Source organism: Lates calcarifer, linkage group LG15 (genome assembly GCF_001640805.2).
Source record: "Lates calcarifer isolate ASB-BC8 linkage group LG15, TLL_Latcal_v3, whole genome shotgun sequence".
Lineage (NCBI taxonomy): Eukaryota > Metazoa > Chordata > Actinopteri > Centropomidae > Lates > Lates calcarifer.
In genome coordinates, this window is record NC_066847.1 from 7,106,654 (window position 1) to 7,395,011 (window position 288,358).

Sequence of the window (288,358 nt, forward strand, 5' to 3'; positions counted from 1 at the left end):
CAAAGCTTGTAAACTCAAGTTAAAACTGAGTTTTATCTCCTTTTGGGAGGGGGTATCTGTGTGTGTGTGTGTGTTTGTGTTTGTGTTTGTGTTTGAGGGGGGAGGGGAAGAGGAGTTGATTGAGTCTGTGAGAAGCTGCCACAGAGAGGTTACAGTCAGGAGAGCCAAGAGCTGTCACAGATGATGAGCTCTGAAAAATATTATCACAGAAAATAATTAGCATAAAAGCTTTTATTTAAAATTTTTACATCTCGGAAGTGTGAACTGTTACGCCAGCGTGTGCCCTGCGACCTGCGTTGACCCCGCGGTTGCCGGGGTCCCGCGGTCGCCGCTCCCCCGACGGGCGCCGGGTGCGAGGGCCCGTTCAACGCTGCTCGCAGCTTTAATGTTTATCTTGTTCACCATCTTAGTTTAGTGTGACAGCATCATATCATTAATTAGCACCACACACAAAGTACAGCTGAGGCTGATGGGAGCGTTATCAATTAAAACTTTGACCTAGTGGTGAGGATGACCAGACTAATCAGAATTCATCCTGATGGGAATATAAATGTCTGTACCAAATCTCATAACAATCTGACAATATACTCAATAGCTGTTGAGACATTTCACCCAAAAGCACAATTCAACATCACAGTGGCACTAGAGGAAAGGTTGGCGTATCACCACAGTGAGAGAGGTCGATCCCATGGGGGTCATGAATATCTGTGCAACATTTCATGACAATCCACCCACTAGTTGTTGAGATATTTAACTCAAAAGTGGTGGAGCAACCTGCACTGCTATCCCTCAAGCCATGCTGCTAGCGTGACTTAAAACAGCATCACTAGGGGGAACCAGATGGATCAAGTCTCACTCTCACATTATCTCCCAAGTCTACCTTAAAAACTGACTTGCTTCTTTCCAGTTTGCTTTCCGCTCTGATGCTCTGTTCACCTCCTTCTCCTCCTCTCTCTGAATCTTCTCTCTCTCCCTTTAGCCCTCTGTCTCCTCTGTCTTCCAGCTTGTCACTTTCCCACCTTTTAATTTTTTAACATTTGTACCCAGCTGGGACAGTGCAGAGAAGGCTGAAATAAATATATATTCATTTTAGTGACAGTTATTAGTAGACAGTTATTATTTAGTCAGTTATTCTTCCAGCTGTTCCTTTCAGCTGTTCAGGTCTTCAGGCCAGCCTCTCGTTCCTGTACAGGGAGCTATTGTGTTATCTGCTGCTTGTCTGTGGAGTTGTCTGTAAATCGATCTGGCTGATGGCAATGATTCATCTCTGTGTGTGTGCCTGCTGTGGTTTTGTGTGTCCATGTAGGACTGAGTGTGGTGTAAAGTTGAAAGTGTGTGTGTGTGTGTGTGTGTGTGTGTGTGTGTGTGTGTGTGTGTGTGTGTGTACAGGGGAGGTGTCATTGGTCTATATTTACCAACTTAAGAATGAGACAGCATTGTGCTGTCCACATACTTGGCACTGAAGGACACTTTGTATTCAGGGTCACCCTCACCGCCTCATCAGGAGAGGCATACAGAGAGTGAGGAGGTAAACGCAGACAGACAGTACAGACAGGTAATACAGAGAGGTGAGACTGAACAATATCTTCAAGGAGAGAGACAGACAGGCAGACAGAAAAGGAAGTGGGATATTTCCGTCCTACACATCTTTGACACCCAGAGGACTTCAGTTGTCTCTTTAAAGAAAGCGTGAGTGGGATTTTCCTTTACTCAGCCTTGATCTAAATCTAGCACAAATGGCATACAAGTTCTTATTGCCTTTCATCAGTTACAGGTTACTGAGGCATCAAAGAATTAAATAACCCTCAATGAAATACAAAACCACAACACTAAGCTTGGATAAAATGCACATGCTGTGCCACTACAGTACATCTGGATAATCCTGTTAATTATTTGTCTCTTTGTATTGTCAAAGAGGCTCTTTTTGTTTCTCTTGAGAGTCTTCACTCATTCCTCCAGCTTGCTAAACTTCTTAATGGTCTCATCTTTTGATGGTCTCAGTGGATGTAGCTTTTAATTACTCTCTGGGGAAGAAATAAAGCAAGATTGTGTCATGTTCAGACAGTGATTCCCCTTCAATGAGGAGAATAGTCAATAATTTTTCTCCTCTTAAATATCTGGGCTCTCATTTCACTCCAGAGACTGAAAGCTGCACTGTGTAGAAAAGAGCTCCACTTTTCTTTTACTCCCCTCCCTCCAGGGGCCCAGGATCTGGTCTACCCATGGAGACTGATCAATTTTAATGTGCCAGAGGTCGACCTTCCATTAAGAGTGTTCAAACAAACCTCTCCCTTTGCACAACAGTGAGCCACAAAAAAAAAAAAGGAAAAAGCAACAGGGGAATCAGCTGGCCCGCTAGCCTGTTAGCCTGTTAGCCAACTCGCGGCTGTTTTTCACAATGTAATTGAAGTAGATGAGGAGAAATAACACATTACACTTGTTTATGGTGCTAACACAGGTGGTTGCTATTGGGAGAGTGTGAATGAAGCCATCACTCAGGCGTGACCTGATTCTGTTTGTTGGGCGCATTCTGCATTCACTTCCCTAGAGCAGCCACATGATTAATGATGGGCAGGGTGTGGGCAGCAGCAGTGAGAACCTCGACTGATGAATTATTAGTACCTCAGTGGCCCACAAAGGGGTGATTCATTTAATGTGGGACTGAAACACGCCCTTTCTCCACACCTACACCCAAAAAACACACTGGACTCAAATGAGGAAAAGGAAAAAAACTTGACATACAAAATAGTTTATATGACTTCCAAATTGCAGAAAGATTTCTGACATTTTAAACAAATCATAACACGGGTCACTATTAAAGCTGAGATGATTTATCAAAACTAATCAGCAACAATTTCTGATCATTAAAAGGAAGCTTTAGGAACCTAAAAAAACAAATGTCTTGTCTTTTCCTATATGATAGTAAATTCAATATCTTGAATTTTGGACTGTTGGTTAGACATAGACATGAAGCTGTCACCTTGAGATCTGAGAAAATGGGATTTTATTTTCACTATTTTCTGACTAATCCATTGATTGATTACTTTAGAGGACAGTCAACAGATCAATAGCTATAGCCCTAGTTACTTTGAAAGTTCTACAGCTACATATTTCAAGTCTGCTCCCATTTTAAAATGTTGACTGTTGAATTTTAGACATCAATTTTCCTCTGTAAAAGTGTACAAGCGACGTTTTGGATTGATACCCACTTATGCATGATGCATGATTTTTTGATCCAATGTAATTGCAGCTGATATTGATTCAGAAACATTATGTTATTAATGGCACCCTGCTGACTTTGAATGCACTTTGGTTGCTAGTCCCAAGACAATTTAAGATGTCAGAACACTGGTGTCCCTTTAGATAGCACTAACTTATCAGAGAGCTAAATGGTGCAGTTAACATTTTGCATACACTTAGCACACCCCTTGGCTATTACAATTCTCTGGAGATGAGGCTGGAGACCGATTTTATGATTCTGCAACCCAATGATATGGAACAGTCATTACTTAGCCACCTCGACTAAGCAGAGAACTAGAGATGTAACTCTAAGGTCTCTCCTGAATACAAAGCATAAAATAAATAGTTATGCCTCTCGCCAAGGCTAGAGTGTCTTCAGTGTAAAGTGGCCATTAATTTGGTAGCTCATCTGCACTCAATGTGAAACACAAAGCTTTGAGCTGCTCCAGATACAAGTGTCTGTTGACTGCTTACAAAGGTAATGTAAGTTACGCTCCTGGCTAAGGCTTCAGAGCCTTTAGTGTCTGACTGAGTCTCACTGACTCTGTATCGCACTGCCTCCTACATACCTCTGCATCCTCAACTCCTAGCTTCTCCTCCCTCCACAGGTGCCAGTTGGGGGGTTACCATGGAAACCAGGACAGTGATGAAACGAGAGCAGGAGGAGCAGTCGTCCCAGATGTCTCACAGCATGCAACTGTCCTCCCAGATCAAGAAGAAGACCTTCACTTCCAGGTGCAAACATGACTACTGACATACAGTAGGACACCATAGCAGAGCACTATCCTATTTTTTACCCTGTGAATGAATGCTATTTTTAAAGCATGAGTCCAGTGATATTTCATATTTTTCTTATTGTAAGACCAATTTACCATAATATTTTACTATAATCAATATCTATAATCCTCTTTAAGAGTATTGTATGTCTAGCAAGATATAGGTTATTTTTCTGAGACATAGAACTCCATTGTTGTCCAAAACTATCAGTAACTTTAGTTATGATAAATCTAAGCACAGTACCTTATTTTGAGTTAACCCCACATACACGGTCCTGCTGCTGTAAATGCTCAATAGTGCATAAAGTCCACTGCATTTCTTGACAATAAGAAAAATAGAGTATACGTCCTTATCCTTTAAAACACCACTCTGTGCCACTTAAATAAACAAAAACACAAAATTGTAGGCTACTAACAGCTACAGTTAAGAGGATTTACTGTAGTCAGTGACCACACACAATAGTCAGTGACACATGAAAGGTGTTTGTTAGGGAGGACAAGACACTGGCTCGTTTATTTTTACCACCAATACCATGCAGTATTTCTCGTAGTTTGGGAATATATATATAAACAGCAAGCCTAATAATCACAAATACAGTCCCCTCACCTCACCTTTGGGACAACGCTGTGTTCAAGTTTCCTGACTAAAAAGAAGCTGTATAATCAGTATTATTCAGCGATAGCTTCAGAGGTTTCATCTGTAATTTTACAACACAAAAAAACTGATGTTCATCTTGACAAGTCATTAAGTCTCATATTCAGCCCTTAACCCCGATTTTAATTACAACAAGAGAAAATTCCTGGCAATGAGTTGAGATAATTCAGTTTCACTCCTCTACAGTATCTCTTGTTTCAGGCATTTTTCTGAAATTATTATCTTGAAACGAGACAAAATAAGGCAAGCCACTGCACCTGAGGCTACAAACTTCATGAAACAAGATGATTAATATTTGAACCAGGTTAAATTATCTCACACCATAGGCAGATTTCTCAATTTATTAAAAAAAACATAATTTAGGATTAATAGATTAAAATCCTTGTCATAACTGAGGATGTTTTGCAATAAACCCACATCAGGGAACACCATCCTTGATTCTTCTGTGGTGTTTACGGTTCCTGCCCTAAATGTACTTATATAAATAACAAGACAGATAAATTTGATTAGTGCGTTGTTGCATAACGCATGCAAAGCTGTCCTGATTGATCACAACTGATTTTTTTTTTTTTTTTCAGTTGACGGATGGCATTAAGTATTTATTAAAGAGAGACATATGGCAGGCTGGTAATTCTAAGCACAATGAGACATTACATTCACTCAAGTACTTCCTGTGGCCCACCGCCGCCAGTAGCTACAAGCACAATGTATGCACATACAGTATTCACAAACACGTCACTAAGACCCACTCCACTACAGAGAAGTCACAGAGGAATTTTCACCACATTCTCCTTGTCTATGTTGGCTTAAAAGCTAAAGTTCAAAGACCATTCCTGACTTCAAGAATAAACTTTGAATGTCAAGGTTTGAGCCATTATGGATGAGGCCATAGCCAAATGGTTAGGATGCATACTGCATGGGCCCCAGTGCCCTAAGCAGCCCCCCCCCACAAAAAAAAAATGCAGAGGAAGAAGGCACAATAAGATGATGCAATTAAAAGCACCCGTCAAATGAGCCAGTGGATATTCATCCAGGTCATAGTTATCTCAAGGAAATTTAAATCGAATGCAACTGGACTTAGTTGTAGTCTGGGAAGACGTTTCACCTCTCATCCAAGAGGCTTCATCAGTTCCTGTACGCATCTGACCAGGCTGATACTGGTCCAACTGGTCCCAGCCTGGTCAGATGCGTACAGGAACTGATGAAGCCTTAAATTTCCTTGAGACACCCATCAAATCTTAAATGAACAAAAACAATGTGGAAAACATGATGGAAATATTGCATGTTTGATATGTCTGATTCATGTACTGACTGGAGGAACTCTACACAAATCTGATGTTTTCATCGGCTGCAATTCTTCGTCTCTCAGAAATGAAAGTTTCAGTGGAAGTCACACGCATCATGTATGTGATGATTTATTCGCTAGGGCTCTGATCATTTTCCAGGATGGACACAGACACGCTTCAACATGATAACAGCTCCTGAGAGCAAGAAAAAGAGCTCTTTTGTTTGTTGCACTTGGCTGAACATCATGGAAATGCTGTGTGAAACTGTGCATGTGACCAAGTGACTTTACTAGCTTTAAAATTGAAGCTTGAAATAAATTAACAACAATGTACAAGCTGTCTCTTCTACTGTACTATGAGGACGTTTGAGTGTCTTCTTACACCTGCACACATTCACTCACATACAGTGGGCCTAACCACAGCACGCACACCAATGCTCGCAGATGACTCCGGTGAGATCTGATATGAATCACTTCTGGCCTGCTCTAATAGTCTCAAGTCAAATTTGCCTTCATTTCCACCGGCCCTCTGCTGCAGAGAGTTATTAAATTAGGCTAACCTGTGGCTCTGCAAATTTTCCATCGCAGAATGAAGGGAACTGAACCAATTTTTCTCATCAGGGACAAAGAAAATAAGCAATTATTCCATCAAACTTAGTTCAATCGATCTTAAAGGTAATGTCTCTTTTTGTTAAAAAAGAAGCCAGAGAGAAAGACAGAGAAGAGGTGCATTGTGAAATTTATACTTAGAGCATCCTCAGTGGAAGCACACTCAACTTTACCTTCATGTTAGACTGAACAAAGTGGTCTCTGGGTAGATTTAGCAAACAAAACTACTAAATAACAGAACAGTTTGGCATACGACAGTTTTGGAATCCAATTTTTCTTATTTGTACAAAAGCCCAGAGGTACAGGACTATTCTAAGTACAAGTTGCTGGCATGCATACAACAATGAGGACAGACCATCCTGCACCTCTCAAATGTTTTCCTCTTTTTTTATTTCCTCTTGCTGGTTACACCAAGTTAATATTTTGAGGAAGCCTGGTGTTTACAAACACACTTGCACACCATGACAGTATCATCTCTTTCTAAAGTGTTTGTTTGCCTTCATGGGTGCTCACATGTGCATGCATGCTCCTGTTCATATGCATGTCATGAGTGTTTGGATCCCTGTGTGTGTATATATCTCTGGGCTGTACTTAAGCGATGCTGCCCAGCCGCAGGCTCCGCACTACATTATTCAACGGTCCAAGCCTCTCAGCACACACTCAAAGGGAACCTAAACAAAGGGAAAGAGAAAAATAAGACGGCAAAAGCAGAAGTTGTTCTCTGAGTGCTGTGAAATGGGGAAATTTCCCAGCTAACAAACAAAAGAAAACGAGAAGTCATGTCAATTTGCATTGCCATTTGTAAGATGGCTTGTTGAAGGTAATGCCTGAGGCTAGATGGTAGCAGCAACGGTAGTTGGCAATGTGTATTACACACCTGGGTAAATTTATAGTTCTGCTGACACACAAACTTGAAGATTTTTGTATTTATCCTTTACAAATGAGCTGTGCATTGCATTGTAATGTACTATACCTCAACATTAGGCAAAACATACCATAAATATAGATTTACTGACACATGATAAACAGGGAAAGCATTTAAACTTAAAATACTCTATCACTGAGGTTGTAATTACTCTGGTTGAAAGCGCTTTAGTAGTCTAAGGATAACAAGGGAGCAAAAATTAATGCTTCTCCTGTTACAAAAGTGCCTTTCAACGTCATTGCCTCAAGTGACCTTGTCGCTACTGACAAACGGCCCTCTCCTGTTTATGGGGACACACATAGAAAAGGTCAGCTCAGTTTATTGTTGGTGCTTTAAATGGAGAGCTCATGCTTTAGTGTAGGTTTACACGTGTGCCTATTGTCTCTCTGTGAGTATGTGTCCCCCTGCATGGCTATGTGCCCATGATGAAGAGATTACTTTCAGAGGAAGACAGTAGCTGGCAGTGTTTTGAATTTACTAGAACTACTGTATGAGTCCAGCGATTTCAACTGGAACACAAACAGCATTGTGGATTAAAAACTGAACAATGCGGGTGATTTTCATGCTATGATGCCACAACAATTACAACTGCTACCCTTAGGCCTGCCTACCCTTAGGCCCATAAACACCACACTGTCACCATTTGCCTGTGCTCACATCAGCAGCCCCTGTTCCTCCTGGTTATATAAGCTCCCTAAACACAATAGCATGTGTGTTTGTTCACCAGTCAGTAAAAGGGGAACAGTGATAGAGCAGAACCAGCTGATTTATGGTTGTAACATTTCACACTGTTGAGAGAAAAACAGGTCAGCTGGATCAGCACCTTACACATGGGAGGCAACGAGTAGATTTAGCAGATAAAAGCCCGGGCTATAGTTTAGTAATAGTGTTAAAAGCATTGCACCATGCACTTCTCATGGAAAAAACTGAGAGAGACAACATGCAGAGTTTATGCCCAGCAGTTGTGGAAGACAAAACAGTGACTGCACTACTGTTGTAACTGATATCTCGTCTTACCACTCTTTTTTTTTTTGGTCTAAGAATGATGTCTGAAATTACAAAACATCCTCAAAAAAAGCACAGCATTCTGCTTTTTTTATTTCAATATGAGCTGAATCTGAGTCTGTAAATCCCATTGTAATATTCTAAACAACACTGGAAGAGTGTGTGTTTATCCTGAGCAGTGACAAATCTGCTGTGCCACACAATGAACCACACTTGGTCGCTTACCCCTGAGCTGCACAGATTGACAGAGGGTATTAGCACAACAAACAATACTGACATCATATTTCAAAGAGCGTCTGCCTTTTTGCTGATTCTCACTTCTTTGCACTTTATGTTGTTTTGTTTGATTTTTGGTTTGTCATTGTTTACTATGCTAGTTCTTCACAACAGGAAGAGGAGACAGGATATATCCATTACAGCAATTTTCTGTCTGAATATAAGATAAGAGTTGCCACTTTTAAACTGAATCCCTGGGGTCTGTGAATAAATGAAACCTCATGTATATTGTTTGCCTGCGTCACTGGAGCGCTCCCTGATGTATGGCCTCCTCTGCTGTGCAGACAGAGAATAGGAGAGTCACTGCTGCTTTCTAGTGGCAGAGGAGAATAATGGTCTGATCAGCTTGAGATTGGATAATGTGCCATAAGCCATGACAAAATGAATAGGCGTGCTAATATGAACACTCAATCTCCCCATCAACAGAGTAAATAACTGTGAAGGATGACAAGGGAAGATATCTGTTTTTAGATCTTTCACCTGTGTCATTTGATGATATGCAAGATATCTTGTGTTAATCAGGCTCTCTTTTATTCCCCCACCTCACTGCACCCCCCACAACATTCCCTGGGATGTGACAGTGATGAGGAAGCCACCTACTCTGATTACTATCCCATCATCCCCGCTGACCTGATGTCCGTCAAGGAGATCCTGGGCACAGAAAACTTCCCCCGCCACAGGACATGGTGAGACATAAGATCTAGCCAAATACACTCAGTGAGCACTTTATTAGGAACACCTGAACACCTGCTTATTCATGCAGTTTTTCATGCATAAAATCATGCGGATACAGGTCACAAGCATTCGTTAATGTTCCTATCAAACATCAGAATGGGTAAAACACTTGATCTCAGTGACTTTTACCATGGCATGACTGATCTTCACACAAAACAGTCTCAGAGTTTACTCAGAATGGTAGGAAAACAGAAAACATCCAGTGAGCAGGAGTTCTGTGGACACAAGCAAGTTCAGATGACAATAACCAGAGTAGTTGGAGCTGACAGGAAGGCTATAGAAACTCACATGAGCACATTTTACAGCTGTGATGAGAGAAAAGAAGAAAACACACGTCACATGCAGCCTGGTCTGATGAATCTTGACTTCTGCTGAGGGATGCAGATGGTCAGAATTTGGTGTCAACAGCATTCTGCGTCAACAGTCAAGGCTGGTAGTAGTGGTGTAATGATGTGGGGAAAGTTTACTTGGCACACTTAAATAACAACCAATCTTCATTTGAATGCCACAGCTTAAGTATAATGTTGTCATACTGTCCACCCCTAACGAGACTAATATGCTAGCAGCCTACAAATGTGGTTCACACTGATGGTCATAATAGGCAACAAATTTGCATACTTAAGATCGATATAGAAAATCAGTGCATTCAAATTAATACAAATGATGAGCTGTACCACCCGGCTGGCAACATGAGTAATACAGCAGAACCAGCTTAGATAATTAAAATATTTTCAAAAAAACTTTTAATAGCAGAGGTTCACAACAACAAATCAATGACAGCACGGGGCAAATTCAAGTCTTCTCCGTCGATCCTCTCCATTAGTAATCACCACCATATCCTCTCGCTCCCTCTCTCTCCCTCTCTCTCTCTCTCTCTCTCTCTCTCTCTCTCTCTCTCTCTCTCTCTCTCTCTCTCGCCACTTTATTTGAGAAAAGAGGAGTAGGTCAAGTTTCACTGGTGCTTTTCCCTGCAAGCCATTGACAGCACGAGAGCTTTTATACCAACAGAGAGTCTCAATAAACAACAGAAATCAGGGCTCTTTCCTCAATCACGTCTGTCTGTAAAAGGCCAGCTGGGGACTTGTCCCATCATTTTCTGCCTCACGGATGTCATGAAGCCAATAAGCCATAACCATTCAACTGAGTCATACAGCAGGACCTTGTTCATTTGTACTGATGGAGAGGAGGAAATGGTCTGGCATCCTGCTCGAAGAAAGTAGAGCGGAAATATAGACTCATTAATCAATGAGTCAATCAACAGAAAGCAAAATGACGATCATTTCCTCCTTCTAGTTGTTCAAATGAGTTTTTGTGATTTCTTTTGGTCCTACGGTACAGTAAATCCTATATCTTTGGGATTTGGAGACATCTTCTTGGGCTCTCATTAAGAGTGGCAGGCCATTGTGGAAAAGATCAGGCTTCTCAAAATGATTTGATGATTCAGGACATGCAGGTTATATGTTATTACCCACAGAAGTAAAAGGTCAATTGAAAAGTTTTCTAGACACAAGGAAAAAAGTCAGTGTGTGGCTGGTGACTGGACTTAATTTGCTGCTAGTACAGAAAGTCTTTACCTTATTATGAATCAGAATCTGAGAGGATTTTGTTGATGACATATATGAGCCATCTTTTACTTTCCGAGTGTCTTGGGATCATGTTGCCAGGACAGGATTACTGCTCAGCTGTCATGAAAGGATGTCATATATCTAAAAATAAGTCCCAGAACAGGGAGGTTTAGGTCACAGAGAACAGGAAGCCTCTTGTGACATAATTTGCTTCACCAAAATCCCTTTTCTACTGTAGGGGCCCCTTGTCCTGTCTGGGTCACGTTGTATCTGTGCTGGGACTCAATACCACTTTCACATTTGGAGGATTAGCTGCAGCCTCTTTCCTGTTCTCCAATTCATCCAGAACCCGATTAGACTCTTGTTGTGTCAAAAAGGATTTGACAACTCTAGCGTATGTGACTTGACTGGCTTCTTCATCAATGCTAAAAATAACACAGATATATCCCTTCTTCGAGCACTGAAAGGAAACTTTGGCTGGTAAGTGGCTGCCAACAGTAAATAGATGGACAGACAGAGGTCACAATGAGAATTGACGGAGAGGATGAGCAATACTAGAATATAGAGTTGCCAAGGATGGAGAGTGAAAAGGGAAGGAAGTCACTGAGAGTGAAATCACACCCTCTCGAAAGACAAAACACATCTGACAGTAATGAGCTTCAGCTGCGGCAAATTTGGCTCTGCCAGCTTAGCATCTCATTAGATGCCCTCTCCCATACCACCACAACCCTCCGTTTCATCAATGACTTTCTGTCCCATCCCCTAACTCTCTCAGCTCTAATTCATCAACCTTTTCTGACCTTCAGATTCTCACTCCTTTCAAATCCTTCTACCTCTACATTAAACAAGGTCGACTCCCTCTGAAGCGCAATTTCTCCACCAAAGCTCAATCCTTCACAAGTCTTATCCCCCTCAGAAGCGCCGGGTGTTGATGGATATTTTAGGCTAAAAACCTAGCGATGCAGAAGATGATTGACTCCTCCCTGGATGAGAGAGGAAGGACGGAAGGATGAAGCTGAAAGCTCTCGAGGATTGGCACACTATTTCTGGAAGGCCTGAGTGTTGGAAGAAGGGGGAGCATGACATTTGTTTTGATTTGTGGAAATGAATGCGCTAGATCTTTGTGTGCTGGCATGTGTGGCTCCAATTGCACATTATTATCTGATTCGCATAATGGTCTCCTCCACTATTTTCTCCTGGTGGTAAGGGGTAACATATAAATTATGCAGCTGACTCATGCGAGCCTGGTTTTGCTGTTCTTGTGCACCAATAAGCAATATTAAAATTTGCATTTGGAGCAATAATTAAGCCATAAACCCTCTCATAACCACTGGCTCAATGTGTTCCAGGGGTCTATTTCCTCAAGGCTTAAAATCTCTGAGCCCACACAGATTAAAAACATTGACAGGCACACACTTTACCAAACGCGCCCATTGCAGAAAAAGTCAAAACCATGTTTCTGGATGCCTCGGGACAGTATGAGTACGTGTGTGTTTATGGGTGCGCGCTTCTCTGCATATGCAGCCATGCACGCACGTATTTATTTGCATATTTATTCATGCTGTTTGTGCATTTCACTGAATTATCACAAGCATTTGTAGGGCCATTCATGCTCTAGTAGCCATCAAAGCTCAGAGAAGTGTTTGTGAATATTTAAGATTCTGTTTCTCTCTGTTTGTTGTGGCAATGTGAGAGTGTGAAGTGTGTGTTCAAATAATTAAGCCCTGGGGACTGTCAATCAAAAGACAGTTCAGGATACACACCCCTCAGGCGATGAGGGAGAGGAGTGCTAAAACGCTGTATTTAAAAGAGGCAAAATTCATGACTGTGCGTGTTGGAGTGCGTATACTTCCATGCATATGGATGAAATGCATACACACAGGACAATGTGTAATGCCATGTACATATTGTAGCTACAATATACTGTAAATATACATATATAATATAGGGTTCCATTGATTTCTGATCTTTACAATGAGTTCAGGGTGCAGCTGTGCAGCAGGTAGGGATTCATTGTGCAGCTTCATCACCTCTATCTAGCAAGGATGCAAATCAAAAACAAACTTGAACCTCAATTCGCCCTATGCCCTACTTAATATGCCATCCTGATGCCTTGACAAAGAAAGCTAAAGATTTTTTCCTTCTGAATGAATAGACTATCACAGCCACCTGCCATCTCCATAACAACAAACTTGATGAAAGGGAAGTCAAGGGTGTCACACAGCCCGCGACACAGCATCACTTTGAACCGTCCACACCTGAAGGACTCCTGGAGTGGCGCGCATCATCATGTGAGAGATGTGAGAGCACCAGCACTGCATCTCCTCACAACGATGCGAATCAGCAGTGGCAGCAGGGCTTGATATTCCACTCATACAACACCAACTTCTCAAAAACCTTTGAACGTGTGTGAGGACGGTGCTCATGCGAAATGACATGTGGGTATAAGTGGAGCAGCAAACCCACGAACCTCATCACTCAGCCTTTTCAACAACAAACTGTCAAGTATCATAAAGGTAGCATTTTTCTGTAAATAGACAGGAACAAAATGAAACATTTAGATGCCAAGACAGAAAAGAAAAAAAAAATCAATGTAAAATTGCTGTTTTGTTTCTCATAAAGCTCGACCCCTGTGGTTACAAATAATGTTCAAACCTTTGTCTGAAATTGCTGTCTCTGCTCTTGTTGCCTCCTCTGATGGAGGCATGGGTTGTTGTGACAGCCTACTCAAATTTTTCAAATGATGCTAATTAATTCTTGTCTGGCATTGGTTGAAATTTTTTTTCTGCAGCAGAAAATACTTCAGATGTGTAATTTGGTTGGTCTGCAACAACCATGTTTAGGTGGGTGGTGCATGTCAAAGTCCAGATGAATGCCAGAACTCTAAGTTTCCCAACAGAACATTGTACCGTGACAAGATGATCACTGGTATTCACTTCATCTGTCAGTGTTTTTAATGTTGTGGTTGATCAGCGTATGTCTGCACCAGACACCAATTCTGCACCTTATTAGCTAAAACAAGTGTATATAATTACACAAATAAACTGCAAAAACAATAGTCCTTAATATATCAAACACTTTGTGCTGTGTTCCACCAGGGAAATCCTGAAGGAAACTCTGGCTGCTGATGAAGAGTATCACAGGGACAAGTGGACCATGTTTGGAAATGAGGTTGAGAAGGTGGAGATAGACGTGATCAGGAACCAGCATGTGTTACGCAAACGAGTTGACAAAATGGCCCTTCGCAAACAGGTACGAGTCAAGTTTTGGTGTCAGGACTCAGGCCTTGTTTTGTCAGCCCAGTAGCACTTATATTTTCAACATTATGTTCTCAAACATGAGAGCATGCACTTTCAAAACCACCAACTCAGTGCTATATCATACACTACCCACTAAACTACACAGAATACCCATGTTATTAAACTTTATTAGCCTCCATTCTGTCTCATTATTGTATCTGGTGTATCTGACATGTAATGGAGACTTAAATTCCAATCTTCAAGGTTTGTTATTTGGACTCTTCTGTAAACAACTAAGCAATGCATATTTAGACATTTGCTTTTTTAATTCATGCAAAATGAATGAAGCACACACAGAGCGAGTGTCCTCAGTTTCTTTGAGAGAAGCTGTAGAGTGGTTTCTTTAAAAATACAGCGCAACAAACACGGTCACATTAATGACTTAGTCTAATCAACTGTGAAATATCAGAGGTAAAAAAAAATATTGATGCCTTTTAGCAGATTGTAGCTAAATACATTAAGTTTTTTCACTTCTTGTTTACTTAGATGTTTCTCCAGTGCTTAGATTATTCAGGTTATTCACAGTTTATATCCAATTTTTGTGTTTCCTTAGTTTATTTGTTTCTTTCTCTTCACTCTCTTTTAATGAGCTGTGGATAGCACTTGGATGCTAGCTTTAGGAAGTAAACTTAACTAAAACTTTGCTTTTTCTGGATCTGTCTATGCTCCAGGCAGAAAAGAAGGCATCTGCCCACATGAAGTACCTGGAGCTTCTGAGTCAGAAGGCCCCTGACTTTCCAATTCCTCTCAGGGCTCACACTGTCTGGGAGGGCATGACGGTCAAACTCTCCTGTACCGTCCAGGGCTGTCCACCCCCAAAGGTCACGTGGTAAGAACTTAAGTCTCTGTAGTACTCCATTCTTTTGGCCTTAATTGCCCTATACTGAGAATCCTTTTCAAGAAATTTCTATTAAATTCTATGCTGGGGTCATATAGACTGGTGCCATTTTAATTTAGTTTCTTGCTTGGCTAAAGTTGGTTAGAGAAGAAAAAGTCTAATGGCCAAAAGTTGTAACTTTCAGGGAACATCTATACATGGTATATAATGAGCATTCCTGATATATCTTATTTTAACTCTATATTAGATCTGAAACTATCAGACAGTTATTTTTCTAATTGTCTTAGGTTATGCTCAAGTACAAATAAACACACCCATGCCTCCACACACATGAACGCAGCTTAATCTCAGCTCCACCGTCAGTCAAATAGACACGGACCTGCAGCTCTTTATACATCCATGACACCGACAGAGAGTGAAGAGTAACAGAGGCAGCCTCACACCTTGCACTCCATTGTTGGCTGGGTGGGGGGGGGGCTACACACCCAGGCTGCAGGCCAGAAACGTCCTGAACACAGCACAATAAGAAGAAAATACAGGCAGAGGGCAGGGTCTCTGCAGAAAAGTGCACCACCACACACCTCAACTGGGCCATAAGTGATGACTGAGAGTGAAAATCCTCTCTATTATATCTCACCTCTCAGCAAAAACACTAAGATTCTTGAGTGTGATCATTTTCTGCTGTTTTATATTATTTCAGAATGAATGCATGTGGGTTATATACTGCTGGAAGATGCCACATTTGACCAAAGGGAATTGTAATATATATATTATTTCATAGTATCTTTTATGAGAGGTGGTAGAGGAAGTAGGTTAGTTTACACCTGTATATGCAAATGGATGAATATAAACACAGGCTCAAACTCCATGAGCTGCTTGCAAAAAAAACATGACAGAGTCATGACATTACAGTGCTGAACCCTGACTTGAATATCGATCTCCATATTAATATGAAATTACCTTTGTTAATTCAGGCAACGTGCCAAACTGTCGACCTTGATACTTGAGCTGCTGAGACACTAGCTGATGAAAAGACCATGTCTGCTCATTATTCATGAAGCTAAGCTGAGATCCAGATAACCTGCGGCTCATGGGTTTCACCGTCCCATATGGGACCCATCAAGCTCAATGAGCTGCAAAAAGCTGCCCTCAACAATGCCCTGCACAACGCAGAACGAGTGATCAAAAGCCCCCTCTGGCTAGTATAGACTCAGCCAAACTAACATTTGATTAGTGAAATACATGCATAAGTTATAAATGGGCAAGCATATGAACCACCCAAGTGTGGTCTGTTGTTCACTTTTGCTTTGATATTCAAAAACACCCAAAACTTTTAACACACTTCGATCTGTTTTTTACTTTTTACCTCAGGCATAAGGATGGTATCCCACTAAGATTGTCTGACCAACCGTGGAATTACAGTCTTCAACAAAAATTTGGTCTTAACTCGCTGGAGATCAGAAGGTAGGTCACTAGCTCAAACCCCTGATTAATGCTGGGTGGAGAAAACTCTGTGATGTGTGTATATAAGTTTTGTGGATAGCATGGCCTTGCCAGTGAAAAAATCAAGATAAGAATCTAAAATTGAAGAAGCTTGCGGGTAAGGTTCGCAAATCATGTTGTTAATAGATAAAATGAGGTTGTCAAACTAAGAAATAAATGCTTGTGCTGTTTTCTGTTTTCTCCATCATGTTGTATATTGGGGGGTAATTTAACAGCCAAAACAACACAGAGAAGTAGGTTAGTGCTAGACTAATATGCAGCAAAGGCCCCAACTTTGTAACGCTACAGAAACAGCCTTCTTTCAGCGACAACGTCACCTTTCACAGGCCAATACATGATATGCTATATCCTCTGTAAAGGTGCTCTCCTGATGATGCTGGCGAGTATAAAGTGGTAGCCAAGAGTCCACTGGGTGAAGCTACGACCTTTGCAACACTTGTGGTGAACTGTGAGTAGCTTCTTGGTTCATATCAGCTCCACCTTGATCAAAAACTATTGTTGATAATACAAAGATAAGCTTGGAATACAATTCCTACCAAGGACTGGAATACTAGGGTTCAATGTTGTACATTAAAGCTGTTATGGGACACTGAAACACTGAGGTAAGATATCAGGAAGGGAAATGATCTGATGAGCTATTGGAGTAGACACTAAACAGCATTTACACCACACACACATCTACCCCATGGAAACTACACGCTTCTCAAAACTTTATATACTGAACACACCAATCCCCAAGTGGTTTTGTCCAACAGGCTTCATAAATGCTCAAGCATAAACAGACAATTCTGTTTACCTATCATCATTTTGTACATAATTATAGATAACATGTATGATGCATTTTAAGGCCATATGAATATCTTCTTCCTATTCATCAGAAAATGTCCGAATGTTATTTGTTCAGAAAAAATGATTGACTTTAGATGGGGGAAGAAATACCAGCACTAAAAGAAGTAAAACTGGATTTAAACTACAACTCTTGGGAGTCAGCTGCAAAACTGAATTGCCATAATTAGCCACATTTATATAATGGGCAGCTTTCACATAGAGTACTTGCAGATCTGAGTGACAGAATCTAGAAATACTAATTTTGTTTATGTTGGATGCACTGAATGTCAAGTATTAAATATGTTCTATTTGATACGCCACTTACTTAATTTCATACTGAATGATGTCACAGTCACAACACTGAATCGCACAGGAGAAGAAAAACTCTGTGAAATCTGCAGCTTAAAAACTGTTGAACATTAAAGAATAATTAAAGAACTAAGTGACCAAGAGTACTAACCAAACCATAAACCGAATACTGTAATACTAAAACTACAACACAACAACACAACAGAATGCAGGTCCTGTTACACTGTCATCCACGATTAAACACCACTGACAGCAACCTGAAAGCAGACAGGTGCAGATGTGTCCTATGCACACATGCGCAGCAACAAAATCACAACAAAGCCGATGCTAGAGGAAAAATAAAAACTGAGGCCTTACTCACCATTAACTGAGGGCTGCGGATGCTGGTGTTCAAAGTGCCTCAGGACAAAATCCTTCAGTCAGCTGGGCTCTTGCGAGTAAGGTCTCCCTTGAGGGCCAGCGGGTAACCAATGTCAGCAGGGATCCTGATGTTCACTAAAAATGTTTCTGAGTCAAAACTATAGAGAGCATCTTTCTTAACACAAGTCTCTGTCCTTATACCATCCTAAGGGAGCGGTTTTGACGTTTGTAAAAAATAAATAAATAAATAATAATAGTTGGTTTGAAGTAAAACATATCCAGGGTGTAAGCTGGCAGCAAGAAAGCCTGCAGGAGCGGAGGATTGCAGTTGTAAATTCGCAACTGTCCAACAGTAATTAGCCGTTAAGCGTTAGCTTCAGGGAGCAGAAACTCGGATAATCTTCTGCACTTCCTTCACTCCCTTCGGCCCGAATTGTCTCCACAAGTGCTTCAACATCTAACCTCCACACTGCAAGCAGACTTTGAGTCGGGAGAGAAAATTAGACTATAATCATTTACCACATTTAATGTTAACTGAGGCCCACTTCATTTTACGTAGGTGCTCGCTGAAGTCGGCCCCTAGAGGTAGTAGTATCCACCTGTGTTGCCAGGTTTGGTTTTCGTTTTAAAGTAAGCCCAACTTTTTTGAAACCTCCCTAATGGGACAAAAAGTAGTCCACATTAAAGAAAAGTAGCCCAATCTGGCAACACAGCTATTCTGGGTGTCCACTTAGGAGAATTCCTGTCTGGGCCCCACACAGAGGCAACATCAGTGGGCCCTATTCACATGAATTCAAAAGGTAATCCCACTCTTTACACTGAAAACACAGGATTAAAACCTGTCATCACTCCCAAAGTGACAGGCTCTATTACTATTTTAGATACAAAAATAGTCTGTCAACATGTTTATTCATCTAACAGTAGTAGTTATACTTACAATACTAACAATGTCAAATTAAATATTTCAGTTTTGCACATAAAAAGCAAACTTTTAGTTCCAGGCATGTTGATGGCCCTCCCCATGTAGAGGCCCTGGGATACTTATTCCCACTGTTCCTCTTCACCACTAGGCTCCTGGCCATGATCCCACTGGAAAAGCCCCTTTTGTTAGATCAGCACACTACAGTGTAGTTGAAAGCAAATATAAGGACGTTGTAAGTGTTTCCACAGTATTTGCCAGCAACCACATCTTCTCCTATGAAGACATATTTTATATGATTACAACTGCATTTTACTATAATGTTGAATTCATTATCTGCACAGCCGCTAAAATCACAGACATGAATTTGCTTTTATGAGATGAAACATGAACCCAAAAAAAACTGCATAAGTGCTATTTCTCACAACAGATGTGATATATTCAATGTGTGTTCCTGTTGCTTAAACTGTCAAACACTAACTTCAATGATTGTGAAACGAGATGTATCACAATCTGTGTGGCTTGCCTCTTTGGCGTAACAATTTTGTCTGGCATCTCTTTATTGTGACAAATATAACAACAATTATTTTGTTAGTGTTGAACAACTGCAGCTCCTATGAGGCTTTAACTACTTGCCAGTGGTCAAAGCCCAACTCACAGAATGGCCAATAAGCAACTCTCATGATCAAATTTAAAGGATATTAACCAACAATGTTTGATGTAACTGCATACATTTAAGTTTGAAACATGAATATTATCTGATATATTGTTATCAGATTTTTAAACTTTCATATATCAATGATAATGACCTTCAAAATCCAATATCAGTCAGGCTATAAAATTTCATTTTTCATTTTTCACATTGTTTTGCAGGAGGCACAGAGATTCATTAATGCCTTAAGGGTGCTGACACTGTCTTGGCTAAATGTGATCACATATTTCCATCTCCCTAATGCCTTAAATCATGTCAATGCTGAAGTCAGATATATTTTCTTTTTTTAAGCCCAAAGGCGATGAGTTCTACTTTGAATCCTATTTTCTCTTCTTTCTTTTTTTTCTGCCATGCTCAGCATTGTCTTTTACCCCCGTTATCCTTGTTTCTATATAAATGTGGTATTTGGACAAAAATCAGCACCAGACTTAAATCATCAGAAAAACAGATCCCATTGCAGCACTCATGCATAATGAATTACAATGAGGACAGTGGGTGTAGTGGTGACTAATAACATCTACAGTGAGCATCATGGTCTTACCGTTCTGTGGCAGAAACATCCATAATAATAATGTGTTTTTTTTTTTCTTTGCACCTGTTAAATGACCCACCCTTTCTTAAGAGCTGCTCAGTGCCTGGCAGTAAAGTTCCCAAACGCTGTAGATCAATTAGGTGGTCAGGGCTTTAAAGCGACACTTCAAGGCTTCTCCTTGCCATCTATATTTCACAGGCTTTTTCTTTTTCTTTCTTTCTTTTTTTTTTTTTTGGTTGTTAAAAATAGATTAAAGGAAGTATTAGATGTGACTTGCATAAATGTGGCATCGCCAGGTTTGATTTGTCTGCTGTCTCCCTCTATCTTTTTCTTTAGTTTCACAATATCATTCTCTGTTTCTGTCTCCATCTCGGACCCTCCCTGCCTTTCCCCAATCTGTCCTGCTCTGCCGCTCGGCAATTCAGCATATCAAGGAGCCGCGGCTGGTTCAGAGTGCTGGCAGACCCCCGGTAAGTTTCACGCCAAGGCCTAATGAAAAGTGTCCCCTTTCATTTTCTCTGCCACCCTTTGAAGTTCTTCCCTCCACCAGCAAACGAGGGTGGGCCCGGGTGGCTTTGAAGACTGTGACACAACGCTCTGCGCTGCTGTGCATGCCGCACCTCATAAAGAAAGATGTGGATAGATTGAAAGAGAGCAGAGTGCTGACGGTGTTTGTTTGTCACAGGGGTTTATGTCTCTGTGTGGGCATCCGTGTCCATGGATGTATGAATGTAAGTAAGGAGGAGGATAGTTGCTATAGGAATAGAGAGACTTGCTTCCAAGTGAGCAGACATGACAGTCATGTATATTTCATTCTATGCACAGCGGTGGATGTATTCCATTTTGCCCCAAGTTGCGGAGCATCTCACACTGGTTGTGGCACTCTTTGGCCTAGATTAGCCTCCACCCTGTGTAGAGATCAGGACATTTTCAGCCAGAACTTGTTCAGTATCTGATCAGACTTGCTGTTCATGGCGTTACTGGGGCTGTGTTGCTATTCATCTTAAAGTTAAGACACTTTTTTTCCCCCCAGAAAAGCAGCATTGGTAGTTTAAATGCACTAAACCAACCTTTGAATCTCAGGGTGCATGATAGGTCAGCAACTGTTCACATCCCATCTCCTGTCAGCAGTCAGCACTGGTTTCTTTTCACAGTGAACACAATACACCTTGCCCAAGTTGTTTCTCTTGTAACCATGACCATGACTGTTCCCAAACTTAAACCAAATAAACTGAACCAAGATCTTCCACTAACCTTTAATCAAATAGTTGTTCAATGAAACCCCTACTGGTCCACATCTAATCAAACCTTCACCACTGCAAGATCAAATGAATCATTTTTGTAGAGGTTATATCTGCTTTGGAGGGCAGTGACAAAATGTAGTCTTTTAAGAGGTTATTTACAACTTGGGTCATATGTTTATAGTTCCCATGTCAGTTAACGATGATGTTTATGAAAAGTTTACTCACCAACTTCATTGCTCAGATGTGGGCAAGCAGAGCCTCTGCTGATCTCTTTACAACAGAAAAACAAACAAGCAGTTAGAAAATATTTTAAATTTCATTACTGAACCATATAATATGCACCACTCACTTATATTTGGAAGTAAAAACAAAGATGAACCTTTTAATTTATTTACCAATCTTATTGCAGTGCATTCATGGTTCATCTTGGATGTATGGTACAGTTCTCGTGGTCAGCCTAGCTATGCAAGCACACGTTATGTGTGCATTCACTTTCATTTTCACATCTGAACTGGTGGCTTACATGATTATATTACGGTAGAGATCTGTTAAATGTTTGCCCTAAGCCCTTAAAGTCAAATTACTGGCTACAGTTTGTGGTTCTGTTGCATTATTGTTGAATTGCATTAAGAGAGGTGCACTATAAATGGGGAGGGCAACCTACAAACATCTCAGTAGGACAAATAAATACACACTAAGCTTATCCTTTCTCATACTGGGATGGTTTTTTTATTCTTCTTTTTATTTTGTTAGTTTAACCTTTGGAGTCATCATTGAGTGGACTCACACATTTTATAACTACACTGTTGATCCTGCAGTGGTGCCATTTAGGTACCAGCCAATAAATTCCCCATATACTCAGATATTATCATTTTGCAAGAAGCTTTATCAGCTTGTAATGGCACCAGGGCCTGCTTGCTGCAAAAATGTGCTGAAGAATTGCATGCTGGTATTTTTATGTAACTGATAATTGATTATCAGAGCACAGAACAGAACAGATCATATTTTCCAACATGAATCACTCAATAAACAGAAGCGCAACTGTGGTGAATTTATTATAATCATCATTGCGCTGAGGGAGGCACGATTTGAGCGTTTGAATGATGGGAAACAAAGATCTAAGCGGTGTGTTTTAATAAAGCTATGCACATTCCTGTGATAGACTGGACTGCTAAGCAGAACAAGATCATTATAAGAAACATGTCACCGCCTCTCAGACTCATCCCTGAGAATGGGATTTGACAAGACCTTGTGGCACACATACAGTATCTCTCACTTTCAGACTGTATTGCTTCAGTGCTTTGACAAGTGAGAGAATAGTAGCTGAAGGAATAACTTGTCAGGAATTGTTCACTTTCAAAAAAAAATGTCACATCTTCAGCTTTTCTGCTGTCCTCTGTTGTTTCCTCTAGGGGATGCCTCTCCTGACTGTCCTTTGTCTCTGTGCTCTCTTGAATGATGCAGAGGGTCTTTGTCTATTATGGCTGTGCCAGCCTGCATAAGATGGTCTTTTTTAGTTAATTAAGCTCCTATGTTTTACTTTGTTCAGTTTCACTTCCTGTCACCAGTGAAAGAAATTGAGTAAGGAAGAGCTTGTTACTGCTAGCTTGCAGAGAATAATGAGAAACTGATGTCATAGCACAAAGCTACTACATGATATAGAGACATCAGAGACTGTTTTTGACCAGGTTTTGACAGGTCTCAGGAATATAATGGTGGAATGAGCTCTCATTTCTTATCATCAGGAATCAACATACTGATTCATCCCTGCCACTTACCTCCTGCACATCCTCGGCTTTCTGGTTCCTCTCATCTTAACTGTCATGCCTCTTGCCTTTGTAGTGGTCTGCTCAATTTTATAGTGCAACATCCACCCAAAATTTTTACCATCTGGTGCAGTACAGCTGTTTCTGGAGTGGACCAACTTTACTTTTCGATATCGATTTTATCTCTGCCCTGTACCAGTGAGGAAAGTGAATATGTGCACAGTATATTGATGAAGTGCTTCTCTCTTTTTAATTTTTCTTTCGTAACCCTTCACCCTTCTTCTTACTTTTTGACAGCCAGTTTTCCTCTTGTTTACCACTCATTTCTCTCTCCCAATTCAACATAATTTCTCATCCCTCCCCTCCCTTTTTACTTTTCATCCTCATCTTACCATGTCACATCTCAACTGTGACCACCCGTCTCTTGTAGCCTTGAACCTTGAGCAGGAGGCCCAGTTTGGCACCTCCTTCCCTCCAACATGGGTGAAGGAGGGCGACAGCCTTACCCTGCAGTGTACCTTCACCTCAGCTCTGCTGCCCTTCCAGCAGGATGTCAGCTGGTTCAGAGATGGTTGGTACTATAAAAGATGAATCCTATCTGCCTAATTTTTGACAGTTTAAATGGGTGTAGTAGGTTTCTGTTTTTTCATTTTCCAGGTATACAGCTGCATCAGTCCAGCAATGTGGACATTAAGATGGTTGACAATAAGGCCTCCATCACTTTAAGGGCTGCGCACAAGGAGCATGAAGGTGTTTACACTGCCAAGCTGAAGACCTGGGATGGAATCCAAGAACACAGTGCTTTTGTCTATGTCAAAGGTGAGGACCAACATAAAGAATTTCTATTCAAATTCATTTTATATTAGAAGATGGATACCACTCTAACATCTGTACAGTAAATATAGATAAGATACAACCAGCCTGCTGTCGTCTTAGCTTAGCCTAAAGACTGGAGAATAGGGAGAAACAGCCTGGCTCTGTCCAAAGGTAACAAAAACTGCAACTGTAACAAAAGAATGCATACTGTAGATTATATTACAAACTGGTACTGCATCTTGTTTTATTTTACTTAATCTCAATGTAAATACATGTACTGATGCACCTATATATGTTACTTTAATTTAAATTTACAGAATCACACAATATTGTTGTATTTTTTTCTATTCTAAGCTTTTGCACCAGTAACAATTAATGGGGATCCAAATAAATAAATGAACAATCACATGGCAGTTTGTTTTCAGATGCTACCATCACTATTTATTGCAGTTACATTACTCTACTACTGTTTCAGTTGCTGCTTTAGGAGCAGGTGATCTTACTTTAAACACCCGCTCATAGACACCATGTCACAACTTGTAAGTATCTGTTAGATCACATCACAAAAGTCCTCAAATACTTGATGTCCTCTCTAAACAGGCTGCCAACCTACCTTTTAAGTGATATGCATCACTCTGACATGATCCATGTGGTGATCTTTAGACCTTTGTGTAGAGAAACACCTGTATTTTTGAGGATAGAATCATCATTTGTTATTCCAAGCTGGATAAATGGTGTTTTGACTGAAACCTTCGCTCAAAACACTATTTGTATTCCCCAGATTTTGGTTCTACTTTAATTTCCTGTCAGCAAAGTACCCTGATTCATATGGGGAAATTGCACCATCAATCAAGCTGCTCTGCAGTGGAGGGCCTGTTAACTTTGTTCAGTGAAACTATATATTTTTCACAGACTGCTATTCTACCTTGCACATTGTTTGCAGCTTGCAAATATACCACAGAATATCTCCCCCTTGACTCGTCAAATTTTTAAAATGTGCCTGGGCACCTGTACAACGATAACTGGCACGTGTATGCATTTCTATATGATAGCAGTGCCTTTTCATGTATATATGGCACTTAAACTGCCACAGTCACAGTCAATTTGCACTGAATCACTCATTAACATAGTGTGCACATCCAACAAAAATTTACACGCACTAGACTGAACACACAAGTGCACCAAACATTTTAATGCAAAATAAATCTCCCTGCAAAGCTCCTTTTAGAATCTTGGCTCAGGTCTCTCTCTCATATTAAGGAGGTTGTTCTTTACCAGAGCTGGAGGTACTAATTAGTGAATTAGTAAATCTGTGAACTTCCCAGCGTGTGTGTTTTCTCCTTCATTCATCCGTCATATTTGCATTACAAATAGGCTGTACAGGAGAGCAAAAACAAGTGAGAAAGAAGGAGGAGAGGGGAGGGAGAGAGAGTGAGGATGCAAATTTAAAGCAGGAAAGAGACACGCTTGATGTTGACTTGAGTCTTTTGTTGAAAAAACATCTTTTCCTAGCCTCAAGAAAAAGGTTCGGGAACATGTTACATCCTATCACCTCAGTCTGCTTAGCATAATTTCTTCATTTCCCGTCTCTCCGTCTATTCATATCCACTGGTTGTGATGGTATAGTGTTACTCAGAAACACAGTTTGTAGGACTGTAACTAAACATTATTGTCTGTCTCTATCATTTGGTCTGAATAAAATGAATGTCAGAACACAATGAAAAGTTCCCATATCATATATCATACATTTTAAAAGGTTAAGTTTTCAAATTTCTCATTTTGTCTGAGGAAAAGTCCAAAATCAATGAAAATGACTTGATAATTGTAGAGACTTCCTTTTATCATCCTTATTTCTACATCTCACCTCCTCATGTTTTCCTTCATCTCTCCAATTTTCTTATCAATTCTCCCCCTTATTTCTACCTTGGATCAACATCTTTATTTCATTCCTCATCTTCTCTCTTCTCTAACAGACCTTTTCACATCTTTTCTCAGATGCGTCAGCTGCAGTGCTGGGAGGTCCGGCCTCTCCTCTGTCGGTCCAGGTATCTGATGTCAACAGGGACTACGTTTTCCTCACCTGGCAGCCGCCCAGCGCTGATGGAGCCTCACCTGTGGAGGGCTATTATGTGGAGAGGTGAGAATTAGCCTGGTGAAACAAAATGGCAACTGAGACTGAAGGAGTTGATTCTTGGGTCATATCATACAATCTTCCTCAGCAGATGGACCTTTCTCAGTTGTCATGGAAATGTAGTCGAGGATAAAAATATGTCTCAAAGTCCCATTTCACCCACTTGTCAGGATTTCATATGCTAGCTGTGGACACAGTCTTTTTAACCAGTGGCAGCTTCCCATACAAAGAAGAGCAGTAAATCCTCTCAAATGAGAAGATGAAGCAGAGATTGTTTGGCATTTCTGTTTGAAACATTTAATTGATTGTCAAAATAGCTGACTAAGTTATTCATTTAAAAAAAAAAGATAGAGAAGAAAATATGAAAATATGTCATTTTTCATCTTCATCATACTTCATTTTATCACTTGGTGTGTTGTTAGTGTTTGTGATAAATTCTTCATACATATGTAGTATATTTATCAAATAGATTGTCAAGTCATCCAAAAAAAACATTTTATTTAATTGACTCATACCTGGGTTATTGATTTATCAGTTCATTTTATGAGTTTGTCAGTTTGATTACGGAATGGTACAAGTAGGCTGTCCTTCCAAATAATAATTCACTGTACTGTAAAATTATAATTTTATCATCACATATGGCTGATTAAAATGTTTTCTATAAACTTTTCTGAGGATTTTTAATGTATTGAGATTGTTACTGTAGAAACAAAGTTTTAGAGGTAAAATACTGATGAAAACTGCATCTGATTTTTCATTGCTGGTTATAATCGACACAAAGATTAGATCTCTTACAGTGTGATCACATTGATTTAATCCCCTTAAAAAGGCTTATTTTAGACTGAGCAATTTCCCATGTTGAAAGTCAACAATAGGCCTACACTAAGACTGTACTGTTAAAGCTCTGCGTGCTCCTGGTGAGGAAATTGGATTAGGGCAGATAAAGATGGCGGTGGTGGCGACCAGCGGTGGTGTAATATCCATTTGGCAGACTTCACATGAGATGGATGGTATACATGGTAATTATCAGCCCTCAACAGTATGTTAACAGCAGAGTCAAAGACTCCCACAGGATAACAGGTGCTGCACTTATCACCAACACCAATCAATCAGGATCATGTACATGTGTGTGTATATCAGTGTGTGTTTGCGTGTATCTATGTGTGTTATAGTAAGTGTGTGGAAAGAGCAAGAGAAAGCATGTTTTCATTTCTCTAAGTGTCCATCTTCATTTATGCAAAAGTGTGTGCATCTTCATCTGTTCGTGTGTGTGTTTGTGTGTTTGTTAAATGGTATTCAGTTGTGTGTATTTCTGTCTTTGTGTTTGTTCTCGCGTATCTTCTTTATTCAGTGTAGAAGATACAACTCCTGAATGTTATTGGTTATTGGGTGAGGGAAGAAAAATTAAAGGTACCTCCCAGTTCCCTAGCAACCCCTTATGGTTAGAAAACTGCACTCTGTTCTGTCTTTGTTTACTGCAAGTGGCAACACTTTGTTATCGATGTTGTATAATAAAGTGTGTAGCCTGTTTTAAAAATCAGTTTTTGCCACATTGGGAGGGCCATTATTTTCAACATGATGGTCTCTGGTCACAATTATAGGCCTTGGTGGGGTATTTACCGACTTAAATGTGTTGTTGTGCTGGCTAAAATTGTTTACAATTGCTTTTACAATGTTGCACCCTGCAGACTGCACATAAAGTGGTCCAAACTTCATGCATTTGGTTCTTTGTTTACCTCTTATTCAGATGTCTCTCCTTATTTCTTTGTTATTGCATGAATGTTGAATCTGCAGGATTCATTTTTCTCTCTCTTTCTTTCTCTCTCTCAGATGTGACCTAGGTCAGGGCAAGTGGGTGCGCTGCAATGTGCATACTCAGAAAATGTGCCACTACCCAGTATTTGGGCTGAAGGAAGGAACTCTGTACCAGTTCAGAGTTTGTGCTGTTAACAAGGCTGGAGCAGGACGCCCGTCCAAGGCCACGGAGCCAATCCTCACTGCTGACCCCCTGGAACACACCAGGACCACGGGTAACACATTTTACATACACTGACAGTCAAATTACCATATAAAAAGATGTGAAATGTTACATGACCACAGCTAAAGAAGCACAGCTGGGAGCCAATCCCAGCTGACACTGGTTGGAGAGGCAGGGTACACCTGAGACAGGTCACCTTTCTATCACAGGACTGACACTTAGAAACTAACAGTGTCACACTCACATTCACACCTACAGGCAATTTAGTGTTGCCAATTAACCTTTCCTACTGTTACAGGAGTCCAATGCTAAAATGTAGGAGTACTCTTTCAAACATGACCTGTACCAGAACTAAAATGTACCATTTATCTCCTTCATCCTGACTAAATGAACTGAGCTGCAGGTGAAATGTGAACACCTCTGGATTCCTCTGGCCCCTCATGGTATTGCAACAGAAGAATCCGCTGCAGCTCAAAAAATATTCCTCCATACCATTATAAAAGAGGCGTATGTATAACTGTTTGCAGAACATCTCCAACTGCAAATAAGATGCTCTTTCCATTAAAAATGTTTAATCCATGAAGGTTTTATATTTGCAAAACTTGACATCTGAACCTTTCTGAAACTCAACTGGAGGGATGAACACCATTTTTTCAAAAGATTTTCCTTCATTTGGTGTTTTGATGATGGTGGTGGAGAGGGCTGGAGTGGCATTCAGTTGTATTGAGGTCTGCCATCTGTGAAGATCATAGTATCTGATTCACATAATTTTCAAGCTCATCAAACCATTTAGTGACCCTTTGTGCCCTGTACAGAGGCATCTGTGTTCATTATGTTTCTCCACTCATTTATTCAAATTATTCCTTAAATTTGTCACTCATCTGATACTACAAAGAGCTACAGCAGTTTGTTGGCAACTCATTCCTGCTGGTAATTCACCTAATTTGCCTCAGTTTTAATGGAACACCTGAAAGGAAATCAGTTCTACCAGAGAAAACAGATGTAGGTGTGTAGATGTGGATCTCATTTTATATAGCCCTGGGGTTTTGCTCTCTTTACTGCAACAGCTTTTTAATAGCATCCTGGAGTGGACCGCTTGGTTTCTTATAAGGCTACGCTCTAAGGCGATAGGTTTTGTTAAATACTTTATACAGTGGAGGGATGAGAACAATCCAATGAGATGTAAAGTAGATAACTGAGTGTGTGTGGGACTGTGAGTGTGTGTGTTACAGTGAGGACAGATGGGCTCTGGTCAGATGCTGTGGATCATTAAACACAGATGAAGGACAGACAGAAGGTTGACTCACCGCCGGCCTGCTCTCCATCCTTCCATGTCGCTCTCTCTCACCTCTTTGTTTCTCTCTGGCTCTGGCTCTCGTACCAGTGGCTGCTTCTCTAACATTAACACTAATAGTGTTATCATGGGCTCTCATATAACTTCATTACTCTGGTATCTCCTCCTTCTTTTCCCCCTCTGCTCCCAACCTATCTCCCACTCTGTCTCTCCTCCTTTCTCAGTGGTCAAAGTGGACAGAGGGAGGACCATCACCATTACAAAAGATGAACTGGAAGGTGAGACTGTCATGTTTTTATTTTGGTGTATAATTTTGTCATAAAAAAGATGCCATTTGAACATTTTCACCCCTGATTTCAAACAGCATCCGTGTTTTACTGGCACACAGGGTGCCGCTTCCTCGCCTGTGGGTTGCCTAAGGCTCATGGCTTAATGCATCTTCATATTATATTCAACAATGAGCTGCAGTAATTGTATGGCTGAGGCGATGGGCATTTGTTCCGTTTACAGGAGTGAGAAGAATGAACAGTCCCCGGTGGTGTCCTGGTAAATGCACATAATGGCCTGAGGTAGTGTGAATGCCTGTGAAGAGGGCTGGTAACCTTGGCAATGTAACTCATGGACAGAGAGAGATAAAGGAACAGGAGTCTGCGTTTGAGAGAGCAACATGAAAATAAATGTAGTGAAGAGAATGCATTCATACTTTTAGGTTTAGACTGTGTGTGAGTGCAGCTGTTATAATAATCAAATGACAAAGAGCATAATGCAGAGTTAATTTGAAACAATTTAGTGAGATCAATCTTTAGCCATCATGTTGCAGTACACATGACTTCAAACTGTCATACACACACATTTTAAATGCTATCTCTGAATCCAGTGATCACATTACTAGTATGAAGGATCCAAATATGTTAAGAGGTTGTATACATTTTTCAGCACCTTTTTACAGCTTAGATGGAGCTAAATTTTGCCAGGTGTCAAGCTCCATTTTGGGGATTATGCTTATTCATCTTCTGGCCAACAATTAGACACTCTCATGTCTGTCTTTTAAGTGTGAGCTAGAGCCAATTAGATGATTAGCTTAGCACCAATTTACTGAAAACGGGAAAAGCTAGCTTCGGTCTGTCCAAAAATAAAAACAAATATGCCTACCAGCATCTCTAAAGCTCACCAATTAACATGTTACATCCTCCTTGTTTATTCTGTACAAAAACAGAAATGTGAAAATGACAAGTTTTGGTTTAATGGGTTTATAAAGTGTTTATACTATACTACTATTTATTTTATGCTATGCTAGGCTATTACCTCCTGGCTCCGGGGCCATACTTAACATACACAGATATGATATTGGTATTAATCTTCTCATCTAACTCTCAGCAAGAAAGCTAGTAAATGTATTTACCACAATATCAAACTATTTCTTTAAACATCACAAAATAGAAATATAAAACACAACTTTATCTGATATATTATATAATATATAATATATATTAAAAAATCATGTTCCAGGGTCTGTCTTCACTTCTTGCAAGACATTTTGGGGGTTTGGGGGTTTTCTGTTTGTTTGTGTGTGTGTGTGTGTGTGTGTGTGTGTGTGTGTGTGTGTGTGTGTGTGTTTTCTTTCTTTCTTTTCAGGTATTTTGCCTTCAGTATAGTTTTCAGTTTATGAAAGACATGGACAGTTGAATTGAGGTCAGACAACCAACTTTCTGGCCTTGAATGTCTCCCAGGTTTCTTGCATGTTTAGGATAGTTGTCCTGCTGTATTTATCTAAAGTTGGGTGAGCTGGTTTTTAAAGGGCTCTGAGTCGTACACTGTTCACCCAGTATGGCTGTGAACATCCAGAAACCCCTTTTAAAATTTAATATCAGCACTTAAACCTCATGGTCATGGTTTCATTTCATATCCAATGTGCTAGAGTGGAGAGTTATAACAATGGAAATGCTTCACTACTTTCACTACAGACTGCTCTGCACACACACAGTCACACAAACACAAAGGCTTGCTGGCTTTACCAGATCAGCATCTCTCATTTCACTGCAGTTTCTTTGCTCTGGAGTTCCTGTCTGATCCACACTGCAGCTCTGCTAAACTCTTCAGGGGATACGAACTGAGAGACAAGACTTGCACAGACAGGGAGAGAGAGGCACAAAAACTCAAGACTTCTGACTAAATCTGAAGACTTCCATTGTCCTTGACTGACCTTGGAGTGTTACTGAAAGTGTGCTGACTCAAGCCTTTTGACTGGATGTTATCTTCTGAACTTATGTATTAGGAATGGAGGTGAAATTAGGACAATAAGTTGAATCTCATTCACTTTATGCTCTTCTCAAATCCATCAGACAAAGCACGAGAATTACTGATGCAAAGATTTTAACAAAAACAATATCTCAGCCAGCAGTTTTTGGACTCTTTCGCTTTCATTCTCGTTGACCGTGTTCTCACTTTACTCTTCATCATTCTCCTCCTCCTCTTCTTCATCCTCTGTTTGCTCTGCAGGTCAGGTCAAAGCTCCTTTCCCTCCCACAAACGTCCACGCCTGCGAGGTGAGCGACACCTACGTGGTGCTGAGCTGGGCCGAGCCTGAACCCAGAGGCAGAGAGACGCTCAACTTCTACGTGGAGCGGGTCAGCCTTTTACTCCCACACATTATAACACACACACACACACTACACAGACAAATTCATATTACAGTAACTCTGAGGTCCTTTGTTGACTACAGTTATAAAAAACCCCCTCAACTAAACTCTAACCTGTTTTTTCCTAAAGGACTATTACCAAGGTTTTAGCACATTGGCTACAAATCACATTGCTGCTGACCATTTTCTAACATGCTGCAAGTTAATGATGTTTTAAAAGCTCCGACATCTGAAATTTGAGAGTTGGCTGCTAAAAGTCTTTGACCTAGATTGTCAGGAAATTAACCCCAGGATATGGTAAAGTAGGCACACTGTGGAGGAGGTTTTTGCTAATTTGTTGTGATAACTACTATTTATGAGAATTTTTTTTTTTTACATTTCATATTTACTAGAGTACCAGCAATGCCACACTAAAGGTCCCCAACCAGGAATTAAACTAGGGAATCACATTTTGAAAATTGCTGAAAGGGCCTGAACAGTAAAATGTCTCAAATCAAAACTCCTCCAGACATCAGACCACCAGGGTGGAACCTTCGCACACAGTTCTTCAAACACCTCCTACTCCCCCTGTAGAACTAAAGAAGCCTCTTGGGTGAAAGGTGAAATGTCTTCAGCTCTAGTTGCCATGGATTCAGCCCTTCTTGGATACCCATGACCTGAATGACTGAGAATCTTCACAGCCAACTTCCTACTCATGACTGCATTACCTCACAGAGATAACTGTGACCAAAAATAGACCAGACTAATTAAATACCCCTCTCATGCAAGTTTTAGGTCTCTGCAAGTTGACTTTCATACCATATTGAAATGAACAGTGACCAATGGCAGCCTTGAAAGTGGGAAATTAGTTTAAGAATTTATGATTACTTTGGTAAATGGTCAGCAGTAATGTAAGATATACATGATTTGTAGTTAATGGACTAAAATATGCCACTCCCACTGGTATTTTCCACAAATCTGAGTCCTTAAGTATCCTCTTAAAGAGACTATAATCAATATTTTTATACTGAAAATGGAATGCACAGCTACTTGTATGTGAAATGGGTTGCTCTTAGTGATAAACCAACCTCTTCAATCTAAGTGTGCAGCTCCCTTTAGCTCTGTGTTCCACTAATTGTTTTGCTTTTAACAGCACCATTTCTGTTTATTCTCTCTGCTTGTAGTTGTTGGGTGCAGTGGGCATCTATTTTTCAGCCAAAAAAACCTCCTCTAAAAATCTGCTGTACACCAACACAAACCTACAATGACATATTTATTATATGTATATATGTATTAACTATACAATCAACTATACAATCAGATAAAGCTAAATATATTCAAACACAAACCACAATTCTAATTAGTAAAACATACACATCTAGTTAACATCAGGATCAATGTTCTTGCATCATCAGTTGCTCCCATCGCTTGTTGGGTTTGTTCAGTCTGATGCTGGAGCATGAGCCAAATTAACAGCAGGCTTCTGACCACAGCACTAATTAAAGAGAGAGGAGGAACAAACACACACACACACACACACACACACACCACTGTGATGTCAGTTTAGCTGGGAATTTGTGAACTCGTTAAGGGCAAACAGACCTTGATGTTCCTCTTTCATGCCAAGCACTTAGGCATTGGGGATTTGATTGTCTTGCTTGCATACTTGAAATACTTTTTATTTTCTAACTGGTGATTTAAAACCTCCTGAATCTGAGATTTGAAGGATTTGTGGTTTAAGATTAGACAAAACTACAATATATTCTGGTTTTGATTTATCTGGCAGTGTTTCAATTATGCATTCAGGTTGTGGTTGTTTTTCCCCCCAGAACTAGATACAAAGTTCAAAATGATGCCAAAATAACAAAAGTTTTCTTCCGACATATCAAACTGCGGGCACTGACATATTCTTTACAACAATAAAGGGCCTCAGCTCTCCAATATCAACCCAGACACCCAACAGCTTCTAGCTCCAATAATCAGAAAACTGCCACAGGAAATAGATTTTTATTGGACTTTCATAAATTACTGAGGTAATAAAACTGTCAAATCTGTCAAAGGCATCTGAAATTACTAAAGACTGCTGCTTCTTTTCCACTTATATAATGAAGGGAACATTCAAATATCCCTTTTGGCCTTGAGCAAGCACTTTATAATCACTGATCTCTTTGACATGCCCCATTCTATTGTTAGGTTTTCCTCCTCAAACAGGGAGTTAGAGCAGGAAATAATGGTAATACAGAGCAGAGGAAAAGTAAATGAAGAATATTAAATAGAGCTCATTAGTGTGGTGCACATACAATTAGATGAATACAACTGATTGTCAAAGATGAAGCAGGGGTGTCAAGATGAGTCACTGGTTGTCTACAATTTACATGCATCTCCATTTTTTTTGGCTATATTTCAGCATATCTGTCTTCTGTCACATTTCCCAGTCCTTCTGAATCTGAGGCTCTATTGATATTTCTGCCTTGAAGTCTCTCTGCCTATCACACCAAACTGCCTCTAATCTTCCTCTTTCTATGCCCTTGTCTGTACGTTAAGTGGTTTGCTCCAAAACTTGATGATCACCAGTTAAATACAGAGTAAGTGATGGTACAAAATTAGAATGAATTATGGGACTTTTTAAAGCGTATTTGGCAGTCTTGGCAGTCCCTGTGCAGATTGAATCCTCCAGCACAGGATACTGAGTAATGAACATGTCCTTGAGGTAGATAGCACCTTTGAAATCATCTCTTTTGTGCTTTTCTGATCCTGTACTTGGATCAGTCCCTGGAAGGGAAGAACAGCTGGGAGCTGGCCAGTCTGGACATGGTGGTAAACTCTCCCAGGTTCCCAGTGTTTGACCTGGTCAAGGGCAAACAGTACTGCTTCAGAGTTCGCTCTATCAACAAGTACGGCATCAGTGACCCCTCTGAGCCAAGCGCGCCGATCTCCTTGGGAAAGCCACAAGGTGAGATAGAATGTGCTATGTCGTATACTGCTGCCCATTTATTTCTCTCACCTGTTGTAAACGTCAATTAAATTTCAAAGAGCTACTTCCTAGTTCAACAGTTACCTCCTGTGCTGTACCTACTGTACAGTTATGCACGTGCAGCTTTGTAATAATTTGTTGGTTGCTCATCTTGGCTTTCTCAAGGTTTGCTTACAACCTGTCTGATCATCTGTCTGATTGTATTACATGTTGCTGGCTGCCTAAGGATTTTTTGGCTCTCTTTTGGACCCCACAGTACCTCCTCATAAAACATTTTCAAAACAGCATTCTTCTTAGCATGTTATCATCACCCGTCAATCAGTGTAATAATGTGAAACCACTGGAAGGAAATGTGTACACGTGCACATACATATGTATCCTCTTGTGCGTGTACAAAACACACAAGGCTGGGACCCACTCTTGAATACATTGTCCCATAGCAACATTATCACATATAGACCTTATTTGTGTATAAGAGCTCAGCATTGAGACAGTCTACATTATTCAACTCACTAAGCAGATCAGCTTTAGAAAAAAATTGGTTAATGGCATCTCAGTTTCAGTTTCATCACTTGATCATACTTTAAAGTACAAAATGAACAGTTGAATGAATACTCTATATTATAGTCAGTTTTCAGTTGATCATTTCAGTTTTCATAGTTTTCATCTGATTCCCATCAGCTGTGCCAGCTCCTCCTCACTCTCTGATGGCCATCAGAGACACAGACACCTCAGTGCTGCTCCAGTGGCAGGAGCCCAAAGACAAAGACGACATTCTGGGATACTACCTGTACTACAATGAAATTGGCAAACAAGACTGGAAGACTGTTAACAACAAGCCTTTCACCAAAACCAGGTCACTCTGACAGATAAATGTGTTTACTATCATTTTCTGGTCAGCTGCAGGAAGTATCATTAGTCTCTATAGTCTACATCACAGATAAAAAGTGGTAACACTAGATTGTCTCTCTGCACGGGAAAAAAATTCAGATATGAACTCCAACTCTCTCCAACTTCCTCAGGTTTATTGTCCATGGTCTCAAGACTGGAAGAGAATATGTGTTTCGAGTGAAGTCTGTGAGCCGAGCAGGAAACAGCAGCTACTCAGAGGAGTCTTGCCCCATTCTCGTCAGATCAGCCATTTGTAAGTGCAGCTGCCAGCCAATACACAAAGTGGTGGACATAAAATTTCATTTTCTTTCAGGACACAACTCAAGTACCTGAGACTCTCTAATCACCTGATGCATTTACTAACAACAAGAGCAACACACATTTCTTCCTGTAGAGGTAAAATATTGGGGCACCATATATTAAAATAAGGTACTTAAATGTTGAATCTGTCGCTGGATTTTTGTTAGAGGTTTTGCAAAGATTTGTTATTCTTAGAGGTACACAGTACTAACACAGCAAAGCATACAAATAAATGTTACCATTATTATTGTGAGAGGAATGCTCTGGGTAAATGTAGGTTAGATTTAGAACAAAACACATCTTTTCTTTTCACCCGAGATAAAGATATTTTACCATTTTGCACCAAATACCTTCAAATACTAAACTATCACCACCAAACAGACTTATTCATGTTTACAGTTTTCTTTCATTGCCTCAAAATCCCTCTCTGAGAAAATATGTGCTTTCTTTAAAGTGAAAAAGGTGTAAGCAGAATAACATACTTTAACTAGCACCTTATGGAAATTTTTGCCATAGTGTTGGATGTTTTGGTTTTACTCAAGTCAGACAAAGAAGAAGAGAAAATGTGGGCAAGAATATCTTCTAATGTATCTCAACATATTGCAATGCTGCTGGTACCATTTTCAAACTGAGACTGTTTCTTTTACATGTCAGTTTTTTCATGTAACCTGGACAGTGTCTTTACATATAACTGATGTGTTCTCTTTGTGTAGTTGGATTAATGCTGGGTGGTAATGTTCCTCTTGAAGAGCTACTGAACCATATTACTTCCTGTGTTGCAGTTCCAGATAATGTGTTCTCTGTAGCTTGCAGTATAGTACAGTGATGACTCATTTTGCTCGCCACTCACTGCCAGAATATTCTCATATCTTTTCTGCCACTCTGCCATTACCTGGGGATAAGTGGCTGAAGTCCATTTCTTTGTCAGGAATACATTTTTATCAAACAGAATATAAAGATGAATAATTCTTTCATTCTCATTTGAGAATAATAAAGGAAAAGTTACGAAATTGCAACTTTAGACAGCAGTTGTCAGGAAGTTGTCAACATTTCTCACTCTATTTAGCAAGAATGAATTCCTGCTGAGATCCTCTCATCTCTCACTTATGATTTATGTTGTTTCTGTTTAATTCCCTCTGGTTGCTCCAGATGTTCCCTCTGCTCCCTCTGCCATCGCCCTGCTGTTGTGCACTGGATCAGAGATGGTTTTGGGCTGGAGGGCACCTGCCTTCAGTGGGGGAGATCCTGTGCGTGGCTACTACCTGGACCAGAGGGAAAAGGACATGAACACATGGAGAGAGGTCAACATCCAGCCTGTCAAGGAGAGACAGTTTAGGGTCAGTAAAGTTACGATGTAGTGTGATTTTTTTTAGCCATCCTTGCACCATTGCTCTAAGGTTAGTGTTAGCTTGCTAACATACTAAATTAAGATGTTAAACCTCGTAAGCACCAATATGTTAACATTGCCATTATGAGCATGTTAGCATTGTGATGTTAGCATTTAGCTCAAAACAGCATTGTTCCCAAATATAGCCTCATAGAGGTGCTAGCAAGGCTGTAGCCCCTCCGACTTGTTTGCAAATGCTGACTGTTTCTGAAGATGTTCCTTTCAGATTATACGTACAGTGGAGTGTGACAAGATGTTTTGCATAGTGCTGAGATGACTTTTATGTAATATACAATGTATGGCTTTGGCTATATGGCTGTTGGTTGAAAAGTAGAAGTAAAGATAACATAACATGTATTTCACTGTCACGGTATGAGACAGGAGCATATTTTTCGACTTTTGATGAAACCACAGAGAAAAAGAATTCATATAAGTTCCTATTGTGAGTGCAACAAAGATATGCCCAGACATCACTACCAATAAGAACTTACCTTGAATATAATTATAGTAATGGAGGATATCTCTCCATTTAGGAGCTGCCTTTAAAATAATGGCAACATTGGCTAAAGCTCCATCATCCACATTGACTGTGTCACTAGGCAACAAGCTGTGTCCATGGAGACTTGGAGGAAAGTTAAATCTTTAACCTGTTTTAGGTAGATTACAGGTGCTCCATAATTAGACATTGTCCAATGTGTTATGTGTGAGTGGTCGTTTTTAGCTCCTGGGGAAAACAAAGAGAAAAGCCAATTAGAGGGAAAATGACTGTGCCCCTGTATATCAAGATTAGACCTACACATTGGAAGGTACGGAGTCTTCTGGCCTGGAAACCACTCTCTCAGAAGAAACCCTCTGACGAGAACATGCAGCACCCCCTTTTGGCCTAAGTGAGCAATTTCAACAACTGAAGTACTCACTTCACTTTGCTTTTTTGTGAAATATTGGATACTTTGACCTCTCTGAGCCTCAAACAGTTATTCAGCTCATAGACATCTGAAACATGACAAATAGTCTCAACTACATGCTGATTATTTTTTAGGGGTCACAAGCCAAAATGTTCACAGGTTTAATTTTTAACAGTGCTTTGTATTTTATAATCACATCTTTTTGATTTAAAATCTTGAAATATATGCAGTAACTATATCTGTCAGATTAATGTAATGGAGTAGAAGAATGCAAGGTGCTCAAAACTGTACTCAAGAACAGAACTTGAGTAAATGTGTTTAGTTACTTTACACCAATGCTAAACTTTTTATAAATGGGGCATGAGGATTGTGATTAAGATTTATGAAACCATGAGTACAAAAGTGGACCCTGGACTCCAAGCAAAGGTTGACAAAAAGAGGATCAAAAATTGGTGTCATATTAATCAAATGCAGCCTGTTTGCCATCTAGTGGATAAAAGCTGTACTTCTTTCCACTTATTTGGCATTTCTGTGAGGCAAACTGTATATTGATCTGATAAGAAGGTTGTCCTTCTACCTAAATGTGGTTAGAAGAGGATCTATCGATAATGAAGGGGGTGGTAGGTGTGGGGAAATTGGTTTTCAGATAGCGATTGCTATTGCTCTGAAATAATCTCCCTGGTTGTGTCAATTAGTTGCTAGGAGTGATGCGAAAGCAGCAGCAGAATTTCACAAGTGTTCACAGAGGCGATAAGGGCCTTAAAGTCTAAGTGGCTGTGAATAGGAAGATCAATGGACAGATCAATAAGGCAGAATCCTCTCCCTTCCCAAAGCAAAAGTGTCTCAGGGGCTCAGCAAAAATGCTGCGGCAGCAGCAGCAGAGCTAATACCTTATATAATGCTTGCTTGAGTCAGAAGGAGTGTAACTGTACAACCAGGGAACTTTTTCTTCTATATGACGTGACAACTGATCCATGTTTTCCTTGAAGTCAGCTGACTTATATGAATGCATTAAGTTTTTTTATTATCTAAGCCAGATACAGAATGCTGCACATACTGTACATTAAACAGTACTACAAAAAGCACCAGAAATTTATTGTCTTCAACAAGAATAATAGATCACTGAAACATGTTAGCAAACTGAAATACATCAAAGGTGAACAGTTATTCCAATTTTTACTCATCTCTATACCAGAAATTCACATCACCTGTGCAGTTCAAAAGAAAAGGGGACCCACTTCATCCAAATCTTACAGCTTACACAATCTGTTTTCCTCCTGAAAGAAAAGCAGTTTTCAGCCATGTAACTGAAGTTCACTGTGAGATGTAGTATATGATTCAGGGCAAACACTATTGTTTAATACGGATATTTGTCTTTAATTTAGGTTTTCACAAAGTATTTTGAGACCATTTCAAACATGCATACATACTTTTTCAGATCATATGTTACCTGGACCTGTTTTACTGGTGTGGATTCTGCTATTAATATTTTATCTCTGGTTTCCATAGGTTGGCAACCTGTCTAATGGGCACTTCTACCAGTTTCGTGTGTTTGCTGCCAATATAGCTGGTGTCGGGAAGCCATCTGAGGCCAGCGAAGCTTTTCTGTGTGAGAAGTGGACGATGCCAGAGCCAGGTTAAGGAGAAAATCACTTTTACCTTTGAATCAGTTCATTCAGGAGGGATGATTTCCCTCACAATCCAAATACTTTACAGAAACTCATACCCCTGTGCATCTGATTGTGTGAAAGGTGCATCTGAGGGCATCTCAACTTAAATAAAAGTGAAGAAAACTCTTCACTTAATGCTGGTATATTTTTTTTTGAAGATCCCCCCAGACACTTAATTTACTTTGCTTTAAATAACAAGTGGTGTCTGACATCTACCCCCTCTGCATCATTGAAAATGTTTTGAACATACAGATATTATATTATATATATTTCATTTCAGACTACTGGACACAAAATGTTACCTACTTCACGATAAACACAAGTGAAGTAATAATAAGAAAAACATGTCTTTGAGTGCTTTTGAGCATTGAGCATTTGAGCTTCTGTCATTACCAACCTGACTCACTTTCTCTACTAAAGGTTGTGAGTTCACATAACAAAAAGTTTGCTGACCCCAGCTTGTAAAGGGAGGTGAGACTGATACAAAGATCATCCATCATCTGGAGGACCCATTACCTCTCACTACCGTTTTATTTTTATTTAAAATGACACTTAAAAATTGCATGCAGTCATTTCACAGGAAAATAGACAGGTCAGAGGTAGAGAAGGCAGAAGTCAAGTGCATAACACAGCAGCTGAAATAATAATTAAAATAACAGCCTCAAGTTAAAGGTAGTTAGTGGAATTCATTATGTGTTATATATGTATGCTGTCTAATATTACCTTGGTTTGTGGCTAGTATCTCTGCTGCTGAAGTGTCCTTGAACAAGACACTGAGTCCACCATCAGCTGAAAGGTGGCAAACAAAAACTGATCCTCACTTCAGGAATCAGGAGTGAGTCATACTAACAGTATATTATTACAAGGACGTAGGTTTTGTTTTGGTTGTCATAAAACTAAATTTAATCTCTTAATTAAGCAATTAAATTGAGTTTTCTAGAAGCAGGTGTGTGTGTGTCAAAGACAAATAACATGATATTATTTTCAACTGGTTTCTCAAAATCTATTTCTCAAACTCTTTGATTAAAAGATATGATATTTATTATTTATCTTGACAGTGTCGGATATGTGATAACATTCTTTTCAGTCCCATCAGAACCATCTCTGGATGTTCAGCTTCCTCGTGTCTGTTGACTAGTGTCAGTCCTTGCACCAAATTTTAGGCTCGTAATCACCAAATGTATTAGGCTGATGTGGAGCAGAAAGCTACTTCAAAATAGTATTAAGAAAAGTCACAAATGTGTCACAAGTGTGTGTATTGGCATATTTCTGATGAAGGACACACTTGCCAACCACCTGATGCCATGTGAACGTGCACTGAAGTGCAAGAACACAAATGTGTTTGTGTTTGGACAGACCAAACCTCCACCAACAAGTAAGGACAGTCTGTAGCCTGAGAGGCAAAATCCAGAGGCAAAAACGTACACAATCACTGCTGCTCATTAAGCTTATTGCTTTGAGGGAATGGTAAAAACTGAAGGAAACTCAGGTGTAAATATCAACATTTTTTGTAGGCTCCTCTCTTCTCTCACCTGCACTATAAGCTCCTAATGTTTAAAAAGATTTTAGTAAGAAAATCAACCTGAAACAATTAAAGTTTAGGGGGAATAAAAAGTGATTGTATTATTATTAGAAACACACAAGCACAACCACACACATACAGACTCGCCCACAAAGCCATTCCAGCATGTGGTGGCTCAGTAGACAGCCCAGCAGTTCTGGCCACGCTCATATCAGCCTCTTGTGACATTAATATTGAAAATGGAGAGAGGCTCTCTCACACAAGCCACTTTTAAAGCGCAGCTCATTAATCTTGGCAAATGGGCTTTCCTCTGTGCCGTTAATAATTTAAAAGTGACTGAAAATCATTAAGCAAATTAACTACTGTGTGCCGGCATGAAGTCAGTAGGGGTAGATTAAGGAAAGTCACTGTACTCCTTTTGACTTTACTGTTATTTCTGGTTTGTTTTGCTTTGACTTCCCATTGAGTCCTTTTTGCTTGGTTTGGTTAGTTTATTTCCAAGTGAAATTTCATTACAGTTTTGTCAGCCCCTGGTTTCTATATACATACACATACACACGCTTTCTGCAGTTATAGCTCCCCAGCACAAAAACACTGACCTTGACAGGGCACGTCCATGACCCTTACTCTTCTCTCTCAGGTTGTCCCTATGACCTGGGGCTCAGGGAAGTGAGAAACAACTCCCTGGTGCTACTGTGGGCAGCTCCATTGTATGAAGGACGAAGCCCTGTGACCGGGTATTTGCTGGAAATCAGTCAGGGTGACCAATCAGACAGCTGGACGGCTTTAAACGACAAGCCAATCTCTGACACACATTACAAGGTGAGTGTAAAAATGTTTAAAAAGCCTCAGTTTAAAAAAACAGACAGATCAAGTTTTTGCCTGATTTATAATTAGAATTTGTCCATAATTTCATTTAATAGAGCCAGCAATTTATGTGTCTTATTAAGCATGAGTGCATTTCATAACTGTAAGTGCCAGTAAATTATTATAATAAAAACCCACTTTGTAGAAGCTCACAGTGTTCCAGTATTTCATTCCTTTATATTTCTGTAGGTGTAAAAGTTTAAAAAATCATGATGAATAATGACAATGACCAGTAAATATTTCATGTGTCTCCCATGATGTCCAGGTGTCAGGTCTTCAGGCAGGTCAGACCTACTGTTTCCGTGTATCGGCTGTCAATGAGGCTGGAGTGGGCTGTCCCTCCCTTCCCTCTGAGCCAGTCACAGCTCAGACTAAACCAGGTCAGCTATCACGGTTCCAGATATGTTGGAGGTGCTGGGCCCAAGATACAATATACTGGAGTGGGGAAAAGCATTCACACTTTAAATGAAAACATTGGTACCACTCTCATATCTGTTAAATATGAAGCTGGAGCCAGGAGAGAGTTAGCTTAGCTTAGCATAAAGACTAGAAACAGGGGGAAACAGCTAGCCTGGCTTTGTCCAAAGGCTTCTGGCTCCAGCCACATATCAATACACATGGATGTGTATTGATGTGTGTGTGTGTGTGTGTGTGTGTGTGTGTGTGTGTATATATATATATATATATATATATATATATATATATATATATATATATATATATATATATATATAAGGGACCAAGACGTGTAAAAGGGTTTATACATTTTTCATGTACTGATCTCTTTATCTGTATTATATTGCTGTAATTATATTACTTGAAGTAAACCCATGAACCATACTGCCATGCTGACCCCTTTTGTCTTCCTTAGGCACTAAAAACATTGAGATCGGTGTGGATAATGATGGCTTCATATTTCTGGGCTACGAGGCTGATCAGATGAGCGATGAGAGCAAGTTCCTGTGGAGCAAAAACTACACAGAGGCCATAGACGCCAGGAGAGCAGGAACAGAAACCAAGAAGAATAAGTAGGTTGTTCAAGTGTGACATGCACTGTGTGTCCTTTTTCCTGTGATCAGGTGAATGCCAAGAAATCTGTGACTGCGTTTATGAACAAGAAGTGTTGTTGTTGTTCAAGTTCTGAGGAAAATGTTTTAGATACCTCTGCCTGTCAATCCCTCAGCATTTCTATGCTTTTCATGTTTTAAGTGCCAGCTCTTGTTTTTCCAACAGTGACTCGCAAAATGCTGTTCACCCTGCACGGTCCCCACAACTGGGGATACCTTTCAAACTAACCAAGTCTGTGGATGGACATGGTTTATGTTACACTTTTATAGAAAAGGATTTAAATAGAGGCTCTATTAACATTAGATATGGTTTGAATTAATTGAATTCACTTTGTAAATTGACATTTTGGGAGTATTTCTCACTGGGATTCCCACTGAATGGCAGTCTCTTTGGATTATCCAGTTTTTAAGCTTGCCTGCCAGCTCTCACATTCACTCTGTACCCCTCATTCATAGAATATAAAACAAAATTTAATTTCATTTTAAGCTCAGGTGGCTGGAAGGCATTGGGTCAAAGCAATTTGTGTGATCTGATGGCTGACAGCACAAAGCAGCACCCACAGCAGCCTTTGCTGCAGGGTGGACAGATAAACACAAGGCTGAAGATGCTGTCTGAATGCATTAGTCTGTTTTTCAATTCGTCCATCAGGTCAGTCCTCACCTTCACCGACCCCTCTGAGGAGGACCTGGGTCTCTACACGGTAGAGATGAGCGACAACTCTAACCTGTCGTCCAGCTACGACTTCACTGCTGAAGGTAGATGAAACAGTTTAGTTGCTGAAAATATGTGTAAGTAGTGAAATAAAATGCTGTAGAACTTTCAAGTTAGGAAGCTTTTCTTAAGCAAATAATTATGCCCTTCACAACCACGTCTACAAGGTCACTCGTCCGACTAAGCACGTGTTCCCAATCAACTTTCCAGCTTAGCAGCTTTAAAAATAGAGCTATGTGAGGTATTGTTCTACTCACTTGTATTACAAAATGTGAGTCCTGATCAAAGGGTAATTAACCTTCAGCTGCTGTTTTACTTTCTTTTGGCAGACCTTGAACGACTCAAAGAGCTCAGCTGGCAAGTCAGAAATCCATGTATGTACCACAATGATGCTGAAGTGTGTGATAGAAAAAAGTTAATAAGTTTATTAGAGTTATTTTCATTTGATAAACATCTCAGAAATGGTCTTGATATACAGAACTGATTTGAATATATAAGACATTTTTACACACATTATACCATGAAAGCAGGATTTGTGTAAGGTGTAGAGACATAGCAAGACTGGGACTAGTCAGCATTCTTCATTGATTAAATGATCAGCCTGTAACACTGTGTGTTTAATTTCCCTCGGGCAGTGATAGCTCTGAAGTCAGGCTGGCAGGTGGATGTTTCTGAGAAAGGTGACGTACGTCTTTGGCTTCAGACTGAAAGTCTGAGTAACACCGCCGAGCTTCGCCTCATCTTCAATGATCGGGAAATCTCCAGCACTCCGGTAGGAACCATTGCATAGGCTAACCTGTAGTACAGCTGCTCAGAGAGGTGAGCATATCACAAACTCACTCTTGCTACAAAACTTCAACCATGAAGTATTTTGGTTAAAAGGAAATCCCAAAAGGAATGTGACATTTTTCTCCAGTTTGAAAAGCATTAATGTTTTACAAAGGTTACTTATTGTTACTGTTGATCTATGAGCTCCTGCCAGAGCCTCTTAACCTTGCCACCCTCTGAACAGCAATTTATATCTCCTATACCCATGGTGAGATTAACCTACCTAAGATTTGTTGCTGGCTCCCTACTGACTCCACTACATAGCAGTTTCATTATTTCCCCAGGCACCCAGAAAAATGCTAAATGATTAATCATTTAAAGCTTTTTTTTTAAAGGAAAATGAACTTGTCCCAACTTCTCAAATGTGAATATTATGCTATATTCTCCAGTCCTCTACAATAGTAAACATGGCATCTTTGTATTTTTGACGGTTGGTCAAACAAAACAAGAAATTAGAATTAGGTTAGCATGGGCTTTGGGGGATAACAATGGACAGTTTCACTATTTTCTGACATTTAAAACACAGAAGAAAACAGAAAAGTTAATTGATTTCTTTTTAAAGTAATTCTCAGACTTGTTGATGATAATTGTTGTTTTCAGCCTCACAGCTCTCCTATGATGGAATAATACTAACTTTTAAAACTACCAGTTTCTCTGTGTGTTAATGACTTTACACACAGGGAAAACAGATTGAATCAATTTGATAAAACACAATTAAATATAAATATAAAGAATAAAGGTCTTAAAACTAGAATTTCACACAGGATCCCTCTGCAAGTCCAGGGTCACAGGATGGAGGAACTGATTTTAGTGGTACAAATCTCAAATTTGCAATTAATCAAATTATGATATGGTGTAAACCTGGGGCTTTTGGGGCACCTAAGTAGTTTTAACTGCTTCAACTGACTGGTAATCCAGTCTTGGCTGTAACAGTTTCCCAGTGTTTATTCATAAGGAAATCAGTGACTCAGTCAAGGCATGTTTGTTTTCCTGTAAGATTTTGGCCACTACAAAATGAACTGTGATTCATAACTTTTCTTTTATATGAAAATAAAGTTAAATTTCAAGTTAGTGACAACACATTTGTTGTGTTCAAAAACTAGGGAAAATTATAGATGTCATGAAACTCTAATATATAACATGAGTGTGTAGCTGCATGCATCTGTCTTCATGACAAGTCACTATGAATCGAAAACAGCAATTAGCGTTTTAATAAACATCCTGGAAGGCAGGAAATTGAGGCTGCCAACAGAGATGAAGAGCAGGTGTGCATGGCAGAAAGAAAGGTCTGGCAGCTGAGCTAATTTCACAAAGTCTGGGAGAGATGGGAGGATCAACTGAGCTGAAGGTGAAGAAGGAGCACACATCTGGTAAATATGTCAGTTCTGGTGAGACGCCAAAGAAACACAGAGGTGGAATAAATAGATCATTTGGACAACTTTCTTCAAACAAACATTATTCAGGGTAGTGGATCAACAGGATGTTACTAATAGTGGGTCTCTAGTACTGAGTGAAATGACTCTTTGAAATTGAAAAGTGTAAGCATGTAAGGCATGAAATATGAAGTATATTAAGACACATTAATGATAAACATGCATCTCATTTTAGTGCATTTCCTATGGTATCAGTTGCACAAGTCATGCTGAAATTTGTATACCTGCACTAAATATGTTGTTTACGTATCTCAAAAATGACCTCCCAAATTCATTTATTTTCATAAAACAGCTCAATGAAAACCAAAGCTATTTGCAACAAAAACAAAAACAATTTTCATAAACATTCTTACCATTATTACTCACAAAATAATGTAATGATAGGGCAAGACGGAATATGGAAAATAGAGACATGGTGGTGATTTCACCTGCCATTTTAAAGTGCAATTTGAAACAGTATAATCATCAAGGAACATGGAGGAACAGGAACACAAACTGAATATGAACAAAATAATGATATATGTTATGACACCAAGCTAAAAATAATCAGCACAGTCGTCAAGGTTATTGAACCATGCACCAATGTGTCCACAGAGAGAAAAACAAATACAACACCGTAAATTTAGTGTGGTTTTGCAACTCTGTTTTGTGCATCTGTGTTTGCTCATGTTTGTGTGAGGCTGGGCGACTGCTTTATATTCAGCAGCTCCCATTCATTGCTTGTATTTCATTTTCATTTATTCCATTATTTCCTGATATCGGAGTTCCATCTGAACAGTACTGATTACACGTTATTTCTAAATGATCACAGCTGAGGTTTGCAAATTCAAAAGCCATTTAGCTGATTAAGACCCTCAGGCTTGCCATACATCACAAATCACCACTGAGGCCTATCAACATGCAAGGCGTGCACTTATCTTGATGAACATAAAAGCCATGAAAATGAGCTCAAAGGCTGTTTCCTCTGTGTGTTTGTTTGTTTGCGTTTCTTTCATGTTTGTTTGAAAAAGAAGAATATTTCGTCTGCAGTTTGCATGTCATTTTAGATGCTTTGCACACACTAGTTCACACTATATTTTCTCTGTATTATTAACCATCTATACACTATAGCAGTGCATCTGGTGCAATCATCTGGTCTGCATAAGCTGATGTGTACTGTATGTGTAGCAATGCTTGTTTGCTCTCTTGCAGCGCCGTAAGATCAACTTCGACAAGGCCAAAGGTCTGGTGGAGATATTGTTTGATCAGCTCTCTCAAGAGGACGAGGGCTCATACACGGCTCAACTGAGAGATGGCCGCGCCAAGAACCAATTCACTTTGGTCTTTGTGGACAAAAGTAAGTCATAAGTCGGTCACCTGCCACCATGTTGTCATATTGGCTTCTGTGACGTTCCATAATGAACGACAAGCACAGAAGAAATCTGGTGAAAGTTGGTTTCTAAACTGATCTGCTCCTTTTCTGTATGATCCTTGGTCAAAATGATGAACCTCAGGCGGCAACAGAGGCACAGATCGTTCAAAGTATAAATCAGTGGGTGACAGTTACGGAGAGAAATGACAGAAGAAGTGTTGAGAACTGTTTCTACCTTCTTGTGCAATATTAAGTAGCAATAACAATAGAGTTTTGGTGTAAATACGAGTTTTCTCTGCCTTTGATGGTGCCATTATTTCTGGATGCCAAAGATCTACTCGACTTAATGGCATCATCATCATCATCATCATCATCATCATGCCATCATATTTTTACAGTGATTAGATGATCTGATTTGCACCACCATAACTTTCATTTCTATGGGGACATAAAATCAAAGTCAAAGAATCATATTTTAAATCTTGCTTTCAAGCATACTTTAATCTAAGGGATAATCCTGATTTTATTTTAGTTAATGATTGGTTTTATGTGATTCTAGTCTGTGTTTTTTGTTATCTAGAAGTTCCCCTTTTGATTAGATTTAATGTTTCAAAAAATTAATTCACTGCCTTGTGTTAAGTACTTCGTTACAATGACTTTAAAGAATGGAGTCAGTCTTGCTGTATAAATGCCACAGTAGCAACCTATGCTCAAACGTCATGTGTACTTTGTGATTCTACAGTTGTGCAGTGAATTAGCATCTGTTTTGCACTCAGTCTGATGTTTAGAAAATCTCATATCATGCTTTGTGTCTGTGTTAGAGTTCCGTGAGACACTGGCGCTAGCAGATGCAAAACGACATGACCATCAGAGAAAGTCCGGTGAGAAATCTTCAATCATCAGAAATATACAGTAAATAGAATCAGAGCCTTTCCTGCTTGGTCCAGAACAGCTCTGTTCAGAGTCATTGTAGTAGACCATCTGTGAGTGTGTATCCTATTGCTGAAACAATACTTGTATTGCATCAGTGTGTTGCATAGTGAGTGAGTGACACCATGTTGTTTATAAATACATAAACATGAAGATCCTCTCTCTCTCATCTCATTCCAAGGTGAATATTACATCTAATAGTTACATAAGCTTTTTGATGATTTTTGCATTTAATAACACAGCTGCTTCGTCTTGTCCAAATCTCTTGAAACTAAAGAGTTGCATAAAGAAAGAAATGAAGCTTCCTGTGCTACCGAACTCCATGTTTTCATCACCTGAGCCCTCAGATGTGATAAGGAAGAGCCAGTGTCCTTGTTCAAATACACTATCTCACACCACGTCCACTATTCAAAGTCCACGTGAGGTCAAAGTCCACATAACACATTTTCTCTATTATCTGAAGAATAATATGACACAGAGGAGATATTTAACTGAGTGGGACACATGTTTATAACCACTGCATGTTGTTTTAAATAGTCCAATCAAAATTCTGTGTTTATCACACAGCCTTAATTTGCCATAATTTCCATAAATTGACATATTATTGTGCATTATGGGGTCATCGGTTGCTCTGGATAAATGATTGTCTGATGGTCACTGTTTCTGTGGTTCAGTACAGATGTATAATCATTTGTTCTGTTTTCTAAGGACCCTATTTCCAGGAATTCTTGTCATGGAGTGTAAATGAGGATTGTGAAGTTGTTATAAAGTGCAAGGTACTTTTACATTTTATAGAATAGATTTGGTAATGGCAAAAATAGAACTAACCTGACATCATAAAACATTTCTTTTAGTGGTATAAGTCTTCTAATAGCAATAACAAAACTAACTTAAAACATCAGAGTCCAGGAAATATTCTGCTTAAAATATTACTGGCTCTTTTAATCAGTATATAGTAAACACATAAATGTCTAAACATCTAAAATACTTGCTACTGCAGCAAGAAAACTCATCTATTCATAATCAGCAGGGGTTGATATTAGCAAAAACTGAAAATGAACTTTAATGAATGAATCATGTTTAACTGGTTAATCCATCCATCCATTTAATGCTTCTTATCTGGGGCCAGATTGCATTAAATCAGTTAATTACCTTATATACTGCAGGGAGGTACTGAAAGAAATGTGATATAATAATAAATAATTCTACATTATATTGTCCCTACTGATTTTCCAGCAGATTTTTATATTTTTGTTGAATACTGTAGGTATTAAATTGGATTCTATGTGTTTTCAAGTCTTCAATTTAACTTGGTGAATTCTGACAAAATCATATTAATGAAATTAACACATCTGGATTTTAACATAACAGTTATACTGTGATGTTTTAAAGTATAGTCTGTACTTTTTTTATTGATATGGTCCATCTCTCCTCATACAGGTGACAAACATAAACAAGGACACGTCTCTTAAGTGGTTTAAAGAAGGCACAGAGGTGACCCAGGCTGTGTACGACCAGTCATCAGGTGTCAGCACACTTACCATCTCACAGGTATCCAAAACGATTCTGCCCTGATCTGTTTTCAGGCTACTAGATGTGGGGACGGGAGTTAAGGGCTCAGACAAATGTGAATCAGCATTCATAAATGGTAGCCGGTGATAAACAGACTGACAGGCAGTTGATGTTTATAGGATTAAGTCTGGACAAGTCTTATTCTGTGTTATTCTGAGATGGTTCCGGGTTCACCTTGAACGTGTATTTTAAGTTTGACCTGAAAATAAACAATGAGTTTAGGTATCTATGTGCTCTCCTGAGACATCAATACTTCATTTGAGAAGTTATGAATATGTTTAACTTTAATACGGTGGATGGTTTTTCCTCAGGTTACGAAGAAAGAGGCAGGCTCATACAGAGCCGCGGTGTCGGACAAGAGAGGAGAGGATGTTAGCACCTTAGAGTTACTGGATAACGGTGAGACGTGACCCAGTTAGCAGCAAACAAGTATCCACAAACAACAATCCCCATTTGTTCCTTTGTTCATCTCAGTTAAAACTAATTTTCCATCAGTAATAGGAATGACCTGATTACTGTTTTATTTTTCCCTCTTATCTCATTATGTGTTCTCAGCATTCAGCTTCCCACCTCTAATCTTGTGTTTAGTATTTATTGAGTTCCAATTGCTTTATAAAAAAGTGTATGAACGCTTAATTAGTCTTTTTATTTACAGAGTATGACAAGCTCCTGCAGCAGCTGAGTAAACAGTGTGGTGAGTTATTCACAGTTGGAAGGTCCATTTTACAGAACAACCTTGTGAAATGTGCCAGTGATTTGTTTTTTAAACCAGATGTGCTGTGTTAGGATGATGATAACACAACTGAAAGCCATGTTAATTTATCGTGGTGTGTGTAGTTTCAGAGAATATTAATGTGTTAAGCTCCCATGATTTAAAAAAAAAAAAACCCGCAGTGAAGCTGAAATGTATGCAAACCATGACATTATATAATCAAGAGCAATGCCCTCTTTCTGTCCATCTCTGCAGCATTGTCAGCTGGCCCACTGAGCATTCAGAGCACCGCTGAAGGTTTCAAGCTCTACTGTTCATTCAAATACTATATAAGCTACCTGAAGACGAGCTGGTACTTCAAGTGAGTCCACATGCAGATCACCTCTCTGACCTTAACATCCTATATGTGCAGCAGCAAATAAAGTAAGTCCTGAATAAAAAATGTTTTCAGGCGCAGAAAAACCTGCACAGGTACACTGCACAAGTTTATTTTGGCTTCCGTACTTCATCTAGCAGTGTGGTCACATTCTTTACTGCAAGCCACAGAAAAGTGCAACACTGGAAATGCCACATTAAAGGACAGAAGCAGATGCACACAATACTCTAGAGTTCTATGACTGTCACCAGCATGACAGCTGTCTCATAGGGTGGTACAATACTGGAGGTAACCAACACAGCCTCAGCTGCAGTTAGCGTGCATGTGCATGTGCATATGCATGTGCATAGCATAGACCATAACAAGTAACCACTCGTGCTTGCTTGACTGCTGCACATGCACACACACACAAAAGTGAGATAAGAGATAATGCTAAATAAAGATACAGTGAATGACTCATATAATATATTAATCTGCTCTGACATTTCTCTTCTTGGTGGCAGAATCTAGGACACCTGATTAAAGGTCAGCCTGTAAGATACTTTGTAAAGTTCAACTAGTGACAACTTAAAAAGTTCAGTATCTAAAATGTGACAGTACAGATGGATCTTGATCTCTCCATGCAAATGTTCTTATGTGGCAGCTGGGGGGCACATCTGGGCACTGAGACACCTGGTTCATCCTACTTGTGTATTATAATAACTTTAATAGATCACTGCACATCACACCCTGCAGCCACACATTGTTCAAACTTAAAGTTTCCAAACATATCAAATATGTTGGGCTGAATTTTGGGGAAATACTGTATGTCTTATATGATGTACATAACAAATACATAGAAAATATGTTATATATGATACTGTCAGACAAGATAAGATGTGTTCTTTCCAACCTTAAAGCTATTAAAAGGGAAAACAGGGAATGTAAGGGAGAAAAATACATACTCTTAATTTATATTTTGTAGCAGAGAAAGTCAAAGAATAGCAGAGAAAGAGGAAAAAGTGAAAGTTGTTGCAGAAAAGTGTTTGTCAGCTGCTCTGTCTCTTAAAACACTCAAACATGCATATGCATTTCATCGTATTGATTGATTTGGTGATATTAGCTTTAATACCATTGCAATTATTTACATGAACAACAGTATGTGCTGTCATACATGATAATGACATGTTTAAGAGTGTAGCCGGTTTCTTTAGTAAGGCTACTAGCACCACCTGCTGGTGCCTTTAAGAATGTGCAATGCAAAAAAAGGATGACTGAAAATAAAGTAGGAAGTAAGAGTAGTGTAATGCAGACTGAAACATTTTAAGTCTGGGATAAAATAGTTTAATATGATTCCAGTCCTAACTGTAACTGTAAAATATGTCCCCTGAATTTTCTTTTCCAACATTTTATCAACTTCTAATCCTTGATCCTTGATAGCTCTCCTCTGACTAAAAAAAGATTGGGCTTCCAATAAGGAAGGAATCTACTAGCTGCTCTACCTTGCATTTAACTGATTATAACTACTTGGATATTATAAATACTGGGAGCACTGGGCAGCCTAACTGTTGTGTCCAGTGGACCATCTCTAGGACTAATTCCAGTACTTTGGTCAAGGGCAGGAGCAAGAAAATGCATGTCTTTAGAAAGGATCTGACACACACAAATAGGGTGAGAGTAACTCTATATCTGTCTATGGTATACACAGCAGTATAAAACAGTACATCTGTGCTTCTTTCTCTGTAGGGAGAAGAGGATCGATCAGGAAGCCAGGACAAAGACTGGCAGCAACATGCAAAATGTCTGGATTGAAATCTTGAACCCAACAGAGAATGATAAAGGCAAATACACCTTGGAGATGTTTGATGGGGAAGAGACACACAAACGGTATCTTGACCTGAGTGGACAAGGTGAGTGGAAAAAATATTGTGGTTCACATGTTTGCTTTTCAAATTGATCTATTGCACAATTTCAGATTTCAGTGCAAATGTGAATTGGTCAGTCTTTGTCTTGATTATTTTTATAACTGTTAACAGTCTTTGCTGATGCCCTGCTGGAGTACCAGAGGTTGAAGTAAGTGCTGTACCACATGCAGTAAATTATGCACCTAGCATGGTTTGCTGTGACACTAACAGAAAACACTGAGGAGTCAAAGGTAACAGACTATTTTCAAAAAGACATACACTGGGGTTGTTGTTTTACTTCAAAACTATTCACTGAAAAACATCTCAGCACAGATTATTGTTGCCTGACACTGTACAATGTCTTATTGATTTGACCTCTTTGTGTTAATCCATCAGGCAAGCGGCCATTGCTGAGAAAAGTGAGTCACAGGTTATGTGTTAATCCTGAGATATTTCTGTACACAACAAAGATTAAATGATTTTACAGTGGATGTCAACAGGGAGTTGTTGTTGCTTGTGTTGTTTCAGATCGGGCTAAAGTGACAAAAGGTCTTCCTGATGTGGTAGCCATCATGGAAGGCAAGGTATGTCATCAAGAAAGCACTGCAGACAGTACTATGCAGACAGAGACACAGTCATACACACTTATACTATGTTAATAGACAGATGTGATCCTTTCTGTTGCCTGTCATTTCATATGTTCTTGACTTTTCTTTGTCTTCTCCTCAGTCTCTGTGTCTGACATGCTTCATTGAAGGTGAACCAGCCCCAGAGATCTTCTGGCTTCATAACGACAGGGAGATTGTTAATGAGAACCAGTTTACCATCACTAAAGAGCCAAAGCGCAGCTCCATCACTGTCAACAATGTAAACATGGCAGACTCTGGAAAATACAGCATCTTTGTGCGCAACCAGTACGGTTCTGAGACGGCTGATGTGACCGTGAGCGTGTATAAGCATGGGGAGAAGCCCCCAGCGAACGCTGTGGAGATGGGTTAAAACTGCAAAATGAATCAGAAATTAATTTCTGCAGGGATTTATATGCTTTAGATTGAGATTTTAACATGCATAGATGGATAAATTGAAAAAATAAATTATCTTATATCAGCTAATTAGCCACCACAAACAACTGACTATTAGCTAACATTTGCTTTCATCAGCTAACATTAGCAACCATAAGTGGCTGGTGACTAGTTGCTTTTTGGTAACTAATGTTAGCTGGTGTTAGCTAATATTAGTAGGAAACAAATTCATTAAATTAGATAGCTTAAGCTTAGATATTGCCTTATAACTGTTAACTGTGTGTGTGTGTGTGTGTGTGTGTGTGTGTATGTGTGTGTAGTGAATAAAGCCATTTCAGTAATACATTATGGTGAATTTTATTTTAGCACTTGGGCTACAAATATTGTTTCATTTTCATATTCTTATTCAGCAAACTTTCATTCCACTTTATGATCAGATTATTGTAAATGTGGACTACAGCTGTCTATATACTTTGCAAACAGAGATTATGTCTTGCACTTAAAAAGCAAACAGTCCGTAGTGTCATTCACCCTACTACTGGACCCTAGTCAGTCAGGTAGATTGACATTAGGATGTTCAACATCACACTGAGGGAAGCTTGCAGATATGAATGAAGTTTGTTTAAGATCTCATGTTAAGAGATGTGAAGAGTAAAAAAAAATACATGTAAAAATGGCTTATTAAGTTAATTAATTAAGCATTTTCTGCTGTTGATCCTGGAGGTTTACATTCTCAAACTCCACTGTTTTATTCCTTGTTCATCTGCTGTCTGCGCTCTATTCCACCTGCATCCTGTCTTTCATTTTTTCCACAACAATGCAGAGAAGGCTGCTTGCAAACAGCTGTCACTGTGCAAGACCATACCTCTGCATGCAATGATGGACATATAAAAATATGTATGTTTCCTATCAGTGAAGCTCTTGAACACACTTGACACTCTACCTTAAAATCATATTCAGTGGAAGCTGAGGTTTAGCTTAACAGGAGTAAGTGAACTCCAGGTTGTTCAAACAGTAGTGGTTACCTCAGAGGGGTTTGTTACTTATTAGACATAGAATTGGGACCCCTTTGCCTTCCAGTATAAAAAGGTGCGGACAGACATTCTCGTTCTCCACATTGTGTTGAGCTTCACACAGCTGCCTCAGCCTCCAGCCCACTTTGGTGAAGGAGATCCCAGACCTTCTTGAAAACATGGACTTCAATGGAACATGGCAGGTTTATGCTCAGGAGAACTATGAGGAGTTCCTCAGGGCAATGGGTAAGAAAGACACGAGAAGCTGCAAAGGTTTGGATGTAAAAGAAAACAATATTTTGTAGCTTAAGACAAAGTGGCCATTTTGACTCCATTAAGGCCTTCCAGTTTTTTTATAACAACTAAGACAGCAGCTTTGCGGTCCAGAGATTGATCAGTTCTTACTTTTAAGTTCCACTGTGCAGGAATGAACAAAAACTTATTTACTTTTCTCAACAGAACTCCCAGAGGATATCATCAAGATTGCAAAGGACATCAAGCCAGTTACTGAGATCAAGCAGAACGGCAATGACTTTGTTGTCACCTCCAAGACCCCTGGAAAGTCTGTGACCAACTCCTTTACCCTTGGCAAGGAGGCTGATATCACCACCATGGATGGCAAGAAGCTCAAGGTTTGTCGTTCTAATTTACCAGTAGCTGCAAAACTACTTTAGTGTAATGTCATTAATGTAATGGGTCAGTCTTTGGCGAGTGTTTTTCTTGATTAAGTGAAGTATAAATATGTTTAAAGCAGAAGTTGTTTTCCAAAAAATACTGTCTGTGATGAGCCTGCTAGAGTACAATGCCTCAGAAACTCCAGCAATGATGATAATGTTGCACATGGTAGTGTTTTGTTCAATTTCTTTTGGGTCCATGCCTGTTTTGGGGAATTCATGGTATTTATTGTCTCCTCCTCTGACCACCAGTGCATTGTCAACCTGGAGGGCAGCAAACTTGTCTGCAAAACTGGCAAGTTCTGCCACATCCAAGAGCTCAAGGGAGGAGAGATGGTTGAGGTAAACATCTTAGTAAAACATGCTCACACACATCTTAAATTTAACAAAATCAAAATGGACTCACTGTTTAATTCTTCGCTGTAATGTATTATCAGCTTATGTTATGTAATTTATCTCCTGGCCACATATTAAATGTGTTTCTTTTCCTCTTACCTCTTTTCAGACTTTGACCATGGGCTCCACCACTCTCATCAGGAAGAGCAAAAAGATGTAAACTTGGCAGTGAAGAAACCAATGTCTATTTAAATAAAAGTGTTGCTTAATAAGAGTGGTTGTGTCACCTTTCTGTGCAAATGTCCATGCATGTCTCTCTCTCTGCTATAGACAGTAACTAGGAAGCTCTTTAACTCATAATGGACATGTGTTAATTCCAGCAAAAACTTAAACAAAATAATCAGTCAGGTTTTTTTCTGCTTATCTGGATCCAGGCATGGACCTCACAAGTAAAAATGCCCTCACCGCTTCTGTATAGGACTACTAGGCTCATAAAGTCTGTGGGATTTTTGTGCTTCTTTATGGTTGTTTTGTGTCTTTTTGGAATAGTTTGCCTGTCTTTGTGTAGTTTTTTTTTTTTTTTAATTGAACTTTGACACTTAAAAAAGAAATACGAACAGCCAATTCAAGGCGCATTGTTGACTATTAATTAATTAATTATTACATTCTCGGCGGTAATGAAAACGTCTGTGGGGTCTTGTGAACACAGCAAATACCCCGTGTGTGCCTTCGTGGCTGAGCATGCGCAGTGCGACGACACTCTGACCACGTAGCTAGTGTTAGCTGCTGCAAAGCATTAGGGTTTGTGAAAGAACAGCTGTAATAAACAAATTAACGGCCACAAAATTGTTGCAACGGGCCGCTGAAAATGGCGAGGTACCTGAGGCCTCCTAATACCTCTCTCTTCGTTAGAAACATCGCCGACGAGTCCAGGTATGTTGTCCTTTTTTAACCCTGCTCGCGTGTGTTCAAGCATGGTTACGCTAACAGAATGCTAGTTAGTTAGCAAACATATTTGTTATCACCAAAATGGCTAACGAGGAGTGATCCCAGACAGAGAGGCAGAGTGGGCTCGGGGGTTATTTTTAACCGAATATTGCACCAGAAAACTATTAACAGCTGTCATGAACACACCTCCCTGCATAAGGTTTGCAAATGTCTTGCTGAAAAGAAGCTGGAGGACTCTGTCGTTGAGCATGAAATTAACTGCTAGTTTATTCTGGATGTAAATTTATGCTTTAGTGTCACTGCAAAAATAGCAAGTAGTGTTTTGTTTGAAGTAGTTGCGTGTATGCAGACTGAGCTAACAGCAAGTCTGTTTATTATTATCGAGAAAGAGTAAACAGCACAGAACACAACACCCACTGTCACACTTTGAGAAGTTTCTGTTACATTTATTGTCTTTTTTATCAATGCTTCTTTTCCCAAAACTTGTCACTGTATGTTACTGTAATAAATGTAGTCAAAAAGTGGTCACTTACAGGAAACTAATCCTTGTGAATTTGCCACCTCTGTTAATAAATAATGCATGCCATTTCTGGGTTTTATGGCTGCTATGGATGTGTTAAGATGGATGATTACGCCTTTAAATTGGGAAAAGTTCTGTTTGAAGAGAGGGAGAAATATGATTTATCTGCCAATAACGATTGTTATATGCTGTGCTGGCACCTGCTCTTGTGTATACCTTGCGCACTGGGCTCCAGCTAAAATTATATGATAGTCAGCAGAATAAATGTGCTTATTTCATGACACTTTAGGCCAGAGGATTTACGACGTGAGTTTGGTCGTTATGGGCCTATTGTAGATGTCTACATTCCACTTGACTTCTATACACGACGACCAAGAGGATTTGCTTACATTCAATATCCTTTATTCTTTTAATTTCAAAATGGTGTTTTCACTGAGGGATTGGAAATCTGACTGTCAGGCTGCAGAGACATCTGACCTGATGTTTATTTTTATGGAGGAGTCACTTTTGTTTTAATATCACAAATGTTTATCCCATTGCATGGGAGTGTTTTTAATGTAATTTATTTTAAATGTTATTTGTTATCTAGTATACTGTATTCAAATTTAAACCTATTCCTAACCAATATTTCCTCTGTTGTTGCCTTAGAATGGTAAAGATACTGTTCTGGAGACCCCACACCAATGAAAGTTGAAAGGCGGTTGTAGAGTAGATTCAAGCCAAAGACACCCAGGCGACAAGCAATAGTGGAATTGGGAAAATAAAGACAGAGCAAAAGCATGAAGATACAAAGAGGAGAAAAGAGAGCACCCAGGCTTCCATTTGTCTACCAAAGGGAGGAAAAGCAAAGTGTTTATTGGGCAAAGACAAGCAGGAAACCTCAAGTTCTTCTGCCAAGACATTAAAGATCAAGCTGAAGGTCAAAGGTCAAGCATGTTAAAGGTAAAAAGCCAAACTTTTTGTATCCTACCGAATCTGATCACCATCGATATTTGTCTTGTCTTCACAATCTGAAATCACAAATGGGCCTGTTGATTCAATTTCTGTTTTGTAATTACAGTAGGTAATACTGAAGACAAATTATGAATTAATACATTATGCCAAGAGAGTGAATTATTAATATTATTAGTATTATTATTGTTTTCACCTTTAAAGTGTTACCTGAAAAGACTGATTATTCGCCACACTGATCCAGTAGCTGTGTATGTGTTTTCATTTGGAGCTGTCCGCCTGTGTTGCAGCCTTTTCTTTGTAATTGTTGTGCGTGTGCAGCCTCTTGTCCCAGCTTTCCAAATTTCAAAATAAAAGGCCTTAACAGTACAGCATGTTTGAAGATGTCCGGGATGCAGAGGATGCTCTTCACAATCTGGACCGTAAATGGGTTTGTGGACGTCAGATCGAGATCCAGTTTGCTCAGGGGGACCGCAAGAGTATGAACAATTTGCATTCTTACCAAAGCACTACTCGTTTATAAAGCCTCATGCAGCTTTTTTTTTGTAAATATAGTTACTTGTTACCTAATATTCAGATGTGCATTTGTCCATCAAGCCCCTAACCAGATGAAGGCCAAGGAGCGCCATTCCCCTCGCAGTTTCTCCCGCTATGACGATGATCGGGATGGCCGCAGAAGACGATCCCGGAGCCGCAGCTATGATCGTCGTAGGTCCCGCAGCCCATCCTATGAACGCCGTCCTCGGAGGTCTGAGAGCCCCAGAGAGTGAGTTGTTGGCAAACTTATTTATAACTATAGTTTAATAAATAGTTTCACTTAGTATTAGAACCTATTATTTCTGGTGATGCAAAGCGGTCTTTTATCAATCACTATAAATTAGTCTATAGAAGGACAACTGTGTCCTAAAAACAAATTAATGAATGAATGAATACTTTTTGAGTACTAACCAAAATGTGCCCACAACATCAAACATCAAGTATTGGATGCTTTGTCAAATTCAGTAAAATATAATCAGATATACATCAGGAAAATTTTCTAACTAAAATCTATGTATAATTTATGCTAAGTTCCTTATAAAACCCAGATGTGTAGAGAAACAAGGAGTAAAGCATTAATCAGTAATGGAATGCTAATATCATATCGGCACTGTTATTAAACTTAAATCTTGTTACAAAAAGAAACCTTGGTTTAATTTTCTTTTAGACAGAACAGTGTCCATTTTCTAAGTGTTAATTGTCCCAGTATGAGACAGTCTGTATGCAGGTTCACCTGCCTGTTAAAAAAAACCCATATGTTTAGTTTAGATGTGATATCTCTCTTTTATTTATTCCCCTATGCACAAATAATAACAAAATATTAGTAGAATGGAAAGTGGACCAGGATTTGTTCCATAGTTTTTTGGGTTACTTAGTAAATTTATAAAACTCATGCTCACTTTCACATCAAGAGAGGAGGTGACACTGATTGTGTACTCTTGACTATTAGACCCAGGAACTAGTATAAACCAGTTGTCAGTAAATGAGCAGAGTGCCATACAATGCTTTATTCCAATGACCAGTTGTTCTCTTATCCTGGAAATGAATTAGTGCAAGTTATGTCCTGAAAACCAGTGTGTTCTCTCTGTTCCCTCTACAGCTCTCGGTCTTACAGTCGTCATAGACGGAGCAGGAGCCATGAAAATGACAAGTAGGATTATTTGTTATCTTGAAGTAATTAAATAAGAAGTATTGCTCTTTCTTGTATTTAATAATATTTATCGCACCAGGTACCGAGGTCCTCCCCGTGATCACCACAGAACACACCATGAGCCTGGCTCGCGTAGCCGCTCTGCATCTCGCTCCCCTTCACCCTCCAGATCCAGGCCCAAAGGCAAAAAGAGCCAGTCCAGGTCCCACAGCCCAACTGAAGATTTCCACCCAACCTCCAGCTCACAGAAACAGTCTGTGGGACGATCACCATCCCGCTCCTACTCTAGATCCATGTCTCGGTCACGCTCTCGCTCCAGGTCATGGGCTGGACGCAAGTCTGGAGGTCATTGACTGTCTGGTCTTCCATAGCCCTCTATTTATCTGTCTCTGAGGATGTTTCTGTTCAGCTTTCAACTTATGATAACTAGAGTGTTATGCTCTAAATTTGCATTTGTTTGTCATCACATTATGGAGGAATCTGTTGCCAAAGGAAAGAACAGTAGTTGGAGCGGAGATATTTTTTCAATCATAGTGAAAATGGGTTTGTGAAAGCACACTTGATCCCTGAAAAATTTTGCCAGGTTGAGTTTTTTGGACTTGTGTAATGTGGGTTGTTGAAGGTGGAGATAATGTTACAGTTTGGCTTTGCCAATAATATTTTTTTACTTTTGAGTTAGCAATATTTACATTCATACATTTCTCAATGTGATGCCTGTCTCAGTTTGATGTGTTATGTAAACATGAATTAAAGTGAAATTGAACTTCAGGCCAGTATTACCAGTATTTACCAAGTGCCCTGACCTTACATGCCTGATTCCTGGGGCACTGTTACAAAACTAAACTGTAGTTGCAGTTTCTGTAGTTACTATAGCAGTGAATGGAATGCAGTCAGTTGCTAGCCAATATTTTGTTTTGTGACAATATGTTCAAGGTGAGCTGCATTCATTTCTCGTGTACTTTGATCAGTGAGTGACACAAAGTCAAGTGTTCCTTAGTACTGTTTTCCTCATTTTAATGGTTTTACTTGGTATGCTTTATCAATAAATAAATAAATTCTCTTCCTCTTTTTGTTTAGTACACCTAAACTATACTGTAACGAGGATGGCAAGCAATGAGAGTCCCTAGCCAATTAGTTGGGCTTTCACAGATCTTACATTAAACACAACCAGCAGATACTCAAACACAGACAAAAGTAGGGGGAGGGGGAAGGGATTTATTTTTTTTTTGTAAAATTTTGTCGTCAATTCAGAGTGCATTCTTTTACATTTTCTTCTTTTATAACAATTCATACCAATCGTAAAAACAGGGCACATTATCTTTTCATCTTCGGTGACATTGTATCAGAGGGATAAATTCATAGCCAATTCATTAGTAGTTTCAAATTTAGAATAAGGAGACTGCCATGCATGACTCAACCAGGGTAAGAAAGAAATTGTCTACATTAACAACCAATAACAATAATACTTAAAACAGCATGGGGCCAAATTCAGTTGTCAGCTAGCGGAAGAACAGCAGAGAACTGAAAGTGGTTCAGATGAAAACATTTGGTCAATTTGTGGCATTGCCACTGAATGAAAATTGTTTTTGCATGGGTTTCAACATAGGCACAAACAGGTCAACTCAAGATGAAAAGCATCACGCTTACATTCTGTAAGCACATTCAGAACTCAAATCCATACATAAGCGAGTCTCCTAAGATCCAATTGATATTTGCTGCGGTTTTACTTATTTTGCACTTAGCATCTTTCACCCTACACTGCATAATACAAAACAATAAAAAACATGTGCAAGATCTCTGGAAAGATAACAGTGCAGGGTACTGACAAATGCTATAGGCAGATTTTTTTTTAACAAAAATATTCTTCAGTATTGAAGTCAAGACACGTCCTTAGCATGTCTTATACATTCAGTGTTATTACTAAAAATACTTTTGTTGGGCAGGCCTCAAACTTGGTCTGCAAATGTACATATGCTACAAGTACTTTATACATTTCATTATTTACATGGCTCTTGAACACACTAACAAGCTCACATACTTTGTTTTGTTGTCTCTAGGCTGGCCTCCAATTCTGCAAAGGGAAAGCAAAAAGAGTCTTAATAAAGGACTGAATCACAAAAATAGAGAATCCATAGGGAGATAGTCTGTACGCCTCCATCACTTCCAATAGCATCCTGACCTGTAACTTATGAAAAAAAAATTGTCTGATTGCAGTGCAAGAGGGTAAACAAGAGGCAGAGGCAAGAGGCACAAAGTGCCTGTTGACTATGGGATGGTCAAACACTGAGACCTATTTTGTAAACACAAACACCTGCCTCATGTGGAGTCCCATGGGCCACTAAATTTCAGAACCCTTCCCTCAGCTCTGCCTTACCTAGCTTACATATGCATGCAGCCAACAGAACCATGTCATGTGACTTAGAGACAAAGTAAAACTCAGCAGTCCCACATCTAAGTCTGGCCCTCTTCCGCATGTTGAAGCTGCTACACTGTCCTGAATAGGCAGAGACTGAGGAGCATAACAGTGCGGATTGGAACAGATGAACAGTTAGGAAGTGACCCCAGGGACTCTAACCCATTCACCACTCGGGCTGGCAAGGTTAAAGTGGCAATGACAAAAATGTCAACCACGTATAGAGGTCTATAATGAGAAAGAAAAAAAATACCGCATAAAACATTGCTTTGGTTACACACAGCACTTCATACATCTTTCAACCACAACAAAAAGGACTTGTACAAAATAATGCTATGATAGAGTGTTGTGGGCCTTAGACAAGCTCAACTCCCATAGTGCAGTGCGCACAGCGCAATAAAAAAGGTACAGGAATTGACAGTCCAAGGCCCGTGTGCCATGGTCTCTTATTACCCTTCAGTTCTTCAGTTTGAGGTTATACTTTTGACCTGTACTTACTGACTACAGCTTATTATCTACAGTAAGATAGCTTTTTTTTCCCTGCAGAATTGCAGTTGAGTGTCTTTTCCACCCCAAACAAGAAACAAGTTACATATAAGAAAAAATGATGGGCCCTAGTTAAAAAATGCTACAAATGTGAGTTTGCTTTTAGCACCTGAAGCTTCAGAGGTGACTCCAAAGGCTCGTCATACAACTTAAGTGAATGAAATGGCTTGTCTGTCCACAGAAATGGACCGTAAAAGTGTTGGGAACTTACCTGACCTATACTACTAACCTTGTTTGGAGGGAAAAAAAAAAAAAAAAAACACACTCAATCTGCATTGACAGCCAACATTAAAAAGAACAAAACAAAAGTACAAAGGATATCCAGTTTGTCATCAGTCACAGGCTCCACTAAAAGCATCACCGACCAACAAGGCTGCAGGGCTGTAATATTTTAATATATTGGGTTTTTAAAAAATGGGAGTAGAAGCATTAAAGCATTGCTGCAAATCCCTCCCAACCCTTGAGGAAATCAATCTAAAACAGTTAAAAGTTTTACAGCACTGCAGCGTTCCTGGTGGGTAGGTGCTTTGTGCATTGGCTTTTTTAAACTATCAAAGTGAGGGTATCCCTCTCAGGCCTGCACTTTAAGGAGGCTCTTGAGCTGGAAGGCCATCATCTCCCTGTCACAGGAGCCCATTGGGAAGGACACCCAGTGGCTGGGGGGTTTGGGCAACACACTGGGCGAGGGTGGCTCGCTGAACTTGGGCCCTGCGTAGCTAGGGCTTCCTTGTGCGGCCAGGAGCGTGTTGAGGTGAGATACTGCACCCTCCCAGTTCTGATCATAGTTGGTGGCAAAACGGACAGAAGCATTCTTCTCTGCAGACGCGGCCTGCCGCGCCTCTGGAGACCTGTGGTAGGCTGCGCCTTTATCACTCCGACGGTGGGCATGATGGTGAAGCCCCCCTACCCCTCCTGCAGATGCTGCTGCTGTTGATCCGTTCTGGTCACGGCTTCTCTGCTTAGCCCTGCCAAGTTGATGGTTCTTCTTGGGCAAAGGGCGCTCAGGGAGGGAAACTGGAATGTTGTACCTCTCTCCACCTCCCATACTGCTTTTGCACTACGTGTCACCTACATAATGAGAATATATTAGTGCACTGCCATCCTGAGAATGTAATATGATCCACTTACTCTTATTTATTAGCAGCATAAAACTCGATAATGCCTAATCCATCAGCACAGCATACGCGCACAGGCGCGCACCGCCTCTCAGTTAGAAACAAGCACAGAGGCTACGTGCAGAAACACCAGACGACCCCGCGCCGCCCCTCCCCCACCCACAGCCCAAAGCAAAACAGCCCCTGCTCACCTCTTTGTTGTCAGAAAGTTGACGAAGCAGAGATCTCTCTTCAATCTTTCACCTCCAATCGGCCCCCAGGTCCTCGAAGTAGTTTTCTGTCTACTTCTCGCTGCACTTTTGTGTCCAGCAAGGTCTGAGGTTTTCATGTGCCAATGAGCGTTGTTTTCTCGTGAAGCCGAGTTGAACATCAATTCACCTCGGCGCACGAAGCTCCAAGAAGCCTTAGACCTTAAATGGAAGAAAATAGCAGTTAAAAAACACCACAGATTAACGGTGTCAAAACCATTTCTCTGCCGATTCCGATTAACAGCATTGTGTTTTCTTTCAGAATGGAGATGTGTATTTCTGAGTGCGTCATTACGTCCAGTACCGCAAATAATGATCAACAAACGACAAAACACCACCTACCCGTATTCTCATGACAACATTGCCGTTATATAAGAATTGCATAAATATTATTATTGCAAATATTATTATGATAACATTACGTTGCATAAGCAAACTGCGACATGTTATCCCACTTTTACGTGTGCGCCTCGAGCTAGGCTTAACTGCAGTCGCTTTGTCCTGCGACTGCTAAGAGGCTTTGTCGAGATTTTCGGGGAAAATTGTTATTATTAATAACCTCGATCCAAGTGACCTTTGATTACTGCTAGTGGTTAAGTAAATAACGCTTAAACAATCTGGGTCACACTAATTTGGCACCAAACCAAAACAAAGGAACCGTGAGCTCAATATGGCGACGAGGCACAAAACAGCTTCGCTTACCGACTTCTTCAGGCTTGGTTGTTGAAGCCTTTCGTCAGAAGAAAAATATGAGAATAGTCTCTGAAACCTCTCGGCGGACTGTGTAGGAAGCACAGCAAGCTATGTTTCCTACAAATCCGTCTCCTTCGAAGATTATGCGGTGTTAAAAGTGGCCGTAAACAGACGCCACTTCTCTCTCCCGACTCCGTCTGAATTGCAACAAAATGGAATCTACAGCCGAGATATGTAGCTTGCTCTAACCCAAATCTGACCAATCGCGCACCGAGTACAAACTGAATCGACCAATCAGCGAGGAGACAGGCGGAGGCATTCACGCCTGTTGCCAGACTGGTGACGTCAATCACCGACCCACCTCTTCCCTCCTTTGTTGGGGTATTTCCTGAGAGAAGTGAGAAAATCAAAGAAAACAACCACTTTCTGTCACGTAAAATATAAGGATTTCAAACTGTATCACATGGAATAACTTAAATGTTACATACAATGTCGTATGAAGGTTCGGGGTAACAAAAGAGGTAGTTTGGCATTATGTAATGTCGATCCCTCCTTCGAATAACAAGGTAAACACGTCCACAATTTGGATCTAGTGAAGTACTTCATACACGTACTTCATTTCTGCAAGAGGAAATCAGATTCGTCGTACCACACTTCCTATTTGCATGGGTTAAACCTGTTATGGTGGATTAAAACCACTGTCTATGGTTGAAACAGCTGCAACAGGCTGCAATGATACACAGCAGCTCGTCTGTAAGCCACCCATCCCCCCGCCTTTCATCTGTCCCCCTAATAAAAACAAACCCTTGACCATTTAACTGAAACTGGTCATTTTGCTCCAGTGCTGAGAGGCTACTTAAGTACAATTTTGAGCCACAAGTTACTTATCGTTTACATGAGTATTTCAATTTTATGCTACTTTATGGCTACCACTACTCCAATACATTTAGAGGAAAAATATATCTTTACCCCACTACATTTACTGACAAAAAATATGACATACAGTATATTGTTAAAGATTAAAAATGTTATTTACAAATCAAGTGTCTAGCTGTGGCAGATTGTCACAGATTTGTATGAGTTGATAGTGGCTCCTTTGAAGAGTGACTTCCTCTCTAAACCTCTCAGATAGTTTCAGTTGTGATTATCCAGAATTTCACAATAAAATCAAAGATTACAGAAGAAAAAAGGAAACTATACATTTGAGTAGTAGAGCTTTGGTTTTTCCTCTGTTCTACCCTATTAATGATTTCACAACCCCTTAGATTTGTCTCAGAAACTCAGACTGGGAACCACTTTACAAGACTAACTAGGATATTTAACTACAAATAGAATAGTATAGCTCCATTTGGACCAGCTACATCAGTAAAATGCTGCTTAAATTGTTGCATAACTCAACATACTAACTAAACTAACTAATGATTTTTAAGATATCAGTCACTGGGGACATTTTGCTGTAGAATGAGAACTGTTATTTTGATGATCAAACATCTGCACTTTTAGTTAAATAGTAATTTCAATACAGGAATGTAAGGAGTATTTAAACAGTTTTTTACTTAAGTAAAGGATCTGAGTACTTCTACCACTGTTTATCCGTTTTATCGCTTCCCAATGAAAACTGGAAAGGCAAACAGAGTTTTAACCTACAATTAGATCCCTATCAATTTTTAAATAGTGATATGATGAATACACAGGGAAGATGTTTATTTGTGCCATAATTCAATGTGAGCTTTCATACCAAGGCCCAATTCAGAGTTAAAAAAGCAAATGAGCAGCCTACCACTTAAATGTCATACTGTCATAAATCTGTAGCAACATGTGGACAAGTCATTGGGGGTTATTCAGTGGGAACTTTCCTTCCCCCGAACTCCAGTATCCTTTAGAGCAGATGTGTGGGGGGTTGCTAAAAACAAAAGTAAGTCTAAAAGAAAGGTGATTGGAATAATTTTCTCTTCTATTCTTCTTCATTCAGACTTCATATATCATGAGTTAAATTGGGTTATTTTGTTTAATTTTTATTTTTTATTTTTACAGTAGCTGCTTAGTGTTGCTTTTTAAAAATGCTGTCATACTGTCCTCGTAGCCTTTTAAGGACATTATCAATGGCTTCAAAGTCCTCCTGCACGTCCAAGTCCATAAGGATTCAAAACAACAACCCTTACTGATAAACTCATAACAAAGTCCACAATAAGTTTTACCCTCCTTACCTTGTATAATGTGTCTGGATTTTGAAAGAGTTGCGCAACACACTGTGTCAGCCAGTACTCACAGCTGAAGGCCATGGAAGAACACTCCCCAGAGCAAAGCAACCTTTGAAGGGGGTTGTGCCCATCAAGAGTCAGCTATGTATGGAAAGTAGGTCACTGAGAGGCTTCTGTAGGTCATACAGAACTCAGGAGACAGACGAATCTCCATATTTGACTGGTTGCAAAGGCTTGGAATGTAAATGCGTCACAGACATAATGAATGTACAGTAGGCAATCCTGGAAAGTGGAATGGAAATACATTAAAAACAACAGTGGTGTACGAAAGCTCAAAGGTTCATTCTTTTTTTTTCACACATTCGTAGATAACCAGATGGACTTTCTTGGTCCCTCTCTTTATGTCTTATTGGCCATTTACCGTAGTTATTGGGTATTAAAGGTCCAAAGGAAAGGAGTTTCACATGAATTTAAATAGTCTGAGATGTGTTGCGAAACACACCCACACAAAGTGTCATTGGAAAGAGCAGAAGTAGAAATGGTTTCACACCACAATAAGTTGGGCCCATATCAAAGACCTTTTATTCTACCAGCAAACACATTCAAATGAAATCTCTCTTCTTTGTTCCCAAGATTTTTTTTTTTTAAATTCTCTTTTCCCATCTGGTTTAGAGGGGGAGCCTTCACATATCACAAAGTACACTGAGTACAGCCATAGAAGGAACATACACTACATGATTAAATGACTATATACAATCTAGTCTAAAAACACACACTATATTCCCCAGTCTTTGTTTTTAACATAAAACAATGACACACAAACACAGACCCAATGCCTTATGGCTGGATAAGAAAGAATGGTTAAATTAACAATTAAGAATAAAGTTGAGAGTATTATCAAGCATTTTTTCAAATATGAAAACAAATGAAATGTCTCACAATGTTTCAGTTCCACCCACCTTCAACCAGGATATGCTGCTATGGAGAATCAACACAGCACAATGATAAGGCTGTTGAATTATTCACTCAGCATTTTGTTTTAGAGAGAGGTGCCTGAGATGTCTGGCCTTCAAGTGTCTTTCAGACCCAAAATGCCTTTAAAGCATTTTGACATTTAAATACAATACACATTTCCTGTGTTTTCAGCTGCTCTATGATGGAAAACAGTAAAGCGCTATGAAAAAACATAGTTTTGTTGTTATTTCTTACATTAGTAGCAGGGCCGTAGCTACTGCTGAGGGCACTTTCTTATTAACATGGGAGAAATTTCCATTCTACAGATGATGGGTATATAAGCTGACTCAAATATTTGAGACACTTAATTTTTGACTTTGTGAACATTGCAACCTTTATGTTGAGAAAAAAGAAGGGAGCAGTTTATACTATGGAAACTAAACTAAAAATTCCTAATACTTTCCTAGGACATTTTCCAGAATGAACAATGTAATCTGATCCTTATTATAGGGGGAAACAACAATTCTCTAAGTCAGCTCAGTTATCTGTATGAACAAACACTTATTTTCATTTGTGTTCTTGGAATAACTGCTCTGATTAATTTAGGTCTTGTAGAAAACATATTTGAACAGGGAACTCAATCAATAAAATATGAAAAATCAAAATACTTGAATAATCATTTGTGACTTGGACCTATGACAGAATTTTATAAAATCTGACATCCTTGAGTTCAAGACAGTACAAGTCAATACAAGTGCTTAATGCCGGACTGGAAGACTTTTACATATAAATGAACATCTGTTACATTCAAGCCCATGCCAAATGAGTTCACACAATGCTGATTCAGCATATCAGCACTAGGAAATCTGGATTTCAAAGTGTGTCAGAGTTTTAAATCTGGTGTCAGTGGTGACATTCGCACACTGGCACAGTGGTTAGCGATATGTTTTACATCGACCAGCAATGATTGGTTTGCCAGAGCTGAAGAGTGGAGCAACTGTAGTGACAGAGATGGAGTAGGCTACTGCAACTAGGAGTATGGTGGAGCCTATGGCAGAAAACACAGGGAAATGTCCAAGAAAACTTTCTTGTGCTTCAGATAATAAAGAAACCTGGTACAGAGGAAGGACTATAGCCTAAAATGGACAAACACTGATGGTGATAACTTTAACTGCCAGAGGGGGGAGACAAAAGCTCCACACTGTGGGCTTAATACCCCCTTTAAAATGTGGGATAAATGTCGAAAGCTAAAACTTTATAGTTTACTACTTCAGTACTGTTAATGGAAAATGTAAAAGACAAAAGGCATGAGAACATGTTGGAGGTTTTTAAATATTAAGTATAAATATAAGTTATTGAAATGAAATGTTTTCATTTCAGCTTTCTATTCTATTCTTTATATCTTCAGTTTTTGAATTACCTTGTTAAATATGTTTAAATTAACATTTAAAAAGAAAAAAATGTGAGTACAGTTGCAGTTCACATTGGCATTATATATCATTCTAAGCAGCACAGTGCAGTAAATAATTAAGCATTATTAAACCATTTGGCATTAATTAATTTGATTTGTGTTTTTCATATCAGTAATCTGATCCTGCTTTCTGAAGGTCTGGCAACCTGGAAATGAGGAGAGGAAACCTGGATAATGGATTCAGCCTGAATCAATCTGAAACACGGAAAGCGAGCCCTGGTGTTTGTGTGTCCACTGTGATTTTTGGATTGTGTAACAGGATGATGTAATCCTGCTGGTAATTGAACATTTCAGGCTCTACTCTGTCCTGTTGTCTGTTCTGTTGTGCTGCACCTGGCCAGACAGTGACTGAGAAGAAATCTTATTGAAGCTGTGGTGTCTGCTCCTAATCACATTTCCTGCCTTCTGGCCTGCTGCATCTATCAGGTCAGAGGGAAAAAAGACACGCCTAGTGCACCAGATAACGCTGTCTTATTTCAGGACTGGTTGTTTTTTTGGTTTTGTGTTTCAAATCAAAACTTTGCATGAATAACATCTAAATATAAACATGTCACAAAGAATCTCTTTCTGACCTATTTTCTTGTTAAGTAATTTGATATATTTGTTAGTCCCACTTACTGTGTTATTGAGCATACTGTTCTTAAACTGAGAGGCTAAAATAGGTTGCTAATTTATTTCATAATGCCTCAGGTATGTGATTTTGTGACCTGATTAAATTGTTATTGAACTATTAATGTGCTGTATTTTATTTCTTTTTACCAGAGGGACATAGGCTAAATTAAATGGCCTTAATTGCAGAGCAGACTGCTCAATTTTGCATCTATGAGAAATAGTAAAGATTAAAACACTGAATAATCACTTAACACTATCTTTATAATGCACCTTGCCAGGTTACTGAGACACTTATAATGTCCACCAGCTCAGGGTTGCTTAGCATTGCCCCCTGTTGTACTACTGGTAGTATTACACCCACTGAAAGGATAGCTGGACTGAACTTTTTGTCAGTAATGACTGGTGCAGAATATAAAAGAAAAACATCAGAACCCTTGTGAATTTCTGATTAAGGCTGCTTTATATACCTCATATACTGATACTTCTGATATGTAAACATGTTTGACTGTTTTAAGTTCATACTACCCCATTAAACATTTAAAATGAATGAGCAGGAGATGATAAAACACAGAGATTGATTTAAGGTCTAACATGTGGATAGAAAAGTGCTACAGTGAAAGAATGAATTGCCTCTTTATTGTGAAACCAAGAGCAAAACACCTTTATTATTATATTGTTTTTTTCCTAATGTGTACACTTACAATCTTTAAATTAACAAGGCAGACATAATTAAAACCCACTTTTTATTATCTTGTCAACCCCCTCCATGCAAGTGGGGGGGCAACCAATTAAGGTGCTCTTCAAGCAATGTGATTTAAAAATAGCACAAACCATGTGATCCTACAAAGAAAGGGTGTGTATGTGCATGTGTATGTGCGATGATACGGTCTGTCAAATGAAGATGGAAGATGGTGGAAAGTAATTAGCAAAAATGGTGGAAGGAAAACCTGTTGCTGTACATGATCACACACAGACTGTGGATTAAATATTCATTATACAGATGAGCTGAGTTCATAATTTTACCATAACAGCAGCAGCACTATTGCTGATATTGTCATTCAAAGTTTCTTGGGACACACTTGCACAAGTGGTAACAAATACAAGAGGTTTGACATACTATGGGCTGCAGACTATTGTTCTAGATGGTAGAACAACCAAAAAATAGTAAAGGACCACAAATACAGCTAGAGCAGTCACAGTGCAGTAGGTAACTGCATATTGCATTGCATTCAACAAAGGAAATTAGGTGTGGTATAGAAACCAGTCAATCAAAGGTACATGAATGTTCCAGAGGCTGGTTCCATCTGCACGTGACACAATAGCTAAAAGCAGCTTCACCCTGTTAGGCTCTGTCTCCAGGCACTACCAGCTGATGATTTCCTAATACATAAAAGCATAAAAACATAAAAGCTGCCATGTTATAGCATACATCCAAACCCACAGCTGATGCTTTGTATACAGCTGAGAGTGATATCATCCAAGGCTTTTTAGGAATCAAATAGAAATAACTGAATAAGAAGATGGCTTTAGCTAAGTTGACTAGGAAAAATTAAAATAAGGTTATTAATTTGAACATGAAAGTTCATGTTTGACAAGATAATCCAAAGTCAAGGTTCACTTACTAGTTAATTATTGCTCAGTGGAAATGCTCTAATGTGGGTTATGATGTGTTTTTTCTCCCTTTTATATCGACATGTTTTTCTCACCTAGCATCTGACACCCTAGTACCCTCTCTAAGTGCTCTCCTCCCCAGAGACCATGACCCAGTCTACTTGAAACTCATTGCTCATGAAGGACACAACACTCAGAAGTGTGTGATCATTACATTTGCTCACTATTTCTGTATGTGGAAATGTTTGATTTGTGATAGATAGCTGAACTTTAGCTATATTAAAAAAAAATCAAACAGAAAAAGTGGACTCCACTGCTATTGTTTTATTCTCTGTTTCATTACACACTCCAGCTGCAGTCATAATATTTCAAAATCATTTTGGTGTCTTTCATCTATCTTTTTCTCTCTGTTATCCCCCCCCCCCCTCCCTCTCCCTCTCTCGCTCTCTCTCTCTCTCTCTCTCTCTCTCTATGCCCCCTGTCATCACAGCCACCCTCCATATCTTCTCCCCTCACTCACACACTTTGTCACCAGTCTGCTGTAGGTAGCGCAGTCATGCTGTGGCTGTGCTGCCACTGCCGCTGAGAGAGAGGAAATCAGACCACTTAAACCAGAAAACCACTGGCAAAAGAGACACAACATAAGGTAAGCTCTTTAAAGATTTAAATGTTTAAAAATCTGTGACATTATTATTCTCTAATTTTGCTTTGAACTGGTGTTGGGATAACACCTTTTTGCAAATGTGACATGTTTTTACAAGTTATGAGGAAAATATGTTCTTATTCTTAAGCAACTTCACTCGTATTCAGTTGTCTGCTACTTGCTGCTTATCTGCTACTTTTGCCCTTGTCTGTAAAGTTTCTGTTTTCTGTTGCCACTACAAAACCAGAGATATCAAGTAGCGATTTCATTACTTGTGCCACAAGGGTTTGTGATATTTTGAAACAATGTGGCAGGGTGCAACAGTGACTCAAGGGGTTATTGGCACATCATATTTCAACGCGCACATAGCCAGTAATGTGACTAAAATGGAATGTTGATATGCTTTTTCATTACAAATGGAGGGGCAATCATATTTATAAGGATGACTGGTTCTTAAGAGTCAAAGCACAACACTTTGTCAATCAAGACTTTCACCACAAGAAAGCCTGAGGTGGTATAATATCCACAGTGCATGCACCCATATGGCCCATCGTAGAATTGAGAAATATTGTCCCTCAAGTCAATAGGATGCTTTCTGGAAAGTAATTTACTTCCACCACTTCTGCCCATATATTTTTTCTATGCTTTCATAAGGCAATGTCATATTTGTGATAAAAAACAGAAATAATGGTGACGGGAAACAGAAATGGAAAACAATGGGATGAAGGGCACAGTGACCCGATTGGGTGAAAATGTTCCCTTTAGTCTACTTATGAGGATAGTAATCACTTATACTCCATCAGTATAAGCCGATGACTTTCCTCGATCCATTTTTAGTTTTTTAAAAATCTGATTTACTCAGTGTTTCCCAACTTCCATAAAAAAGAATTCCTTAAAGATCATTGTGATCATTTTAAAAATTGTTTGCATCATGGTTTTGCATGTAATAAATAGTTCTCATGTTTAAGCTGCTCTGTGCAAACAGTTATAGGTTATAGCCACTCGAGTTTATCACAGCATTATTTACTTTAATCAAATCCTCTAACATCAGCTCCCCATGTTGAGTTTAATCTATTAATTGCATACAGGTGATGCACGCTACAGCAGATTGTTCAACTCAGCAGTGACCTTCACCCACTGATTAACTGCCCAGCTAACACACAATCCCATCTAATTCCAAAAGGGGGCAGTCTTCATCCTGTCAAATATAATAATAGGCAAACAACAAAAGTTTCCTGTTTGACCAATCTTGGCAGGTACAGCTCACTGCACTTAATGTATAATACCATCTGAAGTGACTGTGGATTAAATATTCATTATACAGATGAGCTGAGTTCATAATTTTACCATAACAGCAGCAGCACTATTGCTGATATTGTCATTCAAAGTTTCTTGGGACACACTTGCACAAGTGGCTCTGTCTCCAGGCACTACCAGCTGATGATTTCCTAATACATAAAAGCATAAAAACATAAAAGCTGCCATGTTATAGCATACATCCAAACCCACAGCTGATGCTTTGTATACAGCTGAGAGTGATATCATCCAAGGCTTTTTAGGAATCATGCAGAAAACACCATGATCTAACTGGTTGTATTAACTTTTTTCTACATAATATGGTACATATACAAGGAAATAGATAAAGTTCTTTGGATTTTTAAACAAAATTCAGTCTTGGTTCCTTGAGGGCTTCCTTTTGATCTTCCAGCTATTTTGTGACTATCTTTCCAATATAATCATCAGCTGATACTGTAATGATCATTGTCTGTTTGCCCTGACCTCCAAATGACTTTCTGTCTTGACGCACAAAATGGTAATGTTCCTTTTAAGTACCAAGTTCAATATTGACAAAGAGGAAAAAGTAATCACATTTTTACGTAACCACATCATCGACTTTTTTCTCAACAGGAAGTTTCTGGTTGTTTCCACTTCATGTAAAATCCTCAAGTTGACGGTTTGTTATCATTCAAAACTTACGTTTCATTTTTCCTTATGTGTCTTTCCTGCAGATCATTGGTATCGCTACTGTTAGTTTCTTTTCTTGTCGATTGAATGTATTTGTTTTTTATTAGACTTTTAGAGAGTTATATTTGAAATGGAGGAATGGGATGTTCCTGCTTCTTCCTCACCAATAGGTATGTAGCCAATGGTAAATAATTTCTTCAGAAATATTTTTCTATTTATTTGGCTAATTCAGTAAAGATGGCAGCTGTTGCATCGGTTCATTCATCTGATGAGATTTGTAGTGACATACATTTGTGTTTTTCTTCATAGTTAACGGGTCTTGTGAGAACCTGGAATGCTACATGGTCTTGATTAAAGCAGAGAAGACAGCCATTGGCTCCATCTGTTTCCTGGCAGGTCCTATCACGCTGCTCGAAAATGCCCTTGTGCTTGCCGTGATCGCTGCCACAGCCACTCTCCGGCAGCGGCCCTCCTATCTGTTCATTGGCAGCCTTGCTCTGGCTGATGTCTTTGCCAGCTGCTTCTTCACCACCAGTTTCCTGGACTTCCACCTCTTTCGTCGCAGCGATGGCCCCACCGCCTACCTCTTTAAGTTAGGTGGCGTCACCATGGCCTTCACCAGCTCAGTGGGAAGCTTACTGCTGACTGCTCTGGATCGCTACCTCTGCATCTACCAGGCCTCCAGCTACAAGTTGTTGCTGACCCGCAGACGAGCCCTGCTGAGCCTGTTGAGTCTCTGGAGCGCCACCATCTTCATCTCCTTCTTGCCTCTGATGGGCTGGAGATGTCCCACAGGACTTAATCCACCTTGCTCACGTCTGTTTCCCTACATCAACCAGGGGTATCTGGCCTGCTGGACCAGCTTCACTCTGGTACTCCTGGCTCTTATTCTGGGGGCTTACACTCTCATCCTGTGGAAAGCCCACCGACACGAATCCTCCATGACCAGCCTCCAGGGAGCAGCAGCAGCAGCAGGGACAGGCCACGCTCGCATGAGGATGGATATCCGGCTGGCTCGTACCTTTGGCCTGATCCTGCTCATTCTGGTGGGCTGCTGGCTTCCTGCACTTTCTTTCATGATAGCTGATGTCACTGTGATCCTGACCCACACCCAACAGAGGGCCTTCGCCTTTTGCAGCACTCTCTGCCTGGTTAACTCTGCAGTCAACCCACTGCTGTATGCCCTGCGCTGCAGAGAGCTAAGAGTTGCTCTGCTGCAGTTACTACAAAGGCTGTGTAAGATTGGGTGGTGTAAAACGTCTACAGAGGATTTAACCCCGGGACTACCCACTGCAGAAGACAACAACTTTGCCGCCATCACTGAGGAGGAGATGTCCAGGCCCAGAAGCACCCAACTCAACTCTGTCTCAGAAATGGTCAACAATCAGTATCTGAATATTAGAAAATGAAGGAGGAGGAAGACTTGAAACAGACAGATGGAAAAATGTCTGAGAAATGTTTGTGGCAGTGCTCTGGGGGTGAAGACTGTGATTCAGATCAACTTTACTGCAGGTTACAAATCAAATCCATAATACCCAATAGTAAGATTCATTGTCATCAAAATATTAGAGTTGGCTTTTTTGAACAACACTATTGTGGTAAAAACTATTAAACAATAGGTTCTTAATATTGTTATTGGTTACAGGTGATAAGAAACATGAGAAAATCTATGAAATGTGGGAAGCATGTGACATATTGTGTTTTATATTCAATTGCAACAGCTACTAAACAGTGCTTGTAAGGAGAAAACAGTAATCCTGGACATAAACATTACTTTAATCACAACAATTACAGCACTGGGGTTTAGTGAGATTATTGTTACTACCAATAAGTATGATTAACATGGTAGAATTTCAGTATACCTACTTGCAAGTACTAAAAACTATTATCTAGTAATATGTCAAGCAAAAGGTTTAATGTATATGTTGGGCTTTTTTTTTTTAAAAGTGAGATGATGTAATGTGGCCATTTAACCCATAATCTTTGTCCTCTCTGCCCCCCATGTAATTGCTTTAAAGCTTTCTCTGCTATGAAATACTGTCCTGTCCTGTGGACTGAACTGCTGACTTAACTTTTGGGTCTATGATTTGTTGTCTGTATGCTTCTTTATGTTTGAGTGTTTGTCCCTGAGCATGCAGGAACAGAGGACCCTGTGGGTTGCCTATCTGTATCTGCACATGAATGCTAGGACTCCACAAAAGCCCCATGCATGGGAGGATTTCACACAATGTTCACCACATGTATCCAAGCAGTGTGCTGAGGTAAATGGGGAACATGCCAGGAAGAGAAAACTAGCACAAACACTAGAACAGTCTTTGCAACAGAGACAGCTGGGAGCTGCAGTAAAGCACATACTGATATGGATTTAAACTCACAGCAGTATTTAGATTAAACCACTTGTTGATAGTAGATCACTGGATTGTAGTCAGAACATGTTTAAACCACTACATCAGCTGATTAAAGATAATATTTGACCATACTGTGTTTCGACTTTTTATGTGTTTGTTTTGAAGAAAATCCTCATCATCAATCCACATTGTCAAGTGCCAAAACAGGTTGGCCATCTGGTGTTTGTAGTGATTTGCAAATAGCTGGGTGGATCTTTGCTGCGAGAGATTACACGTTGGATAATGTGAATTTGTGATGCCAGAGTTGAGCAAAACGTAATTACGTAAATACGTAATTGTCTTAGGACAAGAGACTGGAGATGGGGAAATTTACGAGTACAAGTACATTTTTATACATACTCGTATACAATACAGTTGATTTCATGCAGTGCATACAAAACAAAACAGTTCCTCTTTTGAGTCATTGTTTATAGTGTGGGCGAGCTCTATCTAAAATCTGACATTTATTTCAGGCTACAATCAATAACAGAGACAATACAGTAAGAAACACAAAAAAGGGGGGAAAGATAATTGCTCAAATACTGCAATTGAAAACAATACAGAACAATAAAACAGCATATAAGATCTCTGCTGTCTGAAAAAGATGTAGGCTGCAGCTACAGCTTACTGTGCTTATCCCTTTCACAATGCACTTCCTACTTAACACCGAGAACTAACATCACACAAAAACTTAGGCTACGGTACTCACCCATATTTTCAGGTAGCAACCGATTTCTAACTAAAGGTTGACCAAATCTCTTCATTTTAGTCTTTAATTTAATTAATAGTGAGTTTGTTTTTTCATGGTAAGTTGTTTTTAGCTCTCTATCAACACTTTACTGCTGAGGGACTTTATTCCAGGTCATTATTATGCAGGGATATTGCCTTTTGTAAAGAGTCATTCATGTAGCTAATATCCATCAATAACATATCCACAAACCTTGTGTTTAGTTTGCAGAAAACTATAATAATGGAACATGGGGGCCATTTGTCGATGACAGGCGGAAAATAACTAATAAATCTGGCCAATTTTTCCAAATAAAACTGACTTCTATAAGTCTACCATCGCTGGAGATCATTTTTAATTTACCTGATTTACCTGACCACCACCACCAGACGTCTCGTGAACCTTTGATTTGAGTTCAACGGAAAGCGATCAACAACAGCAATAGGTTGGTCGGCAGGAAAATGCAGAGTCAAGACGATAGAAGAGAAGACAAAAGCACAACTGATTTTAGTATTTATTACAAACTATATTAAAAGAAGGTAATCCTCGATAACAATTCTAATTCAATTCAGTGGACAATGAAAAAAAATGTTGTAAATATTAAACACCCCCTCTTTCCTCTAATGGTACATTCTGCCATTGTGACGTTTTAAAAATTCAGCAGGCAGGCTCGGCCGTTGGCTTACTACTCAGAAAAGAAAATCCGTTGTTGTGGAGAGGAAGAAAGACTCAACACATTCGAAGATCGTTAAACGTACAAAGTGCGACCGTTAAACCCCAGTTTTTGTGGGTCGTTTTTTCGTCAACTTATTTGTTTCCACGTTTTGTTTAGCTAACATGGCTTGCGGAGCAACGTTAAAGCGGTCGATGGAGTTTGAGGCCCTCCTCAGTCCTCAGTCTCCCAAGCGGAGAAGGTGCAATCCACTACCGGGGACTCCTGGCACTCCGTCCCCTCAAAGATGCAACCTCCGTCCCCCAGTCGACAGCCCAACGCATTCGATGTCTCCCCCGGCCATAGGAGGCGAACACAGGCTCACCCCAGGTATGATATTAAAACAGATTTGACGTCTTTTCTGCGTTTCAGGGTGGGTGTCATGGGGGAGGGGGTTTGGGTGGAGTGGAAAGGATAGCTAGCTTGTTGAGAGAATCAGAATGGGGGTTGGAGGCTAAATGTTAGCCCGGCTAAGCTAACGCCAGGAAGGGGAACGTCGTCGCTAAGTTACTGACATAATTTTACTAATCGTGATAATTCCGTAGACGCACAAAAGTAGAAGTGGCTCTTTAGGTATTTCTTGATGGCATCTAACAATCTTCTTGTCTTGTTGCTCAGTGGGCACGGTTAGCTTACATTGGGTAATGCTAAATTTTTAACGAAAATTTTGACGTAGATTCAAAGTTTTTTTTTTAAATAAATACAATTTCTAGCATTGGGGAATGAATATAGCTATATAACTGTCATTATCATCTTTACCTGTACAAACTGCAGCATTGATATGGACTATCACGGCTGATTAATGAATTGATATATTTAAGTAGACATTAATTTGAAAGCTGATTGGATTAAACAAGAGATCCTGCTTCTACTTTAACACTTGGGTGACCGCCTAGCCTGTTGGCTTTCCTGACAAGACAAATGGCATCACAGTAGCAGGCACATCATCGCAGGCTGTTAATTAGGAGCTGCCTGTGTAATGTTCCTTTGCTTTAGTGCCACAATTGTCTTGCATGCAGGTGGGGGGTTACCATTATGCACCATAACCATTTCTTTTCCTCCTCAGGACTAGGAAGCATTGTTCATTTCATTTATGCCTCCCATTAAATTGAAAATGCAGCTCTCCTGTGAGCGTTGGACGATGTGGGGTGCATAAGTAGGCACACGATAATTACCTAGATGTCTCCACGGTGATCTAGTAGCTTATTGTATGTGCCAGTCACTGAGATCTGGGCAGCATGACAGCGGTGAGGCCTAATCCTTACGCCTTTTGAATTCTAATTTTAAAGAATAGCTGGATGCCCTTGAATTTATTTTATCACGTTATTGCTGTGAAGACGGAGACTTCTCTACTACCTGTTCTAAACTCTTTTGTTAACTCCTGCACTGACATTGTATGGACCTATGAAAAATGTATTGCCTATAGTACAGCATATCATAGAAAGTGTAGTGATGTCTCCTGTTGCTGAGACGTTTCTTTGTCTTCTATCTTGCCACCAAGTAATGACAATTCCAGTTACAACAAAGTAATCAAAAATTGCCAGATGCATTCCTCATAACTAGTTGTTATTGGCAGGAAACTGCTTGGAGAAGTGTTTTGATTTAGGAATGTTCATCTCTCATAGTTACCCAGTGGCTGTGTGTTTAGTCTGTTTTTTTTTTTTTTTTTTTTTTTTTTTTTTTTTTCCAACATTATAGATTATCAGTGTCTTTCCACAACATAATCAGCTAAGGCTTGAGCAAATTATGTTATTGCTGTGTGCCTGTCAGGCAGCATGTCCCCCTTAATTCTGTGTTCCTTGACTTATGTTTCAGTTGGTGTTTTTCATGGAAGATTTACCTGCGGAGGAGGTAGAATAACTTATGTTAAATGAAAAAAAGAAAGTGGAAAATTTGAAATGTAAGCTGTGAAGATTATTTTCATGAAAGCAACAAACAAGAACCCACATAGTCTGAATTTGCACAGTGTGCCTGCTGTGTCATTTATTAAGACAAAGGAGAAAGCATCTGCCGTTTTTGCTTTTGCACTGTAAGAAAAAATGTGCTTCATGGGGGTGGTGCACATCACTCATAGAAAAAGCCAGGGAAGGTTTGGCTGAGAGCATTAACACACACGCAGACAAATGTAGGTGTTGATGGAGATGTCATCACAGCTGGTTTCTTGTAAAATGCATTTATTTCTGCTCTGTGTGAACTGTGTGACACTCATGCTGGTTAGCCAAAAAGTCATAATCATTTAGGAGTGTGTGTTTCTGAGAAGGTGAAGGGCAGCTCCATGTAGTTGTTGATGCCTGGAGGTAAGGACATATTTTCTTGCCACTGTTATTGCTCATTCTGTTTATGCATCCTGACTTGCTTATGTTTCTTCCACTGAGAGGTGTTCATAGTGTAGTTATGTTGTATATTAGCTCACAAAATGATGATTGGTTTATTTCAGGTTGTCTGGACTTCATGTTAAGAATCCAGCAGGCCTTTAGTGTGCTCCATTTCTTTCAGAGCCTGGCTGCCTAGCTGAATTACAGCACAGCAGCTGCATGGGTGATGTCATGTAGATTTGTCTGCTGCAGACATGAGGTCCAGATACCAGGTATTATGCTCACCTTCACCCAGAAAGAGGCCCCTCGTGGGACTGGTGCCGCAAGCCTGCTTTTCTGCTGTGGTTTGCCAAGTGAAAGCAGTTTTGTATTTAGCAAAAGGTCAGCTGTCATCCCTCCCACCCGTCTCTACCCACACATGCTTTCCAGCTAGTCAGGTTTGCTTGTGGTGAGCAGGACTGTGTGTGCTGGCGAGACACAGGGATATGACAATACAAAGGTATCTTTAGGTAATTACTTCATAGCGGAGATAGGATCACCCACTCCGTTCTCCTCTACTTCATTCTTGTTCTGCCAGTCTGGGCTTGTGCTCTGGTAAAATTCCCCCAGATGACAGATGAGCCTGGTGTTTTCTTGGGACATGATGTTACCTAAAAGGCTGGGCTGGCTAACTTCTCTCTGGTTTACAGCTTGGACAGAAAGGTGTGCAGGTCGTAGTTCAGACCTATAACCTGAGTCAGGCTGAAAAAATGTAGAGGTGCGAAGCTTGCTAATAAAAGCCTTAGTTGCATAGTGTTAAATATCATTAGTTGATATTGGTGTTAAAAGTTGAAAAAAACAAAGACTTTAAGATTTAGGTCTACTAAATGCTACAATAGCCCACTTAATGCTACGGTGGTACTTGATAGTCTGTTATTTAGTTGTTTCTAGCTGTTTCCCTATTTCTATTTCTAAACTAACAGCGGCCCCTCTTAAATTGTTTACTGCACAAGGGCAACTTGAACTGACCCATAATACATCACATCCTACCTCCTGGCACTTTGGACATTTGAAACCCACCTCCCCCCACAATCTTGTAGCAGCAGAGGGTGAAATCAAATGAGTCAGCTTTGTTTTCTCTCCACCGCCATGTCCAATCTATCTGGCCAATCTCTTGTCGTATTCACTGTTTGGCCTGCACCTAAGCCTTTTAGCCAAGGCTTTCTCCACTGTGTTCCCCTGGCTCCCGGAAGTCTCTGTGATTGATTACTTGGCCTGGCTGTGGCAGGGTCATTGTTGCCAAGCAACACCCACAGTTGAGCTACTAGTAGTTGGCAGGAACTGGAAGTGACAGGCAGCAGGAGAGGTTTTTCACTTGTCAGTCAGATGAACCTGGGAGTACTGATAATCATCTGTCAGTAATGAATGTCCAACAGTTTTCCATTACCTTACTAATTAGAAATCTGAATTTACTTTATTCACTTTTAGTAAACCCAGTCCATGGGTTGTGATAGGTTAATCCCTTGTCTGTGTTTAGAGACTGAAGTCTACAACTGTGGTTTATTCACATCAACACTAAATCAGATATACACAGAATTATGGTACCAAACAAACTTAGTTTTGGAGCAGTATACAGTTTTTGTTTTAACACTATTCATGTAGGTTTCCCATTTCTAATACAGGGTGTCCCCCAGGAAACTGGTAAGCAGAGGTGACCTGCAACTTTCTAATCTGATCTCACTCTACATAAATACCCATTTTAGCCAGTTAACTTTACTAATTACTAAAAAAATCTGTAGAATACACAGTTAAAACATCTTCACATTGTTTGTCTTCCCAGATCTACATTCAAAAGCCCCAAAGATATCAAACTCAGAAAAACCTACATTTTCATTCTCAAAAGCTAGAAGCTGTGAATGTTTGGTGTTTTTCTCTATAGTGTGAGCAATTACGTGATTATAAAATTTATGTTGTATGTTATGATTCTTAGTCTGTCAGTATACAAAGCTGCTAATCATTGTCAGCTCTTGTTGGAGCCCCTTGGTGGACTGGGGATTACATTGTTCTCTATGCAGTCACCTAGCTCTGTTAAGAGTGAAAAGCCCAGTTAAATAAACAGAGCCTGCCAGATTAGGGCCCTGTATTGTTGATGCTTGAAGCTTTCAGAGGCTGCATGCAGCAAGAGGAAGGATCTCAGTGAAGGTACCAGTTAAGTAATGCCCAGCCACATATGACATGGCTTTCTTAAAATAATAATAATGAGAGGAAGAAGAGGATTTTTATTTGTACTGCCCATTTCAAGCTAGGAGCACAAATTGCTTTCCAGTGCAGATAAATGATATGAAATGGCTGTGGAGAAAGATCCTGCTTTCGTCATTATCCAAACTAACTTACTGGTGAGCAGGTTGAAGTGGCAATGGGGCCTCTTCCTCTCCCCCCACCCAAGATAAATGAGGCACTTCCCCTAGATAGAGGTGCCACACGTATAGAGACTACACCCCCTGTACGAATTGAGTAAGATATTGTCCCTCTTCTACATTTGGTTATCAGCGGTAGTTAAGACCATGGTGTTTCTCGGTTGTTTTTCCCAGGACTTCTTGAACTTTAACCTTCTAATCAGATGTGTGGTGCAGGCTCCATGTTTAAGGTGTTTTGACAGTTGACAGCAGGGTCGTGTACAGCTCATCCTAATGGGGAAACATGATGTAGAGATGATATGGGGCTGAGCACTACATAGAGACCACACTCATGACATACATACTATATTATGCTTAAAACTGGGCTATTGGGTTCAGTTTTTCTGACAACATAATACAAATTGTGAAAGCCAAAAAACAAATCTTGGATGGTGGCGCTTCCTTGAACGTACCAACAAACACAGAGACAGCTGAGGAGAAGGTGGTGTTCAATCAGCAGTTCACTTAAAATGAAACTGAAATGTAGTTTATCACAGGCCATTTGGCACTTCAACATCCAAAACAGGTGATTATCACCATGTCCAAAAAAAGAAAAAAAAAAAAAATTCAGAGAGCCTTGTTCTCCCTGTGCTTTTCAAGGGAAGGCTTTGGGTACAGTTTCTGCCCTTATTTACAGCTTGGGTAAATGAAATGATTCTGACACAGAGTGAGGAAGAAAATCATCCTCAACCATACCTCTGAATGCATAACAGTCTACTCAAAAGTGCTGTTGTGTGTGTGTGTGTGTGTGTGTGTGTGTGTGTTTTTTTTTTTTTTTTTTTTTTTTAATACATTGTTAAGCTCTGCCTTCAGTCACTAAGTCAGAGTAGCATTTAACAAAGTATGGTAGTTGAGTTGCTATTTTATATAATAGCAGATAATCTATAATCGCTAGTATGCACCTTTTCAGTAAAATTGGGAGGGGCAATTATTATATGAATGTGCATGATTTATCATGGCTGTACTTACACAGCATGTAGCTGGCTAGTAGCTCTACTTAACACCTTTCAGTTAGGCTAGAGCTCAAGTTTAGCATACAATGTTGTCCTGTTTTACATCAACTGAATTGCAGTCCAGTATCACACAAATCTGTTTACTTTGTACATCCACAAAAACCTTGAGAGTCAGTTGAACCACTAAATAGGCCTCAGCAGAATGAAAAGCTTTTACTTTGTTACAGCCCAGTAAAGAAGTGATTTATGTTGAGCCCTTTCACCAGCTGTAGCTTGGCGTGATGCTGACGTCATGAAAAACTTGGGAAGAGAAGTGAAAGTGATACAGTCACAAGATCAGAGAGTGTGTCTTAAGTCAGCTGTGCGTTTGGAACAGCTGTATTTGGTATGTTAATTTCAGACTTCTACTTCCTGTCAATGAATGTTTTGTTTTGGAACCCATTTTAGGTGACAGATAGCAGAGAGGAAATGAGCATAGCTGTTGTTTTTCATAAGAACACTGCTCACAATTACATCTTCCTGTAATAGTTCCTGTTCATACTGGATTATATGAATGTGGTTGTGGTGGGCGTAGTATTGAAAGATCACACATTAAAGACTACAATATTGAAAATAATTGTAGTTTCATTACTGTAATGAATCACTGTTTAACTCATTGAATATAAAGCAACACTGTGAGACAACCACTACCGAATAGATTGTATCAGCTTCAAGATAAAAATGAAAGGTAGCTTTTCATTATCAAAATGGTAGTTGTATTATATTAAGTAGAGGTTCACAACATTGTTATTATTATTGCATGTCACATTATTGAAACTGGAAACTCTGGAATGTGTTTTCTGTGTGAGCCCACTCGGCCCATCCCTCATATCACCAAATTTGTGACTGGTTGGAACATATGCGAGTGAGCGTCCTCCATCCAGTTTGTTTTTGACCTTGTTCCTTTTTCCTCCCCACAGAGCAGATCTTCCAGAACCTCCGTCAGGAGTACAGCCGGATCCAGAGGCGGCGGCAGCTGGAAGGGGCCTTCAACCAGACTGAGGCCTGTAGCTCCAGTGACGCCCCCAGCCCCAGTTCATCCCTTAACGCTCCCAGCTCTCCACCAGGTAGGAGGATTTACCGTAGACTGTGCACAAATCCATACACGGTCCCTCATGTTCTCGTGTATAAAGAACAGCAGATTGTTCTTGTACAAATGTAATGTGTTCTATATTCACCACTAGAGCTTGATATATAGTTTTAGAATTCCCTCTCTTTTGCTGAGGGCAGAGAGCCATAACATTTGAGTTGTTAATTAATGATTGTTTAAAAAAGATTCTGATTAATTTTGGTTTTGTGAGAGACAAATGTGTCAAATAATATAACTGCTTTGTTTTTTTTCTGGTTAGCAAGGCTAGGACATGATGTGACAGCCAATTCAGACAGCAAAACCATCCAAAGAACTGAAATATACATCTCTGTAAGCAGCAATCAGTCAATCATTGGTCCAACAACAGCTATAAATGATAGTCATTTATTCTGCAAGCCCTGACAGCACAAGTCTCAAGAGGCAGACTCATCACAAGGACCAGGAAATTATGATTCCAGATGTGAGTTTGTAAAAGATTTGTAGTTGTTTGTTCCAAATCCAACATCTCTGTCTTGTGAGTTGAGTCTTAGACTGAATTTTCTGAAAAGTGGGCTTTATAGTCATTTTCTCAGATTATACTGTTAATATAAGGGATTTGTTTCAGATGCAACACAAAATAAGTACTTTCATGCCTCATTGTATCTAAAAGGATAACAAATGTGATGTGATATGTGAATGTGATAATGTGAAAAGCTCAAACAAGAGAAGAAGAGATGGCACAGTCTTTTCTTTGTATATCGCTGTCTAAATTACAGAAGACTAGAAGACTTGAGTTCTTGGTTTCATCCTCAGATAGCAAACAATGATCAGCTTTAAAAAAACACGTCATTCATAAATTTATAGTTTTTAATAGTCAATGTATTCACAGTGAAAAACACTCAAAGGCAGATCAGTTACCAACTACAGAGGCACTGTAAAGTTGTATACAATTGTACACACTGTACAGTTGGTTTGTTTGCCCTTAATAAAAAAAACCCACAACATAATTGATTATTTGTATTGACGAATATGGTATGCTTCTGTTCCTCTTTGGAAACCCATCAAACTGCTCCACTGTTACTGGAGCAGTTTGATGTGTTAGGTACAATTTGGCAGTTAAGTTGTGAGATGTAATCCAAGCCCAGGCCTTCAGGCTCCTGTGCTTCTTTCCTCTCACTCTGCAGAGTGGTCTCATAGATCACACTGACTGCACTGTTACTAACTCAGCCTCTTTCTGTCTCAGAGACTACCTCCCTCAACCCTCATCCTTGCTCTGCCGTCCTCGCCTGTGATTTACAAACATTTTAGTCTAACCAGCTTATAGCAGACCTCAAAGACCACTGGGTAATGAATCACCTCGCTAAAGCTGGCTCCAGTTGTACTGCAATGGAGACAGCAGAGAAAGGGACAGCATTAGTGCTGCATGACCTCGTTGGTCCCGCAGAGGTGAGGGACAGCAGAGAGCAAAGCTGTAAATTTGCACCTGGCTGGGCACCTATTTCTGGAGAGAGGGCGATTCTGTCTCGGTGACTTATCACTGCACAGGAGACGTTAGTGATTCAGCCTTTTTATAGCTGATCTGATTTTGTGTCTCACAGGTGCCTCAAGGAAGGACCAGCCCTCGTTCACGCTGAGGCAGGTGAGCTACCTGTGTGAGCGCCTGCTCAAAGACCACGAGGAGAAGATCCGGGAGGAGTACGAACAGATCCTTAACACAAAACTTGCAGGTAAAAATCATTCTTTTTTAAAAACGAATAAAAATGATCAAACCACTGCACCTTAATAATAAGACTCAATTCAGCTGGACCACATTTTTTTACATTCTGGAACTGAGGTTGAGTCAGTGGCCCTGTAATTAGAAACATTCTCCCCACCTCCCTTTTCCACATCATAACTGATAACTTCTGCAGTCCTGGCATCCATGGTCTCCTCAAACAGAGTTTACATGAGCTTTTAAATGTCAAGATTATACATGGGCAGAGAATGAATTCTTGCAGCTGCAATGAGCAAGTTTTATAAAATAAGTCATAATTTTGGTCAGCAACAGAAGCAAAACTCTAACTGAATATGTCTGAATATAATTATTAGAATTTATGAGCCACAGTTCTGTTTTGTGACCAAAATGTTAACCTACATAAATGAGAACAGCTACTGTATATCATGGGCTTGGTTGTATGAAAACACTATCAATAATCACAGAGCAGGAGGAGATTGAGAGTAGATTTAAAAAGACTTAGGAGCTTTAACAGATGTTGGCTGTGATATGCAGTTTGTGTTGTTTGCCAAAAGAAAAGAGGATTCAGGTGTTTGAGTGTGGACAGAGATTTGTACAAAAAGGCCTGATTATACTGGTGTGGATGCAGCCTAACCTCCATCATCTTCTCTTTGCAGAACAATATGAATCTTTTGTGAAATTCACACAAGACCAGATCATGCGAAGATATGGAGCCCGGCCTGCTAGTTGTAAGTATATGAAACTATTTTCCTCACAAAGACACATTTTCCCTGTCAACACATCAGTGTTGAGAGTTAAAAAGTCTACAGCATTAATCATTTCATGTGTTTCAGATGTGTCCTGAACTCACGTGGATCAGATCCCAGCTTCCTCTCACAAGACAGCTGCTCTTCCACTGCCCCCCTCCACTTGATTTTCATTTTTATTTCCCTGTCTCCCCCTCCCCACCCCACCCCCAACTCAAACTGTTTGGGTGCCATGGTTTATCTACTTTTTATTCCAAAAGTTGATTTCTTACTTCAAAACTATTGCTGCTGGCCAAAAGTTAGAATCTGAAAGATAAACTATGTATGAAGCCCGCCCTTTTTTTGCCCTTTTTCTTGTTGATATGCTCTTTCTTGAAATCCTGACTAAAGCAGATCTGTGTCAAAATATCTTGCCGGCGCTGTAGAAAAAGCTTATTGGCTCATATGATCATTCTGTATAACCTTCCAGCAGCTGTATTTAATGGCTCCTGCTTCTCACGTTGTCCCACATTTCTTGCCCCCTTCACCCCATTCCCTTCTCACAACTCTTTACCCAAGAATGTGGATTTTTCTCCCTTTTGAAAAAAATAAAAGTTCTGTGATTTAAAATCTGTTGTCTGTGATGGTCATTTAAGTCAAGCTTTGTGTTTTTATCAATGTGGGAAATATCAACAAACATCATTTCAGGATTGAAAGTTTATCATTACCTTTGAAAACAACTGGAAGAAAAGCAATGTCACACAGAAATGTACTATTTTTATGATGTATCTCAAGCAAAAATGTTTTTTGCCTGCTCCATCTTCAGTGTGATTACTCTGCTTTTTCTGCTTTATGTCACTGATTGTCCTAGATTATTATTTATCTTTAAGATTTAACAACGGTATGAATATGACATAGAAAATGGACAGCTACCTAAACAAGAAAGGTACGATCTCAGCACAGTAATGTTCCTTTATATTCTCTTAACTAGGGCCCCGTAACCTTTCTAAAATATTACATAATTATTGTATGTAAAATTAATTTTCTTCCTCCCACAGTCCAAAGACATGTAGGTTAGGTTAATTGGCGACTCTAAATTTCCCATAGTTATGAATGTGAGTGTGAATGGTTGGCTGGAAATCTGTCTGGGGTGTACCCTGCCTCTCATCCAATGTCAGCTGGGATTGGCTCCAGCCCTCCAGTAGCTGTTATGGATGGCTTAGGGTTATGAGTAGTTGTAATTTTGAAGTAAAAATGGTTGTTTTCTCAAATGAGTTCTGATTCAGGTTCAAGCACTGGTTTGACTAAAGCCTTCTCTGTACTGTCTATTGATGTGTTTAATTGTTCTTAATTGTGACCTATAGTGCCACCTCGTGGTACATGAAATGTAATACAACATGTATATTAAAGTGGGACTCCAGCCTCAGTGCACATTACTTAAGTATACCCCGTTTAATCTATTTGTATATGACACCTTGGATTAAAGATGGGCGCTTTTATTGCCCTCTCCGTCTGGCTGTGTGGACGGAGAGAAGGGTGGATGGTGGGGTCTGGGGGTGTTCTGAGTAAATCTGATCGGATGCTGCTCAGGATAATGACTGCTGTGTCGGTGACGTAGCCGCTCCCAGGTGTGGCAGTAGGAGGAAACAGGTAGACTGTTGTAGCAAACAACAAAGGTGTTGTGGTCTTAAAACTTGCATACTGTGGCCGAGTGGAAGAGGCGGGGGGGACATCAGAGGTTTTTTTGGATCGAGGAAGGAAGTTTGTTTCAGGAAAAAGCAATGAAAGAGCTATAATTATCTCCAAGAGCTTTTTTTTTCTTTCGATCTCGCAGGGACCGTCGGGGTTTGAAGAAGAGGACGCGGCGGGTTGTCTGAAAACATGGAGGAATGGTGTTGAAAACGTTACTTCACAGTATTTCGAACTTAAATACAGTGTATGAACTCATGTACTTTTGACGCTCGTTCTCTGAGCTGTTTGGGTTAGGTACAGTCTCATTTATGCGTTTGGGACCGCCCGGAGCCATCTGCACTCTTCTTGTTGAAGGTTTAGGTGAGTCGGCCAAAATTAAACGCTTGTTTCATTGAAACTAAAACAGATATTGGTTAAATTGACTTTACTATGATGAGGAGTCTCAGTTAGATTTTATTTGGAGTTTTGGACACTTGGCCGAAATCACCAGCCACAAAAATCAGCAACGCCCAGTAAACAGGAAACGCTAATTAGGCTGCTGTAAAGTAACTTACTTAAGGCAGTGGTGGAAAGTAACTTAAGTTCATCTACTCAAGTACTGTACTTATAGTAAGTGCAGTGTTAAAGCACGTGTACTTTGCTAGAGTAATTCAATTTTATGATACTTCTCTTGCAACATTTTTTTCTACTGCACTACACTTATTTGACAGCTTCAGTGACTATAGATTCAGATTATTGATATAATATATACAAAAGTAGTTGGGTTCGGCCCATCTTTACCAGCTGCAGCATTGATGGTGTTTACACATTTATGCATCCATAGTTATAATCCAACAATATGATATACTGTATATACTCTGCATAATGAGTACTACATTACATTGTGGTATTGCTACTTTTACTTAAGTTAAAAAACATAATATATTTTCCACTACTGACAAAAGGCTGCTGTAGTGTACTGCACCTGTATTCTCAAGTAATAGTATTTCATGTTTAGTGTAAATTTTGTATAAAACTTATGCTTTTTGCTAACATTTTTTACTCTTGAGTTTTACTTAAGCACAGTTTCAAGTCAGAATATCCATTCTGTTCTGTAGGACTGCAGCAGCAATGGGCGACATAGACCTCGAGGAGCAGGAGCCGTTTCCTGTGGACAGAGATGGGAGACAGCTGAGGAATGAAGCAGACGAGCCCGATGGCTTCAGGAAGCTGGGGTGTTGTGAGAAGTTCCAGCATTCAGTTTCCAAGTGGATGCTTCCAGAAGGCTTGCGCAGCAAGTACCTGGAACGTACCAACTGCTGCCCACCCCCCATCTTCATCATCCTCATCAGTATTGTAGAGGTAGCTCTGCTCTAAATGTACACGACACACATACTGTATGACTATGAGTACTGGGCCAGTCAGTATGGATTCTGTGATCTATTTATGCAACATGCAGCCTACATATTGCTTCTATGCTTCCACAGTGTTAATTACTGTATAGATTTGCTTTATTTGTATTTAGCAGAGCAGATATTGAGGTGAACCTATGGAAACACTGGTGAAATGTCTTTAAATCCTAATGTTTCAGGAAAAAAATAGTTGTATTTGATGAGTTATAGCAGCAGTTCTTTAAAAATGTGTGGTTTTCAGACTGTGAAGCTCTTGTGCAGTCTTGAGGATTCATGTATTTCTCTTGTATGTCTCTCCTGGCAAATGTGCTGTCTCTTCTGAATATCCTGATTCATCAGGTGTATTCCTCACAACAGGCAGTAGGCATGGTGTCAATAAAAACAGTAGTTTTCATGAGTAGTAGCTTTAGGTTAACCTTACAGTTGATCCTTACTGGTGTTGGTGCTGAATGTGGAAACAGAAAACCACCGTGTTTTTTTAAAACTTTTAGATTCAGGTAAATAAACACATCTTGTGGAATGTGCAGGATCAGAGGGTGATTTTGTTGAAATAGCAAAATGGGGGGTTGGGGATGATGTGGCCTCATTTTTTCCCATGACTATGGCTCAAAAGGGAATTATTTATATGGCATGAATGACCCCACATGTGTAATTTATAACGACTTAAAGCTAATCCCACCAGGAATGCGTTTAAGATTGTCTGTATGTTTAAACAAACAGAGGGAAGTTTGGTTTTATTGACTTTAAAACAGCTGTGGTATAAGAGATGGTCAGTTTACCTTGTGCGGAGATTGACAAATGCACTTGATGTAATATGTTTACATTGTGTTTGATATTGTTGGACAGCTACTTATTGACATTATCATAATTTGGCAACATTCATTAAGTGCCCTTAAGAATACACAGTCCATCAAAACATAATCAGTAGTTTCAAACACATTATATTGTAATTGTATGCAGATGTATTCATGAATGTATCTGTAAACATGTAAAACTCTTCCTGTATGTACCCAGAAGTGGACACTGGTGCATAAAGAGATAATGAATGACAACATAGTGAAACACAGATATTGTACATTAACATTTACAGATATCCCTGTAGCTGCTCAAAACTGGATTTATATGCTTAAAGCATTTAAAATCATCAGAAATATGTACAAAACTGCTGTTAAAGTCAGTTGTCCGTGTTAATGTTGTGTCAGCTGTAGGCTGTCATTTCAAACAGACATTTTCTTTGTTATCACTAAGCGTTTATGCACATTAACTCTTCACACATTGGAATGAACAGCTCAGTCTTTGTAGCTCACACATGTCCCCTATCACTGCATTTGAATGTCTGTGAATACTATTATTTGCATTTATTCATCAAGAAAAGATTGACTGAGCTTCTGTGTTCTTTCTCAGCGTTCCCTTGACTTATACAAATACAAGCATTCAGACATGTGAGCTGCTCTGTACGATCACACTGGGGGATTTCTGGGGGTCAGCTCTGTGGGATGCATGTCTTGGTAAAGCATTCCTCCACATCTGTATGTCAAATTCACTCCTGTCATTATTTTCGCAGCTGTTTGGTGTTTTAGGGTCTTTTTGGATCCCATACATCAATCCTAATTTTTGTGTCTCCTCTCTGTTTGTCATCAGTTGGCAGTGTTTATCTACTACGCAGTGTGGAAGCCTCAGAAACAGTGGGTGACCCTGGACGAAGGCATCTGGATGAGCCCCCTAACCTACAAGCCTGAATGCAGGCAGGAAGCATGGCGCTTTATCTCGTACATGCTTGTTCACGCTGGGTAAGCCAGGGCAGGGCTTTCAGATACTGTCATTACATGATGAAAGCTTGAGTCAGCGCTTAAAGTGGTCAGAAACCCACATACACCACAGTTCAGTGTAATGGCCCTCCAGTAAACACCAGTCTGGTGAAGCTCATAACCTTTGTAGGGTTTTTTATGCTGTCAGGGGTGTTGATTCATTGCCGTGGTCGATTTTGAGACTGTGTATTGTAACCACTGCATATCTTATCCTGTGTTGAGTATATGTCGCCATAATTTTGAAACTTCTCTCCCTGCTGCATTACTTCATTCAGTATTTTTTAACTGATGCACCAACAGCTTCTGCAAATCACAGATAAAAAAGGCGAGTCATATGATGCTATCTTTAAAATAAATCAGTTTTTCTAAATATATTTTCAAGGCAATTTACAGAAGAAGATAGTTATTAGCTGAATTGCTGGCACATTTGTAAAAACACTTAAAGGTTATGTGGTGTGGGAAGCAAAATGTCTCAAAAACCACAAATGCATAAGCCACAGGAACACAGGAAAACCAAGAATCATGACTACACAGAATCACACAGGAAGACTAGATTAGCAAAGAGGACTGCCAGCTCTGACTGAAAGACACCAAACAGGATATTTGCTTAAATGATAAGTCTGTTACTGTTAACAGATTCTGTGGAAACACCAAGAATGTATAATATAAAAGACTGTTTTTTTTGGCATTAAAAAGGTCAAATTCTTTGTCAACAGATGTTGCAGTGATGTAAAATAATCAGCACAGACAGAATCAGGAGACTTAGAGCTTTCAAACAATGTATTATTTGTCAGGGCTGTATGAAGACTTAGTCCGGTACAAATCAAAAACACACCTAAAATAGTGCAACCGAGGCCACAGCGTCCAGTGGGTGGGACATTGTCTTTTAAAAGGTTAAAGATTTACAAATGGGCTTGGGGCTAAGTGAGGTGTTATTGCATTGCTGGTTGTGGCCTTTTCATGGGATTTGTTTGCAATAGTAAAACTATAGAAGAATTGCTTTTAAAGAATTATCCATCAAATTGAATGAACGGCTGGTTTCACTGTGGAGCGACAGGTGTTTCTGTTATTTTGTCCACTATCCTGTGCATTTGTGTGACATTTACCATTCATCAAGTATATTCTGCTCATTCCCCTCCTCTGCCTGTCTAGTGTGGAGCATATTGTGGGCAACCTGGTGATGCAGCTGCTGCTGGGCATCCCTCTGGAACTGGTCCATAAAGGGTTTGAAGTGGGAATGGTTTACCTTGCTGGCGTCGTGGCAGGTAAGAAACACCTGTCTCTGTCTGTCTCTGAGATTTTCCTCCTCAAGTGAAGCAAACAAAGCTCTCAAAGTCCTAAGCCAGCTCAACATTAACTCGTCTTGAAATAGTTTTTTCTGTTTGTGTCAGAGCGAGTCCACTGATGGTAAAACTGATTATTTCTGTGTCTGTTTCTCCTCAGGGTCTTTGGCCAGCTCCATCTTTGATCCTCTCAGTGCGCTGGTGGGGGCATCTGGAGGTGTTTACGCCCTAATTGGAGGCTACTTTATGAATGCAGTGGTGGTAAGTTTACATACACTTTGATAGGAGGACTTTGTATAAATATCAGCATGTTAGTTGCAGCCATAGTTAGCAGAGTGCAGTGTATGAACAGTACCGGCCACATTTTCAGAGTAAATGTCATATTAATCGTTTGAAATGTCATTGTAAAGGAACATTCATGTGTTACTGAACTACTGAGCACACATTCAGTCTTTTCATACTTTTATTTTTCATGTATGCTGTCCTAAAGTTGCACTGTCTCTGCTTTATTTAATGAAACAGGCATTCACTGTTTTATACAAGGATAAATATGACTGATTCAATTCACAGAATTTCAGAGAGATGATTCCTCTCCTTGGAGTGTTTCGAATCATCGGCATAATAATGATCGGTAGGTCCTTCTGTGTGATTTCAATTTTATTATTTTTCTAATTGCTTTTATAAACCATAAAAAATGATCTGACTCTGTTTTCTTTTTTCAGTCTGTGTTGATTTTGGATTTGCCTTCTACAGAAGATTTGTCAATGATGAGGCTGGTATGAAGGTATGATTTTACTTCTGCTGCACAATAGAGAAAAACTAAAAAAGGGTCCCACTAAAACAAGAAGAGCCTCCAGAGTGACTCAGCAAATCTTGTCTCAAGCTGACAGTGTTTGGCAATGGCTTTATTTACCTCTGCCTACAGACAAGATCAACAGCTCTTGCTGGGACATGATACATACCTCTCTATATAGGTGTGACTAATAGGGATAGATACTGTATATCCAGTAATCCACATCTAGAAATGTAGACACTAGTCCATAGTTTCAGTTTTGAAGAACAAAACAAAGTATCATCTTCCACTTTGACAAAACTGGTTTGTCTTTCCAACTGATTAATACAGACTCCCGATTCCTTTATTCCCTCCCCTGCCTTGTTATCTCCCTCCTCTCTTCCCCCACCATTAATTTGTTTTGCCTGTTAAACTGGCCCTGCAAGTTTTGGTGTGTTCACCACATCTCAGGGAGGTCGAATGACAGTAGTTTGGGGTGTCTGTGTAATTTAAGTTTAATGATTGTGAACTTACAGGCTAAATCTAAGACCTGACCTCATCTTTTCTCATCTCAGGTTTCCTTTGTGGCCCATTTTGGAGGAATTGTGGCAGGGATGACCATCGGTTACGTCTTCTTCAGCGCTTACAACATGAAGCTACTCAAGGACCCGCGTTTCTGGCTGTGCATAGTAGGCTTTGTAGTCTTTGTGCTCTTTGCCGTGCTCTTCAACATCTTCCTCTCACCAGCACCATAGGTCTGTAAAGCCTTAATGTCTCACTCAGGAAGTTATATTTTACTGATGTGTTTCAGAGCAAAATTGTTTTTGAGAGGTTTTGTGAATGTAGTGTACAGGGTTTTTTTCTATCAAATTTTCAGTTTCTTAAGAGTTAAATTTGTGAGTACAAATGGTAGAGTGCCCCCTGCTGTTTGTGTGTAGCATTACAAAAGACATATCTTCATGACAGACATATCTGATTTTTTACAGTTGATAATGAAATGTCTTTTTAAAGTGAATAATTTTGCAGTGATATTTCTCTTATTCTATACTTTAGCTTACTATACTATATTTGATACTTGACTGTCTTGTCTATTTTGTTTGGAAGATTTTAGACCTTTTTGTACTTTTCAAGATATTCAGGATATCAATGAACACACTGGTCCTAATTCATGTAATTTTTCTTAATGATCACACTGTTTTATAGAATAATATTATGCTTCTCTGTTCTTTTGCTAATTATCTGTTGAATCATCATCATAGACTCTTACAGACTTCCAGTATTCCTGAATATGTGCCTTAAACGTGGTGAAATCCTCCACTACATTAAACACTAAATTTACAAAGATATCACATCTGTTCAGTGAGTTTGGTCGGTTGTTGTATGACAGCACTAACAAGAAGAAATAGTTTACAAAACGATCTCAGGAAAAAGGAATGAATGTGTTGCCTTTTCCTTTTGTAAACACAGGAGCTGGTTTACCATCAGGCCTTGGCTTAATGCCGCATTATTGTTTTCACATCCTGTTGACAGGACGTGAGTTGATTAATGTTTTTGTCATACTTACTGTTTTTTTTACCTTGTAGATACAAAATGCAAAACTTAAATCTTAAACATCCAGCTTTTGGAAATGACATCAGCTGTAACTTGTTACTGCAATTAAACAGTGGAGGATATTGTACAATACTCTTACATAACTACCTTTAACACAAGTGTAAGTTACAATTTAATGACAGTATATCTATATACTCAGTTCTATAAGTCTATAAATGAAAACTCTTTAATATGACTGTTTATATCTGGTGTGACAAGGAGCATTGGGTAACACTTGGGGTTCAGAAACAGATCTTATTTTTGAAAATGTACTTAATTTATCTATGATTACAGGGAAAGTATAACCAAAGACCAAGCAGAGACCTCCTATATTTGGTTTAACATTTCCACAGCTCAAAGTTAAATGTATTTTTAATGAAGTTTGATGTTTTTATGTGTATTTGACTGTTGATTTTATCAGATGAATTTATGCTGTTTGATATTGCTGAGACTCAGTTGCGTGTATTTGATTGTACCCATATAGAACCAACTGCTTTTGATGTTTTACAGTATGTGGAAAGTTCCATAGTTTCCAAGCTCAGCACATCAATATAATTCAGTCCATCATTCAGCTATCACAAACTTGTTTGCCTTGACCCTGAAGCAGTTGGGAGTGGTATGTTGCCTTACGTAGATCTACATCAGACATTTGTAATGTCAGCAAGCAAGATGGCTGCCTGATCTACGAGATTACACTTTTTGTTTCTTATATTAAATATTTGCTGCCAAAATTGTGCAATGTATTTGCATCTCTTCTTTTTTTTACATTTTCTATTTTATAATTCATTGTTTAGAATGTGTAGTTTTTAAAGAGTTAACAAGGACATTGCTTTTAAAATACTGAAAACAATCACTGGGTTCCTTAATTCAGTTTGGTTAGCAATGAATGCTCTGTTCCTGACAACAGATAACAACCCACCCACCAGTTGGGAACAACTTGAATTTAGTTAATAAAAAGTGATATCAAGATAGAATTTATTTTTAAATAGTGTTTTTATTGCCCATGAGAAAAAAACTGAATTGAAGCAAATTAAAATGATTTGATTTGCAGCACATTTATTGTAATGTCATGTTTCAGATTACAGACAGTTTGATCAATTATCTATCAATTATCAAAAATTAATTTCATATTTTGAAACAGTTAATTGTGCTGGGACACCAGCAGATGTCCTGATGCTACTCATTATAGATTTAGGGGCTGATGTACAAGTGAAAATTGATTGGTGTGATTGGAAGAAAAAAAATGGAAATAGCACTGGGATTTTCCCAATATGTTCCCGAGTGTGACCCTCTGTACCCCTAATGTGTTTGTACCAGACTGGTTTGAATCAATCCTGGTCTGCTGGGCAGAATGGAGGATTTCAGGTCGGAGGGGGAAAAGATCAGACTGGGATATAGCTTCACATAGCAGATGGGTATATGGGTATAAGTTTCACCTTGAACCATTGAGCTGATTGGTTGAATCTTGTCAACACTCAAAATTAGGCTAGTCCTGGAGTTAGGCTTGTGTTTTTTTTCCTGTTGATAGCAAATACTATCACCCCTGTTTGTCATGCCCTGTGCAGCTAGAGAACAATAGAGCATAAGCATTTCAGACTATGGTTGTGAAGCTGTAATATCATGACTGACCCAAGATAACAAGCACATTTATCTCACAGGGGTGTTAAATGGTATTTTGAATTGGACTATGTGAAGTTGGCAACCAGCAGTTAGCAAGCACGCTAATCCATTGAGATAGATTTGTAGTAAGTGGGATAAAATAATGTGCCAAGTGCATGAGACCCTAATTACATCCTGTGAGAAGCAGCAGAGTATGAAATTGGACATGATGACTCATTGATTACTTAGCCACAGGAGAAAACTATTGATCGCACAAGGCCTGTGCAGATAACTGACTGGTATTGATAATGTGGGGATTGCAACTTCAGTATCTGTTTCTCCTTCTCTTTGTTTGAACATTTGGAACACATAGATTCAAGTAACGGAGTGCTAACAAATTACAAACATGTAGTTTTGACTTGCAAAACAACAATTTGGAAGCAGCTTGGCCACCAAAATACCACACCTAATGCACACACCTGAATGGACCACTACCATATACCATATGACCAGCAGTCGCCATTTGTGCTGTTGATTGCATGAAACTTTGCTGTGTAGGAAGATAAAAAACAGTCTGAATGATGCAGTTACATCAGGACAAACACAAAAAAAGCCCTGACCTAGCAAGATTGAGGTCAGTATTGGTATTACAACCGGCTACAACCCCATCACTGTGGGTCCATGATCTAAATGCATCTGTGAAGCTGTTGGTATCGACTTCTCTCTGCTCAGAGTAGTGCTGGCGCTCTTCCCACAACAGTTCAGTCATTCCAACTTTGTTTTTGAAGCAGAGGGCGGTCGCTGAAGTTTGGGGTGATGCGCAGGGACTCATGTGGAGGGCGCTAACGATTTTTAAAACTTTTTGGTGACCGCGTCAGGGCTGCATGACCCGAGGAGATTTAAGTCACCACCGGCAGTCTGTCCATGCTGCTGCAAGGTAAATGGAAACTACACATAACTCTGCCCTGGTTTATATAATGGCTTTGCTGAGGGGAACGTTTTTTATTATGGCAAAACTGGACAACTGGCGAGACTAGGAAGCATGTCTCTGGATGCACAAGTCCTCTCTATCTACTTTTGATATATCTTTTTGCAGACATGTGACACGGTGCATATTTACTTCAAAGGTTTTCTACTTGTTATTGTTTCATTTTTTCAGTTGAGAGGTACTGTATGTTTTTAATACTTCCATTGTAACTGGGAATTCTAGAGTACTATCTTAAGCTGCAATTTTTCCAGGGTTGTTGGTGCTTTATTACAAATTTGGCTCTATTTTTATTGTTCTCATTATATCTGAAGTGCCTGAAATGTCTTTGCTGTCTGTATAAACTCAAAATGACTTCCTTATTATACTGTTACCTTTAGAGATCCATTCAATTTTAAAGTGTTTTAGCAGATCTTCTTCCCTAATTACTCAGTTTCTTTGTTAATGGCTTTCTCCTAGTCATAATGGCAGAGTGAAGATGGGGGACTGGAACTTCCTTGGGGGGATTTTGGAGGAGGTGCATATCCACTCCACTATGGTGGGCAAGATCTGGCTCACCATCCTGTTCATCTTCCGCATGCTGGTCCTCGGGGTGGCGGCGGAGGACGTGTGGAATGACGAGCAGGCTGACTTCATATGCAACACCGAGCAGCCCGGATGCAGAAACGTGTGCTACGACCTGGCTTTCCCAGTCTCCCTCATCCGATACTGGGTGCTGCAGGTCATCTTTGTGTCCTCCCCCTCATTGGTTTACATGGGCCACGCTCTCTACAGGCTCCGGGCCCTGGAGAAGGCACGGCAGAAGAAGAAGGCCCTGCTGAGGAAGGAGCTGGAGCTGGTCGACGTGGAGTTGGCAGAAGCCAGGAAAAGGATTGAGCGGGAGATGAAGCAGCTCGATCAGGGGAAGCTCAACAAAGCTCCTCTGAGGGGCTCTCTGCTTCGCACATATGTGGCCCACATTATAACTCGCTCTGTTGTTGAAGTGGCCTTCATGACAGGCCAGTTTCTCCTGTACGGCTTTCACCTCTACCCGCTCTTCAAGTGTGAGCGAGATCCTTGTCCAAATGCTGTAGACTGCTATGTTTCCAGACCAACAGAGAAAACTGTCTTCATGGTCTTCATGCAATGCATTGCTGCAATCTCCCTCTTCCTAAACATCTTGGAGATCATGCATCTGGGCTACAAGAAGATTAAAAAGGCCATCTTGGACTTTTACCCTCACTTGAGAGACGAAAGAGATGAACTTGATGACTTTTATGCCAATAAGTATAAAAAAGAATCTGTTGTCCAAATATGCACCACTGCAGCCCGAAAGGCAACAATCGCCTCTGCACCTAGTGACTACAACCTCATGATAGAGAGGGTGCAGGGCACAATTATGTACCCGAACCTTAACAAACCTTCAACTTTTCTACCTCCTCAGGGTGAGCACGCCACTCAGCAGGATGTGGATGATTACACATGTTCAGTTCAAAGCCCCCCGGGGTGTAACAGCACCTCGACTACCAACGAGCCCTGCTCACCGTGCTGCGATTCCCTGATTAATCCGAAGCAGGAGGCCGATGACTCTTTACATCTTCCCCCACGCAGTGAGAGAGACAGCAGCGAAAGAGGGAGCCCAGACTCTCCAAAGTGCCCACAGAAGGCAGCTCACGCTTCCTCCCTCCCAACGCTGCCAGTGAGCGCATCAAGGAAACCGTGGATGGTTCACGGCTCTTTTAAATGCTCCACGGTGCCAGAGGGTAAAAGCTCCGACACAGATTCATACGGGGGCACTAAAGCCAGCAGTGGGCCTCCCTCCGCTCGAATTCAGTCAAAATCAGACGACAGACATCAAAGCCGACCCTCCACCCCGGAGTCACTGGACGACTCCAGCTCAGGATCCAGGCACAACTCGAGAGCACCTTCCTCTAACTGCAAAACATCAATGGCAAGTAACACAAGCAGCAGACGAGCCTCGGACCTGCAAATCTAAACTCTGAACAACTTCCTTATTTGCATTACTGTCACACGGACATCCATGTTACACATTTGACCTTCATTTCAATATTGAACCTATGGATTTAACAGCACTGTGAGCAGCTAACAGGACAGGTTGGAGTTTGCTAATATTTGTTTGGTCTGTTTTTATCCTGAACATAAACAGTTTAATCTGATTAACGTAGCATGCTTTAAAAACCCACTACAGTTCAACTAATGCAATAATTGTTTTTGATGTCATATTACAATAAAAAAACAACAGAGGACTTCATGCTATGTTTTTATTTTTCCAGTTATTCTTGGAATAAACATTTTCTTTATTGCTAGCATTGAGAAATAAATTAAACTAATTAAAAGGTGATCTAAGAGTTGCATCATACATCCTAATGGTTTGAAACATAAGGTAGGCCTGCACTGGACTGATGTTTTCATAGTAGTGTCACATAAAAACACTGTCCACTTTATTTAAGCTTTTGCTTTATTGACTGCAGATGGTTTTCTGGGGGAATATTCATTTTTGATAACTGACACTGTGAAAAGTCACTTGTTGGTGCACATTTTTAATTTGTTGCATGGCAAACTTATGTGTACACTTGTAACATGAAGTGATACTTTAAACAAAATAAATTAAAGTCACTTTGCAAATGCAGGAAATAATGAGTTGACCTGTACATATAGCATATCATTAAGCAGCTAACACAGCAGCACTGTCCCAGCCAACAAGACCACTGCTGATTTTCTGTCCCATTTGTTTGTTTTCACTGTTTGTCCCTGATGAAATGACTGAAAGTTATTAAAATTGATTGAACCTGGTAGAAAAACAGATGTGCTCTGGTCCCCAAGGTCTTCATTTACATCTGTATCAGTGTTATCCTTGGTTTGTTTCCTGAGAGGATTTTGTTCATTTTGTATCCTTAAGTGTAAAATAACAACGACTGCTTATGTAAGTCCTTTGTAAATGAAATTCAATACTTTTAATACCCTCTATGGCCTTTTTAAAGGAACCTGAAGACAGTGCTCTGAATCTGACCACAGTGACTTCAGTGTCAAAACATTCTTGTTCAAAAATTTGTTCAGTCAGTGACACACCATTAGTTACAATACTGGTCTTTATTTTACATTTTTAAACTCTCTTACAACTGTTCTCTTACACCAGGCATTTCAAAATAAAGTATAAGTGTGTCTTTCTCACACACTATGTTGTTTGGATCTGGACAATAAATGCATGTTTATTACAATGCCAGAAAAATAAAATTATCAGCTGTATAATCAAATGGAACCCTTTCATAGACCTCTCAAAAATAAGGGCACTTTCTCAGTAAAGATATACTAAAGACAGACTGAACTAGACAAAAACTTATTTACACACATGTACAGAATAAGTTAGATTTTAAGAAACAAAGTAGAAACTTACAAAAAAATTAGCACAGCTATATAAAAATTATTGGCTATCACTTAACAGTGTCGTCTTGTCTTGGAATTCAAAGTGCCAGTAATATCAACAAAAAAATACATTCATCAAACCAAAGCTCTGCCGTGGTCTACTCTGCTGTGGCTCCATCTTCTGATACAGGTTCATGGCGCTGCAGCTACAGAGACAGAGGGAATAAGTATCTATATTAGGCACCTGAAAGTATGTTGACTAAACATACATTAATTTAAGGATTAATTAAAGGATTAAGTTTACCCTTGTTTTGAGGTCTTTGTTTTCCTCTGCCAGACGAGCACACCTCTGCCTCAGGTCGATCACCTCCTGCTGCAGAGCCTCTGTGTCGGCTGAGGTCTGACCAGCGGCACCGAGATGCTGCTTCACAAATCTGCAGGGAGTTGGTTAAAGAATCTACGGGGCAGGTGTGTCATTATCTATTGAATTCTGCCCATCTCTCTTAATTATGTTTATTGTTGAGAAGTGGTGGGTGGGGGCACAAACCTGATTCACTACCAACTACACATTCATTTGCAGAGTAGAAGAAGATCTTAATGTATATAAAAGGATACTCCAAGGCATTGTTGGGCCTTTCAGGTTGTTCATACAAAGCCACGAGTACTGAAACCAAACAGGGGGGGAAAAAAAAAGTTAAATTACAGAAGAGCAGAAGCTACTAATACGTAACCTTGTTTGCAGCTCTCCTGGTTTGCTTCATTTGCTTATCTTTAGTTGCTTTTATTGTGAAGTGTGTGAATATTGCTCAAGCCCAGACAGAAATTATTTCTACAGGAAAATAATGTGCCATACCACTGGTGAGACTGTCAACAACACCAGCTTTCTCCAAGTATCTCCGAAAGTGCTCCCTTTTAGTGTCTGAAGCCTGTAGGAAGAAAAAAAGTCAGTCATTTTATTACCAACTGATCTCAAAATTGTCAACTCTCAGGTCTAGTTAACTGCAATACCCATAGAGATGTAGATGGCCTGAAGGCATGGGCAGGTTATGAGACTATGGCCCGCTGGGTAGAGACATGTAACGTAACGTAACAGCAAGACACGCTTGTGATTGTTTTGTGGGGTTTTTTAAGTGTGTCTTTATGAAGTTTTTTTTTTTTGGCATCTCTGTTGTCATTTGGAGTCTAGGCATTGTTATTTTACCATGTCTTAGTTGTTGTTTTGTGTCTATGGTTGTTATTTTGCATCTGTATTTAGCCATTTTGTGTCACTGTGATAATTTTACATCTCTGCTCGGTTGTTTTGTGTTTCTTTCTGGTCGTTTTGCATGTCTTCTCATGTCTGTTTGTCTGATCATACTAATTTTGTGTGTCTTTAAGGTTGTTTTGCATCTCTCTGTGCTTGCTTTGCATGTCTTTGAAGTCGTGTCCTCTCTTAGTGGTTATTTTGACTTTATTTGTAGTCGTTTGATTGACCTTCCAACAAGAAATTATAACAGTCACTTCATACAGAGGTTCTGGTCCAGGTCCTCCCTTAACCCCAGTAATCCACATATGCCCAAAATTCCTGTTTGTTAGTAATTTCCAGATTTATCTGTTGCTGGGTTATAACATGGTCGAAATATGATCTGCAGCAAAAAGTGTCAAACACGTTTGTATTTTCTTAACGTTATATTATCTTAGTTTCAGCATAGGTTTATCTACAAACTTTAACGACCCCAATTATAAAAACCAAAACACCAGCTGCCCCAGGTGTTCGGATCTTATCACTGATCAACTCCTTCTAACCGCAGCTTGCTAACGTTAGCTTAGCTAACCTACAGTTACTAGACAAACAGTTTCTCAAGAACATTTGTGTAAAATAAAGCGAAAGCAAACACACTTACTCTATGATGTGCCATGATAATGTAGGCTGTAAAGTTGACTTTCCTCTTATAAATACTATGTTAAGTGTCCCGCTCGGTATCGCAGTGGTTAATTTGGAAAAACAGGTTAAGTGCCGGGCCGGAGAAGTTAAGTTTCGTTTATCACGTCCCTTCAAGCAACGGGTGTTGCCTTCAGGTGTTCATCGTAAAAGTAATAACGTGACAAACACATGGACTGACCATGACTGAAGTGAAAATTGGCTTATTTATTTATTTTTAAAAATTAAAGAGCATTGGACATCAGTATTTATATATTTAGAAAATCATTCGATCCTGGTTGTGCCACTTGACAGAGGGTACAAACAACAAATTACATGCTATCTTCTTTGGTTGGAAAGAATTGTTGCATATGGAGCTTACAGATCCCTGCCCTGCTACACTTTTAAGTTCAATTTTTTAGATTTTATTTTTAGATTTCTATTATATCTCTCAATACGCAGCCTTACCACCAGCCTTGTTGCATCATATTGGCGATTTTAGCTATAAATTATGACATTTTCGGAAGACCTTGAAAGTCTCAACTTAACTGTAGTGGATGTCTGCCGCCATCTGCTGGTAATATCGCGTAATGCCACAACTGCCCATTTTCAATTTGTTTCGTTTTAAACAACCTTCATGAAATGTTCAGTTTTTTTTCTGTCAAATAAAAATGTATTAGTCGTGTGTTAATGGTACCAACTCGAACGGCTTTTAAACTGTCTTGACGAGGGTGCGTATCTGCTTCTTATTCGGGTGATAGGTCACAAAACAAGTCTGAGTACTAGTCAGGTGACAGCGACAAACCTCTATAGAGTGACAGACAGTTTGACCAATCATTTTTCGCAGTGTAATCCGGACAGCGAATCAGAATCAAGGGGCGGGACTAAACGGCAAGTTTTTTTCAAGGGAGAGGAAATCCTAAGGAAATGTGTGGGATCACGCTCTCTGTTTCCAAGTAGCCAGGGCATTATTGACAAACTATTTTCATTGTCTGACGTTAGTTTGTGGTGCATACCGATCGCTTGATAAAAACACAGGTGTGGTGACCGACAAGTAAGGGGGGGAATAGGGGAAGAGACCGTCGTTTGGGTCAAAATGTCGATTCAGTACGATGTGGAACAGCTGGCTGACAGCTACGGGGTTGCGGACTCGTTCCCCAAAGATTTCGGTTATGGAGAAGAGGAGGCCGACATCGAGGACAGCCCGGCGCCGTCCGACAGCAAACCGAGAATCCTACTCATGGGGTTGAGGAGAAGTGGCAAATCCTCGATACAGAAGGTAGGCAGAGGCGTTTATAAAGTGTTAGCCTTTCGAGACGAGCGGCGCCTTCCTCTGCTTCACGCAAGTCAACAGGACGTTAGCCAGAAGAGCTAGCGAATTAGTTTAGCATTTCGCAAGTAATGATAGCTGTCTACCAGCAGATTACATGTCTAGCTACATGATAGGGGGAGAGGTGTGATTTGAAAAAGCAGCTCTCCCAGCAGCTAATGACTAGTTAGCATTCCGGGTTATCTTGGTGTAGCTGTAGCGGTGAATAATTAACCAGGTGGATAGAGACGCTCGGTGCATCTGCACTCGTATGTAGGTATACAGCATGTGACTGTTAAGTTAAACAACTTGTCCAACATGCCAAATATATCCTAGTCCCACCCAGCTGTGAGGCACCGGGCAAGTCTGATGTGTGGCTCTCACATGACAGAAAAGCGACCACACCTTCCATTCTGCAAGTCCTGACACTTAGTTTTAAATCAGTGCAGCACCTGCAGTTTGGACAACATCCCCTCTCCCCATGTATTTAAATCATGGCCGGATTAGCTAGTTAGTTGGGGTGGGGGTAGAGATTTGTTGGGACCCCACAGTCCCCCCACAAACCACCCTCTGTGCAATAACTATGTACTCTGTCTCAGGTTCCCAAGTCCAGAGTTGCATCTTTTTGGATTCGACCATTAGTCCAGTACCTGAGGATTTTCAGTTCACTACTACATAAGAAATTGAATAAGCTGGACCCATCCCTTGGTTTAGAAAGGCACATAAACAATCAATTACTTATTAAAATAGTTGCAGATTACTTTTCTGTCAGTGCTCCCAGGGTTCCCTCCTTGAAAAATGTTTACTTGTGGTAATTAACCATGCAGATCCTGGTGCAGCTCGTCTTGTGATCAATGTGCTTAGAGGATGATGCCCTGATCAATAGTCACAATCATTAGTTGTAAGGCTTTTCTTGTGGGGAAATGGCACCCATGTTTTTTCCCATGTTGAGATGTTTTATCTCATTAGTGTGATAAAAGTTATAATGATCTAAGGGTGGTATTTGTTTCAGGCAAGAGAGGCAACGTCTGTTATAGAACTGTCCTTGAAAACCTGACTCATATACTAGAATAATACTAAAGAATATATTTGACATGAACGGAATATTAACTAAAATAATAATGCTCTTTAAACTAGATTTTGACACAGGGTCCTTCTACAAGTCAAGGTAAAAAAAAAGTTAGCTGTACTTGATATTGTACTTAAGTGGTGGAAATTAACAATTGCCACACATGCCATGAACCTGAGGCTTGAGGAGGGCCCTAAAGGTTGTTGCCCACTTTGCTTAGTTGGTTTTCTGGCCTGACTTGAACGCCTTTTCTTTTGCATGATCTGACTACCTCTTACATCAAGGATAACCATCTCCGTCATATTCTTCAAGTCTGCCACTCTCAGACGGGCACTGTGGTTGAATAATAGATGAGATGCTGTTGTTCCTTCTATAATATTTTATTATTCATGTCAAAATTCAAGGGGGAAGTAGAATCAGGCTCGATATAGCGTGACACGCCAGGAGCATATCCTACAGACATTGCCTGGAGGAAATAAAAGTAAAGAATTGCATTTTTCTGTACACATGCTGTATGCACATGTGTTCTTTTTTTCTGTAATCCACACACCCTCAAGTCCCTGATTAATGTTCCCCTGTAAGCCTCCAGCATGGGCTGAAAAACATGTGATTTGGCTTTTTGCTGGTTCATTGGCCTGTGACCTCAGTGGCCCACACACTGATTCAAAATGGCAGTGGTGGAGCAAACGCTCCCAGGTCCTCCACTATTACCCAGTACAACTTATTTTCCACCTGTGACTGTATCCAGTAGACCAAGACTCTGATCAGCCCTAAACTATACTTGACTATACAGCTGCAGTCTTATCATCTGCTCTTTAACAGCATGCAACTGAAAAACTGCTGAATGTAGAGTGACGTGTGTTGCATCAGACCAGAGAATCTGCAGTGTTTTGCCCTTTTCCCTCTTGCTCTGCATGTGACGTCCGGATGATGTCTTCATGCTGGAATCATAGCATCAGTCAAAATATAGCAGTGTTGTGACAGTCTCTCCCATGAAAACAACTTTGATTCAGGCAGTTGTGCAAGACACAATACACTCTAAGACTGTTGTTTATAGTTCCTCTCTATTTGTGTAACGATTGAAGAAAACCCTAAAAACACGTATTCAAAAAATATTCTTAAATAATTTGTTAAAGTATTTCTGCTTCTTCTATGTTGTCATGTTCATTTGACTAAAGCTTTGTTAGGGAATGGGATAACACGCTATAACACTGTAGGATGAATGTGACACTGTATAATATCGAGTTTGATAACACACTTTCTTTCATTCCTGTATCTATAAATGCAAAGTTACTTTGTGTTACGCTTTCTAGGTTGGTGTTAGATGTCTGGACTCAAGTCGTCTGCCTTTATTCTACTTAAAGATTAACCCAGCTTTCATTTTTCAGGTGGTGTTCCACAAAATGTCTCCCAATGAGACCTTGTTCTTGGAGAGCACCAACAAGATCTACAAGGACGACATCTCCAGCAGCTCATTCGTCAACTTCCAGATTTGGGACTTCCCAGGCCAGGTTGACTTCTTCGACCCCACCTTCGACTACGAGATGATCTTCAGAGGAACTGGGGCTTTGATATTTGTCATCGATGCTCAGGTGAAGAACAGAAAAAAAAGAAAAAGAAAACTGTGGCCAATTTGGTGTGGTCATCAACACAGGAAGTGACTGTGTTGTCTCACCGCAACACACTGTGTTGTTTGACTTGCTCTGAATGTAGGAAAAAAACTGTGTTGTGTTTCAAATATGCTGACGAAATATATAGATTTTTGCTTTTCCTCTTGTCTTGTGGGCAGTGACTAGACATTTAATTTCACAAATAGAAAATCTGACAATAGTCTGACTCACTTTTACGTATATATTTTCCATTTTATAACTGCATACATGAAGAGAACAAACAGTTTTATTGGTCACTGACTGTTACTGTAAGGCAAAGTACCACAGAAGCCCTTTTCAACCCTTGAGAATGAAGTCTGTGATGAGCAGCTGGAATAAAAGACAATTACATGCCTCGGCTCTTATGCCAGTGCTATCCACATGACCCTAAGTGCTTTCAAGAAGTACTCTCAGCTGCGATGTAAGCTGCAGCTGATCTGATTGTGGGGTTTATTTGTACTTGAGGAGGTGCATCAGATTTGATTTGTTTCAGGAGTTGGTCACACAGCGATATCTGAGGAGAGCTGTTTCTGTCCTGATGTTTTTCGAAGACAATGCAGTGGCACATTTCCTCATACCTGGTTGATAAGGATGCACACCAAGACTCTGTCCTGGAGCTGCAGATAATAATCACCTCGGGCTCAGCTCACAATGCAGTGTGTTGTTGCTGTAACACCTTTAATGGGCTACACGTCTTGATTTTCTTGTTCATTTTATTTATGGTAATTTGCTGTGGTTTTTGTTATTGCATTTATTGCAGTTATTACAGCTGTAGCTGCAGTAAATGACCATAAGTGGCCATTATCAAGGGTCAGCTAAGGATGAGATTGTCATGTGTCAGTTTTTTAGGTATCTAAATGTTTAATGAAACTTAATTGTTTTGTTCTCAGTTGTTTCAACTCTGCTGGAACAAAGGGGTACTTGGCATTTAGATTTTTGTTTTTGCACTCTGTAAAGGCGTACATGGTGCATATGTGTACTAATAAAGTACTCTCTTCCTCTTAGGATGACTATGTGGAGGCTCTGGGTAGGCTTCACCTGACAGTGTCACGAGCCTACAGGGTAAATCCAGAGATTAATTTTGAGGTGTTTATCCACAAAGTGGACGGCCTCTCAGACGATCACAAGATTGAGACCCAGAGAGACATCCACCAGAGAGCCAATGACGATCTGGCCGACGCTAGCCTAGAGAAGCTGCATCTCAGGTACATTTTGATTAACATTTCATTATTTTACTTCATCATTACTCTCCTGCTACCTATGTGATCAATGAGAGTGCTGGTATAGATAGTCATTTTACACGCGAGTACATGCAGACACATTGTTTTCAAAATCAGTCACCTCACACCTGTTATCCATGCATGTTCTGTCTTAGGTTCATTATCATTTCTCATTACTGCATTACAAGGTCATGAAAGCAGGTCCTTCTCCTTTTCTCATAAGTCCCAGTGGACCAACATGAAAAGTTGCTGTCAAAAAATCCAATTGCCTCACTATTGTTGGGGTGTTTACATGAATTGGGGCCTCTCATACATCAGTAATGAAAAAGAAAAAAAGCAGTTCAACAATACATCAGACAGAAAGCTGCACAGCAGGATTTTGAATCACAGCAAACAGTGAATTAAATCTTTACTGTAATGCTGCTGTTTTGCTCAAGCAGATTTCCCCCAAATCCCAACAAAAACACAGTTACAGCTTTAGAAATGAGCTCTAGCAGGTTGGTACAGCAGCTAATCAGAAACCTAAAATCCCACTGGAAATAAGCTTTTCCAGCTCCAGAGTCTGTTTACAAAGCTAACTTCACTTAAGCTAATTGAATGTTCCTAAACACCAGAGTAACTTCCTTAGATGTAATGACGCGTCTTTCGTTCGATGCTGTGGGTGAACAGGCTCAAACATCTTACGTGGCATGGTGCATTTATTTTTAGAGCTGGTTTGATTTCCTTTAACGTTGGAACAACACAGTGGCGGAGAAAGATCAACCTATACTCCACCCTAAGCAGGCAGATGAGTTCTTTCTTTGCCAGTGTAAACAACAGAGCCCTGAATTTACCACAGGTAATGTCAAAACAATTAAGCACAGAGCTGATCCGTCACCCAATAACACTCCAAAGTAATGATCCACAATAAGTTTGAGACTGATTGTTCAGCGACTTCAGCTCTAAAACATTTTCTGAATGTGATGAAGGGGCTGAAATGAATTCTCTAATATAACTCATGTGACTTTGTGTTGCCCTTGTAAGAGACAATCTGACTTTACCTACCTGTCTTAACTGGCTTCCCTGAACTGACATTTGGCAGATGAAAAATAGAGGTTTTTACACATACAAGGAAGCAGATTGGTTATTTGTAAGTGTTGTGAAGTTAAACACATTAATTCACCATTTTTTTCTCAGAAGTTCTCTCTCTGGGTTGCAACAATTTGTGCTACCGTGACACGTATACGTGTTAAGATGTCAGCACAGAGTCCAGCCAGTCACACCTCTCACCCCACCAGACTTGTGTCAAGTTTAAAAGTGAAAATTAGACTGAGTTGACAGATCATCCTAAATCGTCCCCTTTTTTTTCACCTGAATCTGCACATGTAGAGCAACATCGTCGATTCTGATGAATGTCACTTGTAATTTAATCCCCCAGTTCGAATTTATCACTATTGTTGACAACAATGGAAAGAAATGATAAAATTGTTTTGATTAAAAAAGAAATAGTGGGTCCACTTAATGGAATCCGTTGGCCTTTGTTAGCAGATGGAATTTTTGGTTAGATGCTTCAATTCTGCAGAAAAGAAAATTTACAGTTTTTTTATTTGTGATGCATATCAGTAGAAAAGACTCTAAATCTGTCACCTTTTTCTACCCACTCGAGTTTGAAGCTGTAGTTATTATTTAAGGTGATAGCAGGGTATCTGTAGGTCTTCATAAGTCTTAAAAAGCACTGAAGCCACTTTTCTCCAAAAAGATTTTAGAGGCTAATAAATGGCTTAAATTGAATTTAAAATGTATTAGATATTTGCTCATACCTGGCTAATCAGTTCTTTTTTGAGTTTTAATCAGCACCATGAAACCTATAACAAACAATGTCAGTAGTGCTAGCTTTAGTAGCTAGAAAGATCATTGTGTAAGTAAAAACTTAAATTATATTAAATTAATTACTCATTTTCATTGGTTAATCCATCCTTTCATTTTCTGCTGCTTATCCAAGTCATGTTAAGTACTTAAAATGTGATTCTAGACCATGTTGTTGTCTTTTCTGTTTTCCATTATACTAATATACCTTGGCTGATATGACCATCAAAGAGGTGTTAAATTGCTTTCTGTGTGGTATTAAAAAACCTTAGATTTAACTTGATGAACCCCTGTGATAGGCATGTGGTGTTCGTGTTAATTTCCTTTGTCTCATATACAGTAGCCTGCATGTGTACATGGTCTGCATACTCGTAGTGCTACTGTGAGATTCCTCTTTGACGTCCTAATGAAGAAACAATGACCTGTGCTTCAGATATGAGAGCTGTAGAGAGAAGGCTGAACTTACTTTTTGTCATGCAGTAATCCACCCCATTACCACTGAAGGAGATTTTATGATTGGTTTGTTGTTTTCTGAGAAGAATATTGGCTGTTCCTGCTTCATATGACCTCAGGAAACAGCCCATCAAATACTTGAGTAATGGCTTAGTCAATAGACAGAAAGTTGACTGATGACAGTATTGATAATTGATTAAGCAAATTGTTCAAGTCATTTTTCAAGTAAAGCACTATGGTAATTATTAGATAATTAAATGTGAGCAGTTGTTTGTTTGCTTTTTACCATTTTATGCTTTAATGTTTTTGGTCAATAGTCTGTCTAAATAAGAATATAGTTGGCTCTGGAGGCTTTAAAAAGATGTTTAATGACATTTAATAGACTAAACAATTCATTGATTACTTAAAAAAATCAAAATAATTGTTTGTTGGGGCCCTAATCACAAAATAAGAATAATTGCTAATTGCAGCCTTTGCCCTGACACACTGTGTGGACAGTCTAAATGTGTTGTGTACCACATTAAACACTGTCCTGGCTGAGCTCTGCAGCAGCTTTACTGTCGAAGACTCTGCTGGCACACACTGCACTATGTTTTATGTGGGATGAGAGTGTTGTTTATTCCAGTTAGAAAGCCATAGCAGTCCCAGATATATAGTGGGAGCTGAGAGGGCTTTTTTCCTTTTTTTGTGCTCTGCCTCGTGGCTCTCTGATGCTTTCTTCACTGTAACGCTTTGTAAAGTTGAGCGTCTGCCAAGTGTATGCAGACAGTTCCATTTGGCTTGAGCCACCAGTTTCCTCAGACACTGACCTTTTATTTATATATCTCAGTAACCAAAGTCCACACCTCATGTGTTCCCAGTTTTGCTGCAGTCATGTGAGGACCATTTTGCTAACTATTTTATTTTCATTCCTTTTAATGTCTGAATCCAGCTTAAATGCATTGATTCAGACCTCTTAACTAACATCTAGCATATGTTTGTCATGTGATCTTGTGACTGTCTGTAATTTTACCTGCTTTCACATGCTTTTTGAGGAAGTGAGAAGTGTTTCCTGCTAGTAACAGCTCATTGACTTCTTTTTTTTGGTCTTTATCTCATTCAGCTTTTACTTGACAAGTATTTACGACCACTCCATCTTTGAGGCCTTCAGCAAAGTGGTGCAGAAGCTCATCCCTCAGCTCCCCACTCTGGAGAACCTCCTAAACATCTTCATTTCTGTAAGTAGACAGCAGCAAGCCCTTGGTGAATAAACCTTTTTAGTAACTTTGTCACTGACACCATGATGTATATGTGACAGACTGAATGTGAGTCACTTCCAGGCCTAATGCTGTTCCTCCAATTACCTTACAGGGCCATGTTTGTGACCTGCCCCTTATCTGATTTCTAACTCACGCACACATTTTGAATTGCGTCACTCTTAATAATACACTGAAGACCACTAGTAGAGAGTATCTCAGGGTATGATCAAGGAACAACAAGCACTCCTTCCTCAACCTAACCCAATTAGGTCTCAGAATATTAATCAGCAAGTATTATCATAATTGATTAATTTATTTTAACACATTTTTAAAGCAGAAATGCCAAAAATTCATCAGGTCCAGGCAAATATTGTTGGTTGTTTTAGTCTTCTATGATTGGAAATTGTGTTTGGGATGCTACCTGGACAAAGCAAGCAATTTAATTTTGGTTTTAGGAAATTTCAGAAGATCTTCCAATTATCTGACATTTTACAAAACAATTGATCAAGAATGATTCATCAATAGTATAAAATGTGATAGTAAATGCAGTGCTTCTTCAGAATATGATTTCCTAGTAATCTCCCTCTCTTTTTTGTCTCTTCTGTGTCTCTTCCTCTCTGACCTTTGCCTCATTTTTGTCGCTGATAGAATTCAGGGATAGAAAAGGCCTTTCTGTTTGATGTGGTCAGTAAGATCTACATTGCCACAGACAGCTCACCTGTAGACATGCAGTCCTACGAACTGTGCTGCGATATGATTGATGTGGTCATTGACGTCTCCTGCATCTATGGGTGAGTTTGTTTTTGTTTGTTTGTTTGTACATTATCAGTTTATCAGAAGGTTTATGTTAGTGCTTTCCACACGTTCTTATTCAATTTAACAGGCAGAAACCCTATAATGAGTGAGTTGAAAACACAGGGAGGACTATCTATAGAGGAGATGTATTAACTTTCTGTATAAATTTGCACATTAACTACTAAAACAAATTTAAAAAACATGTTTAATTTACTGTCCCTCTGTAATTTGTTAATGCTTTAAGATATAGAGTTCACCCATGTGTTGTCTGATGATGCTTTTATTGAAGCATAACTTAATTTATGCATTTGTTTGCTTAATTAATGACCTCATTGGCAAGCTGCAATTTATTTTCCATCCCCCCACCAAAAAACATTATCATTGTTTTGCTGTGCCACACTAGCCTGAGGGAGGACGGCAGCGGCAGTGCCTACGACAAGGAGTCCATGGCTATCATCAAGCTCAACAACACCACTGTGCTGTACCTGAAAGAGGTCACCAAGTTCCTGGCCCTTGTCTGCATCCTGCGAGAAGAAAGTTTTGAGCGCAAAGGTTAGCTGTCAGGGAAATCTGTGATCCTCCGCAGCTCATTTGGCTTAATTTGGCTAATGATGTTGTGGCTTGAGTCAAATGTTTTTCATATTTTCTTCCTCATTATTTTCACATTGCACCATTTGTGCATCTACATGTATGTAGAGTGTGTGAAGTCAAAACAAGAGCACCTATACAATGTAATGTGTGCTATAAATGCTGCACTTTGAACTTTGAATTGTTCAGTTTTTGCTTCACACAGACTTTTGACTGATTTTGTTTTAAGATACTACTATAAAGAAAGATTTTCACGTCATTAAAAAAATTATTAACCAGTTTTATCGTTCTTGTCTCTTTAGGTTTAATAGACTACAATTTCCACTGTTTCCGGAAGGCCATTCATGAAGTATTCGAGGTAGGCGTTTCCACCCAGCGTCCAGCGGGCCCCCAGGCTGTGGGCTCGCCCTGCAACAAGGCTGTCGCATTGAACGGCACGCCGCGCAACACTGTCTAGACACTGATGCAACACAAAAAAATAAAAAGACGCAAAAAGAGGGTAGAGGAAAGAAAAGACAGAGAAGGGCCAGGGAGCCTGTAGAGGAGAGACTACTAAAGTGGGGCTCACTTGGTGCGCCAATCACAATCCCTTGCTCCCAGCAACCTAAAGCACTGAGAGACGGCTGGAGCCAGGAGAGTGTGGGAGCAGCACTGGAGCACTGAGGGGTCAGGCTTCTCAAGCTAAGATGGAAGGGAAATTCAAAGCATCCGTTTCAGGCGAATGCAAAGCACCGTGTTGGCTGTGAGGAAGTCGAGAGAGTAAAACTGCACCTGGACAAGGGAAAAGGTGTTGGGTATCTCTCTTTGGATTTCCTAAAGCGGTCAAAGACTGTGATATTTAGCTGCTGGTCTCTCTGTACGAACAATGTGAAGAGGGAAAACCAACCCTTGTTGTAACCTCTTGCTAAGGACAAGCTGTGATGACAGTTTGTGGGAATCTTGTCTAGTGATGAACCCACCCTGACCACTTCTGTGCTGATTTAAAAAAGAAAAAAGAAAAAAAAAGATGGTGGATGTGAACTGCTAGTCCTAACCCACACATGTTCAGAGATGGCCTTATGTAGATAAAGCTTGACTGCAGTGCAAGCTTTCTCTCTCCACCACTCACCTCACCCTACCTGAATGCTGCCCAAAACTCGCTTTTTGGTTTCACTCGTGAAGGGAAAACATGGTTTTGTGAGCAGTCTGAAAAGGGATTGTGCTGTCGACAACTAATTTGGTCTTGTGTGTGCGTATGTAGGTATCTATGTATGTATGCATTTGTGTGAGTGCGTGTGTGTGTGTGTGTGTGTGTCAATGAAAGGTTTTGATTAGATCCCAGACTGGGCTCCTTGTCTGTACTGGTGAAGGAACTTAATGGAAAGAGTATATGTCCTTCCTCTCAATAACAGCAGCTTAGCATAATTAAACTCTTTTCAATCAGTGAAAGTAACTTTTGTGTGTGTGCTCCACTTAAAATCAAAGTTTTGATCGACTTTTCCGATGAGTTTGGCGGGAAATTTGGAAATGGTCTCTGCAAAAGCACTGCCAAAATCAGTAAGTAATTCAGAAACAGTTAAATTATTTTTTAAAAAGTCATGATTTAAACCTTATTTGTTGCCATCTAAGAAAAATGTATTAGGTGTGGCTGATGTGCAGGACTGATGGAGGGGTCAACACTCCAAATTGATTGTCTATGACATTTTGGGATGATGATACAAACTGGTTGAAACTTGCATGTCTTTCCACCTACAGTTTGAGTCTTGCCCAAAATTATTAACCCATGTTATGTATTTACTTTGGCTCTGATTAGTAGTATTCACAAAGAAAAAAACAAAAACAAAATGTACCCATTCCAAGCATGCATACATCAGTGTGTTGTCAACTTATACTGTTCTCAACCTTAACACTGCTCATTGTATTTATCGAGGAAATTAAACACAAAGGAGGAGGAAAAAGACCAAATTTACTTCTGCCATTACAGTAACACATGCAATGTTCATGCCTGCATTTTTCTGTTTATATCAGGGGGTGAGATGTAGAAACTCAGACTGGCTGCATCAAAAAAGACCTGAAACCTCATGAGTGTTATTTGGATAACTTCGCAGAGTAAAACTGAGCAGTTTGTGTTCCAGATTTTTAAGGTGTTCTGCGTTTCACTCCACAAAGGTATTCAAATAACTCAGTGAATTTGCTTCTTCAGACAGGCCTCGTGATCTTCTCAACCTTGTCATTATTGATCACCTGAAAATAAACACTTGCACATCAGAAGCTTGATGGATGATTGATTTCATGTATTGTGAGCTATACTGTGTGAAATAAATGAACATTTAAATTTTTGTTTTTGTTATTGTAATAATTGGCATAAAAAGTATATTAAAATCACAAAAAAGTTATGTCTGTAAACAAATCATTGACTAGATAAAATTCCAAACATCAAAAATGAAAGAACATCTTTAGTATTGTTGTAAGAACAGAAAAATGTTGAGTTTCCTCAGCCGTCTGTTTCTTGCCATATAATCTAATGCAAACCTACAAACACAAGATGGCACTGCAAGACTGCAAGTGTTCACCTCCACACTCGTATTTGTAATACCTCTTCTCCAAGCTGAGTAACTGTTTTGAAATTTGTTTCATTTACAGTAAGCATGTAACATTTCCTGAACCTGTATGGTGAATTATACAGGCTGTTAAAGTAAATGTCAGCAGCCTTAGTGACCACAAAGAGCAGAAGAAACAGCTGCTGTTTCATTAACTGGGCTTGCAGTGTGAGCATAACCATGGGGTAAATTGGATTACTCAGTATCGAAGTAACATAGGCTTTAGGTCACATTTAATTTATAAAGATGTCAAGCTCATGCCGACTGGATATTCTCTATACATTAACAGACTAAATGACCTTTTAAACCTTCACTAATTTGCTCAAAAAAACTATTTTCGGTGATCTTCTAACATGAAACCAGATAGACTGTCAGTTTTCTTGAGTTTGCTGTTGTTTATATGGCATTATAATGAGTGAGAATGGGGAGGCAAAAAAAGAAAAGAAAAATCCCCTTTCTGGTTTAGTGCATATAAAAACAACTCAGTGAATAGCTTCGCCATGCAAGTTATTCACCAGTTAAGTTAAATAAGCCTCACAGCTACTGTCACGACCCATTATGTGGGGAGTAGGCGAGACAGCTAAACACCACTTCCACACAATTTAGATGCAATAAAACACTGACAGCTTTTTTATCCACTTCATTAAGCCAGTAATTTCTTATAAAAATCTCCCGCATTAATCCTGGTGATGGTTTCCCTGCGGTTCCTTAAGCTCTCCTCCAACCTTAGCCGCCTTGCTTTGATGCTTACTCAAATAGGCGCTAATTTGAGATAAATTATGCATCCGCATGTAGCCTACCCATGCCAAGGAATATAAAGTGTGACACTCTGAAAGATGGTGAATTAAAGCAAAGTGTGATATCTCGATGGGCTAATGGCAGATAGGTTAGGCCTGTCAACCTGATGGTTTGTTGGTCTGCGAGTCACTTCATATTCAGAGAGGGAGAGAGGTCATGTTTATGATGTTTTGAAGGTCATTTGGCTTCAGTGCCTCAGTTTTTGTGTTAATGTAGATAAATAATATACATTTTATTCATCCAATGCAAGGAAATTCAAGTGTCACAGCAGCAGAAACACAAGAGCAGAACAAAAACTTTAAAACACTTTCAACAAAACTACAATATTATATACATTATGAATAAATAGTATATATAAGTGAGGGATGAAAAAACTAAAATACAAGGTACCAAAGATACAACAATATACAATAAATAGTAACACTATAAAGTGTTTTGTCTCAAAGTAGTCACAGTTAAATGAAGTTGCAATAGAAAGTTTAATACAAAAATTGCACATTAATTGGAAATTGCACCTGAGGTTTAAGTGTCTTGTTAGCATCTTACAAAAGTGTACATATTATAGTACAAGACAGTGGTGCTAAAGGTACACTGAGCTAACAAATTATTAAATAGATGCCTATATTCTGAGCATCTTTTATTTTTGTGAATTCATTTATTTTTGTTCATTCTTGATAAAAGCATTTACTCACTGGCATGAGTCATATCAGCAGCCCATGTTGGATTTCAAGAGATTTGATTAGCATAAATATAGGATAAATTGTGGATAAGATTATATTTCAATAAATGTCCAATATGATTTGATTTAGAATTCTAAACAAGAAATTGGTAAAATCATATCAACGATATCAACTTTTATTGCAACTGGGTCCACTGACATCCATTCAGTCATACAGTGACTTCACACAGTCTCTAGATGGGGCTGTTGTCTGCTGTTTCAGCTGTTGTTCCTCACTCCTCGTTCAGTCTTTCTGCTTCACGGTGCAGGCAACATGGAGATCAACATCACATACAGAGTACTTCCACACAGAGAGAGCTGGAGAAAAGGAAGACTGAGGACAAGTTAGTTGAGGAAGCAGTAGGAGAGTGAGCTGCATGATGTACAACTGTAATTTGGCACTGTAGCAGCTCCTGAAATTGCCTTGCTTTATCAAAGGCAACGCTGCTTCGCCCCCTGTCCCTAATAAGGAAGCTTAACCAATAATGAAATAAAGCGAGCAGAACACACTTTTGCCTGTGATGTCACGCTCACTTCCGTCCACCCAGTCCGCCCTTCATCTTAGATGTCTTACCGTCATTACAACAATGATATTGCCATTAGGTTCTTAATAAAACTCAGTCAGTGGTGTGTTATCTCCCATCTTTACATTTTATTAACCATGCTTATGAGAGACGAGGGGGAAAAAATGATGTGGCTAAGTGAGACGTCTCAGATAGGTGACAAATGTAATATAGACTTCATTTGTTATATTGTAAGGCAACACAGCTCCAGTGAGTGTAATTATGCAGCATAGACAAGGGAAGTTGGTGCTAAGATGGGCAGTTTAGAGACTGTCTGACATGACTGTACTACAGTCTGCAAACAGAGCTCTCAACAGTACATCTAACAAGTTAATGTCATGTTTTTGACACTGCTGTGTGATGAAGTTCCCAGTTAGTCCTAAAGGGATATGACAAAATACTTTGAAGTTAGATCATGGGTCTGCTGTAAGAGATCCACAAAATAAGTTTTAAATCTGAATATACAAATACTCAATGATATGCCTTGGAGTAAAGGTATGGATTGTAAAAAAAAAATAAAAGTAGCTATTACAGTAGCCATCTGCTTTCAAATTTAGCCATTAAATTTAGAGGGACTTGGTCAGTTTTATATAAAAAATTAGATTTTATGTGCCAAACCTCAAACCAGTTATTTCTGTGACACAACTTCCTCTCCTTTTAGATGCTTTTTGATTAATCTATTCATCTATTCAAGCTTGTGAATTAAAAAAACAAACATTTATTCAATCAAATCATTTTGGAATCAAATCAATCAATCAAATCATTTTAATCATAATCATAATTAATTGAAAAAAATGTTGGCAGATCAGTTGATAATGACAATAATCCATATGGTGGGTTCATCTGCAATACCTGTACCTGTGTTGGGAAATGCTAGAGCAAAAAAGGTGGAGAACATAAAAGTATAATATATATCAAAACAATTATTTACAGTAAAAAAAAAAAATAATAATAATAATTTCTCAAAGGATCTCCTTACATTTATCCACATAGCTGATACAGCAACAGAAAACCTAGTTTGAGGCTTCTGTTGCTATTGAGTCTCATCTGTTACCAACCACCTACCAACACCTACCATTAAATGTTCTCTTTTTTAAGTTTACACCAAACTACTCAACTACCTTTAATCTGCAGGAGAGGGGAGGAGCTGGGTGAGGACAGGAGAGGGGGAGAAAGGTATAGTGAAAGAGGGAGTTAGAGGAAGGGACAGGCGTCTCCTGTATTTTCTCGGTGAGGCAGCAGAGCGTGGAGCAGAGGGGCCAGCGGGCCAGCAGCCAGCTAATGGGGACCAGCAGTGAGCAGGGGCCGGGGACAGCGCTGACAAAAGGAGCAGCGACAGATGCCATTATCTCAGCCTCATGCAGATACAATGGAGCTGGACGACACAGGCCCTGACACTGACTGACATGCGTGTGTGGAAGTCCACGTGGGCTGGGACAAGGGGTGTGTGTGTGTGTGTGTGTGTGCGTGTGTGTGTGTAAGCTGTGAGGTTAATGGAACACGATAGAGGAGAAGTGGATTATCGTGGAGAGTACAATTTCTTGGTAACACTTGTCTTAGCTCCGCTGCACCCCATGCATGCATGTGCGTATATGCGCGTATGCAATTCCTGTGTGTATCTGAGTATAGCCTACATGACCCCGTCTTGTTACAGAGAGACAGCTAGATCAGTCACCCATCACTTGCTTAGAATTCAGGGGCATTGTGAAAAGCACATCACATTTGGTCCCAAATTTCTCTGGGTGCTACTCTTGGCCTTAAAATATGCAGCACTCACTTCACCCAAGGATGTTCTGGTCATTTGGAGAACCAAAAACGTGTCAGGGTGTGGTTTTGGAGGGAGGGAGGAGGGGTATTAGGGGGATATGGCGATGCGTTTAGCAGGATTGGCAAAGGCAGAGAAGCACTGTTAAGCAGCAGTTTTTGGGAGGGATAAGAAATGTGAGCTTTAGCCAGTGTAGTGCGGTGACATGGGACAGCGTTATTGACTGTGGCGGCGCATGCTGACAGTGGATTGTCAGCCCCTGCAGTCATTTGCCAGACTGAGCGAATGCAGGGATCAGAGTTTTTGGAGCTTAGAGAATGAGAGAAAAGATGAAGAAAGTGAGAAAGAGAGGAATGGCATGAGAAGAAAAAAAAAACAGAGAGAGAGCAAGGACTGGCAGCCGTACAAATGCTTGAATATACACATTACACACACACAGAAAAACACACTGAGCTGTGGACGCCCTGCTGAGTGTCTGACACTGATGCTGCCAGACTAATCAGTGTACTCTCTCTCTCTCTTTCTCACTTGCTCATTAGTGTTATAGAAGAAACCAGACAGATGTGACGTTGTAATGACGTTGTTTTTTGCTGTTGTACCCGTGTTTGGTGTGAGAGGCTCAAGTTTTGAGTTCGGTGTTAAGTCCCAGTTTTTATAGTGCTCAAAAACAGGTCAATGTCCTACTTCTAATGGTTCCCCCACATGGCACAAGTAGCAGTATTATCTTTTTCTTGGTGTTGGTGCCTGTTTTGCTAGATCAAGACTAATAAACTAGCATTTTTTCAGTCACTAAAGAAGTCACTAGTTAGAAAATAAAGTTCAGTTTGTACTCATCAGAAATTACTTTAGTAAAATGTAAACCGGTTGCTAGGAAACAACTGTAGTTTGTAGTGTGATATATTAACCTTAACTGCCATGAATAAAGGTATGACTTTTTACATATTATGTTTTATTTATAGGTGCATACATGGAGAAATATATGTATGTTTCATACAGTTCATACATTTTAAGATGAGTAGTAATGCTAACCTGACATTACTTAACAATATTATTGGCATATTGTAACATAACACGGGTCACTCTTGTTAAATGAAATTAAAATCTTCCCATCATGTATCATTAATAAACAGATTTTTAATGATGTGTCAGGTCAGATGTGTTGACCATATCCCACCTCTTCCACTCTTCAGTCTAAATAAGAAATCTATCATCAAGCAGATATTAGCTTTGTCAGCATATTTAGCAGGACTGAATTCTTACATGAGACCTAGTTTGCAACCTGTTTTAACTTGATGATACCTAAAATCTCAGCGTGTTTTAATTCTGATTCCTAACTGAGGAAAAGGTTGTGGAGCTGGCTTCAGAGGAGAAGCATCTTAAAAACAGCTCAACAACCACAAATTACAGAGACAGATACAAATGGGTGACAGATGAATAGAAAACAACATGAAGTATTGAGGTGTTGGTCCACCATGAGCCACAAGTGGTCCTTGTCAGACTCAACAAGTTTCTACAGGAGGAATGAGGAGGGTGTTGGAGAGCATTAGGTAACAAGTATGTTTGGAGGTTCCCACACCTGTTCAATTCGACTGAAGGCCATAGTGCATAATTTTTGTACTCTTCAAACTATTCAGTGATCCTTTGTGCCCTGTATGGAAGAATCTGAATTCAGTCATTTATTTAGGTGTCAGTGGGAGGTTGAAATCTTGAGTCATTTTTTAAAGAATATTAAAAGTTCTTCATCAGGGGAGGTGTTAGTTTAATGAGTTTAAGTAGGGTTTAACAACAGAGTAAACATCATGGAAAAGGACCCTTTACAATTCTTCTGAGAAAATAACCTTGCTCTTAACCAGTTTATGATATTTCAGCAATAAGTCCTTCACAACACTTTGGGACACAGTGGGTTTATTAGCCTTTCCATTAATGTTTGGCTGTTTTTTTTAATCTTTTCTCTTTGCAGCCCAGGCATGTCCTTTAGCCATGCAAGTTTTATTTTTCTTGATTTGTTGCTCCTACAGGGAGCAACAACAGCACAAAGAATACTGAAGCAGCTGCTATTAAAACAATAAACAGCCTCCTTGCTGCTGAACGGTTCCAGGCAGCAGACTAGTGTTGTAATAGCTGTCAAAAAGGCCTCTGAGAATTTTTGGGCTGAAGTGGACTTAAAGATGATGGAGTGGACTTGTGTATGGAGACTGAGGAGGATTATAACGTACAGAACGTTAGAAACACTGATCCTTAGGTCACATACAACTGTGCCACACTGATTAGGGCAATACAAATAAAAATAAGGTTAAAGGTGTCTGTTTAAAATGTAATACCTTATAAAACATACGGACAATAAGACAAAATAAAACTGGGTGTAAAACCACTGGATGGTAGTAGTAGAAGTACTCAGATTCTTTATGTAAATGTACAACTGTGTAAATGTAACGTATCAACAGTAGAAGTACCTACTGTGCAGAAACATATGCATTGATCCACAAGTTGAGCAAAAGGCAGTGCGACTTCATCTACAGTTGGGAAATTAAGTCAAGTTGTTCCCAAACAAATTCTTGGATACTAAAGAAAGTTTACCTTTACGAACATCAGTAATCAATGGATCCTGAAAATGGCAGATGATGAAGGTATAGGGTGATGTCACAGAGTGTAGAGGTGCCAATCATCGGGTATGGAAGTGGCTGAGAAAGACAGAGTGAAAGGTCAGAGGATCATGTTTGTCTTAAGTTTATATGTGCAGACTCATGAGTGGATGTTCGCTTGTTTCCCCCTAAAAAACTTTGGAAACTTGGGTGTTATTTCTTCTTTCTTTCCTTCTTCTCCTCCCTCTTTCCTTCCTTCCCTGCTTCCTTCCTCTCTACCTCTCAATCTGGCAGTCATGCTAATGACCCTGCTGTCTGCCCCAGCAGTTTCTCATAACACAACTTATCAGCACCGAACAGGAGTATGGGTATTTTTAAACTCTGCTGCAACCTCTCTCTCTCTCTCTCTCTCTCTCTTGCACACACACACAGTTGCATGCATACACTCTGTTACTATTCAGTAGGGAACCAGTCTGAGGTCCAGATTGAAAATGTGATGTGTGCTAATGCATTCAGAACAGAGGTGAGGCCGGTCCTTTCCCTTTCTGTAAGCCAACAGTGGGAACACCAGCCCCAATACGGTAAGCTAGAAAGGCGAGCACATTACAGTGGCTGAGTAATGAGAACCATGGAGCTCCAAGTCATTCACACACACAAGCATGCACGCACACACATATGCTCACACACAGGCTGGTCTGTAGGAGTGTGTGAAGCAGTGTAAGACTCCAGCAGAGTACTACCAGTGCTATGCTCTCCTGATGGTGATGCTGTGTGAAGTGCAGAGCTGTTCGACACAGACTCCAGCTGCTGCTGCCCTGTATTCAAATGGCACCACAAGATACCAGCATGCCGTCTCTTCGTTCTTATTAGACTCAGCCTCTCACTCTTTTTGTCTCTGTCTTTTTTCAGATTTTTTTTTCAAAACTCTCTGGACTCATCTACCTGCGGCAACCCGCTTTTACTTTGCTTCCTTCCTCTCTTTACTCCTCTCCTCTACTTGTTATGTATGCTGTGCACTTGTGACTGTTAGGGCATCAAATTGTGGCCTATCACAAGAGAAATAAAAAAAGACACATGTGGAGATAAATTTATATATTCTTAATTTATTTGCTGGCTGCCTTCAATAGGACATCAGAGAATTTCAGTGATTTATCTTTGTGAACTGTATTTCTTTAATCTTTTCACAATGACGTGACTTCTATTTGAAAGGATCTGAATGGGATCAGTCAGGCTGTGTGCATATGCTCATAAATGCACAATACAGTATGCATGCCAGTGTGTGTATTTCTATGTGCACATGCCAGTGAGTGGGTGTTCTGTGATAGCCAACATTTTCAGAAAGTGTTACAGAGAAGTACGAAGACATGGACTGCGTCCTGCAGCTGGAGTGAGCGTGTGTGTACCTGAGTGTGTGCGCCTGTGCACTTGATGGTTGTGGTTGCAAGGCCAGAAATGTGTGGGATGTTTGGAAAAAAAAGGAAAGTGGATGGACTGGCACAGAAAAGTATACACTTCTCACATATACATTCAGAATTCACCTTATCAGGTACACCTTCCTGGCCACACCAAGTACAAACAATGAGTCAGCTATATATGAAGTATGTGCATGTTGCACACTGGGCTGAGAGGTGCAGTTGCTGTTTGTCTAAAGGTCAGAAACACTCATTATTTAGATATTATGTAAATGTGAATGTACAGGTATATTATATGGTTGCATACTATACACATAACAATAAAAAATACATTTTAAAAACTTCTGCAACATTCTAGGACTTCCAATAACACTTTTCTTTCTAATTTTATAGGTGCACATAAACAATGTTTTGATCATATGATCCTTAAATTCACTAATTTAGATATCATCAGCATCTTTATACTAGGAGAGAGGAGTGAACACACAGCTCTCACTCACACAGCTGGTGTAAATCAGGCTGAACTAATTTTTAATCTTCGTTCATAATCTGTGCATCAGTAAATATCCTTGCTAATACAGGTAAACACAGCATCATTTGGACAACAGAACAATATCTTTTAAGGTTGCTTGTAATGACAGTAAATGGAAATACAAACATGAAAATTAAAAGAGAAAGTTGAAACAATACATAATACTAGAAGAAGAGTATAGAATATTAAGTTAATCATTTCGGCTATAAAATTTGTCCTCCAATGATATTCAGTTTAAAATGATGTGATACATCATTAATCAACAAATCTTCACACTGAAGAAACTGGAACCGGAGAACAATCAGAATATTTTGCTTGAAAAATTACTTCAAATGATTAACTGATTATCAAAATTATTGCCACTGCTGTGCTTTATAGAAAAGGATAGAGAAAGAATATGAGAAAACCACATTATCTTCCGGTCAGACTGGGCAGTTGGGCTCCTTTCTCTTTAATTGGGCAGGTAAAAATTGGGGGCGGGGTTTTGTCTACCTTTCGTATCTCTAGAGCGGTTTACACCCATTTAAAGTTCGATATATTCCAAGGGTCTTTAAACTGTAAATGAGGAGCACATGTGAGACAAAAGGGCGAAAAGAACAGGTGTGTGCAGCTGTTCTAAAAACTGCAGGAAGTTAGTTCACAACACAATCAAGCAGTGATAATCATGCACAGCCCATGGAGACAATGAAGGTAAGGTACATACAGACCTAACACACATGTTTTTAAGATTCACTGCGACTAAAATTTCCATGGACACAGTTATCTATGAGTAAATTCGTTTGGAATTCATAGATTATATAACCGCAGAACTTCTCGGTTGAATTATCACTTTTCCAAGTTTTTTTCACTATCAAAGTGATTCGTTGATAGTCATCTGTACATCCAATGGTAGAAAGCAAACATGAACTGTTAATGGTAAATTCGGCGTACGTTATTTTCCAAAATGTAAATAAATATAGGCTAAAAAGGAGGCCCAAGTTTATCAATCAAATCTGTCTGCACGTGAGCGTCAGTCAGAAATGTTAGCTATCATTAAGGCTAGCTGCTCTCCACCTAGCTTAAATGAGACGTGTTTTGCAACTTTACTGATCGCTGAAGTTGACGGGAATTCAACGGAAATAATGGTGTGAAGTTAGTTACATTGCCTCCGATGAGTTTGAGGTAAATTTAGACCTGCAGAGGCGTTTAATGCGGTATTTCTTGGCGCTAATTAAATTAATTGTAGCCGTGGCTAGGCTAATGAAGTCAACGTGGTTAGCTGGTCAGCTCAACCAGCAGCTAACAGTTGAATTCTCAGCTAAAGCTAACACTAACTTCATCCATAAAGGTGGACATTTATCAACATAACAGTTACTTGCCTTAGAGTTGAATCGAATTCATCGATAAAAAGGCGACATGATGCATTTTTGGTAAGTTCCCTCAAATGGTTTCTCACTAGCCCCGTGTCCGCTATGTTGCTGGGCTTATTAATTTTTACGACCGTATTGAACATATCACAGTTGAAGAAGCACATTTGTAAATAATAAACCCACTCAGTGAAAATAGGTTTCTTTTTTCCTGTCAAACCTGGCTGCACTTCAGCATGAGTTACATTGAGCTACAATACGTCAGGTGAGTTTAATACATCTTTATTAAACTTTAGAATATAGACGCACATAAATTAACTGTAGGGGTAGGTGGGTTAATGAAGTCTGTCTGGTCAGCTGGCGAGCTCAAGCTCAGTTAAATTATAATTTATGGCTAACACTAACTTCATCCCTCAGGTGGACAGTAACAAACAAGACAGCCACTTGGAGTGAACTTGGACCAAATTCATCTACATAGAGGCGACGGGATGCATTTTTGGTAAGTCCCCTGAAATGGGTTTACACTTCACATACATCCGCCATGTTGCTGGGTTTATCAGTCAGTTTTTGCCCAATACACAACACTGTATTGGACGTGTCACAGTAGGAGAAACACAGGTGTAAATAATAAAATTAATGATGGCTGAGTCGGTTTCAGGGTCCAGGTACTGAGCATGTTGGCTCACTGTCACACCTGCATGACTTACTGAGTAGAATAGAGCCGTCATTAATATTATGTGAGAGTGTGGTTTTGCCTTGCATTAAGCTAATGATAGGAGTATACTTATGGATTTACTGAAATGGCTTATACCTTTTCACCAGCTGGCTGGTGACTTGCCGAGGCCTTTCTGTATGGAGCTGATGTGTAGGTTAGGTTAAACGGTGACTCTAGGTTGTCTGAATGGTTGTTGGAGAATATGTGTCAGTCCTGTGATAGACTGGTGACCTGTAACAAAGTGAGAAAGGTCTCTAGCCTCTTCCGCCTTGCACAGGGTAAGAAAGTATACAGTATATAATGGGTAAAAGGCTGGTGGTAATTAGTGTGTCTGCTTTCTCATGCTACATGTTTTTTCATGTGTGATGTTTCTTTGAACTAAAATCACTGTGTCACATAAAAATAATTTGATATTCCTGTTCCTTGGTATCATCTCTGCTTTGTATTAATGTGAGATCACTGCACGAACGTTGGTGTGCTTGATGATCTTATAATGAGCTGTCCAAATGAATTTATAATGACAGAAATGCTGAATGAACGTTCTGCTATCACTTGCTGTGCTTGATATAGTACCAAAGTGGATCGCACAAATGAAGTCACTTCACAATAAGAGGAGAAGTTGAAATATGTATTATTTCTGAGTTGATGACTGAAAGTACTGTCAGTACTCTGTCCACCTCTTGCGCAGTGCTATATTCATTTTTTAAAAAAACAGGCAGCCCCTCCACAGAATAATCCAGGGCCACCAGTACATGATAATGGGGCAGCTCCCTGGATCTACAGTTGGTCATCACACAACCTATCTGCACTACACAGTGACTGTGTATTTTAGGCTCATCTGTAGCCTGCCTCCCTCTCTCTTGCTGTCTTTCTCGCTTTCTTCCCCTGTCTCTCTCTTACTATCTTTTCTCAGACTCACACGTATGTGGATGTTTGAGCACAAGCAAGTGCACCTCAACTCACACATATACACAAACATGCGCATACACACACACACACACACACACACACACACACACACACACACACACACACACACACACAAAACAAGAGTGGGGCCTGCAGCTCCTGGGTGTTTTGCAGGTTGGATTCACACCGATGCTTTCTCTGACTGCACTATTGTTATTTAAATGTGGGAGGGCGATCAGCAGCAAGCATTAATGGCATCCTCAGCACTGCGGATGCAGCACAAGACACACACACCTACACACACATAGACTTCTGCACATGCACATGCAGACACACACCTTTCATGCAAGCCTTGTGGATGCACCTTGAGGGCCATATGAATAACAAATACCTCTGCCATCTGCAATACCACAGAGTATTTCCAACCATTTCGGCACATTAGTCAGCAGTCCTTTGACTTAAGCTCTCCACGCACCACTTGGTGTATTAGAATTGCTCTCCTCTGCAACGATACACTGCGTTTAAGGGTGCAGTTTGAGGAGAAGTTTGTTTTCTAAGATTAAACTTTATGTCGCTGCTGATCTGACCTTGTCCTCTCGAGTTTGATGTGGTGGGAGGTGCTAGAGTCGTTTGCTGCGGCGATGTTTTGTTCTGTCAAGGCCAATCAGAGCCTTGCTGAATACCTGTGGTGATGGTATCGTTTTAAACTGGTGAAGACCTCCCCCACTCTCCCAACACTGCCAGACCAAATGGGATTAGACAGGCACCCCTGGCCATTAACACTTGATCCTTACCTGATTTATTTCTCCCTAGAAAACCACAGCTGAAATAGTTCGAAACCTTACTTTTTCGATTTCACATTAAATCTGCAGTTTTTAATTTAGTTGGTTAATATTCTTGGACAGTGGTATTTCACTGTTGTGGTTTGGGGGATATTTAACCCCACCAGTGACATTTGGATCATGGTTGGGACCATTTATTCTGTGTTTCCTATCAGATTTCATATTATTACGGAAGAAAATATGAAGAAGTGCATTCTTTACTGTGTAGTAAATTTAGGCATAGTTGAATAACTCTTGGGTTTTTGACAGTGGGATAGGGATTGTAATTGTTTTTGTACTAGACAATGGTTTGGCAAACAGACAATATATACCATGATATGATAAAAAATTAAATATCATTTGAGATTTTACTTATACTGAGGTACAGTAACTTCATATGTGTTGTTGTGCCTGGATCTACAAAATTTCAGTATCAGTATGATGTGTTTTCTTTGGGGCTTCAACTAACTGAATCAAACACATACAGGCATGTCCATCTAATTGTTTTTTTTTTTTTAAATCTAGAAACAGTTTCTTAGATTAAGTAAAAACAAAACACTTTGTTACAATATACACTCACTTGTCAGTTTACTAGGAACACCTAATGCAGTCCAATACAGCAGTCCTGCAATAAATCCTACCTTCATGAGGTTTATAATGTTCAGTTTGTGTTGAAACTGTTTTAGAGAGGCGCTGATTCAACTTTATGATCATTTTGTAGGCTGCAGTTTGTGAACCTAATAAACAACTGAGTGTATATTGATGCCATGATATAAAATTACAAATGATGTTGAGGGTGGCACAGATAGCTTGGCTAAAACTGTCTGTTATGAAATGTTGTAATTATTTGGTTCTTCTATGCAGTTTATAAGGAAATTACTACATCACTTTGAACTGGTCAAAGCTCTGTATATGTGGAAAAACCTGCTGATGACTGTGGTTTAGTTTCATCTAATCCGTGTCCATTCTAAAGTAGAAACCTTACCTAGCCTTCATTTAGTGACCCTAACCCTAACCTCATACTTAATGATAATAATCACTTTAACCATTAACAGACACCTCAATTTTTGGACAAAAGCCTTAAAGTAATTTACTCAAAATAGCTTTTCTTTAACTCTTAAGTCTTAATTGCTGTCATAACCCTCGTCTTCTTTGAAAAGTAACCCTTTTTCAACCAAAAAGTCAGATAGAAGAGATACTGAACCGAAGTTACATAGGCACAAATATGGTAGAAGTTTAAGTTAATTTTTTATGGTACAAAAAGGGAATATAAGGCCTGTAGTTGGACCTTTTTGTATACAAAATACTTTGGAGCCATGGCCATAACAGCTATTTCAGTGATATAGGGATCCTAAAATGCTTTGCATGGATAGAATCAGGAGATTTCAAACACTTCAAACACTGTATAATTTGTCAAGACTGTGTGAAGATCGAGCCAACAGACCAAAATACACCTGTCACCAAGGCCAAAGTATCCCACTGGTGGAAAGTGCATTTTCGTGGGTTAAGTATGTTGAAATGTTAAACGTATAACCCCAATTTAAAATATTCTTCAAGTCTTCATCATTTCCATATCATACATTTTATTCTGCCCTCCAAATAGATAATAAAGTAAACAGTAATATAACTTTGGGGGATTTTAGAACATATTTAAATATTCCTCTTTATTTATTTGTCTTCCTCACACTTTAACACAGATAGTCTCCAGCTTGTGTGCTTCTCAACTCTGTGTAATTGAAACAGCACTGTTAATTAGCTACCCATAGTAATCAATTAACTACAAAGCAACTGTTCTTAATATAATTTCTCAAACACTGACAATCTGTAATATTATGTAAGTTTATGGGTTGCGTTGATGTTGTTGCGCATCAGCTTGTGTGTGAAATCTGAGCATTTTGTAGCGACAAGCACTGATATGCGTTTTTGCGTTTTGTGCGTGTGTGTGCAGGAGTGCATTTGTGTGAGTCTGTGTGTGTGTTGCAGTGTTGTCAGAAGTGATCCCATTTTCATTACTCACTGGCTCAAAGAAGGAGGTGAGGCCCTGGCTTGCAGCAGTGATAAATGCATTACCCCAATAAACCCTGTCTCCACTGAGGTGCTGAATGCTGACACACACACAGACACACACATAAACACACACACACTGAGTAGGGGAGAGAAAAGAGGTTGGCGACAGAGAGAGGGATGGATGGATAAAGGGAGTAAAGAGACAATCAGACGGGAAGAGAGACAGTAACAGGTAAGAGGAGATGAGAAAGAGGAGATGGAGGAAGGGAAAAGGGGAAAAAACCAGCAGAGATGGGAAGATAAGGAAATGTGAAAGGAAAAGTGACAGGTGCTGAGGAAAAAAGAGATGGAGGAAAAGAGGCAGACGAGCACTAGAGAGAGGGAGGAGGAGGTGGAGGGTGCAGGGAGGCAGTAGGTTAGGGGTAGAAGGGTGCTAATGGCTTTATGCAGAGCAGGACAATGGGGCAGGCAGAGGCCTGTGGCGGCAGAGGGGTGGGTGGGTGTTCGTGTGGGTGGACGGGTGGATGGAGAGAGGTATAGATGGAGTGAAGGGAGGGAGGTGAAGGATCAGTGGTGTCCAGCTGGCCTCTTCCTCGGCCCCTCATTAGAGAAGCATAGGTGTATCGTGAATCATAATCCTGGAGGAAATGGGGGAGAACATGTATATAGTGTGTGTAAAGTGTGTGTACGCATGTTTCATTCAGGAGACTCAGTACATCTGACTGTGTGTAAATGATATCATGTGTATTTGTGTAAATCTGACTATAAGGGGGAGTGAAGGCACTTGTATGTGAGTTTACTCTATGAAAGTGAGTGAGTGTAACTGCAAAAACATGAGTGTGCATGTGTTGTTTAATGTGTGTGTTTTCCTATTGCATGTGAGTGGGTATGTGATAAGAGATACTATATTTGTGTGTTTATGTATGCATTTGTGTGACTGAAAATGCTTGTGTGTGCATATTATGAAATGAATGTATGTATATATACAGCATGGTTAAAGATGTGTGTTTACTACAACAGCACCCGATTGTGTATATAATGATGTGATCTGTGTGTTTGTGTGTGTATGCGTGCATGCGTGTCTATATGTGGTATGGGAATATTTAGATGTGGGCTGTGTGTATGCCGGGTGTTTTCATGAATATATGTGAATGCCTCTGTGTGTGTGTGTGTGTGTGTGTGTGTGTGTGTGTGTGTGTGCGTGCGTGCGTGCGTGCGTGCGTGTGCTCTAACTCCTAATCACCAACTCTCTGACTTGCTTGCTCTCTCTCTTCTTTGCCTCCCAGCCCACCACTTCTGGTAATGAGGTGAGGGTGGGGGCGGATCAGAACCCTTAGCGGAATGGACCGGCCCCATCCTCAGTTGCAACTACATGCGGGTCAGGCCTCCCTCATTAGCCGCCATCACAGTGACATCACAGGTGAAAGCGCTGGTGTGCAAATTGAAAACACAGAGTTCACAGAATCAAATCAGAACCTCAGCAGAGACTCGTCGAGTCCAAGCTTAAAAAAAGAAAGGGGGAAAAAAAAGCCAAGCAGCTCTTTTTAATGTCTTTTTGGGATTCTTGTGGAATTAGAGGAGTCGGATGTGGTGTGCTGGGGGGGTCAGATGGGGAAAATGAGAAGCAGAGTGGGGTGGAGGGTAGAATACAATTAAAAGGGAGCATAGAGTCAAGGGGACTGACCTGGTGATGGGAGAGGAGAGGAGGGGAGAGGAGGCAGTTCTGAGTGCACGTGCACCACATAATGAAAGGTTGAACTTTTTGTGGCCGGGGTGGCATACCAAATCAACTCACCCTGGGAGCGTTGAGCGAGACAGAGCAGGGAAAGAGGGGAGGGATAGAGCGGACTGCAGCCTGAGAGAGGGAGGAAGGAGAAATGAAAACAGCAGGCGACCCAAACGAAAGAGGCAAAGGCGAAGGAGAGGCAGGGACTAACGAGGGACGAGGGAGGTAGAGAGGGACTGAACATGGGAGGGACAGACCGATGCAGACCGACTCGCTGAATGAGTGGCGAGGAGGAGGATGGAGAAGGAAGGGAGGGAGAGACAGAGAGAGAGAGAGAGTGATAGGCTCCCGCTACGTGGCTGCCACGGGGGCCTGAGTGACAGAAATTAATAATTAGTGACAATGATTGACAGTGCTCCCTCCATCTGTGGCTCTCCGCCGCCTCGCAACGCCTGCCTCCGCCAGCGACCGCGGGCACAATGAGCTCCAGAGGGATTGTGGGAGACGCACTTGATTGACAACTGCCTCCTGGAGAGACAAAGGGGGGGGTGGAGGGGTGGGCAAAGGCAGAGGAGAGAAAGGAGAGAGTGAAAGAAAGGAGGGGTGGTGTATGTGAGGGAGGGATAGAGGGGCGAGGTGGGTGACAGGGGGCAAAGGGGGAGAGGGAGGTTGGGGGTTTAGGAAGATGGTCAGAGATTTTTTTCCCCCTCAGAGATTGAGGGAGGAATTGCTGCTATCAACTCCTCTCTGTCCTCTCTTCCATTACCCATCCCCACTTTCTCCATCACACCTTGGGTTGCTCATCTTGCCATCCCACTTGCACCACAGCCTCACACCACTCCACACCAGTGTATAGCACCATTATGCAAAAGTGACAAATTTGCCACAGAAGGAGGAGAGGGATAAATAAAGAGGAGAAAATGAGAAAGGGGGTTCAGACCCAGGGTTTCTGCGGTTAGGGGGAATAGCCTGTAAATAGCCATCAGCAGGAAATTTGTCATTCTCTCCATCCCTGTCTTGTCTCTATTTTCCTCTTTCCATCTTTTCTCCATGCCTCTATTGCTCCTGCTAGCCATCCCTACTGTCTTTCTCTTTGCTGTCAGCAGTGACACCATGAAGTGTCTTGGGTTTGCTGTATGTCTTGTTTTTCTCTGGACGTGAGAATGCGTCTGTGTAGGAATGAAACCTTGTACGATGACGCACGCATAAGCTGTATGACATGAAGTTAAACAAATGTCATGTCCCTGTTGTGCTTTTTCCTCCCTGTCACATTTTCTTTTTTATTGTTTTTCCTTTCTCCCCCTACATTTCTCCCCTCTCCCTGCCCCCTTGTCCTGTTTTTCTTTCATTTTATTCTCTTTTGATCCCTTTTTCTCCTCTTTCCCTCTGGTGTACCCATATCTTCATCCTTTCCCTTCCATGCCAGGCCTGTTTCAGCCTGCCATGACATGGCCTGGGCTAATGTGCTCCAGTACGGCTTAATCGCTGCACAGGTCTCTAAGGCTTACTGCTACACACTGTAACAAAGTACACTATTTACCTCAGGGCCACACAGAGAATAAGCTTGCACAGAGCACAGCGAAATCCAGTGGGGAATCAGTTTCACATCACAACACATTATTGATTTCCCCCCCCCCAAAACAGACATGTTTTTCATTGTTGTCTGAGCCTGACTTCCTATCTCTCTGTCCCTTACAGAGGGGGTGGAGGGAGCTCAGGATTAAGGTCATGCCCTAGAGGTAAACACTGTAATGTGACTTATTTTTCCACCAAAACTACCACCAAACTGCTTAATGGTTATTTGTACTGTTACAGGGTGCGTCAGTTGTTTGTTTGCACTTTTTTATTGTATGTCATGTTGTAACAGCTGTGGTGATTTTTTTTTTGCTCATGGATATAGGGCTGTAAATTGTTAATTAAATGTTTTTTTTAAAAAACAGTTAATTAATGAATAATTCACACATCACAAAGTTTTACAGCTTTACATGTAATGCATTTTATTATATTGTTAATAGTAGAGAGATGACATGAATTGAGGGGAAAGAAGATGGGGTACAATGGGCAACAAAGGTCATGGCTGGACTGGCAACCGGGGTCATTGCAGTTTGCGGTCAAAGTGTTAATCCCTCAAGCCTCCAGGGTACCCTATGTCACAAGAAAATAAGGTGATGCCTTTAAATTGCCTAAAAACAAAAACCCAAAAAACTGTTTTTCAGAAACTTTCTCATAGTATTATTGTCACACATGGTGTAAAAACTATAGGTTACCATTGTTCCCCAAAAGTGTTTATCTCCATTCTTTTCTGTCTGTTTTTTTTTAACAGAATAGACACACAAAATGAACACAAAAATACATTCAAGCAAAAAATGTGCTGCTGTTTGTGGCAAGTTTTATTTGATCATTTGTTGAATGCAGATAAATGTCCTTGAAGGACCCACGTCATTTTCTTCCTCTCTGTTACTGGCCCAGCTGAGGTGTGTAACTTTACTGCAACCCTACTCTTTACACACACACACACACACACACACACACACACACACACACACACACACACACACTAAACAGACGGCACAGAACACGTGGAGTTGACAGCTGGTAACTGCAGGGTCCAGCAGGTGCAGTGTGTGTGTATGTGTGTGTGGTTGGCCCCAGAGGGCCACTGACTCATGGCCAGAGATGCAGGCAGAGATATGTGTGTGTGTGTATGTATATGTGGATGTAACAAGGGCCTAGCTGACTGACTAGCCTGGAGTTGACTTCACTTCAGCTCCAGTGATTGATTGGAATTGGCCTGGACATGGGGCGATGTATTGCCTTTGGTCACTACCTTTGACTACCTTCATTACATCAATATCGCTCTCTCTTCTCTCTCCTGTTTAGTTTTTGCTATTTGTGTTTTCCTGTGGCCTTTTACTGAACTTTGAAGACTTCACTTTATTATGATAATCAGCACGTTTTACTGGTCCAGGAATGTCATAGAGAGACTTTTGTGATATGCCTTATGAAATGGATCAGTGCTTGTAAGTAAAATGACAGGATTAGCTTGCTCTGAATGTATGGCAGACGGGAAGTTTTGAGGATTTAGTTCACACTGAAATCTCTCTATCTGACTCTGTTTCGCTTTATTTCTCTCTCTCACCAGAACCAGCTTGTTTTTGGTCAGTATGCCATTTGATTGAGTGTGCTTGCCAGCCCGCCTGCCTCTGGCTACGGTGCCATCTTGAAAGGCGCCGCGGCACACACACCTGGCCCGCCGGCTGCCTCTTTGGTCTGCCTCACCTTTTGTCAGCACCATGTTAATGAAGGCCCTGTCAGTGTCCACCGCTCGCACACTGGGGTGCCTTTTAATGAGTTCGCTATTTGATCGCTATAGACACCCGGCATGAACGATGCTCTTTTTTTTTTTTTTTTTTTTTTTTTTTTTTAATCCCTCATGGACGATGCTCCTTCGCTCTTGTGTATGTTTGCGTGTTTACACAAGTGTGGAGCTAAAGGGGAGGGAGACAAGAAGGAGGGGGCTGGTCAGCTGATTAGGACTAGTTTCTAATAAAAGGGGGAGGATGGTTGTCTTTAAAAAAAAATGGAAAGAAAAGAAAATTATTATTTTTATTCCCCCCTCCCTCTGTACCCAAGTGAGTCGTGGCTCTCCCTTTTCAGGGGTAGATGAAAGCAGCTGGGTGCAGGGCTTCCAACAAAAAGTGCCAAGCGATCACAAACAAACCTTCAGATGAATCACATCAAAGGCGCTGCCCCAATTGTTAGCCCTCTCGTATCTGCGGAAAATTGGCTCATTAAGGGCAAAAAATGACATTGTTTACATTAGCCGGGGCCCTGATTAGTGCCAGCCATGTTTGTTGTGTTGCTCTGCTGTCCGCTTACCAACAGACCACTTGAGCCGCTCTGCACAATCGCTCCTTTGAAGGCTTTCTTTCTCTGGGAAAAAAAGGAGATAGAAAGAGTGAGGACAACAACAACAAAAAGAAGGGAAAAACAGAGAGGGGGAAAAATACACCCATACACAGCGGCACATAAACACATACAATTGCTGTTCCAAACCCACACAAATGGACATGATGGCTGGTCTTTTCTCTCTCTACCTCTCTACTCTCCTCTGCTCATCGGCTTTTCTCTCTTTAGGACTAATTAGGTTGCTTGTGGAAATGGAGGCGATAGGAGAGGACAGTTGGGCCAGTGATGAGTCTGTTTGTGCTGTAATTGCACTGATAAAGAGGGTGGTGTTGTTGGCGGCAAAGAAAAGAAAAGAAAAAGAGCTTGACAATGAAAGGGCCCGGGGCTCTTCTTTGCACCGATGGCCTCATCTCCGTGAAAAGAACACCTTTTGTGGAGCGGGGCTTTTGTAAACTGAGATGATTTCTAATCTGTGTAAAGTGCCATGTGTTTCAGACAGGCATGTGTGCACACGTGTGTGTGTGTGTTTGATCTCATAGATCTAAAGTGTAAGGGTCCTTCTACCTTCTCATCTCCCACTTGAACTCCTCCTATTATAACTCGTATTTCTGCTTTTTTTCAGAATCTGTAGAATCATTCAGTACTGGAACCGTAGATGAGATAAAATGAGACAAGTTTAATCTCTCATTATTTCTGCAGTGCTACTGAACTTCTGTAGCAGGAAAAAGTCATAGCATACATTGTATATTCTGTGCATAGACAAAACTGGACTGTATTTTTAACCTCTCTTTTATTGCAGACATGCATAGAGGCAGAGATTTTATAAATGAACATGCATAACATTGACCCTCATTTTTGAAGGAAAATTTCTATCTTTTTGATTCTATCCAAGAGGTTTTTGGCAAACTTCCCCTCAGTGAAACATTTGACCTATTAAAATTCAGGAGGGGACATTTCATCTATCCCAGCTTGGTCTGGCAGCAGTGAGAGAACGACAGTGCGTGACAAAAAGGATGGGAAAAAAAACTTGGGGAGTAAAACTTCAAGTTATGGGTGAGCAGGTCAAGCTGCATCGCTAACGACAGCCGCCGACCCCGAGCTTGCCCTGAGTTACCCTTCACCTTCCGCCGCTCCCCAGGCCACCTCACCTTTGCCCTGGGAGAGAAATGGAGTCTGCGGTAGAAGTGGGGGAGGGATTGAGAGAAAGACGGAGTAGACCTCCCCCTCAACATAATGATAACCGCTGAGATCTGGCCACCGTCCCCCACTGGCCCCTGGACACTCAGCTCCGCGGCCCCCAGGTCAGCTCAGCACATTATACCTCCTCTCTCCTCCTGAACTCTCTGACTCCACATTTACATACCAGTACTTTTTTTCTACTTTCACTCTTTTTTTCTGGTTTGTTACACTTCTCCCATTTTTTTTCTTACTACACCTCATTTTCTTCTCTGCTTCTTGCTGAACTCCTCCCTTTCACCTCTTTGTCTTTTGCATTTCCTCTGTACAGTTCAGGTAGTGTGTATGCCTGCCTGCCAGTGTGTGTGTGTTTGCGTGTGTGTATGTAATAATTACCATTTAGAATACTAGCAGATCTCTGAGGGAGGGAGCCCAAGTTTGCCAACACCGAGGCATTGTGGGAGCTGTTTGGTTTGTGTTTAGGTGCCCTTGGTGTGCTGTGCAGAGGAATCAGAATTTCCTTGACTTTTGACCGCCTTTGTCCCCAGGGGGAAAGCAGGGAGGGACAGAAGGGCACGGACTGACTTCCATTTGCTGTTTAAGGACCCATATGGAAAATATAAATTGGTAGCAGCAGGAAAGACTGAAACCATTGGCATTCAGGGCATCCGCTATTTGAATTCATGAGGTTGTGTTGTGTCTCTGCCCACTTCTCGATTGGAATATTTAAGAATGTGTCGCACGAGGAAAGATAGATAGATAGAGATGTCGACAGAGCTTGTTTCTGTCATTGTTTTCTGTCTGAAATCTTTTAAAAGTCTTTGTTTTTTTGCTCTTTCTTGGTAATATCTAATACGTAAACAGAATAAATGTTGACAGTGTGAAAATAAATGGCATAAGACTGAAAACATACTCCTTATGTAACATCTTTATATAATATTTTTATAATTTATACCAACTTTATATTATCTACTACAGTTCTACTACAGTGTTTTTGTGTTTATTATTGATGATATTCATATAATGCTACTGTTATTGTTTTACTAACCTGCTTGCAGCCTTCAGTAGTCAGGCTTGTTAGTAGTTAGGATGAGTTGAGAAATCAAGGGTGGATTTTGCACATTTACAAATCACTGCAGCTTGGTGAAAAACCTGGATCCATATCTCTTTCTTATGTTTGTATTCACATTGATGACATCTGGCAGATGCTCTCACCCAGATCATCTTACATAATACTTAATATTCATGATTAAGGCAACACCATCAGTAGTAGCAGCAGTCATTGCATCCACATCTGACCATAAGTGCATGTGGCATAAAAGAAAGTTGAAAAGAAGCACTTCAACTGTAATTTAATAGCTTGATGTGTTAAATGTACTTCTAGGGATTTGGACGTATCACTACTTCTGTAAATATACTAGTGGTGGTTTTTAAACTTTTTGGCTTTTTAACCTTTAAACACAGCAATTGCTAAACGTGCCCCCTCATCTGAGGTTGTATGGCTCAGTGTGTTAGTGTGTAACAGTTTAACCTAAAAGTGCCTGTAGAGATAACACCATTCTGTATTTCAGTGGGCAAAAAAAAAACAAACAAACACAACAAATGTTAATCTTAGTTTCTATGAGTTTTAAATATTTAATTTGTCTTTAATTGTTTAGCCTATGAATTGTTGGGCCCAGTGAAGAATGACATAATTTCCTTGAGCTAACATCTTCAACTTGCTTGTTTTGTCCATACAGCAGGCTAAAATCTGAAAGTTTTTGATTTACAGTGATATAAAACAAATAAAAGTGGCTAATCCTCACATCAGATGAGTTGAAACCAACAAATGTTTGTCATTTTTCTTGGTAAATAACTGATAATTAAATAAATGATAATCAATCTAATTGTCTATACATGCGTAATTTCTTATGTCGTGAATCAGTATCACATTGATGACCTAATAGACCTCCCGCCTTACATCACATCTCTTCCTGCCTCCAGGAACCACACTTGACTAGCATGAGGCAGTGACTGAAGGGAGTAAAGCTTGCTAGATGGATGGGCAGGGTATGCTGTGTACTGTGTGTGTATATCTGTATGTGTGCTGAGGAAGAAGGGGAGGAGTGCGGCAGTGAGTATATGGCTTCACAGGAACAGGCCTAGTGGGGGACTACATTAGGAAGAGGTTGTGTCCTGCTCATGGGACAAGGGACCAACTGCGACCTTGTGGATAATAACTGCCACCAGGGGTCACAGCCAGCCGCAAAGGGAGAGAGACGGAGAGTGAGTGAGGGAGAGGGGACGAAGCTTCATCACTTCCCCATTCTCTCCATCTCACTCCGAGTGCCCTCCCGCTCATGTCAGCCCTATCAGTTTAAATGGAGCATTATGCAAAATGGAGATGATTTTGGCTTCAGGGGGTGTGATAGGGAGAATTGCAGGTTAATGTAGGGGGAGAAAAGAAAAGAAAGATGGGGATTTTGTTGGGTGGGAAGAGAGGGCTAGAGTGGTAGTACTAGGTTGTGGGGTTTGGGGGGTATAAGAGGGTTAATAAAAGTGACAAGTGAGTGTTTCATTCTATCTGAGCCACCCTCCTAGACAGGTAACTCACTTAGACGATTCGCTGAGTGAGGGAGTCAGGCTATTGGGGGAGATCGTCACTTTGGTGTCTGTCTCAATATAAGCCGGAGGCGACACAGGACCCCGGGGTCCGGCCTTCCCATATAAAAGCCCACCTGAGAGCCAGCACAATAAAGGCCACTCAGACAGATGCAATAAACCACAAAGAGAATTTCCTGAAAAACTTGATTTAAGCCGGAAAGGAATTGAAAGTTATTTGCAAATAGTGATTTCCTAAAATCATATACCCCAGGTTGACTTAGGAGAGTCATTCATATAAGATTGACTGTTATCTACAAGCTAAATAGATTTGGTTTTTACCTGACTCAAAAGAAAAAGTTATTGGAAAACACAGTTTACCAAATCTCTTGTCTCTTCCTGTGGACTGTTGAGGGCAAGTGCTGCGATGGATATATCCTTGGAGGATTTTCCGTTTTCATCACATGCACTGTTTTGAAAGGGAATCAACTTTCAAAGATGCTGCCAAATCTCAGACTTCCTCTAAGTTTATTGCACTTGCCATGAGTCAAAGATGTGATTATTTTAAAAGCATTCTGGTTCAGTCTAATGACAATTTTACCTTAGTCATGTGTTCAGCAATATTGAATTTCCAAACCAAAAAGTTAATTTGATCACCTTTTGTTATTGACGATGTGTCTCTCTATATTGTGTCAGATTAAAGACTAAATGCAGTTGGGGGAGGTATTAATAGTGTTTTCTCTATGATAGCCATTGTCAGTTTTAGTATCTATTAATTAGTCTGACAGCTTATACTGCGTTCTTCTCTGCAGCTGTACTTCAGTGGAGCAAGGACAGCAAAGCATGAATCTGTAAAACACTTGTATTTGATGTGTATTGAATTGTATTGAAACTCAAGGGGTTTTATTATGATTTTTGAAAGATTTTAATGGGTGGGCTGAGCAGGTAGAAATGTGCAGTTTCAAACAGAAATGAGTAACAGAATTGCACTGTTATCTGATTAGCATAAGCATGGCGTCCTTGCCCACAACCAGTGATATTAATAATTCATCTATTGATTATTGTTTTTTTAATTAATGAATCATTTAGTCAAAAAAATGTAAAAATGTCTATCATAGTTTCCCTGAGTCCAAAGGGACTTCTTCAGATGTTGTGTTTTTCCAATCAACACTTTAGAACGTAGAGATGTGCAGTTACTGAATTACTGAAATGATTTCTAGATCATTGACGTTGTTGATTTATTCATTTGTACCACTACACCTATGATGCAAGTGACTTAGTTTGGACCCCAAAATTACCAAAAATGTTGCTTACTCAGGAGATTTGACTTGCATCAGGGAAAAATGGCACTGTGATTGTGTTTGGGCTACCACTTAAAGCTGGCAAGAAACTAGAAGCCACTGTCTCCATTTTGGAAAAGCTTGAAATTGCTGTCACTGCATTTTACTGTTCAGTTTAACAGTACAACCAATGTATATCAGGGCTCACTGGTGTTAACTACAGGCAGCTACATAAAGTTAGAAGATATTTCAACATCCCCTCTCAGGTATACACATTGAACTTGATGCATCTGTTGGATTAATCTAAGGCATGGCAACCTGAAGCTCTGCAGCTGCCACAGCAGGTTGGAAGTGCAGCATTTTTGCAGAAAATCATTCGAACTTCTGACCAATGCACTGACGCAGCTTGTATATGAGGCGGAAGAGATCCCCCTGGGGTGTGTTAAATAGTTTCTGTGTATTGCTATTACAGAGGTTAACGATCATTCTCTCCCTTGAAATGAGGGGTCCTGATCCTAATATGAGGCCACTTAACACCCATAATAAGATGATAATTGGCCAATGATGATGGTCTTGCCCCTCCCCCTGCCCCCAAAACTGCCAGTTAATTGTAATAGATTACTGTTGTATTAGTTACATTTGTCATTTCTGAAATGAAGCGCACAGCTTTATGTGTGTGTGTGTGTGTGTGTGTGTGTGTGTGTGTGTGTGTGTGTGTATGTGTATACTTGCATGTGTGTGTGAGTGATTATCAGTGGGGGAGGGGTGGCTGAGACTTGAGATAATAATACTTCAAATCATTTCCTCCTGCTCCATCCTGATTTTTTTTTCCTCTTCTTTTTTTTTTTTTTTTTTTTTTTTAACACTTGACGCCCCACTTGCTCACATGCGTGCTTCACTGATGACTGTCGTAATTGCGTGTTCACGGGCTCGATTTCCCCCGAGGGGTTCCCCAAATTAAAAGAAGTCATCCCACTCTTCCCTCATCTCCCTTTTCTTCAGCACCCTGTTTTCTACACATACACGCGCACACACACACACACACACACACACACACACACACACACACACACACACACGTTATCTCTCCCCACTTCTTTCTCTCTCTCTTACAATCCTGCTCCGGGGATGCCATGCTTATTTGAATGGAACTTTCTTGTCTTTTTTTTCCTCTTCCTTTTCAAGCCGCGTGTCACTAATGAATAAATAAAACACACACAAGCAGTGGATTGACTTTCATGCATGGGTGCACTGGCTTTGATGAGACACCCCCCCCCTCCAATCTTATAGACAAGCTGCTGAGGACAGTCACTCTCTGCTCCGCTAGGCTACTGTTAAACATTTGTTCTGTATGCAGATGATGCACATTTTCAATTTTACAAGGGACTCTGCTGGGGTCAGATAACTGTAAAGACAAAGGAATCAAGATTTAAATTCAGTTCTATAAAGAATGATTATTAATCACACTGGAAAGCTTTTTTGTTCTGTGTGGTCAGGTTGGACTTCTTTTTGAAAATTTACAACTATAGCAGCAGACTGCTGAGAATAAACTAAAAAAAGCAAAAATGTAAACATAATTTCACAAAGGATCTGTATTTACTGACCTTTACCAACACAGTTTAAGAGGAAAATGAAACCCCAACTGCTAACAGTAGCCTTTGCTTGTACTTGTGCAGCAAAAGCCAGCAGTGTGTGCCCTCTCTTAACTGCCAAGGGCCTGGCATGCCGAGCAGGGCAGAGGCATCCTGGCACTAATTAGCTAGTAATGGCATCATAAATTATGGACAAATCAAGGCTGTGCATCGGACAGACGTTTTAATGAAAAGTTGTAATGGGTCACCCCCGGAGGCCCGAGGGCTGAGGGTCCTCTTGCCTGCCAGGGTTATCCATCACATCACAGCTAGCAACAGGACTGGATCCACAGACTGGTTCAGAGAGAGTGCGGATAGTCTAGAGGCTGGAGTTTCCATTTGGGAGTTTTCATTCTCTTCACCGCTGATACCTTTTTTTGATTGTTTTGTCATGTTTGAGATTCACAGCCTGGCAGAGCCGATATCAGGTATTCCAATGAAGCAATCTTTCCCCTATTCAGCTACGTTACATCACCTTGCATCACATCTAAATACATGCATATCCATAGAGCTTCACACACATGCCCACACACCACACATGCATCAATTACACACTCGGGATGCAGCATAGATGACAACACCTTGATTTTTCCCTAGACAGAGGTGCCTCTTTTTTCACTTAGAAATATTTTTGAGGAAATGGATGTCAATGCCTGGAAAGGATGGTCAAATAAAATTGTTGTGGGACTTATTGATGTTTCTTTTGTCCCTCCGTTCAAGACCCGATAGGGTTCTGGCCACGGCTGCCAGATGAGCGTCTGAGAATCATTAGCGAAGCTGATTTGATTTACGTCCTGTGTAGATGGCGCCACCCAAATGATCTGCCTCTCCATGGCCGTCATCAATCACCGCCAACCAGAGGGCACAGCGAGCACGCATGGGAAAGAGAGCGGGGTGGCACACCAAAGCACCCACAGGGCTGTGTGTATATGTGGGCACATAAGCACACACTGCACAAATGTATACTCAGTAAATGTTTGTGTGTTTATTTATGTGTGCATATGTGAGTGTGCTTTTTGAGTGGATTTTTTTTGTGTGTGTTTCATTATGTGTCTGGATGAAGTGGTGTATTGTGTGTGTGCATATTTGTTTGCATGTGTGACTGTATGAGTGTGATAAGGCTGTTATGAATCTAAATGTGTAATTATTAATAGTTACCTTTTTAATTGTAAGTTTAAGATACATTATATTTCCTTCAGTAAATTCACAAATTTAAGCAATCCATGGTTGGTTAACATTTAGTACTTTTATGACTTTTTCACACAAAGGGTAACTAAATACAGTTTTTACATTTTACAGAATTAAATGCCTTTGGGCCTCAGAACCTGACAAATTGAAAAATATTTCAACAGGAATGTGCAGTTTGGGCTTAAAAAACAATGAAATCTAAACTTTATTACTTTATATATATATGTGTGGCCTTTGTTACTACTAGCTGACATCCAGCAGACACTCTGACACTGATGTGGCAAATGGTACTTTAGAATGAAAGTGCTGTGCCAGAAATTTACCACACTTGAGAATAAAGATTTTTGGTTAATGACCTGGCCAGAGAGGGACAAGGATATTTCTGCAATACACATTTTACTGTGAATTTAAGATCCTGTAATTTTTAATAATATCAAACCACCTTTTGATGGTTCTGGATGCTTGTATAGTGTGTCTAGCAGATACAGATTCCATATATTTAGATTTTTCTCCAGTGAGTAAATTATATTCCAACCTGATCATTTTTGACCCAAGGCAAGAGGAGAGCTGGTTAAATTCCCATGCTGTTCATGAGTTGAGCTGCTTGGGATTAATCAAGATATTCTGGGGTCTGATCAAACTTTCCCCTGCTACTTACCTAAGTACTTACCTTTTTTTCCTTCACTTTCAGTACCCTTTGTGTGTGTTTGTGTGCATATGTAGGAAGATCTGTCTGACAAACTGTATGAAGTGGGGGGCTAGTGAGAAATGGGTGCATTTCCATTTGAGGGCTCATGATTGACGGCCAACTTTGGCTTCCCTGGGAGTATGTTGTTGCTGGCAAGAATCCATGGCGCCTTGTTCACTTACAGAGAGTTGGCACAGGTTCCACTCCACAGTGGTGTACAATTCACATGCCATCGCACTGTTGCATCAGCAATAATCTCTTTAAAGCCAACAGAGACGGGGAAACGGATCAACGTTTCGTTAATCGAAATGCCTTTATCCGAACCTCCTCCCATCGTAACCACCTCCACGCTAAAACACCATGGCACTTGTATTATTGGAACACACATTCTCAAATATCTTTCTGTGATATGCTAATGAAACACTAATCCTTTATAGTGTAGGTCTATTTGCACTTTTATAGCGTTCAGAATCCAGTGATTCCATTGGATTCATGTTAAAGGAATATAAAATTAGATATGCAGTATCAAATCCTGAATTTATGACTCAAATACAGGCCTATTTGTTTTGTTTTGGCTAATACACCGGGGCACTAGTGATGATCTTCAAACATTGAATACTCCAAAATACTAACCCACAAAGAGCACACACTGTGGATTATATTAGAAACATGAATATCACACACTGGGGAAAACTGGGCTTTGTGCGTGCGCGTGTGTGTGTGTGCGCGCGCGCAGGGGGTGAAGGCCAAATTAGCCAGGTTGTATAAGCAATTATTGGGGCACACTATGTACCTAAGCACCTTAATAGGTATGTAGAGGAGGCATTATTCAATTAGAGTGGCGGTTTGCTGTAGCGAGGAGCAGAGCAGTGGTGACAGCGCCGGTGTCTTCTCCTTATGAAACAACCTATTTAAGCTAAATCAACTCCCACTTAAGAGCTGCGGTAATAAGCGCGCGGCGACGCTCGCCGGCCCGCGGGGGCCCATCCGTCATGCTGTAATACGAAATCAGAATGAGTGATAACACCTAGTCCTGTTACAGCGCCTTAGCTGCTGCCACAGGAACGGTTCTCAAACACACACACACACGCACACGCAAGATAACATAGACACACGCACGCACACATTGCTAGCAGCAGCAATACTGTTGGATGGCTCTGCTCATTTCCCTCTCCCACCCACCTCCTGCGCCACCAACTTGCATATGCGGAAAGAAATTGTATTTCTATGGATTTGCAAGTATGAGTCTCTCTCTCTCTCTCTTTTTTTTTTTTTTTTTTTGACTTTTTGCCATTGTCCAAGTGTGAGCACACTGTACTGTGTGTTGTTCTGGGATGTGTCTAGGTCTGTGCATCAGTACTTCTATATAGTTCAAATAATTAACAATGTGTATGAGTATTTATAATAATGTATGCTATATTTTTGATTTATCAATTGCTCTTCAAAACAAAATTGTGAAAACAAGCCAGCACAAGTTTCCACAGTCCAACCTGATATCTTCAGCTTTTAGACCAACACCCCAAAGTTTCAATTTATAGTGATATAAAATAGATAAAAGAAGGAAATACTCACACTAGAACCATAAAATGACCTTTTTGCTCAACATAAGACTCCATGGACAAATACCTTTTCAGAATTTATTGTTTATTTAATTTTCTCTAGATTGATTAACTGATGAGCGCCTAATTGTTCGTGGTGATAAAATCAGCATCAGAGTCAATCAAGGTATATTTCTTCTTCCAGTAATTGCATCTCTGTATCAGGCCAAAGAGACACTAGACAACATTTATAGTGACTGGGCGATGCCTTACAATACATTTCCTGACTGTAATTTCTGCCTCAACACTGTAACACTGCATACTCAAAGAGAAGCCAGTCACACAATAAAAACACTGTAAATCTGGCAGATCAAATTTGAAAGGAAAGAACTGTAAAATAGTAGAGGAGGAAGCAGCCACAGTGAACTCTTAAGAGCTGCAGGTGACAGGAACTCACTGCAGTTTGAGTAAACCTCAAAGCTCCAACATGTCATGAAGGTATTAAACTTTCACCTTGCTGTTCCTGTCATATGGAAAATCCTATGTGCCATGCCCACATCACAGGCTCTGATCACAGTCATGTTAACATGGAGTAGTTATTACAGCTGTATAAAAATTCAATATCAAATTGATCAAATTCTTCATATTATTAACATCTCTAGCTCTGTTATGTAGTTTATGTTTTCCCTTAGAGTGTAGCCACAGTAGTTTGACTGAAGTATTTAAAGTTTTACTGTACATGTGCTCCTTCTGCTCACCACAGGCCTGTCTACAGATAAAACTTATTACAAAGAAACACAGCAACAAATACAAACAAACAAGAAAAAGATGTTGAGTATTTTCCCGAGTTGAATTATGGATAGATGAATGAACAGATGAAAACAACAACAAAACATCTACAGAGTGATGAAAACAGAGGAGGGAAAAACACTCAATAAGCGGCATGCTTGAAATGTTTGAGAAGCCTGGTTTCTTGGGCATCCTCCTTTCTTTTTTTACATCTTGTTTGTTTTTCTCGTCCATTCATCCCCCATCTCTCTCCCTCTCTCTCTCTCTCACACTCTCACTCTCACTCTCACTCTTTCCTATCCCTCTCTCTCTCTCTCTCTCTCTCTCTCTCTCTCTCTCTCTCTCTCTCTCTCTCTCTCTCTCTCTGGCTCATCAGTGTGGTTGTTCATCGGTAATGACTCCCACTGTGGCAGGGCCCCTTTAAGGTTGAGGTCCCCCCCCCCCACACACCCCTTCCCTTCATCCTTCCCCCTCCTTCAGTCCCATCCGCCATGCATTATTCATGGATTTACAATCAAATGAGGGAACAACGGTTGGTAGCAGGAGACATGGTGCATGGCTCTTCCTCCCCAAAAGTCCCCTGAGGTGCCCCAGTCTGGTACCCACCATAACCCACTCCCCCTAACCCCCGCCCTGGCCCAACCCACCACCTCCCACTCACCCTGCCTGACATGGTGACAGATTTTTTTTTTTTTTTTTTTTTTTTTATTGGGGTGGGGGTCCAGACACATTGACTCCATCTTGCTCTTCCCTGGGGTTGTTGGCAGTCACGCTGGTCAGTAGTGACCTCCGTTGCCCTTTGGGGTACTCATCACTTCCTCTTCCTCTCCATGGGGATGCATCCAATGTGTCTGGCACCTTTTTTTGGAGGGTGGCTAAGGATGGTTGGGTGTCTTTGAAGGCTTTGTCACAATAACAAACACACTGGATTAACATCACTGACAAGCTGTTGAACTTGTAAAGATGTTATTTTGTCCAAAGTGTCATCACCAAATCTCAAAACTCCCCCTTGTTCCCCCTGTTGAACCCTGTGCCTTGTAGCAACAGGCAACCATTCATTTGCCAGGACATCATCATCGTCTGTGTGACTCCTCTAACCTAAGTTCAACCATACTACATAATTCATTACTCTGAAGTGGATATTACCTTTCTCAAACCTACCATTGGTCTTTAAAACACCAAGGATGAAACATGATAGAAAAAGAAGGCAGGGCAAACTTGTATCTCCTGTCATAGTCCACTCAGCTCAGCTGATCATCTAAACAACTAGCAGCCATACACAAACCACCTCCTGTGCTGTTTTTAATTGAATGGTACAAGTGTACATAAAGTCTTCAGTGATGGTGGCAGGATCTTCTTGCCTGGACAAGCACAGGAAAAGGACAACAACCAAAGTAGCTCTGTCAGAAATGATCTTTATCTTATATCTGAGAGCATTTTCCTGGATGAAGAAGTGCTGGATTAATAAGGATGAGAAGTGAGAGAGAACGTGCAAGTGGGAAATGAAGAAGGAAAGAGGAAAATGAACAGATGAAACTAAACTGCATTGAAACGTTATTATACATTATTTGGTACTTTATTTTATTACTTCCACAGATGGGGAACAGGCTTGTTGCACGGATGAACACCACACGCTTTAGGTATTGGTTTGATCCCCTCTCTCCACCACATGCGCAGATCTTTGCTGTTATGGAGGCAGAGCTTATTTACTTTAAATGACTAGTATTTTTGACGTCAACCGGTATGTTTAAATGACTAGTCAGTTGAAAATTCCCATCTTTAGTTCCCAGCATTCATTCTTCAATGCTTGTGGTGCAGTGAGAACTGTCAAGATTAAAGTATCGGAGAGAGAAAGACAGAAGAGGAGAAAATTCCTTCAGTGTAGTGCCTGTAGTAGAATAGTTGAATGAAGAGGAAGATTACAGATTAACATATTAAATGCCAAGATAGGCCCACCTGGTGTGTGACAGATCTTTCACACAGCGCAGCCAGTGGAAATGGAAATGTATCATAACTAGGTCTTTTGTGAGTAATTTTATTCTGATCACTCCTGGTATACCCGTTTGCTGCTTCTTTTTATTACAGGCTTCATATGTGAAGGATTAAATCCTGTAATCATGTTGGTAATTGAAATTGTGGGCTATGATATTGTACATTGCTTAAAGCTGTACAGTCTCACACAGTCACCTGTCTGTGAATCAGAGTTCTCCGCTTTCTTTCCTTACCATTCTGAATAACCCAAAACACTGCAGCCAGTCTCTTTTCCTAGCCAGCCTATAAATATGCCATTATGGTACTCTTATTATCCTCATTATTGGGGTGGCTGGAGCAGCGCCTGCGTCTATCATGGCCCTCTAATGTGGGTCTAATGGTTCTGACCTGTACGGGACACAGGTGGTCCCCAGAAAAGCCTTGATTGGGTCCATTTATTAAGCTGCTCTGGTGCCAGAGATGGTCCAGTTAGTCATTTGCGTGCGGGGCAGGTTCCATTCTCAAGGCTGATGATGGGCTGCCCCCCCCCCACCCTACACCTCTGTCTCACCCCATAGCCCCAGCTTTGTTCTTTCCTAATGGCTCAATTAAATGGGTTAATTCAGAATGGGGACCCTCTTCAAATCTGTGATTATCACCTAGCCCCCTACTCTGCCACATCACCACCACCATCAGCACACATACACGCACACACGCAGCTATTGCTCCATTGCTCAGCTCCCCCCTCCCTCTCGACCCCCCCCCCTCCAAACGCAGACTGCAAGCCCACACATTTATTATTCATCGCAATCAAATAAGTGTGGTGGTTGAAGAAAGTTGCTTTTCTCTCTCTCTCACTTTCTTTCTTACCTCTCTCTCATTCTCTCTACCTCCATCCCCTCCCCGCGCCTCCACTGCTCTTCTCCACTCGTCACCTCTCCTCTCCCAGGGAAGAATTGCTTTTATTGCGACAAACACTCTGTGGAGCCCTTGGCTTTCGGCAGCCCCAACCAGTCATTGATGCAGGCAGTCAGGGAAACAGGCAGCCAAGCAGCCAGGCAGCCCTCCCCGTCAGGAAAATGAGCAATTCTCTCATTGTAATAATGCGCCTCTGTCATCTTCCCATTATCGGCATGATAAAAGATGAAATATTCAGGGAGGCTGGCCTCCTAACCTGATCTGGGCGCGATATTGGGCCTGTGGAAAATGAGTTTTATCAGCTTTAATATACTCCTTGGCAGACTGACCCTTGAAATTAAACATTATTACAGAGCGGATATTTAAAAAACCGGGGCCACAAATTACATCAAAATGAAAATATTAAGGAACATTACGAATATATCAAGTGGCGCTTCTCTCCTTCTCTTCTCACGCTCGCTCACCGGCTCTCCTCATTCTGACACCCCCTTTCTCATCCAGCCTCACCCACTCCACCATTTCACCCCCCTCAACCATCCTCGATGAGCATGGTTGGGGATGCGGCAGGCGACGTTGTAAGTGTCACTGTCGTTCTGTGTGTGTGTGTCTGCAGTGGGCTGGCAGAGAAATAATAACAATGCTGCCTGTCCCACCAGCTTCATACGTCTGCATAAACTAATTAGACCTCGACGCTCTCATCACCTGCTTTATTGAGAATGGAGCGGAGAACACTGGCAGGAAGTGTGGGACTTGAGTAGCACAGTGTGTTCTTACACTTGTGTGTTTGCATGTTTGAGAGTAGTGGTGGGACTGAAAGTACTGTATATGGTGCACATCTTTGTGTGTGTTTGTGTATATAGTATTGAGGAATATTCAGTTACAAATTTGTCAGTTGAATAATCCTTCCTCTTCAAAATACCTCCAAGTGTTTCAGCTGCATGTTTTCGTCAGGTAAACGAATCTCTGGACTCCTAGCATGACAACCCATGTACAGTAATGCTCATGGAAAATAATGGAAAAACCAGTAGGAAGTGAGTTTCTCTAATCACTTTAAAAGTAAAAATCCCCCATATCTCTCTGTCCCCCAAAATGGAGAGAAAGTGATGTTGGTTCTGTGAAGTGTGTGGTGATTTGTCACTTTGTGATGGGGGATATGAGAAATGCAATAAAAGGCGGAGGAGAGATGTGATTTGAATAGATTTCAGAGGAAGTTGGTCCTTGGGGGAGTTGGATGAGTAAGCAGTGTCCCCGAGGACCGAATTAAAACTTTACTTTTGGTCATGGCGCCCCCTCCCCATAGTGCTCCTTCGCTTATCGCCTGCATGTGCGAATGCGTGTATGCATGGGTTATATTATGGGTGTGTGTGTGTTGGCGTAGGAGCATGTATGTGTCTGACTTTTCTGTTTGTGTCTCTGTGTGCGCAAATGTGTTTTCAGATGTGTGTGTTTCTACTCGTGTATGTGTGTCCCACGCAAATGGAGCGCCCTCCTCTGCCCCTCGCCCCGAGGTTATGGGGGGATACACACAGCTCCCTCTGCCAGGCTCAGATGAGTATTCACAGCAGCACGCCCCTCTCCCTTAACCCAGCACAGGGGAGCTTTGCATATTGAGGCTGTGTATGTATCTGAGTGTGTGTGTGTGTGTGTACGTGCATGTGTTTGTGGGTACATGTGTGCACCAGCCTGTCTCCCCTGCCCAGAAATGAACAGGGGTCCAGTTGATTCCATCCACATGCATTATTATTATTCCATTGGTGATTCAGCTGGCTTGGTTGGTGCCAAACTCATAGCTGCATGCATGCATGCACAGTGCCTCAACATAAATTGATGCATGCTACCAGATTACATTACATTTTGCTGTGTGTACATTGTGTAAATGCTCAAACCTCCCATTGTCATTGGGAGGGTTAATACCTTATGTCTGGAGCAGAGACACAGACAGCAGTAAATACACATGAAGCGTTATATAACCCCTTGAGTGTTGTGTCCAGTTCAGCTTGCAATGCCTAAGTGCTGTGCTGGAGGAGAGAGCGGCCATCAGATCAGGCCAAGCAAAGAAATAAAAGGGGGGAAATTAGGAGAAAAAAGGGAAGAAGGCAAATGTAGAATAGAGGGAATAGACACCACAGGGGTTGGTTGCCAGGAGGGGAGAAAACAGCAGAGGGAAAATGGCTTTCTCCATCCCTTCCACCCTCCCCTCTTTCGCTCTCTCTCCATCCCTCTCTCTGTTTCTCCCTCTCTCCCTCTCTGCCACTTGATTCATTATGCTGATATACACAGTATTTGCTTCCTGAGTGAGCCCCCCTGCACTCCCGCCCTCCTGGAATGCACACACTGGTGAATGTACACACTCGCAGGCACACACTCACATACACAAACACAGAAACACACAGCAAGGTGTTAGTGGTGGTGCCATAAATATAGCAAACGACACAGCCTAGCAGCCGAGCAAGGTCAGCCGTGGCCCTGGATGACAGTGCCGTGGGCGCTGCACCGCGCTCTTGTTAGAAATGCACACAGATAGCTCATTAGGACGGGCCCCTGAGGCCCCCCAAACGCACACATGCACACACAAACATATACAAACATTGATCCATTTACTGTTTAATTGCAAAGTTACTGTGTACTCTCTGCTGTAGAGCATGGACTGCTCTTTGACAAGATCCAATCTGCTCCCTTCATCAGTATAGCGAGTGCACATGAAAAGAGTGTTATTTGAATATCTTCAAGGTAAGCGTCAGACTTGTGCATTTACACATTACATACATATGTTGCATTTCTCAGTATGTGATATCCTGGCCCTCAGTACGAGAGCTACTGTGTATAAAGGAGTGAGCAATGCAAGCTTTGCTCAGTGTCGAAGGATAAGCACTTTTCTGAAGGCAAAAACTGTCATGTTTACATAAGCGTGGGACAGCTTTGGAAAATATCACTGATAAACACACACACCCGCAGACATACAATAGAGCTGTCTTTGTTTTTCTTACCCCTGAGAAAGTTGACATCTTGTTAAAGAGTGACATGGAGAAAAAGACCATTTATAGCGATGTACTCAGTCCTGCTGGATCAACTGGGGCAAATGTACATGTCCTGTTTAACTTTGTGTGAACTTCATAATTGCAGGGTAAAAGTTTGAGTGTGTGTTGTTGTGATGAACTGTAACATGTACATTACTGTGCATTTGTGTTTCTGAGCGTATGTGTGTCCTAGGTGAAGGAAGGAGAGGGCAGGTGTGCATGTATAGGAGTGTGGGTGTGTTTGTGTGTGTTTGTGTGTACTTGAATGTAGTAGAGGTACTTGGCTCATGCTCTGGACACGCCTGAGAGGCTCTGTGAGTGTTGCCCTCCTCCTTCCTCCACGCCAGCCTCAGACACATGCTGGGACACACACACAACTAGTTTTTCACTCTCCTTTATCCTTTTTTTCCTCCCCCATTTCATTCTTTTGTTTCTCTCACAGATAATACATGACTTTTTTAGTAGCCCAATTTTTTTTTCTTACTCAACTACAAAGCTATTGTAGCTGCGTATGTGTTGCTATCTGTCTATTATATGTTGAGTAATTGCTGTCTGCTGTGGTCTCTCTCCCACTTTCTCTCTGGACCAACCTCAACAGTGGGCACAGTGGCACACCATTGACTGTCCCTCCTGTCAGTGTCCTTTCCACTTCTACCTTACCTTATGAAATAGATAAATGCAGTGGATACTGATTGTCCCCTATGCCAACCTCCACCTCTGTACACCCCATCCTTGGCCCCCTCCTCTGCCCCCTCTCTGCCTCCTGCCCGGCCGGGGGTGGTGTCAGTCTGGCAGGCCTTGGGGCCCGTCAGGCGACCAGTGGGCTGTGACGGGCAGCAGCTCTGCGTCCCTCTCCCTGCAGTCTGGCGCCCGCTGGGGTCTCATTCGGGAGCCCAGTCTGCCAAAGTGACCTCACTCCAACTGAGTGGGAAAAAAAAAAAAAGATACAGGCCTTGGTTCACGCCATTTTCACAAACTGGACAGCATTGCAAACAAATGAACCAACACTGGTTACTTTGCAACAGAAATTTCATATTTTATACATTCAGTAATGGGGGAGGGCATCATTAAATATTGCAACAAAAATGCTGACTCATTATGCCAAATGATTTAACTTAATTGCATATATTGCTATTCAATCAGTCTTCACTGATTTGTTTCTTAGGCCAAAATAAACATGAGTGTGTTTGTGCATTCACAAAACTGTTTCCTACTATGTTGAACATTGTTAAACCTTTTTGCTCAGCATCACAGTTTATTCTGAAATAATCCAGTTAAGCTTTGGGATGTTAAAGAGCACATACACGTTTACATAAAAGCATATAGGATATTTGTATCTAAGTTCATCATTCTGCATCATTAAGAGAAGCACACAATTTTAATTTAAGTGAGTTTTCTCATGCATTTACAAAATATTTTGATCCATCAGTGCTATAGTGACTGGATATCAGAATGTTTTTTTCTTTCTGTCCGTTAGTACTAATCTTAGTAAAAATGCTGGAAATTTATCTTAATTTATGAAATACTACTCAGTCATTTGCAATCATCGTCTGATGGAGACACTTTTATATTCATCTTAATTTTGAGGACTTTCGAGGCAACATTCAGCTGCTCTTGCAGCAGATGAGGGGAGTAATTATTAGTGTGCCAGAAAAGATCCAGGTGCGTTGCACAAACAATTTCCCTGCCACCATCTCTGGTGGCAAAAACACAACATCGCAGTCTCTCCTGTGACCGAGCGCTGAGCTGTGCCTGCTGAGGCGAACCTCCCCCCTGCATCCCTGAGAGGGTGATGCAGCGAGGTGACACCGTTAGGGAGGAGAGCTCTGGGTATGTGCGTTTGTGTGTGTGGTTGTTTATCTGCATTAAATGTAATGTGTGCGTCTGCTGTAGTAAGTGTGTGTGTGTGTGTCTCCCTTCTTGTGTTAGTTACAGTGACTTCACATCCAGCTTAAGTACTCTTTCCGGTGTGGTCTCCCACTGTACGTTTGCATCCGAAAGTGTGTTTGTGTGTGTGTTTACAGTGTACATAGTACTGTGCTTTACTTCCACCCCCACCCCCCCACCCCCCTCCGGTGCCCCGCCCTACCTCAGCCCCATGGAGATGCGTCGGGGTCAGGGAATATGGGGAGAGGAACACAGGGAGGCCGCACTCCACAACTTGAAAGGAATTCTAATGAACCAGCACAGTCGCACTGCCTATTCCCACGACAACAGGCCCCAAACAAATAGCTGCATTTGAAGTCCCCTCGTTTTATGACTTTGAAAATGCTGCATGTGTGTGAGTGTGTGTGTGGTTGTTTTTGTTTTTGGTGTACAGTAAGTGTCTGTTGTGTGTGTGTTTGTGTGTGCTCATCTGCCTCCCAATTTTTTTCCCCAAAGAAATTGGCCTGGGAACTGATTGACTTTAATGTCTACACTAGAGGATGTAATTATTGTCTGCTATGACCAGGGATGGACTTTTTAAAATTTGTAATTACCAGATTCATATCGGGGAGCTTTTTCCCCCAAAAACACTTCACTTGTGTTATGAGGAGATGCAAAGTCTGCTACACAGGTATGATGGCACAATTAGATAAATAATTTCTATTTTATATATTACATCAAGATACTAATTTAATTGAAGAGGCAGGTTATCATTGAAATATTTTTGCTTTCTCAGGGCCCATAGTAATCATTTTTTCATAACTCTTGTGTTACTCCCTTAATTCTTAGATCTAGTCAATTACAGCAATATTCACATTCCTAATTGCAGAGTTGTGTGACTTATAGATGGAATATTATTGTATTTGTGTGTTTTTCAACAGATCATTGTAGAAAATATTGTCACGTACTCCTTCTGGATATACAAACATTACTGATTTAAGTAGACCTTTAGAAGGATCTGAAAACATTATTGACTTTGATTTTATGGGGTGAAAGCAGCTTTCAATCCTGTGTTTTGAATTTTGGTGGTGTGGTGCACATTTTGCTAACATTGGATCTCAGATTAAGCCTTTAAATCATGTTACTTTATGCTGCAAACCCATCCTGCGGGAGGGTGAATTTAAATGATTCTCCATCATTTAGTAGAAGCAGGGGATTTTCTTTGTTTTTTTTATTACCTTAGCATTACCATAGAAAAAGAAAATCAGTGTTATTTCATTCTTGCTTTAGTGTCAGGCTAACAAAACACTCTTATGTCACATGACATACAATACTTCAATACAAAACAACCCTTTCACACCTTTTGCACCTGTTATCATGCAGGATACACAACCCTGCCCTACCCACCACTTTAAAAGAAAATTAAAAGAAAATGAAGAAACAGATGAGTAGGGTGGTGGCCAGTTAGGTGTCTGCATAAATATTAATATCAGTACCCCCGTCATTGCCCCAACCACCCCCCACCCCTTTTCCAACCCCCTCTGTGCATGTGTGTGTTTTTCTTTGACAACCTCAGGATGCATGTACAACTGCTCCTATGAACCGAGATGTCTTTTATTTCTCAGTCCAGTGCCTTTGCATCAACTGAGCGTGGCGTGGAGCGGGTGGCTGCCCGGTTTGGTTGGCTGCCTGCTTTGGCTGGCGGGCCCCGGCTTGTCTGTCTGCGCCGTGTGTTGTTTCGCCTGCTCTGCGCAGACGGCGCGGGTGAGAATGTCACTCCACAAAAGCAGCATGAGTTGAGCTGTGTAAACAGTAAATAATAAACAAGTGCTCTAATACATTATTGAGAGAATCACTTTAGGCAACTGGGACAGCATGAAACGCATACCCCCCCCCCCCCCCCCCCCAAACCCTCCTCCCTCCCTCCCTCTCTGTCTTTTCAAACTTGTGCTCTTTATGTTTTGGATTGGTGGTACTGCAGATAGGCAACAACACTGTAGCATGTGTATGTGCTGTCATTGCCTATTTAAGTTTATTTTATGTTGTATTAAAATACCTTGGATATGCTTTGATCCTGTCACATGTTCTACTCTGTTTTCTGAAGTGGTGATTTACAAATATTGTTGCACCGACCAACCACAGTGTATGACGTTTAAAGCTGAAAATATCGGTTATTTTCATCCCAGATTATTCTGCAGATAATTTTTTGATCATTCCACTAATTGTTTAGTTCATTAAATGTCAGAAAACTCTGCAAAATGCACACAACAATTTTCTAGTGTTCAAGGTGAAGTGTGCTTTTTCTTGTTTTGTCCGACAGTCATTAAGTCAACCACATTAAATGTACAATGTTACAGAAGAGAGAAAAGCAGTGAATCTTCATATTTGAGAAGTTGGAACCAGCCAATGCTTGGCATTTTTGCTTGATAAATGACTTAAATGCCAAGTGGATTATCAAAATTTTTCTCCACAAATTTTTAGTCATGTAACTGATTTGACCAGTTGTTTCAGCAGTAGTAGCTTTGTCAGCCATGTAACATTAAAAACATCTATAATTTCATGATACTCAACTTCTGATTTCCTTCATCTTTGCCAACAGCTCCAAAATTAATAAATGGTACCTCATCTTAATGACAAACTAACAGCAAACCTGTTAAAAAAATCATGTGTAATTACTTTTTTTTCTTAACCAGTAGCATGTTTGCTTATATTGTGTGAACATTAAACAGCACCGGAATCTACCTGCTTTAGAGCATGTAGTAAATGGAATATCCTCCTCCAGTGGCTTATTGAGCAGAATAATTACATTGCACATATTGAATTCCACTAATGCTCCAAAGGTAGGTCTTATTTAATACCACAACTCCCTGAGGGTGCAGAGCATGATTTGGAGCACACATCTCTTCACTGTACCTAATGCTCCAGATAGATTTGTACATAAAAAAATATGTCCAGAGCCGTTCCAATTGTAAACTTGGCAGAATTGGTCTGAAAGCTACCTGGGAATAGAGTCATTATTTCTGTGAATATGTCTGTGATGGTTTAATCCACAGTGATTATTTTTGCCTTCAGCGTGCCATATATTTATATGGTGACTTTTCTGCTGTTCATTTCCCAGACATAAACCATTCATGCTTTTGAGGAAAATGATTAAGATGTGTATAAATCTGCAAGAATTCCAGCTGATGGTGCGCGTTTACGTAAACAGATGCCACACTTAATGATTATGTGTAACGTAAGTCTTAGGGTTATAGCTTCTACAAATCCTTGAATGAAATTAGAAGAGATTAGGGGTGGGGATGTCTAATTTTCATGAAGGAACAATCATCATGTTTAGCTCTAGGGCTTTTAAATCACATCTATGGGTTGGGAATGTAATACTCACAACAGCCTGAAGATGGCAGCCAAAACCTAGTTAGCCTGCCATGTGAATTTACAGGCCCATTTTCAAAATATTACTTCACAGGTCAAATGTATCCTCTGTGGTAGAATCATGTTTTACCTGCATGTGTTCGTATCACTTAAAATACAGCAGTCAAAGTAGCAATAAGACAAATTTAAGCTTTGTTACCTTTTAAGTGAGATGCATTTTCAATGTTCTGCAATAAAAGGGAGGTTAAACATGATGGATGACATTCAGAAAACACAGTATAGTAGCTGCTACAATGAAAACGGGAGAAAGAAAATTTGTATGATTGGGCAGAAAATAAATTGAGGGTGTCTGCTTTTTTATCAACACTTTCGGGTCTGAAAATGTAAAACCTGTGAGAGGGGAATGGCTTTAAACATGAAAATTACTCAAGGTCTGTGCGCATTAAATAAAAAGGCAAAAGAGTTATGCTAATTTTTAATTAAATAAAGTGTGAATTTGTTTTCAATTAAAAAAAAAGTAGGTAGTGATGCAGGTAATTTGCTCCCAGATGAATTTTATCCACTGTTGCAGTCTCACTTTTCTAAGTTAAGTGTTGGTAAAGAACACATCAGCAAACCTTTTTTTTTTCACCACAGTCTTTATGATGAATCCAGCAGACAGTTCTCTGCATCAGCATCCTTCACCGGCTGCTCATCCCTCCATTCTCAGCTGAGACAATGGAGGGGAGGAGAGGAAACAATGGGATGTTTGGGTGGACGACTGAGAAGAGGGGAGGGACAGAGGGGGGTTTGGGGGAAAAGGGGTCTGTATAGGAGACACGCACACACACACACACACACACAGGACAGCGCACATATACAGGCCAACACACAGACAGAAGGAGGGTGGCGGGGAGGGAAAGGTCATATAGGTCAGTGATCCGGCTTTCTTTATCTGAGTGTGCGTGTGTGTCTTTTGGTGTGCATTTGCAGGATTGTATGGATTCAAACCCAAACCCAAAGACACACACACACACACACACACACACACACACACACACAAACACAAACGCAACCTCCACACCATGGGCAGTCTGGGTCATGCCTGTCCCTTCACAGTCCACTGCGCCATTATTGACGGCTTGAACTGATACCCCAACAATGAGGGTGTGCATGGTCATGTGTTGTGTGTGCATGTGTTCATTTATGTGTCTACATTCATGTGCACATGCTTTTGTGTGTGTGTGTGTGTGTGAAGGTGTTTGAGGATTGGTCGGCACTCTTAAAGGTGTCAGGGAAATCCAGGGTCAAGACTTCTCTCTTTATTTCTCTTTCCTTATTCCTCTTTCTTTCCACACACACACACACACACACACACACACACACACACACACACACACACACACACACACACACACACACACACACACACACACACACACACACACAGCCTCTGTTGACACACTAACTGCTGGTATTTTGCACACATGCGCACGCAGGCACAATAGGAGCCGGGTAGGGAGCCAAGGAATGGGGCCCCTGCGGGAGGGGCCTCCTCCTGGTCCAAATCAATATATGAGAAGCCATGCAAGTATAACAGAATCATTACTCTCATAGGGCTTAGGAGGGTACAATACACAATATGGTTAGTGTGTGTGTTTGTGAGAAAGTGTGTATATGTGTGTGTGCTTTGACACCTGTTGTCTCCATCCTGCTGTTGTCATTTTTTTTTAAAGCTGACTCTCTTTGATATCATTGGTGTTAAGTGGAGAGGGTTGTCATTTTACATATTTGTTGCTGGTTCTGCTGCATCTTGTGTAGCGTTCCCTCTTACAGAGCTGAATACAACAATACAACTGCACACATCTAAGTGCTGAGTGTCAAACATGTGCAGCACTGTAGGTTTAGTGCGAGGAACAACAAGCTATTGCTGCCTGAACCTGTGTCTAACAAGACTTTATATTTTTCTCACTAATCATGATTACTGCCACAATCTTCCCCTCCAGCCCACCTTTTTCTACCCCCTCACACATCAATGACAACCTCCTTTCATCTGCCGGTATGCAGCCCCACATCCACAATGTATTTACAAGGCCTGAAATGAACTGAGCAATTATTATCAGTCATGCTAATTCTGCAGATAATGATCAAAAGCCGAGTCCTGCTCTTCTTTCTTTTTCCTCTCTCCCTCTCTGCCTGCTCTGGGGAGCTAACAGCGGTGACAAACCTCCCCTTTTATTATTTCATGGCCTGTTTAAAGATTTAGTGAGGCCCACAAACCACTACTTTTAATGACCAATTAACAGGAGCAAAGCTCTCTTCGGAGCACCACGGCCTCGTTCAGGATTTGCTAGAGTAAACAGTGGTGCGGCGTCAGTTGTGGTGGTGGTGGTGGTGGTAGAGGGGGCGTATGTCTCGTTACCGGCTCACCGTTCAAAATTGCACACATACAAACAGCCATGCATGTACACAAACCACACACATGCACACAAACCCTCTGCTCCACTGCTTATTAAAACCTGGAGGAGCAGCAGTGCTAACCAAAACCTTGAGAGAGAGAAAGTCAGTCAGCAAGAGTCAGAGTGAAGAGTCCCGCTCCCACTGGGTATGTGGTTTTTTTCTGGGCTTTTTTTTTTTTTTTTTGGTAGAAGGAGGGGTTGAAATCTAAAATGATAAAGGTTGCTGCAAAGTCAGCCCCAGCTAAATCTGATTCGAGAGGCAGCGAAATGGTGTTGAAGAGAGAGTAAATGAGTAGAGCCTGGATCATTAGCATTGCTCAATAATGTAGCTGGGGGGTAGGACAGCACCACTCAAGGCCACAGGCTTTCTGAGCGGCTAATTTGGACCCGTCTTGTTTATGGGTATAGCAAGCAGGCCCCTCAAGATGACTGTCAAGCTGAGGCTTGCTCCCCAAACTAAACAAACACAAATGAATACACACTCCTTGATGAAATCCACAACATGCATGAGTGATCAAGCATATACCAAAACACCAACAGTTGGGGTTTGAAGTACGAATACTGCTACTTAGACTTTTTGATTTTGCTTAGAAATAACTTTAATAACTCTAATCTATTATAGATTTAATATAAAGTGAGATTTAAGGTGTATTTTCTAATTTTAATAAAACTGAGCTAAGAGCTAAAACAATCATTCAGTTAAGTGATTAGTTGATTGACAGGTAATTCCCAGGTATTCTGATAACCGTAATGTCATAAGTCATGTTTCAAGCAAAGATACCTAGCAAATAACTGGTTACATTATCTCAAATGTGCATACATGTTGATTTTCATAAACCTCTGTGATAGTAAAGTGAATGCCTGTCGGTGGTCGATAGTTGGTTAGACAAAACAAGCAATTTAAATATGATAACTTGTGCTGTATGACATTGTGGTGTGCATTTTTTTTTAAACAATTGTCTGACATTTTACAGACTGAATGATTAATTGAGAAAACAAATGGAAGATAAGGCAATAATGAAACTGTTAGCTGCAGCACTACCTGAGGTCCTGAATCATCAAAACAAGTGTAAATGTGATCTTTTCCCATAGTATTGACAAATATAATACAGCTGATTTCATTTTTCACCTGGTTTCTTCATTGTTATCTATTAAGAGTTGATTTATTTTGATACTTTTTTTCTTTTTTCCCATCATATTTTAAATAGTGTTTTATCACACTGTAGCTATTTAATGATTCATATTTCTTTGTGGACTACTACCATTCTAGTCCTGTACTTCAGGCACTATATAAATTAAGTTTGATTTGTTTAGTTTTTATACATAAACATACAGAGATACAATATCCGACTGAAGCTCCTTCTATCTTGCGTGTGGTTGCTCTTCTCTTTACTTTGCTCAAACTAAGTATTGGACCTAATAATGCTTTGTATCATATATCACCTTACCTTCTCCCAATTACAAACCAAGGTTGTATTGTGTGCATATGCTAACCTGTATTTACTCTCACTTCACAGTTTCTCCATCAGCACATTGTAGTGTACAGAACACACAGGGAGACAGGGTATTGTCTAGCAGAAGAGGTGTTGGGGGGGGCATCAGACAACCTGGTTAATAAGACAGTGCGTTGATTGTATTTGTTTTCCATTTGTCTCTCATCGTTTGCATTGAAGACGCTCAGCGGTAATTAAGCCACTAAGTGAAACTGAAACAGGCAAGTCATGGGGCAAGCTCCACAGCACCATTATGAGATGAGAACAACAGACACAGAATGACAAGAGCTTGGTAGAACAATACAGGGAAATGGAAATCCTCCCCATCAGGAATATCCTATTGTAACAGAAAGACAAAACTAGAATAGCCGAAAAGAAAAGAAGCAAATAATACCACTACGTGGGATTGATGCCAAAGTGTTTAGCATGACATAATGAAAGCATGACATGTGTTAGTGCATATGTATATGAATATTATACAATGTATGAAAGCCAGGCAGGTTTAAACCTGTGTGGGAGTTTGCTAGGTGAATGAAAGAGATGAGGAGAAGAAGGCACAGAAAAAGCTATATGTGAAATAATTATGTAGTGATGCATTCTTTATGGTACGCTAGAGCGGCCTGGTTGACTGTGATGTGGTGCTTCATTTTGTTAAAAGACACAGTTGTTTGTGTGTATTTTCAAAGCAACAGCCTCTTTCAAAGTATTTTCCACTCATCTCTTCTCAACTTAACTTTTAACTTAGCTATTCTTGATAACTTTGTCTTGCAGCCAAGGGAAACAAATGCATACAAACCTAAACACAAAACATGGAATCAGCACACATTTGGCATTTTGGCTTGATAAATGACTTGCATTACTAATATTTTGTTTTTCCACCTAATCTTAACAGTGTGAGATTGTGCATTGTCATTACAGTGATATGCCCCCCCCCCCCTTCAGAAGATCCAAGAGAAGGACGAAGACCTTCTTTCAGGCTCCCTTGGATTCCCCTCTTTGGTCTACCTTCTCTCCCTTTTCTCTGTCTTACCCAATGAACCCCAGCAACAAATCAATGGCCAGGGATAAACACAAATCCCCCGTAGAGGTGACTTATAGAAAACAATTTGAACCTACGCACCTTGCTTAGGCAGCCCTGCACAGCCTTTTAACTGTATGGGTCTAACCTCAAACCTCCTCTGTCTGGCAGTCAATTGAAATTAGATTCCCAGGTAGATGTTGGGGCGAGGGGGGTTGGAGGGATTGGGGTGGAGTGTCACGAGTGTAGCGCAGGTTCTATGCTAGAGGAATATGTGGCTGTATAAATTGTGGTTGTATGTTACCAAATGCCGCAGCCTTTAAAAAGAAACAGAGGTGTTGTAAGTGAGCACTGAAGAGGAGATCACTGCACTTTAAGATGTTTTCTTATCAAAGATAGAAAATATTGATACTGTGATTGAACATGCAGATTCACTACATGTTTAGATAAAATGCTGGATAATTAATGAACACATATGAAGAGGAGATGCATGTGTATACTTGTGTGTTGAGGGAGTTCAATGTCATTATTGATCTTATTCTGTTTAATTTATGAGATGAAATGAGTAAAGGAATATGTAAAAATCCACTGCACAGTATTATTGTATCTCAAACACATAGCGACCTTATGGCACCTAATGACCTACAAAATCAAATATGACACGCGGGATCTAATGAGAGCAAGTCTGAAGAAGAGACAGAGATGAGGCCTCAGCTTCCTCAGGGGGAGACCCAGGCCCAGGGCTCGCACCAGGGAACTCTGGGAGGCGGCGGGGGAGTTAGAGGATCTTGGGTGAAGAGGCTGCAGAGGAGGAGGAGGAGGAGGAGGAGGAGGAGGTTGGTAAGACCAGGGCCTTGTGCTGAGTGGGCCCTCAGAGGGCTCCATCCCCTATTTGCAGATCTCGTGAGGTGGGGGTGCTTTTGCATTACCTCCTTCTTTATTCTGCTCAGACCCTCCCCTTCCACTCTCTCTCTCTCTCTCTCTCTCTCTCTGTCTATCTCTGTCTCTCTTCCTCTCTGGTCATGCTAATTGCTCCCAAGGTCAGAGCGTCGGCTGCGCTCCCCTGAACCCCCCCCCCCCCCAGCTCACCCCCACAGCCTCCCTCCTCACACCCAATCCCCACCCCAGCCCTGGCTTTGAATGGCATGTTTTGATCAGACCTAATTTGATTGGTCGACGCTGTCTGGGGTGGATAGGGACAGCACTTTACAGCCCACTGCTTTTGATGTGTGTGGATGTGTGTATGTGTGTGCGTGTCAGGGTGATGCATGTCAGGTTATGAAGTGTCTGTGGATGAGTGCATGAGAGTGTTACACGTCAGCAGGGAAGTGTTTTTTGAGGGGTGTCAGAGTGTGTAAAGGGGAGTGTGTGTAAAGGGTGGTTTATGTCATGGACGAGGGTGATTTTGTGTACTTGAGTGTCAAGGAGAGTTTGATGTGTTTTGATACAGCATATGGCAAGTGTGTTGGGGAATATGGTCAGACATGGATTGAAATGCTACTGCTCAAATAGTAATCCTTGTGTTGCTAGTATTTGACAAAACTCAAAATGTGTAGTGCATGGCTGAAAATAGCATCATAATATTCAGATTACTGATACCTGATACCTGATGGTGGATGAATGGTTCACTGTTCATCCTATAGAGATCATGATTTTTATTATTAAATTAACTAACCTATTGTTTTAATTATTAACTGTATTATTTTTGTAATTATCTGTCCCTTATTAGTAGACTTTTGAAAAACTGTATAACTTTTTAAAAAAATTTTCTTTATTTCAACCATTATTGGTTGTTTTCTGATTTTCTTTCCATCTTCCCCTTTTTAAACTTTTGTTTGTTGAAAACATACTTTTTCCATTGTCTATCCAGTATTTTATGTTTCCATGCATCTCAGGATACATTATTGGACTGATTATAGGGATTGTCTTAATCAAATATTGATGGCATAATTTTCTCAAATGTGATTTGACTCAGTTTTGGTTGCTGTACTCTGTGACTCTTGTACTGTCATGATGCAGTCTGAAGATGTTGTTACATATTGTGAGTTTTATGCCTGACAAAGGTCTGTCACCAAAACCTTGCACCTAAATTAACTTAAAGCTGTTGGTTTTGGGAATTCAAACTTTCTTTTGTCATTTATCATTTATTTTATAAAATGTCCCCAAAAAAAACAGCAAAATAGGGCATATTGCCCTTCACAAGTTCTCAGAGTGCAGCAGGTTGATAACATCAGATTGCTTATTTTGCCCATGCAACAGTACCAGAAAGTATTCAAATCACAATAATGTGAAACAGAGAAAATCTGCAAATCCTTACATTTTTAAAGATGGAACCAGCAGACGTTTGACATTTTTGCTTGATGAATGACTTAAATGACTAAAAGAAATTGTTGATAAATATTTTTTTTCTGTTAATGACTAATCATATTAGCACTGAACAAAAATAAGTTGACTAGCAAAAAGGTCACATTTGAAATTACAAGGTGACTAAAGCTCTGTGGTAAACTCCATATAATATAATATAATATAATATCTCCCTCTCTGGAGTTTGGAAACAGCACCAGCCCCTCTCTGTGCCTCCCTATCTCAGCTACAGTCAGATCCCCAGTGAGTGCTAGTGCACTAGGTACAGTAGGAAGTCCTAGGCTGGCAAACAGGCCATGTGTGTCTGCTGTCTGACAGCAGCGCTGATCCGGCCCCTATGAGTGAGATTGATAGGGCCTGTGATCAGGGACGCCGCGCTCCCTCCATCGCCGGCGAGATGGATCACATCACACTGCCGTCTCCTCCGCTTCCAGGATAAATGAACTGAGGGGGAATCTATCACTCCCCGAGAAGGAGAGGGAGAGAGAGAGAGAGAGAGAGAGAGAGAGAGAGAGAGAGAGAGAGAGAGAGATAGAGGAAGGGACAGAATACCTTACAGAGAAACTGACGAGGATACAGAAGTTGGAAGGGAAGGAAAAAAGGTAGAAAGTGAGAAAGGCAAGCTGAAAAAAGACAGGAAAAAGTGAATTGGATGGAGGGAGAAAGTGGCTAGTGTGAGAGAAAGAGAAAAGGAGGTATGATGGAGACAGCTGTGGAGGCCTGCTGCTGCGTCAGCCCCCTCCTTTGCCCCCAGTCCCCCTCACAGGTTAGGTGTTAGGGTGTGGGCTTTTTTGTGTTCGGCTGTCAGCCAGCTATTTGTCACAGTGAGCGATCTGATGCTCCGCTGAATCAATCACGCAGAAGCGCTGTGGGTTGTGTGTACTGTATACATGTGTCTGTGTGTGTCTGAACATGGAACTGTGTTTGTGCATATACATATGTGAATATATGTGCGAGGATGTGCGAAGCCAAGAAAAGAAACACGTTCCCTCTCAACAGGAGGCCATACTAAGCACACACTTCATCTTCCTCGCTCCGGGCAGAGAGCGGTATTTTGGGTGGGATTGGTCTGTTTGCTCCAAAAATCACACTTTCCAATGGTCACAATCATTACTCGGCCCCTAGACTCCTTCTGCTCTCACTCATTTGGCCTGGCATAAATTAGACTTTGTCATGGCTGATTGGGAATAGGCACCTTATTGCATTAGGGCATGGCTTATTAGGCAAATGCTCTTAAGACAAGCCTTGCTTAACTGGGTGACAGCATCTCAATTAGGTCGTCTGTGAAATATGCCTGAGCTAATTGCCCCCAAACGCGAGCCTGAGAATTGGATTAGAACTTATTCCATTCGGCTTGTGTGGACATGTTTTGGTTTGAGTTGACAGGTGTCATGGAGCTCAAAGTGATTGTGTGTGCCAAGCAATGATTGCTGAGGCATCTGTAGTTATTTAGACCTTCCTTTTGATTGTTTGTGCATGTGTGTGTGCAGCTAACTGACACATTCTGCTTTTGCCGGATATAGCACTCATGAGATCCCCCTCTTCTCGTCTCCTCAAAGAATGACAGCTTCAAAAACCTTTCCCCAATGATTATAATTGACTGATTGGTGAGTCCTTAACTTCCTCTGCCTCCTTCAATAATCCCAACATAGCTCTCAAGTGGCTCTAGGCTGTCTTTATGAGTGCCTGCTTGCGTACTTTATGATTGCCTGATGTGAAAATGGCAACGGTGGTACGAGGGGGTAATTTGTCGGAACCCAACAAAGAAATGTTGTAACAATTAATCACGGGGTGAACACCGAAGAACGTGGTAATTATGTTCATTAAGTGGCGAGCACGAGGGCAATTATCTAGCATCAGCTTGGGTTGTCACAGGCACGTCAGGCCGAGATGTTGTAATAACTCACCACTTTTAAAGGGTTATCCCCTTTCATCTAATATGGTCTGATGGGTAAGGAGCAGTATGTATCTGGCAGAATGGCCACAATAGGGTCCCATGGTTAATATGCTGTTTAAAGTGCTGCCCTGTGTCCTTGAGTATCTGCACAGACTCAGTGAGCAGCCCACTGTATAGGAGTACTAATAAATAGACTCTCAGTATGCAAATTAATGTCATTTGCTTCTCCTACATCTCCATAAGAGACCCCAGAACATGTTACAGAAATGTAACAAAAAGTAGTTATTTCAGTCTTTTGCTGTCCAAGGTAACCTGGTCATACAATACAGCATCTATTTATGTTGTGGTCACCATCAGGCAGACTCATTGTCAGGATGTAACATTTATTAGATGATTGTATATACAGAGCTTTATCATGAATGCGCACACAAGCAGCAGTTGTAAGCCACTGATTGTCACTGCAATACAACCTTCTTACAAAAGATCGTACCCGCTCACCAGAGTTCTGTCGTGCAAGAACAGGTGTTCAGAGCACAGATTGGGAATGACAGAAGTAACATTCTTCTTGGTACATGTCAGTGTTCCATTAAAAGGATTTTTAAGGTAACTTAGTTACGTAATGTTATTTTTATCAGGGCAACAATATGGCCCTGAGGTAAGGTTTCTTATAGACAGCGAACCGTATGACTCATTTTGTTTCTTTTCCCAGTGCATAGAAGAGGATGAGTTACCAGCACACCTGGAGAAAAAAAAATGCCTGTCTACACCTGTATGAAACTCCTGGCTGATGCATATTTACTTCCTGTCTGACTTACAGTGGAAGAGACTTGCAAGCCCCAGTGAATCCTTAAACAAAAGGCTGAAACTTAAATCCTTACTCACAAATCTCAGCCTTGTAGATACAAAACCTGGAAATACCATCGGGCTAATTAAGCTGATTGGCTCTGTCTGTCCTGAAAGAGGGCCGGCCTGCCAATCAAATGTGGATGTTTCTGCTGTAAAAAACTCTGGCAACGGCTTTTCTTTCCCACTTGAAGCCGGGGGAAGAATCAACCTGACAGTGGAGCGTGTGATTGGACAGAACTGTGCAGCCTGTAGCTGTCAATCAGTCAGTGAAGAGTTGAGTATTTCTGACCCTTTTCACAACGCTGCACACCTCTGAAGCTGCCAGCCGTAAAAATAATAGATACTTAGGATAAAGAGTCCCAGTATAATTATACAAACCTGCAGAAGACACTCAAACCTCCACTTTGTGAACACATAGTGTGCTCAGTTCTCTCCTGACATACTCTCTCCTCTATCTCTGGTTGAAAAAACATCTCCAGGTATCTATGCTCTCGAGGAGGGCAAGGCAAGAGAAAGACAAATAGCGTGGGCTTTTTATCACCAAAGCCCTCCTGGAAACAGACAATAGCCACACAGGTCTTATTTTAGTCACTGCCTTTTGTGGCTGCCAGCCTTCTCAAACTCCCTCTCTCCCTTTTCCCTTTTATTTTCTTGTGTTTTTCCTTGGGCACAGTTCTCTCTCCCTCTCTTCCTCTTTCTTCCCTTCTCTCTCAATTGCAAGCCTATTTGGAGCATGTTTGTTTTCACGCTTTCTCCTCTCGTTCTCAATCTCTCCCTCCCTCTCATTTTCTCTTGCCTTCCCCTCCTCCCTCTTTTCCCTCACTGCGTGTGTGTGTGCTGTACATCCATCGATGGATGCGAGGCGTGTATAACCTCAGGTAAGCTCAATGAAGCAGCCTGACTAGCCAGTGTGTCTGTGGGAGGCTCTGGCTCATCTCTGCCTGCATCCCTGTAGCCTTAATCTGTGACAGACCATTTCATAATCACAGCCAAGGGGGCTTCTCTCTCTCTGTGTCTCTCGCTCCTCCTCCTCCTCCTCATCCTCCTCTTCTTCTCCTTCTTCTTCTTCCTGTGCTCCTCATATCCCTCTCTCTCTCTCTCTCTCTCTCTCTCTCTCTCTCTCTCTCTCTCCCCCTCCCTCTCTTCCGTCGTCTTCTTTTTTTTCTCTCCCAAAGTGCAATAATTCACAGGCATGCACCCTCCCACAGGCGGATTAGCAGGCGGCGTGCTCGTCCTACATAATCGCAGCACAATGGAGCCCAAACGTGCTGCTGCCACAACCACGCTACAGGGCACAATGCATCTGCGCTGTCCCCTCATGGCAAATGACACGGGACAAAATGGACCCCATCTAGCACCCACCACCTGCAGTACAGGCAAGCTAGCAAGGTCCCAGTCCTTCCTCAGTGGCCTACTGCAGACTGGTTAACAATTAGGTGCATCAGTGATAACCTGCACTGGGAAAAGTTAATTCATCCATTCTCCAGATGCATTTGGGAAGCCCTCTTTGTCTTTGTTTAGGAGTGACTTCTTGTTTGCCTTCCTCATGAAGAAGGCTCTTATAATCAATGTTTTCATTTCTTTAGTCTTCATAATTTAGACTATGTAGATGGGTTTATGCATGTCTGTGTGTGTGGATGAATCTGTTAAAACTAAGAGAGACAAAGAGCATTCTCACCCAGCTCCCTCCAAAAACAGAAGTTCTTTAAATGATTTAAAAAAAAGGCAAAAATGTGGCATCCTTTCTTTGATCTTGATGTAACATCGGAAAATTCTGTGAACACATTCACTGCACAGTGTTCGCCTCTGAGTCGTTCCGTGAGCCCAGTCGATTACAGTGTGCGACATTAACATATTGTAAAAAAGGAACAAGCATCTTATGATTCATTTTCATTGTCAGAATAATAGCTGAGCCGATTAGCAGCATTGTTGCCATTGGAGAGGCAAAACATCATTACGCTCCTCAATCTGTTTGAGTAATTAAACCATTTGGGAGAATCATCTCATGTGTTTGCTGATTCAGTGAGAAGAAGGAGAAAAAAAACTGCTGTTGAGCGCTGCAGCTATATGTAATGTTACATTTATGTATTAGCTTTAAAGGGCTTAAGTGTGAAGCTGTGCACAACTGCTCTGGTAACGGAATGTCAAATAGGATCCGTTGCTCCATTCCAATGCATTTCATATAATACTATAATGAAAGGCGAGGATTTATACCGCATTAGTATCAAGCTCCATCAGATTTAAAGCCAAAAATCCATTCTATATCCTCCAAGTTTTCCTCTAACATTTTCTGGGCGCTTAATTTAATTTTCTCTCAAAGCGCCAGGCGACCGCTGTTCTTTGGTGTCAGGTGAATGAAATAATTTGCACATACTTTGCGCCTAAACTGTGGAAATCCAGCAGGCAATTGCATGCTTTGCTATATCACACAAGCACACCAAACCTCCTTTTTGTCCCTGTTACTGTGTTGTTGAAAACGTACTATTAGGCTCACTTTCAAAGCATGAAGTCAGAATACCTGTGACTATCCTATTTGATTTTATCCAGCTTTACCTAAACCTGATCTGCTATGTTACTTCTGTAAAACCCATGCTGTATCTTTCCACTTGCTTCTTTTGTAAACACTCTAATAGCAGTAGATGATATACATTAATGTCTCCCTCAGCAGGATCCAATCAAAATGCTACAGGTTTTCTGGAGACTCAGCCTGTATGTAAAACACAGACATATTCAGCCCGGTATAGCTCCCTCTCCTCCTCTTATCCCTTTCTATTTTGCCACCTCAGCACAAGCCCACACTGTGGTAATCCCTCACAAGTCAGGACAAAATGAGTGACACAGGGTGGGTCGCAGCTGGAACATGCACGGCCGCACATAAGATATCTCTTGGATTCTGCCTCTGCCTGGGCTTATGGACAGACCCAGAATGTATTAGCAATCTGGCAAGCCTTATGTTACCTGGCATGCTACAGCCTTACGCGGTGTGGGCCTTTTCACACCTGCAGGTTTAAACACACAAGACTTCATTAAAAGCATCACTGCAAGATGATGCTCGCTATATGTAATCCACATGCATGTTCACCCCCTTCCGCTTTGCAACTCCAAAGAGGCTTGTTAATCCTCACCTGTGCTGAAGTAGATGCTGAAATGCATCTACACACACACACATACTGTATGGGCATACACACACTTGTGTTAGCAGACGTGCACATGTATACACATTCATACTAAAGCAAACATAAATTGTGTTCTCTGAAAAATATGTCTGAGAGCATGCTATATGAGGTGTGTCCTGTGGTTTAAACATGAGGGGTTTTTGTTCTGCTTCTCTTCAGTAAAGTATGTCCCATGAGCACCTGAAATACAATGCTAGAGGTATATGTGTGAATGAATAAAGTTAAAGGGTAGGGGGTCAACATAGCCACATATATGATGGGCTACACTCGTATATGACCTCACCAGAGTGGAAAAAAAATGAAGTGAAACGTGCCCACTGTACTAAGAACATGAAAGAAAATAGAAATATACGGTATAAAACAACTATATACAGGTCATAGGAAGAGTTAATCCTGTAGGCTGGTGGGGCTAAACATTGGTAATGTTATGCAGTTGTTGTCTCACTTTTGGCTTTGCCCCCCCCCCCCCCCACCCCTCTCTTCTCTCCTCTCCCTCTCTCTCTCTCCATGTCAGTCTGCTGATTTATAGCTCTGTTTAAGCGAAGGCCACACGTCTCTCCCGACGCTGCTATTTGTTTCAACCCCGCTTCATTTTTCCACTCTACCCCCTCTGAAGGCAACCAGGAACCAACAAAAATTAACCCCTGGCTTTTATGCACACAGCAAAGTGTGTTTTGTGGCTCTTCCCAGGTTGTGCCTGCTTCTGAGAACTTGACAGGGCTGTGTGGTGACTCCACTGTTGTTCTGACAAAGCGCCTAGCAGGCCCAGCCCTCTGCTGTTGTTGTTAGGAGCGCGCTGGAGATGTAGAAAAATGACATGCCACAAGGATGCCATTAATAATGCTCACAGGCAAGGTTTTCTTGACGTGGGGAAAAATGGCCGACGTCACAGGGCCCCTTTATCAGCCTAATTTCATAAGAGGATTTCATGTCTGAGCAGGGAAAAGTGGCTATTTTTCCTCTTCTTTTATCTTGTAAACAGCCATTACTTGGAGAGGTATACAGGCTTGCTCTGGCAGTAAGTGGATATGAATTTCAAGACCAAACCATCCTTTTATATCAGCCTCTCTCACAAATGCTTTGACATAATCGTGACATCAGACAGGCTTACTTTTTTCACTGCACTTGGTTTCCAGCTGCACCATAATTCATTGCATTTTCTTGATGAGACTTTTTTTTCCCTTTCCATCGGTGATACTGAAAATTATTTCTTATAGATTTTTCCAGCAAACTAAAGCAATTGTTTGACTAAATCAAAGAGGCAGCTGGAGCCACAATTACATATTGTGAGTGCGACTGTGTAACCATTGATTCTAAATGTCTAAAGCATTGAGAGGGATGCCTCTGACTTAGCTTTGTGTATTGTGGCTGGATCCTCTGCAACTGTGGAGTATTGTATCATATTTGCAATTTTATTCCCTTTTCTCTGTACCTTTGTGGCAGGCTGGCATGGAGGAGGCTGTTGTTTACCCTGGTAAGCTGCCCATTGTCTCTGGTGGGAATTCCCTTTGGGAGAGAGTGCCACGGGAACAAGGCTCGGCACTGCGCAAGAAGCTAACCGCAGAGCTGCTTGCACAGCATTGGTGGGGCTTCCGTGCATCCGCTGGGATCTGGTGCCAGGGGTAAGTTGGCCACCCCCTGGGACTGGGGGAGATGGCAAGATAGAGGCAACAAAAGGGAAAAAGGGAAAGACCAGCAACAAGAGGGAAAGACGGGGACAGACAAGGGATGAAAGTAGAAGAAAAACACAGAATGAAGAGGATTTATAGGTAAAGAAATCCCTCAGAAGTAGATGTAGTAGTATGAAAATGAAGCTGAGAAAATAACCCAGGAGTTACACGTGGTTTGGACATGAAGTAAAAAAAGAAATAGCTGATACATAAAAAGCCTCAGTTTATTTATGTAGCAACATCCAGATACACATGTTTAACCTACTGCCATTTAAAATTAAGACAAAAAATTACATATAGGGAGAGAGAGAAAAATACATTAGAAGTAGAAGAGAACCCAGACCCTTCTCTAAAATATTCCACTCCCTTTCCCATCATTTCTAAAGCAAGGCTTCCTGTAGTATGACCTAACCCTCCTGCACCTCTGCACAACAGTCAGCACTGACTCGAGGCCTCGTATGCCCAGGGCTGGAGTAGAAGGCGTGCCCCAGCTCAGGTGTGTTGGTAATGGACGCGGGGCACTGACAGTTTGGGTTAGTCTCCTGGCTAGATGCGACTTGACAGCAGCAAACCTTACAGGGCCCGGTAGGCAGGTTGGGTGCTAAAGGCCTCGTAGTGAACCTAAAGCACATAGGACTCAAAGGGGAGAAAAGCGCAGAGAACAGCACTGAGTCACATCTCAAGTCGAACAGGATGAACTGTTGGTCAATCAGTGTCACTCCCTATTGCTGTGCTGTTTTGTAATGATAACAACAGACAGGCTTAGTAGACCTGTGTACATTTGATGTCTTAAAATGGATGTTTTCAAAATAATGTTATCAAAGTAAAATTGTCTGCTTGTTAAAATTTAATTCATACACCAGTGGCAATGATAAAATCATATTACCATGTACCAGTTTAATTGTTTCAAATTTTTCAAAATTTTTTTTGGTTCAGCTAAGTGAGAATCACTCTTGGTTTTTGAAGATGCAGACTTAATGGCTTTGCGTAGTTTAGGAGCATTCCACTACTTTGGAAGAGGTTGAAATGCCATTGGTTAAGATAATGGAAGAGAGGGATGTAAAGTTCAGTGGAAGAGAGCCTAATGCCTTCTTAAGGTGAGCCATTTCAGCACGCAACCGCATTTGTATACGTCTGCGTATTTACCCGCGAAGGGAGGGAGGTGACCTTTCCATGTGGAGATGGTGTCTGCATGGAAACGCTGCTTGCTGCATCCTAATGGCCACCCAGGGCCACCTCGCCTCCGCGGCCGTCCTGATATTTGCCTAAATGCGTGGGTAAAAGTTTTTTTTCTCTTTTTCCCCCCCCTTTACCCCTCCCAGAAATATTTACAGAGAATTTGTGGTCAGCAGAAGTGAGGAGAAAAGAGGCGAGAAGGTGGGAGTGAGGGTCACAGGGTATATATAGTGTTAGACATACTGGGGGCTCTTGCTGGCCCAGGTCAAGAGGGTGTTAATTGGAGGTATGGTATATTATTGCATATTTACTATGTAAATTTTTATTTTCAAATGAAATGAGTTTTTGAGAAGCCAGATGGACAAAAGTGATTTTTTTGTGTTTGACTTTGAGCTAAAAGTAAGTTACGATACAAAGTTTAAACTTGTGCTTCAAATAACAAAAAAGCAGTTTACAAACCGACAAATACACTCAACAGTGCAAGACTGACACAGTATCATTAGTACTGCTGCTCTGAGTGAGGGTTAAGGCAGAGGTCTCCCAGTCAACATGGCTTCTTGCCTCCTGCTGCTCTGCAGATCATTAGGAAAATGAACGATTGGAGGGCTCTCTCTCTCTCTCTATACACACACACACACACACACACACACACACACACACACGTGTCCGTCCGTCCGTGCGTCCATGCGTCCATGCGTGCGCGCGCGTGCGTGTGTATATGTGTATGTGTGTGATTTCTGTGCCACTGGGCTGTGGGCAGCCTGATTACTCCGCTCTGTCTCCTACTTACCTGCCGGCCCACTGACTTACCTTCAGCATACTAACTCCCGCCAGTGCCCTCCTCCCCTCTTACAGACACACACATACATACACATATATGAGGAGGAATCACAAATGCATTTATTTGTCTAGATTAATCGCTGCAAAACTTCTGAATGTATCACATCTTGACAGGCGATTCTAGGCCAGTAAATCTATTCCTCAGGGTATCTGTGTACCTTTTGGAAAAAAAAAATCCCTTTAGCTTGTAAAACCCCTCACTACCACTGTTTTTTCTCCTCTGTTTTATGTGTGTATACCCAATTGTATACTTGGAGCCAAATGGCACACATGCATTTTAAAAGCACATCAACGACTGGGGCAGAAAACCCCAAAAGGTGGGAAATATTACAGGATCAACGATTGATGTCAGGGGAACAAATCTGGGCAAGGGGCTGGAGATTTTTCACTTCTGCTAGGGCGTTTGTGTGAGCTGTCCCCATTAACAAGCAGGGGAGATAATGTTGGTGGGTGGACACAGTGTGTGAGCGTGTGTGTGTGCGTGCGCTGTGTCTTGCTGAGCCCACGTCACACTACACGTGCTGAGCCTGACAAATCTAGGGATGGAGGTAATGTATGGCTTTGAGCAAACGTAGTATGGCTTTGTAAAACATTCAGTGTTTTTTCCAATAATATAAAAAGTAGATGTTCTTGGTGGAAAAATATAGATATATACTGTAAGCGTCTAAATGCGTTTTTACACAATATAGAATACTGGAAGTTTATGAGCAAAATCACTGCTACTTTGTATTTTTAAGAAAGGCACCAGTCGACCACCAACCACAGAAGGAAAGTAGTTTTTCATTTACTAAAATTACAAATGAATAAACTCAGGAATAACAAATATATATACATGTATATATTGTATAATTTCAGCTACAATTAATTGCAAATCCACCTCCTCCTTCTCTGATTACCCTAATGTTCATTTAAATAGTACAAAGGAATAGAGTTGTCTTCTTTTTATAAATTCCCACCATTCTTTATTTTGCAACACAAACAAATTCACACTTTGCTGTTCACACATTAATTATGCAGTTAGAGAAAAAGCTGCAATGGTGGAAAGGAAGGAAGGTGAAAATGAGGAATTCAGTTTCTTATGCTCCCTTGTTGAATATTCATATAAGATCAATTTTTGATGCTTTGGGGCGTTGTTTGTTCCAGGGCGGCTCAGTCACTTCCTATTTGTGAAGCTGTTAGGTACCAGGAAATGGGTGAATCCGTTTTGGTGAGAGGAGAAAAGGTGTCTGTGCTCCAAGGTAGACATATGTGAGGTGTCTGTGGCAGACTGGAAGATATTTTAAAGTGTGGCTTGATCACCAGCCCCACTCCCACCCAAACTGCACCTAAATTTCATTTGATTAAATTTGTTTAATATGTCATTCAGTGCCACTGCAATGTTGATTAGCTCTGACAGTCAATGCAATGCATGTCTGACGACCACTTTTGTGGCTCTTTCTAGTTACCTGTCATAATTTTTCTTGGAGCTCTGCACAGTTTGTTTCACCTCTCCAAGATGTTTGAGAGCACTTAAAGATAATTATTGCCAAATGATGCTCTAATGAGGGGAACAACTGTCCTTAAGTCTTTGCGTGAGAGCTGGGCCTGCTTGCTGTGACGCCACCTTTTTAGGCTTCATTTTGTTTGCCCGTTTGACAGTGTCAGACTTTCTATAGATGTTGCCTCAATCTGACGCATGCCATAATAATTGGCTGAGCGCAGGAGATGCAAATTGCTGAGGATTTATTAAAATGCACCTTAAAGGGGTTAGAAATGTCTGTTCGCAAGTCAAATTACCATTTCGCCTCTCTTTGAGTCTTTCTTTTTTTGTCAACCTCTCTTAAACTTCCTGCGCTCTTGGAAGAGGTCAGACGCAGCCCTTCATTTGTGGAGGAGGATTTTCGTCTCCTGTGGAAAATTGCAAGGCATTTAGAGCTATCGGAGAGGGTCAGGGACCTTTCCTTTAATTTCCCTTTATCTTCTCTACCATGCTGCACAACCCCAAGCACATCACAGTGCTGATGTCTGGCCTGTCTCTATGCATGCTGTTTATTTGTGTACCTGTTTTTCCCCTCTCAATCAAACAGGATAGAATTTTCTTGCCAGAACTTGGCCCATGCCTCTTTGATATTTGGGTCATTTTTCATACTTCTCTAAGCTGTGTGAGCAGAACATGGTGTTGCTGCATTCAAATCACAAATCTTAGTATTAACTTCAGATCTTGTGATTTTTTTTTATTTTTAAGATTTGTCGATGAGATTAACGTTGAGTCGGCTGAGGTGATGCATTTGCTTGAAGAGCCTTCCTGCAGGTAAAGCTTTTGTGTTGCAGCCTGAACCTCCACAAGAATATTAATGACTTTGGTCGATTGTTTCCATTCAACAAGCCGCTTCCACGTGGCTGTTGTGTATCTCTTTGGTGTCTTGAAAAGCCATGGTTGCTATGGGAACACACATTGTGTCACTGGTCAGCCATGGGAGATGGCTCCCTTCTTGTCGTTGACGTAACGGCACAACAATGAGTGCAGGAGGACGGAAATGTTCTCCTATAAGCTTTCCAAGAAGACCTTTCCCCAGTAATCCGTTAACAGAGACTCGTAAGCAAGGGACTGGAACTAATGAAGACAACTATTCAATTATGAGCTCAATTAATGCAAGTGCCTGGAAGCGTGGATCACAGATGAACCACGCAGCTAGCCTTAGATGTTATGGACCACAACTGGAGGCGAACAACACGTTGAATTCCTCCCTCAATCCCTTGGCTTACCACTCATGCCTGTCTCCACTTTACAATGGCTTTATGGGCTCATGAGAGGGACCTAACAGCATGTCTCAAATCTATGCCCTCGTCCACTGTGTAGTGTCATAAGGACCTGGATTGACTTTATCTAGATATGGACCCTCAATCTCTTCTTAAGCATTACTCTGTTATTGCTATTCTCTCCTAAGGTTCATCTCTAGCTGCACGATATTTGATCAAGCACAACAAAAAGTCCAATTTAACCCAATTTCCCTTATTCCAGCTTTGATTCTTGTTTTGGCTCATATTGATTTCATACAACTTGTTATGTTCTGTTCCTTCTCTGTCTTGTTTTTGGATAAATCCATGTTGTTTACAGTGTGCGATGACCCGCAGGGCGTCAAGATTATTCTTAACCCTCTTCCTCGCTGCGGTTTTGTGGTGTATCGATAGGTAGCCATGTTTGCTTATAATTAAGTCCCTACCACACCACAGATGGGACTCAGTTCAGACCTCTTGGCCCAATTAAAACAAGCTTTCCTACCTCAGTACTACCTGCTTTGTTACATATATAAATGCATTAGTTTGATAAAGAAAGTTACTGCAGCAAAGCATTTACACTGGTTGATACATGATGCTTTTATCCTTGTGATGCAAACTCTGTATTACCACGGAGTATTACATCTTAACATAAAGCACCTTGTTGCCCAAAGGGAAATGTTCCACACTGATTAAAGATTAAAGATGAAAAAACAGGCTTTGCAAAAGAGAGGAAAAAAAACATTTCTAATTATTTCCCTAGAAATAAAATAGAATGGTAAAGGCCACTGGGGAGTTGGGTCTAATTATTTCATTTATCTGTAAAAGGCCTCGTGAGGATATTTCCTGCCTGTATTTCAATATTTCTTCTCTTTTTACACCTTTAGCAGTCTTCTCCTTATTGCATTATGTTACATATTTTTCTCTAGTTCATCTTTGTAGTAGATTTTGTGGATAGTAATTGATGTGCATGCATTCATTGGATTAGGAGACATTGATGGTAATTAGTAAAGGTGACTGCGAGTAATTCCAACTAGTGTGCAGTCCTCTGTAGCTCATTAGCTGAAGATATGCTCTATAGACCTTTGCTAAAACCAGTGGTAGGAAAAGAAGCCACCCCTCTCCTTGATCACACATAAAACACTGTAATTTGCACTCCAGTGTTTGTTATACATCAGAAAAAAAGTATTTTTTCTGGCAGTAATTGGTAACTGATCTGTAAATTAGCACACTTAACTTACCATGATGGCTCAAGATGACTGCAGGCTTATTCTGTCCAAAGCTCTCCCTTACACTTGTAACATGACAGTAGAGATTGTTCAGTATTGTGTTTTTGGCCATCCAGCATATATTTTTCTTTATATTTCTAAAATTCAATTTCTCACTCATACTTTGTTTAAAATTATTAAATATTAACACACATGAAACAAGACTCAGTATTTCAGTACTGACTCTTTTTTTAATAGAATAAACGCTTTATCAAAATGATTTTAAACTGTGCTATCTTAATTGGAAACTGGTGGGCCTGAAGAGATGCTGCTTGAGTCTGTCTAGTGTTCTGTCTACTTGGGCACACATTTGAGCTCCAGATGTTGGCTGTATGGCTCACCATTGTAGTGTTTTCTGTGTTTTGGTTTGATGTTATCTTGTGAAACTTGAGATTTTGGCATTCATTATTCAAACATTAAAAATGTATGTTAACTGTAAGTTCCACAAGTTTACTATCAGGATTTTTTTGATTGTTCTTCATCACTTCCAACAAAATGCACACTTTTTGGCTGTTGTCGTTTGTAAAATCTAATCATATTCCCTTGTGTGGTGAAGTGTTCTATCAAGTTTCTTTGGTGTTAAAGCCAACCAACACTGATTGCGCCCCTTACAACACTCAGATTGCACTCTTAGCAGTCTGTCATTCTTCTTTTTCCCCTTCTTTAGCATAAAATAACATAGCTGACATAACGATGGCAAGCAGCTGCTGTGGCTACTGTTGTTAACACGTTGCATGTTGCTATTTCTCATTGTGGTTGTTTGCACAAAGTGTGCAAATAGAAGTATTTTAATTATGTCTAAGTGGATGTTTTTCAAAAGTTTTAACCCTTATTTTTTTTGATAACTGATCCATGTAGTGGTCTTACTATTGGATCAGCATGGCCTTAACTATGACCCAACACTGGTGCCTCACAGCTCAGGGCATATGTGTGTAAGGAGCACCCAAAACAAGGTTTCCCTAGTGAGGTGACAGAGGCAGCTAAGCCTGTAAACAACAATGACAGTAATCATATGTGTTTGTGGTGCTATGCTTCATCACCTGTCCAGCACCAAGGCTTGTTAAAGGACAAATGACTCTTAATAAAGCATATTCTTTCTCCTCATCTCTTTCTCTCTCCTCTCTGTCCCCCCTGTCAGTGTTCCTTTGCTCCCCGCAGCCCTGCCCCCACCTGAAGAGGCCAGGTTGCCAGGGCGAGGGGCGGTGGGATTGGCCGGCTCCACGCTGAGATTGATTACCCCTCTAATCTTAGGACTGCCAGTGTGTCTCCAGGGCGAAAACTCCGGCATGAATCCCCCCCTCTGCCCCAACTCCCACCCTTATTCTGTCTCTGTACCTCCTCTCTCCCTCTTCCTCCATCCCCTTCATCCCTCTGTCCCTGTGCTGCCAAAGGCACTGAGGGACGACACTAAGTCACAGCTCCAGACAGGGCCACTCGCTCGCAGTGCCTGCCTTGTTCGCCATATGTCACGGCAAATGGGGCTCCCGTGGACTCTGCCATGGACTCACAGGAAAAAAAAAATGACAAGGGGAGGTGGATAGGGGATGAGGGTTGGAGGCTGCATGAGCTGGGCAATAGAGTGGAGCAGAAAAAGGCAGTCTAACTTAGATTCAAAGATCTTAAAAAAAAAAAAATCACAGTGCTCTTGTGGGAGTTGTGCAGATGTAAGAAAAACTAAAACCATATATATTTAAAGGTAAAAAAAAAAAAACCATTGCTTTCATTTGCTCTTGGGTGCTGATAGTCTTTGTCTCTTTGCTATGTTCACACATGATTCGTTGAGGGGTGCAGGTGATGACATGACACCCTTCCAGTGTGCATTATCACAGCATCAAGGACACAAGATGCATGACAACTTGTAAAGGTGACAATTGTGCTTGGTGATGGCACGACCTGTCATCCAGATGCTGGTGAAATGAGCTCTCTTGGTGGCACTGCAGCTCTCACTAGATTTAGAGAGACTTCCACTACAGCTGGGTGGTGACATTACCTTTCAGAATGTCTCTTTGGCATTCGACTTCTCCTGTGAAGTCTGATTTATTTAGGACGAGAGTGGGAACAGAGTGGAAAGCTACTGACAGAACAATTAGCACTGTTGAGATGTTGCACTTAGAAGTTGGAAACAATGAGATATTTCATTGAAAATATGGCATTCCCAATCTTAATAGCAACAGCACCTTTAGTTTGAGCTAATTTCAAGCTCGCTAAGTGAGTTGCCGTGGACATTGCCAGTGCACATCTAATTTTTTTCAGGCCGCAAGCTTCTGTCAACCATGCCTTGATTCTAAAACACCTATAGGATAAACAAAGAGAAACGTAAACACATACCCCAGTGCATTGTGGCTTTGGTGGCAACTGGTCCTGTGATTCATAGCTGTAGTAAGTGCGGAAGGTGGGGGCAGGGTTATAGTATGGTTATGATGATGAGATGGTCTTGTTCTGATGTGGTGTTTACATGCGTCTGCATGTATTTACCCTCAGGGGTCACATTCAGCATGTACAACCTTGCTGTGCTTTGTGTTTAAATATGATAGATTTTGGGCAAAGGAGCAATTGAAATACTCTACAGTATTTGATTGTATTTCAACTTCAGTTTCATATTTCATACCAAATACGGTACAAATAAAGGGAAAGACAAGACAATTTAATAGTACAATGTGGTTTTTTTTTTGAGTTAAAGAAACTCACATATTGTCAAGGTGAAACTTTGTTTACTAATCCACCTGCACTGAAGCTATAGTCTTAACACACAGGATGAGTAATGCTTAAAAGCTGAGTTCATTTTGTACACATGAGTGCGTCCCCAAAAGCACATGGAAAAGGCCAGACAACCATCAGAGGACTCTTTGAAGTGCTCTTTCAGGCCACCATGGATTGCCCACACACAAGTACTCACAAATACACACTTGAGAAAGTCTTTGAGGGCACTGTTTTCTAATTCACCTCTGCACCTGTTTATACCTTCTCCCCATTCTTCCTTTTTTCTATGTCTGAGTGAGTCCGAGTCATAGAAAAAAAAGGAAAGAAAAACAGCGTGGGTGAATCTGAGCAGAGAAACATCCTCTGGGTCTTTTTCCTTTTTTAAAAGAACTCCTCCAGATCTCATGTTTAATTTATGAAGGAGGGCTCAGGCGTGATACATCCTGGCATGACAGGCAGAGTCCATCTTTGTCTGGGAAACGTGGATCGGACCGGACCAGGGGTGATATGCCAGTCCCCATCAGGGCCCCGGGGTGCCACAGACTGGTCAACAGCTGGGGGCGAAAGCGACCCATTCATTGGAACCGGAGCGTGGTTAATTAAACAAGTTCCCCTCGGTCAGAAAGCAGCTGGAGTTGGTTTACTCCATGTGCCAGTCAGTGCCAGGCTGGCTGGAAGGCACACTCCACCACACAAAGGAAGAGGAGATGCGACAGTGTTCTTCAACGCAGGAATGTACAAAACACAAGATACACATGAGAGGATGTTACTGTTTGGGAGCATTCAGATTTCAAGATTGCGAGTCTAAGTAGAGGAGTAGGATGTGCTTGCTTTGGCTCACCCACATCCTACTGTAAGCATCAATCCACAACCCACACCCTTAAACCCAACTCCACAGCTTTATGTGCAAGCACATGATGAACAGATTTAATTTGTTTTAGGCTCTCCCGATCTGCATACTTACAGTGCAGACAGACATACCAACACGCAAACATACAGACACAAACACTACTGCAGACAAACTCCAAACGAGTGAAATCTTGTCAAGCTGAGCACCGAGTAAAGATTAGGCATCCTTGTCCGCCTTCACAACCTAAGACGTCGTGGTCAAACCTGGGGCGATTTCAGAGAGAGAGATAGAGTGGCAATTGATAGTTGACAGAGAGGAAGCGAGAGAAACAAGACATATTCCGAGTGCTAAATCGGTGGAAGGGTTGCAAACTGGGGGAGGGTGAGAAAGAGAGCAAGAGAGTAAGACAGGGGGGAAGCTGGGTACAAAATAGCCAATTTCATAGTACACATGTGGATTAAGTTCCCTCCTTTGAAAACGCTCCGGAATGCCCATGTACCAATTACGCCCCGGTGGTACAGGCGGGAGCTGTGGGGCCATGTTTTTGGATGTTCTTGCGCCTGTGTGTGCTTGGGCTTGCCAGATTGTCTGCGGGCAGCGTTTGTGCCTGCTTTGATTCGGTGCCAGTAAGGCCTCGCAGGCTCTTGGCATCCTGACACCTCCCCATCAATACGCTGGCACCGTGTGGTAGGGGGTATCAAAAATGACCCAATTAGAGGATGGCAATGTGTTCTGACAGGCACTACCTGCTCGGGTGTGTTTAAAACTGCCATCTTTGACTTTCTTTCATTCTTTTCTTTTTTGGTGTACACTCTCTACCTCTCCTCTTCCTTTTTGTCTCTCTCTGTCTTTCCCCCTGCATTTCCGACTCCATGTGCTCCTCACAGCGGGTGACAATGGTAGAGATGTGAGTGGGTCTGCCTGCCTTGACACCCTGTCTTTGTACAATTCTTTCAGCTGTTTGCTATAAACATCCCAGCACTTTGCGAGTATACAGATATGAGGGGATTGGTTTTGACTAAGAACACTGTGATTAGAGTGCTCAGTGGCAGAAACATTATCCACAGAGTTGGCTTGTCAGTGTTCATTGCCATGACTGACAAGTCTCTGGATCTCCCATTCTCTTTTTCTACGTCTCTGTTTTTCCTCTGCTGTTCCCCACCCCCCTTGATATTCTTGATCTGTCTGTATTTTCCATGTGTAGCAGCTGGAGTTGAGTTTGAATCTCTGCCAGTGTGTCTCAGCGTGAGTCTGTTTGTTTGCAGGATGTCTGTAGGTCCTTAAAAAGTCCAAAATATCCCGTGTCTCACAAATATGTTAAGTCATTAAGTCCTCTTTGATCAGAACTAACTAGTTCATTTCAACCTGGACATTTAACTCATCCTAATTTTTTCTATCTTTGTTTCTTGTTGGTTAATCTGACTCACTGCACACTTACTCTATGCAGGGTGCAAAACTCAAGCACTTTTGCTGTCCATCCTACAGTTGCCAGAATTATCCAGTTTTAAACCTGCCGTATTCTTATTTGATAATTACATTTGTGGTGATGCAAACATATTGCACATACTTTTACACACGAACAAATGAAAGGGAAAAAACAATCTTATTCAGGTAAATGTCTCGATAGTACCATCCCTCTGCCAAACACATTTTCAGTTAAATTATTTAAATTTTCATTTCATTCAACCATTCTTGCCTAACGTCTAACATCAATGCACCTTAAATGTAAAACCTGTAAATGTATACTGTCTGGCCACGAGTGCTGTTGAAGTTGCAAAGGTCTCTCCAATGTATGAAATTGTGTTTGCATATTCTGTATATAAAATGAGTTGTTTACATTAAATGTATTGATTGATACCACTTACTGCACTAATTTCAGGGAACAACAGCACGGGTGCTGCATTCCTACAATTTTAGATTTACACCAAGCAGACTTGTAATTTAGTCCATATCTGTCAGCTCGCTCTGATGTTTTGACACACTATGATGCAACAGGCTCACTGTGATTTAGATGTGTGGAATTTACTCTCGACAGGGGTTTCTTTCAGAAATTGTTAAATGTTTAATGTAGAGACAGGAGAGTAAAGAATAGAGAGAGAAGAGAGAAGAGAGATTCTGTGAGTCCTGCAGGTCTCTTCAGAGAAGACCGAGAGTCACATAAGGTAGAATATTTTTCTCATTGTTGATGAACTAAGATGTATTTCTATTTAACTTGACAACAGTAGGTTTTTGAAATTATTGACTGAAATTTTTAGTATTTACCACATGTGCAGGATTTACAGGGGGATCCTCTTTTATTCATTTTCATCTTTAAAGTGGGCCAAATTCTCCTTGTCCATATTAGCTCTAGTTAAAATGTCCATTTCTATTATTTTCAGTTATGTCCTGCATTACTTTTAGTTCACTCTCCTTAGATTAAATGCCTCAGTTGCTCCATCTGAGAGCCGACTGTGAAGGTTTGGCATCTGATACCCTCTGGCATTATGCTGGTCGTGAGCTGAGCCCTCACAGGTCTCGACTGGCATGTTAGAGCAAGCTGCCAGCCTAGATGGGCAGTTGGCGTCAGGTCCACTACCAGCTGGTGAGGTTCTGTGCCATTCTCAGTGCTATCAGGCTCATCTGTCAAAACTCTGTCAACTCCTCCTCCTCCTCTGATGTGTATTTAATGATAGAGTCACTCTGATACTTTCAGTAAGCATAAATCACCCATGAAACCTTTATTTAAAACCAATCGGGGGAGAAAGAGAGAAGCAGTACAGTGTTTTTATACTGTACATGGCACACGTGCAGTGGGTTGTTTAAGAATTTACATCTTAAAATACAATTATTCTCACTGACATACCAGAAAATGATACATCATTGTATATAGAGCCCTAGTCCCTGTGAATCCTGCCAGTGTACCTACTATACATCTTCTCCACTTATTTCTTGACCTTCCCCAGTTTCTCTCTGAGCTATTAACCTTTTGTGTAATATACTTGCTTGTGTACTGTGTAGCATGCTTGTATGTCTGCTTCCCCAGCTGATTGATTGGATGTGCAGGTTAAATGATCAAAAAAGCTTTTACGATTATAGGACAACTCCTTCTCTTAAGGCACCTGTTAAGTTGTTTGTTGCCGGGAGAAACAGACACTTCATCATGCTACCGTAAATGATTTCCCTGCTCTCTCACCCCGAGCTCCCTTTTCCTCGTTTCATTTTATAGAGGGGGATATTTTTGCAGACCTCCCATTTTTTTTGTGGAAAAAGCAGGGGACGCTAAAAGGATGTAGTGCTGTTTCAGGACAATAGCTTATCTGAGAGTAACGGGGCCTCGGCTAATTTGTACAACTCGCCACATCCTGCTGCAGCGCAACAGCTGAGTGCTTTCAGAGAAAGACTGATTTGACTTTGGCCATTATCTTTTGATAGATAAGGGGTCTGCAGGTGCTTTTCTCAGCCCTCAGGGTGTGGTTTTGAAGATCGAGGACATGTTTTTACCCACTGACATTGATGCAATACAACCCAGAAGCAAGGGTACTAATGTCTGTGTGTAGTCCACTCAATCCTGGAGCCTAGTGTCCTCTCCCTGCCCTGGCCACAGCCTGCGGAGCCCTATAACCAAGGAGTGTGCCCACCAACCATGAGTCATTAAGGCCTGTGTTTAGACAGGGCTAGGGGTCATTGTGGTGGAAGACAATGTATAGTCTCAGGATGGCCTCACAAATCAGAGGCAGTCTATTCCAAACTTTTTTTTTTTCCTTTGAGGAAACAAAGAAGAGAAAGAAATGAAAAGCAAAAAGGGTTTCTGTTGCAGAAGTCCAAGCAGAAAGTGATTTTAGGTACGTTTCAAGTCATTTAGCAGTGAATTATGTGTTGATTATTCAAAAAATATCTTTAAATACAGGCAAAATGTTTTGGCAAAATTATCGGATTACTCTGATTGCAAGCAAAAAAGATTAAAATTGGTATTTATCTTGCATAAACGGACCGTTTTCTGTAGGTAAGTTTTGAATGGCAAGAGTTCACAAATATTGGGGAAAAAAATCACACTTTGCAATTAATTAAAGTAAATCCTTTCAGTGTAGTTTTTACCACATTTAAAAGCCTGAAACTTGACCATTAACCTCCAAATGGATGTGAAACACCACTAGTGTTCCCCTTCCCCTTTCTAAACACAATGTGCCACAAAAAGGACTGTAAAATGAAATGATGAGTTTTAAATGTCTTTTTTTCAGGCAAACTCAATTAGCAACATGTTTTTTTTCTCCCCTTTTGCAAAGAGCCCTACATTAGCACCAAGCCTAGTTATTATTTCCAGCCCGGACATCTTTACAAATCATTTCTCTTTGCCTTTCCACCGCTGCCTCCCGTGTGCCACTATGTTCCAAAGTGGGCTCCAATTATGAAAGCATTAAAAATGCTGGTGAAGGATTTAGGTACATTACACCACTCAATGACATTCTACTGGCCATTATGTTATTAGCAGAGTGCTATGTGTAAAAAGGGCCTTTAATTGAGAAAGTGTTGTGGAAAATACATTTAAAACAGCCACTGTTCCCCTCGCTCCCACCCTCCTACACTGGCAGCTGTGCTCACTGTGAAAAGCTTCTCATCTCAGCCTATTTGGCTAAAATCCCTCACTCATGACAGGTTTTTTAGGGTGGGACCTACACTAAGTATGCAAGTATGGACACACACTCAGGTACATATAGGTAGGTACACGTGCATTTTTTTTGTCTATTCTCCATTTCTTCATGGAAGCTGTTTATTGAAAGTCAAATAGTTTATTGAAAGAGAGACTTAAGAAGGTAGCCCACATCCATTGCATGCATGTTAGGGCAGCAAATATTGATGTTTTTTTTTTTATTATTACTGATTAGTTTGCAGATTATTTTCTTGATTGATCAATTGATCTTTTAGTCTATAAAATGACAGAGGAACATGTAAAAGGCTCATCACAGTTTGCCCACACATCCTCAGATTGCTTATTTTGTCTAATTACAATGGATAAGCCAAAGGTATTTGATTTGCCTTTATAGAAGAAAAGGAAATTTACTTGACGTAGACGTATAATCCGTAACAAAATAGTTACTGATTTTTCCAACAAATCGATCAATGAGCTATTAGTTCTACTTTGTTCGCAGCCTTTCATTTTACAGTTCAGTCTACAGTTTACAGTCATTGGTCTGTTATAGTTTTAGAACCAAAAGATCCTCAATTGAAATCATTTTTTTTTCAGTTTACATAGGAGCCAGCAATCTGTCATTGAAAATATAACATTAAAATCTCCATCATTTGAAAAATACATTTAATTGAAAGGGAACGTGCTGTATGTGTCTCTGCAGATTATTCAAACAGTGTGGTGAGGTTCTTTTCTTTTTCTTTTTTTTAAAAGTCCATCTCCCTCTAATATGGCAGAGTAACAGATGGAGTTTGGGTTCTGTCCTGTGCTGCATCCACACACCCTATGTGTCATCTGTCATTACATTCAGGTCATTGTTCGGAGCTCAGTGGCAGCGTGACTGAGTTGGCCGTGGCTTGACAACTGTCTCTGTTTCACACAGACAGGGAAAGGATATGCAGACACCCTCTACACTCACAGGGCACCATTGGTGTGCCATTGTGTGGCCTAGTTCAGTTTTCCAAATTAGGACTGAAACATTATCCAGAAATACTGAGTAGAACAGATTATAACCAAAGTGTGGCTACTATTATCTGGTGAGGAATTGGTTGTATGTTGCCCACCTATGTTGTTTTTCTGCATGACATCTATGATGTTTACTGTGTTACATTAAAACCTTACAAACAAAATTTCCATCAGGAGAGCAGATGGTATAGGGTTGTGTTGCATTGTAAACAAGTTTTTATTGTTTGCTCCAGTGGAATATTTGTCTTTTCACTGATAGTACATGACATACAACCCACAAGGAAATAGAATCAACAATGAAAGCATATATATAGCAGATGTATGTTGGTGACTGAAGTATAAAGACACAGATAAAAGATGTTTACATTTTGATGTAGTTCTGTCTCTTTTTTATCCTAATTTTGATCTGAGTGAGTTTAGTTGACAGTGTCAGTTGTGCAGATGCATCCACCCTGAGACGTGGATTATGTTGACATATTTGTATACAGAACCACAATGTATAGTGGGAGTTCTGTGCTTCAGCAAAACTCAAGCTCACAGTCCAGTCACACTATTTTGTATTTTGTGCACCATATTAGAACATTTTCCTGCTGCCAAACCTGGTAGTACTCTACAAGTAGTAGTGGGTAGCCAGCTGGCAGGCTGTAGCTACACAGTCTCCTCTGCCTTTTTGGCCACTGTTAGACACTGACAGGAAAAACCAGAGGTGAAGCAAATGGGCCCTTAGGAGATAAGAGTCGAAAAGGCCACCTCAGTGCAGGGGCCAGTAAAAGCTGGTTAGGCCTGCATGACCCAGCTTCCCCAGGACTCATAAAGTAAGAAAAAGACAAACATGCAGTGCTGCCTCATGAGCAGGAGCAGCAGGTCTAATGCAGGAGCATCAGGAAATCCACTCATACTTGTCAGCAAAGCTGCTTTTGAGGAGACCACTGGAATAAGGCCCACTGTTTGTGATAAGCACAGTCTGAAAGTCTCGGATGGTGGCAGCAACATGCTCCATCCTGAGGAAAATAACAATCTGCAGATAGGGATCGACTCTTGTAACTGAGTCGGGACAAGAGGGGCAAAACCTTGTACAGTCTTCTGAGAAAGTCTGTGTTGTCATCTGCGGTCATACAAAAAAAATTGGATAAAAGTAGTGGCACTAGCTACTGTAAAGTTGGCCTCCTTAAGGTTTAAAGGGCTCTTCCTGATGCAGATGTATTTTCTTGAAAGTAGAGGTTTGTAAACTTTGTGTTGAAGATCTATACATTTGGGTAGTACATGCAGTGTAATTGCAAAAGTCTGAACATTTGTGTTTCTGCCTGCAAATTCAATTTTGCAGGTTTACAAAAGCGTACAAAAACAAAATCCTCCAGAATCCTCTAATTTTCAGCACATACATGACAATTGTATAAACAAAATCTAGCACTCCTTTTAATTACTAATTGCTAGAGAAATAAACTGTCACCACACCATTTTTTCTTGCTCTCAACACAGATAGTGTCATCTCTCCTGGAGTATGTTAAACTAGCTGATTGTTCACTTGTCAGAAGACTCCTTCTCTAAACCTTCTTTCATCCATCCCTCCATCCAACCATCCCGTGCTTATCCCAGGCTGTTACAGTGGTTGATGGGACAGGGTTTTATTAATGCCTTTAGAGTTTAGATTTTTCAGATGCATCTCTCTGGCCTTGCTCTAGACCTGCAGGGTCACGGCTACGATATAGGCGGTTGATTATATATGTATGCATAAATCTAACTATAAGCTGGTCTGACGGGGTGTGCATGTGTGTAGTCACGTGAGAGAGATAGTGAAACTATGGAGGCAGGCTTGAAAATCTGTGTGTGGCTCATGGTTACTTACTGTATGTTTGTATTTGGCTTTCTGTAATCTGATACATAATGTAGATGATCAATCCTCATCCACCACTGCACCTTACATCTCTCAAGTGGAAAATATTCACCAGAACCAAAGCCCTGTGTCACTGATGTAGAGTATGTTCACATACTGATAGTGTTGCCTGGCTTAACAGCATGCTTCCACTGCATATTTTACATTCAGTGAATAAAATAAATCCTTTGAAATCCATTTATTAATAAGAACTATTGACCAGCAGTATTGACTGAAGCTCAAGGGCCTGTATCCAATAAAATCTGTTAACCTTGTGTCTGTGAGGAAGTATGGAGTCAAACCTCCTGGAAGAAGCAGAGGGGAAAAAAACATGTGAATGTCTGTTTTTTCATGTGTTCAGTAAATTGGATGTTCCGTTTTAATTTTAGCATTTTAGCATCACTCTCGAACAGAGCAGGTTAAAGTAAATCACTGTAAAGATGAAACTTGTGTAGACTCTCAGCTTCTGCCTTCCCTTTATCATCATTATAAGTATTTTTGATTCTTTGTACCCCTAGCCAGCTATAACTGTGACAAAACTGACTGTTCCCTCATAATTTTTCACACCTTCCCACACTCATCCTTCCACCAATGGCTACAACCACATTTTCTTTGTGTGTGTGTGTGTGTGTGTGTGTGTGTGTGTGTGTGTGTGTGTGTGTGTGTGTGTGTGTGTGTGTGTGAGAGTGTGAGTGTGAGCCTTTCACTACCGGTTAGGGGGCTAACACCTCTTTCAGGTTAAGTCGTTTTTTTTCCACCTCTAAAAAGAGAGCGAATAGCAGCATTTTGTGTTCCCTCCTCCCTCCTTCCTTTCCTTGCCTTTCCCCACTCATCTGTCAATGAAAGACACAGTTTTGCCACAAGGCATTGTGTGTTTAGTGGTGGTGCCAGCAACTGCCATTTGGGTGCAGGGAGGCAAGGGGATCCACCCCCTTTGAACTGCTGCCAAGCCAGCCAGCTTGCACCTTCTTTAATAACTTCCCCGGAAGGCACTTCCTTCTTTTTCTCTCCCTCTCCCTCCTCTCTTTCCTCTTTTTTCCCCTTTCTCTCATTCACTCCCACCCTCCTGCTCCTTCTATTTTTTTTAAATGACTGCAGTTTTCACGGGTAAAGCTGTGATGCTGATAAGAAAGGTAAGGCTGCTTTTAACTGACAGCCTGACATCAAATCTCTTTGGAAAAAAAAAAAAAAAAAAAAAAAAAACCACACACACACACACACACACACACACACGCAAATGAGGGTGAAGAGCGTGTGTGGACTTAAAGGCAGAGAGAGCCTTACGGAGTGTGTTTTCTTGGAGATTTTGTTGATTATGTTAATTGTATTAAAACTTGCTTAACTTGGCAATGTGTTCTTTTTATAATTTTGTATCTTCAATACAACTCCATTAAATTGCACAGATCTATTCCAGTTTGCAATGCTTTACTCCCAAAACATTTTAATCCTCTTGTCCTAATCACAGTGCTTTTCTTGGACATTGACTTTGTTTTAATACTGTATTTGATGTAAGATAGCCAGGAACGATGGGGAATGAAGAATAGTATATTGGACAGGAGTTGTGCAACTTGTTTAATGTTGATGGACTTGACAGTCAGTGCTTTTCTGTCTAGTTAAATGTTCATTTTTCAGCTACAGCAATTCAGTATTTACAGGCACAATTAGTAAATTCTATTACAACTGCAAAATTAAGACACAGACAGACAGATACTAGTTTAGGGAGAGAAAAGCAAAAACACCAAAGGTGGCATTTTTGCCCTGCCTGACTATGATCGTTTGTTCTCCATCCCTCTCATGGCCAGCCTCTGTGGGCCTCTCAGGACAGGGTTAACTCACACCACAAAGGCACTCTGTGAACTCCCAATCTGTCAGTTCCACTGTACAACACCATGGCCCCGGGACAGACAAGCTAGAGTGGAGAGGTAAAGAGAAAAAAGGCAGAGAGACCTGGCTAAAAGCGCAGTAGGCAATAGGTGTCATATTAAGGGTGTGTAATACACTATGTCACCTCAATGGCGTATGGCCCATTAAGGCTATAACCTCATACACCGTGGCGTTTATTTTGTCACTAGGGATTATTTGGAACAAACGGGCTTGCCGGGGGAATGTGAGGTTGTTTGTGTATGCGTGTGTTCTGTTTGTTAGTGTTTTGAATTTATTGTTTGTATACACTGTTTGTGTGTGTGTGTGTGTGTGTGTGTGTGTGTACGTGTGTACGTGTGTGTGTGTGCAGCCTGATGTATATTATCTTCAGGATATTTCTCTCTTTAAATCCATGGCCACCATTTGTTTTTTTTTTCCTAACATGCACCTCCAGTGTGTATGTGCATATAGTGCACACTTTGCACAGTGTGTCAGTGGCAATGTATTAAAGGATGGTGGGTTAGGGCGGGGCTGAAAATGAGAATGTAAATACAGGCGTGAGCTCACCCAGCACCCACCCACCCCACCATCACCTCCTTGTAGTCGTCCTCCTCCTCCTTCTCCTCCTGTGTGAGGGTGAGCCAGCTAGGGGGTGACCTTGCCCAGTGTAATTAAAGTGAAACACCTTGACTTGTCACCATTGCCTGAGACAGCTTAAATCTCCCTAATGTAAATGGAGGCTGCCGCTGACGTGCTGCTAGGCATGGCCGCGGAGAAGATACAAGCGCTGGTGATCCATCTCTGTACCAGTGTGCACACACACATGCACACACACACACTCCCTCCCTTTGCTTTTTCTCACTCTCTCTCTCATTTTCTGACACACACACAAATGTACACAACCTTTCTCTCCTTCTTTCTGTCTTTCATAAACACCCTCTTTCCTCTCTCCTCACACCCACCGTTGGCACTCTGCAACCCCCACCCCATCTTGCTGTCCACCGCCTTTATTTATTTTACATCCCAGGCAGCTCGACTTACCTTTACAGAAGCAGCAGTAGCAGCAGTGCCTCATGGGATAGCTCATGTGTTGTGGTGGAAAGAGGCACAAACATGCAGTGATTCAGAGGGTAGTCAAATTATCAGTCATATCAACAAGAAAACAATCAAAATAATTTTCCTGTTGTCAGCATTATGATTATTTAGAAGTGTAGTGGACAAAGCTCACTGGTGTTTAAAATTCATGACATTTCTATTCGCATTATTTTGCAGCTTGTCTGTCTTTGTATTCCATGCCACTAGATTGGGTTGGTTGATTGATCCTGTTTTCTCACTAAGGACACACACATGGCTCATTTCTAATGCCAGTCTCTTTGGGAGTAGGGATGAATATAAGGGTATAGAGATGGCAGTGAGCAGTGAAATTCTGTTGACTTTGCCTTTCAATTAAAGCTCTGTCATACAAAAGTCTTGTTGACCCTTCTGTCCTGCCCTCCATTAGAAGTCATGGCAACACATTGCTGAAAGACGGCCTACTAAATTCCAGGCTCATTTGCAGTTTGGGGAACCGGGGACTGCCTGAAACGACAACACAAGCACGACCAGGGGTTCCTGCCAAAAAAATCGCCCTGTCTGAATGCCACAATGGCATGTGAAAGAATGCTATGTGCCCCCTGTGCCAACTTTACCAGTTGCTGGTGTCCTGTGCCAGGCAGCCCCCCCCCCCCCAACCCCCCACTCCCACTTTCCCTCCCGTGTCCTGCCTGGGCAGTGGGCACTGTGTCAGGAGCCAGACGCCCATCATGTGTCTGCACCAGGCAGCATGCCCTCTTGCCCTGATCCCTGGGGCAGTACGGTTACTGTCCTGTACTCTTCCCAGGAAATTGCCAAGGATTGTGGATGGTGCCAGGCAGGATATGTCCCAGAGTACACACACAACTGTGTGTACTCAACCGGGAATTATTCTGGCAGAGGGGGTTGTTTCTCTGTTTTTCCTGCCCTCTAGTAATGCCTCTGCTGTAGGCATCCTCTCTCCCTTGATAGATTTTTAATCAGCACCTGTAGATAGGCGCTGATTGAGGTAGAGTCTTTACTGTCTGATTGCCTTACACCTTCTGCGTGATTTTTAAGTCTTACAGATATAAAACTGTGAAGATATATTAACCTGATCCTGAAATCAGATAGTACTAGTCCATTCACAAAGGCAAATCCATATTTTTCCCCTCTTCGAGAGACTTGAAGATGCAGGCTGAAGACAAAGACTGTTACCTGCCTGCATGCTGTGGCATCATAGACAAGTAAAGGTTTAGACAGCAAGGCAACAGAGAGAGACAAAAAACAAGCATGCTGCTATTGTGATAGACAGCCTCCACTGTGAGGTTCAGTATGTCAATGTGTTCAGCGTGTGATGTAGCAACTGCTCCAGCCGTGGGGGTCTGTAAGAAAAAAAAATGGAGAAAGCAAGAAAGAGAGAACGCGTGGGAGAGAGAACAAGAGAAAGAGAGAATGAGCAATGAGCTCAGGTGGGTCCGACATCTGCATTCACTTCCTGTCTTCTTCCGAAGGGAGGGAGGAGGGGGGAGAGGAGAAAAGGAGGGGTAGAGAAGGGGGGCTTGAGGAAAACAAGAGTGAGATGAAGGCCTTTCTGGAGGCTACAAAGGAGCTGTACACTGGAAGAGGGCAGGGGAACCCTCAATGGGGCTGAAGAACACACAGACAAAACTTGGGAAGGAAGAAGGCACGCCTTACAATGGCACCGGGCCCCATGCTTGGTTCAAAGAGCCAGTCAGAAATACAGAGAGAGGAAGAGAGCGAAAGACAGAATGGGAATGATGGACCTGCTGGGAAGCATAGTAGTCGCAGCGGTAGGGGGGGCACTGGTATATATACTGGGTAAAAGGCCACCGAGTTTTCTCAGCTATTCATTTGAAAACAAACTGTGCGGCACAGGCAGGCGCAGTCAAACTGCATCTGGGTGTGGAGTGGATTTTGTCTCGGTCCTCAAAAAATAAAAAAAAAAAGAAAAAGGAAAAAAAAGTGCACACCAGTGCTCCATGTGTGGCCCTATGCTAAAAGTCAGGCTGAACAAGTGGAGAGAAGGGAGCAAAAAGGGGAAGAGGGGGAAATAAGGAGGGAGGTGGGGAAGCAAGCAAAAACAAATGAAGACTCGGTGGGAAAGGAAGTGAGAGTGAACAGGGGCGACGCTACTGATGATGTCATTTCAAATAATCCTAACTGTAAGATGATTTCAACATTTCTACAATGCAGGGTCTTCTTCACCCACTATTCATTTATTTGTATGCACGTTCACAGCCACAATTTCTCGTAATTTTTTATTGCCTTTATTATTTTATAACATTTAATTTTTGATTCAATATCTACCATGTGAATTTTATCAGAATAAATAAGAGTCAAAGAATTGCACTGGTATTGCAGCTAGCATAGGTGTTTATTGTGGACTCAGCACACAAAGAAAGAAAGCAAGTGACAGTGAGCTGTTTGTATGTCCTTGGGATGCCAGTGTCATTGTCAAGGCTTATCAGAATCTAGGGGCAAAGAATGAGCAGAGGGAGGGAGAAAAAGGGGGGACAAAAAATGCACATGGCTTTAATAAAACTTTATCAGGAGTTACCTTAGCTCTGTTTCCCTCCACCCCCACCCCCCTCCTTCTCTGCTACCTGGTGACACCCTGGCTCTAATATTTAAAGAGCTTGAGGTGCGCGGCTGCGGGAATCACGTTTAACTTCACCAATTTCTTATTGCCTGTCAGTCTCTCTAATTTGATCCGTCGTTGGACAGTTACCATTTTGGACAGCGGAGTCACGGCACATATTGGCAGGGAGACTGGCAGCTAATAAAAGCCAGCTTGGTATTTACTCCCCTTTTCCTTTTATTTATAATATATCTCAATATTGTTATTATGAATATATATGCATTTAAGCCTCACCTATCTCTCTGGGTGGCCTCTCGGTTAATAATGTGTTATTGATTTCCATACCGGACTGGCTATATATCTGTTTTAATTTCAAGGCCTTATCGCTCCCTCTGTGATTCACGTGAACCCTTCCTTTATTTCTTCTTCTTTTTTCCTGCAGGCATTATTAAGTCTGTAGGAGTATAGGTAACATGCTTTTTACAGTCTGACTGGTTACTTTATATGAGGGAGGGATACTCATTACAGGCTCAACATTCTCCCCAAGTCAGCCTTCATCTTTTCTTTGACAGATTGGATCAAGGGCAGATTGGGTCAGGTAGTGAGCCTAGATTTAGATACTGACAAATTAGAATAGACAAAAAAAGAAAAGACTAGTTTTAACAAAGATATTTTTCCCAGAGGTGGTGTGGTGGTTGACACAGTAAAAATACTGTTCTTGTTGTAATTTGATAAAAGTCATTAATAGTTCATCCAGATTCTGCACTTGGTTTTCTTACTAGTTCATCTACACAGAGGACAACAGGGATGTTCCGCCTCACGTCCTGAAAACTTTGGTCAACCCTATTGGATAGTTAGACCACTGAGGGCACTGCCTCACCCTCCATTCCCCTTGGCCCATCTCCTACCACCAGAATGATAAAGGGGTGGAGATGAGGGAGAGGAGGAAAAGGAGCAGCAGGAGGAAGATGAGGAGGGCTCAGCAAGAAGGAGGAATAAGCAGCGCATGTATATATGCGAAATATATGCGCCATCAGCAGAAAAGGGCCTGAGTCAGCTGTTTGCCGGGCTTTGCCGCATGCTAAAACACATAGAGGCAAAGCCCATTAAAAATGAATGCCATGCGATAATCACATTCGCACTTAAAATTTAATGTTGGTATGCGGCGGCTGACAAAGAGAAGGGGGCATAGGACGCTGTGATTATGACCGTGTCTCCTGTACTTCCTGCTTTGAGGTGACGCCTTTGCATGGCCTCTGAAAGTGCTTTCTAATTCAAGGGGAGCCAGGGGCAGCTCTTGTAGTCTAATTGTTGCAATTAGCTTAAAGGACTACATAGACCATACTGACATCTTCATAAAGGAGAGAAACTGTGTCTTAAGATTTTATCAGAAGTGTAGTGGATGATAAACCCATATAAAATCTTACCCCACCTCTTTTTCACATGTATACCCAGGCTTTTATAAAACAATGCAATTGACCATTTTTAAACATCAAGGTATATGGTATGCCCAGTAGTTTGTATTATAATATAAAAATGATAGGTAACTAGAGATGTATTTGTATTTATTACTATTTTACTTACACAAAAGTGCAGTTTAGGGCTTCAGTACTCATTACAGGATAACAGGAACAGATATATCCACACTTTGACCACTACTGTATTCTGCTGCAAAGACAAACTTAACTCCTCACCATGTCCTCTTTACTTTTTGCTCTTCACTGCTCATTTTAACTTCATCCTTAAGTTTAAAAAAATTCCAGTTGCAACAGTAAAGAAGATTTGGTTGAAAATGGGACAACTGTATAAATCTGTCACCCACTAGCCGACCTAAAAGCTTGTATACAGAACTGAAGCCCACCCCCCCGGTGAGAGTGCATGGGGCCTTGGGGGGCCCTCATATGGGGAGGCAGCAGAAACAATGGGTGGGTGGGTGGTGGCGGGAAGGATTGTGGGGAGGGGGAAACACTCCACTTTAATTCTAGCTCAAGTGGGCTGAAGATGGCTGAGAAGTGCACTTCCCTTCAAAGAAGGCAAATTAATGTTCTTCTTGCCCAAACATAATATTGTCAGAGCGGCGCACAATAGGAGCCTCTTATCAGTGTTTTCTTGTGCTTCTGTGTACAGCATGTATGTGTGTGTACGTGTGTGTGTTTGTGTAAATGTGTGGCCATGACGGCCCCACTTAACCTACCATCCTTGGTCCGTAAGAGAGTCAGAACCTCCTTCTGGTCCTCCTTCAAGGTCAGGCTGGAAAGACACTCTCCCATTCAGTTTTACCCTCCTATTCAGGCAAGGGATATCTCTTTTAACCTTTTCCTCTGCTTCTCCATCCTTCCATCAATTACAAAAACCCTGGGCATCTTCTCTTGACAATGACAGGGTCCTTGGAAAGAGAGGAAAAGACAGAAAAGAAGGACAACCACACACTTTTGAATGAATGAAGACAGCAATGCAAAATAGGCTAGTCAGAGGTTGACTGGTTGACTGCAGCTAGTACTATTCATCTCCTCAAAATGCAGGTTATTTTTTGGCTCTGTTAGTCTTTTCTCACTGTGAAATGTTTAAATTAAATCTAAATCTGGACATATAAAAAGCAGCTCCTTGGGAAAAAAAAGTGAAATACTTTTTTAAATATTTAATTCGGTTTAGTTTCATACCAGATCATTCTTCTAATACCATTTTATTGAAATCATACATATGTAAAGGTGAAAATTATGCAAAAGTCTTCTATTTTGAGACAACTAGACCAATAAAATGAATAGACAAGTGTCAAACACAGACGAAGCCAGCGCTACCTATAAGAGTGAAGTTTTTTTTTTCTTTATCTAGGTCACAATATGTGGAGCAATTTCAACAGATGGGCTGCAGAGTACTCCCCAGGCGAACAGAAGTTAGTTTCTCTCTTTCCCTCTCTTACTGTTGCCCCTGTGCCCCTCCTCTGCCGTAAAGGATTCCATCATCAGTAGTTTGTTGCAGGCAAATTTGAGCGCACGTCATGCACATATACATGCATGCATACACACATGCTCACACATACATACACACATACACTCTATGGACTTAGTAGGGACAAACACAAAACCTGTCCAAGTAGGTCAGAAATAATTTCTTTCTCTTACTTTTTGGTGAAATAATAAACTCACAGTCAAAAAAAGACTGATTTATTTAGTTTGCTGTAAAGTTTAAGAGATTATTTTGGTAGATTGCTCATTCCCAAAAAAGTAATTAAAAGAACACTTGAAGTGAATTTAGATTTTTAATCTTAGTTAAAAGGAAAACAGCTGAAGAAAGAAAGAAAAAGTTAAAGAAACTTTGGACATGTTGAGCTACAACTTACTCTTAAATTGTTGTTTTGTAATTGAAAGCAAGAAAAAAAGACACAAGAAAGAAATAAGGATGGAAAATTAGAGCAGGGAGCAATGGGTTCAAATAAAGAGAACCTATAAAATGGCTATGATGGTGTTCTTTGAAACTCTTTCCACCCACATAGACATACATACACACACAGCGCATGGACAGAAAATGTTGCAAAGTATTTGGGTGACAAAAAAGGCACCCTGGGGAGATGGTGAGATGCTGTTTGGAGGTCTTGTGGTCCAATAGTAGCACAGGCAACAGAGAGGTAGCTTTGTAAAACAGAGACACTGACAGTAAAAAAAGTGGTGGTTGCTTATGGAATGCAGAAGACTTTGTGTGTGTGTGTGTGTGTGTGTGTGTGTGTAACCCCATGTATGTGCGTGAGAGACAGCCACACAGAAAGAGACAGTCGGAGGTGGAGTGTAGTGTGTGAGGGGGTCCCATATAATGGAGAGGCTCCACCTGTTTACACTTCTTTGCCCCCAGCATTCTTGAGCGGGCCCCTTTAGAGGGCCCTCGTTCCCGACAGCCAGCTAACTGCTCTTGGGGAGCCCTCCGCAGGGACCACAAAAACAGCTGAAGCCTCGAAGGGCTTCCTGAAAGGGAGAGGGAGGAGTGTGGGGAGGCGAGGGCATGACGAATAGGCAAGATAGAGCAAGAATAATAGCAATAAAACTAAATAGAGAAAGCAAGCAAACAGACAGAGGCGACTTAAAAGAGTGTATCACTAGTGAACCACTTCCAAACAAGCCTTTCTAATGAGGTCCGCTATTAATACAGAAAAGGAACAGAGAGAAAAGCAAAGGAGGGGAAAGCAAAAAGAAGGAGGGGCTGGTGGCAAACAAGGAAAAGAATGAACGAATGGGTGAATGTGTGTGAATGCCATGTGTGTACTGAATCACTTTATCTTTGTTTTTCTGCAACTGTACAATGACCTCTGTTTGGGTCTGGGATGAAGACAGTGAGCGGGCTGAGGAGGATGGGGATGAAGAGAGGGAGGAGGAGGAGGAGGCGGGTGTTTGGGTAGTGGGAGGCTAACAGGCTAGACACCAGGCCTTTGTGTGCAAATTTCCCAGCAGCGCCTTACCAGTTAATTAAGGAGGTCAGTGAAAGAGGGAGAGAGAGAGAGGGATAGAGAGATGGAGAGAGAGAGAGCAATGTGGAAGGTGGGGGTCGGCCCTAACGAGCTGTCCGCAGCACATGAATGAGGGGTTTGTCCTAAACTAAGCAGCGAGAGGCCAAACAATGTCAGCAGCAATTAGCAACCAGTGGTGGGCAGCCAAGGGCCTGTTGACAGAGCAAGCAAAAGATGTGAGAAAAAAATAGGAACATGGACATGCAGACATACATATACAGTCACAAACATCCAAGAATAAATAAGATGGAGCTGAGCAGTAGGAGGCGGGCGGCGGTGTAGAGCAGTAGAGAAGGCAGAGGCGGGTCATGTTGCCTTCACCTCTCCCCACAGCAAGGCCTTGACCCTGCTGGTTGAGTGCTTTGAATCTGCAATACTGGTAGAAGGTAACAACGGCCATAGGTGTAGCAGTGTCATCTGTATGCTGAAGTTAAACTTGATATGGTAGATAGAGGCACTCGGCAAAAAGCAGAAATGAAGGCTGCTTTCTCTTTGCATAGAGATGTCTATCTAATTCTATCTTTACTCTTCAAGATTGATTTATCATTATTTTCCTTTGTGAATTACCTCATTAGAAGGGCATTGAAATCTTTTTTTCCGGACAAGTCACTCCAGTCAGCTCTCCAGCAAGTCTGTTTTTGGCTCCTACCATTCTCCTCTCGTCTGTTACCATTCTTGGCACAATATGAAGACTCCAGTCTTTGTTTCATTCTAATCTTGGAGGTGAAGTGGCCCTCTTGTACCTCAGGCTCTAATCGCTGGCAGAGACAGTGTTCTCTAGTGGTGCTGGGCTGCGATGAAAACCCGACATCCCCACAAAGAGAAAGAAAACTGCTGCGTTCAGGCTTTGTGTGCAAATATAAAAGCACACAAAAGCGGGAGCCTGAGATAGTGTCAGATTTAGAATGTTTTCACTCTCCAGTTCTAGATATGGATTATATTTTTTTAATATGGGGGTTATTCGTTGGCCACTTGTTGGGAGGGGGCGGGGGTGAGGGTGTGTGTGTGTTGGGGGGTACTCGGTGGCTGTGAGAAAGTGGAACCTGCAGACTGGGCTGTGAAGAAAGTAGGTTGGGGTGGTGTGGAAAGGCGAGTGGGTTCACTGGCTGGTTGGAGAAGATGGTCACAGAAGGGCATGAGAAATGTGAGAATTGTACTTTGTAATTGGCAAACTGGTTTCTGAATGTGCTCCCAGGCTTTCAGTTTTGTACTGTACATGTATATTTTTATGGAATGGTTCTGAGTAGGCATTCTAACTTTTTACCATGTATTATGAATCAGAATAGATTTATTATGAATGATGCCTCCATGCATTTACAGAGCTCATTTACGCTAATTGCCCCATTCCCTCCCTCAGATAGCTCCATGGATGATGCTCAAAATGTGACGATAGACCAATCTCCAGTCCATCCAGTCAACAGACAAATAAATCCATGCATGCTCTCAATTCTGAAACCCAGCCTCCTGTGTACTCTAAAGCGCAAGAAAGATTCATTGGGATAAGTCCCTCCTGTCCTTCAGAGCAATCCATAATGCTGCTCAGCCAGTAATCACGGCATATAGGGGCTGGGTGATCAGTGACAAAAGCTAGGCAGGGAGACATCAACCTGCTGGAGGAGAGTTGGGGAGAGGGGGGCTGGCAGGATGAGCGTGGTGGTGGCGGAGGAGTAATCAGAATCCCATCCAGGCCCAGTCTCCAGAAATTGCCATGCAGATTTAAAGCCCATAAAGGAGGATCCTTGGACTGTTCCTTCTCCCCGCTGCCACTCCAACACAGCACAGACCTGCGCCCCCCTCCTGCCTCTCTCACTCCCTCTCTCTGCGGTGCTAATTGGAGGCAGGTAGCCCCCAGATGCGGGGCCCAGGTTACCGTAACCTTGGCGGTGAGATCGGCTGCTCGCCTCCATGCGGCCGGCTATTCATCAAAATGGTGGTGTGGAGGGGTGGTGGTGGTGGTGTGGGTGTGGGGGATGGCGGCAGAGGGGCAGAATATGCAGCAGGGGGAAATGAGCGTCCAAGACAGCTTCCCAAAAGGGTAACAAATCACCCTCCTTGCCCTAATCCACCAAGGGGGAACTTGATGGACCAGTGGACACAATATGTGGCTGCAGAGATGCATGAGTTTGACAAATCAAATATGAGGGCTCATCTGGGATTTAAAAAAAAAAAATTGGCTGATAATGCTCTCTCAGATGCTGTGATGTTTTATACTGTGGTACCATCAGGTACAGAATACTTTAACAAAATAAAAACAAGCAACTGCATCTTTGTTTTAACATATTAATTTTGCTTCATTCTGTACATAAATATTTGAAGATAAAGCTACAGACTGCTGCAGTAAATGCAAATTGCCATTCAAGGCTGTACAGCAGGAGTCTTATCAGCAATATCCCTCTGATCGATCGCTGTGGTTGCATTATCAATCATCCATCATCCCATTGATATCTCTGCAATACCTATAATCTCACCCGATCAGAATCATTGATCAATACTGTAGCAGGATTGATCTCCTGTGCCATTTGGATTGGATGACAGGGACACAGGAAATGTCGCAGAGATGTAAAACATTTGCAAAATGAGCAGCATAAACCATTACATAGCTACTAAAAATACAAGCACCAAATTTAAATACATGACTGTGAAAATAGCCGCCAAGCCGTGTGGAATATATCTTTTCTAAATTTGAAGCAAAGGGAATCCCATTCCTGCTACAAAGAAATATTTCATGTGGCATATTACAATGTAATTACCCCTGATCTTGCATTTGTGATGACGGGTTTCCTCCCCATTGGAGAATACTGAGCTAGTGGCTTGTATTCAGCAGGGAAAACAGGCATTCGTGGCACAGTACCACTCAGAATCTCCTCTGCATAGGACCTTAATCATCCTGGCTCGGTGTGCATGTGCATATAGGGAGATTTGTGCATGAGCAGGTTGTGCGTGCGTGTGCATGCATGTCTTGCAGTGGGTGTTTTCCAATAAGTGTGTATATTTGTGTGCCTCTGTGTAAGTGTGTGTCTTGCTGCTGTGTGCCTATGTGTGTATAACAGAGAGAGAGTGAGAAAGGGACAGAGAGAGATTGAGAGGGAGAGAGAGAGAGAGCGAGAGAGCGCGCGTTCCTCCAATTCCCCCGTGAAGCCTTCTACACCAATTTCCAGCCATGGGCAATCACTCACTCAGCATACACATCTACATAGAGGCTGATGAGATCCTCCGTGGGCTTTACCATGTGACTGGAGCTCGTCATCTACTGTATGTGCCTCCCCTTTGCGCCCCTATTCCAATACTATAGTCACTGAGGAGAAGGGGGGTGGTATGGATGATCTACATACACTTATGATACATAGGTAATCTCCGAGGGGCAAATCAGAGATACTCCCTGCTATGTTTCCCTTTGAATCCAAGAAGAATCCGTCATTTTTTGCATGCCCATTATTGGTAGAGGTGATATGTCTTCTAGTTTTAGATGTCCTTGCACCTGTATAGGGGTGCTTTAGTATATCGTGCTAACCAATGACTGATATGGATGGATGTAGGGTTGTAGACTTGGGTAGATAGATTAGAGCTTAAAAGAATGTCCACCCTCAAGCTGTGATGTTAACATGGGCCACTGTATGCTGAGAGTTCATTAGTGTAATTGCCAGAATATTACCCATTGGCGTGATAAGAATGTATAGAATATTAATGCTATAAATCTCCATTCCTCTCTCATTCAGCGGGGCAACAGTATAACCAACATTATTGCATATTATTGAAAAAGTTTTTGAGGAGAAGCAATAAAATGATGGGCTCTCCTATCACTAGTCTACTCTTCCTGTGCACTGAAAGCCGTTTCTATCTACATCTGTTTTGTTGTGTATGTATGTGTGCTGTAGCTGCCTTTGTCTCTGGGGAAAAATACTGTTTTGACGGACTAAGAGAGGGAATTTCCTCTGAGTTGCACAACAGGGCACCCCACCCACCTCCTCTTTCTAACAAACCAGCCCTCTCCCTCTCTCTATGCTGATGTCAGCACATAGCCCACGATGGTTCTGGGACCACAATTGCTATTCAAAGAGTAGACAGATGTGTAGGTGGAGGGTCAATATGGGCTTGTGAAATTATCCTGTTGGTGTTTAGAATAAATGATGGAATAGTGTATTCCATGGATGGGTTTTGTGTTTTGCATTGTGGTGACCACAGACATTATCATGTTCAGCAATTAGTGTCACTCAGTGGGCTGTATTATGACCAGGCAACATTTTTATACTTGAATGCTACATGCAGGAAATTGAGTTGCATTTCAGAGGTCAGGCTTTATTCTTTCATAGCCTGTCTGTTTTGCTCAAACTCTATCTTAACAGCTTTTAACTCATCATGAGCTTCAGAAGAAGTTCAGAAATATATACATTCAGAGATATGTAAGTGGCCAATAGAAATCTATCACTATGTTAATGTTTAATGGCATAGACCTGTATTTATTTAAAAGCCACTGCACACTTTAAAGGGGCACACAGTTCTTAAGGCTTTTATAGTGTTGCTTTAACATTTAAGTGGGCATTAGAAAGGGGAGGCTGCAGTAGCATATTCTGTAAGCACCCATTTTTTCATTTATTGATCTGACCTTCCCAGCCGCTGAAAATACCTCTGCATTTTCTTTCACATTCTTCTACATTTAGCTTGCTATGTTGTTGTACATACATTGCATTTCCTAAGGTTCTGAAAGTAGAATGAAAAATGTATGTTTAGAAAAATTCCAAGATTATAGTATTAAACATATTTTCAGTTTATGCTCAATATCCATTATCCCCTTGGCATGGTACGTATCAGGTTAAGTAGCTGTTTTTGTTGCATGTAATATGTAGTGAATATTTTTTACACTACTACTCACTCACCCTACCTAACACCAAGATTTTTGAGCAAATGGTTTAGATGACCAGAATGGTTCTCTCCACAGAGAGTTTTTCCTCATGGCTGCTGGCCACTTGTCTCTAGCTAGCTGTTAATCAGTGCTGAGGAGCAGGTAGACCATAATGGAGGATTTATCTCAGTTCTTCACACCACTTAGTGCCCACTGGACACAGCCATACCACCTCCTCCTCTCTGTACCTTCTTACATTTTCTCCTCGCTCACTTCCTCCCCCCATTCCCTCAGCCTCCTCCATACCAGAGGCCGTGATGGAAACACCTCTCCTGAGAGAGTTGTGGAGGCGGAGGAGAATGGGTTGGAACGAGGGACAAAATAGGTTGAGAGGGTCGTTAGATGGTGAGCAAGGGAAAGGGGTCAGAACAATGTTGCTGACACGGTCAGAACTGTTAGCGCACATGAGAGGTAATTTTAGATTGTGTGTCTGACCTCTCACAGATCATAATAGTAATTTTCAGCCGGGTCTTTGAAATTGAATAAGTTGACATGCACGTTAAAAACATACGTCCCTTATTTATATTTCATAAAACATCAGCATCTCATGCTCGGGGCTCACTATACAATGCATAGACAGACTTGCTTTAGGAGCACCATTTTTCCATGATGAATCACTGGGTTAATAGTCCATATGGGTTAACACTGGTTAGTGAAGGCCTGGATTGTGTAGTGTGTTCGTGATGTAAGAAGTAGCCATGAGAAATGCTGCTGTGCTTGTATTTACATAGTACTAGAGGATTTACATGCTTGCCTACAAGCTTGCACACAAGAGAGTTGGTCATTTACTGACTACAGTGCTGGGTGATAAATTTGAGAGAGGAGCAAGTTCGATCATTAGCAGAAGAGACTTCCGTCTTCCGTTGTGTGTTTTGTTTACATCCTTACCGCTTGCCCAGTTCAGACTTCTCATGTATGGGGCATGCTGTTGCTCGTATACATCCCTTGACTTTTCATGCAAATTTATGTTTAAGCATACTTGTTTGTGTGTAGGACGGGAACACAAACACAAACACACACACATACATATACACACACACACGGGGGTGGAGGGAGACCTAAGATGGGGAGCGTGGGGGGGTATTGGTGGTGGTGGTGGTGCAAGGCGGTGACAGAAATTGAGGGGGACGGGGTGGCAGCTGCAGGCTGCTCGGTGCACTGTCAGAGCGGAATGATTAATGAATGGCGGCCCCAGCTGAGCCTAACCTTTGGAGAACCGCACAGGACATCTGCAGAACTGTCAGCGCTCTGACAAGGACAGAGCTGAACAACCAATTATTTCGCCATCACTAAGGTGGGCTGTCAGCTTAATCCTAGCCATTCACTTAGGCAAGGACAGGCAAATTTCTCCTTTACATACACACACACACACTGAGCAGACCACGGTCCTGCATGGACACACACACATACACAAGTGAACAAACAGCCATGCACGGACAGGAACACATGCCCGCGTGGACATGTGCTCAAAGCGGACTGGTACAACACACACAAACACACTCACATATTCACACACAGGCATGAGGTCCTGGACAAAATAGAGTTAACCCCTCTACTGCCGGTGGTGGCAACCCCATGCAGGTGACATATATTAAGGAAAGCAGGGCGAGCAGGGGAGGTTTAATGATGACAAAACAGGGCTGGTGGATGCTGGCTGGAACTGTGAGCTGGACATGGGTGGGGCTGCATACTGGGGAAGACACTCAGTCTGGTACATGTCAAAAGTGAGGGAGGGGGTGAAAGGAAGGAGGGAAGGTGGGAGCTAGAGAGGGAGGGGTGGATGCCCTCATGTCTGCAGGATATATTTACATTTTCCATAGGAACACAGAAGAGAGTTGCAAATACAATATACTATATAATATAATTTACACTATATTGAAAATATTAAAGTCTGCTCTGTGTTTTGAAGTTGATCAGAAGTGTGATTCCATATAAAAGTTACAATCAACAAACAGTTTTCATCTTTTGTCTTTTTCCCAGTGTGGAAATAAAGTATTGATTGACTTTATGAATTATACAAAATGGACCCTGTTGCAGTTGAGGAAGATTAAAAAAGGGGATTTGAATAAAACATGATGATCATGATACCTAATCATGTTATGTCAAGAAAAAGTTGAAGCAACCAAAACCGTTCAATTTGAGAAGTCTTGTTATTCCTAGGACAGTACACTTCAGAAATTCAAGATTCAGACGTTTAATTAAGATATGAAGCATCAAACATTGCATTTCTAAAAGGACCTTAAGTGATTAGATCCTGTGTTATTATCTCCTGTCATGTTTTTCCACTATGTCAAAACTGCAACTAATCCTTTTACTATAATCAGGACAAATGAGAATATGGTCGCAATATATATTAGTCAGCTGCAGGGACTTCAATAATAACAAATGTGCATGTGTAAATGTATTTGCATTTACATTTTTAATTTATCATCTATATCTGCATGTGTGTATACACGTCTCTGTGCGTCATGGACAAATTTGATAATAAAACCAAGACTTGGTTTTAGGGTTAAGATTAGAATTGAGTCTAGATTAGGGTTAGGGCTGGGGCAAGGCATTTAGTCTTGATGGTTGTGGGTGGGATAAGGGGCTATTATGCATTATAACAATGAGAGTCCTCTCAACTGTAGTGAGACCAGCATGTGTTTGTGTATGTGTGTGTAGAGCTTTGGTGCTGATAGACAGTATGAGTGACTGACTGGGATTTGATTGAGGTGTTTCTGATGCGATAAAGGATTGAGCGAGGCTACAAAGCCTATTGACAGACTGCTGATGAAGCCAGAGAGAGAGAGAAAGCTGAGGAAATTAATGAGGGGATTAAAATCAATTATCTTAAAAACTGTCCCTCATCAGTGGCTAAAGTGTGCATGTGACTTTCTTGTATTTCACTCCATACATCTGTGCTCTCATGCATTCACTTACAGTAACAAGCACCAACAGGCTGCAATGTTTTGGGTGAACTGACCTCCTATTCGTAGACAATTAAAACATAAAATGCCAAGTCAAGTCACTTGAATCCCAAATGCTGCTTGGCTGGTGTGTATTCGTGAGTGAAGCACCTACTACTCTCTGTGAATGATGAGGACTCATTTGACCAGGAGAATCCTAATACTGCTTTACGATTTGCAATTCAAACAATTATGTTGGCATCATCTGCAACTTTGGTGTCTCCAGTGAATGCAAACCCCCATTAACTTTGGTAAGCAGCTTTTGATAGTCCACAATTTTAGTCTAGAGAGCAGTCAACACAAATGAACTTCACACAAACACATTTATAGTAAAGGCAAACCTTTACTGTACATGTGTTTGAATTATTCCAGATGGAAGTGAATGGATTTTCTAGGCAGTAATATAGAGACAGCTGTGTTTACAGACAAGTGTGTGTGAGCTGAAGTCTCAATCCATAAGTAGTTTTAGGAGCTTTACGCTGGTGCACACTCATAAATGCACGCATACACACACACACACACACACACACACACACACACACACACACACACACACACGCACACATACACACACACACTGTCAGAATGTATTCATTTAGAAGCCTAGTCCTACTAACAGGGCTGTCTACTGTCCCAGACAAACTGCAGGAGGAGATGTCTGGCTGCTTGCTTTTAAACTGGGTTAGTGGACCAGAGAGGGAGAGAAAGAATGAGAGAGAGAGCATGAGAGAGAGCGGGAGAGAGAGGGAGAATTTGAAGTCTAAAACTGGGACGGGGTACATGAGAAGAATTTTCTCATCAATTGTGGTGGTACTCCCTACTGTGTGCCCCTTCCTACTACATATATGAGTATGTGTGTTTTTGTGAATGTAATTCTACGTAAGGCTAGATCCACACACCATCTCGTTCCACAGAATGTCTATTTATTATGGAAAAGTTTTATGGATGTCATTTTTTAAATGTTTTCGTACTCTAACTCCACTGGCTTCCCATAATGAACTGGATATTTGTCTTATGCTTCGCTCACTTCAGTCTCCTGCCCTCGGTTGATTTAGGAGCCAAATGGCAGCCCATTAACATGTGAGAATGATTGTGCAGCCTTGGGGTTGTAGCGCGGCAACCCACGGAGAGGTTTTTCGCTGCGCATCTCTATGATTCTCTGTCTTTGCACTGTCGACGAGAGTTAAGCATCAAAGGCGAGAACTAACTATCCTCACCCTCAATCGCTCCCTCTGTCTCTTTTTGGCCTCTGGGTTCACACTGTAATTTGCTCCGTCTTTCTCTCTCTTCCTCTTTCTTTCTCTCTCTTTGTCTCTGTCTTTCCCTACCATCTCTCTCAGGGCTTGTGAATGAGGAGAGGAAGGTGATGAGGTCAAAGTGAATCTTCCCGTCGCTGAAGATGATTATGTCTTAACCTGCCGTTATTCAAAGGAGCAGGCCCTGTGGCCATGAGCTGGCCTGCCTGCCACGTGTCGGCACCGAGAGGGCAACACCCCAGCGCTGTCGCAGAGCAAGAGAGAGAGGTAGAGCGGTTGTGCAGTCAAATGTACTCCCAGGGTCAAATGTACAATGCCTTGCTATGTGTTTCATGTGACTCACTACCCCATGGTTGATGGATGCTTGTCGTTTTTCTAATGGCCTAGGTGTCCAATCATAAGGCCCCAAATTGATTATGGATGCTGGTGACATCGTTGGGAGCAGAGATTAGATTATAAGGTTGTACCAGAGGTTGATGTAAGACTGAGTCAAATGCTCCTGAGCAGAATTGATGTACCGTAGGATTTCTAAGAATGGTGATGCCAGTGGTTATGCCAGGGGTGTTAATTAAAATTGAGCTAATTAGCAGCTAGCATTGGGTAATCGGTCAGTCTTGGCTTGTTTAGGTAATAGAGAACAACACCTCAATTGTGCTCCGTCTCGAAGAACAGGGCTCAAGGCTTCTCAGAGAGAAAACTGTTGAGTCTTCCACCTTTATCTTTGTCCCTCCTGACTTTTCTTTAAGCCTCAGACTTCATATTCAGCAGCCCCAGGCTTGAGCTATCTGTCTCTCCCCTTTTTCAATTAATTCTTTTAGAGGTGTGACACACTACATACTTTAATACACTTCCTCAAATGGGCACAAATTACATGTGCACCCATCCTGTAGATACACTGGTATACATGCACGCTCAGAAAACATGTTTATGCGAGCCTTCACACACACATTATGGTGTTTAGTGTGGGTAACTAGGAAGTCAATGAGCACTTATCTGAAATCCACTGGCAACACTAACAAGCCAGTGTGAGGTGTGAACACAGCTGTTTGAGTCACAACAAATCTAATACGCATTTCATCACTTCTTAAACAAGCCATCAGCAAGTCTAATGCTCCGGTATGGAGAGCGGCACTCCATGATACATGTGCCTTCAAAAGATTTTCTTAAACATCAGCACTTAGCACATCCTCCCCACACCTCGACATCGTGCATCTACTGTAAGCAGAGCTGCTGATAAGTCAAATTTATTATTTTTGTGATTCGGATTTATAAAACCAACAATGTCTTAATTGATAACACCCACATCTGCCACGGTTTCTGTCACTGGCACCTGATCTGCGTGAAAATTATGTCTTAATCAGCGATTATCAAGCGGCATGTGCCAGAATTGGGAGAGCAGCTTCATTTTTCTTGACTACTTCTTATTTTTTGGAACGAGAAAACACGCCAGAGCCGTCAGTGTCACTCCCGATTGAACCAAGCGAGCCGTAGGGAATCACCCTGCGTGTCTGTCTCAGGGCTTAAGAGTTACTCTCTCATGACGCCTTACCATTTTAAACCTTATTTGGTTTGCAAAAGTGAAACTAAGCTCTTTCTGTGCCACTCTTTTTTCCAAGTTCAATTTTTGGATTGCATAGCTTGAGACGGAGATAAGAGGGGATATGGGGATAACTTTTGGGGAAAGTGGACAGCGGATTTCAAGAGGGGGTCACTAGGGGAAGGGAGGAAGCAACAGAGGGAGAGGAGGAGAGCACATGGGAGGAAATTGGGGATGGAGGTGTGGAGTGCAGAAGGAGTGGGGAGTAGGTGGTGGGGGCTGAGGTTGGGGCAGTGAGACACTCCAGAGAGTTGTCAGAGCTTCAAAGGGAAGTATCTGCTTTGACTGACAGGCCCCTAGAGTGAAGGGGACCTGGTGGCAGGCGGCATGCCCCGATCCCCGGATGCCCGGCGGTCTCCATGGTGCTCGCCCCCCATCCTACCATATTTATCAGAAAGTGGGGTTTAGATGATGGGGGGTCAAGATGCACGGAAAGACTGCCACAGATCAGGCTCTTGCCCTTGGACCAAGAGTGTGAAGGACATAACGACTCTTTTGAATAGAACAGAGACTAGAGCTCTAGGTAGAACATTCATGTGCAAAAGAACACAATTCAAGTGTTTTGTGTTGCTATTAAAAGGGCCCAAGTAATCCTGTTAGTATTTTTTATTAGTACTGCAGTTCCTCTTTTTGTATGATAATTTCATTGTTGCAAAAAAAACAACAACAAATGTTTTGTCATTTAGTCTCAAATTCAGCTTCTAGGACTTCTGCTTTTTAAATTCAGTGGCCAGATTACCACAAAGTAGTTTCTCATTTTCAGTTCAGTGTCAGAAAAATTGCACTTGATAATTTGCTTCATGGCTGGTGGTAGTAAATACCTGCGAGCACTGTACTCTAAGCACATAAATATACTTCCATTGTCATAGTATTTCTGAGAGTGCATCATAATCACTGTACAATACATGTCATTTTCAGGGCCAAGATAAATGATGCCATCGTCCCTGGTCCTAAACCCAGGCTGATAGATGAGAATAGGAGGGCTGTGTTTAAATGTGTCTCAGTAAACACTGTTAGGCCTGTGTAAACAGCGGTGCATTGATCAGCCCTCTATTCATGATCAGCACGTCTCTGCCTGCACTGGATTAGTCAACATACCGACCCGTCTGTTTGCCCCACTGTAAACTGAGGCCAATGTCAATGCCAAAGCCTAATTAGAATACTACACACTGATGGGTCATGGTTTCATGGATACTGAAGACTTACATTGTCTGTTGGAACTTTTCATTTCTGAAAGTATCTCAGAATTAAGTTTGTTTTCTTTTTCACATCCCACAGAGTAATAAATACAATAAAGATTCAGTTTAGCTTATACATGAAATGTATATGTGAAACCTAATGAATCTCCCCAGCGCATTAACACTCCTCACACACTGCTTGTACAACTCCGATAGTGAGTTTCCACAATAACAAGTGTGACAGCATGTCAGTGGAAACCCCAGATCCGTGAATATCAAGCTGGTGCCACTAACAGCCTCTCATATCACTGAGCTCCTCAGAGGAATGGACAACACTGGTTGGCTAGGCAGTGGCTACTGTGTATAGCAGAGAAAAGAGAGAGAGAGACTTAGAGAGTATCAGAGATGGAGAAAAAGAGGGAGCAGGAGAGAGAGGCATCGAAGCGTGGAGGGCAGCTGCATTGTATCGCCCCATTTTAGCCCATTACACTATGTATGGGGGCCTTTTTCCCCCCTCTTTTGCATGGTAATTATTTTCCAGCCCAAAGGTAGCTGCAGGCAACGTCAGCCACTGCGTCAGGGCCCACTGCATTAGCCGGCCATTGCATTATTTATTTGTGCGCGGGCAGCCGGATGGATACCCCAAATCCGCAGAGACTTGGGGGCCTCTCAATGTCACCCCATGCATTGTGGAAGGCAGTTGCAGCCGCTTGGACTTGCACCGCGAAAGCTTAGGCTGAGAGTGGCTCAAGGGCAAAATGGTATCTTGGTGTTGGGGGACACATGCGTGGGAGTAGTAGTTAGGTGTGTAATGTATTCAGAAATGGGTCAGAGGTTTAGTAACTGCCCTCGCTTATGCAAGAGTCAACTGTGTAGGGTTCATTGTGACGCACTGGATGACCATCTAAAGGGTCCTATAGGACATCATTGAGTACCTGTGTAGTAAAAAGTATAAATAGAGGGTCATACAGTTCACACTGCCTAAAGGCTTTTTGTGTAGCTATAGATGGTCATATGCAGGGAGTTACCCCTGGGTATCATAGGTAAATAGACTTGATTTCAGTGTGTAGGAGTTGCTTTTATATTATGCCACTGTCCCCTGTGTATCAATAAAGGGTTATTACACCCAAATACCAATGGGCTGGGTAAGGTCACAGCATGTCAGACTTATGCAGAGAGGTAGAGCAACACAGCTCAGTGATTGTGACGTCTGGGAGGTAATACCCTGGTGTCTCCCTCTGTACTACAGCACACACACGGACACACCGAAGCGCCCACACGCTGCTCTTTCGGACATGAACCCCCCTGACCTGTCAGCCCCGGCCAATCGCATCGTAGCACCCGGAATGACAGCTGAACCACTGTCCCTGTCATGGCTCCTCAGTGTAGAAACACACCACATGTACACAAAACACACAACGCACACATGCCACTACATATCCGCTACAACAGCGGTGCAACATCAACATCAACATCAACTCCCGCGGGCCACTTGGATCTATCTCTTTGTCTCCCTGCTTGCCAGCCAGCTCAACCGCACGAGACGCTCAGGCAGCCTTGTGACATGACAGTGACAACGTACTGATGCTCCGGAGAGCTTCGTAGAGAACCCACAACACCCTCCTCTTTGCCCCTGCACTGGCCCCCCACTCATCTCTCAGTTGACCCTTTAAGCCAGAGGATCTGTTTCCTCCTCTCCCTCCTTCTCTCGCCAAGGCAGAGAGGACAAACAAACACACAAACACAGCAAATTTAGATTTGACAATTATTTGAAGTTTGCAAGATTTACGTTTGGAGAGTTTTTGCCAATCAGAGAACATATTGTTTGTGACTCTAACTTGGGTCTTAGTGACACTTTTACTTAAAGATACATAGACAGACAGATAGATAGATAGATAGATAGATAGATAGATGCACAGATGCATAGATGGATAGATAGTGTTAATGACTTAGAATGTAAAAAAAGAGAAAGGAAGACAGACAGAAAAAAAGAGTCTGTGATAGAGATAGTTAGACTTTGCCCTGGCACCCGGCGTTCCCCCTAATGGGAGCTGACACTGCTGAAGCGACCCGGATGGACGGAGGGGAGGACCAGCGTATTGCAGGAGGCAGACCTCCCAATTATTTTTCTGGCTGATAAGTGCTGCTGCTTGTTTAAGGCTGCAGCATGGAAGGAGGGATGTGGGATGGAGAGACAGAAATGGAAGGAAGGAAGAGGAAGAGGAGGAGGAACAGAAGGGATGTGGCTGGGGCTGGGTTGCATGGCTGACAGGTCTTGATCTGGCAGGATGGCTGGCTGTCACACACAACTTAAGACAGGGTTTCTCCCCAGGGCTTTTCCACACACATACACACATACAAGAACACACAACTTGCATGCACTTATACACATCATGCATCATGTAAGTATGTGGAAACAGACAACAGTGTACACACACAAGTTTACAAACATGTCACTACACACACACACACAACACACACTGTTTACATGTCAGTGCACACTGTATGGACTACACTGAATAACAGTCTGTGGACTTGTCATGCATACACACTGCATTTGTAACATGTAATTGTTGCTACGTTACTTCTGTCACATGCCATTTGACCGAATCCGTCTCATCCAGACTGCCTGAGAAAATATTCAACAAAATAAAAACACAAAACATCAGAATCTGTTCAGCGTGAAAGCAAACCAATTTGCACACGCATTTCCACTTCCTTTGTACTTAAGAGGCCTTTCATTGCTGTAATTACACTGATGACACAAACGATTGAACAATTCAAAGGCTTTTTTCAGTCTGTTCCCACTATCCTTTCTCAATGGAAAAGTTTCAAGGTATTGCATATTCTAGAACTATATGACACTATATGAAATTGTGTTTAAGCCATATTTTTCTATGAGTATGCTTGTCCTTCACAGATGTTTGTGCCAGACTTGTTTAGTGTTAATCAAAGGTTTTGTGATTATAGCAAGGAAATAAAAATCAATTGAGTAAATATATGATCACATCTTTAACAAAATATCTTCAGCTGAATCACAGTATCTGATTTGTTGTGGATTTGAGGTCAGTTTCCATGACTTGCTAAAGGCTCTGATCAAATGGTGGACAAGGGAGAAGGCTTTTCTAGTGAGGAGCGAGCCAAATGAATAATCTGCTTCTCTGTGCATAAGTGTGTAGACACAGCAGTGGCAGTTGCATATGCTTGATGGGCTGGGTGCTGCCACTTTTTGCCAGTCTCTTTGAGCAGGAACAGCTGTAACAAGCATGAAGCAAAGATCGAGAGCATTCAGCCGTTATTTAAAAAAAAAAAAAAAAAATTGCTCCTGGATGGCAGACTGTGTGTGCTAGTAGGAAATGAGAGGGCATGCATGTATTCCAAATTATTTAATGAGTCTGAAAAAAATAACATGAAGTTTGAGAACAGTTCATTTCAAAATAAGGCTTTTCAGAAATAATTATATACTTCTAAAATAATTATATCCTTCAGATCAGAGACACTTCACATTAGAGAAACTGTTGCATCAATCACATCAGGCCAAAATCACGCAACAGCAGTTCCTTAGTGTCAGCACTTGTCTAAACAGCCTAGTATCTGTGTCATGACAGCCTATAATTTGCCGCATGTTAGCTTAAATGAACGCCATAATAAGGGTTATCCAATCCATGCTAAGTGTCATAATCCAGAGCAGAGTGGCTGCATTACATTGGTGTCATTGCTGTGCTGTTAACGCCTCGGTGATCACTGCTTCTGCTAACACGGCCCACAGCCAGAGAAGACTGAGCAGTGTCAGAGTTGTCTGTTTGATTTCATATCAGCCGATAAAACCTATCACTGTTTCTCCCAGTCAACTTTTCCCCTAGATTTTTCTTTTTATGTTTTTTTAATTTCACCTCCTTTCTCCTCCATATAGAAAAAGCAAGCAAGAAACTGTATCCTCCTCTTTCTTTTTACAACTCATACTCTGTATTTATTGCAGCTCCTTTCATTATCATTTCTGATGTTCTTTATGCATTGCCCAAGAGGGATTTTCTTTTGCCTAGCTGGGGTGCAGCTTCAGCAACTTTGCCATGCTCCTGGAGTGGCTAGGGGTTAAATAAGTATCATTCAGGGATGCTTTGACAAGTATGGCCATATTGAGGAACAAATTTCAGGCCCATTGGGTGAAAAACTCACTAACCACTGCACTAACCTGCCAGCTTTACCTATTGTATAGTCCTTTGTATTTCTATGTACAAAAACCACTCTGGGATACTTGGTTGTGCAGTTTCGAGGTCCCCCTAGTGAGGAAGCCTTTATGTGTGCCTTCTCTCAAGCAAGAGTCGCTCCTTTTTCTTTAATTACAGTAAGTACAGCAGACCCCCCAGGCTTGTTTAAACAGATCAACCAGCAGAAGAAAGAAGAAAATGCTAATTAGTCCCATAATGTTGCTGACCACGCTAGTTCCTCAGCACTGCTGAGTTTTATTGACATAAGAAGGACAATAGGAATCTGTATTCAAATGACTTGCTCTGCCCTCGTGTTTGGGTGCAGCTGCTGCCTGCGTTTGGCCCGCTACCTGCCACATATTTTTATTGTGTTGTTAGACAGAGCGAAATTAGACACGAGGATATGAGGGAGTCGATACGTGTTTGCGTGTACCTGTTTTGTCTCACATCTGTGTGTGTCAAAACCTGTGGGATTTCAGTATTGGGGTGTGCTTCGCTGTTTTACATGTGTGAATACTGAAAAAAGGTGTGTGTGCAACTCCGTGTCTGTGTCTGCGTGTATGCATGTGTCAACTCCCCATCCTCAACTTGGGTGCAATGCAGAAAGCTTCTAATGCATTCCATGTTTCTGAGCCGAGAAGCTGTATGTTTGTGTGTATGTGTGTGAGTGTGTATGAGAGAGAGAGTGAGAGGAGAGAGAGTCAGAATCAGGATCAATACTATTGACCTGTTTACCTTGGTGCCGAGCATACGGGCTAGCTCTTCGGTTTACCACTTGAAACATTAAAACCAGACTATTAGTAATATTTTGGTTCTTCTCTTTACTGATTGGGGGACCTGCACTTGGGTAGTCCACCTTACAGAGATGAAGAGAGGGGAGAGAGGGGGTGTGAGAGGTGGAGGGGAAAAAAGGGGGGTTAAAGAGAGAGGGAGAGAGACCCTGAATCTAATCCTCTTGACTTAAAGCCATCGGGTTTTGCCCATGTCTCGCCGCTCGCCTCTAGACCTGATGTGGTCACTCAACCCTATCGAGCTGCAGGGCATTGTGGTCTGTCCGTCTCTTCCACACTCACCCCCTCTCCACCCTCAGGCGCTTTTGTGCTCCCAGCTTCCCACCTACCCCCTGCCCCCCTCCTCTCCTTTTCTCATCCCCCTCCACACCACCAAAACAGAATTTCTTTAAATGCTTAATTTTTCCCCCCTTTGGCTTCCTTTTTGCAAGCGCCCTCTCACTTGTTTGTCCATCGATTTTTCATCCCTCTCCAGCCACTGCCCCCCCCCCCCCCCCCCCCCCCCTTCCCCCTTCACCCCCCCCCCCCCCCCCCCCCCCGGTCTTCGTCTGCATCTCCCCAGTCTCTCCCGCTCTCCTCTGTTGTTGATGCAAACTGATTTATTTATTTATTTTAAGCTTGTTGCCCAGGTAATTTGTGGCAGGTAATGACTTTCAGTGAATCTACTTTGCGCTCTTTGAATTCTTTTTCCGACCTTTGCATCATCCAGGCCCATCTCCCTGCACATCCCCTTTGTCCCATTTGCTCTCCTACTTTTTTTCCCATTTCCCTCTTTTACCATCTCACTGTCTCTCCTCCTCTCCCTCCTCTCCACTCTCTGCCAGTGTATTTTTAATTCCCCTAGATATTGGTGGTGCACGGTACGTGTGTGTGTGTGTGTGTGTGTGTGTGTGTGTGTGTGTGTGTGTGTGTGTGTATCTGTATCTGTCTCTTAAGCCCACCTGAGGAGGTGATTGACACCTGGCCCTCTGCTGTGGAGGCCTCTCACTCCTGTTCTCCCTCTTTCCCATCACCCCCCTTCCCTCCTTCCTCCCCCTTCTCCAGCCATCGTTTTTGTGTCCGTCGGGGCATTGGAAGAACATTGCAAGTCTCTGGGAGTTGAGGCAGGAGGAAAAGTAGGGGAGGGGAGGGGAAGCAGTGGCTGAAGATTGCCTAAAATAATTTGGTGGTATTTTCCTCCTTTCCTTGCTCTTTTAGAAACAATGATATCAAATGATCATTCTAATTCAGGAGGCAAAGCTAAAGGCGTCCTTTTTCTCACACGAAATGATCCCTGCTTCTCGTTAACTGGGAAGGTAGGGCGAAGAGGGGTGCTGTGTGTTTGTGCGCATGAGTGTGTAGGCATGTGAAATCTCAAGAGCCCCACACACACACACCCACGTACACTCCTCTATCTCTTTCCTTCTCTCCCTCTTTCCATCTTTCCCTTTCCTTGCTCCCATCCTCTCCTCTACTGTGGCCCCGGTAGCATTGCTACATTAGTATTCATAGGGGGGACTCTGTTAGGCGGGGGGGTAAATAAGGCTTCTGGCTGTTCCCCCAGCCAGCTGGCATACTGGGGCTGGGGCTGGACACTTACAGAAACAAGGAGTGGGTGCTGGGAAGAAATAAGGACTAGGGCAAGAAGTACAGGGAAATGATCCAGAATGTTTAGCTTAGAAATAACCTTCATTTGCTGTATACCTTCCAGTACAGCATACTTTACTGTGCCTTACTATACGGTACTATGATAAAAGGGGGGCACTGTCACCCCCTCCTGATTGCAGACACAACATTATCCCTTAAATGAATGCTTTCAACAAAGATCTGCAGTATGGTACTCACATTTCATTATTTGAAGGACAATAAAGCAGATAGATTAAAATAGCACAGTGTGAACAAATATACAGCTCACTCCTGAGTTGGGTAATGAAAAAACAATAAAAGTTTAGCATACTGGGTTTTCTTGCCACTTCCCATTAAAGCAGATATAAACTCTGGTTTCTTGCAGTGACATTTCCTTTCCTCAGGCCCTTGAACAAAGTCAAGCAGGTGTTCTTAATATTAATCAGATATCTGAGTAGAAGCAGCATTAAACAACACAGTTCTGTATTGTTTGGTACAGGGTTCTAATGAATGAGGTTCTCTGCATTGTGAGTGTGATGGGCAGGTGTCAGTGTGTGGAAACCAGCTGCCCCATCCCTCCAGGAGGGGACAGTAGAGAGCAGGGAGACCATATTCATCTCCCCTTTATCCAGGAGGAGGAGGGTGAGAGGGGAGGAACATGAACAGAAAGACCTTCTTCTGCAAACAATATCCACCAAGAATCAAGAAAAGAGTTTAGTGGAGGGCAGAGGAACAGAAGAAAGAGACGACAGGCTTTTTAAAATGAAATTATTAAGTAATAGCTTGGGGAAAAAAGAAAATCTCATCATTTCTAAATAATATTTCAAAATTTTAAAAGTGGTCACACATAGACACACTCATACACACTCTAGTACTTCCTTCTGGCATAATCCAGAGGTCAGAGCAGAATTCATCTCCCTTAATCATGCAGATGAACATGACCTTGGCCGGCCTTGGCACCCGGTCACATCAGCACTCTTATCCAGCCTTGCTTTGCATCTCTGATTGTGTTAAATCATGTTTCCCTATCATCAGCAGACACTGGATGGACAGCATCCTTCTCTAAGCACATCCAGAAAAAGGATAATTGCCAGGACCTTTAAAAGCCTTTCAGAAAGAAACTGGAAAATCAACATAATTCAGATGAAGGGGAATATTGGAGACGTAAAGTAAAGTATGCCAGGCAATATTGGGAGTGGAAAAAAAAAGATGCAAGAGTTTTAAAACGGTGCGTCCTTGGCATTATTATGATGATGCGTTTAGCCATGCAGAGTGGGCCAGCCCATTGGAGGGCCCCTAAATGAAGAGGCTGACCTTTAACAAGCCCTCTCTGTGTTCATTAGCCACGTGGCGCTTATCTACAATAAGACTGCTGAGGAGAATGTGAGGCCAGTGGGCCTGGCCAAAGTCAGTGATGTACTACAGGTGGAAACATGAGTGTCTGAATTAAGTTGAGGGTGCTGGACTTTTGCCTTCTTTACCCATACTGCCCCAAATTCCCCAGATCCCCATTAAAAAGAATTGTAGGTGCAGTATATTTGGAGTACAGTTTAAACTGAAATGACAAAGATGCTTTTACTCTGAATGTACCTGAATTGCTTGCAGCTTTTGTGGATGCATCATGTAAAATGTATGATCAACAAGGTCTGTTGTTTTATTTGTTTGTCATTTCCAGAAACAAGTTGACAAGCCCGTGCTACCATTAGGACGAACAGCTTATGTGGTGGCTCCATATTGGGATGATGGCCAGTTATCAAGGTAAGAGCAAGAGGTTTTCTTCATCAGCTGTTTAGCAGAACTCAGCCTCATATTGCATCTCAAGAAATATTCCTCCTGTGCTTTTGGTGTTTTGGGGCAGAAAAAAAGCAAAAATAACTGCATATAACTGCAGCATGTGCTTAGTGCTATCTGTAAGTGGCAATATAGAGTTTGAAATAACAGTGTGCAAGTGGGGAAATTCAAAACTATCACTTCTCTCCATTTGAGTAAGTGTAAACCCAAGTCAAGCACTGATACAGGGGAGAGCCGAGTAATAGATGAATAAAGAACAGAGGGGGGAGAGCAGACACAGAACGTGGTCGATAGTGTCAAAAGCGGATGACAGATCTAAAAGAATGAATATTGATCTTTAGGGGGCCTTTATTCAGGCGACCTGTGGGAGGTCAGCCTGTGTAATTAGACCAGTGGAGGTCCAATGCTGGACTGGGGATGAGGCTGGTGTTGAAGGAGAAGGCTGGAGCTAAGAAGGATTTTGGAGACAAGGTTGTGCTTGGACCTTAGATGTAGACAGCAAATGTAAAAAAACAGCTCTAAAATTTCTTACAAAAATACTTAGCTTTGTGCGACAACTTTGCCCAGTTTCTTTTAATCTTTTGATTCAACTTTTGCTTTGACAATTTCTTAGTCCCCTTGTGCAGTTTTATCAACAACCACTGCAGTGTTCATTCCTGGTAAGCTGGGAAAGCTTTTTTTCATATAAAAAATTTGTGCTGTGCCAGTAGGTTTGTGTGGCAAGAGTTGAAGTGGTAAATGTGGGCTCAGTAAGACATGGATAAGGTGCTGTTTATTGGAGCGGGCTGTCGGTGGATTAGAGTCCATACAACCCCAGGCTACAGACACTGTTCAAACAGGGTCTTGCTTGATGATGGCAGTTAACTCTCTGTCTCTGTCTATATGACTGACTAAACTCTCAATCTAACACATGGATATAGCTACACAAATGCATTCTCAAGCATGCACACACACATAGATGGATGTACATAAAGGCACGAGCCCATATGGAGTCTTGCACACACACACACACACACACACACACACATACACACTGTCTCTTTATCTGTCTGGCTGTGGATAAATGCGGGCAGCGGAGACTGAGTGTGGCTGTAATCCGTGTATCATTGGCTTTATCCACTGCAGTAGCACTACTGATTTAGTGCTCCACAGCCTTAGTAATGGGCCCCTGACACACACACACACACACACACACACACACACACACACACACAGAGCACACACAGTGCAACATGTAGTGCATCCACCCCACATGCTTTGTCCTCTCTGAGATGCTACTGCTCACTGGCTGACCCCTCAGTTCAGACACACATATGCACACACTGCCATGAACACATGTTTATGTAAAGTTAAAGAAACACACAAGCATGGATGTACTCGTAAGTAGTTACATGAGCTTGCACACTCAAACCCACACACACTTCAGCAGCAGTGTGGTTGTCACCGCCCGGGGACGTCTCATGGTAAGGTGAACTCGGAGTGAACCTGCTCCAAACATAAATAACATCTCTCTCTCATCTCTCCCTAGCCCCCCACAGCCCTTCTTCCTACCCTCACTCTCTTTTTCTCTCTTTCTTTCTCTTAAGTCCCTCCCTGTTCCTCCCTTCCACTTTCTTTCACTCTTTCATGTGAGCGGCGATACAAAAAGTATAAGCATTAACACAAAGGGATGTTATGCATTCTGCACCTTGCAATATCCACACATAAACATAGTCTTGGAAACACCTGAGGTCATGCCTTGAAGTACCCTTGCTAGCACACGGCAACTGTATGCCAACATTGCCATAGTCACATCAAAGTGACTTTCAAAAGACTTCAGATCATATTTTATTAGATGATGTCTTAGATCTTTTCTTGGCCAAAATTGCTTCTACTTCTCTCTCCAAGTTGTACCTACAACAGTGCATTCATTGCACCTCTAAGTGAATCGACTTGGAATACAATAAGAAAACACAATGCAACATCTATCACTAATAACCTACTACCTCCCCATGTTTATAGCTATTTATATCAGAGAATTCACCCCTTCCCCCTCTTCATTGTGGTCCGTATCTTCGGTCCCCTTGCTAACACTTCCTGTTAACACACAAGGCGTTTATTGATAGGCCATTCCCATTAGTGCTGTTTACCTGTCAGGGCTCACTGCACTAATGAGAGAGCTTTGGGAAGGAAAAATGAGTAGGGACGGTTAACCGCTAATGGATGTTTACAGCCTCCCTGGATACTACTGTGTTTGCTGCCACCTCTGCTGGTACCGCTATCACTAGCCCAAGACCCGCTCACTGCCTAATTGGTATAGCGCTGAAGAGCCAGTCTGGGCCTATTTGATTGTTAGGATTAGGATGGGAAGAGAGAGTATGGTAAAGGAAGGAGCCAGATAAGTAGGGGGAGGACTGGTGTTAGAGAGTGGGGGTAGCAGTTGGGGTCGTTGGCCTAATCAATATCCTGAGATCAGGGGCTTCGGAGGGGCTGAGTTCAGACATTGGAGTGGAAGCTAGGTGGGGGTTTGAGGGGGTATGTACGAGGGTCATAACATCAGCCCTACGTCAAAAGGTTCTCTTTGAGCACTATTAGTGCTGGTGGTGAAGGGTAATTGTGCCATTAGAGCTGTAAGTGATACTAAATGGTGCAGGTATGGTACAGGAACTACTGCGTATAGTTAGCTGGCAAGTGATCTAATATAAATCTCCAATCAGGCATCTTAATAGCTGATGTATCCTTGAGAAAAGCACCCATAATTGTTGTAGTATGACAGATGAGCTTAAAATATCTTAGTCCCAACCAAGCCAACTTGCCCGAGTAATTCGATTTGGTCTCGGGAGCAGACAGATTTCATTCATTTTATTTGCAGCGTTTCCTCGTTTTTTTTAGAGGTTTTTTAGAGACAGTGTTGAGCCTGGGAGGGCAGTTTCTTAATGATATCCGAGAACACTGCTATAAAAGCACATCCAGAGGAGACTGCATTGTACTGAGTATATGCATTCTATATTGCTCTAGGATTGGATGGTCCCCAGAGAAGATCAATTTGTGCTTTTATTAGATTATTACGGAAATCTTATAAGTGCCGGATTATCCGTGGAAGGTATTTATCTGTTTATCGAATGGCTGGGCTCATAACCTCTCTCTTCCTTTCCTCCTCAGTGTCCTCTTTTTTGTTTCTCTCAGCAAGCTAGGTTATATGTGTGTGGACACTGAAAATTATGAGAATTTTTTTGATGCCCGTGTCAACAATTTCTATAGTTTAGATGGCGACAGAAGATCGAATGCTATATTAGGGATTTTGGTTCTCTGATGTAGTTCTTAGTGTCAACTTGTAATCCATAATTTCTACTGAATGGATTCATTTTTCTTGGCCATTGTTAAATGAAGGGGTTAAAGAGACAGTGAAGCAAAGATCCTAACCTTCTTTCTCTAATTCATTTGCTTGTTGTCTTTTTCTCAATTGCTTATCAGCTCTGTTTCTTCACTAATTAAAACCACACATGAAACAAGGGAATTGTAGACAGACAAAAACACACAGACACACACACCCACATGCACACACACACTGAAAGAGAGAGGGATAGAGATAGTTGGAGCTACAATTACCAGGCAGGCCTCTAGTGTCTCATTGGGTGTCTATTAAGAGGGGGGCCTGGCTCATTGTAATGATGGCAGAGTTTAATTACTTCCACCCGGCGCCTGTTGTAAAACATGCTGATAAATGAGCCAACAGGACGGCACATCATTATTTTCTATAGTGCCAGGCTGCTTGTACATGATTATGAGAGTGGGAGGGAGGTTCCCATACCTGCATGAACCTGAGAGCGTATTTGCAGCACAGGGGACTGGAGAGAGGAGGGTATGTGGCAATGTCTGCATTTCTTCTCTCTATTTGTCAGTGTGTGTACATGTGTGCGGGCAGAGGGGAGTTGAGACATTTGATGGATCTGTAGATGCCGAATCAAAACACAATAATAATCAGTTCCACCGAGCCATGCTAGTGCAATGATATCCGGCCACACATGAAATAGATATGTATGTTCATAGGACACAGTGGGCAATGTTGTTCACTAAGCACAGGACTACTATTGAGCACTGTATTGTGTACACTAATGCAGCTCAGATGCAAGTATGCACACACTGTACACTGCATCTCACAAACAAATATACATATTCATAGTCATTAATTTTACACATTTTTTAGAAGGGGGGCCATGTGTGGACCCCCTCTGATTAATTGTGTTCCTCCTCCACCATTATTAAATCGCTGAGGCAAATATCCCCCATACAATAAATCGCTCTTGGCCCATGATTAATCAAAAGGCGCACAAACCTAAGACCGGTGGCGGGCAGGTAGAGTTACAGTGCTAAATCATCTTTATTGCACGACGAGCAGGTTTGTGCGTGTGCTCAGGGTCCAGTACCATAGTAGAGTGGAGTATATGCTTGGCTGCTGGTCAGCCACCTCAGGGTCACACACACATGCGTTTTGACTTCTGTGTCATTGATTTGCCAACCTGACCAGGGCACAAAGGTGAACAAGATGGTAGTAAAATAGACTCTGGAGAGGCCCAGTGATTAGAAGGACTTGGCATCAAGTTTACTATCCATTCCCAAAACTAAAGTCAGGGTTATAAAGCCATTTTATTCATTTATGTCGGAAGGGGTGTATAAAAATGTTTAACCTTGCCCACCTTAGCTTGTACCATCAATTGGCATCTCCTCCAATTAGTGGTGGGTCATACCGTGATAATAATGGGTTACATAATTGAGTGGGTACCACCCTCTCACTACTGCCTCATGGAGACTTTGTGGGGGAGCAGTCACATAAAGCTGCTTTCTAGGAAACCTCAATTAACCTAAATGATTAGCTGTAGCCATGTAATGCACCTCGCTTGAGCTTGACATTTCTCAACCAAGCTAATATTAGCATAGTGACTTCATTCTATCCCGTTGTACTTCATCACTGTCCTTTTACTGGGAGGTCTTTCTTGTCTTATTGACCGAAAATGACAATGTTTGGAGTATCAGAGCCTTGTTATTTTCGTTTAGCACAAAAGTGCTGATGCTAATTTGGTGGTTGCATAATGAGTTTTACATGTATTTGATTAATAGGGTGTAGAGCAACAGAGGCTACTGCGGTATGTGGTTTAACTTCACCTTATGTTAAATCCTAATTGATTCCAATGCATTTTTAATCACTTACTAATTGGCGATTACACTTTTAAAACATGCCCTGTTGCTGCTCTGGCAGAATCACGAGGTTGTTGAGTGTGAAGATGGAGTTTAAAGGGCATAGTCTTCTTAGCATCCACAACTAAATGTCACAGTTGTCTGTTAATGTGTCAACCAAATCAAACATGCACAGTGGTCGAGGGGTGCTAAGTGACAGGTGACCTTGGTGGCGTGATGGAAGACTGGGTTGGTGTTTGAGCCCTCTGATCTTCAAGTGGGAAACCCTGTCTAGTCCTGTCTAGAGATGTATGCCCAACCAATTAGACATGAAATGGCAGTGACACTCACACCCCACTTATCAAAACAGTCTTCAAGTGTGTTCATGAATTCAAATGAAATATGCTTCTGTGCTTCAAATGTACAGACAGGGGGCATGTGAAATTCAGTCTGTATTATTTGTATGTAGGTCAACATGTATAATGATTGTTGCAGAGGTCAAAAAAGGTTCTATTTCAAGTAACCCTTAAAGACATATGACCTTACACACAAAAAAAATCTACCATAACCTCTCTTACTTGTCTTCTTGCCTTGTCAAGTTTGCATAATATTCAGAAAAAAACCTCTTGATAGCTATTTATTTATTAAATTCTATTCTTCCCTTACCCCTGGTTACCTCATGATGGGCAGCCTCCACCATTGGATGACTCACAGAGGGCCCAGACAACTGGTTGGGTCGTCTGCAAGGCATCTGACCTCCCATACACGCACCTGCCCCCCTCCTACATATATTACTGGGCCCCACAGTGTTCCATAATGTTCTGAGTAGTCAAGCATATAAATAAAGGTGAAGCAAAATGACTGCCTCTGTCTTGACAGAAGTGCTGAACCACAAAGAACACCTTGAAGGGCATGTTAACTGTCAATAGAGTTCTGTGTAAGCCCCTTCAATTAACATAAAACTAAACAGCTCCCCAGTTAGCCGCTTTATAACCCTGGCGCTGTCTCCCCTCACCCATTCGCTATTTTACCCCCCCCTCAGTATTGGATGCCGTCATGCAGTCTAGCTGGCGAAGAGGCAGTAAACAACATCTCACCATGTACTTGCACAGAGGCGGTTACAAACACGCATACGCATAATGATATTCTGCACACACACATTCAGTCCCACATTCACACACAAGAAAAGCAAACACACACTAGTGAAGCTTCCGCATCGTGCTTGCAAATTACAAACCCAAAGAGGCTGTGCTCACATTTTGTGCGGACATACACACACGCAAGAATGCACGCTCGCACACAAATTTGAAAAATCCCATTTACTGTGATGCTACGTGACTGAACATCGCTAGCGTAGCGTAGCTTTCCCCTCTCTCCCAGGCCCATGGTAATGCTGCATGAGATTTGTGATGCAGTGGGGAGATGCATATGGAAGGCCTGTACTCAGATCTCCCGGTCATGCACCCCATTAGGTCCTGCTGTTGATGCTGTTGCTATCAAAGCTGAAGTAAACTGCTCAGCAGTCGGCTGTATGCCTAAGCACAGAGACGGAGACAGGCTGCCGATCACACTATATACTACTGTGAGGATAGGCCTATCTATCTTGTAATTAGGATGTGTGAGTAGGCTACAGGGAGGCAACTTAAGGCTCACAACCAACAAAGAAGTGTTCTGGTGTAAGATCAGCTTGATTTGGGGTCTGCAATGTGCTGTGTACCTTTGCTGTGTACAAAGAGAGCATGATATACTGGGTGATTTTAAACTAATGGTGCATTCCTTATAGGATTTCAACGATAGTGAAGTATTTCATCATGCAGATTCTCAGACTAAGTAGAATCAAAACCAATCTAAAGAGGATAATTTGCCCTAAAGACAAACCGAATGATGAAAATGCCCAGAATGAATGGGCTGAAAGATTCAACCCTCTATGTGTTGAATAGCCCCCTAATGTGTTTGGGTTTTGAGATAACATGCAGTAAATACCCGCATTCTTCTGCTCATCACAAAAAATCCAATGGCAGCTTTCACATTTGCTTCCCATCACTGGTGATTCCTGGGGAGGCGTTATTTGTGCAGCATACAACAGTGCTGCTCTGTTGTAATTGTCTAGGTTTTGCAAAGGGCCACTCATCTTTCATTCCCCTGCCAACACACATGCATATTCGTGGAGGTGAAACTAACATGCTTAGTTGTTGTTTTCCTGCTTTACCATTCTTCAGGGAGACTTAGTTCTGGTGTGGATTTGCTCCCTTTGCGCCCGCAGCAATGTGCCTGTGTCTCTGGGAGAGGGATGGCATCAGCTAGCATCAGATGGCAGCAATTCAAACCATGGTTCCTTTTCTGTGGGCGCTCCTGTTCAGTAAAGTAGATCGTCCTGTCATCCTAGGGGGATGTTGCTATCTACCTTCCTTCCTTTATTTCCTCATCCTTTTTTGATTTCTTTAATTCCATTCTTTACCCCCACCCTATGTCTGTGTCTCATCCCTGCACAAACATCGTTCTGCATCCCTGGCCGATGAGATGTTTTCTCCTCTGAAAACTTGGCTGTTTGCTTTAGAGAAAGCGGTGAATACAGAGAAGTAAGATTGGACAAAACATATAAGAAAGAAACACAGAAGTCTATAAAAAACAAAAAAATCACTCTGAAATGTGTTCAAAGACTAGTAGTGAAAAAGAGATGTGAAAGGGGATAGCGAAGTAAGATGGTATTCACCACTGTCAAAAGGAACCAAGAGGTGTCTGTGAGCGACAAAAGGTTGCTCATCCTATTGCCACCCCAGCCTTATCCTTTTAGTGTAGCGTGCTGGTTTTAGGTTTGCGGAGAGACTACAGCGTGAAATTCTGCTAAGCATGGTTGGGAGCCGCGGAACATGGAACACGGATGAGCTGGGATTAGGGAGGCCCAAAGCCCTCCCTTCATCTGTGCCTTGTAGGGCGCCTGTGATCTGGATGGTGCTCAGTGGGTGACAGATGCCTGTCAATGTCCACCGGCTGCACACACAACAACTTGAGGTCTTGCACGCAGAAACGTTGCCACACTCCACCTCCACAAATCCCCCACTATCCCACAGTGCCGCTCATCTATACACCTCTGTCCACCAAGTTCCCCCCTCCTCGCCCTCTGTTTCCAATCCCCATCTTTATCTCTCCTCCTGTTCCCTCTCCACATGACTATGTGTTCTTACTGTGATCTCATCACGTCTCGGACTGCACTAGACCACTTAGCCAGATGTATGTGCTGCTGGATGTGTTGTGTTTTTACAGAGGATCTTTGCCCGTCTGTCCATGTCAGGTTTGGCCTTACATAAAATAATGTAGCATGGTGCATGGGTGTGAATTTATTGTCCAAGCTTGGTCTTTTGTCTGTCCATCTAAGTGCGCTGATGACTGTGCACGTCAAGGGCCAATATGCCGTCCTCGTTAATCTCTCCTCGTCGTCTCCTCTTTTTGTCCTGTCCTCCTGTCCTTAAGGCCAGCCATACTTGCACACGCTTTTCATCTGTAGTCAATACCTATTGAGCTGTTCATGAAAGGGAAATGACAGCTAGTTCATAACTTCCAAGGCTGATCGATAAGTACCTGCACCGGCTCAACTCATTCCTGAATCACCCATCTCTCCAAGAACTCATTCCCCCAGAACCACCTTTTCAAGCGTAGCATGCCAGGTTGAAAAGAAAGCTGTAATTTATTTGGATGTTAAAACATTACGAGGGGCTGTGTAATATGTTCTTTGGGATTATGTATGATACAGTAAGCGCTTCAGTACAAAAGAGGCTGTTATTTATACTTGACCTTTTAGCAAGTGATACACAAGTGGTTATTGTGCAGGTGTTTCAGGAGAAAATTTCAATCCAATTAAGACTGTAAAGCATCTGCATACTCATGATTTATATGGTGTAAAATTGTGCATGGATTTTAAAGGGTTTGAGGACACATCATACATTTGCGAGGGTGTGTGTTTGACTGGTGCATGTTTTTTTTTTTTTTTTTTTTTTTTTAAGTAAGTGTGAAAGAAGTGAGGAACAACTGCACTTTACATGGTGTCGACTTATCAGGTGAACTCAGGTGAAGTCTTTGATCCTGTAAATCCACAGTGAGTCTTGAAGGGAAGATATAGATGAAGGGGAGGCGGTTAAAAGGGATTTTAAAATATTGAGCCAACAACTGAGATATTGATTCTGAGCTACTCAATATAAGTAAGCTGAAACAAATATTATGCATGTGTGGACAGTGTGCTTGACACCTTTTTTAAGTCTGTTTGCATGTTTTTTATGTGCTTGAATCATCTATATTTTCTATGTGCACTAGTGTGAATCACTGTATATCTGCACTGTTCTTGCATGTGAGTGTTAATGGCTCGGCATCTAGGAGGTGCAGTACAGTCACAACAAAGCCTGCAGCTCTCAAAAACACACACAAACACTTGTCCCCTGAGTCCAGGGATGTCGACACAGAAGACAGAGGAGTCTTTGTGGGCCAAACTAAGAAAGCTCAGGGCCAGGAGCTACGGAGAGGAAGAAAAACTAAGGTGGAGTGGTGGTGGTTGTGTGGTGGGGTGAAAAATGATAAATATCTTTGCTTACTTTTTTCAAACAGGGGTGGGGGGTGGGGGTGGGGGGCCTGAAATGCTGAACTTTGTCTAGGTCCGGTTGCGACCAGCCAGCAGGCAGCTGTGGCTTCAACACTTTGCTCTGTATCTCTCACTCTCTCTCCCTTTCTGATGCTTTCTCCCTCGACCTCCCGTTCAAAGCAAAGTTGGCTCCTTATTTATGTGCAAATTTGCTCTTAGGCCCTACGAGGGTGGCGCGCATGCTGAATCTCTCCTTTCTGGGCTTTAGCAGATTATCCTGCTGCTCCCTTTGGTCCCCGTCGCCCTAAGCCCAGCTGCCCCGACCTTTTGTCATTGAGACTTTCTCTTCTCGCCTTGGTGTCTTTCTTTACGTCTCTCCCCCCTCCCTCCCCTTTCCACCATCCCTCCGTGCACTCCTTCCCCCATGCCGCAAGGTCTGAACTCTCCTATCCTGCTCTAGACGCCACAGCCATCACCCACCTCCTCCTCCTCCTCCTCATCTTCCTCCTTTCCCCTCCTCCTCCATCTTGTCCCTTGCCTCTCTCCTCTGTCTCCTGCCTCCCTCCTTCACTCCCTCTCAAAGGGCCATTATATCGCTCTCTTCATGGACAAAGGACCCTGGAGAGACAGAGAAAGGGGGAGAGAGAGAGAGGGAACATGGCTGGTGCTTTGCTGCTCTCTCGTTCCTAATCGATGAAAGTGGCCCACGTGGAGCTCTGAAGGCTAATCGATACTCTTTTTCTCCCTTTTTTTCTACCTATCTTTTTTCTTGACTGTCCGTTTTGTTGCTGACTCTGACAAAACGCAATGGCAGAGGAAAATAAGTGAAGGGGTGGGGGGTGGGGGCTGGGGGGATGTGTTTGGAGGGGACACCCCCCGATCACATCTCTCTGGGGGGTTCCAGAGGATTGGTGTGTATGTGTGTTTCTGTAGGTGTGTGTCAGCCTGTGCAGAACAAGTTTGTGTGTGTAGGGAGGGGTGAATGGTAGAGCACTGGGAGTTTGGAAAAGGGAAGCTGACAAAAAAATAGAGAATGAAATCAACAATATGACCTCTACCGACCCCATCTGTATCCTTACACTAGCCTTCCATCCCATCCCACCCGCCCGACACATTTGCCCCTTTTTTCTTGCTGTTGCCTCCCTGCCGGGTTAGGGTTGCTGAGCAAACAGAAGGCAGAGAGTTGACTCTTTTTCTGCCTCAGCTCACCGTATGGGCGCATGGAAGGATTTGGGAAGCCTCAGCCTGCTAAGCCACTTCATTGTATTCTTCTCCATCTTCTCCTTCTCACCTCTCCCCTCTCTTTGTCTTTTGCTGTTCTCACACTGTCTGTGTCTGGGGCTCTGTCTAGTCCACATAAATATAAAAGCAGTGTCATCACAGAAAGACTAAAAATCTGTTCGACATTAAAGAAGTTGATTTTTACAGTTTTCCCTTCCTCAGTCAGTGAAGAAAGACAGATATTTTGATATTGCCAACTTTCTAATAGAATAAAAAAAAGGCATGAGACAGATGTTAAAGATGATGTTAAAAAAAGGATATGATTTTACTTTTCTCAGAGTTTGTTTTTATGCTAAGAAACCTACTGTACAAAAGATGTTGCAGTTGCAAAGTAAATATTTTAGTCTGAAAGCCTGGAGGAGTTTTACACACACAAAGGTATACCTCCTTGCTTTCAAGGTTGTTTAGGCTGAAAAAGCAGAGGTATTAGTGTGTGTGTATGGTAAATGTGTGTGCATATAGACAGGCTGTTTGGCTCACAACAGTGCTGAACTGAAAAAACTGTAACAAAATTGTCTGATTGTTGTGTAACTCGATCTCATCTCCTAGTAGATTCTGTATTCTTATACTTGCTACTGACTACAGACACCACGCATGCTTGCACACACTGAGATACAATATTAACAACACAGACTTATCTCAGTAGTGACAGTACACCTTGCAGGCTGAAGCACATCATAACATAGTTGTTGCAAGATGATAGATAATAGTCATGATTCATCAGTTATTATAATAATATATTCAATAACTTATGTTATAAAATAATTATCATACACAGTCATTTTTCTGAAAGGTTTCCATTTTTTCTGTTTTATAAGACACTATAAATAAAACGTTTAAATAAATTGAATCATTTAGTTTAAATCAAATGAGGTAAAATGGATTTAGATAGAGGACACATGCTCTTAGTCTGTCTCTCTCTCTCTCTCATACACACGGATTCAAACACATAAACATCACATATATAACACAGCACCTCGAGGACCTTGTGCCTCCCTCTTCATTGCTTCATACACCTGTCTAACTGGATATTTAACAGCTTTTTCCCTTCCCTGTCACCCTCCCAACACCAGCAGAGAGAAACAATTACGCTCAACTCTGCCACTGAAATGACAATGCGACATCCTCTTTACTTTACACCATCCGACTGTTAACCGTATGTGGTAATTACCTTTCTGCAGCATCTTCACAGTCACTTTATTAGTCTCCTAACAAGGCTTTTTAAAATATAAATAACAGCCAATGAAATGGCAATTAACCTTGCAAATAGGTATAAATGACTGTCCAGGAGACAAGGGTATTGACAGGGACTGTCAGAGGGAGGGAGGGAGGGAGAGAAAAAGAAGGAGAGGAAGAGGCGGGGATAAAGAGGGGAAAAAAGGCAGAAAGAGAAACATGGAGGGAATGGTGGGAGATGATGCAGCCCAAAGGCAAACTGCTCCCACGGGCCATTGTTTGTTGTGTCTGTGCTGGACCATTGTTTCGGTCCCTATTAACCTCTTGGCCCTCTGTGTGAGAGCGGGAAAGGATGGGTGGATTCAAAATGACAGACATGGCCCAGTGACATGGGAGGTGAGGAGTGGTTTTAACAGGGGCTTAGGGGCAGTGGGGACCCTCGCTGTCTGGCTAAATAAGGATGGGGGCTGTAGGGACTGTGTGTGTGTGTATATGTGAGAGAGTGAGTCTTTGTGTGTTAGGATGGAAGAGGGGGGTATGTCTAGCTGACCAGAAGGGGGAGGAGTTGGCTAGCCCAAGAGTAGTCTGGGTAATGTGATCTCTGCTGTCTGTTTACCTCGGGCAGTGATTCTTCTCCCTAGGAGTCCGCTCTCTCAAACTTGGAGGATTTCACACTGTACACTTGGTTTGAAACTCTTTAACTTGTTTTATGATATGTTACTCTGTAAAGTGGTCAGTATGATCAATCACATTTTGAGCAAGAACTCCTCTGTGGTATATTGCATTTCTACTACATTCCCACTTACCTTTCTCTCCATAGTGACAAATAACTAATAATAATTAATAATGAATAGGCAGACAAAATTCCATTCAGTGCCAACGCAGGAAATGGTTTGGCCTTTATGTAGTGAGGTGGAAAGTACGGGTTTGGAGGTCGGCGTAGTGGGTAGGTGTGTATTGTTTCTGACTTTTATGCAGCAGACCATTACAGTTACAGACCTACAATTAATGGCGGTCTTTTTATTAACAGAAACATTGTAAGCTAGCTTATTTGCCTTAAAAGTGATCTTTTGCATTACACCTAAAAAGGATGTTTCCATTTAATGTGTTAAGGTGTTTTGTAGAATTGTCTAATATCACCATTCTTGTTTGGCAATGCAATTGCGGTTGTATACAGTAATTCTGTTATACACTGTAACACTGCCACAACATAACTTTTGTTTGGATCTTGTAATTCTGTTTCCTTATTTTGTACTTCTTACCACTATTGTTTCATTCTTCTCTGTACTTGTGTCTTTGAAGAGTGATCTTTCCTCTTGTTTTTCCTCTGTTTTCTCACAAACTCACAAGTATTTTTTTTTCCCTCTTTTTTCCTGATCTGAATCACAGATTCAGAGGGTGGGGTACACTGTGCAGATTGTACAGCCTTCTGAGATGATCCTGTGATTTTGGGATATATAAATAAACTTGACTTGATTCTCACATTCACACACAGACAGAAAATCAGCCCAGAATCCAAAGCTGCCTGTAGGTGTACTTAAAGGATCTTGCTCAAACCAAAACAGAAGGAAATTGTCAATTACAAGACAGTACTGTAGCCTGCAGTACCTGCATTACAATATTTGTTTGCATAACATATTTCTGTAATGTCTAAACAATTATAATAAATGTCTGTTTTAATTATAGCAAAAAGTAGATATATACAATATGGCGCCTTTCAGTACCAGTTTTTGTTGCAGCATTTGTAATAACATTACATATTATTATTACTGAAAATTTAATCTGTTAAACATGAGACACTTATGCAGTGTAGCAAGATCCCTCCCTCACCTTTCTCTCCATGGTGACAAAGTACAGATGGCTTTTGTCCAATACAAAACAACTGTTCCTTCATGAATAGATGAGGCACTGCGGTCAGTTTGTCACATCAAGAAGCCTCTGTTGTTCACATAGGGACACACTATTACCTGCATATGAGGAACGCAATCTTTGCCTCCTCTTTTGTGTCCAAGTATTACAGGATTGCAAGAATAAGAGGACTAGCCCTTGAGAGCCTTACCTGTGCTCTAGTCAGGAGTGAAACGACAACTCTTTGCCACACATTGAGAGCCAGTGGGAAGAGGAAGCTGGCGGAAGGCAGCCCTAAGAGGGTGAACCGTGGGATTTAGAGTCCTGTGGGTAGGGCAGAATGCCAGATATTCTAGCTGAAAGTCCTGTGGATCAGATGAAGCTGTCAAGCAGGGCAGTGAGATGAGAGAGCCATGGGGAGAGGGAGCTTGGAGATGGAGGCCAGGCAGGGAAGCTCAGCGGATAGCAGAGACAGAGAGCTTAGGCTGAGGATCAGGGTTGTTTTACAGGAAACTGTCAAAGGTAGAGCGAGAAAGGGAGCTGAGATCGCATGTGACTAGAGAATCAATGAGTTGGAGAAATGGAAAGTTTAACACAAAATAATTCCCACAAAGATCAGATTAAGAAAGTAGGTTAAACTCAATTTTGGCTTAATTTATATTGTGAACAGTGTTCTTCAGTGACACAGGAGACAAGTATATAGAAATGAGTGAAGTTCCTGTAATCAGCTGCCACCTTCATCCGTTTGAGTAAGAAGACATAAAGGTTCAGGCAGTGAAAATCTCAGAGTAGACTCGACAAGACATATGAGCAGTGTTTAATGTGTCGTTCTGTGTCGGGGCTTCACTCATCCGGGGAGCCTGGGAAAGTTGTGTTAAATTACGCAGAAGGAGGTAGCGGGACCCTGTCAGGACGTGGCGTGGCATCGTGGAGAATGCAGCGGATGGACGTGGCACTGGGTTGTGCCCCCCGGAGTGCCCTGTCAGGCCTTATGACCGCATTGTGCAACCACACACAGACACTCACACACACGCATCTCAGAGGAAGAGGGGAGATTAAAGGGCAAGTGAGGGAACCGTGAACTCTGTCTCCCTCCGCATTAAACTCTGGAGTTTTGCACCGTTTAGAGTCTTTCCATTTCTGCCCTCTGCACTTATTTAATTCACTATTGTCCATCCTTGTTGGTACTGATAATGAACGTAGTAAAAGTAAGAAAAAGGAATATTCAATACATATAGTCTATTAGACTAGGAAATGTGAAACAAATGCAAGTGTGGTGAAGCACAGGTTTTGTTGAATTTTAATGGTGTTTTATTTTTTGAATTTTATGCTCTGTAACTCAGACCATGATAAGATACTGGAATATGCCCAGTACTGGTATATTTTATCAGCACAAACATGGCAGCTAAGTGGCTAGCAGACATTTAAATTGGTGAAGTTTGAACAACCTGTACAGATGTCACTAATATTCACCTGTAATTTACATTGTTGTAGTTATTTCAGGCACCTGGGGCAGTCAAAGTAACTCATCACATGCTCTGTTCTAACAAGTAAATATGTTTCTACTATAATGTTAATGTGTTTTAGATTTGTCTCTGACAAATCATAAGAAAATGTATACGTTTTGAGGTTGTTTCCTTTATCAAACCAGAATTACGACTCTGGCAGCTGCCACAGGGTCCCACACTGAAACTCCATATTCAGCCTGACACTCTGCATATTGATCAGCAAAGCATTGATCATAGAGACTGACAAATTGTTGCACTACTCATTAAACCAGCAGTAAGCGTTAACATGCACTAATAGCGTGAGCTGTCTTAAGTGAAAGCAGGTGTTTTCTTATCGTTTATATCCGAGCAAACACAGTCATCAACTTATCAAATCCCGGGGCTTTCCTCAAATCTGGTTCAGTTGGTAGCAGTGATGAGGAACAGAGATTTTGGTCAATACTTTTACTTATATTCCACTGAAGATAGATTTTTCACTTGCCTAACACAATACTTATGAAACCTGTGCCTCAGCTGTGCCTTGACAGTACATCACAGGCTGCCCTCTACACAAAGCTGACACTTGTTGTGGTCTGTTCATGTCCAGCTTTCAACGCTTGGCAGTTGACTGATGATGAGCAGTGTTTTTATTTGAAGAGGCTATTAATTTCACATCATATTATTTGCAACTACACTGCTATTTGGCTGCTTCACATCAGCACACACATGGACCACACAGGCACTGAACTGTTGTTGTTTCCTGTGGATGAGTAGTGACCCCAGATCTAGCCAGTCCTCTGGTTGTCAGTTTGGGCAGACGGTAGACTGCAGTTGTAATAATGCTCATGAACTAGAACTATTTTTCTATTGAAAATGATACCCAGACTACCTTTATTGTGCACGGAAAGTCACTAAAAGACTGTATTGAGACTGCACTAGAAGCAGAATTTCCAAATTCCCTTGCATTTTTTTAAAATAATGGACTCCATGGAAAGTACTATCATGCTGTGTTGAGACACCTAATATGTACACGTCCTTGTTCCTTTTCTGTTCTCTTCTTTCTCTATCCACTGATTCTGTCTAACTGTCTTTGTCCGCTTCAAGGTGCCACAGAATGCCAGTCAGCCTTCAGTCTGATGCTTTATTGTGCTGTGTGGAGCTAAAAGCCTTGATGTGAAAAGTTGGTGCTTAGGTGATAGACATGGTCAGACCTGTAGGTCAGGATTGTTGCATACAGTAGGTGAATGTCTCCATCTGGCACATTTGCACCATCTCTGCTCAATGAGGTGTTTGGAAACGGTGTAGACGTGTAAAAATGTCTTTGATGGTTAGGGTGTGGAGCCAATTGCATTTTGGCATTCAGCATATTCCGCGACACTTCAGGGGTTACAAATTGGATTAATAAACGCTTAATTACTTTAAAAGAAAATTCCTCTGGCTTTAATCGAATATTAATCACTGCTTATCGTTGTCTTTTAGTCACACTTAATTACCATGCTTTTCCGCTTTTTGCCTCTTTTTTTTCCCTGTTTTCTGGGGTGTGCACGCATAAAATGGTTAGTGTTCTGCATGGCTGAATCACAGCCTTTATTTCTAATACACTTGATTATCTTCTATATCCATCTATTTTTTACTCCATCAAAACCCTGTTTTATGGTGGATTGGTAAGACCTTGAATGCATGTGTATTGCAATACACAACATTAAAGCATTTTCAGAAGTAATATAGGAGAACAGCATGAAATACATCTCTCTTGTGAATGAACACACTGGATGCTGAAAGAATTTAAAAGAAGGTACTGCCTGTGTAAAACTACATAAGTATTGTATTTCTTTCATGTTTTGTTGGAGGACTGTACCTCAAGGTTTCACATGTAATAAAAGAGATGATTTTTGAAAAAGCCTAACTGCAGGTCAACCTGAATGGTTACAAGTTTCTTGTAAATGTAGATTTTCACAGGAGGGTTCACTCTCACTCTCAGGGCCCATCTATTACCTGTAGCTATTCAAAGAGATGGACATTTTTGCCAACCTATCACATGTGGAAGCAGAGGCGTTTGTCTCCAGGGCACTGACTGACCACACGAACGAAGCTTTGCTGTGTCCAACCCGAATATCCCTTGACATGTCGCTCCGGCACCCAGAGAGTATAATTCAACCTGATTGGCTAGCTCTGCTGGAAGGCATGATTCCAGCCTGTCCAGCACTGTGCATCACTGTGGCCCAGGGGCATCGTGGGAAGGGCAGCGGCAGGGGTGGGGGTGTTATCCTGGTCCAGTTAACACCGGTGATTTAGATGAAGGAAAAGCCTATTGGTTGAAGTCTGATATTTGGGGGACAAATCCTACTTTTCAAGCATGTTGTAACAGCATGTATCATTCAGTCATTTTTCTCTTTCAAGCTATCTGGCCACTTTCTTGTTCTTTTACCCAGCTTCATTCCTACCCTGTTACATGCTCATATACACATATGTGCAAACGGTGTGCATCCTAGCATGTGCTCCTCTTTTGTTTCTTGATTGTGACACAAAGTGCTATGGGCCAAATTGGGGAGCGCGAGAGATGCTTAGCCGATTCTGTCTCTCTCAGTGCCCCCGGATGCCCTGCAGGCTAGAGATGATGGCCTGGGAGACTTTGTCACATGCCCTGCTTTCATCATATATGACCCGTCCACTCCCTTAGCACTGCTAATGTTATAAGCTATATGTTTGCTAATGCTCTTTAATATTTGAGCTCCAGTGAAATTCTTCCTGAGCATAGAATGAATTACCAGTGAACCAGGAATCCTGTTATTTTACAGATGCTCTTATTATTATGTTTTGCTCTCATTGTTACATCATTACTCTCTCAAATTGGGTTGCATCTTTGGTGCACTGTTTGGTACATGAGTAATCCAACCAGCAAATATGGGCAAAGTAATATTCCACAGTGTGAAGAATTAACTGGTTTTGTTTTGTTTTTACTCTTTTGTTTTTATAATGTCATGAAACCTCCGCTGTCTCTGATATCAGTAATAAGAGAAGGGCTGGCATAGAGCACAGCAGGAAAGTGATTAATGTACTCCCTTTCTTATGCCACATCCTGGCATGATGCATCCTCTGGCAGGTATTTGCCAGCTGGTTCTCCTTCCTTCCTGCAGAGTGTAGGAGTAGCAATCTTTACTGTAATAACAGCAGCAAATTACACCATCTACAAATGAACTATGCCACCCTCCTTTCCTTTACCATATCATCTACAGCGTTGGGAGGGGGGGGGCTGGTTATGGTGGTGAGGGGAGATATAGAGCGCAACCGATTATCCCCTAATTAACGCTGATACCTCCCCCATGGACAATGTCCCATCTCATCAGTGGGCCGCCGAGTCTTAATGTTAGGTGCTAACTGCCTCCCTCGCATATGTCAGTCCTCGTTAAGGGACTATGCCATGTGGTAATGTCCTCCCGTTTAATGGCTTGTAAAAAGATGGTTAACACTCACTATTTGGCTCCCCTCCTTTTTTTCCTCTCGCCGCCACAGTGAGATGACAGATACAGTATGATCGAGCACTCTTCGGGGCAAGTTAATTGCAGGCAGGGAGTACCTTGGTTTTTCAAGTGAGATAGTTGAGAGAATGTAAATGATTGCCTCCTTAGCTATATGTTACACTGTTAAACCAGTCGTAGCCACAATTTGGTTACGGGTGACTCCTTAGGGTGAGTGTTATCTGGCCAGGCACAGGCTAAATTGATATTTGAATATATGATATTTAGAAATTATTAGTTTTCCATTACTAAATTATTCATCAGACCAGGCTTCTTCTTTAATAAAGCACAATTTTACCACAGCTACTCCATAATCATTAACAATGACCAATGACACGAGTGCACATAGGCAAAACCTCATCAGCAACTCTGCTATCTGAACAATTAAATGTTTTCCTTTTGTACTTCACTTCAGCATTCATTAACCAATAACCATGTCTTAGAAATCTATTACGCAGCGTAAGTTTACTCTGCCATTAGTCTGCAAGGCAGTAAAAGCAAATGAACTGTCACTTCCCAATATGCGTGTTTCTTCCCTAGACAACACTAAGAATTCCTCTAATGTCGAGTAGTGCTTCTTTTCTCTCTCTGCATCTCCTCACTTGCCCTTGCTCCATCCCTCTCTCTCTCCATCTATGCATTCGTGTTGTATTATGAAAAAAGCAAACACGATTATTTTTGATTTCCCGTTTGCCTGAGCAGTACATTTGGCCCACCCCTCTCTCCCCCGACCCTCTTGATTGAGGGCTAATGAAAAAGCTGTCCTGAGCGTCGCTCCCTCCCTGTATCCATTAAGAATAATTAGACGGGAACAATTTTGATGCCTGTAACCTCGGCGAGTGTGGCTAATGGTGTTATAAATTGCTCCTTGTCCTGGGCCCTGCAAGCATTGCTGGGCGGCGGTGGGGGCAAGACGCTTAATTCAAAAGCACTCTGTCAACAGCACTGATTTGTGTGGTTAATGAGAGCGTTTAAAACAACAGGCGCAGCTCATGCATCCTAATGCCGATGGCAGGAGCAGGTTCGATAAAGAGGCTTGTCCACCATAATTAGCCGCGACAAACGCCCAGGATTAAGAGACAGGGGGCCGAACATAGTGTGCCCTCTTAAAATGGGGCCCGTTTGCTCTCACTCTCCCTCCGCCTCTCTTTGACTGACTCCCTCCTTATATCCTCTCTTTAACAGCATGACTAACTGCATTTTTCTATCATCTGTCTCCTGTCTGACAACTTCAGTGCCATCTTTTATAATTCACGGTAGCCTTTCTTTCTTTGTCTCCTTCTACATGTGTAAAACTATAGGTATCTGGCAGTAAGTCCTCCAAACTCAATGACCATATAGGTAATTTGTCCCTACCCTCTGATAGGACCCATAGCGGTGTATCCTGAAATAGCAACCCTACAGCGGCAAGCATACGGGACCTTCATCATCATAGTTATAATAAAGGTTTTTGGAATGGTCATGGTTAAAAGAAACAATGATGACTATCACTTTCAAACAGGCGGTCTCCCATGTCACAGTCCTGTGTTGTGTCAACCCATCCCATCCACCTGGACTCCCACTGTGAACTTGTTGCTCTGACTTTGCTCCTGTCATAATTACTACAGCTGCTAGAGGTCGCCTAACAATAAAGTGTATCTATGGGTGGTAATAAGCTGCTTGCACAGACGACCTGTGGGGTTGTTATTTGGAAGAGGACAGCCTTGTCTCTGAGTAAAGATTTAAGTCTAAGAGGACTCGCTGGTGGGTAGGGGTGTTCAGACCTTACCAGCAGGGATACATGTTCTGCGCTCACTAAATCTCACATTTTCTCCTCCTGAAGAGTCAACTTATTTCTCCACTGATCTACACTACAATTTTTTCTCACTCCTCTCTAGTGAACTGCTCTGTCTGTTCCCCTCCACCTGTCCAACCTCTATTTATTCTCTTTTCTTGCCTCCCCTCCCCTCTGCTGTTTGTAGAACTTAAGCTGCTTTCCCTTTTCTGTTTTTGCTCACTTCCTGTACCTCACTGACGAGCTTTTACAGCTGAGCAGTGAAAGGGTCAGATGGCAGTATGCCTGTCGGTTAAAGGCCTCAGGCTAGGAGGAAGGAGAGTCATGAACTTTAGCTTTGCCCAAAAGCTGTCCCCTTTGTGCTGAATTTAAGAGTAAGAATGATATTCAGAGACAGGAACATGAAGAAAGTGCATTTGTTCAGTTACATTTTTGGAGTAGCCAAGGAAAAGGAGAGAAAACTCAAGAAAAGGAGTGACAGATATAGAGATCGACTCTGGATCAAGGACTTTCATGACAATGGACTTGAAACAGTATAAAATGGTTAGAATGAGGGTAACTTTTATCCCTGCCAGTGCTGTGTGGTAAAGGAGCCTCTAATATGTTTTAATCAGCCGCGTTCTGCAGAAGGGTCTTCGAAAGGACCGTGTCTGTGTCTCTGTAATGGATGGAGAAGGAGAGAGTGACAAAGCCAGGCCCACTTTAAAACGTGTTCAATTCCCCTGTAAATGCATGCTGACAAGATTAATTGAGCATTGCAAATGGTAAACTCTGAAACCCACACCTCAAAAAACGGATGCACATGCACACAGATACACACAGATGCAGGTGCTGACACACTGATGCACATGCCACACAAGCGCACACCCACTCACACACTCATATATGCATACAAACACATAGGTATTGTGTTCATGAACACACATCAGTTTAGTATGCACACCAGTGTGCTTTTTTGTACACACACACACACACACACACACACAAACACACAAGCACACATGCACGCACACCCCTGCTGGCCTCCCTCAGCCTACTTCCGCGTGTCTTGCCCAACACAAATGACTTGATGGGCAGTTAAATGCAGGGGTCGGGGGTTAAATGAACACCGTTGTTTATGAGGATGCGGTGTGAATCCATTTGCATTCTAATATTCCCTCTATTCTGAAAGACACACACATGCACGCACACACACAGGGCCCGTTACGGGCAAAAGGGAGAGTGCGAGAGGAGGGGAGATGACTGGTGGACGGCTTGTTTTAAAATCCCATTATCAAGTTATTTATGGAATTCATGGCCCGACAACCTCTGTGACCTTGTTTTGTTAAACATGAACCAGACACGATTCCAGCACGTGGTGCTGCCTATTAGCTTTTGTTTTCAATAGCCTTAAAATGTCAGCAACTTCAATCACCCTTTGGGCAGCTTTCCACTTGTGTGTTTTGGCCCTCATCAAATGGACACATGTTACACACACACAAACACAGTCTCACATTTAGACATACACATCGATACAGACACACATGCATACACACACAGTCACTCACTCACATAATGTGCCTGCATGTAAATGTGCATGGAAATGCAGATATGTACACACAACTTAAACACAAAACAAAATTCAATCCATAAGACATGCATTTAAACACATATTCCTGCTCTGTCTAACTATCCCAAAACCAAGGCATCCAGACAGACATCATCCCATCCCAGACTAGACCCCATTATTCCCTGTCTGTATTTGTGTTTGCTTGGAATTTAACCCAATCTCTATGGCTGGTCATGGACTGACCGACACACAGGGATGAAATCCATGCAAATCCAAATAACCCCTTTACCCTAATGCACCTGTTTAAACATGGAAGGCCCATCCGTTTCCCTTCAGCTATCAGCATCAACATCAGTTGGCTACCACTCATTACATGTAAACAATCTGAAGGATTATTCAAAGATACTGCTACTCCTGTGACATGAGTGAGTTTCTGGTGTGAGATGGGGTGTAAGATGAAGTGGCTGTTAGTTTGCAAGGTTATATGCAAAGATGGACTTCACTTTAAAGGGTGAAAAGTTGCACGTATTTGCACAGTTCATCAAAGTTTTTGTTTATGTTTGTGAACGAGCAGTCACGCCATTGATATTCCCTTACCTGCCATAATTGGCTGTGCAGTGTGCAGTGGCAGGGTCATGACCATTGGGAGACAAGTGTTAGCATTACCTGGCTGCGCTCCATCATGCAAGCACCAGATTATTCATGAATACATGACTGATTCCTCATCCTTGTCAGAGTAGCAAAAAAAAGGGCAATGCTTGGATGTTTGCAGTGCTCACAATATTGTTAATTGGTTAATTCCATAAATACGTTTCCACCTCCAATCTCTCATTCCTCAGGTTACTCTCCTATCTAACTCCACCATTCAGTGTGTGAAAACATTGTGATTATGTCTGTGTCAGTGAAGAACAGAAACCAGATCCTTCAGTTTTACAATGTTCCTTCATTCCATCATCCCTTTTCTTTTGTTATTTGACCACAAAACTCTTAGCAACGCCACTGGCAAAGAGCAAGTATTTGAAGAGGGCAAAAGTAAAATCGAGCCACAGACTGCCCCTGTGTGTCTTACATTATTCAACGAGGCCCCAGCTGTGAGGCATAGAAGATTAAATCCCCCTCATTGTAACATATGCCAGCTAAAAGACTTTAACTCTAGTGTGGGCCAGTGCCACCAGGCAAAAACAGACTAAAACAACAACAGTTAAGCAGCCCTTGTGTACTTCATGTTACTTTTCTAACCCTTTGAGAAGATCAAGCCAAGCACTGATTAACATTTAGTGATCAAATGTGGCAACTACAGGTCTGCCACAGGCCAAACTTCACTTCTCAATGTCAATCCATTATATATTGGCTAAAAGATATAGTTAATGGTCTTAGAATTGAATACATTATCCTTGGGTTGGTGTAGAGCCTGCAACACTAGCCACCAAGCCAGCACATTAACAACTGTTTGAATGTTGATCTTCGTTTTTTCATAATCTCTCTGAGAATTTAACACTCTTCTTTATTTTTCAGTAAAGCAAAACACCTTAAGTTTATCTAAACACCACATAGGTATTATATTAAAGAACTGATTTCATTGACTGTGGGCTAAAATCTCTCTGAAGGACTGAATTGACTTTCACTTTGTCAATGTGTTTAACAACTCACTAGAAATTCCTCACTTCCTCACTTCCCTCACATAAAGGCATATTAATTTAAGTTCTTAATGCTGTAATGTAGACAAAGTGTTAAAGAGCATGCAGGCAGATACTAGGATGCATGTCTTTTCAAAAAAAGGCTTTTGTTTGCTCACAAAATACAGCAAACTCCACTGCAAGAGAACTGAACAACTAAACAGATGGACTTATCTTAATGATGCATGGGGGAACATGCACTCAGTTGCCAGTTCATTAGGTACACCTAGCTAAAACTAGTGCAGTCTAATACAACAGAGCATATACAATACATCCTATCTACTGTATGGTCATTTTGGAGGATGTAGTTTTTGGTGCCTTAAAAGCAACAAAATAACCATCAGTCATACTTGATGACATATGAGAACTTGTTGTTTTCCACATAAGGAGTTAACTGATATGCCTGTTGTCTCATAATAAATTCCTCTCTCACCCTCAAGTATTACTACAGTAGATCTGGAATAAAACAGTCATACTTCTGAAAAATCAAAACACAGTGCTTAGAAATTGTTTTCAGTCTGGAAGTTGTTTTCTGTTGCTGAAGGTGATAACCACTTTTAGCACTGAAATATCACAGAAAAACATTTTATCAATGAATGGATTCAACATGCAAACATCTCTGGACTTGACATGACATTTTGTTGACTGAATTTACCTCAAGTTGACAGTGCGAGTGCACACACAATCAGCACATCACCAGAAGTCCACTAATTTCCTGCAGAGCTGAGCGACTCAGCTGATGTGTGGACAATCAACAAGCTTGTAAACATGGCTCAAGTAGTTGAGGTCGTCAGCTGTTGAGAGCTAATCAGATTTCTGTCTGTCTCTATTGTTGCTTTGTTTTACTGTCTTTAAATCTTGAAAGCTTGTGTCCTCTGCAGGGGTTGATTTTGAGTGCTGACATAATTTTATTGATTTTTTTTTGTTTACAATTTGAAGTTGCTAATTTGCCATGTTAACTCAAATGAAAGTAACTTGAAGTCAGGCTATGGCAGCCTATCCACCAAGTTTCTTTGAAGCCTGAATGCAGGATAATTGTCTTACATTTACTGGTGGGTTACAATACACAGAAAAGCTGGCGGATTTATTTTCATAAAGTAATTTATTAGTCAGTTGCCTTTAACTTTTCAGAGCTTGAATAGTTAACCATGTATTTCTCCAGTTTTAAATAAAGTAAAGTGTAAGTATATCCATCTATTCATCATTTATCCCACTACAGAGCTGATGCCTCTATATTGCAGGTGCTTATGAACTTACTTTGCTCATTTGTGAATTCCTCCCTCTCTATGTTGGAGTGGCAGATGATGTGATGTGTAATGTGATTAATATCATCCTGTTTTGTGATTGATGATTTTTTCACATGAATAATTCCATGCAAATATCCTGTTCTAAAGAGTGCCTTCTCAATCAAAAGTATAATGCACAGTTACACTTGAGCATGCACTGACATGTGTATGCAGCTTATAGAAAAACGCATACAGAACGCCTCAGGATGTGGTGCAGGTGGTTGTCAGTGCCCCGGGAAAGAGTCATTTTCACTGAGGGAAGGGTGCCAAAATAACTCAGTCTAGGCCAACAGTTGAGTGGCTGCTCTGCAGAGGGGAGGGAGGAAAAAATGAAAAAGCAATAGAAAAAGTTACTGAGCAGCATCGAGGTGTAGGCTATAGGATGAACCAAAAGCACACTGAAATACTTACCAAACGTACGCTTACAGTCCTGTTTTAAAGAAGTTATTCATGACAGCGATTGTGATATGAACTTTTTGTGCATCTTAAAAGTGCCATGCTCTAGCTGTCTTTATCTTGAGCATGTAGTTTCTCTGTGGCTTTTCTAAAAAATTCCTGTACTTATACTCTATGTACAATATGTATACTGTACTGGTTCTTTTTCCAGTGTATTTAAAACATCAGAGTTGTTACCGCCCTTGCTCTTGTACACAACACTTTTGCTTCCAGTCTGTATTGAAACTCCTTCCTGGTCTATAGGGCCTGTTGGGTAGAAAGCCTGTTCCTCTTCCTCCACCCCTTACATTAGTTACCCCTCCTGGGAGAGTGTGTATGTGTATGTATCTGTGTGAGTGTGAGTGTGCTAGGGGTGGCAGTGCTCCCCAGTGTAGTGTTGGCCCCAGGCAGCACAAGGTAACATCAAACGATTCTTCTCTTTATGACTTATTTATTTATTATACCTACTCTGTGTGTGTGCGTGTGTCTCAGTGTGTGTAGGAGAGAGAAAAAGAGTATGTGAGTTCGTACTTGAACAGGCTTGTGTGCATTTGTCATCGGTGCCGGTTTGTTTTCATTCTGTCTTGAGACGCCACCACCCATTGCAGGAGTGTCCTCCCTGGTGGCAAGAAACAGAGTCGAGGGAGTGTGGGGGGTCCCTGTAACTCCGACTATGGGACCCCCGCTGGTCGCTATGCTCCAGCCTCTGCTGTGTTCAAAGGATATGGGAACCTCCCTCAACTACCTTCCCAGAGCAGGCAGGTACATAGGAACACATAAAACTGAGGAAGAGAGATGTTTATTGGTACTGTCACCTTGGATGAGTGTCATTTCCAAGACTGGCTTCATGCCATGCACCCTGGGAACGCTTCACATATGAAACAACCACAGGTGGAGGTGAACACACAAAAGTCACTGAACAAAGGCAAATATGATTTGTGCAATCCTCCAAGACGGGCGGACATGGCACCAACATCCAGAGCAAATATTCATATCCCCTTACTTATTAAATTTTACTCTGTTGTACTTGTGGTTTTGTAGTCGCTGCAGCTTAGAAACATCAAGTAGGAAAAAAAAGAATATCCAGTCACTATGAATTGAGTGCACATGTCAAACTTGAACATCTTCCTTCTGTACTTGGTCTTTTCTGTTTAACAGACTTGTATTTTCAACTCTTTGATTAGTTATCCACTGAGCACTTCCTCTTGTTGTGCATCCAGGCTTCTCGACAGCTCTGAAAGCCTCGAGACAATCAGGGCTCCTACCTACTTTACCTGTGATGAATCGTATTACTGTTGGACCAAGTACTGGCCAAGCCCCTTGCTGAAAAATCGGCCAGCTAAAACAGGCGGACGGGAAGCCGTATGGCAGAGCACTTCGTCCCGACACCTCCCCCACCCCTTCCCTCCCTCCAAATGAATATCCAGCCTCGTCCTCCATAAAGTGCATTAGGCACGGAGAGTCATTAGTACAAATGGGCTCAAGGTACTTCTGCAAGGAGGCTGTGTGTGTGTATGTGTGTGTGTGTAATGGGGATGTAGATGGGGAGGGGGACCAAACTGGAGGATGCTTATGTCTCTCCTGTCCCGTTGTTTGGCGTGCCCACCTAATCCTCTAGACACACATACACACACCTAGTTTGTGAATCTGTACCTATCCCCCGCCTTCCCCACTCCTTCTCCTCTACCTCCCCCTCCCCACCATTCCTGTGGAGAAGACAGGGTGCCCCCCTGCCCCTTGTTCTCTCCTGCTGCGATGGGGAAGTGCATCCTCATTTAATAATGTATCAGAGAGAAGACAGAGAGAGAGAGAGCTCTGACCCAGACGACTGCAGCCTCTCCATTATTTAGCATTTACAGACACCTTCCAGCTCATTTCTGACTCAATATTTAATATAGCAGTAGGAGAGGGAGAGCATTCTCTAATACTCACACCCACTTGATTTTTCACTGTTATTTTGTATTTTGGCCTAATGAAAAAAGAAGGTGCATAGGCATATTTGTAGACATGCAGGGGCCCAAGAAAAAGTGAAAAATGGACAAACGTGAGTGTAACTGGGTGTTGAATGAGTCAGAAGGGTGATATGTCTATAGACATAGGAAGAGAGGAAGTAGAATAGCTCACAAATGCAGAGGAATAATGGTCCTTGTCTCTTCATCTCACCCACTTCTGTTGGGTTGCGTGTGAAAGAACAGACCAGAGAAGTGTTCATATGAATGGATTGGGGGTTGGGAATGGGAGGTTGTCTATAAGCGTGACAGTGTACATGTGCATTATAGGGTGGTGGTGGTGGCTGCAGTTGTACGCCTCAGCGGGGGGTCCATGGCGCGGATGGACAGACGGTCTTGAAAAGCATGAGTTCTGGTTTGTCAACATGGCCCGCAGGGGCCAATGGCCCCACACCCCACCACCACTCTTCCTTTTGTCTGTCACACAAATATCTGTGCAACACCTCAGAGTCAAAGGTCAGACTCATCCATCCAAACAAAGAGAAAGCACTTGTGGGCTGCTGTCACACTTTTTGCATCCCGCTGTACTGTACATATACTGTATGCTTTGTTGGTTACATTACAGTCTCTGGTCCTCTTTGGCTGTCTGATAAGATTGGAAGATTCAGGACATGTCCACACCTTAATCTTAAATTAGTTGTTTACAGTGCAAAAATAAGAAAATCAAGATGATTTTTGCTTGCATGTGTAGCATATTTCACATAAGATACATATACAGTACTATTTGAGGTGATAAATATGTACAAAATGTAATATGATCTGTTTACACAGCACATTCGAGTTTAGTTTACATTATCTGTGCTCTGTCTAGGCCTAAGAAAAGGCTTATGGCTGATGATGAGGCACAAGGAGATTTTTAAGTTCGGTAGGAGACCTCTTGACTTTTAAAGAGAGTTGTATAATAGATAGAATTATAGAGTTAAACCCAACTTATCAGTGGCATTGTTAAAGTGGTAAACAATCATGCCATTGTTTATGCCTTACCAACAGTAGGTTACTAATATATTCATTTGTTAGCAAACTGAGATAGCGTACAGCACAAACAAATCAATGAAAGGTGTGTGTTAGGTTTGAGACTGTTTGAGAATACTGCAAGGTGGTTAACAGGTTGGGAGACAACATCACCCAAGCCATCAAATATGAGAAGATGGGAATTTGCACCTCTTTTGGAGCATATGAAATATTTATCACACTTTCAGTTGACTTTTCATAGGAAGTAATGAACCCTCAATTAACTGCAAGAAAAAGTGTTTGCCTGTGTGTGTTTCGTGGCCTGTCCACACGTGTATGCATTCAGGAAACTACTATACGCATGTGAAAATACATTAACAGTACACCCATACCTGCATATATATATATATATATATATATATATATATATATATATATATATATATATATGTGTGTGTGTGTGTGTGTGTGTGTGTGTGTGTGTGTGTGTGTGTGTGTTTGTGTGTGTATATGTACTGTAAATGTGCATGTTTAAGTGCATGCTCACATGCACATACAGTATATCTGGGGTTTAATCACAGCCCGATGTGACACACTGGGCAGCAGCTGGCTTAAGACCGATGGCTTTTAACCTGGCAGATATGTCATGCTCGTGTATCATTAGTTGCGGCCAAAGGAAGGGAAGGACATGTAGAAAGAACGCAGGCTCTTTATATGCAAATACTTGGCCCTGGCTTGTCAGGGCTCACCTCTGTCCCTGCAACAACAGAAGGAGCAAGGAAACAGAGAGAGTGATACAAAGAGAGAGTGAGAGAGAGGGAGGTTTCTTTTCTGGTCTGCCAGTTGAGTCCTATGGGAAAACCACTAGCCAGTGTAAATAATGCTCATACACTGTCCAGGAGGAAGCTCGATGCAAATAATGTTCGGCCTCAAACTGTGTGTACCTGGTTGTTTCTTGTTAAATCAGTTGGTCGGTCAGTCACTTCCTCCATCTCTTTATCCCATTTCTGTCTCTATGTTATTTCTGTCTATCTGTTTTCACTGCACCCCCCCGCCCCCCTCCTCTGTTTCTTTTTTTAAACCTGTCTTTCTCACCGCTTATGCTGTTGCACAACTTTCCTCTACCTTGGTGAGACAGCACCACAGCAAAATGCTGCTCTTATAGTATCGAGTTATATCACTTTGTGGAGAAGCTCCTCAGGCAGTGTCATTTTTCAGTTTGTGTTAAAATCACTTTGGCAGGGGTGATATAAATTACCTAGATAAATGCTGTCTGACCAGCTCCACCACTCTTACAGCTCCCTGGGTTCCCCGATTCTAGAAGGAGATATAATATGCCTTCATGGCATGGGTTCTTTTCAACTTTGAGTGCGAGTGTGTGGATTTTTCTTTCTGTCAGAAGAATTCCCGCCAGTACAGAAAATAGTGCTGCTTCATAAATTGACAACACTGAAGGCTGTCATCGGAGACAGCAAACAAAAACAACAAAGGCAAAGAAAAAAAAAAAAACTCCATTAAAAAATTAAGCCAGCCTACAGCATTGCATGGCCACACTGTGTTTACTTGTGTGTGCGTGCTTGTGCATTTTTGTGTTTGGTGGGAATTTATGACTTTAGTGCGTTAGTGCTTGGCTTTCCCTTGCTCACAACAACACTGTTGCCGGCGGAGTCAAAGCTCTTAGTGTGGACCCGCTAATTATTTAATGCACTGCCTCATTTGTTTACATTGTTTCCATGTTGAACGATGGCAAGCTGTACAGTAACCCAGAGGAGCTTTCTGTTCTTTTTACCCTTTTACTTTCTCTCTTTAGCTGTTGTCTTCATTCACACAGACACGCACAGTGTTCCAGTGCTCTAAGATGTAAATCTAAGAAAAAAGTAAATCTTTGTAAATCTGAGAAAAAATTAAGTTTTACTTTGGTGCAACTTTTTTTTATCCTGTGCAAGACAAGCTGTCTGAAAAGCTAGTCGAGTCATTTATTTTCACCAAATTAAATGTAAGCCATTTTGCAGAACAAGAGGCAGAAATGAACCAAACAAACCAGACATCTGGTGCTGAAACATACTGCATTTCAGAAACCAACCAACATAGTCCCATTTACAATAACTGCCTTGGTTGTGTTTATATTGGTGTGGAGGGTCACACATCTTAGGAGGTGCCAAACTCTCAATTCAGTAGTAGTTTCAGGAGGTTAGACAAGGACATCTCAGCTTAGGATGCAAAGTGAGAGAAGAAACTCACTCATTCATTATCTCCCCAAAAAATGTCCACCACAATTTGGAGAATTCAGTGACCTTCCAGTCTGCATGACCAAATTTCTTAAACTGTTCTGGTTTCACCTCCCTGTGTTGCCCATTTTCTATTTTTATGTTCTGTCCTCCCTCTCCTCCTCACTTTGTGCTTCTTCCACACTCTCACTGCATTTGTCCTGAAAGCGCAGGACACACACGTACACATCCACACACGCACATTTGAGCGTATTGAGCACAGAGAAAGAAAATCCATCCTAACAAAAAAAGAAGCGGTTGAAATGGACACAGTTGCTGACAGAATTGTGAATCTGACACAGAAAATGGGAGCGCACAGCCACCAACCACCCCTTTACCTCTCTCTCGCTCTTTTTCCTCTTCTTCTGTCAGTGCCCACCACCACCGCCATTTCTCTTTTTCCCATGGAATCCATTTCACATAATTAAAGACACTCAAATGAAATGGACCCTCAGGAAAAGTGGCTTTCAGCAAGGAGGAGGTTGTGGAGGAGGAGGTGGATGAGAGGCATAGAGCTGGGGTATTGGTTCTCCAACAAGCACCCTTCTTCGTTACCTCCCTCCCTCCATCCCCTTCTCGATGGGGGCCCTCCCTGAAGGGAGGCAGAGTGGCTCTGGCCCCAGTGCGGATCAATATCATCTCCGTTATTAATATCAAAAGCGCATTACTTTGTTTTGCGTCTGGCAGTGAGCCAAGGCAGCTCGAGGGCCCTGTCCCGACCGACGGCCGTTTCCTTCCTTCCTCTCTACCCCACCCTTGCTGGCCATTTACCGGGACCATAATTTACTTTGGTGAGTTTTTAGGGTATTGTTTTGTCAGGGCCAATCAGGGCTGAGTAACAAATGATCTCGGTGGAGTGGCGGTGGCCTGGCCCCAGCCACCCCTCCTTCCCGCTCCATAAGTGACACACGTGGCCAAATTCATTTTTGAAAGTTTCACATCAATTGCTTTCGTCCTTGACTCCGGGAAGAACGGAGTAAGAAGGAGGGGTGAAGAAGAAATAAAGAAGGGGGGATGTGCTTGTGAGGACAAACGGGTGCCAGGGTTAAACTGGATGGAGCGTGCTGTTCACTCCCTCACCCTTGCCCCTCCCGACTCTCACCAGGGATGAGGTAACAACACAAACAAGCATCCCTGCAGCCAGAATTAGACATGACGGTATCTCTAATTGGCCCATTGAATTAAAAGGGCCATGGTGGAGCTCACAGTGAGAAACAAAAAATATTGACCACTTAAAGGAAGAGAGGGAGAATTGATTTTCAAGACGACAGCAAGCATTTACCTCATACCGTGGAGCTCACTCAGTCTAGAGAGTAAAGACTTGCACACTGTTAGGCATGATAGCTCAACCACTGTTCTTGTGGAGTGTTTCTCAGTTTACATGGTGTATATGTCCAATTTCTGACAAATGCAATACAATCATATCAGATTTTTTAAGATTTTTAAGTCTTTGGCAATTCCTCGCGTTATACTGAGTAAACTTTATTTATTTTTACCATTTTCATGCCCAAGACCTATAGTTTACACTTTGACACACATTGTTTCATCCAAATTGATCAGTTGGTTATCTTTTATAGAGCAACTTTTTGAAGTGATGGTAGTATCATTAAAAATCTTAACACTAACACTCAAATGTCAGACAGCTGGCAGATAAAAGTGTCTGGAGATCATGCTGCCTTCTCCCTTATTGCTTACTCACATAAATTCACAGAGAAAGAGAAGGAGAAAATGAGTCTGTGTGTTTTTGTGTGAGGACAGACATAAAATACATATAGCCCTCACATCTGCTGCACCCTCTGTCTTTCCCATGTCTAGGAGTGCTGCTAATGAATGCTCAGGAGTCTTCTTTGTCTTCTGTCCTGCCGTTCATCACATTTGTGGGACATATTAGATGCTCAGATGCCCCCTCTCCTTGTTCACCTTCCAAGTTCAAGACACACACAAATACAACACAAAGGGCTTATAAGAGGTTTTAGCCTGACAATAACTTATGAATATTTCACTGATAATGAAATATTAATCTGGGCCTGTTTGTGTTTTGTCTTTCATTGGACTGCTGTGCTTACGTTTTCCTATCAGTTGCCTGTGTATAATACTTCAATTTTATCTTTCATCTGCCATTTTGAGATCATTAGGTTTGTGGGTTGAATGAAAAAAAAAAAGAAATATATGTGAGAAAAGGAGGATTCAGGCATGAGTTAAGTGTCACAAGTGTCTATGCAAATTCAAAACTAAAGTACTTAACTGCTGTGTTGGTGTGTATGTGTACCCATTTATACCAACAGATTTAATTGTGTGTGTTTGTACATGCATTTTTGTACATGTACAGATGCTTGTGTGTCAATTTCTGGAAGTCTACTTCAGTGAATATGTGTTAGAGTTGGTGATGCTGGGCTATTGTCTAGCATCTGCCAAATAGTGACATCTCCTCCCAACCATTTGGCCTCTGACAGTACGCGCTCACAGCTTGCTTCTCGCTCCATATTGATGTCGCGCACCAGGAGGTTGCTTCAGGGTGCCATTGTAGAGGGTGTTAATTTATGCTTCTTTCAGGGCACCCAACACCAGGCACTGCAAACACTCAGGTGCACTTCCTGTCTCTCTCAAACCAAAGCACAAACGAAAATAAGTGGAATTAAAGGAAGACCTGAGCCCTGCTACAAAGAAAAACAAACCACCTAGGTCGGTGTGATGGCCAGAGGCTATCCAACATCACGGGGTAGATGGTGGAGAGGGGTGGATGTCAGAGCTAACACAACAAAAACACAGAGTAGGTAATTTTTCTTTGCCTCACCTCCAGTGCAATAACGGTGCTTAGATGGGTCCATCGGGAATCCAGAAATACTTTGAAGCGATAAAGACGTTTGCTAGAAGTCAGGTTTTGTGACAGTTTGTTTGCAGCGAGACGTTCAACATCCCTGATTAGGACGTGAGCTGAAACTGAACAATTAAATTTGACAGTTCTTAAAAAAATCACACACATCACACTGTATTGTTTTTTTAATTCAACTTGTGCACAGCAAGCATACACTGCTTTTTTAAGAATGCAACATTTATCTAGTGAAGTCTGGTAGAGAGGTGAGAGCGGCAGGTGGAGCAGACGGCAGGTGGTTGCTGCCATGCCATGTTCTACTGTTTGACATGAGAGTAACGTGTCAATCAATGGCTTCCTCCCTGCTTCTCCTATGGGGTCTTGTGCTATTGATTTCAGAGTGTGTTAGAGTGCCAGGGGGCTTTTACAACCACGCAGAAGATTCACACCTCTGAAAAAGATCTTCCGAATATACACTCTAAGCTCTTACCTCCCAAGTTAAATAGTTAAAGGATTAATGGTGTAGTTACAGACTATTAAACAAAGAAATGCTACAATTAAAGATGTTTATAGAGGTGAAACATCTCACAAATGTGTCCATCAGAAAGGGTGTCCAATAACATGCCAGGATTTTAATTGATCCCATGCTTTCATATCCTTCCCACAAGGGTTTGGCTTTCTTACTTTATTGTGTTAATTACTTGCTTATCAGCTCAAGTCTGTTATTTAATTTATGAGTGCCCCTTTGAGTGAGTGTGGGGCTCTAAAACAATCTTTAAATATGGCTGCACTTTTAAATAGTTCATAGGCCCACTGTTTCCCATTAACCCTCTGAGGACAAATCATTAACAACTCATTAAATCATATCTCCTTCCGTATCAGTGAGCCGTCTCTTGTGGCAACAAATGGGCAAGGTAATAAATCCCATCATCAAACGGTCTCAAATCATAGTTGCTGTGGCATCTGTTTCTTATCAAGGAGAGACATTGATTACAGGGAATAATAAGGGTCCTTATTCCTTTCATTTTTCCACAGCCTCTTGAAATTGGAACAAAAAGATACAATAGAGACGAGAGTCATGCGCAGATGACTTGAACGTTATCTTTATTACTGTAGGGTTGTGCAGTATCTACTCTAGTTTCCTCTCTCCTGCCTTTCTTTCTGATATTAGAGATAGCAGAGACATGTATTTTTAAGAAGTGGATTGAAAAAGGTATCAAGGGGCAATTGTAGTGGCATTATTAATTCACATTTTAATTGTAACTCTTTCATGTTTCACCTTGTAGTATAAAGTGACATTGTCTTTATTGTTCCTGGAATTCAAGAAATCTCCTTTCAAGGTGTCACTTTCATGGCTAACAATCACTTGGCATAAGATGTACAGTGTGCATATGTTCTTTCTGTTTGAGTCAATCATGTGCCACAAAGTGGTGTTTGAATGCATAATTAGCATACCGTGAATGCTGTAATCACTGTGCCTGTGTGCTTGCCAGCCTTGGTTATCTGAAGCTAACAAGAATTGGAGCAATGAAGCAAAGTGAGGTCACCCATATTGTTATGCAGTGGCCAGGCTTCTTCGCTTTTACTTTTATCTCTCTGAGTCTCTTTTACTTCCCTTCCTTTTTTTCCCTCCTTACTTCTCTTTCTACTTCTACTACCACCTCCCTCCACCCTCTCTGTCTCTCTGCACGGTGGGGGGAAGATGTATGCCGGTGCCCAGGTGGAGAGGGGGAGAAATCAATAGTGAGGCTGTTTGAAGTTTTCTGAAAGACTTCCCAGGGAAGACGCTCTTGTCAGGGTGATAGATAAAGCTCGCGCCTCAGTCAGCCCCGGCAAGAGGCGGCCAGAGGAGAGGAGAGGAGAGCGCCTCACCTTTTTAAGTGGGGCCCTAATAATAAAACAGCATGAATAAAACATCCTGGCTGAACCACGCGCTGCATTAGCGCTGCCGTCCCGTTATAAATGATACCGGTGGCCCTGGCGCCATTTGGGTAAAAGCCCATAGCTCCGCTTTAAAAGAGGGCTGTGCACAGGGAAAGGGAGATAGATTGATATGTGTGTTCTACACTTATTTATTTATATGTTATGGGGCTCAAGGAAGAATGAGGGAGAATTAGTAAGTTTTAGTGTTGCAGGGTGACTTATTGTTACTTTAGTGCTTGTGGAGACTTGGCGTGATCAGCAGAGTGAGGTCATTATCTTTGCTTGCAAATCTTCCTCCCCAGTGACCTAAAAAACTATCATCAGACAAGGTATGCTACTATTAGAGAAAGAACTATGACAAAAATACTTCTACCCAGTTCTTGGCTTATACTCCTGTCCATATTTCTGGTGCCTTGTCTCAACAGTTCAGATGCCCTCCAGCTCTAATATCATAAACTTCTGCATTTCTAACACCCTGAACTGAGCACTTGCTCTCATGACTTGCTTATCCTGTAGGTAGTGTCATGTCAAGACAAGTGCAGGTAACTCTAGTGCCACAAAAGAAAATTCAGTTCTCTGCAAAAAGTGATAACTCAATATTCATCATATACAGCAGCTGACAAGGTCATTTCCTATTCATTTCACAGTTTAACCTCTTCATCGCAACAATGCCAATACCATGGCAAACGGCAAAAACAATATGACAGGGCTATACAAATTCATCATTCATCAGCAGCGTATGATCCACAGCTTTCAGCTTAGTCTATGAGCCAGAAGGCTATTGGAGCTTCAGAGGGACATAAATCTCCCAGCACTGCTGCCCTGACCTCGTTTGTTCGGCCCTGACCATTTCTTACTCTGGGCTTGTGGTGGAGGGGTGGGCTATAGCCACAGGGTCCTGGACCAAACAGAGCTCCCCAAGCCCAAGGGTAAGCAGGATCAAGTGGCCTGTCGCAGGGGTCAACAGCTCTCAATAACCTCCCCGTGCTCAGAGGTCAAACCCTTGACCTCAGTTGCGGCTGGACACTTCAGAGAGAAGCAGAAAGAGAGGTCAAGTCTGCTCCACCTCCGCTTTCACCTCTGCTTCCTCTGGCCACACAGGTGTCAGAGGCCCCAGTCCCAGCTAGAGGTCAGAGGTCTTGGTGCATTAGGGGGTTCACTTTAATGTGTTGGATTGGGCCATGATGAGCTTCCTCTGGAGCTGCGGGGGGCAGTATCGATGCAGAGGTAGCAGGTGCTGGAGCTGTAGGTGCATGAGTTTCAGTGATCTGCTCAGTGGTTTTGCATTGCTTGTTGAATCCTCACTGGCATGAAACCATGGGGTCTTGTTGGCTCTTGTTGGCTTGTATGGCTTGAGTGCTTAACATTATCGATAAAGTTCTGTTAAATCCAGATTATGTCTGGGGAGTAAACCTGCCCTTTAGTCAGTGTTAAAGACTTCGATTCTCTCTATGCTAATTTCTCCTTTGTTCCATGAATACATAATTTTTTAAAACTTAAATTTTAAAATGCAGGTTTAAGTGGTGATTGACATTGAGGGGACTTTGTCTTCTGTCAGCTGCTGTTGTAGTGTTTGCCAATGGACTATACAGGAAAAAAATGTTAAAGGAATACTTTAAAGGGATACTACATTGTGAAGGACATTGAGGAATGTTAGAACAAAACAAAAAACATTTGGAGAATGTTCAGCGAACACGTTGAGAGCACAGAGAGAGCGCAGCTGGAGTGTTGAGAGTTTGTTGCATGCTGAGGGAAGATATGCGCCTAAATCTGACAGCACCCCACTGAGCCAATCACAGAACTGGGAGCCTTCTTATTTGTTTAGCAGCCACCAGATAAATAACAACATTCTGCTCTGAACTAAAACACTCTATGTCTCCCTCTGTCTCTTGGTCTCTTTCCTGCTCAGATCTTTCCTTTCCCCCGCCGCCTCCATCGCTTGCTTTGTCTCTTTCTGCACCTTGACAGTTATTTGTATCTTTGTTGCTCTCCATGTCTACCTGTCTGCAGCTACTCACACAGCCAGAGGCTAGCTGTTTCTTCCTCGTCTATGAATTGTAAAATCTCCTGCTCACTCGTTTTTGCTGCCTTTCTGACTCACTTGTTTTGGAACCACATATCTACGATATGGTGGTTTTCAGGAATTAGAAAAAAGTAACAGAATATGTAAATAACCACGAAAGTTTAAATTCAAAGATAGCACAGAAAACCAGGATTGCAGTGACGTGTTTTTTTTAAGAGGAAAGCACTGTTAATGCCCATATGTCTCTTTTGGCCCTCTGTTCTCCCATTCTCCTGACAAAGTGTCTGATTTTGAGAGGCTATGTATCTAAGATACAGACTCAATGTGACAGCAGGATACCTATCAAATGCCCCCTGTTGTATCCTGATTTCCTGGATATGAACCAACCAAGTTTAATATTCAGATTTGTCAAATATTAATTCATAAAGATTTATTGTTTCTGCATTTAAAGGATTACTCTGGCCAGAGTGGACAATAAGCCCGTCTCCCAGTGTGTCCTGTTTGCCTTCTAAAAATTCCTGTAGCTCTTACCTATTATCAGATGAATAGTTATCATATGACTTTATCTGCACAACTTTTTCTAGGCCTTAACAAAACATTGTTTTGTAAATGAAATCCTGTTCCTATTCAAATACATTTGAATATTTTTGAATTAATGCATGCAGAAAACCCACAGTGGTTAAAATGGGGCAAAGTAAAGTGAATAATTGATTTTAAAGCGATAACATGACTTACTCAGCATGTTTTAACCTTTCTTTATAGTTTTTTATTTTTGAAATCCCACATTAAACAATACCTCTCACCACTTTGACCTTAGGTTTCTTAATTGTTGTCGTTGCATCCCCAGATGTTTTCCCACAGAACATGTAGTGGCATGTTTCTTTGCACAGCGTTACTGTACAAAGTGCTGTAATGCTGTTAAATGACACCAGGAAATACAGGTTATTCCAGAAGTTTACTGTGAGCAAAGTCATATCAGGTAAATGTTGTAAAACATGAAACAAAATCACCACAAAAACCCAGTGGGTGCATGAGATCATCAGCGGCACCCCTGTTGATCGCCATTAAAGCCTTCACTCCAGAGAAGCTGGTACGCGCTGTTGCTGAAATTTATGGACACATTAGAGTCCCTCCTATAGACTGCTGGATACATCATGGTGAAAAGTGTGACAGTAAAGTGTTAGTGTGTTGTTGTCACTCCTGTATAACAGGGCCAGATATGTGAGCTATGGATGCTTTATTGTTTTTTGTTAATTGACAATGGCTAGGTGGTTTAGTTTAAGCTGGATAGCTTTGTTGATATGTGATGTTGCTTGTTTGAGCCAGGCCATAAGACGATAACGCTGTCCTGAATGTGTTGGCATATGGACATTTTTATTTATGTATGGCCATATTTTATATAAACAGACATCTTCTGTTGTGAGCTGTCACCAATTGTATTTGGTTTGTCTGAAGAATATGTTGCAGGCCCTGTCTAGTGTTTTCACATTGCTGTTTATTGCAGGTTGCCACTTATAATACTGGTTCTGTGTGAATGAGAGCTTGACAGGGGATACCTTGGCTGTATTGCTCCAGGTTCTGTAATTAAATTTACAGATGAAATATTGGAACGCCAGTGAGAGTAGAGGCCAAAACCTGGAGAGCTCGGACAGAAAGTGCTGAGCAGCACATTTTGCCAGTTTCTCCCCTCACACAGGCTTAATGTTACTGGCCCCCGACAGATGGAGCCCAGCTAAAATAGCAATGGGTGCAAGGGTGGCAGGGGCAAGGCGATGGAGGTCTGTGAAAATTTATGAAGTTATTGATTGACTCGTTTGGCTATCACTAACCTTCGCCCGTCACATGAGGGGAAGGGGAGAAAGATAATAAAGAATTTTTTGAGCAGGTCTTTTTCGTTTTTCTGCCCACTCTACCAAATATTAATCTCCTAATTTTTAATTTTTAATCCGGACAGAGCGTGAAAATAAATGCCTCTGTCCGGCAGGCCATGGTAAATAATTAAAATTGAAAATTGATTGTTTGCACCGGAGCCGGGATTTATGGGATAGGGGCTCCACTGCACCCCCGGGGGACCCACTCCCACGTCTGCACACACCGGCCTCGTTCCCGTGTGCTAAGCATTTTTTCACATTATTCTCCACCTAATATGCTAAGGAGAGTGGGTAGGGGGGATGGAAAAGAAGACGGAGGGAGGGAGAGGAGCAGCAGAGGTGTGCTTTGTTAGATGAATACTATGGCATTTTATTTTTTTTCACAGAAATCAATGGATTGGAACCCCCCCCCCCCTTTTCCACAAGGCTCTAATATTTATCTCAATGTCCTGTCAATAAATATAACAAGGTTAGTTTTATAACGGTTTACCTGGGGAATTCGATTCGAGGGAAGTTATATTTGTTATGCCCGATTAAAAACAGGCAATCGATGCGGGTGAAAGTACCACATAACCACCTCCCCCCTTTTTTTCTCTGCCCCCCCCACTCCCCATTCAAACTCTTCTCCTCCTACCCTTTACCATTTCTCCCAACTACCTCCCCTCTTTAGCAACAGGCAATGTGTAATGCACTTCTGAACACAAAGACACACCTCCTGTCTGCATTGTTACAAACGCAAGAAATGTCTTCACCTCCCAACTGTGGTGGCCCACCATGACAGCCTCACCTGACTAATGAACACTAGGAAAACAAATAATGGTCCTCCCGTTAAATTAATGAGGGAGGAAATGCGCCTCGCCCAGTGTTCATTTTTTACAATGCTGACCGGCTTTATTACATGTATGTAGGTGTTCGCCATTATGATAATTCACTTCATGTAGCCTTGCGCATCAAGATGAATCTATTTAGTCACCTGTGGCTCATGGTTGCACTGGTGTATTTCTCGAGTATCTCAACTCTCAGAATAAAAAAAATATTTTAGCACATTTGCCTCACCCTGTCCATTTCATCAAAGTCTGAATTGTAGGTAATACCAAATATTATCAGCTAATAATTTTCTATACTTTTGTATCGGAACACTTAAAGTGGTTAAGCTTTAATTTAAATAAGCTGTACAGTTTTAAATAACATCCCACACATAAAATTAGAGGCATTAAAGTATCTTCCCTTGTTCTGCTCTGTTAAGTGGGAAGTGCTTCTTTGTCTTTTTTACTCTTTTTTTGAGATTCAGAGTTTAGCACTTGAATTCTATTGTCCTTCAATTGTGCCACCTTACAGTGTTGCTCTCTAAGCACTGTGCTGGCAAAAATTCAAATTGTTTCGTCTCTCTAGTTGCTGGCGGAGAACAGTGAGATAACCTCTGTGGTTCTATCTTAATAATTAAAACACAGTGGTATGAAGTAGAGTGCTGCTCCTTTATTTATGAGAGAAGCATGCTCAGTGAAGTGATTGTGTTGAAACGCGGCGAGTCCTTGATCCCTGACATAAGGGTTTGTATTTTCAGGGCATATTTGAATATCAATGCTGAGACATGATCACCCCACTAGCACAGCCCAACCACACACCCTCACCATCACTCCCACCTCTTTCTCTCACACACACACACAGACACACAACCAGCAGAACTTTATAGGAACAAGGAGGAGAGAAGTGATCAAACACACATCAGTCATCTGTCAGAAATGCATACCTCTCTGTATGAACATACCTTCATTTATGAATAAAGATAAATGCATGCTTCACTATAAAGACCCATGTATAGTTAAAGGGTCAGTTAACCCATTTGACAAAAAACAGTTCTTTAACTTATCCTGTGTGGTGTGTAGCTGTAAGCAAATTTCACTGGAACTACTTTCTAGTACAGAAATAGTCGATATGAACTTTGACAGTGTGTTTTGTGGATTATCTAGAATAACAGGGATATTGTTCCTGGAAGAAGATGTTACTGTTAAATTGTACTGTAAATTTAATTGTTAAATTAAGTTTTAGACTCTAAATTTGTATTCATCTCCATTGTGTTAGTGTTGCGGAAAAAACAGAGTTGTATATTTCAAAACCTGAACAAATGAAAACTCTGCATGACTTGGAAAATACTGATTTTCTTTTGTAATTTTGGGGAATCAGCCCTATCACGTACAGTATATTCACAGGTGATCATTTACATACCTATTGTCAGAGCATAGCTGGTCCAATTGTAAGTATGTAAACCCCCTCTCTCCCTCATTTTCCCACCACTACCAGTAGAGACAGTGATTGTAAACTGTGGTTAACAGGCACTAGCTCACTGGTGATGTAATCTGTCAATCCTTGTGTAATTCTCCCATGCATCAGTACCATGTGCGTAAGCTCTGACAATACACAAAGACTAAGAGCCTCTTCCACTGTTGCCACCACCACCATCATCACCACCACCACCACTACCAGCAGAACAGGGAGCTCCGAAGAAATCAATTACTCCCAGGGTGGGCTGCAGAGCGAGAGCTCATACATCCACTAGGGGAATTATTTAGGAGAGAGAAGGAAAGGTATAAGGAGGGAGGAGGGAAGAGGTGGAAGGATGTGGCCTTGCTTGGGTCCCCCATCTAGTGCAGCTCAAAATTCTAATCCCTCAAGGCGACATGGGCCCATCTCCTCACATTACTGCGCCGATACACTTCTCAATCCTGCCGGGCTGCTGACTCATTAGATCCGCATTAGCTTCCCCTCCCTGAGCCCGCTGCCAAATTGCCCGATCAGAAGTGCAGAGGAAAACAATACCTATTCAGCAGCATGATAACGTACACACACATGCATGAATGTGCTCATTGACACGCATGCACACACACTCACACACACATAACACAAAAACAAACACACACAATATAGGATTATTAAGTATTGTGCATTTGGGCAGTCAGAGTTGCAGTGATCTGAGTATCCAAATATCAAATGAAGAGAGAGGGGAGGAGTGTGTGTTTGTGTGTTGCACATGTATGTGTCTGTTTTTAATGTGCGGGTGATATGGTTTTGTGTAAAAATATGGAGAGAGAAAACAGTCACCTCTGTCAATACACACCTGCCCAGTGCATGCACTTACATACACACAAATACATGCACGCACATGTTTTCTCCCCTCTTTCTTTCACTGCCTCGAGGCTCTTTGCAAAGCCATTGATATCACGATCATATCAACTTATTTTCAAGAGAAGCTACAAGGTTAGTTATTAAGAGCTAACCTTTTGAAAACTAATACATTAAAGTCTTTAGTCGCCAGTACCTCTTTTCTTAAATACACACAAAGCAAATGTGTAGTACAATAATGCAAAAATATATAGTTGATTAATGCCTCCATCATGTCAGGGTAGAGGACACTGACTTGCTGATATCAATTTTCATTAAAAGTGTTGTCACAACCTGTACTGTTCCCTTACTCTCTAATGCTGTCTTATTTTACTTTTTCTGCAACTGAATAAATATATTCCGTTTTTAGAATGAAATGGAACAGTGTTTTCCAATTCTCTTTCGGGCTTTGACTGGATTGAGTAACCTTGTTTACACTGTTCACGCATGTATGAATGTTACAAAGTGCTGTGATGAGCTCAAGTATAGTTTCTCTTTTTCCAGAGGCGTGGTTGTTTTGATGTCCTTGGAAACTTTTACATCGACTTCGGTGTTACAGTGAACATTTTGGCAGGTTGTGTGATACACTTTATCACCATGTTTAAATACTTGTTTTTTCCAGGCAGGAAAAAGATTCTCTGGGCTTCACTTTCTGAGTTTACATTTTAATTTGTTATGCTTTGACATTATGCTCCTACACATCTTTTCTTGTGCTTTTTTAATATGACCCCATGCCCATGTCTGCTCAAATTTGGTTAACTTGTATTATGTTGTACAGTGGTGACAAGAGCACAGAGAAAGCCTGTATTTATCAGGCACATTACTGAAATTACCATACATAATATCAGGAGACTGTGTTAGCACAATATTGTAATAAGAAGACAAGATTGCATACATTGTCAACTTTAAGTTCTAAACAAAAACATTTACAGTCTTATGCTGTAAACCATCAATGCTAAAAAATCAAACGATAAACAGATTTCAGTGGTACTTGTTAATTATTCACAAAATCAGGTGAAAAGGAAGTGTTTCATCCATAAAATTATACAGTCTTTACTATTACTTGTGGTTGAGCTGTTCAGCTTTCTCCTTTATTATTCTCCTTGATGCTTCCAAGCTCTTGCTATATACATTGACTCAGAGCAACGAAGGGAAGCTTTCCCTCCTCATTGCAGTGTAGGGGGGTGGAGAACCAGAAGGATGTGGGGGTGGGGGGTGTAATCTTAAAGCCTGGTTGGGGTCTCAGGTCATTAAATATCCATGCTGAGGAGGAGCACTCAACACTTCCAAACTTCCAGCTTCACACTGCATCATACCGGATTCGAAACCACACCATCCGATTTCTGTCTTGTGCACTCCTCCCTCCCACACTGTTTACAACCTCTGGAGACTCACACAGACAGAAACGAACACACACCCTTGCAAAAACACAAGCACACCTTCACAACCATAAAATCATACCTCAGCCAAAATCCTTGCACACTACAACCAGGGTCTCACTCTCTCACTGCTCTGCAGCCCCTCCCTCTGAATTGTCTCACAAACACTGACTTTGCATCACTGCTAACTACCCAAGATGTACACACACACACACACACATACATACAGAGAGAGAGAGAGAGAGAGAGAGAGAAATAGAAACAAAAATCCACACTCTCCACTACACCAAAATGTTCTCCCATCTCAGGACCCCCTATGTGGTTCTATTAATAGCTAATACACGCCACCATTAGCATGCATGGAAACCTCCCCTGCACTATTAATAGGACATGTCCAAATCACTGCTGTCGCATTAGCGGCTAACCGCCACAGCACGGGGAGTTTAAGTGTTGCTAACCGAGCGTGCCTGGTTTATTATGCCTTGTGTGAATAATAAAATACCCCTCTCTCGCTCTCCTCGCCGTCTCTCTATTTCTTTAACTCTCTCTCTATTTCTAACCCTCTCTCTCCCTGCCACGCTCTCCCGTCACAGCACCTCTACATACATGGGTGAACTTGGCAGAGCACTTTGTTTGAACACTGAGTAGCTTGCCTTGTATTGTGAATATTTAACTTTCTCCGGCGGGCTGCGGCTAACGCTGCTACAGAGGGGGGCAGATTAAAAGGCCGTGCCACTGATTAGCTGAGCATGAACTAATGTCAGTCACAGTTCTACCTCTGTCTCTCTCTATGTCTGCATGGTTTTCTTTTTCTATTTAAAAGTAATACATAGAGCATTTCAAAGAATTCATATATTATATGCAAACTAATTTTAACCTTGTTATAATTACCATAAACAAAGATGATTATGATGAGACAAAATAGCTCCTATCTCTTATTGGTAATACTATTGGCTATTATTTATACAAATCATAATCATAACAATAATGTATGTTTAAAAACTAATGACACATTTACCATTCATCTGTTACTTTCTGTAACAAAGAAGATAGGTTTCATTTTATTTTTTTTAAATGAACATGATTTTTTCATATATTTTAATTAATCAATTTAATCAATTTAATGTTTAAGTCATTTTTAAGAACAAAGAAATAAATGCATAGGTCTCAGCTTCTCAGATTTTGATGAGTTGATACTTGATAATGATATTAGAAATTCTCTAATTTAACATAAATTTCGAATGGTATATTCCTACAACAGAATTATTTGAAAAATGTTTTTTGATCTTGAAAAAGTGAGACGAAAGAAATCCTCCATGGATAGAGAGAAAAAAAGTTAGTTAATACAAATTTGGTCTTAGCTGAATATTTGAAATTGTAAACATCCCTCTCTTTGCAGTATGCATATTGTTTATACTTGCAAAAAATTGCACCATTTTGGAACAAAAATAGTTGACAATAGGAAATCTGAACTGAATTATAGAGTTTCGTAGGATAGTAGGCCAATTGACAAAGGCTATTAGAATCATATACTGAATATATACTGCTATATACTGAACAATTTTGGAACATAACTTTATAACTTATGTCATAACCTGCTCCAATATATAATTCCTGTGTCTCCATCTCATCTAGAACATCTTAAGAGTTCCCCAGTGTTGCTGCTCTCGATCTTCTCCTCTAACTAGGTTTACCCTTCCCTTCCTTTAATCCACCACACCCCCACCTTTCCCTCCTTATTCCTCTTCTCTTCGTGTCTTTCTTCTCTCCTTCCATCTTTCCCTCCCTCGTCCTCATGCAGAGGATGTCCCATGGGACGGTGTTTTCATGTAACACTCCAACAAGCAGAGAACAAGAGGCGAGGAGTCTTAAATGTCCCGCTAAACTGTATGTGCTTTTCCCTCTCTGTTTTTTTTCTTTCGCTCTCTACCTTTCTGTGTTTCTCTCATTACCTTTTGTTTCATACAGGAGGCTGTTAGCTCTGCACATTCTTTGTCACTTCCTTAACAGTTTGTTTTTTTTGTTTTTTGTTTGGAGTGGGTCTGTCTAAAATGTTTTCTTTTTCTTCTGTTTGTGAGTTTGTTTTGAATTTGAAATAATGAAGAAGCTGCATTTGTGCTGTTTATATAGCTGACAGTCTATATTGTAAACTTGATTGTACTGCACATTTTTGCATAATTAGGTGGGAAATTACACATTAACACATACGGTACACTAGTACTTCATGACTCCTGTGTTAATGATGTGTCTTAAAACAGTTGATAATCATCTTGCTCTCAGTATAAAGTTATCTCCCCAGATGGATGCTCACAACCCTGCATATGTTTAACTGCAGAAAATTCAAGTTCCATGTTCTCCATGAGATTGTACATCTCAGAAAAACAGAGAAAGTCATGTTAGGACCCACCAACCTTTTCCCTTCATTCCCTGTTCCTCCATGTTCCAGGGTCATGATTCTTAATGGGCCAGGACCAGTCCTTCATCCCAGCCTCCTTGGATTTGCCATTAGCCTATCATAAGGTCAAGGCCTATAGGTAAGACCCAAAACAGCGGTGGCCCATTATTTCTCAAGGAAATTGATTATTGATTGGGTACAACAACAGAACTGATTGAGGCTGGGGAGAGAAAGACAGACAGAGGGAGAGAAAGAGCAGGAGAGAGACTTAGGGCTCAATAAAGAATGATTGAAGCGTGTCACACAGCAGGCGTATCGGCTGGACAGGAATCGAAACAGTGAGGGACCTCAATTTACCTACAATCCCACTGGAACTGACAGAGTGCCTTTGGTCTTGTCTGCATCCCTTTCTTTCCTCTGTCCAGATATTTCTTTTCTTTTTTTCCCTCCTATTAAATCTTGCTTTTCCCTTTCTCTTTATCCTCATTATCCTTCCCTCACTTCGCTATTCTCTGTACTGTCTATACAGTTTTTATTTTAGTGTATCTGTAGTATACATAATTGCATCTTCTCATTTTTCTGTTGAATGAGTATGCATGTTGGTGTGTGTGGAGTAGGGTAAATCTCTGTTACTGTGTATGTATCATGTGTGTGTATGAGAGTATGAGAGGTCTAAGTTCCTGCAGTGTTGACAGGTCTCTTGCATGTCCTGGCCACTCTAGACAAACCAAGGTTGGGTTTAATCTTATAATGGCTGAGAGAAGGCCTCCTTAAAGCAAATCACAATGCATTGACCAAGAGACTCATGCATTATTCAGTTTCTTTTTTTCATATCACACAAACCTCAGCAATGCTCACATACACACACTTGCCAACACACACAGGCTCATTTGCGCTAATGTTTGTGCATAAAGTGCATACACACACACTCACTGCTGGCTGTCTACAGGCCCTACCACCTCGTCAGACAGGATTTTGTCATAATTCAAATAATTGATACATATCTCTGTTTTGATTGAATTAGCGCGCTCAAGCTAATCGAGGTATCCCTTTGGGCAAAACTGCATTCTCAAATTCTATTAATTTAATGTGTTTAAAATACTGTTTGACCAAAACCTTTTGCTTGCATCCAGTAGGAGGATATTTTTAAGATGTCTGTATTCATTAATGTACCCAATAATGAAGAAGTTATGTCATATATTCATCCTAATTAGAATAGAATGAATATTGAAAAGAAAATTGTCATTTAATGGAAGATGTATTTAGACTTCTGACATCTTGTAGGTCATGTGTGTTCTTGTGTGTGTATGTTAGTGTATGTATTTGTATCTCACGCTAAAATGCTTTCCATTATTCTGTAGTGTCCGATACACTAATTATAGGCAGATTAAATATTCATTAACAGAGCTATCAGTAAAATAATCTGATGGACTAGAACAATGAAGCAGATGACAGACTCAAGTGTTTAACAGAGAAGAGACACACATCAGAGGTATTTTATTATATTGTTGTTTCCTTTCTTCAAAACTAATTAATGTCACAATTTAATAACAACATCATCCCATCTCAGAGACTCCCCTCTACTTCAGGAAAACACAGTCAACCAGTATCTTATATGCAGCATTCAGCTGTGTAGTAATAGCATTAATTTTTTTCAATTTTTGAAATTCCAAATTTGAATTTCTTTGACTAAATACATTAAATTCCTAATTAGAAAAACAAACAAACAAGCAAAATATGTTGTGGTCAGTAGCCTCACTTGAAAGTGTGTGTACCTGACATGGCATGAAAATAATGATTAATGGTTAAAATACATGTTCACACACAAAAACACTTGCACTGACACACACATACACACTGGCTCACTCGCAGTAGGGTTTGTATACTTAGCCCCTGTGTGTCCTGCCTTTCCTTAATTGGCTCCTTTGCAGCAGAGCCCTGCCACTGAGACACAGGGCGTGCCTCTCTCTCTTCCCATCTGTCCATCCGTCCATCCTTCTGTTCCTCTTGTGCCTCACCTCCACCCTTTACCCTCACCCTCGCCTACCCACCTTCTTTCAGAGGGCCTTGGTGTATTCTGCATCCCCCCATGACCTTTCCTGAGCACACTGAGGCCAGCAGCATAATCCAAAAAAAAATTGAAATTGGTGTGTCTATGAAGGTTTTTTAAGTCAAGGTGTTTTCTTTTAATGATAACAACACCAGAAGAGCTTGCAATAAAATATTACATGTTAACATTAAATGTAACTCCTCATTTTGGCTGCAAACCTTTGTGAACACCAAATTCTTTTTTTTCCAGCCACCAGCTTGTGGGATGCACTTGCCTTTCAGTGGCTCTTTATTTCATGTTGCCTAAATTTAGCATTACAAGATCTGTGTTGCTAAAAATGATAAATAAGCTGAAATACTTCTGTGCCATCTATTTCCTTTTTCTTTCTTTTTTATATTGCTTTCCTTTCCCTCTTACATTTTTTTTAGATGGGTGAGTGTACATTTTGTAACATGCAGGGATGTAAAAGTACTAACCTTACATACTGATTACACTTATGATATTGATCAGTGAACAGTATAATTCAAGGTAAAGAATGGGTCTTTTAAATCAAAATTTTATTATGGTTTGTCAAAATTATAATTATTATTATTTATTTGTTTTCATTGTGATTCATTATGGTGATTTGCGGTCATAGTTCAGGCTTTTTTAAAATTAGCTATACACTATTGGTGATGTAACAGGATGTGTAAATAAAATGTGATTTTCAGTTTTGAGCCAGAGCTGTTAGTTGTGGATCTGAGTACTGAATTGCAGATACAGACAGTTGTTTTTAGTTTGTAAGTGTTTGGAATATTGTCCCGTTTCAAGAGACAGCTTAGCCGTATTTGGCCTGAGGGGACACTTATAAACACATGAATATGCCCCGACCCAGACACAAAGAGATGACACCATACATAAAACACACGTGCACACACATAATATGCACACACACCGACTCACCCACACACACATAAATAAATGTGGAAAGACACACACAAACACAGACAGTGTGGACATAAGCAAGACTGCACAAGGCGTTTGATGCATGCATAAATACACTCATGCATGCACAAAGATACACACACATACACACACATACACACACACACACAGACCCATACTTATACTCACCTTAATTGGCCCACCAAGCATCACTTAAGAAGCCTTTGAGAGAGAGAAAGAGTGTGAGATAGACACTGGGGGGAGCAAGGGGGTGAGGGGGGTTCAGAGATACAGACAGAAAAAGGAAAGCAATAGAGTCTTGGAGAGAAGGAGGAGATTGGGAAGAGGGAAGAGAGGGAGGGCAGAAGGCATGAGGAGGAGAGAGAAAGAAAGCTCCCTGTGTATTTCTGGGGGTAATTACAGATGCAGATTTGCGTTGCCACTTGCAACATGGCTGAATTCATTTCCATCTTCGCTCTGCCCTTCCCCGGTGCCCCTGGGGAGGTACAGACAGAACTGTGTGAGTGTGTGTACGAGTGTTGAAGGAGGCAAATCTGGGAATCTGCATAACAAGCTGGGAAAGAAAGGAGGAAAAGGAAAGAAGAGTATGAAATAGAGGAAGATGGTGTTCTGAGGAGTGGAGAGCCTGTGTGTGTGTGTGTGTGTGTGTGTGTGTGTGTGTGTGTGTGTGTGTGTGTGTGTGTGTGTGTGTGTGCGCATGTTAGTGGGGCCATCTATGACTGACTGAAACAGCCACTGAATGATAAAATTAATGCCATTCTTACACCTGATTTGAAGGAGCAAACTTGACATTCTTGTTATGAAATCACACATGAAATAGTGTTAATACAGAGAGCGGCGTCCTTCTCAACAAGGGCTACATTGGAAGAAAACATTTAAAACATAATTTATATATATTTTATACAGAATATAAATATGTTCCAATAATTTCTAAAATAAGCTAACCATATACGATACAACACCAAATTTGAAAATGATTGACATATTATCAGCAGCATTAAATTATGCCTGTGTTTTTCACTTTTGCACTCAGCTTCAACCCCCAAACTTGGTGGAAGTGATTAGGTCTGCAGATATAAGCATAAGAAGTGCGAACACCTACAATATGGTTTGTTTTAAACTATATACAGTAGGAGCCAACACTACAATCAGTGCCACATAGTTTCATCAATCACAGGAAAATATTTGAAAGTCAATTTAATCCATTCCAGTGTGATTGATAGCTCAACAAAAATACCTGAATTGCTTTCCTGCAGTAAACCCCACCCACCTGCAGTCTCTTATAGATTAAAACAGAGGATAAAAATAATTTTACTTCTACTTTATGTCCCAGTCTTTACTTTCAAATAAAAAGCGGGGCTTCCATGAGTTGGCTGACTTTCTATTTATTACTTTCTTTCCATCCCCACTACTCTATTTTAAGCTATAATTAGTGACGGATGATTAGAGACACTTTGTCCTCTTAAGGTTCAATACCTGCTCCCTCTGGAGTTAATGCTGTCTTCATTAACATAAAAACAGGAAGCTATAGGATCCTGACACACTGTTTACCCTGTTCACTCTGTTTCCATTGTGAGAGAGTACAGGTGTTTGATACCACAGCCAAACCCCTATGGTGTGTTTACCTCAGACTTGTCCTTCAGTCAGCAGAAGATTGATGGAGAGCCACACGCTCCCTCAGCGCACTGGTGTTTGTGTAGTGACAGTGTACGGCCACCAGAGGCTTACTGATCACAGCATTGTCAGTGAGTGTAAGAGTGTGTAGGTGTATGTGTGTGTGTGTGTGAGAGAGAGAGAGAGAGAAAGACTGACAGAACAGTAGAGACACGGTGAAAGACAGAAAAACTGAGACCAAGAGCTAGAAATAGATCAGCAGTGTACATGTCAGTCCAAACAAACGCTTTTCTTGTTAAACCTTTACGATATGTTTGTTTGTCTAGTGAGGTGTGTATGTGTTTGTGGGTCACGTTGTTGTTCATCTTTAAGACCCTTTTGTTTTGCTGTTTTTATGTCCCAAAGTTTTTTTTTTTTTTTGGCCATTATCTCTAGAGAAAAGAGTGTGTGTGTGTGTGTGTGTGTGAGAGAGAGAGAGAGAGAGAGAGAGAGTCTATCACTGAATCTGTCTTTGCTTTTCATCCCTTTGTGCAGTGTAACACATATAAGCACACACACAAACACACACGCACATCCTTTCCTGTAAGACCACCTGGCTTCCCGCTGCCAGTCCGCCAGCCAGCTCAGCAGCCAGAGACTTGGCCCGATTAATTATTTTCCTGCTAATTGAATATAGAGGGACTCTACAGGGATGGGTCATTAAACTGATGCAGCGTATGTTTGTCTCCACTGTTTATCTATCCACAGCTAAAAGATACATCAGACATGCTGCACATGTACTGGCAGAAACACACACAGACTTGTGCACTTATGCAAGGATGCAAATATCTACATACAGAATATGCTTACAAACATGAATGATGTTTAGGCACACAAGCATTCACTGCCTCTCTTTGTAACCCAAACTCATGTAAAGGCATGAATACACATATGCACACATACACAAAGAATTCATTTTGGGTTAATACATTCCCTCTGGTGTTTGCATCATAGGTCAGCACAATGAGTGGCATACTTAGGAATTACTTGATAAATCCCTTTACTAGTGCTGCAACGTGATCATTTTTAACAACATGTTTGCATGTGTAATGCAAACATGGTGTAATGTATACTCAGCAAGCCTGTATAGCAGACTCAATATATTTTGAAAAGTACAACATTCTACTGAACCATGAAACATGATATTATTTCTCTTTATTTTAATTTCTAGTGTTGCATCTGCTCTCCCTCTAATAAAGAAGTGACATCCATGCACACACACACAGACCACGTGCTGAAGCCTTATGGAAGTCTTATTAATAGAGTGTATATGGGGTGTAATTAATGCAAAGCACTTTAGGTGTAAGAAGCAAGCCCTCGGTCTCGGCATTAAGCCTACATTGTTTCAGTGCTATTGAGAGGGCTGTCAGGGGAAGTGGCTCCTTTTGTCTTGTCTTCTCCCCTGTCTTTGTCTTTATCACCTCCTTCATGTTATTGGTGTCATGTAATCCTTGATACTGTAATTCGGTAATGATATGCCATCATGGAGACGTTAGGCAAGGGAGTGTAATGTACTCGTGAATGGGGTCATTTCAGCGAAAACGAAAAAGAACTAAAGCTGGACAAAAAGGTTAAGGGTTAATCAATAACGAAAACAATTATTACTTGTTTGAATCCCTATAGTCTTGTAGTGTCTATAAACATATTCATCCCGCTTGTCAGTTTTCATTTTGCATTGTCTTATGACGTTGACTTACAGTGAATTTAACATTGATTTTTTTGACATTGATCAACAGAAAAAGGTCCTTTAATGTAAAACTGGAAATCAGGTCACTATAGAATTATCTAAATTGATTATAAATACGAAATACAAAATACATGTGTGTGTAAGTATTCAGTAATCACTGGTGCAGCCATTTGGTTTTAGAAGTCACATAATTAGTTAAATGGAAATCACTTGTGTTACAGTCAAGGGATTTCAATCAATTTTAGTATAACTGCACCTGTACCTGGAAGTTGTTACCTTTAGTAGAGTATTGTGGCAAAACCTACACTATGATGATCAATGAAAATTCCAAACAACTCCATAGAGATTTGATTGAAAAGTGCAAGTCAGTGGATGAATAAAATTACATTTGAAAGCCACTGAATGTCCTTGGAGTACACTTAAATCACCTACATGTAAAAGAAGCATTATGCATCAATAAAGTACAAATGGAAACCATTATAAAATCCTCAGTAAAATGTTGGGCAACCACAACCAGCCAGAGAAGCTTCAATGTACTACAGTGTAGATTCTGCACGTCTCTCAAAGTCTACTGAAGGGATAAACACCGTTCTTCAAAAAGATAATCAATTATTTAGTGTTTTCATGACCATTGTGGAGAGTGCTGCATTTGGGTTGTAATCTGGTAACTGGAAAGGTCATAATCTATGAATCGTATGTTTTTCATACTCATTTAGGCATTCAGTAATCACAATATTACCAGTCATATTACACTCATGTTACACTCCTTGCATCTAGTGGAATTCAATCATCAGCATCACCAGCAGCTGCTGTCATGCCTTGCCTTTGTCCCTCTTTCCTTAGCGGTGAGTAGGTGCTGTTTCAGTGTATTTGTATTTAGTGGCCTGAGCAGGATATTCAGCCCCATATACGAGGCCCATTGTTGGCTGGTAAAGGCTGACGGCCACGGAGGCCCATTCCCCCCACATGCCTGCACACACATAATGGCCATTTCACAGCTCGTCTGGGGGTAATGGAGCCTGGCTGGGCCTGCAGAGATGGATCACCCCCAGATGGGGATGAAATGGGTGATCTGGCAGGATTGACAAGGCCTTGAAGTGCTTTTAGAGGACCTGGTGACTAAAGTTAGGTGTCCAAGCCTCCACCCTTCCTTGTAGGTCTGCATTTGGTGTAAGTTATAAGGCCTGAGTGGAATCTATAGGATGGGACATATTTCAAGGATAATCTGACTGTTAGAGGGTTTGGCGCTTAACATGTCTATGAGTATGTCCAACTTTGGGTGTATGTATGCATATGTCCGCCTCTGTGTACTTGTGTTTGAATGTTTTTATGTTTATCTGTGTATTTGTGTGTTCAATATGAGACAGAAAACACAAAATGCAAAGCTAAACTGACATGGACCTGAAGCGATTACTCTAATCACCAAGACTGGGCCCACAAAATTACCTGAATCACCCTCACACCCCATTCTCCCCCCTCGAACTCAATACAACCAAAACACAACATGACTGTGCTGGTATTTCGACTGGACCTTTGAGGCGAGCGGCGGCTGACGTTATAAATGGTGTGTGGTGGATAATGTCAATACTCTGTGATTGGACTGAGCCTGCTGAGTCGCTAAAGGTCAGGGAGGAGCACATTGCTGATTGTTTTCCAAAGACAGCCCATTGAAGTTTGTCTGATAGGGGTCATTTAGTTTAAGATGCGCTCAGAGGCTAAGTTATCAGTCTGTGTCATTGATGCTCCATCCTCTAACAGTTCTGTTTATTTGAAAATGAGGGCTTTTTGTTCACGCCTTGTGCTGAATTTAGCTTCAACCTTTTTTGGGATTTGTAGGTGTCTAATTAATGTAAATTATCATCAGTATTTAAAAGCAAATGATTTCAACTGTCACTGAAAGATGAACAGGCTATCTCTCATACTGTTTCCTGCCAAATTGATGGATTAGAGCCATATAGACAGTAATCTCTCACACTGATGTGTCAATAACTGAGTGTGAATTGTAGTTCTGTTACTAAAAGACATAACACTGTCATGATGTAAGGTGTGTTTTATATATAAAAAAAGTATGTGTAATTCCAAAATATAAAACAAAAAAAAAAGGAATGGCAACATCCCTGGTGCTGTTCGTGTTTGCAAAGTAGAAATGTGAAATTAAAACACCAGTCAGTAACTTTCAAACTGCAGTTATGATAATAGATCATCTAGTGTTGCATTGCAAGTTTTTTCACTTCATTATTGTGAGTCATTGCTGTGAATATATTATTTACTGAGGTGATGAAGTTTTGGCATCACCAACAGAAAAGTGCAACCACACAAACCCAATGAACAGTTTCAGATTAAGCAAACATCTTCACAATACATGTGCAGTTTTTTGTTTTTTGCAACACCCCTGGGTACACATGTACTGTATGTAATAAACAGTTGCGTGTTTACATCTGCAGTGTATTACACTCACAGACATGAAAGACCTTGAGATCAAAAGGTTATTTTTTAAATTAAAAAATAGTCATTAATTAAAAATACACCAGTGAATGAAAAATTAAATATAATCATCTTTATATTAGAATTGCTTAGAATCGTAGCTTGACATTCTGCTATACATAACATACCACGATCAATTAGCTCTCCAAATATACAAAACCAAGAGTGGGTACCCCCACCCCCACCCCCTTCTTTGAAGAATAAACTAAATCACACCATAATTAAATGGTTAATTTCCTCATTTGTTGCCATGGAAAAAATCTACCTTTGCAACTACATCTCATATCCTTGTACAACCTTTAAAGATGCTTTAATCTCACTTTCTTAATGTCCATTAAAACACATACACCACTCCAAACACATGTATGCATGTATTATCATCTGCTAACCAAGGCTTTTAGATCTAATTTCACTGATGATGTTCCTTTTGTGGTATATCTGTGAAAACACAAGATGCAAATGTGGATATTTGCTGTCCCATCCACCCACATCATTTGGAAGGTTGATGTGTGTGTGAGTGTGTGCAAGGTGCGCACATTTGCGCTCACGACACCCCTCGTCTCAGTGCCTCTTCAAAGGCATTGAGTGGTGCCCTTTGTGGCCCCCGCTCCCTCCCTTTTCACTCTCCCTCCTTTTGTCTTAGCGTTTCATATTTAATAGAGCTGGCTCAGAAACAGAGCAGGGATAGGTACCCGAGGCTGAGGGTGAAGGCCTACTGATGCCTGGGTGAAGTGTCTCCTCTCTCTCTGTCTTTCTATCTGTATCTCTCTTTCTCTCCCATGATCCTTTCAAGAGAATCTATAAGCAGCAGATCAAAGGGATCCACAATGATGTCCCCCTATTCTGTCAGGACAGCACAGTTGTTGAGATACCCCCCCTCCCCCTCCCCCCTTACACACACACACACACACACACACACACACACACACACACACTTGCCCACTTTCAAACAGGTGTCTTGACTGATAAGTGATACACGTATAATGGCAAAGAGAGATGGAACAAAAATTTAAGAGCTATCCGAAATTGAGTGCAGCTCTCTTTTGCCTTCATCTCTGCTCTTCTTCACTCTACGTGGCATTCAGTCTTTAGTCCACTCTCCTCACTCACTCATATCTCTTTTACAGGCTGCATGGCTTATTCCCTTAGTTCAGTTCCTTCTGGAGGTGGAAGCATCTCAACTGAGCTCTGAAAATAAAAAGCAGCCTCCCCATGTCTCTCCATCTCTCTCACACTCTAGTTTTTACACACAGTGAGGTGATGAGAGGCAATTGGCATCTGTCAAACTATCTGGCTGATTTTATAGCTTGCTTTCAATCACTTGCCTTGTAAAGAACAAGAACACATGTTCCCTATTGATCATCAATCAATGATCAATTAAGCAAGCCATTTGTCCAATTAGAGCAAAGGGTCCATCCGGACCACGGCTTATTTAGCTGTTTGATTGGAAGAGAGCGGAGGGAATGGATATGCTTGCATAATTGATCAGCACCAGGTCTTTAAACACTTATCTCATCCAAGTCAGATAGTGAGGCCATTCAGGTTGCCTATAACGGTCTATTCAGGGATCAGATGTATTTTATGGGTCTTACTGTAAATTGGTGTCTTTTATGGGGATGCCTATTAATTTGTGGACTAATAGATTCATATCTGGTCCATCTCTTAGAGGTTTACAGTAAGTTTCCTTATTAAGTGCAAAGTGTCAAACATATCTTAAGTTAATAATGTTAATCAGCTGCAAACTTATGTTACATGATTTCACTTTTGGTCTCACCACTCATCTTTGCTCAGTGGTGATTTTAATCCATAGAGAAATTTTAATGTTGGGTGATTGGACAAGTATATTGGCTATTGGTGCTGAAGAGCAATGCCAATTCATAAATCATATTTGAGAAAGAGACCAAAACTGCATGTGTGGTTGTGCACCCTGATCATTTGATAGCATATGTTATCCCCACCTTTTTGTTTATTTGGAAGCTGCAAGCGGAGGTGTCCTTCATCTGAGGCCACTGGACGGTTCTTCAGATAGTGTCAGATGGCTGTTTGGTCTGTCTTAACTTGTTGGACTGACAGTGGCCAGTTGGAAATTTTTAACATATCACCCAACCTTAAGACAATCTCATCAGTCGCCAAATGTTGTTTGCCAAATGCCGAACAAAGGCTGTGTGTTTATGCTCATGTGACAAAGCTCTTAAACAATCTTAGGAACTATCACTTTTGTCCATTGCGAGCAACTTCGTAATAAAGCCAGAGAGGTCAATGAACTGTCAGACTTTGACTAAGAGGACCACAATTGGCTTCCAATTTTCGTACCAATAGTCAACATTTAAATTGCGCTTGTTGCTCAAGCCAGAGGCCTTTGACTTAATCCTCCTCCATGTTGTTTTAAACCACAACTCAACAAAGTCACTGGTTTTGAATGTGATACTGGTCATGATTCTTCAGCTAGTGGAAGTTTTTGTTCCTGCATTAAGCTTGTGGGGTTCCTCAGTTCCTGTGAATATTTGTTTGAAAAAAGGGACATCTGTAGTCCCTGACTCACTCCTTCTCTCCCCAAGACAGTTCCCCCTCTCAACAGTTCTCACTACAGAGGGGGCGCTGTCTCACCGTCTTTGCCCAACACCTCGAACCTCAAACCCTCTGAACCCTCTTCCTCCTCCTCCTGCCACTTCTTTTGGTGGAGAGAGATTGTTTATTTGGGTCAAATAGTCAGTTATCTCAGCGAAAAGAAGAGGGGGCGTCTTTCACCCCTGCCATCCCTTTTCCCAAATCCTCACCCTCCTTCTCTTTCTTTTCCACTTTTTTCCACCCCCAGCCCTTCCATTTTGGTTTTCAGCCATTTAACCAGTCAGCAACAATCAGAGCTGACAGAGCGACGGGAAACAATCGAGGCTGGGTCACTGAGGGGCTGACCTCGGAGGGCTGGGGGGTAGGGATCGAAGGGAGGCCCAGGCAAAACCGCCACCCCAGTGCAGTGTCCCGCCTGGCTCTTTGTTACAGTCGGCCAGTGAGAAAATGGGGACACTTTAGCTCTCCTCTGCATCCACCTCTCTCCAACAACCTCTCCACTCTTCTTTCCTTCCCTATCGCCTTCTCATTTGCTCCCCTCACGCTCCTTTCTTGTCCCTCTTTGTGCTATCGGCCAGAGTGGGGGGACAGAGGGGGCCAAGAGTGATAAAGCGACTGACGGGCCACTTTTCCTCCCATTTTTTCATCTTCCCTTTCTCTCTGGCAGAGTCTGTGACTGCGTGACACTCAGGTCTCTGATTGACAGGGGGCGTGGAGGTGTGTGTGTGTGTGTGTGTGTGTGTGTGTGTGTGTGTGTGTGTGTGTGTGCACAGGGGTGGGTGGGAGGGAGCAAAGTGACTATGTGTCTCTCTGCATGTCTGTCTGGACGCTTTGGAAGGGTGGGGGTTTGTGGGAGTTTTTGGGACTAAAGTGGGTGCGAGAGGGAGGAGGGTTGATGGTAGGATGGGGAGAGTCAAGGGGAAGAAGTGTGAGGGTGCAGAAGAGGGGGGCGGAGGGTGTGGGGGTTTGGGGGGGTTGTGTTCATCCACTTATTCTCTCACACTCTCCGTGACAGTTTGGAGGTTTCACACTTAGCTGCCCCTGCGTTTGTTTGTCTGCGTGCCTCAACCAGGTTCCCACGTGAAAGTGCGCTCTTACTGTCCTGTTACACTCATCTGACCGTTGGGCATCACAGCAGTCAGAACCAGAGATGAGACGGACATATACAGAGACTGACAGCTGGGCCCAGTACTGCAGACGCAGAGCATTCAGCACCTCGGAGGGACTCCCCCTGGTTCCCATGCTAGCGGCCCACAGGTCGACCTCATGAGTTACGTTTACATGGGTCTGGAGGACTCATTACACTACATGCCATTTGTGGCTACAGTATAATCAAAGTCTCTTTTTCAGATATATTTTACCATTGACATTATCCAACATTTCAAGCAAAACCTTGTTAGAAAAAAATAACTTTGAATGCTATTATCTAGTTGTTAATGTTTATTTTAATAAGGTAATGCTGACACTATAGTAACAAATTTCTTAAGGTAACACATTTTTTAACATTTCAGACAGTCTCACAGATTAGCGTGATGTCATGCTGTTGTTGTAGTAATGTCTGGCAATTTGTTAAATAAATCACAGTCATTATATGCATATTATTGCTTTATCTACTGGAAAATGTCAAACTCTGTTGGCTTCATTCTCTCCAAATATCAAACTAATACACTGATATGCATAATTAGAGGTCATGGGCAGGCAATTAAAACAGTATCCCTTGTTCTCACAAGGCTCATCACAAATGTATGATAATTTAATAATTTCTCCACTGGTGTCATATATGGATGATTGATTAGAGATGGAGAGAAAGGGGAGAGAGATGGGTGGAGGCGAGGCGAAAGGAGGCAGAGTGGGAGGGAAGGTGGGAGGGAAATGAAGGGGGAGCTGGGGATGAATTAGTGATGGGACGGAGGGAGAACGGGACGGGGGGGCATTCCTGGGTGATTCAGCATGGTAGACCAGCGTTAAGGGAGGGACAGTGAGTGGATGGACAGAGGGTGGGAAGGATGGATGGCGAGGAACAGAGGAGGGGTGACAGGGCTCCCCTCTAGCAAGTGCAGCGACAGGGACAGATGGCGTCCCTTGGCGGACAGAGTGAGTCCCAGTTTTCACCTGCGGCCCCATGGGAAAAATCTGCCTTCCTCACACATGCAGCCATACAAGAGGCCCTGGAATGCTTGTGCAACACTACAGCATGATGAAGGATGTACTTTGAGGAGGGGGGGTGGAGGGGAAGATGGAGACAGGAGGGAGGGAAAGCAGAGAAGCGGGTCAAGGGAACAGCGATATAGGGAGTCTGAGAAAACTTTAAGAGAGGAAACAGAGTGGGAAAAAGCACAGAGGATTAGAAGATTGTGGAAAGTAGAAATTGAAGGAAGGTATAAAAGGAGGCAGTAAAAAATCAATAAGCACAATGTTTGAAGAAAGGAAAGCAGCAGGGAAGTCTTCACACTGTGAAAACTATTTGACAGATACTTTCCGACAGACAGCGCAACACCCAGGCAGATGCTTTCGTTCTTTCTCCCTTTCTCTCCCTTTCCTTCCCTCCCTCCTCGGCCGTCATCTCCTTTCTCCCCGCCTTGTTTTCTTTCCCCTTCTTGCCCCATCTCTCCCTCTCTCTCACTCCCTGACTGTTGGGTGATACAGATGGTGCTTTTGAGGGCTGTGAATGGGGTCAGGCCGGGTCGGGAGGGGAGGGGGGCGCAAGGGAGGACCAGACAATAATGTAACGATTCGGCCGGCCCCCCAGACCAGCAGGGCCGTGGAGGAGAGTGAAAGTAAACAATGGTCTGGTGCTGAGGGGGTCAGTGGGAGGGGAAAGAGAAGAGGGGAAAGGGGTGTGCAGAGGGGGGGGGGTCAGTCTCCCAGGGTCTTGACGCAGGCCGCTGTCGGGAGGGGGCCAAAATGTTTGTGTGCGCGTGGGTGTATGCGCACAGAAGCTGGCTGCAGAAGGGCACAGAGGTCACAAGGTAGCAGCACTCCAGTGTTGGCATGTGGTCTGCGTTTGTGTTTTGGAAACTCATTACTGCACCAGTCCTTAAGCCTACTGCTTTTGTTGTCTGTAAGTCTAGTCTCAACATGCTGTCTGATTTCCCTTTACATACACTGTAGCAATGAGTAAATTAAGTTTAATTTTATCAATTTAAGCCAATGAAGAGGAGGCTCATGCACATATAAAACCTGGAAATTTAGCATCCAAGTAACAGACATCTCAACGAAATGCAGAGAAATTCTTCAACAAAATGTAGAGATTGAATAGTTGTATGTCCTTACAAACACTGAATAGCTTCAACAAGGGAGTTGGCTGTTGGGTATTGTGGGCTTTGCTCAAGGGCAGTAGTTGACACTTAGCAAAATTTGCCCTTCAGTAAGGCTGCAAGGGCAGTAGTTGTTTAAGTGTCCTTTTAACATATTCTCTGAACATGTGTTGTTCAAACTGCAATACGTTTTGTGGTTTATCGTACTTGTATTCTGTTCAACTCTGTTGTTGAAAGAGAAATATAGAATTTGAAATATAAAATATGCAACTGATGTGGATTGACAAATAAAAAGTTACGTTTTACCTTTTGTGAGATTTAAAATGTTTGAAGTTTTAGTCTACTGATAATGGTTTTCTCAAGTTGCTGGGGTCACTAAAAAAATATCTTGCCCATGTTTAAAGCTTTATGCTAGAAATAAAACCCATTTTTAAGTAGATTCATTCAATTCTCAGTACTTGTTTTGTTCATCAGTTTCAGATTATTGTTCTACAGGCTGTAGTGATCTGTATAGGTTGCCATCTGTGCATTGGCAGCATGTGCTGGAGTACAAATGAATGGGATAGTAGAGTGTGACAGTTGACACGTGGCTAAGCAGGCCTAAAGATGCCCCATTGATCTAATTGACTGGAGAGGCAGGAATCAATGCCAGTGATCAGCAGGCCCCCAAAGTCCTATAATTTGCACAATGACTTCACTTCTCCAGCTAACCAGATGTTGGTCTTTTTAGCTCCCTACTAAAGGCACTGATCTGACCTCAGTGCAACTGCTTGTGAATGAAATGCAGACATTATATATACTTATTTTCATTGGATGATTCCATCACAGGAAACCCAAAATATAATCCCTTAGAATTTCTGACCTGTCTTTGTCAACTTTAAAACACATACACACATCGCCCCTCTAGCTTCTCTCATGTCCTTCCCTACACTTTCCATCTGTGGCTTTTGATTGACAGCTGGTGGGAGGTGGAAAGGGACCTTCAGAGCAGAGATGAGAAGACTGGCTGCAGGGGTCGAGTCCCTGGGCCCCAGGGGCTTGCTGCCTCCTCCTCCACCTCTACAGGAGGCTGAGGGGCCTGGGCAGGGGCCGAGAGATGCAGATCAGAAACCTGCATTGTCTGTGAGGCCCTCACATGTCAGTGCTAAAAGTCAGATAGTGTTGTGACATGTTGTGGGATGTGTAAGTGACAAACACACACACTTATAAATATCTTCTGGCAAGGTGTGCACAAATATACCCACAGTGCACCAGTGTTTCTGTGTGGCAAATTTACATGAGGCACATAAGCAGAGAGGCATTCACACTCATAGACATACACACACACTGCACACGATACACACACTACAAACCACTCTGTTACTGCCACTCTAAATCTGTCCCTCAAACAGGGCTGTCTGCAGTGAAAGATGAGACTTTTAAGGAATGATTTCCTGAGAACATACTGATTTGTCTGCATTTGTGAGTGTGTGCACATGTATATATGTGTGTGTGTAGTTTGATTTGGCCATACTTAAGATGACAACAGTACTTAGCCTACTAGTTATATTTTTAACTGGTCCCCGTATTGTGAAAAAATGTTTGCATGAGGGCTATATCACAACTTGAAAATGTAGGCAAGAGCTGCAGTGTGTCATTTTATTATTGGTGCATACTTTCAATATATTGTTAAATTTCACTGTTGTTGACCTTTTTACAATTATTATCTCACTTGCAAATGTTGTTAAATTTCTGTCATCTGTGGCTATCCCTTTCTCATCTTGCATTGATATTAGCAGGTAACAACAAGTTTTTAAAGATACAATATGATGCAAGCCATCAACTTAAAAATTTAGAATCAACTCACCAAAATTGAAATTGCAGTTTTTTTTCATTATTGCTCTCTTCAAGTATATGAAAGACAGAGATATTTATTAGTAACTTACCGAGTATGAATAGTGACATCTGACTAGCTGTTTTGTCCTCGCAAATTTTTACCAATGATTTCAGTGGAAAAAATAAAGGATGAAGAAAATACTTTTACTCACTCATTCAGGTCTCTCAACTCTCAGTAGTACAACTCCAGCACAATTAAACATTTCTTTCTGAACTTGACATCTATTACCTTTCTGACTCTTGAAACTGAGTTTGGAGAATAGTATTTTCCTCTAAGAGGTGTAATCTTGTATCAGCAGGGCCCAGATATGTGCATGAATATTGCAGGAGGGTGGCTGCATTGCAGCTGAGGCAGCAGTACAGAATCTGTGCACACCCAGTTAATCTCAGGAGGAAATAACAAGGGGACTTTCCACCACCTGGTGAAACAACTGGATAAAAGTCATTACCATAACTACTTCTGGATGTATCCAAGGCAAATGGAACAGGTCCTCTCATTTGTGGGTAAAGATCTGACGAGGCAAGCAACAATCTACTGACTGAGAGCCAGCGGAACCACATCACTGACTTGGTGTGACACTGGGGTAACCAACAGAAGCATTCTCATATGTAATACATTTTATGCTTTTTTTTTTTTAATCTAAAAAAAAAAAAAACAGAAGCACATACATTAATCTTGTCCACTGTCAGTGATAACAACAATGATAACCTAAAATAACAATAAATAAAAGTTTAGAAGAAAAAAAAGTCAGCTAAAAACAGATGAGAACATTGTTGAAATGTTCTTTCTCTCCAAAATATCCAAATTAAATTTCATGGCATTGTAGGTAATACATTGCAGGAGAGTGCTGCTGAGTAGTGCTTATCCAAAGACTTCTTACTTTTCAAAATAATTCTCTAACATTGTATACTAGTCAAAATGACCTTATTCTGTAGACTCTTGAAATGATGAATGACCAATGATTTGACCTTAAGCAACTTCAAAAATAATAGCTTTTGAACATTGAAAATACATACCCTGAGTAAAAGTGTTTAAGTAATAATGTCCTTCAGCGGTAAAAGGCCCAGATGTGGGTGAGTGTGCAGAGGCGTCATAGGGAAAATCATATGGCACTGTGAGAGTAGTGCCTGGACTCTGTCTATCAAGGAATTTCAAGACAGGTGTGGATATTGTTGTGTGGGTGTGCTGTGATTTGCTGCTTTTCCTACTTAACAAAGGCTGATGGAAGAAAAATGTTAAGGTCTTCCTTGTTTTGTGGCAAATTTTTGCCGTGGTGCAGAAGTGAGAGAAAAGCTCCCGCCCTCATTCACATTTTACTTATTCTTTTTGCTGGACTTGGAGATTTGTCATTGGAATTCATTTCTGCAGATAGTGGCAAGCCTTTTTCTTTTCCCTGAATTTGGTGAGTTTAGTTTACCACCTTAACTTTCTGTTTTATTTTTTTGGTTTATTGTACAAACTTCCATGTCCCTCTCATTCCCAAATGGACCACGCTTCAACTTCCAGCCTTGTGTAAATTTCAAAAGTTGTGGGCTTGAAAGAGATTGCATGTTATCAGTACTTGAAGCGCCTGCAGAATCAAGACAAATCATTTGCTCTTTCTTAGCTTATAACATTTTCAAGCATCTATCAGTGCAAAATGGATTTTAAAAACATTGTTAGGTCTTTTTTAAATTGTGTTTATTTATTTATTTATTTTTGTCTCTGTCTTCGCTGGGACAGCAATTTCAACTCTGTTGTTCCTAATCTGGAAATATCAAATTACAGATAGTACCCCAAATGTAGATTAATGTAGTCAAACACTGTAATAGTTTGCAGTAGTCTATATCTGTACTTTTTCAGTCATGAAAATTCTGCATGACTTTACCTCCTCGGCAGGATTTTGCTGAGTTGACTGAGTTGAGTTGACTTTATTCACTAAAATATTGTTTGTAAAAGACAATGATAATATACTTGTCTTACTGACAGATCATGACGTGATGACTCATTTGCTCAGCCAACAGCTTAACACTTTTTAGTGACGTCAGTTTTACTTATGAGCATGTGTTATGGACACCTGCAGGGCAAAGAAGAGGAGAATGTCAGTCTTTAAGACTTACAACAGAAGAGACATGGATGAAAAATAGTCATGATTTTAGAACAAGTAGAGTAGACTAGTAGAGTTTTCCAAATTTGATTAGAGTGATTGATGGCAAGCATAGACTTTAACAATGGTGAAATCATTTCAATTATACTGCCTGCATTCGCAGATATGAACTACAAGTTTACTGCTGTACAAGAGGGAGATTTTTGAAGGGCAAGTGATGGGGGTGTCTAAACACCCATCACACAGTTTTATGACCAAAGTGGAGAGCCAGATAAAGATAAATAGCTAACAAAACAATGCAGGTGCACATTCCCCCTGGAGCAATAGAACCAGGAAGAATGCCACACACAATGGCAGGAGATGCTGCATTTCCTAAAACCTTTTTGAGAATCTCCCAGGATGGATGCCATCCTGGGAGATTTCTTCTTTCTTTCTTTCAAGGGCTTACAATACAGCAGAGGAAGTGTTTGGCATTCCCTCTGCCATACACCAGGCCAGACAAATGAAACCTGAGAAGGCTGACTCACTGGCTATGGCTGCCTGCATACTCTGTAACTGTCTTACAAGAAGCGTTGGTGAAAGGGGGCTGAGATCCCACATCTGGAGCTCAATCATTGTTTGCCATGAGTTCTTTGGTTCAAGGAGAAAAGTCAGCAATTGTGCCATCTCAGAGGCTGGATATTTGGCCTTCCAGGTCGGGATGATATAGTGTTGACTGCAATGAAATTGAGCTAAAATCTAAATATAAAAGTGTCATGTCTCTAATGGTTTTCTGGCCTCCTTGTTGTGACTACTAGACTAACAAAAATTTACTGCACCTGGCCAATAAATAGCCCAGCACACAACTCCCCGTAAAACCACACCATGTCATTTTTAGACTGGGTTTTGTAAGGATTAAAAAAAGATATAATGTATTGATTAGTAAGCCTCAGAATTGCAAATAGACATGGCAGTGGTATTATGTCAAAACTCTTACCAAGAAAAGCAAATAAGAGTACAAATTTGACATTTTGATTTGCTCCTTGAATTAAAGAAATACCAGACAGTTGGCTATATAGTGTCTAGCACTTAGCCTGAATACAGTTTGAGGGTTAAAAGAATGGGATTTACTTACTTGATTTCATTTCTTACAACATTTCGATAGAGACAAAGCAGTATGGAGGCCACTGCAGACTGTTTTTCCAGCATGCTGCTCATCACTTACTCACTTGCAGCACTGTATGTTAAGTTTCAATCCCAGAGCTGCACTTCCGCTGTCCTGTAATGCATTGGGTGAAAGTGAGCTGGGTGCTCTCATACACACTCATGTGACATATTTGTATGTTTTTTTTCTGCTGCTTTGTAGTTAGACAGAACTTGACAAACATCTAACCGTGTTATATGCTTAAGCAGCAGGAGTTCATGGTTCCTGGAATGATCAAACAGCTCTACAGCTCTGCCTTTTTCAAAACTCACATGCAACATGTGAAGGGGCAAAAAAAGAGAACCAAGGTACATTGCAGCACTGTATATCCTTAGTCAAAGTTCTTCATCCTCCAGTCAAATCACTGTGCTTTTATATCAGTGTGATTGGCAGCCACAAGAGCCTTATGAACATCTGGCTCTGTCAGAAGGATGTACATTTCACAGCCTGGTCTTTGTGCAGCTTTGCCCGGCAACAAGGCTGA

The 288,358-nt window shown here is 41.3% G+C and overlaps 10 protein-coding genes across 12 annotated transcripts; 8 read left to right on the forward strand and 2 right to left on the reverse strand.

Moving 5' to 3' along the window:
• The first annotated feature begins 1,471 nt into the window (after positions 1-1,471).
• myom3 (myomesin 3) lies at positions 1,472-54,963 on the forward strand. The gene is made up of 37 exons (XM_018700063.2): positions 1,472-1,689; positions 3,849-3,975; positions 9,353-9,457; positions 14,170-14,323; positions 15,042-15,199; positions 16,580-16,672; positions 17,071-17,159; positions 20,797-20,841; positions 23,812-23,952; positions 24,039-24,200; positions 26,193-26,334; positions 28,159-28,358; positions 29,825-29,878; positions 32,100-32,227; positions 34,988-35,171; positions 35,874-36,048; positions 36,215-36,336; positions 37,533-37,720; positions 40,185-40,311; positions 42,508-42,689; positions 43,000-43,114; positions 43,606-43,762; positions 44,451-44,557; positions 44,843-44,887; positions 45,149-45,285; positions 47,966-48,110; positions 48,947-49,006; positions 49,764-49,831; positions 50,496-50,606; positions 50,939-51,026; positions 51,283-51,321; positions 51,595-51,700; positions 53,441-53,604; positions 53,731-53,767; positions 53,995-54,017; positions 54,127-54,182; positions 54,328-54,963. Exons 2-37 carry the CDS (start codon positions 3,869-3,871, stop codon positions 54,595-54,597), a joined length of 4,284 nt encoding a protein of 1,427 aa, XP_018555579.1. The 5' UTR covers positions 1,472-1,689; positions 3,849-3,868; the 3' UTR covers positions 54,598-54,963.
• A 747-nt stretch (positions 54,964-55,710) lies between these two features.
• On the forward strand, positions 55,711-56,917 carry fabp10a (fatty acid binding protein 10a, liver basic). The gene is made up of 4 exons (XM_018699801.2): positions 55,711-55,879; positions 56,093-56,265; positions 56,560-56,649; positions 56,813-56,917. The coding sequence occupies exons 1-4, from the start codon at positions 55,813-55,815 to the stop codon at positions 56,861-56,863; spliced, it is 381 nt and encodes a 126-aa protein (XP_018555317.1). The 5' UTR covers positions 55,711-55,812; the 3' UTR covers positions 56,864-56,917.
• A 434-nt stretch (positions 56,918-57,351) lies between these two features.
• srsf10a (serine and arginine rich splicing factor 10a) lies at positions 57,352-61,809 on the forward strand. 2 transcript variants are annotated; one of them, XM_018699995.2, is made up of 6 exons: positions 57,352-57,576; positions 58,401-58,505; positions 59,438-59,541; positions 59,660-59,828; positions 60,699-60,749; positions 60,829-61,809. In XM_018699995.2, exons 1-6 carry the CDS (start codon positions 57,512-57,514, stop codon positions 61,100-61,102), a joined length of 768 nt encoding a protein of 255 aa, XP_018555511.1. In that variant the 5' UTR covers positions 57,352-57,511; the 3' UTR covers positions 61,103-61,809. The 2 variants fall into 2 exon arrangements, with proteins under 2 accessions (XP_018555511.1, XP_018555512.1); XM_018699996.2 differs by lacking the exon at positions 58,401-58,505 and adding an exon at positions 58,760-59,072 and having other exon boundaries at positions 57,375-57,576; positions 59,446-59,541.
• Positions 61,810-61,944: 135 nt separating this feature from the next.
• Positions 61,945-65,986, reverse strand: pnrc2 (proline-rich nuclear receptor coactivator 2). Its single transcript, XM_018699998.2, has 3 exons — positions 65,774-65,986; positions 65,015-65,233; positions 61,945-64,776 (listed from the first exon to the last, which is right to left on the reverse strand). The coding sequence occupies exon 3, from the start codon at positions 64,751-64,753 to the stop codon at positions 64,280-64,282; it is 474 nt and encodes a 157-aa protein (XP_018555514.1). The 5' UTR covers positions 64,754-64,776; positions 65,015-65,233; positions 65,774-65,986; the 3' UTR covers positions 61,945-64,279.
• A 7,134-nt stretch (positions 65,987-73,120) lies between these two features.
• On the forward strand, positions 73,121-77,693 carry cnr2 (cannabinoid receptor 2). Its single transcript, XM_018699879.2, has 4 exons — positions 73,121-73,259; positions 75,165-75,210; positions 75,329-75,391; positions 75,531-77,693. The coding sequence occupies exons 3-4, from the start codon at positions 75,352-75,354 to the stop codon at positions 76,628-76,630; spliced, it is 1,140 nt and encodes a 379-aa protein (XP_018555395.1). The 5' UTR covers positions 73,121-73,259; positions 75,165-75,210; positions 75,329-75,351; the 3' UTR covers positions 76,631-77,693.
• Positions 77,694-78,984: 1,291 nt separating this feature from the next.
• akirin1 (akirin 1) lies at positions 78,985-88,948 on the forward strand. Of its 2 annotated transcripts, XM_018699979.2 has the most exons (5): positions 78,990-79,377; positions 85,710-85,856; positions 87,457-87,585; positions 88,250-88,321; positions 88,427-88,948. In XM_018699979.2, the coding sequence occupies exons 1-5, from the start codon at positions 79,173-79,175 to the stop codon at positions 88,435-88,437; spliced, it is 564 nt and encodes a 187-aa protein (XP_018555495.1). In that variant the 5' UTR covers positions 78,990-79,172; the 3' UTR covers positions 88,438-88,948. The 2 variants fall into 2 exon arrangements, 1 of the variants encoding a protein (XP_018555495.1); XR_001963561.2 differs by lacking the exons at positions 88,250-88,321; positions 88,427-88,948 and adding an exon at positions 86,139-86,339 and having other exon boundaries at positions 78,985-79,377.
• Positions 88,949-89,941: 993 nt separating this feature from the next.
• On the forward strand, positions 89,942-97,588 carry rhbdl2 (rhomboid, veinlet-like 2 (Drosophila)). The gene is made up of 8 exons (XM_018699980.2): positions 89,942-90,370; positions 91,108-91,351; positions 93,043-93,191; positions 94,362-94,474; positions 94,653-94,753; positions 95,063-95,123; positions 95,215-95,276; positions 95,840-97,588. The coding sequence occupies exons 2-8, from the start codon at positions 91,121-91,123 to the stop codon at positions 96,017-96,019; spliced, it is 897 nt and encodes a 298-aa protein (XP_018555496.1). The 5' UTR covers positions 89,942-90,370; positions 91,108-91,120; the 3' UTR covers positions 96,020-97,588.
• Positions 97,589-99,896: 2,308 nt separating this feature from the next.
• gja9a (gap junction protein alpha 9a) lies at positions 99,897-101,688 on the forward strand. The gene has a single exon (XM_018699981.2). It carries the CDS (start codon positions 99,917-99,919, stop codon positions 101,411-101,413), a length of 1,497 nt encoding a protein of 498 aa, XP_018555497.1. The 5' UTR covers positions 99,897-99,916; the 3' UTR covers positions 101,414-101,688.
• Positions 101,689-102,509: 821 nt separating this feature from the next.
• Positions 102,510-104,853, reverse strand: LOC108899508 (c-Myc-binding protein). The gene is made up of 5 exons (XM_018699983.2): positions 104,685-104,853; positions 103,655-103,727; positions 103,417-103,465; positions 103,106-103,235; positions 102,510-103,007 (listed from the first exon to the last, which is right to left on the reverse strand). Exons 1-5 carry the CDS (start codon positions 104,697-104,699, stop codon positions 102,960-102,962), a joined length of 315 nt encoding a protein of 104 aa, XP_018555499.1. The 5' UTR covers positions 104,700-104,853; the 3' UTR covers positions 102,510-102,959.
• A 742-nt stretch (positions 104,854-105,595) lies between these two features.
• On the forward strand, positions 105,596-117,185 carry rragca (Ras-related GTP binding Ca). The gene is made up of 7 exons (XM_018699982.2): positions 105,596-105,980; positions 108,468-108,671; positions 109,734-109,933; positions 113,349-113,463; positions 114,133-114,275; positions 114,683-114,831; positions 115,170-117,185. The coding sequence occupies exons 1-7, from the start codon at positions 105,798-105,800 to the stop codon at positions 115,322-115,324; spliced, it is 1,149 nt and encodes a 382-aa protein (XP_018555498.1). The 5' UTR covers positions 105,596-105,797; the 3' UTR covers positions 115,325-117,185.
• Positions 117,186-288,358: the final 171,173 nt, after the last annotated feature.

Coding starts and splice junctions, on each gene's coding strand:
- cnr2 (XM_018699879.2), top strand. CDS start 75,352: ATGGAGGAATGGGATGTTCCTGCTTCTTCCTCACCAATAG. Junction 75,392..75,530: donor TGCTTCTTCCTCACCAATAG/GTATGTAGCCAA, acceptor TTTTCTTCATAG/TTAACGGGTCTTGTGAGAAC.
- LOC108899508 (XM_018699983.2), bottom strand. Junction 103,236..103,416: donor AGGCCCAACAATGCCTTGGA/GTATCCTTTTAT, acceptor AACTCCCTGCAG/ATTTGTGAAGCAGCATCTCG. Junction 103,008..103,105: donor ACAAAGACCTCAAAACAAGG/GTAAACTTAATC, acceptor CTGTCTCTGTAG/CTGCAGCGCCATGAACCTGT.
- akirin1 (XM_018699979.2), top strand. CDS start 79,173: ATGGCTTGCGGAGCAACGTTAAAGCGGTCGATGGAGTTTGAGGCCCTC. Junction 79,378..85,709: donor CGAACACAGGCTCACCCCAG/GTATGATATTAA, acceptor TCCTCCCCACAG/AGCAGATCTTCCAGAACCTC. Junction 87,586..88,249: donor CCTTAACACAAAACTTGCAG/GTAAAAATCATT, acceptor TTCTCTTTGCAG/AACAATATGAATCTTTTGTG.
- fabp10a (XM_018699801.2), top strand. CDS start 55,813: ATGGACTTCAATGGAACATGGCAGGTTTATGCTCAGGAGAACTATGAG. Junction 56,266..56,559: donor TGGATGGCAAGAAGCTCAAG/GTTTGTCGTTCT, acceptor TCTGACCACCAG/TGCATTGTCAACCTGGAGGG. Junction 56,650..56,812: donor AGGGAGGAGAGATGGTTGAG/GTAAACATCTTA, acceptor ACCTCTTTTCAG/ACTTTGACCATGGGCTCCAC.
- myom3 (XM_018700063.2), top strand. CDS start 3,869: ATGGAAACCAGGACAGTGATGAAACGAGAGCAGGAGGAGCAGTCGTCC. Junction 15,200..16,579: donor CCACCCCCAAAGGTCACGTG/GTAAGAACTTAA, acceptor TTTTTACCTCAG/GCATAAGGATGGTATCCCAC. Junction 20,842..23,811: donor AGAGTGCTGGCAGACCCCCG/GTAAGTTTCACG, acceptor CGTCTCTTGTAG/CCTTGAACCTTGAGCAGGAG.
- rhbdl2 (XM_018699980.2), top strand. CDS start 91,121: ATGGGCGACATAGACCTCGAGGAGCAGGAGCCGTTTCCTGTGGACAGA. Junction 91,352..93,042: donor TCCTCATCAGTATTGTAGAG/GTAGCTCTGCTC, acceptor GTTTGTCATCAG/TTGGCAGTGTTTATCTACTA. Junction 94,475..94,652: donor CCTTGCTGGCGTCGTGGCAG/GTAAGAAACACC, acceptor GTTTCTCCTCAG/GGTCTTTGGCCAGCTCCATC.
- rragca (XM_018699982.2), top strand. CDS start 105,798: ATGTCGATTCAGTACGATGTGGAACAGCTGGCTGACAGCTACGGGGTT. Junction 113,464..114,132: donor TCCTAAACATCTTCATTTCT/GTAAGTAGACAG, acceptor TGTCGCTGATAG/AATTCAGGGATAGAAAAGGC. Junction 114,276..114,682: donor GACGTCTCCTGCATCTATGG/GTGAGTTTGTTT, acceptor GTGCCACACTAG/CCTGAGGGAGGACGGCAGCG.
- pnrc2 (XM_018699998.2), bottom strand. CDS start 64,753: ATGGGAGGTGGAGAGAGGTACAACATTCCAGTTTCCCTCCCTGAGCGC.
- srsf10a (XM_018699995.2), top strand. CDS start 57,512: ATGGCGAGGTACCTGAGGCCTCCTAATACCTCTCTCTTCGTTAGAAAC. Junction 57,577..58,400: donor AACATCGCCGACGAGTCCAG/GTATGTTGTCCT, acceptor ATGACACTTTAG/GCCAGAGGATTTACGACGTG. Junction 60,750..60,828: donor AGGAGCCATGAAAATGACAA/GTAGGATTATTT, acceptor TTATCGCACCAG/GTACCGAGGTCCTCCCCGTG.
- gja9a (XM_018699981.2), top strand. CDS start 99,917: ATGGGGGACTGGAACTTCCTTGGGGGGATTTTGGAGGAGGTGCATATC.